Raw genomic sequence first — 288,358 nt, forward strand, 5'->3', positions numbered from 1 at the left:
CTTGGACACCTGTGCTACTTGATTATCATAGGAGGCAGCCCTGCATATGAATTTGGGGGAGTTTTGGGGGGAATGTCTCTCCAGAATGATGAATTTTTCTATGTGATGAAATTTTATTGGTTTAAATTTGTTCACAACTTGCTATTAAAAGCCATGTACTATATAAATTTATTTTTCTGGGTAATTTAAGGTTGTCACCTTTTTCCAGTTAGAAGTACAGGATTAATTAAGTAGTGATGAATACACATCAGAGTTGACTCTGAGCTTCCTAGTAGCCATGGGAAAAAAAGACAACTCAAGAATTTCAATTGTTCTCATTATCAGAAAAAGAAAATATCATTACCATTCCACTGGAGAGACAATTATCTTTTTTACTTAAGCCCTGAAAGTAAATTCCTTATGTGAAATTTGATTTGGAAGCCACCAAGAGACGTCCTGTGCATAGCTACATCAATAACTTCACAGCAAATGCAGTAGGACGGTCCATGTGGCAGCACTTTCTTGGAACAAACCTTGATAACAGCATCGTAAATTCTGAAGGGCTGAGCTCATTTTATTTTAAGTATGGAGCTGCTGGTGCCTGACTTAATCAAAGGACAGAACTTCAAGGAAAGTAAATACCCAGCTTAGTACTCAGACTAGCAGTTTCTTAAAGCCAACTTCTGAGTAGTGCTGAGTTTTCATTGCTTCCCGGGGAAAAATAAGAGTGGGGGTGTGGAGAACAAGACATATATATTTCATAGCAAATTGATTAATTTTTCTCATTTGGACAGGATTATGCTTTATCCTCAGATTATGTTCTCCCAACTTTGGAAGGGATTTGAGGTCTTTTCTTTGATGTAATGATAGTGAAACAAGATTGTATTTTTTGTTAGGTGTCTTTTTTTTTTTTAAAACTGGACTTGGGCCCAAGTCTTCTTTTTCCCAAATTCACTCACTTTTTTTTTTTTTTTTGACAGGTAGAGTTATAGACAGTGAAAGAGAGAGACAGAGAGAAAGGTCTTCCTTCCGTTGGTTCACTCCCCAAATGGCAGCTACGGCTGGCACTGCGCCAATCCGAAGCCAGAAGCCAGGTGCTTCTTCCTGGTCTCCCATGTGGGTGCAGGCACCCAAGTACTTGGGCCATCCTTCACTGCCCTCCCGGGCCACAGCAGAGAGTTGAACTGGAAGAGGAGCAACCAGGACAAGAACCCGGCACTCATATGCGATGCCGGTGCCGCAGGTGGAGGATTAACCAAGTGAGCCATGGGTTGGGTGTCTTTTTTTGCCAATATGAACTTGACAAATCTTTTGTTTTTTAAGATTTTATTTTATTGATTTTATTAAAGAGGCAGAGTTACAGACAGAGACACAGAGAGAAAGGTCTTCCATCTGCTGGTTTACTCCCCAAATGGTCACAATGGCTGGAGCTGAGCCAATTTGAATCCAGGAGTCACCCAGGCAGGTGCAGGAATCCAACCTCTTGGGCCATCTTCCACTACTTTCTCAGCCCATAAGCAGAGAGCTGGACTAAAAGAGGAGTAGCAGGGATACCAGGTGGTACCCATATAGGATGCCTATGCCTCAGGCAGAGGTTTAGTCTGCCACAGTGCTGGTCCTTGAACTTGACAATTCTTTGTTGGTCTCCAAATCTAAGGATTAGCTATGGCTGGACCATGAAGTCCCAATGTCTAGCAATGACTGCAATGGACCATCTTCCCAAAATAGCATTTACCGTAACAGCAGATAGTTGGGGGTCATACTTGCTGATGGGGCCTTGACATGAGCTTACACACTCTGTGATGGCACTAAAGATCACAAAACCTCCCTGATATTCCCAGTGAAGAAGAACATTGCCACCAGAATGGAGCTTCAGGGTTATAAACAGGGAATAATTTTGGATATGTGCAAGACTATAGGTATAATTGATTTAAACCCATTGTTCCACTGCCTGAGTACACAGGTATTCAAAGCAGTGCTTCTGGTTAATCTGTGTGATACAGAACCTGTTCTTATGTTTTAAGGATCCTTCTGCTGTTAAGCAACCCACTTGATGCTTGCCCACAGTGGAATTAGTTATAGAATGTATTTTCCTAGATAATCTAATGAGTTGGTCTGCCATCTGGAGATATTTAGTAGTGTCCAGCTGAATATAGAGGAATGATTGATGGAGGTGATTTACCCTTGATCAAGTTCACGCTGAGTCACTCTTACAGGACTTACAGATATCAGGACTGTTTCTCATTTGAGGCCACTCTTCATTTCTGCTATTAAAGTAGGCATCAGGACTTTGAAGGACATTTGCCTTCCCATGTATAGTGGATCTGTTATTCTCCCTTGGATTTTAGTATGTTTCATTTACATATTACCTACCCGCATATATTTTTTTCTCAAGACAACAACTTCAAAAAACATTTCCACATTTTAAAAAAGTGAACACTTTTTTACCAAGCACCATCCTTGGTAATGAGGATACAATGACATTGCAAAAAAACTCTTCTTTATAGTCATGAATAATGCTTTATAAGCTTAACTACAATTCTCTCTCTTTCTCTCTCTCTCTCTCTCTCTCTCTCTCACACACTCACACACACACAAAATCACACACATACACACACACACATGCATGCAACCTTGTAAATAAAGTAGGTATTGTTTTCTTTCTTGACCATATGTGGAAACTGAGATACAGGTTAATAATGGCCCGAATTTCAGAAAACTGGGAAATAAAGTAGTTCCAGATCTTTCTGATTTCACACCAAACATTATGTTGTTTGATAAGACATAGAGTCTTTTTTCAGAGTTCATGGTCTAGTGCATTTGGTGAGATTTTGAGCCTGAGTACCTCTGACTATCTCTTCTAGGTTTACAGAATTCCCACCAGTAAATCCATATTTCCCCAAGACAGAAGACAGAAATTCACTTCCCAACCCTCCTTGCATATGACTTAAGCTCCTTCAATGGGTCGCATATGCATGACACTTTGGCTTGGAAGGAAATGGAATGAAGAGATGTGAGCCATGTGGATTCCATTCTGTTAAGGGCAGCAGCACAGCCATCCAGCCTTCGGAAGGAGCAGACGTTGAGATTCTGTAGGTGGCATGCGGTGTCCAGGATCAGGAGCCAAGGTGCAGCAGCACATCTCCCCTGGTGTATTCTTGGACACATTGATCCTTGCACACACTAATTTTCTGACTTTCCCAGAATTTTTCTGAGTACTCTAATAACTTTTTAGTGAAGCTCTTCTTTTGCTTAACTAGCTAGAGTTAGTTCTGTTGTTATAAACTGAAGATACTGGTTTTATTTCTCCCTCACGGTGACTTCAGTAATAGAAATTTCATGAACTTCATTTGTTGGTGGACAAATGCTAAAATAATTGAATAGAATAAATTTTTAGACCCTTTTGGGGCCCTTTAGCATTCTTATCACTCTCTGCTGTTGCTTGAATGCCCCCTCAACTCATATTAATATTTACTTGCTATGGTGACAGTATTGAGACCATACTGACAAGAGGTGATTAGGTCATGGGGAACCACTGTCATGAATGGATTATGGCCATTTGCAGAGGATGAAGGAATCTGATTCCTTCCCCCCACCTCCACCCCACCCTGTGTTCTTTTACCATGTGATAATTTCTGCTGTGTAATGACTCAGCAAGAAAGCCCTCACTAACTATAGCCCGTCAATCTTAGACGTTCCAGCTTCCAGAACTGTGAACTAGAACTATTCTTTGTGAATTATCCATTTGATGGGTACTCTGTTATTGCTGAAGAAAACAAACATCCTCCATATTTTGAATATAGCTCAACCTACCAGTATGTTCTTCCAAACAAAACATGCCATCCAGAACAGAAAACAAGTGGCAATATGGCTGGATGAGATAAGGAGTATAGGATGGTCATACCCTTTGCCATTGAGCTGTGTATCTCTAGTCCTGTGGTCTTGAATGACATAAGCTCTTAGTAGCTATACCACCTTAAGAAAATTAACTAAAAAACAAATTCTTACTATTAAAGAATTCATTCGTTATGAATAAATGAAAGGAATCTAAGAACATAAGGATGTTAGTGGTAAAAGTTTAATTTAAGTCTAAATATATGAGGCGGTTACTGCTAAAGACTGCAATTTCAGATGTTTCAATAATAGTTAAGGGAAAGCAGGACTGACCAAGAGTAGAATGCGCTGAGTTCCAAATGTGCAAGCTCCTGGTTATGGAGGAACGAGGACCATGTGGCCTGCAGCCAAAGAAGACTGGAAAGGGGTTTCTGCTTTGAATAAGGGGATGTGCTAGAGACAAAAATGCATGGTTCAGTAATTTTTATCTTCCAAGACAGCATGGGATCACAGATTATGAATTACCCAAATGTGAGGCTTAAAAACGTCAGCGGTGGAGGCTTCTGAGGTCAAGGGACTTAGACCTCTAGTTCCTTGATCATGCATCAGAGACATACTCAGATGAAGTTCAACTCTATAAAGCAATTTAAATTTTTAATCTTGGCTGAATATGGAAAAGTTTCAAAACCCAACAAGACGATGTTTGTGAAACATACTACATTCAACAAATATTTAGGGATTAAAAAGGAGGATTTTGTTCCCTTCTGATACTTTCACTGAAGTGGGAAAGTTGACAATAGATTATAAAAAACACGGCAAATAAATAAACTGTACTACATGTAAGAAGTTATGAGGGTTAAGGTGGAACAGAATAAAAGGGATCCAGAGACTGGCATTTTGGCATAGCAGGTAAAGTCGCTACCTGAGATGCTGACATCCCATAAGAGTGCTGGTTCAAGACCTAGCTCCTCCACTTTGAACCAGATCCCTATTAATGGCCTGGGAAAAGCAGCAGAAGATGACTCAAGTGCTTGGGCCCCTGTACCCATGTGCCAGAAGAAGCTCCTTGTTCCTGGCTTTGGCCTGGCCCAACCTCAGCCATTGCGGCCATCTGCAGAGTGAACCAGCAGATGGAAGACCTCTCTCTGCCTCACCATCTCTCTCTCTGTAACTCAGCCTTTGGAATAAATAAATAAACATTTTAAAAATAAAACATAAATAAATAAAAGGTACCTAGAAGGCAGGTGAGGGATTAGTTTGAAATTTATAAAAGGAAGTCAGAGTAGTTCCCAGGGAGAAGGTGCGGATTCAGGGAACCCCCACTGTGGCCTTATGGGGGAGGGGGAAGATATTTTGTAACAGACAGAAGGCCCTGGAGAGCCAAAGCCAGAAGGCAAGACTGGGCTGAGTGTATCCCAGCACATCGAAGAGGCCAGTGTGCTAGGTACCCAGTACACAAGGTTGGGAGCGTAATAGGAAAACAGGTTGGAGAAGGGTCATGTAGGGCCTCACAAGTCATTATAGGGACTTCAGGTCCATCCTGAAGGGGTACCACAATAAAGCAGGGGAACAATCAGTGAACCACTGCTCCAGTCCAGGGAAGAGACAAAGGTGCTTTGCCTGAACTGGTAGCACTGCCAGTAATGAGAGATTGTAAAATTATGAATGCATTTAGAAGATAAAACCAATGGACTTTCCCACCAGATTGTATGAAGTTTATTAAAATAAAAGAATAAAAGGTAAGTCCAAGGCTTTAGGTACAAGCAACTAGAAAGTTGGACTTGCCAGCAGCTGGGAAGAGCAAATTTTGAGAAGAGGTCATTTGAGAACATGTTAAGTTTTCCATCCAAGTGGCAGTATTGAGTAGGCAGTAGACCTCACTACCTTGGAGATCTGGAAGGGCTAAGCTGCAGATAGAAAAATAAAATGGAGTATTGTTGGGACATGGATTCATCTGAGGAAGGAACATAAAAGCAGAAGAGGCCCAATGGCGGAACCCTGGAAATGTGATTGAAGGGTTGGCAAGAAGAGAAAGAATCAGCAAAACACACTGAACATGAGCAGGAGGGAATTAGGAGAAAAGCAAAAGGCACGCCATCATTAGTGATAAGTATCTAATTTTGAAAATTTCAAAAGGCATTACACATTTTCATTTTGTTTCTAATTAATCAAGAAAATTGTTTTATAGCTCTTGACAAAAAAGGAGGAAAAAGACAAGGGAAGAGAGGGAGAGAAAAGGGCCATGAGAAAACAAAGAGTAGAAGAAAAAGAGGAAAGAGAGACAAAAGAATACAGATGAAGTTCATCTCTACAAGACAATTTAAATACTTAATCTTGGCTGAAGTTGGGCACAAATGTTTTAAATCATGTAAAAAATATTTAAACATCAGTTTTAATCCTACCCTAAAAATCATCTGAACTATTTTTAAGTCATCTGTAACATTGGATTATGCCCTGCTTTCTCTCTGAGAAAAAAAAGAAAGAATTATCCTACAGGCAGCTACATATTTTATTTAATCATGACAAAAGCTTTGAGATAAACAAATCATTAGCCATATTTTTTTGGAAAAAAAAAAACTTGGGGTCTGAATAATAACCTAAGCAGAGAAAATGTTAAGAGTAACTCACTGCCCCTTCACGCAAGCAAATCAAGAGGGATTACACTTTGAAAGAATTGCTCCATTACATTTTCTGTAAAGGTGGCCTTACAGCATGGATCAGCCCAAAGTTGCTCCTGAGTTTTCCAAGACTCCTTAGCCTGTGATGTTTGTGTTTAAAACATCATCCTTTGGCCGGCGCCATGGCTCAACAGGCTAATCCTCCGCCTTGCGGCACCGGCACACCGGGTTCTAGTCCCGGTCGGGGCACCGATCCTGTCCCGGTTGCCCCTCTTCCAGGCCAGCTCTCTGCTGTGGCCCAGGAGTGCAGTGGAGGATGGCCCAAGTCCTTGGGCTCTGCACCCCATGGGAGACCAGGAGAAGCACCTGGCTCCTGCCATCGGAACAGCGCGGCAGGAGAAGCACCTGGCTCCTGCCATCGGAACAGCGCGGTGCGCCGGCCGCAGCGCACTACTGCGGCGGCCATTGGAGGGTGAACCAACAGCAAAAGGAAGACCTTCCTCTCTGTCTCTCTCTCACTGTCCACTCTGACTTTCAAAAATAAAAAAAAAAATAAAAAATAGAAAAAAAAATAAAACATCATCCTTCATCATGGATAGTGAATAAATAAATTAATTATTAATTAATCATTGCTCTTTAATAAATCATTCCTCACAGTATTTATTACAGTGCTAATGGAATATTTTTGTAATTATTTCTCCACATGTGAAGGTAGCATTTTAAACCTTTTAAACTGTCACTAAGAAGCTATTTCTAGGTTCTTCTGGGACAGTTATACTCACAGAGCTATGGTGCTTTTTAGACACAGATTTTTTTTTTTTTAGAACAAAACTTTATCAGAAATATTATACTTGGACAAGATTCTGAGAAAATCTGTGATCACCTCATATAAAGTATTATGGCCAGTATTTTGTACTCAGTTCCTACAGTGATGTTGCACTGGGAAGAAAATGCAAGATCTGGAGTCATGTTATATTATTTCCCAGTTGCAATAAACTTGCAAGATTCTGAATCACCCGTCCCCATTTTATGCCTTTCATTCACTTTTTGTTTCTCTCTCTGACTGAATACACCCATCTGGGACATGCTCACCCAGAAGAAACCTTGTCACGTGGGTCTCCTCCACCTGCCCACCTCACTTCATCTGCCTGGCCAAATGCAGACTTCACACCTTCCCATTGCCCTTTGAAGAGTTCCCTCGCTTCCTGCTACCCTCATCCCTGCTGAGCTGTGTTCCCCAAATTGTTCTTAACTGTATCTGAAGCACTCTTCTAAGATTCAGCCTTCCCCCGTGTGCTTTGGAATGATGACTTTATTCATGAAGTAAAACAAAATGTGGTCACTTTATATATTTTCACCTTTCAGTAAGACAAATAAATATCTTAAGGTTCACTCTCATGAACTAGCATCCTCTGGGGTTATAACAAAATTCTTTTATACTGGTTAATTTAAATGTATTCAGAGCTGTTTTTATTCTGTATTAAAAATCAAGGCTGGGAACAGACACATGTTCAGGTCACTATGTTCAGGGTCACTAGCTGTTAGGCAATTGCAAGTCAAAACCACAATGAGGTCCCACCTCACCCCAGTTAGAATGGCTTTCATATAGAGATCAACAAACAACAAATGCTGGAGAGGATGTGCTGAAAAAGGTACCCTAATCCACTGTTGGTGGGAATGTAAACTGGTAAAGCCACTGTGGAATTCAGATTAGAGATACCTCAGAAATCTGAATGTAGACCTACCATATGACCCAGCCATCTCACACCTGGGAATTTACCCAAGGGAAATGAAATCAGCCTTTGAAAGAGAGATATTTGTATCCCCATGTTTATTGCAGGTCAATTCACAATAGCTAACACATGGAATCAACCCAAATGCCCATCAACTGAAGACTAGATAAAGAAGTTATTAGATATATACTCTGTGGAATACTACACAGTGGTAAAAAACAAATGAAATTTGGTCACCTGCAACAAAATGTAGGAATCTGGAAAGTATCATACTTAGTGAAATAAGTCAGTCCCAAAGGGACAAATACCATATGTTCTCCCTGATCTGTGATACTGAGCACTCAAAAGGAAATTTGTAGATGTGAAATTGACACTTTGAGGAGCCATGACTTGAACAGCCCTTGTCTTGACTGTTGAGGAACTGTTTGTTTTCATAATGGAGAATCCCTAAAGTTGTACTTATGAAATTTGTACTCATTAAAGAAAAAATAATCAAGGCTGCGGTTGGCATTGTGGTCCAGCAAGTTAAGCTGAAGCTTGGGATACCTGCATCGCATATCACAGTACCAGTTCACATCCTGGCTACTCTGCTTCTGATTCAGCTTTCTGTGTAAGAAGGCAGTGATGTCAGCCCCAAATTCTTGAGTCCCTGCCACCCATATAGGAGACCCATTGTCACTCTGGGAACCTGGTTTCAGCCTGGCCAACTCCCTGTTGTTTCAGGCACTTGGGAAGGGAACAAGCAGATGGAAATTTTCTCTCTCTCTCTCTCTCCCCCTCTCTCCGTCATTTTGCCTTCAAAATAAATAAATCTCTTTTTTAAAAATCCAAGCCTCTATTGGTGCTCAGTGAATACATTTGTAGAACAGATTATTTGTGTTGATTATGGTATGCCAATTGTCATACCATAAACCTTAATTAATTATATTTGCGATAAAAAAAGCTGAGATGTTGTTTCATTTCATCAGTATTCCTGAAAGTTCACCATATGGCAATGTATGATGATGATGACGACGATGATGAAGATGGAGGGAGAGGAGGAGGAGGAGGAGGAGGAGGGGAAGGGGAAGAAGAAGATGGAGAGAAAGAAAAGGAAGAATAAGGGTAAGAAGAAGAAATAACACTTTGATATGGTTTATGATTGTCAAAGTATCTTCACACCTGTGGATTCTCACAGGCCCGCGTCACAGAGCAGGTGTTTCTCATCCTTGAGACTTAAATGAGGAGCATTAGCCTCAAATATGTCATTTGCCCCACCTGACACAACCAGGAAATAGCGAAGCCACTATCAGAACTCAAATATTCTGGCTCCAAATTCTCTTTGAAGCTCAAGGCTTTTCTTAAGTAGCATCATCTGCAAATTTAAGTTGTCAGAGTCCCTTACATAAATGCAGGAGGTGTGTGAAATAACTGTCTGCAAACACTGCTCTGTTTGTTCAATGGGTGGTAAAGACAAGTCTGAATTTAGAGGAGGAAATAAGTTACCTGTAAACTAAGATGCTCAGGGAAACTAGATTTTAGTAACAATTTTGGCTTTTTGTGCTTCATTTCATAAGTATATTAAGAACAATCTGAGAATTTGGAAGAAACTGGAGTGAACACCCTAACTTCTACCTGTTTATCACATTAATTCCATTGTTTCTATCAATTTCCCAATTTTCGCTACTTAGAAAGATTGAGAAATCATTAAAGATTAAGTGAACCTAAATGTATGTCGTGAATAATTGAATAGATACAAGACAAAGGAACATAAATCCACTCGGGATCTGAAGTTCAGCAGTCTCCTTTCTCCATGGTTCACTGAGGAGAATGATTGCAAGAAATGGCTGGGAGGGCATAAAACAACAACGGACCTGGGAGAGGCACCACAGTATTAGCTTCTTCTCTCCTGCTCTTCTTTTTATTTATTATTTATTTATTTTTTATTTTTGACAGGCAGAGTGGACAGTGAGAGAGAGAGACAAAGAGAAAGGTCTTCCTTTTGCCGTTGGTTCACCCTCCAATGGCCGCTGCGGCCGGCACGCTGCGACCGGTGCACCGCGCTGATCCGAAGCCAGGAGCCAGGTGCTTCTCCTGGTCTCCCATGGGGTGCAGGGCCCAGGGACTTGGGCCATCCTCCACTGCACTCCCTGGCCACAGCAGAGAGCTGGCCTGGAAGAGGGGCAACTGGGACAGAATCCGGCACCCGTACCGGGACTAGAACCTGGTGCGCAGCCGCTGCAGGCAGAGGATTAGCCTATTGAGCCACGGTGCCGGCCCCCACAGCCTGTCTTCTTTGGTGACTATCTTTGAATACATTTTTCTCACATATTTAATAAATAACCATTTAATCAGAATATAGATTTTCGAATGCTGACTACATGTTGGGCACTCTCCTAGTTGCTGGGTAACCCAATGACGGGGATCTATTTGCAGATCGTAAAGGCTCATGGGGAACAGACATTTAACACAGTAAGCACAATGTGCTACAGGCTCTGCAATGGCTGGATTACCCTGAGAAGCATGTGAGCATTGAAGGGCCGGTTGGCAACTCACTGGCGGAGGAGACCTATAAGAGCTTTCTGGAAGAAATGATGCTAATGAACTCAGGCTGGAGAGGAGAAAGGGGTGGCAGAGCGCAGGGTATAGCAACAGACTAGATGTGCCTCTCTAGTTCTCCTCTTCTTATCTGTTATTTTCAACACGCTTCTCAATACCTTTTCTGAAAGAGGCTGTTAGCTGCACATTAATTATACACTCTCCTCTTTTCTCTGGAATAAATGGAAACAGCAGGAAATAGTTACCAGCTCCTTTGCATTCAGATATGGGGCTGAAGGAAGTCTCCATCAAATAAAGGAAATTTGTCCTTATTTGCTCCTTTTTCCATCCTGGTGCCTAGAAGGTGAAGGTGGTGGCGAGAGTTCTGGCAATCATCTTGGGCCGTAAGGAAGAGAGGACACAGGAACCAACACAGGGAAAAGTAGGTCTGTGAGCTGCAGGGAGTACAAGTCTCTGACTTTAACAAGCAGCACATCTCAGCAATTTCTTAAGTAGGAAACAGAATTACCTTGTGCTCTCCACTGCCCCCACCCCATCACAGGCAGCTAAACCTGCTCATCACTGGTCCACCTTCCAAGATCACTGTAGCTCACTGCTACTATTCCCTGCTCTTCAGTCATAGTGCATGCTCATGCCATCCCTTAAACAAATAAATCTCCATTTGCGACTGTGTGGCCACTCCTGGATGTACATGTGGCTTCCCAACCAGTTATGAGCTCCATGAGGGGAGGTGGCTAAGTTGTCCATTTTTTGTCATCACCATTTCTAGCAAATTCTTTGGCAGACTGCACATGTTTAATCAATGTTGTCTGATAACATAATGACTGCACATTAGAAAGAATGTGGAAATTTGTTAAATATTTAAATATTCTGAAGAATATTAATATTGAATAGTAAAGGAATTGTAAAGGAAAGTAAGTCCTCTAGGGGAGAAAAAGGCAAAACTCATGAAGCCATGGCTCTGAGACACCTCCATACAGTGTGTGTATAGTGAAGGAGTCTCTTACTTTCCTGGAGACTAGAAGTCAGCAGCACCAGGACCAGCTTCTGGGCAGAAGCCAATCCACCCGTGCCCAGAGCCTCCCACTTTCAAGGTGGTGCCTCTGATGAAGTTCAGCTTCGCACATGTGGAAGGTGCTTGTGCTAAAAGTCAAATTATCTCACAAATGTTTTCCTTCCTGGTCTTTTTTCTAAATGCAGAATCCACTTCTATGTGTATGAAGCACATTTCACCCTGTGCTGTGCCTCTGGTTGTGTCTGGGAAAACTTCAGCGTGCAGTGCTTTGCAGCCATCTGCTTTTCTGTAAAATCCCAGCTTCAGCCAGCCACCCCTATGAACAAATCCACAAAGCCCATGGTCTATGAACTGGCACGGAAAACAGGCAAGTGACACGGAGGAGCAAAACTAAGTCACAAGCGTACGTCAACTGAATGCAGAAAAATGACAAAAGAGAAGAAAAGAATCAGGAAAAATATTTCCATTATCTAAAAAAAAAAAAAAAAATCACTTTTTAATTTACTTTCTCTTGGCCAGTCCTGAAACTAAGCATTTGCTCTTTCCTCATTAACTTGAATCTTTTTGTGTAAATTTTTCCATTGTAAGTGCTCTCTACAAAATCATTTTCACACATTTCTCAGATACATCAATCCTTCCGGCATTCCTCTGTGCACACATTATGGTACCCCGGCTCTAAATATAAAAGACTTTTATTATGTCCATTAACCATGGACATATGTGCTCCAAAAGTTTCCTGACATGCAGTCATTTGTGGTTTTTTAATTATAAACAGAAAATATTCACTAGAAAAATAAAGAAGGGGGCCCATAAACATATCGTTACGCATTTGCGTTGTTTCTATATGAACCGATGAGTAAATAAATGACTCTCCCAGTTGTCAGCTTCAGCAAGCGAGCAGGCATGTGTTCATACGTACACATGCGCTTGAGCAGCGAGACCCAGGCGTTGTCCAGAACTCAGATATTGGTAACTGTGGCTACTACCTCTGTGGGGTTTCTAAAATAAAGGAATGGATTTTCCTTCAGATCTCCCTCTACACAGACAATTAAACAGGGAAGAAGGTAATGTCCAGTAAAATATTTGACAAACAAAGTCATATTTATTGAATGCGTTTTATTTTAACAACCAAAAAATTCTAACAGCCTAACAATGCACATAAGTTAAAAATTAATTATCACTTAGTGATAACAAAGATAGTTGATTTACATGGAAAAAAGAACATTTACAATATGTTAATCCTTATTCACATTGTTGATACTGCAATAAAACACAATTTGTTTTTTTTTTTTCATTTCACAAAAAAAAAAAAAAAAAGGCGGGAAATTGTGCTTTGTCAAGAGGCACTACAAGAGAAAGTTTCTTCTTCCAAATAGATATTATATGACAGATATTGAATAAATAGACATATATGCATTGTAATTCGCAAAGATCTGGCAAGACCACAGGCTAAAATGCCCACAGATTCACTTAGAACCACTGCAAACTTGGCAGTGAAATTAAAAAATAAAAGGCAAGACTTAGCATTGAAAAATACCTAATAAATTTTTGGTTGAAGTGTAAAAGATACCAAATGCGGATGCCATCGATAGATGAGCCACCTTGTAAGAGCTTGGCAAATCAGTTTCAATTATGTGTACAGAGTGACCTTCAGCAACAGTGTCAGAAGACAATTTGGAAAGAGTAACTCGGAGATCAGGAAGCAGCAACCACGGACTTTCTGATTAAAGCTGCAGCATACTACAGAAAAAGGAAGGATGGGCCCAGGGCTTCACTGCAAACAACCATCCTTTTGCAAAGGTATACGACACTCATGTCAAGATAATTTTTTAAACATCATTATTTGAAAAAGTACAGGAAAATGTCCCTTTAAAAACTCCAGAGGTTACTGAGCAGCTAGAATTAGCTTGTATTGCAACATGTCTTCTCCCTGTATATTGTAAGTTCTGAGTTAATATCTACACATAGAGGTTTTTTTTTTAACTCCTACCTTTTATACCTTTCAAATATATAAATAGTATTAACAGTTATATTACAATGTTTGTGTAGTAAACAGAAAATAACTTTCAAAGTGATATTGCATGAGGTCTTTTACAAGGTTGCATGAGAGCACAACTCAAAAAAATAAAAATAAAAAATAAAAAAAATCCAACCATGTGGGACTGTTTAATGGCCGTTTAAAGCATGGATTCGGTTCTCTAGCCAGTCCTGAAGGTGAGGTCTCCTCTTGCAATTACTGTAAGTAGAAATGGAAAGTAATGCTACTGTATTTCTGATAGGAAGCTGAAGGAGATTTGGAGAACTATAGCAGATTGCAGCTTTAATGCTCATTCTACTGAACAGCCAGTTGGCATTAGTTCTGCTTTATGTAAGGTAATTGCTATGTAGGTAACTGGGATGCTATTTCCTTTGACGGAGAGTAGGTGCTTCTACTGCAGTCGCTTCACTTACTCTCTCGCCTGGGGCTGCACAATGATGCCAAACCAGGTTCTTATTAGGGCTGCCATATACCAGGGGAAGTGACGGGGCTTGGGCGCTCAGCGACTGGAAATGCCTGGGTAGGTGGATGCGATGTGTGGGCAGAAGAGGAAGTCTAAAGCGGAACAGAAGTAAGAAGCAGCATTTGGAGAGCGGAGAGAATGGAGATCTATTTGAGAGGGAGCCCCTTTAACTGGGCAGCAACTTCTTTCCTAAGTTAACGTCACAATGAACTATTTTCTAGTAAAAAACAAACAAACAAACAAACAAAACAAAACCCAGCAAGAACAACATTTAAATGAGCAGGCTTATTCATTTTTAAGATTTGAAGCCACAAGCAGGTAAATAAATTTCACAACAAAATGTGGCTCATACTAGGAATTCCGTATGTCCAACATCAAAATGTCATGTTACCAAGACTGTACTAACGGACAAGTGTTCTCTGCACTGAATCTCAGCTTCACTCATTTAGAATTCCATAGAAAAGCATCTGTTCACTACAGTTACGACAAATTGAATAACGGAACGTATCAAGTCATTTTATTGAGTCATTTTAAGTGTGCATTGTGTCTTTAGCAATTTGACTTCTAACATTTTAATATGCCCTGATTTTTTTTTTCACTTTACCTTCTTCTTTCTTTTTTTCTTTCTTTCTTTCTTTTTTTTTTTGGCAGTGTTGATTTATTTTGTTAAATACATACCTCAAAAATTACCCATTAAGCTGCCAGATAGGAAGCCAGAGAATTAAAAAAAATAATAATAATAAAATCAGGGATAAACACGAAAAATAAATAGGAATTCAAAAATAGTCACCCCACCCTGAGAGCAGGCCACAGTTTATCAAAAAGCCAAAGCGACTCACCGTGAAGTGGTTTTTTTTTTTTTTAATACATAAACAAGTCTTTTCTTTAAGAACTCATTTCACAGTCTATTCTCTCGGATTGTAAAGTTCTCTGTCCCATGCAATTTTAATATATATATGTAAATATAGAGATATATACATATACATATACACACACTGGTAGCTTCCTTCATTGATTCCGTGGGTCTTTTCGTCCTGGAACTTGCTGATGCCTCTTCCGTAAGCGCAAGGCGAACAAAGGCGGGGTCTCCCGGGTTCTAAGAACGGTGATCCAGTCCGCTGGGATGGTGTAACACTTCCGTGTCTTTGCCAAGGCTATGTCTGATTCAGAAATACTGAAGTTAGTCTATAGGTGTATCCTGTGCAACGAAGACATGTCAAAAAAGGTAAGAAAAACAAAACAGACATAAAAAGACACAAATAAAATAAAGCAAAAAAATTTTTTTTTAAAGGAACTAAAAGAGAAAATCCTTGGAGCGCTGTATTGCTTCGCCTGCTGGCAGTTCACATTATCTCTGGTCGATCTCGGCGGGCGGCGCCTTGCTCTTGTCGGCCGCCTCCTCCTCGGCCTCCACTTTGTACATCTCCTCCGAGCCTTCCTCGCTGTCGTTCTCCTCCGACTCGGTGAGCAGCTCCTCGTCCTTGTATTCGGCCACGTCCACCGCCGAGCCCAGGTGCTCCTTCAGCTTCCCGTGGTGCTTCACGTGGTACCGCTGGTTCTGGAAGAACTTGATGATGGTGTGTTTGGGGAGATCCAGCTGGGCCGACAGAGTGTGGATGGCTTCCTGGTCGGGGTACAGGCCTACGTCGTGAATAAAGCTTTGGAGGATCCCCAGGGCTTCCAAGGAGATCTTGGTGCGAGACCGGGGCTTTTTGGCACAGCTGTCTTCGGCCGCGGGCGGCGGGGGAGGCGCTTCTTCTCTGGGAGGCGAGCTCTCCTTGGCTGGCTGAGACTGCTGTCTGTGGAGAACCTGATAAACCAACAGAGAAGTCAGCACGTGAGCACGCGGGCACCTGCAGCCACCAGCCCTCTAACATGGCTGCTCTCTCTGTCACTGGCATCTCACCAATCCTGGCTTGGGCACACTTGGGCACACGTCCTCATTTCTTTTTTCTTCTTTTTTTTTTTTTTAATATATTTATTTATTTGAAAGGCAGAATTAAGGAGAGGAAGAGACAGAAAAATCTTCCATCTGCTGGTTCATTTCCCAAGTGGCCACAAAGGAGCCTGGAACTCCACCTGGAGTCCCCTGTGGGTGGCAGGGGCCCAAGCACTTGGGCCATCTTCCACTGCTTTCCCAGGCACATTTTCAGGGAGCTGGATGGGAAGTGGAGCACTAAGGACTTGAACCAGCACTCATGTGGGATGCAGGCGATGCTGGCAGGGGCATACATCACTATGCCGCAATGCAGGCCCCTCTTTTTTTATTCTGATTGTCAAGTTTTCTAGTTGGTTATAATTAAGTAATTTCTCTTTATCTCTTCCTATTCCCCATTTACTCTTGATCATCATAACTGCTTTTTCAATATTATCTCCCAGCATGAAATAATTTCCTATTCTAATGTGAATTTGTTGACTTCTTCGGTCTGACTTAAGAGAGGAAGGGGGCATTTGGCTGACTGGTTAAGCCTCAAGAGTACAGGATGCAAGTCCTGCCTCTGCTCCTGCTTCCCCCTTCCTGCTAGTACAGATCCTGGGAGGTAGCAGGCGCTGGCTCTGGTCACATTCAACAACTACTTGTCTGACCTGAGCAGGGGAACCAAATGGAGTTCCTAGTTCCCAGTGTGGTCCACCTCCCCCAAGCCACTGCAGACATCTGAGGAGTGAACCACTGCATGGGAGCGCCCTCAAATAAATAAATAATAAATCAGATTTTTAAGAAGAAGACAACAATGAGAGCTGCACTCGGGCTCTTACATTGTCTGCATGAGAAGGACTCCACAGAGAGAAGAGAAGGAGCAAGAGACTCTGGCCAGGAACCTCAGCCCTAACAGCTTCAGCTGCTACTGTGAAAAGCCCCACTGAAATGCGCTCTGATGGCAAAAACCACCTCTCCTACTCTAAGCTCCGAGCAGCACTTCTCAGATTCTCCCAAGACCTTGAAGAATGGTGAGCTCACTGTCTAGAAAAGCATGCATTTCTCCATTTACCATTCGTCCCTATCTCATGCAGTCTTCATCACACTACAGCAACACATTAAACACTTTCTGGAGTTCAAAGGGAAGCAGTCCAATCAATGCAGAAGAAAACGTCTAGTTACATTCGAGAACCATTTGTCCGCCATCCCCACCACCAGGCACCACTTGTGTGACCCATTTTGTTAAGCTAAGAAACATCAACATCAAATCAAGGATTTAAGGAAAAATACTCCTCTGTCACTCATCCCAATCTTGGTGGCTCATGATTAGAAAAACAAAAATTTCTACCCATATGCAAATGTTAATGTTTTATAGACAATGTAATAAATATTATGACAGATGAAATTGTTACCTAAGTAGGGCAACAATAAACAGAAGGGGTTTCAACTTTTCAAATAATAATCAATAATCAAAAATTAAAATCATAATCAAGAGCAAATGAGACTTTCTGTCATAATAAGCGGACGGCTGGTGGCAGACAGAAATTGAAACACAGGCCTATAACACAGTGGCACTAAAGTCCAAATAATGGTGACCAATTAAAATGAATGTTCTTAGCATTTTCTTTACCACTTTCAACTAAGAGTAAACTCGTGTGGTCTGTTGTGGTAAGCTGGCATCAGCAAAAAAGTGAGCGCTCCGTTCCTCCGGCAGCCTAATTATACCCGGCAGGGAAAGTAAAGCTGCGTGGTGGGCTTGCGCTGCTCATGTCAGCTTTGATGGCAGGAAGATATCTGCTCTGAGGCCATAATCTGGGCAGCATGAGCTCTGTTACAAATAAAGCCTGGTGTCCGCCGGTGAGGATTTCAGTCTTCGGTGAGAGGGGCTGAAATTACGTCCGGAATACTTATTTGAAGAACATCTACTCGAGCACGAGCACTCCTTATTAGAGCAATTGTGTTAATTGGAAAACAAAAGAGAATTAAAATGCCCCATTTTCTAAATTATGCTTGCCTCTGTAGTAAAAGTCAGCAGAACGGTTCCATTTAATGGAATAATTAGATTGGTTCTTTAGGGGTTTTCCATTGTGCATTGGTTAGATTTAAAGAGATTTTTCCAAAACTATACTTTGAAGTTCCTATAATCTTTCTGCATGATAGCATTTGTTCCTCTCCTTAGGTCCAACCAATTGGCCTACTTCACCTCCTCCTGGTTCTTACAACTGAGCAGTAGTAATACAGATGTGCAGAGAATCAAACATGAAATAGAGAAGGAACAACAGTAACAGCTACCACTCACTGAGTGCTTACAGTCTGTGCCACGCTGTTCTGAGAACTCTGCACGGATTAATTCATTGAATCCTGAGCGTCCTTCGTGAAGGTGTTTTTTGGATCCAGAATAAGCTGGAAAGATGTAGCATATCAGGAAAATTCCTCTAAGCAGGAAATCGTAAACACAAGGAGCTATGAGAATATTTCCAGAGCACAACAACAATGTTGCTGCCCATCGCATACTAGAAAGATGTTTCTCAAGAGAAGTCGGAATATGAAGAAGTATTATCTGCAAAGTGGAATAGCTAGTCTCTGGCCAGACAGCAGAGTGAGGTAAGCAGGGCAGCATGACCACAGCTACATGGAGACGACTAAGTGGCATCTCAGCATCTTCTAGTAGGTGACAGTAGTCCAAGTACACATGACCAATGAGCATCCCTGAAGTTGCCAAAAGTGCTGAGCCTTTTGTGCCCCACTGCCATTTTTCTTTGTCTCTTCCTCTTCTGTGATCACAGTATACCTAAGGTCTGGGATGAAAAGTCTCCAGTGTAGCTGTTCCAACTATCTTCATTCCCCCCGAAGTGTTTTAATTACTCTAGGCAGAGAGATATTTTCTCTAGACAAGCTCTAGCATGAGGACTACATAATTTCCTCTCTAGTGAATCTCTAAGAATTCTTCTTAATATCACATAGCGCTTTTCTTCTAGTGGTGTGTAAGTTCTCTGAGCCAAAACAGAGTAGAGTTAAATATTTATAAGATGATCAGTCCTCAGCAAGACAACTAATTCAAACTCTCCTACCTAAAGGACGGAACTGAGTCAACTTTTACTTTCTCACAAATGATCTAAATTAATGTGCCTTCTCTCAAAATGGGCTTGGGGAGGAGGAAAAACCCTGCTGTCCGTACCTACTCACACCAAACATACACAAACTGCATTAACCCACAAATAAGTGCTTATATCCTCCAAAAGGTAGGTTCAAAACAGTTCTTATTTATTTATTTATTTTCATTTTATATAAAAGGGGGGGGAGGAAGAGGCAGAGAGAGAAAGAGAGAAAGAGAGAGATGACAGAGAAAAATCTTCCATCCAGCTGTTCAATCCTTAAGTGCCTCCAAAACCCAGGACTAGGCCAACCTGAAGTTAGCAGCCAGAATTCATTCCATGTCTATGTGGATGGCAGCAACCACGTACCTGAGCCATCATCTACTTCCTCCCAGGGTATACATTAATTAGGTATTAATTAGGAAGCCGGATGGAAAGGGAAGGAGCTGAACTCCAACCCGGCACTGTGATATGCGATGTGGGTGTCCCAAGTAATATCTTCACTGCTACACCAAGCGCCGGCCTCATCACAGCAGTTTTAGTCATAAAATCCCCAAATTGGAAAGGAATCAAGTGTCTATCGATAGGAGAATGCAGAAATACATTGCATACAGAGCAATGGGGGGGGAGGGGGGATGAACTACTGGTAATGTAGGTAAGCATCACAGTCTTGTTTTTGAGTGAAATAAGCCAGATGTGAAAGATGAAAAACTGCATGTTCCCATTTATGTGAAAGACATGAACAGGAAAGACTAGGAGCTACCCCAAAATAGGGGAGGCCTGCAGTGGCACATGTCAGCTTTACAGATCTAAAGCATAAACCTGTGGGGTTTCCTGAGTTTAAGGGAACAGGAGCCAGCCTTGTGGGATGTTGAAAATATTCTGTGTATTACCCTGGATGTTGGCTAAAACAATGTGTACAGGGGGTGGGCATTTGGAACAAAGGTTTGGGACGTCCACATGCCATATTGGAGTATCTGGGTTCTAGTCCTTGCTATGCTTCCAATTCCAGCTTCCTGCTAATGTACACTCTGGGAGACAGCAGGTGATAGCTCAAACAATTGGGTCCTGCCACCTAGGTGGGAGGCCTAGATCGAGTTCCTGGCTCCTGGCTTTGGCCTCGTCCCATCTTGGCTGTTTTGGGCATTTGTGGAGATCTCTGTGTCTCAGCTAAATGAAATTAATTTAAAAATATGTGTGCATGTCTAAAAGATTACCAAACTGTATAATTAAAATCTATACATTTTACTATATGAATATTATACCTATCTCAATTTTTAAAATTAAAAGGGAAAAAACATAGGCCTAATCATTGATCTTTATGCCTATGATACAATATTTCTCTTGAAAGATAATTTTTCAGTTCTTTTTACTCTTGACCTTGGTGTACACTGAATCCTGCCAATTCATCCTATTATGGTTTGGACTTTTCTCCTTCACAATTGAACTAAATTAATCTGGTTATATTCATTTTCTATAATTTCTATAAAGCAAGTCCTAAAATGGTTATTACAAGCCTCTCTGATTTTTGTCACTTCTGGTTGTTGATTTCTCAATAGGACAGGGTTTATGACAGTAAAACATCAAAGTAGCTTCAATAAAAATAATAACACTAATAATAGTTATTATTCATGTGAAGATAACTTTGAGCCAAACATTGACCTCAATGCTGTAAATATATTTATGTTACTTAATTTTCAAATTAATCCTAGAAGGAGGTATTTTTACTCCAATTTATGATAGGAAAACTGCAGTTCCATGAATACAGATAATTTGTTCAAGGTACATAGCTTGTAAGTAGCAGTACTGGGCTTCTAAAGTATATCTATCGGGGCTGGCATGTGGGGTAGCAGGTGAAGCCACTGCCTGAAATGCTAGCATCCCATATAGGTGCTGGTTCGTGTCCCAGCTGCTCCATTTCCAATCCAGTTGTCTACTAAAGGCCTGGGAAAAGCAGCAGAGGATGGCCCAAGTGATTGGACCCCTGCCACTAATGTGGGAGATCGGGATAAAGCTCCTGACTCCTGGTTTGGGTCTGGCTCAGCCTTGGCTGTTGCAGCCATTTGGGGAATGAACCAGTGGATGGAAGACCTCTCTATCTCTTTCTGTCTTTCCCTCTCTCTCGGTAACTCATTGAAATAAATAAATAAATATTTAAAAATAAGTAAAGTATATCTGCCTATTTTAAAGTCCATGCCCTTAGCTTTGTATTTTCCTGCCTTCCATGAGCAAGGTTATATAGAAAAATTGAACAAAATCTCTAGAGCAGGGGTGATAGACCATAAATAAAGTATCAGGAAGCAATAAATACTATGCTCAATAACAGAGCAGTGCGTAAGGAGGGACACTGGGAGAAGGGAAGTTTTTTTGATAAGGTGACTCAGCCAGCTCCCTAAAGAAGCTGCACTAGAGCAGAGGCCTAAAGTAGGGAGGGCTAAGCCATGAATAACTTTCCAGACGGAGAACATAGCAAGCAGAAAGGCCAGGAGGAAGGAGCATAGTTGATGTTTTTGGTTGGCTATTACATTTACATTAATTAAAACTAAAGAAGAAAAAGTTCAGTTTCTCAGTTGCATTAACCACATTTCAAGTGCCCGACGGTACACTGTGCAATGCAATACTGAACAGCACAGCATTTCCTTCATCACAGAAAGTGCACTGGCCTGTTTGATGCTGGAGAAAAACAACTGGGAGGCAGCCAGGGTGGGAGTGTGTGGGACTTGGGCATTCTACTACCAGGATGACAGAAAACCTTCACAATGAACTGCAGTCACAGCATCAGATCTAGCCAGACATAGAACAGAACAGAACTTGGAAACTGCTACTATTACTAGACAGAATAGAAAATATTCACATATCCAAATACCCAGTAAGGAAGACTCAGCTTGTAATATATTACTGGACTTTCATGAGAGAATCACAAATTGTAACATTATCGTAAAAACAGCCAGAAGCGTGCCCTGGCACTTCTATCCTCAAAAGAACAGCTAATTTACATTTAACTGATGGTTGCCTTCCTTAGCTGAAGTGCTTATCATATCTAAAAGGAATAATGTTTAAAACAATCAGCCTTGGGTTAACAGAGCAAAAAAAAAAAAAAGGTACCAATTTATCAAATATTCATGGAATGTCTACAATAACAATATAATAATTACAAAGTTTTTTAAGTAAGGAATCCTAAATCCAACAACGGAGGATAGATGAATAAATTATGGGTAGAATGTACACAAACAGAAAGCTAAATGTCTAGCAAGTCTCTTCTCATTTATTTGCTGAAATCTCTCTGGGCTGAAATACAACTTGTATGTTTATAGATGGATGTGAGGATGGTGATTAAGAAAGAGAATATATTCAAAAGAGACACCAACTTCAAACTAAAACTCAGAAGTCCCTTACCCACTCACAAAGCACACTTTTAATATGGACACATGTTGTTTCTCTGCCTTCAAAACTGAAAACTTTGAAAACAAAAGGACCTAAGGGGACCATGACAAAATCAGACTAGCAAAGATAAAGCAGCGCTTCTTAAAGCTCTTGGTGTTCAAATAGATTTTGAAGGCCTCAATGAAAACCAGCTGGGAGCCATGTGTAAAATATAATGGTTTTTGCCTGCAGGGAAGGAAGTGAGATCTTGAATGATTAAGTTTAGGAAAGTATATAATTCACTGTATCATTATGGGGTGAACTGGATTACATATAATAAGCCAAGACTTTGTGGTCATTTTATATAGGGAAAATGAGAAATTATTAAGGAGGTGACTGTATGGGGTGGTTGATCCAGTGTGGTAATAGGTTAAAACAGAGTTTCCCAGGTGGCCACATCGGCTGCTCTATGACAAGCCTCACACACAGGACTGAGCCTTGTCCAGAGCTTCAGATCCTCAAGGGCAGAAGATGAGTACACAAACAAGTGACTTTCGCCTTAAGTTTATGTTGGTTAGTATCAGAATTATTTTGTTTAGTTTCACCTCATCGATGATGACAGAGTATAAAATAGCTGATACAACAAAGGAAAGCACGCTTCTACTGAAAGTTCTGAGAAAAATATATTTTAACAATACTAGGAACAACAAGTTAAAAGTTTTTGTGTGCAACTCAATCAAAATTGGTTAAAATGATGAATGAGTATGTGTCATTTCACAAATATACTTCATATCAAATATCTAACTGAAGTTCTAACAGTCTATCTCTACCCCCTAATGTTCCCTTTTTTTCTCAAATCATCATTAGAGACTAATTTTTACCCAAAAATTCAGCAGGGAAAACAGCATTAGTGATTAGTAATTCATGTAAATATAAATGTAACTATTATATATCTGTTCCACCTACTAACTGCAAGCTATATGTTGGCACATGTTGGCTGCACACAGTAAGTACTCAGGACGTCTCAGTTCTGCAGCACTAAATTAATTCCATATTCTCTCTTCTTTACTTTCAGCTCAGTCATTATTCTTGTTCAGCAGAACTAGTTATTATTTCTCTTGCTATTATTCCTTTTTAGCAAAACTATGTTTAAAAAGTAAAGAAACTGTCACTAATTATAGGAATTTACATTTAGTGTGTATCTGAAAGCAAGGATACATTTTTTTTCTTTTTTTTTTTTTTAACTATTTTTGTGTTAAAAAAAATTAGGGTATTATCTAACCCATAAAATGGCTTCATAGAACAGTTGTGAGAAATTTTGGGGTCACAAAGTACTGGTTTCAAATCCAATTCCTATCCCAAACCACAACAGGTGACTCTCAAAGTGGAATCCATGAAAACATTACACTCATCAAAACTATTTCACAGCAAAACTAAAATCTTAATTACCTTTTTGACTTGCTGAAATGTGTACTGATGGTATATAAATAATGGTGGAGAAATTGTTGCCCTGTGACAATAAAGGCAGTAGCACCAAACTATACCTGTAGTTCTGTGTTCACTGCCACAAATTCATGACAAAAATTATGCCACTTTTGTTTTTACATTTTTTTAAAGATTTATTTATATATTTGAAAGGCAGAGTTACAGATAGGGAAAGATCTTCCTTACATTGGTTCACTCCCCAAATGGCTGCAATGGCTGAGGATGGGCCAGGCAGAAGCCAGAATCCTTGAACTCCATCTGGTTCTCCCATGTGGGTGCAAGGGCCCAAGTACTTGGACCAACTTCTGCTGCCTTCCTGGGTGCATTAGCAGGAAGGTGGATCAGAAGTGGAGCAATCAGGACTCAAACAGCTGCACAAATGGGATGCAGGTGTCACATGCAGTGGCTTAACCCACTGCACCACAATGCTGGCCACCTAATGCCACTTTCAGGAATATTTTGATGAAGCAGCAAAAGTTCACTAATTACTTAGATCTCAAAGTATACCTCTTTTTAATATTCCATGAGAGAAAATGAGACGTATGCATAAAGCATTTCTATAACATGCTGAAGTAAGATGGTTATCTTGAGAAAGAGGACTAGTGTGATTGAGTTGAAAGCTGGGCTACCCACTTTTATTTTCACTTGAATGAATGACCAGACAAACCATGGTCCTTCAGATTTAGGGGTCTGGCGGGCATTTCCTTAACAATGAAATGAGTCTGTCACTTCAATAAAAGTATCTTACTAGCTTTTGTTGCCAGTGATAAACTCTTACCTTACAAGCAGAAATCAGAATTCTGGAAAACTTGCAGCTGTCACCATTGAGCTTAATGGTGTCTCAATACTGAATGACTTCTCTCATGACACTGGTGGTTATTTAACAAATGTTGTTGGGTTTGTTTTTTAAACATGTCATATAACGAAATATGTCAGCTTTTGAAAGATATGCATCAGTTAGTAACCCAACATTTCCCATATAACCAATGTATGATGTTAAAAGTTATGAATGGGTAAAAGATGGATTCAAAGTGTAAGGCAGACCAATAGGTTATAAGGTGACAAAGTATAAACTATGAAAGATCAACACGGTTTCAGATTCAATTCCATCTGGCAACTAACTTGTAAGAAGCTTCTACTTATAAAGTTTTATCATATGAAGATACTTCATAAAGTTCACAGAAAGTGGAAATAAAGGATATTTACTTAGTGCAAAAAGCATTGGAATCCATACATAGTTTCTTCATAGTATGCATTTCCATATCCTCTTTGAAACATTGTTATATTATCAAAGCAGAATATCACAATTATCTCAGGAAACCTATTAAGGTACTCTTCCCTTTTCTAGTTACATGTATGAATACTGATTTTCTTACTGACTTCAAGCATACCAGGCATTATATGACATTAAACACAGAAGCAATTACGAGAATCCAGTTGTCTTCTATCAAACCATTCTTTTAAAATATTAGCAAAAATTTATAAAACATTGGTACCCTTCCATTATTTGTCTGAAAAAATATAATTATTTTACATAACATATATCATTTATAAATATGCATGTATAACTTTTCAACTAGTAAATATTTTAAAAATTTCCCAGAATTTCTAATATAGTAACATTAATACGTATAATATGTTATTGGGTCCACAATATTAAAACTAAAAGGGGATCCTGAAACCAAAATATTTGAAAACTTAGGGACTATGGATCATACTCCACACCCTAATAATGATAACTACAAGATTCAAAGTGAACCTACAATTAATGGGGTGAGTATTAAGTGTTAACAGTTAAGACACTGCTCTTGTATCCCATATCAGAGCGGTTGGGGACAAGTCCCAGTTCTAGCTTCCTGATAATGCAGACTCTAGGAGGCAACAAGTAACAGTTCAAGTAGTTGGGTCCCTGTCACCCATATGAGAGGCCCAGACGGAGTTGTGGGTGCCTGGCTTTAGCCAGTTCTGGCTACTGTGTGTAGTTGGAGAGTGAACCAATGGATGGGAGATCTCTGACTTTCTGTCTCTCTGCCTTTCAAATAATAAAACAAATAATTAAAATTATAAACAGACAATCAAAATCCTTATTTGAACAAAATAGGAAGGCCTTAGAGAATGAGTGTCGGAGAAGCTGAGCAAGTATCATAATTTGCCTCTTGATTTCATCACTCAAAAATATTTTCACGGGTAAGACATTTTCTCTTAGATATATAACTCAGCACTATTTCTAACTTAAATGATGTTACTAGAGTTGGCTCTTATGGTTGTAATTTCACATCCTAACATTATAAGACTTATTAAAACTATGGTTTAGTTTTGTTGCTTTTTTTGGATTATACAGTATCCTAAGGTCAAAACTCAGGAAATCTGTTATTAAAAAAAAAAAAGTATCCATGAAGTGATGACAAATTGCAGACTACAGGTGTTAGATTACATTTTGACTCCAGGCAGGTTTAATATAAGTTGGTTTCCTTTTACAATTGCTCTTAACACATACAGCTATAGGAAAGGGATTTAAAAAGAGAGAGTGAGAGAGAGAATAAGGGGGGAAAAAGCAGTGTTCAATAAAAGAAGACCATGTCAAGAGAAATCAATACAAACAAGCAACATGGTAGAAACTCAGACACAGAAATACACGTTCAATTTTATCCAGCCTTAGCCTGAGTTTCCTTCAGTATTGTAACTAAGACACTACTGCAACACTGTGTATGTTTTTAATGCAGTTTAATAATCGTTTCTCAAAATAAACACTTTGGTCAAAGATAAAAGCATAACAACACTGTGACATAATAATCTGTTAAAATAAACTTGGTGTTGGAGGAAGCATGGCTCTTAAAACAGCCTTTGGCTTATATCATTTCCTCTTTGGTAATAAATTGAGTATACCAACAATTTCAGTTTAGTCGGAGGTAAAAAGTAATGTGCTGCAATCATTAATCTGATTATTGGGAGTGGCCAGAATCTGCAAAAACTGAAAAAGCAGCTGAGTGAGCTGCTTCTCCAACACAAGGAGATGAACTGATACACAGGAAATTTACCAGGGTCAGGGTGAGTGACTGTATCTCAATCAGACAGAGACTGAGACAGCATCGAAACAATCTTCTCCCCAGGTAGAACTTACAAGAGGAAAATCATATATATATATGTGTATATGTGTGTGTGTATACATACACACATATACATACACACACACACACTCAATCTGCGCCTTTCTCTCCATGAGAATCATCTGGTAAATTGGTTTATTTGATCATTTAGGACCTAATGTGACCAAAACCATTCTATGAACACAGAAGAATCCAAGAGACTATTCAGGAAGAACAGATTCTTGAGATAGTCCAGGCCAAGACCAGGAAGAATCCATTCCCAGCTCCCAAACCCTATCTCCCTTGCCTAACTCCCGGGAGCATCCACTTTCCCCATTTCTGTACCATCTGCCACCCTTTACAATGTCTTCCCAGAACTCAAAATCTAGCCTAAAAATTCATGAAGAGCCTCTTTTGAAGACCAGATTCTAGGCCCGGGGAATATTAAAGTGCCTTTAAAGATCTCATATTTACATTAACATGAGTAAAGGGTAACACAGAAATCACCAGGGCTCAGGGTTACCTCTGTAATTCTGATTTTGAAATGAATGCACAGCTTGTTTTCTTGGTTTAACTGAAAGAGTGGTTTTTCCACCAGCATGAATGAGAAAGGTTCCTAAGTCAAGTTAAAGATAACCAGAATAACTAAATGAGGAGAATGAAAGGTTAGGATGATGGGGGTGCCAGGAATTCAAAATGGCATTTGAAAAGTCAACTTGGAAATTCATAATATTTCATAATGGCAAAGGGCCAAAAAAGAAAGCTGTGCAAAGGGTTCGGGTTTAAGAATGAAACATTAGAATTCTTAAACAGCTAATCCAGTTGGCTAAATAATTATCAGATGAAGTGAAAATGTGACTGAAATGAAAATAAGTTCATCAAGACCAGTGACACTTGATTTCTGAAATTTGATTTTTAAAAACAGATTCAAGGTAAGCTTAAAAGAATAGAATGCACAGACTACATCAGATGAACAAATTTCATCTAATTAGCTTAACCAGAGCAAAATTTTACTTCCTTTTAAGTGAAAGCATGTTAAGATAAATGGAGGCAGAGAATAGATTAAATTCATTGTATAAGAACAGACAGCACATAGCTAGCCAAGAATTGTCAATGAGACTTAAATAACGACTCCTAGGGTAAAGCGCCAATAACCAGAATTCAAACCATTTCCAAATCTTTAGTGTTTAGATATCCAATGACAAAAATGTAGTTCACAAATATCTATTTGGAAAAGAATGATTTAGAAACAAAGATAGTATGAGGAAGAAAGAATTTCTATGAACACTGTCAGTCACAGGATCTCAGGAAGTTAGGTAAGTTTCATTGAAGCAAAGAAATAACATTAACGATTTACAAACAGGTAATATAATGTAACTTTGTGCTATAATTATTTAAATTCTGTGATTAGAGTATTTTCAAATTTCTTTGCCATCCTTTGGACTTTTCAGTTCTTGAAGAAAACCCAGCAATAATCACACAATGCCAGGACTATTACATATATATGTCACAGGGAAAAAAGGACATGTAAAACTGAGCTCTGACCCAAAAATCACAACCCCCATGTCTAACATGTAACAAATACACCCCTTCTGCTGTTCAGCAGGTTATGGAGAAAAATATAAAAATGCATTCTGTTTCAATTTAAGTGTTGAGTTTAGTGCAAATAAACATCTTCTAATTAAGATCAAAGAATAATGCTAAAAATGAGAGGCTATTATCCGCCGTTTCAAGTTTAGGATTAAAAGTGAAGACAAAGAAGACCTGAGGAAAATCACGAATGTATTAAGGAGATGTTTCTTCCAAAATGTCAATTGTGAGTGGGTTGTAAAGGGATTTCCCCTTTTCCATCCTTTAAAGAAACCAAATACCCAATTTCATCAAAATTTGCTAACACAAAAGAGCAAGACACTTTTCTGAACAAAATGTAGCCAAGAACCAGTTTAAGATGAAACAAAAAAACCCCATCATTGTGACAGTTCAGCAATATCAGAATGATGTCTTTGAGAGGAAAGGGCTTGAATTATTGAAGGAGCAAGGGTGTTTGCATTACACTCTTTACTTGGGGAGGAAAAGGCAAACGATGGTGACCCATGTGCCGGAGGCCTCCTATGAGCCTATTTAGAACGCCACAGCAGGCCACATTTTCTGTGTAATTTTTACAGCTGGGGCACTCAGAAGTCAGAACAATCTGACAGTTATGGTTAGTGAAAATATTAGATGTCCACCAATAAAATACTACTTCAGCATATTTTTTTGCTTTCTGGACGTAACCACTTAATAACAGGACTTGAGAAAACTGCACTGTGTGAATCAAACACATAAAAGCACAAATATTCCTTTTATAGAAAGCAAATCCTAAGCAGTGCATTATAATCAACTGTTTTGGTAAAAGACAAAATACCTAGCATTACCACACCACTGACATATTCCAGTGTATTATACCCTGAAGTCCAATCTGGGTAAACAAAGTCAAATGATCAAAGAAGGGCTTTCTCCTCAGGCCACGAGGCAGAAGCCACTGATCTCTTAGGGGGGGCAGCAAAGATTCCTTGTGGCTTAGAGCTCCAAAGGTGTCAGGTGAGGAGCTTAGCAAACAGCCTGCAGTTTGAACATCACTTAATTTCATCAGAGACTGGCCGCCTTGGTTAGATTATTTTCCCTGAAGAGAAAATCAACATGGAAAAATTAAATGAAGGGACGTAAAACTTCTCAAAGGTTAATGGGCTCTCCATTCTAGAATATCCTTTTCCATTCTAAATCACTCTTCATTCATTATGGGGACGTTTGTGTTACCCTCCACATCGGTGATCTTATTGACTGAAACCAGGTACTTGGAGATGCTTGCTTCTAAACTTTGTGGTAGGCGAACCTGGTGAAAGAAAGAAAAGAGGGGCCGGCGCTGTGGTGCAATAGGTTAATCCTCCAGCTGTGGCGCCAGCATCCCATATGGGTACTGGATATAGTCCCGGCTGCTCCACTTCCAATCCAGCTCTCTGCTATGGCCTAGGAAAGCAGTAGAAGATGGCCCAAGTGCTTGGGCCCCCACACTCACATGGGAGACCAGGAAGAAGCCCCTGGGTCCTGGCTTTGGATTGGTGCAGCTCTGGCCGTTGTGGCCATTTGGGGAGTGAACCAATGGAAGAAAGATGCTTCTCTCTGTCCCTCTCATTGTCTGTAACTCTACCTCTCAAATAAATAAAAAAAAAAGAAAAAGAAAAGAAAGGCCAAGAGCCAAGGACAAGGCCAGGCACTTTCACTTAAACTCTTGAAAACGAGTCTCCTTCTCCCTTTGTGTCATCAAGGGTCACAGGGAAGAGAGCCCTCCACTCCTAATTCCCTGGGGCAGAATAACTGAACAGGCATTCCTTTTCCCACAGGAGAGGTTTCAGGCCCCCAGCGGCAGATGACCACTATGCTCCCATCAGGCCCGTTGTTCAGCATCCTTATCTATTCTGATTCACAAAGCAAGTCCAATTTTGTCTCCCCACCACCACGACACCTTGGCTTTTCGAAGCATATTGGCTTACCCTGTGTAGGTCATTCCCAGAAACTGGAACTGTCAACTCATTATACTTTCAAATGTGAATTTGCTTAGGGGTGGATTTAATTTAATAGCTGAGAACTCAGAACAAAACAAACATAGTTACAAACGACATTAGCAGGGAATTAATCATTAATGCACTCCTTGTCTCCTTTGGTATTCCAAGACTAGTCCCACAACATGCCCCAGCCAAGATCCGGGGCTCTCCACAGCTCCTCCCCCTCATCTGAAACCTCCATTCAGCCAGTCTCACATGTTGTGATTATTCCTCTGAAACAGTTCTTGGAATAACTTTCCCATTCCATATATACTCCCACTGTCATAATTCAGACCCTTATAATCTCTTGCCTGAATGACTCTGACTTCCTCCCAGGATTCCCTGTCACAGCCATCACTGCACCTTGCCAACAGCCGTCAGTGGCCTGAGGATGGGTCAAGGCCTCCCTGGTATCAAGAGGACTCCGTAACATGACTGCAGCTAGTGCCCCTGCCCTGAACTTGCAGGCTGGGCTCCAGCAACGTGAGCTGTGGCTACCCATGTATGCTGTTAGTCCCCTCCCATCTCCGTGCCTTTGCTCTGTTGTCCCCCTTTCTAGAAAACTCATCTGATGATGATTTCTGCCAGAGACTACTTCTGGGAAGTATTCTGGGTCCTCCAGTTCACCAAGGGTGGGGCACATGCACATTTTTGGTGGTTCTCATCCCACGCCCTTACTGGCTGTACTATGTGACTTGGTCTTGTACTTGCCTCTTTGCTAAGCTGTGAGCCCCTAAGGCTAGATTCTGGGTTATATTCATCTCCATTTACTCAAAACATGCTTTGGATGAATAATTGAAACTTAAATCTTAACTATAAAATGTCCAGAATACTCTATGCTGATTGGTAATAGCCACATTAAACAGACTGAAAGACTTAACTTTCAAAACATATCTAATAGCTCTAAGAGAGAAAAAGTGGTAAGTCTATGTAGACAGTCATTAAAAATATATATCTATTACTAAAAACAAAAAAGGCTGAATTACAATAGTTTATAATAACTTATGGCATGCATGCATACACTGTGTGCAGGCTAACAATAGCATACAGGGACTTGTGCAGTTTTTTAATTTCCCCCAAATTATCTGATGTTCAGGGTGTTCCTGTTCTCAGGAATGAAAACTGACATATTCATTAGTCTGCTTTTCTCGCCCCCTCTTTAATCTGCAGAAATTTTTCTACTATCAATAGAACTCAAACGGCCTGAAGCACAGTTTCTATGACAAGAAATTTGCTGGAGGCAAAACAGCAAAACAATAAGTAAAATTGAGAGAATCCGTAAGTCAACAAAAGGGAACCTTTCGAAAAAGCAGAATGGATAAAAGCTAAAAACATTTGCTTAAAAATAGATCATCTGCCTCACAATCAAATCCGGAGATGGTACTGGCTTTCCACTAACTGAAATGTAAAGGAATATTATCTATTTACAACATGATATAGAAAACACTGGATGTCTTATTCAAAGCAAATATTAAACAGCAAAATGATTTTCTTTGGAGCAGATGAAGAAAGTTAATCTATGTGAAGAACCAACAAGGACAAAAAGAACAAAATCAATTCAAAGCGTGTGTGTGTGTGTAACTCAAAGTGTGTGTGTGTGTGTAGTCCATACTTTGATTGAACCTCTACAGTTCCAATACCACACATTCCAAAGTGAGCAAAGCAAATGGTTTAAAATTCAACCAACAAACTGTCTTCACTTCATCTTGCTTGTCTTTGCAGCTTATTTATATCTTATCAAAAATTTTTAAAAAATATTCAACTGAGGCCAGCGCTGCGACTCACTAGGCTAATCCTCCGCCTTGCGGCGCCGGCACACCAGGTTCTAGTCCCAGTCGGGGCACCGATCCTGTCCTGGTTGCCCCTCTTCCAGGCCAGCTCTCTGCTGTGGCCAGGGAGTGCAGTGGAGGATGACCCAAGTCCTTGGGCCCTGCACCCCATGGGAGACCAGGATAAGCACCTGGCTCCTGCCATCGGATCAGCGCGGTGCGCCGGCCGCAGCGCGCCTACCGCTGCAGCCATTGGAGGGTAAACCAATGGCAAAAGGAAGACCTTTCTCTCTGTCTCTCTCTCACTGTCCACTCTGCCTGTCAAAAAAAAAAATCAACTGAAACTAAATAAATCATTTAAGTACAGAAACTCTAGAAACCAAGTATAAGCCATCAGGTATGTACTTATAGATAGCAAAAAGAACTTGGCATTAAAGCAAATTTTTGTTTTTAAGGTAGAGTGTTTTTTAAGTTATTATATAATTACCCTTACCAAGTATATAATTTTTAGCTTTGTCAGGGTCTCTGTTGGAATTATAATTCTAGACTGAGCAAAGAATTCTACCAAAACTCTATTATCATATTAAAACACTTGATCATGTGTGCTTTCAAGAATCCCAACTTTCTATTTCTGAGAAGAGAACAGATTTAATGAAATATTTTTAAAGTAGAGTTGGTAAAGAGAATATTTGTGAAAAGCACCGCCAAAAAGACAATTCATATGGCAGACACAGAAAAAGCAGAATTTATCACATATACTGGAGCAATGGGTATTAAATAATCATCTTTGAATAAACTCTACAAATCAATATGGTCCTCTGGTCTACACTCAGAATGGTATTGCCTAAAGGAAATCTCTAAGGTCAACCAACAATTAACTGAAAGGTTTTGATTGAAAATGCTATTGACTGCTTTCATATCAGACAGCTTCCTGGTTATTATACTTCATGGGCTAAGTAGGTGCCAAGACATTAAACTGTCAATAATCTATTAATACTGGACTGTTACGCTCCCTCTCCCTGAATCTGCAAGCAAATGCATTCAAGCCAAGTACTTGCTTAGAGCTAATGCAAATTCCCCAGCCCTGATATGGAAATCATATCTTTATTACCTCCCAGTTTAAATGCCTAGTAGTGTTGACAGAGGATACAAAAAATATGCAGATAATAAATGTTTATTCAGATGAGTTTCACTAACATTTGTTTTTTAAGAGATTGATGAGGGGATAGAGAACATGTCCTGGAATCCGACTTCACTTCTAAGTCATATTTAACAGTTTCTAAATTGAATGTAATAAACACTTTACAAAGAGAAATGACAAGTTACTTAAAGTGAGGCTTACAGGTCTCTGCCACTCTGCATTTGGAAAGCAGTTATCCATTGGCAGGGTGGGGGAGAACTTTTAATGAATTTAATAGAGAAAAGCACTTTAATTAAATGCTGTCAAAGTGGATTGTATTAATGACTGTACACAGAGGAATTTAAAGCCAGCCAAGTTTATTTAGCAAATAGAAACTGGGCTTTCGAAGCCTGCAAGTATTTATGTTTCTGCAGTTACAGTACATCTAGGAGATGATGGTGCCAAATGAAACCGTTGAGTTATTAGATATGATTTTATTTATTGTGTATTATTAAAGTTTCAAAGGCCACAAGGGAATTAATTTCATTTTCAAAATGAAACACCACATTTGACCAGAAAGGGTTAAGGAAGGAGAATATTGTCCCTCAATTTTTTTTTGTTCCCAAGAATTTTGATGCAAGTGAGCAGCTAGTGGATATGACCTTTTATAGGTTCAACCAGTCAAATTTCATTTCACTGGATAGTGGTGGCAAAGAAATCAATGACAGTATTTCTCCTGTGACTTTTCTCCTTTTTTTCAGTGATTTGCCACTAAATGTAATTCATTCTGTTACACACAGCAATAAGCTGAAAAAATGACCAAAGCTCTTAAAAATCTCCATGAAAATTTGGCTGCCATAACTTTCTTAATCAAAAACATGAGTAGTACAAACTCCTACAAAGGAAAAAGGTATCAAGTGTTTGACTAGGGGCAACAGGAAAAGGGAAGTCTTCCTTGGTATCTTCAATTTGGAGGTTGACCACAGAACAGACCTATTATTAATGATAATATTTTTTAAATAAACAAAGAAAATATGAGCCTTAATGCACAAAAGCTGTAACAGCTTGAAGAGCTGATCTGGTTAGAAAATACTGTATGTGTGTCAACATGATTTTCTCTACCGTTTGTAAAAATGTAATTATCCATGATATGCTATTATCCATGATATGCTACAAGGGCGGGGGATTTCAAGTAAATCCACTGGAAGCTAAGGATTCGCCTTTGGTCTTCAGAGTCTGACACCACCATGTCTGTGAGATCACAAACCACTGCCATGACTTACCACATCCTTCTCGCAGTTATATATACACCCTTCCACTCTGACTTTAGATTTTAATTCAAAACACAAGAAAGGGGAGGAAGGGAATGTGAGGATAAGAGAAAAAAACACAAAACACAAAACCCAGCACCTATTTCAAGAACAGAATAATAACCACAAGTGGAGATTTCCAACTTTCTAAATAAATAATCTCATTTTTCACCTTCCCTCTCCATTCAAATTATTTATTAATATCATATGTGTGATCTCATGTCTCTGTAGTTCTGGAACATATAAGTAACTCTGTTTTTCCCATCTATGCCAAGATGTTTCACATATTTTGAAATGCTGGAAATGCAGATGAATAGGATATAAAATAAGAACTGATTACACAGAAGACATTCTACACAGGGCAACACAGAACATGGATGATGTTACATGTTCACATAGTGTAATGTGCTACTCAGCCTCACACATGGAAACCCAGAGATCACTGAAGTACAGAGTGCTGTCGCCAGGATATCTGTTTCAGGAACTCAAAATAAATTGATTGATTTCCTGCAAATTAACTGCTGAGAAAACTCCTCTCCTGGTATATCAGTCATTCTAATATGAAGATACACCAAACAATCACCAAATGATAGACCATCTTGATGAATTTATTCAGTTTTTTATATTTTACAGGCCAAGAATCAATTTGCTTCTTTCTCTTCATTACTAAGGAAGTTAGTATATTAGCTTGCTATGCATACTGTTTACTTTAAACCTTCTCTCTTTGGTAAGTTTTTGTTTTATATGAAATACTCACATGAGAATTCCTCTCAAAAGCATACCCCTGGGGGCTGGCGCCGTGGCTCACTTGGTTAATCCTCCACCTGCAGCGCTGGCATCCCATATGGGCGCTGGGATCTAGTCCCGGTTGCTCCTCTTCCAGTCCAGCTCTCTGCTATGGCCCGGGAGTGCAGTGGAGGATGGCCCAAGTGCTTGGGCGCCTGTGCCCACATGGGAGACCAGGAAGAAGCACCTAGCTACTGCCTTCAGATCAGCATATCTCTGGCCGTAGTGGCCATTTAGAGGGTGAACCAATGGAAGGAAGACCTTTCTCTCTGTCTTTACCTCTCACTGTCTAACTCTATCTGTTAAATAAAAAAAAATAATAAATAAATATAAAAAAGCATACCCCTAGTGGTACATGTTGATATGAATTGCCAAAAATAAAATAAGAAAACTCATAATTAATGAAATAATTTGAATACATAAGTTTTTTGAAAAAATTTGACAGGGAGAGCAAGTGAGCTCCCACCCACCGATTCATACTCCCAAATCCCCAGTGGTCAGGGCCAGTGCAGGGGAACTCAATCCAGGCCTCCAAGTGGTAGCAGGAACCCAACTATGTGAGCATCGCCACTGCCTCCCAGGGGCTGCATTGGCAGGAGGCTAGAATCAGGAGTGAGTCAGGAATCAAACTCAGGTACCGAGGTAGGGTGTCTTAACTGCTCGGCTAAATGCCTGCTCCGTTTTTAATTTTTAGAAAGCTTTCAAAATAATTGACTCCTCATTTTGAGGTGTATTGAATTCATCATATCTCAGAAAGTAACCTTGTTACAATTATTTTTTCTGTCTTCTGCCTGAAGCCATCAAATCTGTTGGATGTTTGGCACTAGGAAATCAGGTTATGGACTTAATGTTATATGATCCTGCAAAATGGATCCAATAAAATACTTAAGTGAGCTTTTTATTATTATTATTTTTATTTATTTATTTTATTTTTTTGACAGGCAGAGTGGACAGTGAGAGAGAGAGACAGAGAGGAAGGTCTTCCTTTGCCGTTGGTTCACCCTCCAATGGCCGCCGCGGCCGGCGTGCTGTGGCCGGTGCACCGATGGCAGGAGCCAGGTACTTATCCTGGTCTCCCATGCAGGTGCAGGGCCCAAGCACTTGGGCCATCCTCCACTGCCTTCCGGGGCCACAGCAGAGAGCTGGCCTGGAAGAGGGGCAACCGGGACAGAATCCAGTGCCCCGACCGGGACTAGAACCCAGGTTGCTGGCGCCGCAAGGCGGAGGATTAGCCTATTGAGCCGCAGCACCGGCTTAAGTGAGCTTTGTGCATTTGATACAGAAAGAAAGATACAGATAAACTTGAACATGATGAAAGAAATTAAATTGAACGAAAGTTTGCAGGACAAAGAGTGGAAACAACTGATATTTAAATGAACTATTTTTGATGTTGAGGTGGTCAAGTGAGCTGTCATACCAATTAGCCATTCAGTTCTGGAAATACCTGATTTATACATTTTCCAAAGGTTTGCTCATTAAAAAAAAAAAAAAAACAGAGTCCATTACGGCCATAGAGGCTCAAAAATGTTAAATGAAGGTTACTCAGTGTTAGACTGCTGAATATTTAGCAACTGGCTCTCTAGACTAGGAAGCTCTAATTGGACGATTTGCCAGTTTTTTGTGTATGTCATCCCACCCCTGTTGGTTGCATGCTACCAAGGTGTAACAATCAGCTTTCAAAATTCTTGAAAATGCAACAACTAGTTCCTGTAAGCTGTGGGAGCTTTACTCCATCACACCACGTCTGCTGCCCTGTGACAAGCCACACACTGTTTGCCAGACAGACTGACTGGAATTCCTTTACCTGGTCTGACTTACCTGTCATCTTCCCAGTCCCAAAGTCATTAGGATGACCCCAGTGTGAGATCTAATTCCATAAAAGAGTCTATATCAAAAGGTTAAGGGTTATATGATTTGCAGTGAACTACATCTAGAAACAACTTGTGAGAAAATTGAACTTGTGACCTTAGAACTGTCAAACCTATCTAGTTTTCTTGATCTCCCATTTCTAGGGTCAAACCGAGTAATAATAAAATAAATTAATTTCAGAACTTTGGCAGTTTTCCTTTAATTGAAAGTGTGCTTTTCTATCATTACAAGGGGAAGTTCCAGACTTCAACTTAATAAAAATCAGCAGTAGTTTTCAGCTACATTAGATTTCCACACTAAACAGAAACAGCTGAGAAGTCACAGTAGGTAGGTTTGGCTATGATAGTTTAAAACTCAGTGGCTGGCTTTCTCTTGCAATTGTCATAACTATCAGTCATAAGAAAACCAACTGGAAATCTCTGAGACCAATATAAGGTGTTCCTAATCTGTTATGCTGTTCCTAATTTGCTTTTCCAAAATGCATGTGAACCTCCCAGGAGCAATGTGTTTTTATTTTTATGCTCTCATTAAAATGCTCAAATGAGAATCAGAAATGAACAAACCAATGCACAGAATGAATGTTTCAGATAAAAAAGCATCTCTGAATTCACCTAACTTGTGGCACCATCATTTACAAAACAGTAGATGTAATCGCAAAGACAGAAATGCCTCATCCGAGATCAATCCATGTCATGCACAGGGAAGTTTTTAAAAGCTGTTTTATTTTTTCTCCCAGGGGCCAAAGATTTATTGAAAATAGGGATAGAATGGCTAGGGCTGTGGAGCAGAGCGTAAAGCTGCCACCTGCAATCCCAGCATCCCATTTCAGTACTGGTTCGAGTCCCAGCTGCTCCACTTCCAATCCAGCTCCTTGCTATTGTTCCTGGGACAGAAGTGCAGGATGGGAGACCCAGATGGAGTTCTAGGTTCCTGGCTTTGGCCTGGCCCAGCGCTGGCTGTTGAGGCCATTTGAGAAATGAACCAGTGCATGGAAGATCTTTCTCTCTCTCTTCTCTCTCTCTCTCTCTCTTTCTCTCACTCCCTCCCTTTCAAATAAATAAATCTCATAAAAGAAAGACAACAGAGATACAGAGTAATATTTATTCTTTCAAAGATGCCTTGATTCCTGGTCACTGCATAGAAATTCTCAGGGGACCATAAACGTACAGAAAAAAAATAAATATTTGGAAACTTTTTACTTTAAAAGCCATATTATGGAGCCAGCCCTGTGGTATAGTAGGTTAAGCCTCTGCCTGCGGTGCCAGCATCCCATATGGGCGCCAGTTTGACCCAGCTGTTCCACTTCCAGTTCAGCTCCCTGATAATGTGACTGGGAAAGCAGTGGAAGATATCCCAAGTGCTTGGGCCCTTGCACCCCCATGGGAAACCTGGAAGAAGCTCCTGCCTTCAAATCGGTTCAGCTCTGGCCATCTGGGAAGTGAACCAATGGATGGAAGACCCCTCCCCCAACTTAGCCTCTCAAATTAATAAGTCTTTAAAAATAAAACCATATTACACCCAGACATAAGCCAATCTCAACCATCAATTTCAAATATACTTTAAAAATTTGTAATCAGAAGACCATGATTTTAAAAGAAGCATTTATTTCTGTCATTATATAAGAAAGACATCAGTTTTTAAAATGAAAATCAAATTGTTAAAATTTGTTATGAGGTTCTTAACCCTGTGGCTTTCAAACATGGAGTCAGGACTTGCTAATTGTGCATCAAATAATTTGCTCCCATTGACAGTTAAAATACAAAACTGGTAAATATTTTTTTTTGGTGCATTACAGCTAACACTGTATTCCTTCCACAACAACCAATTCATAGATATATAAGTCCACTTCTGTTGACATATATATATATATATGTATATATATATATATATATCTGTGTATGTATGTGTGTGTGAGAGAGAGAGAGAGAGAAAGAGGCAGAATTCCAGGTGGTGACATTAGGAATGGAGTAATTCACATGAAAATCACCCATTATTATTCAGTATAGAAAATCTATTCAACAGTGTCCTAAGATGTTAATGAATTCTGCATCTTTAATCTACCTGCCATTCTATATTCTAGTTTGTAAATGTCTATTCTCATTTCCCTGGTAGCATATGAGCAACACAAGACCAGAGAATATCTGTTTTCCCGTGAGTTCATCAGAAGCCCGGAGTTATGGCTGTGGTAGATGGCTAATTAATATTGGACCAAAGAGACTCAAACATAGTCCCTGTGTGGCAGCTTCACAGCTTAGTGGATTGTAACGTGCTGTGAAGACAGCCAAAATCCCAGAGATTGTCCAGAAGCTGAATGGATTGTTTGTATTTTTAATTAAGAACATTTAAAACAAACATAAATCAACTTTTGTTATCCCAATGACATTTTATTATGCCCTACAGAGAGATTTTATTCAGAGTTGAGAGAAGAAATTTTAACTTACTTTTAAATAACTTAGAATGACGTTTAAAAGAGCTTAAAAAGTAGAGAGGGCATACGAAACCAGACAGCTCTGAGTCCCTCCACCTGTCTTGAAACAACTGTCTAATATGTGAATAATAGAGGCCAGGCACTCTTTCATATCTGTTGGTCATAAAATTATGAACTGACACCACCCTTGATTTGTCTCTGAACTCTTATTAATAGGAATTTCCCCCCCCTTTTTTTTTATTAAATACTTGTTCATTTGTTTGAAAGAGTTACAGACACACACATTCACACAGAGGTGGCGGGGGAGAGATCTTCCATCTACTGGTTCACTCCCCAGATTGCTGCAACAGCCAAGACTGGGCCAGGCAGAAACCAGGAGCCAGGAGCTTTTTCCAGGTCTCCCATGTGGGTTGCAAGGCCCCAGATCATCTTCTGTAGCTTTCCCAGGCCACTAGCAGGGGCTAGGTTGGAAGTGAAGCGACCTGGACACAAACTGCTGCCCATATGGGAAGTCGGCACTGCAGATAGTGGCTTTACCCATTATGCCACAACACCAGATCCTTCCCTTTATCCTTAAGATTAATACTAACAATGCTTAAATTGTTCTAATATTTCTCAGGTACCTTCCATGATTCCTTCACAATCTCATTTAGACCTCAAATAACCCTGCAGATTTGGGATCATTATTACTATTTCCAGAAACTTTAGATGTCTCTGTAATGTGAGAGGTCCAATTGCAGGAGTGGTCCTAGAATTCAAACCCAGAACTTGGAGATGATCCTTACCATGCCCCTCACCATGCTTCTAGCAGAACTGCTAGTTAAGTCTATCTGGATAAGCTCTTTGACAATTTATACTAGAGAGGTTAAAAGAAATCTAATTTTCTTTCTATTTTTTTTTAAAGGGTCAGGGAGTGATTTTTTTTTTTTTATTTGACAGGTAGAGTTGTAGACAGTGAGAGAGAGAGAGAGAAAGGTCTTCCATTGGTTCAATCCCCAAATGGCCACTATGGCCAGCGCTGCGCTGATCCGAAGCCAGGAGCCAGGTGCTTCCTCCTGGTCTCCCACGTGGGTGCAGTGGGCCATCCTCCACTGCCCTTCTGGGCCACAGCAGAGCTGGACTGGAAGAGGAGCAAACGGGACCAGAACCTGGTGCCCATATGGGATGCCGGCGCTGCAGGCGGAGGATTAACCAAGTGAGCCACGGCGCTGGCCCCCAAGAAATCTAATTTTCATTTGAACATTCTACTTTCTATTTAAATATTTTTAAATTGGCCAATTCAAGGTGTCTTAACCATGGCTTTATTAGTATTTGTGGACCACATTTGTCAGTTCCAACAGGTTCCCAGCATGTAGTGAAGTTTCAGAAAGACGGCTGGGCTTGAGCTTCCCCGACTACCCTCCTGCCCTGTTCCAGCTGCAGTCATCTAGATATGTGGCCTTGTCTAAGTGATTAGACCCAAAACATAGCATGTGAGGAAGCATCCTGCCCCAACCAACCAGAGTAAAACGATAGGCATTTCAACTCCCTGTGTAGGAAAGCCCTGCTCTGCAGATGTGAACTTCTGCTTCTTCTGCAAAGATGATAAATGCCCTCCAAATTGACAACTGCCTATGAATGGGAAGCACTGGCATAGAAAATTCAAAGAGAAAATGTGAAACAGCATGTGCTTTTCTGCCAAAGAGAAAATAAAGTAGGAGGTTCTAGTTCACAAAGCTAACCTTGTGAGGTGGTTTGGCTGACATACTAACAATGAACTAGCTCGTATCTCAGTGCCAAATTGTAAGGTTGATACTTGGAGAAGTCACTTTGGGTGGAGAGAATTAATATGACCGGGACCAAAAAACAAAAAGAAGTGCCTCTGTGTGTGGTCAAGGGGAAATTAGGGTAGAGTATACATATTTACCATCCATCGATTTTCCATCTAATCTTATTTTTTAAAACATCACTTGATCATCAGTCAAGACATACAATTTTTTGAGAGGCACATAAATCAGTTTAGAATCTATAGAATAGACTCAGAAGATTTGTTTGCTTTGATACCTTAAATAGTCATTTTTTTAAAGTAATTTCATCTCACAATGTTAAAGAGATACTATCCAGTTCATTCTGGAAACAGCTAAAAAAATGAAGCTAAGATATGTCACCTAAGATTAGGATCACAAGAAGAAACAGAATCTGTAGATTTCACTAAATCATAATCTGAATTTTAGATTTATCCAAGGTAGCCAGAGGGAAAATGGAAGTTTGTTTAATAAATGCATTTGGAATAAACTGAGGGGAGGGGGTAGCATTGCAGCAGAATGGGTTAAGCTGCCACCTGCAATGCCAGCATCCCATATGAGCACCAGTTTGTGTCCCAGCTGCTCTACTTCCAATCCACTTCCCTGTTAATGTGCCTAGGAAAGCAGCAGAAGATGGCACAAGTGCATCCATGTGGGAGACCTGTATGGAGTTCCAGGCTTCTATTTTTGGCCTGGTCCAGAGCTGGCCATTGCAGTCCGGAGTGAACCAGAGAATGGAAGAGTCCCCTGTCTCTCTCCCTGTCTCTCTGTAACTCTGCCTTTGAAACAAATAAAATAAATCTTTAAAAATACATTTGGAGTAAGAGGAAAACTGTTTAATATACGTGTGAAATTCTGCTTTATTTATTGTTATATATGTGGTGCCTAGAATAATATTTGGCTCACAAAAGGAGTTTACAGAATATTTGTTGAGTAAATAAGTAAAACTCTAAGAATAAAAATAGCATGGCCAGCATTCTGAACTATTCTGTAATGTGAGACCTGAGAACTGTTTTTTTTTTTTTTTTTTTTTTAAGACAGGCAGAGTGGACATTGAGAGAGACAGAGAGAAAGGTCTTCCTTTGCCGTTGGTTCACCCTCCAATGGCCGCTGCAGCCGGCGCACTGCGCCGATCTGAAGCCAGGAGCCAGGTGCTTCTCCTGGTCTCCCATGTGGGTACAGGGCCCAAGCACTTGGGCCATCCTCCACTGCCTTGACGGGCCACAGCAGAGAGCTGGACTGGAAGAGGAGCAACCGGGACAGAATCCAGCGCCCCAAATGGGACTAGAACCCAGGGTGCCTGCGCCGCAGGCGGAGGATTAGCCTATTGAACCACGGCACCAGCCGAGAACTGGTTTATCAATCAATTTTAATCATTTTTTTCCAAACCCAGGCTAAAGAAATACAAAGGAATGTATTTTCCTCCTCTCAGATGAAATGTGATGAGGTCTTAATTAGAACAATGATACATCAATATCTACAAGAGCCTTAATTTTAGTTGCAATTTATCATTGTTTGTTTTTGTGGGTGAGAAGAGGAGGGAGGATGCATTTTAAGGCACTTTGTATCTTGGTCTCTATTTGCCTCTCTTATTGCTCCATGCTGCTCACATTTAATCTGTTGGCCCCTTCACAAAGTCTATTAGCCATTTACCCCTGTCCTTTCAGGCTGGAAAAGACAGTGTTTCAGATTACTGAAAACACACACACACACAGAGGAGAAGGAATAAGAACACTGAGCAGATCAATGGAACAATGGTAAGAACACCTCTACCCAACTGCACCGTATTTTTCATAAAATAAATAAGCTTTGTGTTCAAAAGAATAATATTTAGTCTGTTTTCCCATCACAACAACAATAGGTCAAGTTTTTATATTAAACCCATTTTCATTTAATATCACCAGACGGGAAAGAATATGAAAACATGTAGAATGAGTATCCTACTGTCCCAAAACTTTAACAAATTAATCTTCTAAGATAGAAAGCCAATGTACAGTGATCTCAGTGGTCTCTGAGCTAATTCTGAGTGTTCCTTTTACCAATAAAGCAGCAGAGGGCAAAAAACCTTCTACTCAGTTTTAATATCTTAAAAACAGAGGGTATAAGTAACCCAAGAGTGAGGTATATGAATTGCATTGCCTCTCAAAAGTGCAAAATATCAAAATTATTATTTTAAAAAATTACAGAAGAGCAAGCTATTCAAGAAATCAAGGTTCTCCATGTTGCCAGAGTGCAGGAAAGGAGAGGTGAAGAGGAACTCTGTTGTTGGAAATTTCACTTCTCATCAATAGCTCACCCTGGATGTTTAATTTGGAAAGGTGGCATGTTATGAAGTTTCAGTCACTTATACAGGAAGCTCTGTTTGGCAAATCTCATGAAAAAACCATCATGAAGAATGAGAAGCAAAAAACTACTCAAATCATTAAAATGGCAAGCCTAGTGAAATCTTGAACCCATTTTAAAGAAATAAATAAGCAGAACCAGAACAAACTGCTATAAAATTTAATTTCTATCTGTATCTATAGCATAGCAACTGAATACATGGAGTTACATGAAAAATGTTAGAAAAATGGGGCTAAAATAAAAAGGTATGACACTCTCAATAGATACAAAACTTAAAATCATCCTCAAGCATTGTTTTCCTACTAATTACACATCCACAACACTCTACTTTTTTTAAAAAAAAAAAAGTCATATGAATCTTCATTGAAGTGAGAAGTTTATGCTTCATTTATTAGCCTTACCACAAGCATCAATGCTGATAAATGCAGGGTCCTTGGGCCAGGTTTTGGTAAATAGGCCCTAATTTCCTTGCCTGATGGCAGTCCATTCATAGGCTTCCTACAAATGGTCTAGAGCAACTTAGCTTTCTCGTGCCCATTCTTTTTTTTTTTTTTTTAATTTTTTTTTTTTTTTTTTGACAGGCAGAGTGGACAGTGAGAGAGAGAGACAGAGAGAAAGGTCTTCCTTTTGCTGTTGGTTCACCCTCCAATGGCCGCCGCGGATGGCGCGCTGCGCCGGCGCACCACACTGATCCGATGGCAGGAGCCAGGTGCTTATCCTGGTCTCCCATGGGGTGCAGGACCCAAGCACTTGGGCCATCCTCCACTGCACTCCCTGGCCACAGCAGAGAGCTGGCCTGGAAGAGGGGCAACCGGGACAGAATCGGTGCCCCGACCGGGACTAGAACCCGGTATGCCGGCACCGCAAGGCGGAGGATTAGCCTATTGAGCCGCGGCGCCGGCCCTAATGCCTATTCTTCTTGAGACTATTCTAATATTTTGTCCTACAGAGCTCTTCCTTAAAATGTAGTGCCTTCCAAAGTAAGCATTCAGATTGCTTATTGCGGGGCATGAAATTTCAAGAAAGTCTGCTTCCATGGGGATAAGGTAGACCGGTCTATTTCTCTTGGATGAATTTGAAGTAGTAAATGTGGAATGTCAAACAGAAACTGGGTTTTACAAAGGAGAAAGGTCATGAGACAGAGCAAGGATCGTGGGCAGGCTAAAGTTTTAGGGGGCAGAATTAATATTCAGAGTAGTGATGAGTAGTAAACAGAAGTTACAAGGTAGACAAAGATAGATGGTAAACGTTAACTCATATTACGGCAAGTAGAAAAGCTTAATGGTGGCAAGGAGTGACTGGGGAGGAGATGTGTTGTGTTAAGGATGGCAAAGAACTATAGTCACTGAATTACAGGTTCCAGATTCAGAGAAATGCAACTATACGCTGAATCCTATACCTAATCTTTCACGAAGTTCTATCATCTTCAATTTCTCTTAGCATATCTTCAACAATTATGCAACAATTTCTATATCCATAGAAAAAGTGGTTAAGACCCCTTAATCTAAAAAAAAAAAAGTAGGCCTACTTTGCTGTAGAAAAAAAAAAAAGCAATGCCACAATTAATATCTAATCTATAGAGACTTGTGATTCCAATGAATTTCTTTAACTTTCTGACATGTTCACTAGAGAAAACTTCTTTAGTATATTTTGGAAGAAGGGGACCCAAGATGGAAATGTCCACTTCATAGAATAAAAAGCACTGGTTACAAAAGACTTTCAAATCTCTCTATATTCCTGAATCACAAATTTAAAAATCTATACATGCTAACAAAACTTATTGGCAACACAGAAACCAAAACTGCTCTTCAAATTGCACAAATACATACATGAGAACACACTAGTAGGAAAATACTCTGTGGGCCTTCATTGATGTTCCGGGACTCTCAAAGTTTTCTCAAGAGAGGGCCTTCTTTTACCCAACCACTGAAACATTTCATTAAAAGTGCATCTCTCCTCACCAGAGCAGGGCTTTTAAACTTGGGAGCCTGATTCAAACAGCAGGCTTTGAACAGGAGCTTGGAATGAATCCAAGGTGGAAAACACTCTGATAACCTGATAACCTGGTTAGACAATTTACAAACATTTTTAATTGATTAATGTTTGGCTTATTTATTAATTTTCCTAGAAGTTGTTCTTTTGGAACCAAATTCACAAATCAACATTTAGATAGCACATCTGGAATTAGAAAACAGGACTGACTCCTCCGTGCTGAAATGTAGATGTGAAATACCCCTAAATATTAGCAATGAGAGTCACATTCTGAAGCCATCTCAAGAATTGCTAAATCAGACTGATAAAAAATGAAAATTTCAATCACACAAGTCCTTTGACATCATACCAACTGTGTTACAGACTTTGCTGCATTAAGTGCTCTATAAAAAATAAAGCTCACAAAACTAAGTCCCTTCAATAAAGTGCTGAAAAATTAAACAGGTCTGTGTAATACCAGATACCTAACAATAAGTGTTCAGGAAATGTGGGCTGTTGTGAACTAGAAGTTCTTTCCAGCACACAAGTAAAAGTGAGACTCCAGAGCAGATAGATGTGAATTAAAGCTCTGACTTTGGGCATATCCCTTCTTTAAGCTGCAGTTTCTACTCAGTGAATGTACACAACCTCCTCCCCTTGGTTCTTCACAGTGATTAAAGATGATATATTTGCAAAAACTACCAGATTTGGAGAGCTGGCCCCAACAGTTAGATGCTGCCAGGGGAAAAGAAGAAGAAAGAGAAGAATGGGTGAAGGGAGTAGGAGAAAGGAGGAGGAGAGAGTGAAGAAATAATAATAGTGTCACTGTTATTATTACTAGATTTTGTGTAGGAAAAGCTCAGAATCAGCCCTGGATATACTCATGGTTTTTTATTTTACAGTTAGGCAATTAAGGATATATCTATACAAGGGTTTCCCAAGCTCAGTAATATTAGCATTGTAGCAATTCCATCTCTGCGGAGTTGTCCCATGCATTGTGAAATATTTGGCAGCAATATACCTGGTCTCTATCAGTAGATACCAGTAGCACCCTCAAATTATAACAGTCAAAAATGTCTCCAGATACTTCCAAATTCTCCCACTGAAAAAATGACCCAGGTGAAGAACCACTGGTGGATCCCAACAAGAGGACATCTGTGGCTTAGAAGATGCTGGAAATCCCAAGTGAGCAGCCATCCAGACAAGTGAAGGAAAGTGCTGGTGTCTGGCTGTCACCAGATAGGTCTCACATTCCTTCTAAATGTATAGTCTGGAATTTTAAAACAAGTACTTGTCAGGAAACCACATAGCAGTAGGCTGAGAATTCCTGAACTTGGAAACACTATGGTAGAAATACAGTAAAGCAATAAAGCACAAACTGCATAGACATGAACAAGTTGGCAAACACTCCCCAGTCAACCCCACTTGGGGACCTCGTCATAGTCCCAGCAATGCCCTTTCTTTCCTGCTGCATTAAGACAGAAGTGTGGTCAAAGGAAAAGCTGGATGCCAAAAATGCCCGTGTTTTCATGCAGCTGCCAATTCTGGCTTCAGGCAAGGTTCGGCGTCTCTGCTCCAGTTTTTCCAATTGTAAAACAGGGTTTGTAATAATGAATACCTTGACCTAACTAGTTTTTGATTCTAAGCTTGGGATATCCATTCAGTATAGGGCCTCAAGTCATAATAACCACCAGGGGGAAAATACTACAAACACAAGAAATAATTTTGTCTTCAACCATTTTGAGGTAAAAAATAGAATGCATTTCTTCTTTTTCACAATCTATTTTGGTTCGCTTGGTTTGCCTATCCATGCTTCACCTCTGCTGATCTTTGCACTACCTATACATAGACTAAAAACATCATGTAGATTAGCATTTCTCAAAATTTTTTGAAAATTATTAATCCTTCAAGAAAGCTTTTTAGGCATTTTTTTCCCTAATCATCTTCCCTTTCATACAATTTTAATGCCAGAGACATCCTGAAAATCTCTTTATGCACTGTGATCCTTTGAAGGAGTATAAACCAATGTAAATTGTAGAATTTTATGGGTCCCAAGAATGAATTGACACTCCCTTGGGGCAGGAGTGTCCCCATTGGGGCTCAATGGTGTGAATAAATCTGGTTTACAAAGGGTGTCTGGGGCCTGGAAAGCCAGCTTCTGCCCATTGGAGACTTGGGATTATTAAAGAGACTTAGACATAGAGATTTAGAATGCTGAAAGGAAACCTGGAGAAACCAGATAATTCAGTAAGATGTTAAAGATAACCCATCGCCTAGAGAGATCTGAATTCCCAAGGAAGAACCACCTCACTCTTCCAGGACAGACCGCCGAGGCTGTGGGGCTGACCGCACCTCACAGAGGCCCCAGCTGCAGACTGGTCTCAAACATCACCTTGCTTCCTCTCTGAAGTGAAATACCAGCAAACATGCACTTATTGCTGAGCATGCAAAGGCTGGTGCTAGGTGTTAGAATTCTAGCAATAACTGGTATGTGATGGCTACCATCGGTGAAATCAGAGCCAGGAAATGGAATCTTGTGAGTCAGAGGACTGACAGGGTAAGGTGATATGACAGGAGTGAGGCCTAAATGAATAAAATGGAAGGATGTGCGGACATGGTGCCCGAAAAGTGCAGGCCATGGGGGTCGGCGCAGCAGAATGGGGAGTGGTTGCTCTGCAGGAAGGGTGTTGGCTCCAGCCTTGTGCCACTGTGGACATGGTGGGTTTGGCTTTCTAGATTTTCTGTGAAATCACCTGGTTTTTCCACGTGAGCTTTTTCATTTCATTTTTTTTAAACCTTGGTGGGCTGAAAATAATACAACTGCAGGTAATACATGACTTCATTTGTTAACTGCAAATAAATAGGAAGAAAATATCATCTCTGCTTTAATTTTTAAAAAAGATTTATTTATCTCAAAGGCAGAATGATAGACAGAGAAAGGTGGGGTAGAGATAGAGAGATTTTTCCATCTGCTGGTTCATTCCCCCAAATGCCTACAACAGCTAGAACCAGTCCAGGCTGAAGGCAGGAGCCATCTGAGTTCCCCATGTGGGCAGCAGGGACCCAGGTATTTGGTTGATCTACCACTGCTTTCCCAGGTACATTAACAGGGAGCTGGATTAGAAGCAGGGTAGCTGGGGTGAGCTCTGTGCCATAGTAGGTTAATCTTCTGCTGGTAGCACTAGCATCCTTTATGGGTGCCTATTTGAGTCCTGGCTATTCTACTTCTGATCCAGCATCCCTGCTGATGGAAAGCAACAGAAGATGGCCCAAGCACTTGGGCCCCTGCACCCACATGGAGACACGCAAGAAGCTCCCAGTCCCTAGCTTCAGACTGGCCCAGCTCCAGCTATTGAGGCCATTTGGGGGGCAGTGAACCAGCAGATGGAAGACCTCTCTCTGTATCTCTCCCTCTCTCTGTCTGTAACTCTACCTTTCAAGTAAATAAATAAAGCTTAAAAAAAAAGCAGGATAGCCAGGGCACAGAGTAGCAGTCAACTCAGATGGGCACTGCATTATGCAATACTGGCATTGCAAGTGGCAGATTAACTCACTGTGCCACAATGCCAGCCCTAAATATCCTATATTCTGTGAGGAGAGGGGTTGTGACTTTAAGAGACTTCTCAACATTAGAGAAAGCACGAAGTAGAGTGGGGGATGGTGACAAGAGTGAGGAGGAATTCAATAGATCAACCTGGTAGGTAATTATACAAAGAGATCACTGCCCCAAAGCCTCATAGCCTCATCCCATAACAGAGTGCTGGTTCCTATCCAAATTCCTGCTAATGTGCCTGGGAGACAGCAGGTGGTGGGGCAAGTATTTGTGTCCCTGTCATCCATGTGAGACTCAGATGGAGTTCTTGGCTCCTTCAGTCTGGCCCAGACCTGGTTGTTTTTGTCATTTGGGGAGTGAGCCAATGGATGACCGATCTCTTTCTCACTCTTCTCTTTCATTCTGTATTTCAGAGACAGTCAGAGACAGAGACGGGAAGGAAGGAAGGGAGGAAGGGAGGTAGGAGGAAGGAAGTGAGGGAGGGAGGGAGGAAGAGAGGGAGGGAAGGAGGAAGGAAAGGGAAGGGAAGGGAACGGAAGGGAAGGGGGAGGGGAAGAGGCGGAGAGAGAGAGAAAAGACAGGCCAGGAAGGGATGGGCATGGGCATTTGTCCTAATGGTTAAGACCACACTAGAGATGTAGGCACTTGACATAGAAAGACCTGGGTTTTGTAACTGCCTGGGTCTCCTGACTCCAGTTGCTAATGTACACCCTGGGAAACAGCAGGTGATGACTCAAATACATAGGTCCCTGCCACCCCCATGTGGGAGGTCTAGATGGAGGTTCTAGCTCCTGGCTTCAGAATGGTTCAGCCCTTATGTGCCTTCACAGACACAATATCAGGGAGCTCAACTGAAGCTCCAACATGGCATGCCGGCATCGCAAGCAGAGGGTGGCTTAACCCACTGTACCACAACACCGGCTCTAGGTCTCTACTTCTAAGACTTATTTCACTCAAACTGGTCAAACATAAGACAAAATACTTTGAGGAACATTCTTATAGCTGCTTAAATATCACAGCCCACAGAAATGATAATTTTCTGTGCAAAGTGTGGAGACAAGTATGTTACAGGTAAGAAGGGCCCTAAGCGAAACGTCTATACAGTATTGGTTTCCTGAAGCTGGTCCTTAGCCTCATGCCAGTTCATACATCAGTTCAATCAGCCAACACCAAAGTGAGGGAGAGGGGAGGGAATGTGATAGCAAGTTTTGGCTGAGTTTATAAAGGTTATATGTCTGAAGCTACTCATTTCATTAATGTGTTTGATATTCAATAAGATTTTATGAAATGATAATGACAATAAGCTTGAGTTTCTTGGAATTTTTTATAAATTTACTTTATAAAAGGCTAGAAAATCTATACTGGATCCCTACTTAATATTAAATTTCTACTAGATCTCAATGTGTGAACACCACTGCTCTATGTGGCAGTAGATTAATATAATTATCTATAGGAAGGTGACCTGAGGTTGGGATGAGCCCCATCCGTGAAAGCAGAGAACGACTTTTGAAGGCAAGCCCAAGAATGAGTCACCTCAAGATCCAGTCCAGATCAGGAGAGCAGGCTCTGCCACATGGCTGCAGAGTAGTCTAATCACCCTCCCACTCCAGGCCCACTGTGGAGACTGCAAGAGATGTGGAGACTCCACACACGACTAACAGCTGCAGACACTCAGGTGACTTTGGCCTTGGAAGCCACCTGATGACAGCATGAAAGCAAGGAACGAGGTGTCCACATGTACAAGAAAAGTGACCTAACAGACGTGAACTGGAGCAAGAGAAGAGGGGACACAGAAACCCCAGAGGAGGGTATTTGGCCACGCCTTACCCTCTCCAGCATTCTTCACACACTCATCCTTTCTTCCACTCTTCAAACACACACACACACACCAAGCACACGCATGCACTCTGCCTCAACACTTCTTGCTGCACCTGAGGAGACTCAGAGAGAAGCTTTAAAGGGTTCTCTTTGGTGGTACCCAGGAGTGATGGCATTGGGCAGCAGAGAAAATCTTACAATCTCCCAAAACAACTGTAGGAAAAGCTCGAGGGGTCTAGCCTTGGAACTCCAGTTAATTTCTCTTCTTGAAGGAAACGGATTTTAGAAAGAGCTGCTAGTTGAACTCAATTACTTTCAGATATGAGGATTATTTGTTCCAATAAGTGCAATAACTAAGCCAACACGTAGCCTAAATGAAGGCAGAAAAAACCAAAGACAGGAAAAACTCATCTTAAAAATTCTAAGAATCTGTCACAATTTTTCTTAAAGATTCAGTTGAGTTCAATGGTACTCCTTAGGTCATAAACTACTTTTCAGCACAAACATCCTTGATGAATTTTGGATCAGAAACTACTTCAGAGTGTTTCTTTAAAAAAAAAAATGAATAGCAATGATGGGGATTTTTTTGACAGGGAGATTTACTTCTCCATATATGTCCTGGCTTCATAATGTCACAGGTTGAAGACTCTCAGGAAAGCATCTGCTTGACATAGAACTTGGTCATTTTTCTCTATGCAGATGTACAAACAACACGTGCCCGTTCTCTTTCCCTCCACACACACACACACACACACACACAGTGGCCACTCTGACAACAGGGTCCTCTATCCCCAGGAACATGGCACGTGACCCACTCTAATGGCAGCTGGTATAGCGGGCCTCTCTGACCTGCAACTGCTGCTGCTGGCACAGAAACCACTGTGTGGGTTGGGGTGGGGGTTGCTGACCTGCACCGGCTCAGGCGGGAGCTGGACCACATGCTGCATGCGCTCACTATGGTGATGCCTGGATTCCTCCTCGTAGATCACATCCCTCTCGTGCTGGGGGAGGTTCAGGAAGCGGCGGATGGTGCAGAGGTTCTCCCAGAGAGTGCGGTTTTCTGGGCTTGGGTTCTCCTTCCAGCGGAGCAGTTCACACAGCCAACCCTAGAGAGAGAGGGAGCCCCTTGAGTTGACTTGCAGAGTGCAGAGGAGCTGAGTCCCTTTAAACAAGCGTCACCTACTTTATCCTATTTTCCCGTCAAAACTGTTCCCATCAATCTGGGATCTCAAAATACTGCAACAGTCTGACCACGTAGGTAGTAACAACAATGCCTAAGAATCTCCACTCATGCTAGTTATCGCTTTGCTCCTCTATAGAATATACTCTCCATTACACTTTCCTTATAAAACATAATCAAGGGGCCAAGGTTGTGGCACAGTGGGCTAAGAGGCCACCTGTGATGCCGGCATCTCAAATGTGAGCTGGTTCAAGTCCTATTTTCAACCCAGCTCCCTGATAATGTACCTGAGAAAGCAGCAGCAGATCACCCAAGAACTTGGGCCCCTGCCACCCACATGGGAAACCAGATGGACTTCCAGGCTCTTGTCTTTATCCTGGAACAGCCCAGGCCATTTGGGGAATAAACTAGCAGATAGAAGATCTACCTCTGTGTGTGTGTGTGTGTGTGTGTCTTTCTCCATCCCTCCCTCCCTCTGTTGAACTCTAACTTTCAAATAAATAAAATCAATCTTTAAAAAAACAACATAATAAAGTGAGATTACAGTTTTGAATCTCAGAAATGGTCATTAGCATTTTGTCCGACAAATGGACAATATTCTGTTATCCAACCGGATAGTATTTCATTCTGAGAAAAGAGTGATGTGAAAAGTATGTATTACAAAAAGGTAAATCTAAAGAACAAAATTTCAATGGTAAATATCACTAAATTCCCCAGGAAGGGAATATTATTACAATTGTCAATAACTCCATAAAAGATGGAAATAAACACTTGGGCAATTTCTGAATGCCTTATTCTCTTGGCCCTCTTAACCATCACTGTCCCATCACAGCCACACCTGCAGGAAGGTAGGCAGTTGGTCGGGTCACACCTGCAAATGCCTACCTCCCAACTCTGGCATCCGGATGTTCTTCCCTTGCAACTGCACAAGAAGAAAATGTAATGCAAATAATGATGGATTATATGAAAATAATACAGAGGATGCTGTCAACATCACTCACTGACTCATGTCAAAATATTTTACCCAGTAGCTTCCTAACCCATCATTTCTAAGCTTCATTGCTGATTTTGAAAACAAGAACTGTCCCACATCATGCCTCTTGCAAAAGAGTAAAAATTTTTCTAAAGAGGTGCATAAACACAAATGACTTTGTGCAAAATAAATCCCAAACCTCAACAAATTCTCTAGCATAACTTGCAAGCCAACGAAAGTTCCTGACATGCATTATAAAAACCCCATATAATATCATAAGCCGTTGTTTGTCTAACTCTCCACTGTGTCTTCTGCCTTTACCCAAAAAGAGGCAAGATTTGATTATCTCCGCTGCATCAGCCAAGACAGCAACACCAGCTGTTCTCATTGTGCAGCCTCTTCCTCACGGCCTCCATGTTAATAACCTGATCATTCCATTTTCTCCTTCAACTGCCGGCTGCAGCACCGCGAAGAGACAAAAACCCAGGCCCATCTGCAGCAGCTGTAGGCACTGAACTGTGAAGCCACTGGGGATTTATAAACTAATCTGTAACACAACACTGCCTTGTTTTTACAAGTGAGAGGCCACATTTGCGCAGACCTGATCTTTTCTTGCAATAAACTGGGAGCTTGGGAGAGTTAGAGGGTTAGGAAGAATGAAAACAAGATATCTTAACATTTGCTTGGAAATGTTTTTCCAAGTGTTTTCATGGATTTTTTTCCAACTCAATTAAAAGACAGGTAATGATTGATTTTTTTTCAAGGTGCAATGTATATGAAAAATGAAGACAAATTTTTTGTGCCTACCAGAAAACAAATTATATTTCTAAAAATTTCCTAGTCCCAAAGTGTTTCCTCAAGGGCTTCTTTGCACAAAGGAAAGAATTCTTGAAATGGAAAAGAAACCATCTGTGGAAAAAATAAGCTCCTATTTCTCTGTCTTTTCATAGAGCTGAATAAGTCTCCAACCGAACTCTTTCAAATGTTTCACACAGGTATGTTTAACATCTCCCAGGGGAAGCGATAGCATGGAGACCAATCATTTAACGGAAAATAAAAACAAAACCTACATCTGTTAAAAGATGAAGTTCTGAGGTACTCAGACCTTAAGGAAGACAGCACCTGCTGCTCAGCCTGAGGAGTGAATTGCATTGTGGGAAGCCACAGCTTGAAAGGAGACAGGTGACAGCTGAGTGGTATCTCCACTTACGCCACTTGGAATGTCTCACACAACATTCATTGCTGCATTTGATTTATATGCGCTGTTATAATCCGCACTCATTACAATCGCTTAGAACAACACTACAGGCCTTGTTATGGACTGTGTGCTGTCTGCCATCCGTCTTTAAGAAGTGTAGTGCTCAATTTGCCCACTGACATGCAAGGTCTTGACCTTGAAGCTATTAGGGAGCGGATTAGACACAAGTGTGATCATGTGTGCAGACATAAGCAAACCAAATTAATTTCTGGCACAGGGAGGAAGCCAACAAGACCCTGTGCTTAGGGCACCAGAGAACTTCCTCCAATCCCTCATGGAGCTGAGCTAATAGCATGTTTAAGGGAAACCCGGTTTTGAAGATGAAGCACATTCATGGTATTTAGAGGGTTATTAATCTAGTTTCCCCACAAAGTGTTTGCTTGGCTGATCAGATTAAGGGATGGAGCCTTCAACAGCGCACCCCCACCACAGCAGGCCCCAAGAAATCTGTGATACTTCACAGCCTTGGACATATTGCACCATGTGTACCCAGCTGCTTCAATAATTAGCTTATGAATGTATCAGCTGGTTCTGTGATTTTTATAAATAATAACTAACCTACAGAGCAGAAAGATTGTCAGGAGCCTTACAGTAGCACAAAACCATAAGGAGCTCCTAACTCTGATTTGCTGTTCTACTAAATATCGATATTCCCTACTAAAGGAGTTCCTGCAATGCCATTTATAAATATTTATTTTGTCTCAGAAATGGCAATGTATTTTCTAGTCAGTTTTTCTCATGGCAGCCATGCTTTGCTTTCCCCTCACTCTGACTCACTTGCTTAGACTTCCAAGCTTATATTCAGGAGATCCACTCTTCCACCTCACTTCCCATGTACTCACCTTTATTTTATGCACATGATCCTTCCAGCAGCCTATTTGGAATGCTTACCCCTGTTTTCTCAATAGGATCTCTTATTAGCCTGTTAAGTATTTAGTGAATGTGTGAGAAATTATCATGTTTTTGCATGAACACACATGTATGTAAATTGTCAGTGAAGCCATCACAGAACAGATAAAGGGTCCCCACATTGGGATTTTTTTCATTTATATAATTTTTGCATGCCATCCAAGAAAGTTTTGCAGTATCAGGCAAAAAAAAAAGTGTAAATGTCAAATAAAACAGTGACAGATGACAGTATTCTCTATTGAATAGCACTGTTTCTGTCGTGCATGTTCAATGGGAACTCATGAATTATTAATAAACAAATCTCCTTTTTCTGTTAAAAATCTCAAGTAGGTTTTTTTGTTGTTGTTCCCTATGTGTTATATGGAGCATTCCAGGAGAATTATTTTCATTTCAGAAATGCTGATACAGAAGTTCAGCTGATTTCCAGCCTTGGCCAGCTCTCTGAGTGGGCATCATCAACTGTGGAGTATACACCTCTCTATGATTTCTCCTGAGGCTAGCCAAATATTCATATAGTACATTTTTATTTTATAGTCTGACAAAACTGGGACTAAATGAATTATAAGTGTTTGAGCACAGCGAGGAAGTGCACAGAATATTACACTCAGAGCCCAGGTACTTGATTGTGAAGTTCCTGCCCTGTCATTAAATGACTGGGCAGTGTTAGACCTAAGACCTTAACTGTAAAAAAGGAGGGTTTATAAAAGATGGTCTCTAGGTTCTCTTCTAGTGCCACATTCTGTGAGTTTACTTTGTTATCTTTCAAAAATAGCAGACAGTTTTTAGCCATTAGGATCAGAAATGCAAAGAAATCACCTTGAGCATGTGATCAAGGTCAACAACACTAGTAAGGATATACCAACACCATGAACTGTGATACGATGAACTGCAAATGATACAACTTTATATCTGAGGTATTCGCACCCAAAATGCGTAATCTCAGTCAAGTCATGAGATAATATTCAGACAAATCCATAGAAAGAGGTGTTTGATAAACAATCAGTCCCCTTCTAAAGTGACGTGAGCATTGGTGAAGCTTGGTGAGAAATATATAGTACAGAGCAACTATCCCTTCTATACAATCCTGGCAAATTTTCTGTGAGTCTAAAATTAGTTCAAAACAAAAGTTTTTAAGATACAAAGAATACATGGAACATGTATAGGAAAATCCACATGGAGCCTTCAGTGTAAGGATGCCAAGGAATTCACAGTTAACATTTTCTTTTATGGTCAGTATCAGAACCCAAAGAAGAAATACAACTTCAAAAACTTCTGCCTTGCAATCAATGGTTAAAGAGTTTCCAAGCACACAGCCCATAAGCAAATAATATTTATTAACATCTCATTTTAGCCATCTCATCAGTCTCTTAAGCAAATATATTTCCCTCAGTAAAACAGAACAAAATATAAACAACTCTGACTGTCCTTTCCAACTATGCAGGTGAGGCGACACTCATACCAGTCAAGACATAGTTTGTTTATAATCCACCTGTTCTGAAAAGTTGCATGTCAATCTAAATTTACAAAACAAATCATGTTGTAAATGTATTAGGAATCCTTACTATTTGAGGAAATGTGCCATTGATTCTTTGTGGAAGATGAATAATAATCCCATATTTTCTAAGTTGACAGTTTCATTTCATGACACAAAGACAGCTTCTAGTTGAGCATTAGAAGAGGCAATAATAAGAACCATAATTTGATGTTGTTTCTCCTTCATGATTTCATCCTCTTCTGCCATCATTTCCACTATCCACTATCGACCTTGTTTTCTAGCCATTGCAATTGCTCACAGTCCCTGGAGATGCCTGGAACATTCTTACTTCTGTGCTTTTGTTATGCTCCTTCCTTAGCTGGAAGGTCTCATATCCAAATCTCTGTTCCCCATGAGAAGCTGTGCTTCGAGGCTCAGTTACATGGTCTCATCTGATCGCCTGAGATAATCAGTTGCTCACTCCTGAATGACCCTAAAGCATATTGTTTCTACCCTTCAACAATTTGATTTTAACTGTTGTTAGAGCTGAGCCTATCTGTATCCTCATCAGAACAATTGACTGCTTTCAACATCTTTAGAGCAGAGAATGGTTCCTTGCACATTAGGGGATGCTCTATAAGTGCTCATTAAATTGACCTGAAATTATTAGATTACATAGAAATTAGCCTACAGGAATGTTTTTATAGCCACATAACCAAAGACTAACTGTTGAGGAGAAGCACTAATATTCAGAAGCAACCCTTTCACAATGTTCTATGTCTTATTTCCTCCTTCTATTGCATGAACATGATAAGAAAAATAGGGTGATCCAATTTGTCCCATTTTGTAGACTGTGAACAATGACAGAGAGCTCTTTAAACATTCAGTGTGTAATAGTCTACTGAACATTCACTTCCTGTGTGCCATGTGATGATTTTGTACATTTCATGCATCATTTAACGATCACTGCTAATTTTCACTTAAAAGGTGAATTAAGATCACTCACAAGAAAGTGAGGAATTCTGACCATGAATCATATCAGGAAAAGTGTCATCACAGAGAATATGACATAATATGGATCTTGGGTGATATGGATGGGTTTCACCAGGTGGAAAGGAGAAGAGATTAAGACCTATCCCAAGCACTGATAATGTTATCTGCAAGTGCAAACACACACAAAATAATCACACAGAGAATCAGAAGCAACTATGTGAAGCCAAAGCATCATCTAGAAAGGAAGCCAGGTGTCAAATTCTGAAGAATGTCATGTAAAGCAGTATCATTTCAATCCTTAGGTCCTAGGATTTACTGAAGGCTTTTCAACTAATATGGCAAAGAATATACCTTTCTTTCTTACACTATCCCCCCTTCTTCCTTTTTAACAAGACATCCTTGGGGAAAGGACTATGATAAAGTCAGAACACTGATTATCTTAGCCTAGATAGTGCTTTTTTTTTTTTTTCACAACAAATCATGTTCCTGGGTATTAACCAGGATCTACAATGGTCTGTTAGTGGTAAAGTACATTCTTCATGAGCTCCATCCTTTAGTTGTTTTCATTCTAAAAAGAAATGGTAGGCATTATAAGCACAAAATTCCATCCATCATCTTAAAACCGTTTTATTTTCTCTGGGTCTGCATGTATATGCATGTATGTTGTTGTCGTTCACATGGGAGTTCTAAAATTCTCCTGAATTAATAATTAATGAGGAATAGGAATGCCTAAAATTTGTAAAGGTTTAAAAATTTCAAATAGATAATAAGTGAATGACTTTCTCCAAGTCACATACCAAAAGCTGATGTTGTTCCAGTGTCCAGGGAGGTCATTACAGAATAATAATATGGCCAAGTATTTGAGTTTGGAGCCTATGAGATATGAAGTTGAATCCCAGCTCTTAATTTTACGTTATGGCTGTGGACAGCACATAAGAGTGGAGTTCCTGTCCATGGTACTGAAATGTCCCCATGTACAAAATTACTTGTTTTCCCTAAGCCAGGACACTGGTTAAGACTCCAATTTCTCCAAGCCCTCGTGTTTCTTCCCTAAAAAAATCCTATGCTTATGAGAAATCTCCTCAATTTTATAATATTTCACAATAAATACAAATCATGACTTTGTCAGCATTAAACACAAGTTCACTGCCTGCTCTGACCTCCAACAAGAGAGTAAGTAACTCTGTTTCTGTTGAGTAAGGTTGTATATTCCTGGAAGACAGAGCCTTGTCACTGTATTCCCCTTGATGTGTCTACACAAAGGTGATGAGTGAATTCAAGCTACTAAATAGTAAGTACCCCCAGCCCCTTTGCCCCTCTAAAAACATTAATGAATGAATAAGTCAGCAAATGAACAGTCCTGTAGGAAAATGACTCAAGGCTTCTTGCAGCAGAAATGTAAAAGGCCATTTACTCACCCACATCTTCAATGCAGAAAATGTCAGCATATGTAACCAAAAGGAAATGTTTTCTGAGTGTCTCCAAAGAAAATTCATATTATTAACCACAGACAGTTCGCTTTCTAAATGGAAGCACATAAAGTCCCCAAACAAACTTTTGTAACTGTGAAAGGATTTCTCTTCAGCTGGTTGAGACTCTTCTGAAGTGTGAAATGAGCCAGATAATATTCAGCTCTTGTTTCTTAGTCACCGAATTCTCTTTTCATGAATCCAATAAGTGTCTATTAAAATAAATAAACCCCCTAATGATTCAAGATAACCTAATCAAGAAAACTGAAATGGATAAAAAGCTAACTAGGAGGGAGACTTGTCAAGGGCTTCAATGAATTGCTGACGAGGAGGTCATCTAAACCTAAAAGAGATTTGTGCTTAGCATTTGGTTACAGTTCAAGGTTAATTATTTTATACCTTGAATGTGGCGAGTAAAAATGATCTGTTTCTTTTTTTATTTTTCAAAATTGTACACCAAGTTCTAAACTGTATTTTCATGGGAACCAATTTTCAACTGTCTCTAGGCTACCATACACATGCCTCTCACATTTCTATGGATATGTTTGTAAAGATTAAGTCAGTAATTGGGAGTAATGAAAATTTTATTTCAGAACACTTCTTTAGCTTCTGCTATAGATGGTTTATTGCAAGGGGGGATTACCTGCAATTTTGTTGCTGCCCACCTTGCCATGGATATATAGGACATGCAGAGCTATACAGAACTGAGGAGGCTCAGAACATCTTTACACATACAAATAGGAACATACAGGGGCGGGCACTGTGGCACAGTGGGTTAAAGTCCCTATCAGCAGGGCCAGCATCCCATATGGGCGCCAGTTCATCCCAGCTGCTCCACTTACGATCCAGCTCCCCGCTATTGCCTGGGAAAGCAGTAGAAGATGGCCCAAGTCCTTGGGTCTACAGAGAGGCAAGCAAGCAACTAAATGTAAAATTTAAAGAATGTGACTCTGCAAGTGTCTGCCTCCTTATCTCATCACCTGGCTGGCCTCATTCTTGTCATGGTCCTGTGAAAAGAAGACAATTATACAGTCTCTATGATAATATGGTAGGAACTATTCATGGGCACCAATGTTCTCCCTTGGTAAAAAACACGGCTTAACTCAATCTCTTTTTTAAGAAGGATGGAGAGAGTTTAAAAAAAAAATGGCTTTCCTATGGCAACCTGGTTTATATCAAAGCCCCATGCAAGTCAGCAAAAGTGCCATGTCATGAACAGGTGAGTGACATAACTCAAGGGTATATTCTGCAGATAAAACTGAGCTAAAATCAATGCAAGAACTTTACCGATGAGTTAAAGATACTTAACATTTTAAGAACTATATATCAACTTGTGATGGATCTTTGCTGATACCTAAATAAGTTACAGGACATGAAATACTAACATAATTAATTGTGAGGGTGGTGAAAATAAGCCAATTCCTCACAATGGAGTTCATAACAAAACTGAGATTCAGGATGGGCATTTGGCCTACTGGTTAAGATGCCTATGTCCCACATTGGAGTGCCTCAGCTTGATGCCCAGTTCTAGATCCTGATTCCAGCTTCTTGCTAATGTACACCATGGAAAGCAGTGGCACTGGCTCAAGTAATTGAGTTCCTGCCACCATATGAGAGACCTGGATTAAGTTCCCAGCTCCTAGGATCAGCCCTCAGCCCAGCCATGGGGCTGTTGTGGGCATTTGGGGAGTGAACCAACAGATAGGATCTCTCTGTCTCTCTCCCCTTCCCCTTCATCCCTCCCTCTCCTTCTCCCTCTTCCTCTCCCTTTCTCTCTCTCCCTCCAAATAATTTTTTTAAAGAACCAAGACTCTGTTATGATTTTGTCAGATAATCTTTCCTCAGAGGCTAATCCCTTGAGTTTATACTGAGAGAAAAAGGAGAAACCAGAAGGCTCAACTTGATGCTCAGATATCATTCAGTTGATTGCTCATTTAGTTTAATATTTTGAAGTTTCTTCACTGGGAACAGTAATCTTTTTTGACTGGTAATTTTACTGCAAATATGTTAATTTATTTGAATTATATTCTGGCAGACAGCCCCTAAATTGTTGTATGCATGTCATAATATACAGGTCACAAGAGTGGAAACTGACCCTAATATGATGATGACTGTGCTCCTAAAAGATCAGCCCAATAAAAAGCGAAGCTACTCAGGCAAGGTCACACTCCTCATTCTAGCCACCTTCCATGCTGAATGCAAATGGCAAAAGCACAACCATTAGGAGTGAGACTGATATAATCAACTCATTTTACATGAGGCAACTTAAGGCCAGTACTTTCTGTCACTCTACATCAGGGAAATCAAGGGGAGCTACACCTCTATTTCCAAAGCCTGAGCTATCCAAGCTCAAATAAAGTCATCCCCGTGGTGGGAACTTCATAAAAGAACATCATCATCAAACATCACCAAACTTACTCTCTTACATGAAAAGTTTGTCTTTACAAAAGAATTATCATGGCAAGCATTTGATATAGCAGTTAAGCCACCACTTGGAATACCTACATTCCATATCAGAGGGCCTAGGTTTGAGTCTGGACTCTGCTACTAATTCTAGCTTTTTACTAATATATACATTGAGAAGCAGCAGGTGATGGCTCAAGTAGCTGGGTCCCTGCCACCCATATGGGAGGCCTGAATTGAGTTCCTGGCTCCTGGTTTTGGGCGGGCACAGTCCTGGCTGTTGTGAGCATTTGAGGAGTGAACAAGTAAATAAGATCTTTTTCTGCTTCTCTGTATCTCTGCCTTTCAATTGAATTAAATTAAATTAAATTTTAGAAGGAATTACAATATTGCTAAAATGTTCATACTACTCAAAGCAATATGCAGATTTAAGGTAATCCCCATCAAAATCCCAATGGTATTCTTTCCAGAAATAGAGGAAAATAACCCTAAAATTCATATGGAACCCCCCTACATACCCTTCCAATCAAAAAAAAGTAATACTGACAGGTGTAATACTGGGTTGGGCTGCTGCCTATGATAAGGGCACTGGTTTGATTCCCAGCTGCTCCATTTCAGACCAAGCTCTCTGCTAATGTGCCTGGGAAAGTAATGGAGAACATCCCAAGCGCATGGGCCCCTGTACCCACATGGGAGACCCAGGTGAAGCTCCTGGCTCCTAGTTTGCCTAGCCCAGCCCTGGCTGTTGCAGCCATTTGGGGAGTAAAACAACAAATGGAACATTTTTCTTTCTCTCTCTCTCTCTCTCTGTCTCTCTCTCTCTCAATCTCTCTCTCTCTCTCTCCCTTCATCCTTCCTTCCCTCCCTCCCTCTCTTTCTCTGTAACTCTGCCTCTCAAAGAAACAAAATAAAAAGTATTGCTTTTTAAAAAAGCAATACTGAGAAAAAACGAACAAAGTTGGAGGTCTCACAGTTCCTGATTTTACATTACAAAGCTATCTTAATCAAAACAGCTCCTACTGACATAAAACAGTGGAATGGAGAGCCTAGAAATAAACTCAAATATATATGGTCAACTAATTTTCAACAAGGGCACCAAGAGTAAACCAAAGGGAAAGGATAGTCTCTCCAACAGATGGTGCTGAGAAAGCTTCATTTCCACATGCCTGAAATTGGGCCCTTACTTACTCTATATACAAAAGTCAACTCCACATAGACAAAAGACCTAAATGTAAGACCTGAAATTATAATACTAAAAGAAGAGAACAAAGGTGAAAAGCTCCTCAATATTGGATTTGGCAATGACCTTTTTCAGTATTACACCAAAAGCTCAGGACAGAAAAGGAAAAAAAATGAATAAACATGACTATATCAAACCAAAATGCTTTTGCATAGCAAAGAAAATAATCAACAAAATGAAAAAGCAACCTACACACTGAGAAAATATATTTGTAAGCCACACATCTAATAAAAGATTAATATCCAAAATATATAAAGAACTCTGACAACTCAACAGCAGAGAAAAATAGGAACAGACTTAAAAATAGGCAAAGGACCCAAGCAGACATTTCTTCAAAGAAAACATAAAAATGGCCAACAGATTTATGAAAAGGTGCTCAACATTACTAATTATCAGGGAAACACAAATTTAAATTTAAGCCATTAAGATAAGCTATTATCAAAAAGAGAAGATAAAAAATGTTTGCAAGCATGTGGAGCCAAAGGTACACTGCTGATGAGAATGTAGATTGGTATGGTCATTATGTGAAACAATATGGAAATTTCCAGAGGAATTAATAATAGATCAACCACAAAACCCAGCAATTCTTCTTTTGGGCAATTACCCAATGGAAATGAAATAACAGCCTTATAAAGATATTTGTACTCCCATGTTCACTGCAACATTATTCACAGCAAATAAGATATTGAAACAATTTAAGTGTCTCTCAATGGATGAATGAACAAACAAAATGTGTTACATTTGAGGGGTCTTCAAAAGATTCATGGAAATTACATATCATGAAAATACCACGCAAGGATGCCAATTTTTTTGTACAAAACAAATTTATTTTTACGATGCTTATTTATTTTCTCACAGCTACTTGAAAGGCAAAATGTAAGACAGAGATAAATAGATACAGGTCTTATATCCACTGACTCACTCCCTAAATGCCTATAATAACCAGGGCTGTGCCAGGCAAAGCCAGGAGCCTAGAATTCCATCCTTGTCTCTCACATGGGTGGCAAGGTCCCAGGTATTTCAGCCATCATCTGCTGCCTCGTAGCAGGAAGATGAACTGGAAGCAGACTAGTTGCGGTTCAAAATGGCACTCTGATTTGGGATGCAGGTGTCTCCACGCCAATGAGAGATGCAGGCATCCCAAGTGGCAGCTTAAACAGCTGCAATGAAAACACTTGCCCCTAAATATATTTTAATATATTTATATATTTAATTTACACAAATTTGTTGATGTGTTAGTATGTGTGTGGGAGGGTTGGAATATTATTAAGGCATTAAAAAGGAGGTTGTAGGGGGGCTGGCATTGTGGTGCAGTGTGTGAGGCTGCTGTTGGTGATGCTGGCATCCCATATGGATGCCAGTTCATCTCCTGGCTGCTCCACTTCAAATACAGCTCACTGCTAATATACCTGGGAAAGCAAGAGAGGATGGCCCAAGTGTTTAGGCCTCTGCACCCACAAGGAGACCTGGAAGAAGCTTTTGGCTCCTGACTTTGGCTTGGCACAGCCCTCATCATTGCAGCCAGTGAGGGGTGAACCAGTGGCTGGAAGTTCGCTCTCTCTCTCTCTTTCTCTCTCTCTCTCTCTCTCTCTCTCTCTCTCTGTGTGTGTGTGTGTGTGTAACTCTGTGTTTCAAATAAATAAATCTTGAGAAAAAGAAAAAAAAAGTCATGTCATTTTCCATAGCATAGATGAACATGGAGAACATTATTGTAAGTGAAACATTCCAGATACAGAAAGAAAAATGTTGCATGTTCTTCCTTTGATGTTGAATCTTAAGATGAAAAAGTTAAGCACACAGAGAGAATAAAACAATGGTTACCATGGTTGGTGGTGATGGGAGCTGTAGGTCAAAGGCTATCAAGCAGCAGCTGTGTGGGATAAAGAAGTTTCGAGTTCTCATGTACAACATGAGAACTACAGTTAATAAAATGGTGCTGTATTAGAGATTTCTGTTGAATAAGCAGGTTTTAGCTGCTCCTGTCACAAAAGTCACTACGTGAGATGCCAGATATATTAATCTGATTCACTATAATAACCATTTTTCTATGTGGTTCCCATAATGCCATGTTGTAAACTTCAAATATGTACAACATTTATTTTAAAACTAAGAGCAAAGGAATTGCTTCTAAAAATAGAATTATAGTTTTGACCTATTGTAGAATTATGTGTCACACAGTGGGATCTTAATTAGGACATACACATATTCAGGTGTATTCCTGTGCACACACATACACATGGTAAGCAGAGACTCTAAAATGCTCATTGGAACTATTTCTAGGCTGCAGGACTATGGCTGGGTGATCCATTCAATTATCTTCATATTTTTCTTCACTATCTGAATTTCCTAAATCAGGATGCCATTACTTATGTAATCATAGAAGTGATTTCTTTTTTAAAAAATGTACAACTAAATTGTGCCTGGGACATTTTTAAGAAGAGGAGAGAAAATAAAAATTAATACAGTAGCCCATGAATGAGTGAAGGGAATGTCAGCACATACAATTAATGTGATGTAAACTGTGAGAGCAAAGAGCAATGTAAGAAACAAAACATCCTTGTTGAAAGAAGCCTCTGGAGACAGCAAGATGGCAGAGTATGGAGGGAGCTTACTGCTCTAGTCTAGGGGAAGACAGTTAAAAAAAAAAAAACATGGAGAGAGTGGCACAACCTCAGGGAAGAGTTAGGGAGAAAACGGCAGAGGAAACTCCACGCACATTACAGGGACACTGTCGATCTACATGGAGGATGTGGATGCACGAAACTCAGGACCCCAGCAGCCAAGAGCTTTTGCAAGAGGTGAGACCAGACTACAGCAGCCCAAGCCACTGGTGATAAAGCTTCAGGGAGAGCCTATCATGAGTCCAGCTTGGAACCTTGTGGGGGACTGTATAACTGCCAACCTAGAGGAAAAAAAGGTGGAGCACGTTTCTCTCTTCCTGACCAACTGGCACCAGTGTCCTGAAACTAGCCAAGAGGGGACAGGCACCATTTTGGACAAATGTGACAGCTCTGCCGGCTTGTGTCTGCATGCCCAGCAACCAGCTGAGAGGAGACGATTGAGTCTAGCTGGGAGAATTGACAGGGGGCTGGGTGCTCCTTACTGTGGGAACCTTGTGTGCTGGGACTGTGAAAACACTGTAGTTGTGTGGGAGGATGCAGGGTGTGGCTTGGTCTTTGGGTAGTCACTATGCGTGGCTCCATATGCTTGGGGCATCCTGATTCGCAGATGAGGGTCATGCTGTGGGATCCATGCTCACACTGAGGGCTGCACAGATCCTTTGTGTGGTACTTGTGGCAGCCCGAATGAATATTATACCCACTTGGGCTAGAGACCAGGCTTTGGTCTCCTTGGAGGAGAGGAAGTGAGCATGAGACTATGCCAACAGAGCAGATTAAACCTCTACTCTGATTTAAAAAAAAAAAAAGAGAGAGAGAGAGAGAGATACTAGACCCAATTTGGGAGTTACCTTGGACACTCCTCACCCTGGAGCATGGAACAGAGCTCCCTGGCCACACCCAGCACACACCTCAGAGTATTCACTGAAAAGAGCAGACATTCCACTAATCTGCAGAGGCATAGTCCAAAGACAAAAGCCATTACAAGAAAAAAAAAGTAGCTCCACAAATGCCTACAAATAAATGCAGCAATTCAAGAAACAAGAATGAAAGACAACATCATGTCCCATAAGGAACATAACACTTCAATACTAGAAAGTGAAAATGAAGAGACTGAAAAAGTACTGGGAATAGAATTCAAAAAATTGATCATAGGATTACTTAGAAGTAATCAGCTCCCTCTCTCTGCTTCTCCTCCTCTCTCTGTGTAACTGACTTTCAAATAAATAAATAAATCTTTAAAAAATAAAGAAGTAATCAGAAGCAAATCCACAAATTAAAAAAATCCATACATGAGATGAATGAACACTTTTCCCATGAAATTGAGATTTTAAAGAGAAATCAAAATGAAATATTGGAAACGAAGAATTCAATATATAAAAAATAGAGTGGAAAGCCTTAACAGACTCGATGAGGCAGAATAAAGAATAGCTGGGTCAGAAAACAAATCTCTGGAAATTTTACAGTCAGATCAAAAAAAAAAAAGAAGAAGAAGAAGAAATTAGAATCCTGAAAAACAGTGTTGGACATCAATAGGATATGATCAAATGACCCAATATATGGGTCTTATGAATTCCTGAAGGCGTGGAAAGAGAGAATGGATTAGAAAGACTTTTTAGTGAAATGACTACAGAAAACTTCCCTAATTTGGAGAAATAAATGGATGTTCAAGTACAGGAAGCACATAGAATTCCTAATAGACATGACCAGAAAATATTCTCACCATGACACATTGTAGTCAAATTCTCCACAGTAAGTCATAAAGAAAAGATTCTAAAATGCACACAAGAGAAACACCAGATTACTTTCAGAGGATCTCTAACTAGACTCACAGAGGGCCTTTCATCAGAAACCCTACAGGCTAGGAGAAAATGGCAAGATATATTCCAAGTCTTAAGAGACTTAAGACTTAAGTGAGCCCAGAATACTGTACCCTGCAGAGCTCTCATTTATTAATGAAAGTAAAATAAAGACCTTCTATAACAAACAGGAATTGAAAGAATTTGTCACCACTTGTCTAGCCTTATAAAAGATGCTTAAGGATGTGCTACACACAGAAACATGGTTACCACTATGAAAGATGGTGAAGGCAGAATATCACCTAGTAAAAATACAAAGGAAATCCAAAGTAAACAATAGGAGTATTTATGGGAAAACAGCACGGCCAAGTTGTTACTTACCAATAGTCCCCTTGGCCTCAACCCTCTAGTCAAAAGATATAGACTGGCTGAATGGATTAAAAAACAAAACCCATCTATTTGCTACTTACAAAAAACACATCTCACCACAAAAACTGTTAAGAGACAAAGAAGGGTACTATGCAATCATTAATGGATCACTTCAATAGGAAGATGTGACTATAATAAACATATATGCACCTAATTACAGTGCACTTGGCTATTGAAAAGAAATGTTAATGGATCTAAAGGGAGACATAGATTCCAATACAATAGTAATGGGGGACTTCAGTACCCCACTTTCAGCAATGGACAGATCAACCAGACAGAAAGTTAGCAAGGAATAGCAATTAATCGACACTATAGATCAAACGAACCTAACAGATATCTATAAAACTTTTTATCCTACAGTTGCAGAATACACATTCTTCTTACCAGTTCATGGAACTTTCTCTAAGATAGACCACAGGCTAGGCCATAAAGAAAGTGTCAGCAAATTCAAAAAAAATCAAAATAATGCTATGCATCTTCTTTGACCACAATGGAATGAAGCTGAAAAATCAACAATTCAAGAACCTCCAGAATATAAGCAAACATGGAGACTGAACATGCTCCTGAATGAACAGTGGGTCACAGAAGAAGTAAAGAAAGAAGTTGAGAAACAGGTTTTTTTTTTTTTTCATACTATTTGCTGAACTCTTTCCTTAGTATAGAGTTAATCTTCTGTGTATAAGATTAATTAGATTTCAGTAAAAAATAAGAACGGGATTAGGAGAGGGAAGAGGAAGAAGGGTAGGAGAGTAAGTGAAAGGATGGGTACAGTGGGAACAATCACTATATTCTTAAAGTTGTATTTATGAAATAAATGAAATTTGTATACCTTAAATAAAAGGTCTCTGGGGAAAATAAAATAAAATAAAAATGGGGGGGGGAAGCTTCTGGAACTTGATATCAAATCTCTACTCCAGATAACAAGATGAAACAAGCAAGAAATAAAAGTGCCCCCTCTAACCATACTATGTGGGTTTTTCCAAGCACTTTTTCCAATTGCACTTGCTTAACATAACTGCAATCATATTACACAAGTAAACTCACACTTTCTTCTTCATTTATAACCATAATTTTGATATCCATAATTCTTATAGGAATTACTCTTCTGAACATCTTTCTGTGGTTATTTAACTATTTCTTGATTCTTGGGCATTATGTGGCTTGTTTTCTGTGTTAATAAATAGAAATATAAAGAATATCTTCAACATAAGAGAGAAACAAACCAAAGTTAAAAAGTTCATCATTTTTTTTTAAGTTGTCTTTCTTTACACTTTAAAAACAACCTGAAAGGGAGATCTATGTATTTCTTAATGTTTATTTATTTCATTTTTATCTACCTGAAGAGTGAGATAGAAGAGACAGAGAGGGAAATGTTGTGATCTTCCACCACTGGCTCACTTCCTTTGTTCCTTTCATTTTCAGTTTGGGACCTGCTTAGCTGTTTAGAATAATTCTTTGTGAGAGGACTGTTTACCTTTTCTTCCTGTAAGTATTTAGATCACTGGTCATCAGAGAATAGGATGACACTGCAGCCAGTGACGGTTCTCTGTGAAATGGGAGTGAGGGGTCCTTCACGGGAGTCATAATGCAGAGTGTACAGGACGTTGTGCACCACACACTCTGCTGCAGGTAGTCAAAGGAACACTCAGCATACACTCTGAGCGGTCACGAGGGCTCCTGTCTCTCACTCAGCAGCTTCTGGGGATCACTCTATCCCTCCTACTCCCCTTCCTTCCTAGTTGTACCATCTCACCTGGGATCTGGGGAGATCCCGAACTGAGAAAACACAGAGAAAACGCATGTCCGCATACACTGAGACAGCACCCGTGGCCACATTTTGATGGGATCAACTGCCCTTCACCTCAGACACAAGTCTCTCTCACTTCCTGCTCTACTCCTTTTATCAGAGCTGATGGGCAGGTCCGTTCATTGGCTGCTGAGGATCATCTGAGAGTAAATCCAACTTCTATGTGTGATGGTCATTGTCTACTAGGTTTGGTTAAAAATAGAACAGGGAGAGAACAGGAAATGGACTTATTTTAATGCCTGTTTCCTCTTCCCTCCATAAAAAGAATAAAATAAGGCAAAGCAATGAACAAAAACTTCAGAGGGGTACTGGGCCTGGTTTCCGTCTCAGGAACGAAGGGAGAGGCAGAGCTACTTCATTCTGTTTGAATGGACAAGGAGAAAGAAATGGCCTGGTGTACACCTTGGACTGTGGTAATAAAAGGGCCAGCTCCAGGAGCTGCTGGGACAATAGACACAGGGTCATCTGGAAACAAACAGGGACACAGGTTCCTCCGGTGAGATGACTTTGGTTTGCAAAGACTCCTGCCAATCCTGTATCTCCCTTCTCTGCCTTTGAGCTGGAGGAGCTATGAGAGTCAGAGATGGGAGAGTCCTTCTTTCTGCTCGGACAGTGAGAGGAGACACAAATGTGATCCTGATATAGCCAGAGGAGGTGGCTGTCTGGCCTTCAACACACAATCCAGACATCATCTTCCCCACAGAAACTGTGTTCTCCCTGGTTATTGGGTTTCACTATGTTCTATGTTTCATGTACATTGGGATTGCACAAATGATGTATACTGACCTGTATACCTTATCACTATGCTTCTACCTCCCCAAAAAAAATGTATTTCAAGTTCTCAACATCAGCTTAACAAACTGTATCCCTAATGGGAGCTGCTTATGCTTTAGATGCAGTTTACAAATTTAAATGTCACGAACTTTTTTTTTAATCTCTCCTTCTAGGTGGGCCAATTTACCTGACAGGCTACATAATTTAAAATATACAGGTGTAGGGCAGGTGTCATAGTGTAGCTGGTTAAGCTGCCACTTGGGACACCGCCATGATCAGAGTATCCGGTTCAAGACCTAGCTAATCTGTGCTTCCAATATAGCTTCCTGATAATGCACCCAGGAAATGGTGGATGATGGTCCAAGTACTTGGGTCCCTGCCATTTTTGTGGCAAACCTGGATTTAGTTCTTAGCTCCTGGCTTCAACCTAGCCCAGCCCCAGGTGTTGCTGGTATTTAGGGAGTTAGTCAGCAGATGGAAGATCTCTCTTTCTCTCTGTCATTCTGCCTTTCAAGTAAATAAAAGTGAATAAATAAACATTAAAAATAAAGAATTCTCTCTCTGCCTTTCAAGTAAATAAATAAATATCTTTTCAAAAGATGTGTGCCTCTGGTAAAAAAAAAAATAAAATAAAAAAATAAGAAAAGCAAAAGAATAGGAGGGAAAGGAATGCAGGAGAGGAGAAAAAAATCGTCGTTCTCCCAGTCCTCACAATCCAATGAAGATGCTGCTTCTCGGGCACCGTAGCTTGGAGAGGTGAAGTCTCACTGTTGATCAAACACAGATATCACTGTGCACCAACTGCAAGTTACTAAATCTTGCAATTAACTTAAGTATGCTCTTGATCAAGTGAATGCTGCTACCTATAAAATGGAGTGAATATCTTATGTTAATTTGCCTTTAAAACTCTTAAGTTCTTTTGATTTGGCAGTACCTCTTTTAATTTGCCTGCCCTGTTACCTATTTACATAATGTTTCCTATTCATAAATGAGAATGAGACCATTGTTCCAATGGGAGGAAAAAAAAAATTTCAAAGCATCATACTCAAACTCAATCCGAAGCCTCAGTATGTTAATTCCCAGAACTACATTTTCCTCCAGATTCTACAAAATCAAGGCTACTGATTTCTTTGGTAGGTCTCAAAAATATGTGTCTGCCAGTTGGCAAACACAGCTTTCAATCAGCCACCTGAATTATCTTAGGAGGCTGGAGGCATCATTATTCTTCAAAGCCACAGTGCCAAGTTCACAGAAGATTTCGGGCATACTGAATCAAGACTGTGGTCTTCAGTTTTTCTTGAAAGCTGCTTATAAAAGGATTGAGTGAAAGAAACTTTGATATGTACATCAAGTCACGACTAAGGGGCAGGTTTGCAAAATCAATTGTGCAGTTTTTATACTCAGTGCACATTTACCACATATGTCCTTTATTACACAGTGGAAAACCATTAAATGCACAGTAGTTTTGCCAAGTGGCATTATGCATTTAACAGCTTTATTCGTTTAACAGCTCCAACTCTCATTATATTTTGCCATGTGGTACATGGGATTTTATGCATTTAACAGTTTAAGAAGGCTCTATGGTATTTTCTTTTCATGTATTTCATACTATGGTTGGACATCATGTCTTAGCAAACTGTATTTCACTGGTTTCATTGATGAGAGAGTCAGAAGAATCTGGAAAAATTACCGTGCTGAAATTGAAAAGGGAAATAAATATTTCAATCCTCTTCAAAGTTCCTTGATATTCTGCTTTCCTCTCTATTAATATCTGAAAATAACCTAAGTTGGGCAAAACTGCAGGATAAAACAGCTCATCCCAAAACAACAGAATTAGTTTAAACATTACATATGACTATCATTTCTTAAGTTTCAGTTTTTACTGAAAACCTTATTGCTTAATAGAAATACAGTACTCCACAACTTCTTTATAACACATGGCTGATCTGTATGGAGAATGATGGGCCGCTTTACCACTTACATGTGTAGGGATGAAAACATTTGTCATGCAAGGTCACAGAGGAAATCAAGCTCAAAATCAAAGGACCCTCAGAATGTGGTTTAGCTAACTTCGGTTTCTTCCTCCTTACATTAATTGTTCATCCTATGGATAAATAAACATCCTGTTCGAACTAACCTAGGATTCTAGGATGGGGCAGTTATTCATCTGAATCATAGAGTAGATCCCATCAACTGTTGCTGCTTTCAGAAATTTAAAAAAAAAAAAAAAAAAAAAAAAAAAAAAACAAGCATCTGTCTGCTCTTTTCCCCAGAGTATTGCATTCTCCACAATCTCAGCACTCTGAAAATTTTACTGGATAAGCTTCCATGTTTTTCTGCTAAAAGATTTTAACACTTACTCTGCACTCCCCCACATGTGTTTTCTCCTGGAAAAACAACTGCATTCAGTACTTAAAAGAAACACCTGACTATCACAAGGTGTCTCTGGGGCTGTGGGAAACTGGTTATTAGACAAAGTCAGCCTTCCCCTGGTGGGAATAAGAGGTGATGCGACCTGGCTGAAACTTGGTCTCAGGAAGGTGCTTTTATGTACAGTCTAAGTTCTGTTCAAATACCAAAAACAAATAAATAAATAAGACAGGAGGAACTACATAGCAGTGCTTAGAAGGAGAAGTCATTCAAGGCTGGCTTTTTTCGTTGGGGGGTTGGGGAGAGGAAACAGAATCTTTAAAAGTGAAAAGCTGCGTTTTGGCTTGGTCTCTATTTTGAACTCCAGTGGGAGTGAAGGCGAACCACAGAGCAGAAGGCAGAACATGACAGGTTCCCTGGGGATTATTATTGTTATTATTATTGTAGGAACAGATGTATTTTTATTAGTGGGAGGAGGAGAAAGGTCTGATTCCAGCCCTCGATTTTGCTCTTTTAAAAAGCACTCACCTGACTTTTATTTGCAGCCACTTTGGCAAACAGGGCTTGAGACACCTTGGCCCTTTTCATCTCCTGTTGGATCTCGTCATAAATGGCAGCTGTGATGTTGACGTTGGCGCCGTCCACCTTAATAGGGAGGTCTGCTGTCGGTGTCGAGGTTTTGGCCTACCAAGAGACCATGAAAATAATAATTTAAAAAGTGCTGCATTCAGCCCAGCCATCTGTGCAGAAATTATCAAAGGATTTCAGTCAGCTGATGCCAAACTGCATTAGCTACAGAGGGACACTTCCTGTCCATTATTCTAATCAGGTTAATTGTGATTGGAAATAATTGCAGGCATTCCTATAGGACACGCAGAATCCTGTCAGCCCTCGTCTTTCCCCTCCCAACATCCTGGATGGTTCACAGGTAGGATGGCTACTCTGGGCGTCAAACTGTAAGTCATCACCTAACCGCAAAACAAACGTGCAGAACATACACAGTTACTTTTTTCTTTCTAAAAGTGGCACACCTTAGAGGAAGAGCCAGTTCTTCCAGAAAAAAAAAAAAAAAGGAGTAAATGGGTAGAGATCTCTAAATAATAAATTATTACTCAATTTAATGCACTCCCCTGAGTCTCTCTCATTCTTTATTAAACCTTTACGTATGTCATTCGAGTATGTATGGTTTCCCATCATTATCATCATTATGCTACCCAGACAGTCACCTAATTTCACCTAGGAAATCAGTGGAAATGAAACAAAATTTCATTTCATAAAACTAGGCTTCAGAATGCCTTTGGTGTGCCGTTTTCATTTTCTTAAACTCATATTGTGGTTTTATGTATTCTGCTGTGCTCGTTTTAATTGAATGATTTCCCATCAGCTTCAGAGACAAATGAAGGACAAAATAGAAGGTTCTGTAGTTCTGGGGGTAAGGATAACCCTAAAACATTTGTATCTACTTGATCTAAAAGGCTGTCACATCATCTGCTTTGTCTGGGCCCTAGAACGCTTTGCTGGTGTTTGATGAGAGGAACTAAGCCGTGTGCCTCATCCCCCTGGCAAAATGATTCCAAGATTCTTGGGCTCATGAGCTCTGCCATTTGAACTGGTCTAACCTGGGTTGTTGTTATTTTCCTTTTTGTCCTACTTCATCCTGGAATTCCAAACCAAGGAAGCTGTCCCCAAATCACAACTTTCCCTCCACCGATGCCCAGCAGGTGAACTAGTGCACGGGTCTGGAGAAAGACAGCAGGCAGCCTGCGTGTGGCACAATCATTTTCGGTAGTGTCCTGAGGTGGACTTCATGCCCTCTGCTTCCATGGTTTGCTTCCTAAGTGCTCCCGGTGACTTTGGCCATTCCCCTTCAACCTCCCTGTCTCAAGGTGTTTTCTAATTACTGCGAAGGAGTAAGTAGAATTTACGGGGCACCTCTATTAACCAGGAACTCCAGAAAACATTTTACTGTTTGTCATTTAATTCTTTGAATAATCCCATGAGTTAAGCATTGCTATTTTCATTTTACAGATCAGGAGCTGGCTTGAATTGATGAAAGGGTACACAGCCAGTGAAGGGTCCATGACCTTAACCCACATCCTTCCGGTCCCAAACAATGGGCTTGGGCTCATGTGCTATCTGGCTTACAAAATGCCCACGTAATCCCAGCTGCTCTTGTAAAGTGTCCTCCTCCCTGCTAGTCTGGAGCCTTCCCATGATAATCTGATTCTCTCTCTCTCTCTCTCTCTTTTTTTCTTCAAGAAATTCCTTTATCCTCTCAAAATTTTGACTTGGCTGAATGTTTTAGTAAATCATTCTGCCTTTCTCAGCTGTTTTATTGGCTCCTCTTATCTAACTGGTCAGTTCTCTAGAACTCTGCCAGCCAAAAAACAAAGCAAAACAAAAAACTCCCTCAAGGAACTACACAGATGGCTGAGAGCCTAGGTTCTAGAATAAGAATAATTAGAGCTGAAATGCTGGCTCTACTCCACAGTCCTGTGATCTTACACAAATTATTTAACTCATTTAAACCTCAGTTTCCTCATCCATAAATGGGGGTAGCACCCTAAAATAGTGAGGATTGACTTCATGCATCATTCTCACCCTACCCAATACACAGTCAGAGCTGTTGAACAAAGTTATTCTTATCTTTATATTGTGGTTTTGTTGTTATTAAGTACACCAAGGAATTCTGGCCAATTGAAGAGTTACAAGGAGAGACTCTGGAGTCTTCTCAAATTTCTAAATGCTAACTTTCAAATTCTAAATTTCTTCCTTTTGTTTTTAAGCAACCAGCAAAGTGTGGCTGGAGTCTGGAAAACAGTCTCCCCGGACCTGTGGAGGGCCGCCTGTGGCTGCGGACCCACTGCCTCTGACGCGAAGGCTGTCAGCAAGGTGCCCTCCAACACTGGCTCTCACAGTGAGAGCTTTCCCCTCCCAGGGGGTCCCCAGAATTGAGATATATCCGCAAAGAACTGAGAGTAAGCAGGTGCTCATGAAGTGCGTAGAAGACCAGGACATCCCCCTTACCAATCTCTAACCAACAGAAAAAGGAAGAAAAGTCCAGAATAAATACAAGTGTATGCTCTCCTACAACTGTACTCTCAAGCACACTTGAATATTGCATGTTGATTTTCAAAAAAAATTGCAAAATTCTGAAATTCGATAATAACTTCTCCGTTACATTTATCCCTAAAAGGCACTGTTCTTTACCTAGGGTTTTCTAGATGGGATGAAGCTCAAAAAAGGCAACATATTGCATGGCCTTGTGCTGTGGCGGCTCTGAGGGCTATCAGGTCTCTGAAAAGGTGCCCAGGACATGATCCTGTAAGCAAGCTCTTGTAAAGGAGCTAGAAGCAGCACGCTGACCCGTGCTCTTTCCTCACAAACAGTGACTGTCCGAGAAGAGCTGCCTGGTTAAAAGGCCATGAAACATGGGTGGACTTTCCCATAATGGATTTAATAGGCTACAAAAGTTACCAAAATACTGATGGATTTAATAGCAGCAAATATTAGTGCAACTTAACAACTCACCCTACTTACTAGTTCAATATGTATGTCCCCAATTTTTAAAAAAAATAAATAAAAATACTTGGTTACACTTGTCCAAAATAAGCAGTCAAGAGACTTATTTTGGGTTTAACAGTAACTAAAATTCATAATTTATTAAAGACTAAAGTGTAAGTAACAGAATTTGGCAGTGCACGATAGAAAGTGATCTTCAATTAAAAAAAAATGTATTGCAGAGTACAAAAATATAAAAAGAGTCAAAACGTGTGAAAAAATGGATGCACTTGAAAAAGCTCAAATATTTCTACTAGAATAAAATTCTAATTCTATGCATAATAAGTTCTCTGGAATTTATCATAAAACAAACTCATAAAAGCAAAACCGTGGTATCTAAGTAATACAATCTCTGGGGTTGAAGCACCCAGTTTTCAGTTTCGCACAAATATGTACCTGTTAAAGGCTGGTTTTGAGAACTATCATTCAGATGGAACTTGCAACCACTTCTATCAACAGTGAATGGAATGGCAAAAATCCATTGATTAGTAAAAGGTGAGGGCCAATGGGAAGCAGGCTAGAAATGAAAGGCCGCCGATCTGAATTGGAAATGACCTCTGACTGCCTTGAGCCTTCCGTTGAGAGCTCTGAAGCAGACTGCAGTGCTGGGGACATGCAGTTGCAGAAGGGCCCTAAGAACAGAATTCTGTTAAAGCATGTAGAGGGGAGAAACGGATGGCATGGACTCCCACGTGGAGATTGCCTTAGGAAGGAAAACAATGAAGGCCTATCCTCCACTATCACTTCTGAAGGACTCACCAAGTGACATCCCAACTGTTCTGATCTAGCCACTGTAATCACATGCTTCCATGGCACCAGGGTTTCCCCCATTTTGTCTTTTTTGAATTGCATAAAACAGAGCTTGCATTACTCTGTCCTCTGCCCACAACCACCCATCCAAATAAACATACAATTTAAGGAAAAGTACTATGCTGAGTATGCAAAGTTTCAACACAAATCCCTAGCCCCTTCTTTGGTGACTCAATATTTGTAGATGGGCCGGCGCCGTGGCTCACTTGGCTAATCCTCCGCCTGCAGCACCAGCATCCTATATGGGCACCAGGTTCTGGTCCCGGTTGCTCCTCTTCCATTCCAGCTCTCTGCTGTGGTCCAGGAAGGCAGTGGAGGATGGCCCAAGTGCTTGGGCCCCTGCACCGGCATGGGAGAGCAGGAGGAAGCACCTGGCTCCTGGCTTCGGATCAGTGCAGTGCCGACCATAGCGGCCATTTTGGGGGTGAACCAATGGAAGGAAGACCTTTCTCTCTGTCTCTACCTCTCACTGTCTAACTCTACCTGTCAAATAAGTTAAAAAAAAAAAAAAAAGTTGTAGGTTGACAGTTCTAGAATTCCCCCTACTCACTCCTTATCTACTCATCACATATGGAAAAGAATGTGGCTTCCCTAAATGACAAAAATGGTACACAGTCTAGTACACTATTATATTACTATATTGTCAGAGGTTCATATCCTTTGACCAACATATTCAGTGGATTAAGGAATCCTTGAATTATGTCTTTTAGTTTACCAGGTAAAACACAGTATTAGTGAAGGAAGAAGTTAACAGGACAAAAAAGGAAATGTCAGAGGAGCAAATGTCTCACCTGAGGGGTTCGGGAGGAGCTGGGACTGCTGGAGGCCGACGAGACCATGCTCACATTGGGGTTCATGCTCCGCTCTCTCTCGTCCTGGTATATGCGATCTCGCTCCACTTCTGGCAGGTTGAGGAAATTCTGCATGGCCCTCAGGTTCACTAACAGAGACTGAGAGGCTGTCCGAGGGTCTTCTTCCTTACGCAGAATCTCAGACAACAACCCCTGAGGAGATGGGAAGAAAAATAGGCCCAGTCATTTCTGCATGGGGATGCGTGCGGCTTCTGACTTCTGCCCCGCTCCCCCCTTTATTTCTGTGGTGCAACCAGCTGGCCAGTTCCTTAGGGTTCTCCAGCTGAAAGGCTTTGTTGGCATGTGCCTGCCTTCCTGGGCCTTGCCTGGTTTGAGGGCCGTTCTGTTCTGACACTGTATCAGCACTGTTAGCAGCCATGGGTGTACAGAGATGCCAGTGAGCAAGGTAGGCGCTAGGGAAGAATTGTGAAACTGCAATTAGCACCAGGTGCCTCCTACAAGTATTTCAGGAACTGTTAGAACTCTCTCTGCTTGAAACTGGGAGCACTTGGCAGTCCTGTTCAGCTTTACAAATCTGCCAAGTTTGGTAAATTTAGTTCCGACATTTAAACAGCATGGGAGATTTACATCTTTTTTTTTTTTTTTTTTTTTTTTTTTTTTTTAAAGATTGGCTGAATTTTTGTGTGACCGGCCACTGTTTTCAATATAGATGTTTCCTATGGAATGGAAAAAATAAAAAATAAAAAGGACACAAAGCAAATGACAATAGCTTGTGTTAAACCTCTGATAACTTCCCAGGCCACATACAAAATAATTGCCATTGTACACATACTAAAAAGTATCCAAACATTTTCATGAGATGCCCTCATGGGGCAAGCTCGAGACCACCCCCAAAGCATGAAAAAGTAGCCTCCTCAGTGAGGGGCTGCAGCACACCTTAACTAGAGTGTGTACTGAATGCAATGATAGGCTTAGACATTTGCGGAATGTGTGACTCATCCAAATGGAAAGATTTCAATAGGAAATTAATGTTTTTACTATGTGGTCTAATGACAGAGAATTCACAAAGGGAAATGCTGCTAAGTCTAGGGAAACCCTAGTATAGGCACAAGAAGAGGGTTGGAGATCCAAGAAGGAACACTAATATTTTTGACAGATGCACTTCCGTTTCCAGTGTGCGCATTTGTTGGATTATCACATAGAGGCATCATTAAATATTCCCAGCTAATATCCCTTCTCAGAGCAAGAGGAGATCAGAGTTTAGGATTATTCGCTGTGAAGAGCTGAGATATTAATCCTGTGTGTTAGAACAGATGGGGCGACCCCAAATCATGAAAAGTCACTTGTATAAACTGTAGAAATGTGGTACAAATGACAAAGGTATTTCCACTGGGGTGGAAATTAAAGCAACTACTACCCAATTCCTGATACATGGCTTGAATATGAAAAGACACTGGATACAACAAGAATATACCATCTGTGGTTGGTCAGAAATCTGCAGGGTGAGGTAGGCAATGTTTTAAAATAAAGTAATGCATTACAACATAGTGAACCAGAAGCCACTTACTGGAACATGCATCACACAGCAATCAGCGCTCCAAGAAAATAATCACCACTCAAAACACCACATAAGACAACTGACTGTAAAGAACCCACAAACAGTGTGCATCTGACAGTTTTGCAACTTTGGGGTCATGGTATTTTGGTTAGAGAAATCAAAACTAATACTTGGTAGAAATGTATATATAGGGCTGGCATTGTAGCTGGTTAAGCTGCTGCTTGCAACACTGGCATCTGATAGGAGCCTGGGTTCAGGTCCCGGCTGCTTCACTTCAGACCCAGCTCCCTACTAAAGCATCTGGGAAAACACTGGAAGATGGTCCAAGTACTTGGGCCCCTGCTACCTGTGTGGAGACCCTAATGGCTCCTGGATTTGGACTGGCCCAGCCCTGTCCGTTTTGGCCACTTAAGGGAGTGAACCAAAAGATCTCTCTCTCCTCCTCCCACTGCCCCCCAAAACTCCACCTTTCAAATAAATTAAATATATCTTTAAATAAAAGCATGTGTACATAAAGCACTACTGGAGAGCTATGTGTGTGCACATGTGCATGTGTATGGTAAAGGAAAGGGCAAGTGAGGATGCGAAAATACTCTCCTGGTAAAATGATTTAAAGAAAATTCAGATTTCTTGCCATGCTTTTAAAGGTAACAACTGAGAGATTTACCTTCTAGAAAATGTTATACACTATAGATATTGATTTTCTTCTTGAAATTAAAAAATGTCAGTTCTGCCTTAAGTTATCCTACTTTCCACTTGCACTAAGCAAGTGGATTTGTTTTGAAAAATATGAAAATATCTAAATTAATATGTGGAGAGGAGGAAATGGATTTAAAACCTCTGCCAATTTCCAATACCAGTAAGACACTAAGACTGATTTTTTTTTAGGCTTTCTTTAATGGTGAACCTTACAAATAAAGGATGAGTTTGTCTTCTTTTCTCATCTTTCATGCACCCCCATAAATAGCTTCAGTATTTTAATGAATCTCAAATGATTGAAATTTGAAGAAGTTTTAGAATCAACATGGATATATTCTTTGTGATAGTTATGATTATATTCAAGAAATCTCAAAGTGAAATTTGAAAGTTTAGAAACTTATTCTTCCTCCAGGAATCTATTTTCACAACCTAAGAATAAATTATAGCAAAGATCTTTACACAAAATAGTGATACCACAAAAATTATTTGCTCTAAAGGTTTAAAATTATATGCTTGCTCACTCCTAATCAATAAAAAATCATTCAAAGGTATTTTCATTTGTGTCTTGTTTGGGTTTTCTTTTTTTCCCCCACCTTGCACATTTTTTACATTTGGATACCTTATCTGCAAATTAATCCATCCCTAAGGAAAATGAGGACAAAGCATCCTTGAGAATAACTGCTCATCACCATTCTCTCTGAGGCAAAAGACCAATACTACTTGTATTTTAAGGGGCTTTTAGAATATACTGCTGCTTCTGTTTCTTTGCCAACTTGCAGATAAAGTCCTAAACAAACAAGATGGTCAGTGCAACCAGTCTATATTACCTCCAGAGGATAAGAACCAATCCTGTTCCAACGATTTACTCAAGCTCTCATCTAGGTGGCTAAGGTACCAGGCCAGACTCTTTTGACCCCAGACATTTTTAATAACAAGTGGCTACCTCATTGGTACCAGAAATGACGTTTTAGTTGTCTTGTTCAGTCTTTCATTTTGGCTATTTATGTGCTTTTAACAATTTTAAATTGGGGTTTTTAAAGATTAAAGTCTAAATTCTGCAGGCTCAGGTATACAAAGCTTAGATAGTGAGCTGAAAACCATCAGTGGTAAGAAAATACACAGAAAATCTTATGACTACCACAAATCACCCTGTCTAATTAGCAAGGTAAGTAAATGTTTGTCATATTGAAATTGTCTTGAAGAGAACATAAATTAATAATTTATCTCACATAAATATTTCTAAAGCCCTTGCCACTATGTCATCTGGCATTTTAATTATCAACCAGCCAGGCAGGAGGTGTCACTTGGACATTCCCATTATGCAGCCTGAGATATAGAAAATGTGGCATGGCACCTGGGCACCAGGAAGAAAAAAAAAAAGATGTACTTTTATGAATAGAAAGGTCATGAATATTGACAATGTGCAAATGGAGAGAAATTAATAAATTAACTAGGATATTGCTTATTAAACTTTCATATTAGTAATCATATTAAAACACATTGCAAGTATTGAGTAAAGTGGTCATTAAATATTTTCCTCATGGTAAGCAACAGAGCCTTCTCCAGGGAGATATCCTAGCAATTTCCTCCATGTTAGCCAAGGTTATGTAAGACTAGGAAACAAGTCGACTGCAAAGGAGTAGAATGACCATCTACACAAGGTAGAGCAATGCCATCCCAAATAGTTCTTCCATTACAAATCACCGGAACAAGAAGGGAGTCAGGCAGAGAGAACCTCAAATTCACCTTACCACTAGCCTATTAATGGAGGATTTCACAAGCTTCATATAATTTGCAGTACCAGCAAAGAACATATGAGTTTGGCAGAAAATTTATTCAAAGCAAAATAAAGTACAAAATGAGAAATAACATAACACCCTGTAGCTTGCTTGCTAATTTGAGTGTAGGCTATCTCCACACATAAAACAAAGAGTTGGGCTGATTTTTAAAAAGAGAAATTTTTGTCCTTATTTTTTTCTGGTATTTTAAAATAATATCTCTTTGTAACAAATGACATGACTGTGTTTTCCGTTGATGAGCTTTTGATTTCCATACTTCTTCAAAACTTTATACATTTTCTCCCAAATTGTTAGTGTGTGTGATACATGCAGATCAAGAAGTTTGGGAAACATTACCAAGACTCTACAAAATGTACTTCCAAGTAACTGCCTTTGATGGACCTTTAATCCCACAAGAGAGCAGCAGTAAGAGAAGGCACACACATAGCGAGGGCAGGTGTTACTGACATGAAGTCTGAGGCCCTCAGAGACACGTGGGCCCACTGCAGGGCTGACAGCCCCTAATTATCAACCAGATTTCAACAGATATCTTTCCTTCATGCAGCTCAGACCTTTAGAAACTCCCTGAGATAGGATATACCCTCCAGAGATTATCCAGAGAGCCCCTAAATCCAGTACCTACCATTGGTTACCCAGGGAATCCTCAAATTCCACATCCCTGGTTTCAAAGAATGACAAATGTGTCCATTAATTCATTATTATTTATGACTTGATACAAAGCTCACAAAGGCAAAAAACATCAATAACACAAATTCTGCTCCCAAGGAGTATACTATATGGTGGGAGAAAGGTTACTAGTACAATGTACAGGATGACTAGTGTCACAAATGCATGTTAGAACCGGTGCCTGATTCAAAGGAGGGAGAAAGCATTCCCAAATGTAGGACACAGAGAAAACTTTTTCCAAAAAGGTGAGACTTAGCTGGGATTTTAAACCTAAACATAGGCAGTGTATGGGCATGGTGATAATGGTGAGACCAGGCAAAGAAAGAGGGGATGGATTGGGCACTATTAGAACATTTGAAGAAAAAGGAAGAGCACGCCTACTTCAGAATCCAAGGGGGAGTTTCTGTTTCTTTAAAAGCTAAAAAAAAAAAAAAGTGGGGGGAGAAAAAAACAACAGACACTGATAAACTGATAGAAGACATTCTGAAGTGAAAATAATACAGTTCACATTAATACAATTCTGAACTACTGGAGTATACACAAGCTAACCAGCAAACATTACCCCCCAAAATGAAGTGATATTAGATAATCTGTTCAGCCTTTTTGTCACCTGCAACAAATTAGGCTTTCAATATGCAAAACATCTTCCTTCCAGAAAAACAAATGATCATGATTCCATTTAATTGTAATTTAATGAGGCATAATTTATTTTTTAAAGTGATATACACCAGGTGTGTACTGAGGAAAGTGGCCCAGCCAAACCCCAGTGCTTTCCTTTGTAAAAAGCCTCAAACTAGCTGGAGACCGCTTTCATTTCTGTAAATTATGTTTCAGTTTGTGGCAGTTGGAGTGGAAGGTAGAAAGGGTAACTTGAAATGTTCACCTATTTATTACAAGCTGTATTAAACATACAGCTTGAAAGTCACTCAATCCAAAAACTACTCATTTATCATATAAAGTGTTATGTTCCAATCTAAATAAATGTAGATATTAGAATGTTATATAAACTTCAAATACTTGCAATGCTAAAAGTAAAACCATGTAGTTAGCACTTACTTAGAAACATGTAGACTATTTGAGAAAAAAACAACCCTATCCTCATCAGGTATTTTAATTATTAATTCTAAGATGTGTGAATAAATTATATAAGCTAAGTAATGACAATCCTATTCAGAAATCAAGCTATGTCTCTTTAAAGATGTATGATTCAAAAATATATTACATAATGAGCCTGAGAATATATTTACTTCATAACTGCATATTGCTTTAAACAGTGTTATAAGCCAATCAGCAACATTAAAAACTACATATAATGCCATTTTACTGATTAAAATTACAGAAGGTCAGAAGTGAAAAGGGAGTTGGCACTCACCTGGGCCAACCTCCACTCTGGGCCAAGGGACATGACCTGCCTATCACTTCTCATGAAACTCAAAAAGAGAAAGGAAAGACAAGACAGCTCCCTCCAAAATCTTCCTCACCCCGCACACTGTCGCCATCCCTTTGGCCTGATTATTTGTCAGCTTCCATTTTCACACACTTTTGGAATGCCTGTGTCCACACGACAAGAGAGCAGAAGACTCATACCCTCTTAAGAAAGTCAGGTAACAGCAAATCCCTCGCCCAATCACACAGAGCTAACTATTCCATTTCAGAGGTTAATTTAGAGGTACGTGGCAGCAGAGATCAGTGGTTAGGCTGTACAAAGTCCTGGAATCCTCCCATCTGAAAGCTGACCTAACAAAATCATTTATCTCCTAATCTCTATTGTCGTTTCCTTCTACTTGTTCCTAAGAGACATTTTCCCCCTCTGTTAACAAACATAAGCAGGTTTCCCTGTCCCCATATTCATAATCTATAACTCCCTACAAATGTGACTGTCACATTCATTTGGGTAAAGCTAAAAATACTCACCCCACCCCCACCCCCCAGAGCACTGCTTAGCCAGGAAGACAGAATACCCAGTCTGATTTGAATAAAAGGTAAACAGGGCACAACAATGACAATTTGATTTTTATTATTAAAAATGATGTGTTAAATCCTCAAAGAAAATGTCATGATTGCATTAGTTTAATAAAACCTTTTATTACAATATTTCTTTATTAAGAGTCAGCCTATGCATGTGGCATTTTTGTAGGAGAGGGTGGATAGAATTGAGCATCTAAAGGGAATTGATGTACTCTGCAAATATAAATGCATATATTAAAAAGTAGCATTTGCAGACAAACATCACTGCACACAGATAGTCTTCAAAGCACTATAAGACTAAATATATATAAGTATATACACTGCAGCTGGAAACATTTTCTCTTTCCTTTGAAGCAAAAAGGCACTAGCTCTATCTCACACTTATAACATTTATCAACCTTTTCATTGTGCTACTATAAAAACCGTACTTCCTTCCATCATATAATGTTAAACTCCTTAAGAGCAGAAACCATAATTTTTTGCCTAGTGGTTAGTTCGTGATATACAAGAATCTGGGCTGCATATTCTTCACATTTCTGAGGGTGGGAGTCCTATCTTTGTGGCACAGCCAGTGGCAGCCCTTACAAGCTACATATTGAAAGTCTGAGTCACATTGTATTCAAGAAAACAGGATAACTGAAACTGAACTTTTGGGTTATGCAAACCCCACTTTAGAACAAATACTCCATATACTCAGTTAATTTATTAAATGAAACACTTGTCTCACAAAAGCTTTTCTTTCTAGTGCACAGTAAAACCTCACTTATATCACCTGTACAGAAAACAGTAAGCACATAACATAAAGTAAATGGGTACAACAGAACATTTGTGAAGCCAAAACATTCTGTGCCCTCTTCAAAACCCTGCCCAAGCCACCCTCAATCATATAACAGAGGCACTTAGCCAAAACCCAACTCCTGGCAACTTTACTATTTTTTTCCCTTAATTATCCATTCTATGCAATGATAGGTGTGACTAGACAAACAGCTCCATCTCATTTTTTCTCCTCGTCATCTTTAGAAAGTCTTAGGTACTGGAATAGGAAGTATACACAATCTAAGTTGAAATTTTCTAAACACACTACTACCACAAAGTGAAAGCAAACAGAGAACTGAACAGGTTCCCTTTGGAAACAGTTCACCAGTGGTGTTCTCAGCTCTGGGCATATTCCTGGTTTCTACTCACACCTCAAGTACCTGGCACCATGACTATTTCATTCACAAAGTTCTGGGCCCTGGATATTCCTGGTTTCCAGGAGTGTTCTGTGAAACAACTGTTGGCAACCTGCCCCCAAAATTTACTAGCTTTGGCTACTTTGTCAAAACATTGGCAAAAAATTGTATTTTCCAAAAACAAAACAAAACAAGAAATACATTTATTGGATATTTATATCTCCAATGTATCAGACGCCTTTAGATGTTCAGTAAAGCAGACTATTAACACGTGAGTTGCTCCCGTCCTGAAAGAGTTATAAACATTGTTCTTTCCTGATGAAAGATTTCTGTGCTCACTTCAGTCACTTCCAGGGTCAAAAGAATCTATTCCCACCTAGCACACGGGAGACACCACAGAATGTATTACACCACAATAGGATTACTGGTTTGAAAGGCTGCTTATTTCTTGTAACTCCTTAAAGAAGGGACTGTGTCTTTCCTCTTTCATTCTATGATGGCAAAAATCATTGAGAATGAAGCAGATATGAGCATGAGTTCTGAAGTCAGAACTCGATGTTGAGCTCTTACTGGACAAGGGTCAGCTAATCTCCTTATGGCACCATTTCCTGACGTGCAAAGTTGAGATAATTCTGCATCCCTCACAGGGCTCCCCAGAACCTGGTGACAGGGTATGACACATACTAAGACTTCAGTAAATGTTAGACTTCACGTGACAGCTACCACAGTCTCTAAGGACAAGAAATATTTGTTCAAGTGCTTGGATCCGGGCCACCAAATGGGGAGATCTAGACTGAGTTCCTGGCTCAGGACTTCAGCCTGGCTCGGCCCTGGCTATTGCTGGCATTTGGGGATTCAACAAGTGAATGAAATCTCTCTCTCTTTGTCTTTCTTATCATTCTGCCTTTTGGTTACATAAAAGCAAACTTTAAATACCTTTTTTAAAACTGTTGAATGAATACACAATACATCAAAATATTTCAAAATTATTTTAAATTTGAAACTTCCGATATTCAAAGCACTTAAGTTATATTTTGTTAAATATCTTGCCATACAAAAGCAGAGATATAAACATTAACTTTTAGGAAGTAAGGCAATCAAATTATTTGGGTTATAGGAGAATATAAAGAAAAATCTAATAAATTATACAAAGTTAAATGACCATATAGATATTACTAAATATGACTATATTAAGACGGTCATTTTATTTAAAACAAGTTTCCTTCCCTAAATAAACTTTGTAATCATTTAAAAGAAGCCTTAATCTGTATTACTGCTTAAATACAGGTCATAATTATTAGTGGATCAAAAATTCAAACTGCAATTAACTTTTGTATAACTATTTGGCATTAAGAGGTTGGAAACTGCCAGAGTGCTTCATGCATGCTATGAATATTGTTTCATGAGATTTTTTTCTTCCATGAGGTTTTGCTTTAGAAATACACAGAGATGAGGCCGGCGCCGTGGCTCAACAGGCTAATCCTCCGCCTTGCGGTGCCGGCACACCAGGTTCTAGTCCCGGTCAGGGCACCGGTCCTGTCCCGGTTGCCCCTCTTCCAGGCCAGCTCTCTGCTGTGGCCAGGGAGTGCAGTGGAGGATGGCCCAAGTGCTTGGGTCCTGCACCCCATGGGAGACCAGGAGAAGCACCTGGCTCCTGCCATCGGAACAGCGCAGTGCGCCGGCCGCAGCGCGCTACCGCGGCGGCCATTGGAGGGTGAACCAACGGCAAAAGGAAGACCTTTCTCTCTGTCTCTCTCTCACTGTCCACTCTGCCTGTCAAAAATAAAAAAAAATAAAAAAAATAAAAAAATAAGAAATACACAGAGATGTATAAATGGTATCGAGCTACAGATAGACATACATGTATACACGCATGTATGCACCATCCCTTATGTTAAAATGTATTTGTTATGAGTACTGCAGTCACAGAAGTTTGGATGTAATTACTGTAGACTGTATTGATCATTTTAGGCACAAAACTTGTAGGTAGAATGAAAATCACCTAGTAATTTCAAGCTTATATAATTTTCTCACAGAGTTTCTAGCCTTTAAGCTTAATTCATTTATTTGAACAAACATGCACTTAACTCCAGGTCAAATGGTTATCATTTCCAGGAGTGGGGAACTTTTCTTCTCCTAAGGGTTATTTGGATATTTATAACATCATCCATGGGCCATACAAAACTATCAACTCAAAAATTAACCTGTTATACTTCATCGAATTAAAAATAAATAAAAAATAAGTATATACATACATAATAAAATCTAGGGGCTGGCACTGCAGTGTATGTAGCAGGTAAGGAAACGCCTGTGATGCTGGCCTGCCATACAGGCACCAGTTTGAGTTCCAGCTGCTTCACTTCCAATCCAGCCCCCTGCTAATGGCCTGGGAAAAGGAGCAGAAGATGGCCCAAGTGTTTGGGCTCCTACACCCATGTGGGAGACCCGGATGAATTCTTGGCTCCTGGCTTCAGCCTAACACAATGCTGGTCATTGCAGCCATCTAAAGAAGTGAACCAGCAGATAGAATCTCTCTCTCTCTCTCTCTCTCTCTCTCTCTCTCTCTCTCTGCCTCTCCCTCTCTCTGTGTAACTCTGACTGTCAAAATAAATGAATAAATCTTAAAAAATAAAATAAAATAAAATAAAATCCACTCTGTTGCTTACAAAAAACAAACAAAAAACCTGCTATAGATTCACTGAGTTTTGAGTTCTGCCTCAGTCTGCCTTGGCAGGGTCAGACCAAATGATCTCATGTGCCTTATATGGTGTGAAGCCAGAACATTCCCTACCCCTGAAACCAATAGATATAGGGAACACTACTTCTATGTACATTTTTTATTGCTTTAAGTAAGCAATAAAGAAAAGCATGGTATTTGAGGCTACTGTTTCCTTGCATTTTTCTTATTAATTTATTTATGTGAAGGGCAAGACAGAGAGAGAGAGAGAGCGTGCTCTTATCCACTGATTCATTCACCAAATCCAAGAATGGCTCCAGACTGAGCTGATAACAAAGCCAGGAGCCAGGAACTCAATCTAGGTCATCCATGTGGGTGGAACGAGCCCACTTACTTCAGCCATCACCAGTGCCTCCCAGATTGGCATTGGCAGGAAGCTGGAGTCAGGAGCTGGAGCTAGGTATTAAATCCAGGCACTTTTCCAGGGGAACAAAGACATCTTAACTGGAGTCTTAACTGCTAGGCCAAGTGCCATACCTTCCTTGTATTTCTTTCATAAAATTTATACTTTGATCATAAAATATCACTCAGGATTTGGGGAGACTAGTTAAATAATACAATCATAAACTTTCATAATAAAACTGCAGGTCTCTACAGTGATATATGCACCAGATGAAAGAACGTACTTACGGAGTATAAAGACCTCCTAAGTGTGTGAAATAAGTAGATCATTTGTTATTCAAGAAGGATGAAAACAGCTTCTAAAACCACCACAAATGGATGTCTTCTTTTAGTAAAATTGGAGAAACTTGATTTTTCTAATGAGTCCAGTAACATTTATTTGTTTATTTATTTGAAAGTCAGAGTTACAGAGAAAGAGGGATAGACAGAGAGAGACAGAGATCTTCCATTCACCGGTTCATTCCTTAGATGGCTGCAATAGTCGGGGCTGGGCCAGACTGAAGCCAGGAGCTTCATCTAGGTCTCCCATGTGGATAGCAGGGGCCAAGAATTTGGGCCATCTTCTGCTGTTTTTCCCAGGCAATAAGCAGGGAGCCAGATGGAAAGTGGAGCAGCCAGGATATGAACCAGTGCTCATATGGGATGCTGGGGCTGCAGGCAGGGGCTTTACCTGCTACACTACAGTGCTACCTCCTCAGTAACCAATTCTTAAGGACTTTGCACACTACCCAGAAATGACAGGAAGAGAAACAGGATGCCAGCATGTCTGTTTCCTCGAATCCTTGGTATGGTTTGTGAATAAGTGAGAGAGAAGTCTTCCCATTCTCTTATATATGCAAGTTACTATTTCAGGTAAATTCAGAAATGGGACGAAGAACTGTGTATCTTTGACAGCTATGGAATCAACATTCTCTTTACAAAGTCACCATGTCCCTCACATCTGTTAACGTTAGCCCTTGTCCTAATCAACCCATGTTTTTTGGCTGACATTGCCCCAAAGATGCTATTCAACACTAGACAGGAGGAGCAAAAGTAGCTAAAGTGAGTCGGCTACCTGGAGGACCACCCTCAAGCCACCACCTAATAACTTGGAGATGCTGCTCTCTTGGGAGATATTAATATTATTACAATCTTTAAATCTATGAATTCAAGTCAGTGATTCTGAAATGAAAGACTGTTTATTTGATGAAGCAAGCAGGACCATCTCTTCCCACTTTATTAATTTAATGTTCTGAAATCAAAAGAGGGTATATTATTTACTTCAAAACTCAATAACATGTTCATGCCTGATCTGCAGCATTTCATATTTACAGCCCATCTTCCAGTGGGTGGACTTCCTCTTTCTCACAGGTTTCCTTGTCATTTTATAACCAGTTCACTGGAGCATGGAGTCCAGACCCCCAGATCTCCATTATGTTCTATTCCTCTACAACCTACAGAGTGCGTGTATCTCTATTGGATACTGAGAAATAATGGTGACTAAGACCAGATGTCGGCTGACAAAGAATTGTGAATATCTTGCAGGTCAAGCTTCCTACGAATATAAACTGCATGTGTAATTAAATTGTGCCTATCTTTGGCTAACAATATATATAAATCACACAAAGCAGTTTCTTCCCCCCCCCCCAAAAAAAAAAAAAAAAACTGCCTTGCAACACACCACAGCTCAGACTCCAAAATATTTTGGTTGCCAAGATTTTCATTTTGTTGCTGCACATCTTTTCCTGACCATGCCATGTCAAAATACAACATTTAAAAAGTCAGATATTTTAACCTTAATAATCTAGGGCATGCACATACTATAAACACTGTGTCAATAAAGCTAAAAGCAAAATCCATGTCATTTCACACAAAGACGTTTACATTTCTAGCAGCTGACCTTACTGCCAACTTTCCCGATACATCATTCAATCTAATTTTCCAATCCGTTGAAAACATTCTCCAGTTGCTGAGTGACTTCATAAATTGTATTTATGACCCTTGTCTTAAGTTTCCTCAAATGATGTGGCTTTGATGAGTAAACAGTCGTGTGTGTGTGTGTGTGCGCGCACAAAGTCTCATATAAAAAATAAAAAGTACTCAAATGAGGACAGGCCAACCAAATTAGTTCCCGAGGGGATTTTTAAAACCCCGTTCTCTGTCAGGTAAGCCCAGTACACATGGCTTTCTCAGGCAAGGCCTTTGAAGGAAAGTTACAAAACTCTGTGGCTTGTCTACTGAACAGAAGAAGGAGCAAGGTACCAAATCAGAGACCCTCGGTTACGAAAGAACAGCAAATTGTGCAAACTACATTTGTGCTTCTAATGAAAACATGTTTCTTCAAATTGACTTGGCAGAATTCCCTGAGACATAAAATTAATCTAAACTTTCTGAGTTATGGTATGATCTTCTACAAGAAAAAAAAAATAAAACCATAGTACATCACAATGAATGTGGTGGAAACCTCGTTTTCAATGATACCGATTCTTACTGCAGATTCCTTGAGTGAAGGTGTTTCCCACCTCTAGGACCACATCATACCTAGCTCCCCCGCTCTGGCACTCCAGCACTCCCATTCACACGAGGCAGGGCATCCATTCCACTGGATTTAGCCCACTTTGGATCAAAGCTTCCTCTACTTCATTTAACAGATTTGCTCAGATGGAAGGTCTCAGAGGAGAAACAATGTTAGTAAATGGGGGATTTCTGAACATGAATATGTAGGTCATCGGATTTTTAAATAAATTAGAGAATAGTTTATCTATTAAGAAAGAGTCACTGTACATATTTTATGAAATCATGCTTATTATAGGTCAATGGACATCAGCAATATTAAGTCTTTTAAAATAATGTCATAAATCTTTTCATACTAGCCTAAGCCTCTGATTGATTTTTTTGAAGTCCATAAAGTAAGAAGAAGCAAGAGAAAGATTAAGGTTAAGATTCCTGATGAGACTGTCAAAAATGCAAAGATGTAATCATAGCAAATAGCCAAGCAACTTATTTCAGGTCCACAGGCCTACTATGTGAAAGTGTGACAACACTAAAGTAAATTCAGGATATAAGTAAGGAAGAACAAATTTTAAAAAGAAAAAAGAAAGAAAACTAACAGAACACTGGTCCTAATGTTTCCTGAAATTATTATTGTTACTGAAATCATCTGGAAAATTGCAAGAGTACTTGAGACAGGTAAGGCCAAGGAGCAAAACTACTCTGAAACTTATCTAATCACAAAATCCACCATTCATATTTTGTAAGGATGATTTTAATTCAAGTCACATTTGGTAGAATTTAGAGCTGGCGTACAATGCCAGCATCACATTTGGGCACCAGTTCAAGACCCAGCTGTTCCACTTCTGATTCAGCTCCTTGCTAATGTGCCAGGGAAAGCAGCATAAAATGGCCCAAATCCTTGGGCCTCTGTACCCACATGGGAGACCCACATGTAGTTCCAGGTTTCTGGCTGCAGCCTGGCTCAGCCCTAGCGGTTGTGGCCATTTGGGTAATAAACCAGCAGATGATATCTGTCTCTCTCTATCTCTCTCTCTCTCTCTTTCTCCCCCTCTGTAACTGCCTTTCAAGTAAATAAATAAAACTTAAAAGACAATTCATAGAATCTGTTGTCTCAAATCCAATGTCTATCTCATTCTCTTTTATATTTTATATTCATACTCTCTCCCCTCTCCTTCCACATAATTCATCTGTAAAATATCAATACAAATTCATTAAACTGTAACACTGTAGAAGGCTCAGGTAGGGGCCAGTGCTGTGGTGCAGTGGGTTAACGCCCTGGCCTGAAACACCAGCATCCCATATGGGTGCCGGTTCTAGTCCCAGCTGCTCCTCTTCCAATCCAGCTCTCTGCTATTGCCTGGGAAAGCAATGGAAGATGGCCCAAGTCCTTGGGCCCCTGCATCCACATGGGAAACCCGGAAGAAGCTTCTGGATCCTGGCTTCGGATTGGCCCAGTTCCGGCCATTGCGGTCATCTGGGGAGTGAACCATTGAATGGAGAACCCCCCCCCCGACTTTCCTCTCTCTGTGTAACTCTGACTTTCAAATAAATCTTTAAAAAACAAAAAACACCTTTCCTTATGAGAGAATTTTTAAAAAAAAAAGATGGCTCAGATATAAAATAACAATAGTGATAACATTTTCAAAAGAAACTAGCAGACAAAAAATTCTCAACTAGTCCATAATATATTTTTGATTTGTGAACTAGTAGAGAAAAAGTTCTACACTAGCCCCATAATAGTATTTTCATTTGTGAATGGAACAGGCATACAACTGAAGATGTGTTTTATTTAAACTACTACACCATGGTGTGACCTAATTAGGCTAGCAGTGGCATGGATTGGGGGATAAAAAGCAGATCATGAAATAAAGATTCCCAAGCAAAAGACTTATTAAGGAAGTGCTTCGAAGGGAAATTGGTGAGGGAGTAAGAGAGGCAGGCCAGTGAACAGAAGAAATCCAAGGAGCGAGCCTCAACCCTATCCTGCAGAGAGCTCTGGAGTGCAAGTTAAGCTACAGAGTGGCCTCTTCCAAATGAGGCAAGGAACCTAAGCTCCCAGTCTCTTGTCCCTTGATATCTTGATATCTGTCCCTTGATATCAGACAGTGATTAAGCATTTCCAGCTCCTTGACGGTCTGAGCAAATCAGAACTCAGTAGCCCCACAACAGCGTGTTAAAGGAGAGCCCAGTGGCAGACCCAGGGTTCTAGAAACAGCACAGAGGATGGATGGTGGAACACCGAACACACAGCAGAAAGGTGATCTGTCTCAGACTCCTCTGGCATACTGACCCGAGACCACAGTAAAAGGGCTTAGAGATGTATCATGGGATTGCCTGGATATTAACGAACAGTTCAAAAAGCAACTTACTACTTTCACCTTGCTGTTCTCATGGGGTTCCACGTGCCACAAAACATCTATAGATGCATAAAAAGCAAGACTAACCTTTTCTTTCAAGTCACTAGTAAAGAGGAGTAATGGGGCCGGTGACGTGGCCCAGCTAGCTAAGCTTCTGCCTGTGATGTCAGCATCTCTTAATGAAATGCAGGCTCAAGTTCTGGTTGCTCGGCTCCCGATCCAGCTCCCTGCTAACAGCCTGGGAAGGCAGAGAGAGATGGCTCAATTACTTGGTCTCCTGAGTCCCACGTGGGAGACCTGGATGGAGTTACAGGTTCCTGTCTTGGGTCTGACACAGCCCAGGCCATTGGGGCTATCTGAGCTGAAGAGTGAAACATCAGATGGAAGATTCTCTCTCTGTCTCCTGCTCTCTCTGTCACTCTCTCCCCCATATAAATAATACATCTTTAAGAAAAAAAAAAAAAAGGGGAGAGTGATGGTACTAGGAATATAAATAAATATAGATATAAAAAGGCCCAGTGATCTTCATGGTGGCACAGATAGCATGTAAAACACATACATCCTGTGCCTCAAACTGCACTAGTCTCACACCCATACTGGAGATCCGTATCCTGGTATTACAAAGACCTCAGAGGTACTGCTGAATCCCTTTGCTAAAGCATGTGGCTCAGGTTTAGACAGTATATGTTTGTTAGCAAATCAAGAGAGATATTTAAAGGGAAATGTAATACAAAAAATAACCTAAAATTGGCAAAAGGTCATCTATCTTTAGCTCCAACCAAAGCCAGGGCCTTGTCATGAATGATGAGGAAGGGCATCACTTCACAGATGCATTTCAAATTTTTTTAAAAAATCAAAACATAATGAAAACAAGCTCTTAGAAACATAGCTCTATTCTTTATTATCTCAAATGATACAACCATAATAGATCAGTCATGCAAGGTAATTAGTAGATTTTTTTTTTTGGAGTACTAGAATTTTTAAATGCTTCTTATTGTGAATTTGAGTTTTGTATCTGGAAATCTTAAATGTGAAAAACTAGGTAGATATAGTTGGGTTTTGTTTTGGTTTTTGTTTTATACACACACACACACACACACAGAAACCAGCTTTGTTGGAATAAATCTAGGAGCACAAACTATAGGATGATAAGATGACAAACTATATCTAATTTCTTTTAATTAGATCTAATTGCTTTTAATTAAACTTGATGATAAATGAGTAATAGAGATAATGATCTATTTCTGGAAAACATTCAATGGACTGAGGATATCCTACATATGTACACAGTAAGGCAACTTATTTCATTATTTATTTATTATTTAAATTAAACTTATTTTCTATCCAAAACTTAATCATCCTTCTATATAATTATCTATATTGTTAATTTTTATCTATTCATAATAGCTTGCAAATTATTATATCACCTATAAATATCTGATTCCACTCAAAAAAGCCTGAACATTTGGAAAATCCATGGTTGGTTTCATGGGGCATAGTACACCATATTTTCCACTTAGCAATGCTGCTGGTAAAACCAGCTGCCAGTCTTGCTGTTAGTGACTACAGTACATACAGCAAAAACAATCTGCCTGCTGACCTTCTGCTTAAGTTCAAACTATGTCATTCTGTCAATACCATCTACCTTGATTAGGTTGGGCTTTATACACAACAGGTTATGATCCCAGAGGGATGAAAAGCTTTCCCAAATTAAAAGCAGAATTTTAAAAGGAAATACTCATACATTCCTACGCAGTTTCCATTTGATATCCTCAAGGCTGGCCCATGAACTCAAGTGCATGTTGATTGAAAGTGAATGTTTCTTACTGGGTGTAGCCATCTTACAAATTTAATGGCAGGAGGAAAATAATAAAATGTGTTCCATGCTTCAATTAGACGTTTTACAACTTGGCACTTCAAAAATGGCAATGCCAAAGAAAAATCATTAATCCACAAAAAGAGACAACAAAGATTGTGCAGGAGAAGTCAGCCCTCCAGGAGTCCAGGGCCTTGGCAGAGCACACCCTCTCACAATATGATCAGTCTTGTGTCTTGCCTCATTGTCAGTATTCTCTCATGCCTCATGCTATTTGGATAAAATGTACACTGTGTTTGTTTCTAAAATCTAAAGTAACACAACCATGCTTTCAATTTTATCCTTAGCCAAAGGAGCCGTATATACAACCAGGCAATAAAATGTTGGCTACCCATGAAATGCCTATTCATGCACATGAATGACAGATGAAAGAACACACACACACACGCACACACACAAAGCTGCAAAATGCAGTCAAAGAATGCATCCTTCGAGTTTACATTTTACAGTACTATGCAACAGACTCGCTCAAAAGGACCAGAGCCTTTCGGAACCCCAGCCTAGACAACTACGGACACACAAATGCTGCCTGAGCACTCTGAGTGACAAGAGAAAAGTGGGAGATGATATGTGTAATATGTGCAGGTCTCTGAATCTCTGCACTCATTTTGAGTGATGTAAACAGACTCTGTCAATAACAGATTGCATACATCAGCTAGGAGTCAAGGGAGCAAGAGATTTCACTCCTCTTGGTCTCCTGCCATACCTAATATGTCAGCACCAAACCTCAAACAATCCCACTGGGTTTCTTCCCTGTTTCCAATCCTGCAGTCCCAGCATTGCTGAAGACTGTTACCAAACCACAACCGTTGGTTCCACTGTTACCTCATGCTGTTTAAATGCAAATGAGGCCTCAAACTACACAGAGAATCCTCTTATCTCAAATGGACTCCTGGTTACATTCAAGCTGTCCACCACCTCTAGCCTCTCTCTCAACATCAAATTGTGTGAAAAGTAGCCTGCTTCTGTATCTTCAACAGTTAACCACAGTTCCTACCATTTGCACAAAAACTTACTCAAAAATTTGCCAAAGACCTCCCAACCAATTGCCAATTTTCATGAGCTGGGTTCTCCCATGTTCTCATGACATAGAAGACTCCCTTTCCTAGACTTCTTAGCATTCCACACATGAACAAGTAAGTACTGGAAAGTCTCTTGTCAGGTCCTCCATATGCTCACTCTTTAGTAATGTCCTCAGTAGCTCCCTCTCATTCCATCTCCACCTGCCCCATCTCTCCTGGCCTTTCTCCAGTCTCCATTCCAGTGCCGGTAACGGTGGGGTTGGGATGGAGATGTTTTCTCCCCTTTCCATCCACTGACTTAAAATCCTAAACTCCAGGAAAAATTTCTAAACTCTCATTCTAGCCCTGACAACCCTTCTTAGTACCAAGCTCTTATTTTTTCAGGGAACTTCACACATCTTCACTTACGAAATCTGCCAGCATTTCAATGTCAGAATGACCCAATCCGGGATAATCACTTTCACCTGACTGCCACCATGCTGTCTTCCCTGATTCTCTTAATAATTACACCTTTATTCTCAGTCACTAGATTCATACCTTGGCATTCTCGTTACATCATCCCAATTTACCCACTCACTCACCTACTGCCAAGTTTAATTCCACAATGCTTAATTTTATGCTCCATTGCCATCAGTCTAGTTCAAAACTTCCACAGTTCAGCTGGGTTTTTAACACAGCCTCCTAAATGATATACATAGTCTTTTTCTACCATGAGAGTCAAAAGAAATTTTTTTCCCAAGGTCTAATTCTGATTATTGGCTCATAGCCCATCCCTACAAAAGTTTCAACAGTTTCCAGTGCCTATTAGGGTTCAAAGTTCTTAGCATGGCTCTCAAGACCTTTATTGATCTGTGCTCCCCCTTCCATCTTTAAGTTGTAGTATCTAACTTTATTATAACTATTCCCACATTTTTTACTCAATGTATTATTTATGAATTCCCCTTGCCTAAGATACACCCCTCTTTTCCATCTTTGCCTGTTAAATTGTATCTAACTTCAAGATCTAACTCTCTGGAAAACTAATAGTCTAGTTGGGGACTTACACATTGGCTCAGCCATGATCTTTTTCATCTTTGCATCTGCACAGAACTTAAGCACCCCACTCAGCATTTACTAGGGTGGCTAAACTTAAACTTACTGCCCATTTGAAGACTTACCAGGTTCAGTTTCCTGAAGGCATTCCTCATCTCCAGCTCATCACAAACCACAGCCACACCATTTCTTATAGTCTCTTATGCTATGCATCTTACTTCACATTTTATTGTAATACTCTGGTAACATTCTTTTACTACTAGATTGTTAGTCCCCTGAGGATAGCTTTACATTTCCATATTAGTGATTCTCAAAGGGTGGCCCCCAAACCAATGCTATCAACATCACCCTGGATCTTATTGGAAATGCAAATGTGTGGGTCCACCCCAGATTCACTGAATCAAAAAAACTGTGTTTGTACAACCCTGGGATGATTTTGGTGCACACTCAAGTATTAAAACCTCTGGGGGAGGGTTGTGGGTGGGAGGGAAGTTTTGGGAGGGGGAAGCCATTGTAACCCATGAGCTGTACTTTGGAAATTCATATTCATTAAATAAAAGTTTAAAAAAAAAAAAAAAACCTCTGGTAGAAAGATTTCTGGGGAAAAAACAAAACAAACAAAAAAACCTCTGGTAGAACTAATCTTACATACAAGAAGTCCTCAATAAAACTAGATGTACCTGAATAAATGATTGACTTTTTAAAGATTTATTTATTTATTTGAAAGTCAGAGTTACATGGAGAGAGGGAGAGGCAGAGAGAAAGAGATCTTCCATGTGCTGATTCACTCTCCAGATGGCTACAACAGCTGGGGCTGGGCCAGGCCAAAGCCAGGAGCCAATAGCTTCCTCTAGGTCTCCCATGTTTATGTCAGGGGCCCAAACACTAGGGTCATCTTCCACTGCTTTTCCTAAGCTATTAGCATGGAGCTAGATTGGAAGTGGAGCAATCAGGACACAAGCTGAAGCCCATATGGGATGCCAGCATCTCAGGCAATGGCTTTACCTGTTATGCCATAATATTACATGGGTATTTAATTCTCCCAAAACATTAAAAATAAGAGTAAACCACCCATTATTGCATTTATCAATATCTTAAATCTAACTTGTACCTTTTAAAGAGCATATAGAAATTGTTGTATATAGTTATCCTCCTTTTATAGAGTTCAAAAATGCAGTAAAAAAGGTAGTTAGGTATGCTTAAATAGTTTTACAACCAGTTTTCTAAAAGAAGAGGACAATAATAAGAAAAATCAGGATCATGTCATATCCAGGGAAAAACAGAGAGGGTGAAGGAAAGGCACATATATAGACTCAAGTCATTGGTAACATTTTGGATCCTGAGTTGGGGAGCAAGTTATTGACATTAATTAATTAATGGACTAATAGTGACAGTATTCCATGGACTAATAATATTAATCAAATCCTGTGTGTTCTGAAACCCACACAATTTTTTAAAGACATTAAGAGAAAGAATGAAGACACATGACAATGCTATCTCTATTATCATTCTTAACCCCCAGCTATGATGTTCACTGTTAACTATACCTGTGTGCGGTTGAATGCCACTCTTGCAAAGACAGCTTGGGACACGCTGGCCCTCTTCAGCTCATCTCTGACTTGCTGGTAGATATCTGGAGAGACTTCCACAGAAGAGTTGGTTGGCTCTGGCTTAACTGCTCTGGGAATGGGCGGATGATTCAAGAACTGCTGGTTGATGGCTTGAGGATGCTGGTGAGCCAGGAGCCGACTAACGGCAATCTGTTGGTTTATCAGGTGGGCCATGGCGATTTGTTGCCTGACAAGTTGTGGGCTGAGCTGAGGAGAAAGAAGACCAGGGCTCATGATGGGCTGTAATGCGGGCACTTGGTTTCGGATTGGAGTACTGTGATGGATTTGGCTATGAGGAGACTGTTCGTTGGTTTTCCCCAGGGATGCCAGCTGGTTCATATTTGGTAAATGCATTGGACGCTGGCCCAGAACACAATAGTCTGAAAGGTTTTCTCGTTCCACTCTTTCCACTGTTAAGAGATAAAAATTATAATTCATCATTATTCTCATTGTTATAATTTATTGCCAATATAGGTAGTCGTGAATGATCATATTTTTGGCATATTAATGATATAAACTTTTTTCATACAAAGCTGGAAGCCCCAGAGTAAACTTGAGTTATTGTTTCCTGCAAAGTGCTACAAAAATAGTTTTTCATAGAAGAAATGAAGGTAAAAAAATCTTCTCTTCAATTTTCCTAAATTCTTAAAAGTAAGCCTTTCACTGACTAGCCGACATGGAAGTCACTAAACATCACAAACTCTAAGCACCATCTCTTAGAAAGGCACAACCATTCTTATCCTCTGCAGTTGTGGTTGATGGCATCATTCAGGGTTGACAAGGACAACATCTTCTTCCAAGTGAACTGCTATCTACTATTAAAAGTCCCACAAAATTAAAAGTCACCATCATACCCCTAAAGAGATGTTCATAGAGAATCTCTAACATAGAGCATATACATTTATCTACTCATTAGCTATCTTTTTCTACAGGAATGTTTCTTTAAGAAATTTTGATATTTTAATGATGGTAAAGAATACTAAGCTAGGAATAGAAGAACTCACAAATTAATATCATTAAACAAGGGTTTCTTCCTCTCCAGGCTATCTACTGAATACACTTTCACTGGACTTTACTAAAGATTTTTCCTTATCTGAGTCTTTATTATTTTATTATCTGAGACAAAATTTGGTTTGGAGAAAACACATTCGGTTGGAATAACTACATCATTACTAGTTTCAAATGTATACTTTAACAAGGACTACAGATATACTTTAACAAGATCTATGTATGAAAGCAAAAATTCCACATATACATAGTAATCATATCTTCTAATTGCAAATCTCGGGTATGATTATGCAAGAATCGATTAAAGATAACTTTGAAAGTGTTATTTTGGGTGGTTACATACTGGAAATCAAAAGTATTCACCTACAGAACAAATGTTAAAATGACTGCCCTGATTATGCAAACGGTGCTTGTATCCTAGAGTGCAGTTTACACTGACAAAATCATATGTGTACCAAAAAAATACTGTCTCAAAAACTTTAGGGGGAAAATCATGTGTTTGGGGAAAACACAAAACACATTTGGTGACAGAAACAGTAGTACCAAATCATTTGTGAAGAATTTGAATAAAAGCAATTTATAAGTTGTGAAGGTAGAAAGAAATATTTATAATTAGTATTTCATGTAACATGTGGTTTAAAAAATACATGAAGAAGTAAAATAACACATTTGAATGGAATAGATATTTGACCATTTTATTCCATGCATCTAGGAAGTGTTATATATATATATATATATATATATATATATATATATTCAAAACTTCTCCAAGGGAAAGTATATGAACATCCCTATCCTGGGGTTATATTGTATTTAATATGTACAACATTTTTCCTACTCTTTGGAAAACCGATTTCTGCTTCATTTTCCTACGGACTCCCAAATAAGTCAAAAGTTTACTTCAAACTTCTTTAAGGCTTCAATTTACAACTTAATCCATTCAGTATAATTCATTTAGTTTATATGTCACTTTTTTTTCATAAGGTTCAAGGTAAACAAATTATTTTAATCTTATCCTTTAAAGGCTAACATTTTACCCCCTCTCTGTATTAATTAAACTTTAAAGTACACAGTCTTAAAAACAAACCACGCAAATGGTTAAGAGCCTTCAGATAAGGTAATTTAAGACAGTTTCCATAGGGCAGGAATTCCTATTGTGATGTCCTGATTAAAAGAACATGTGAGGACACCATGGTCAGCCCCTGGAGGAGACATGGCCGCTGTGGGTAGAAGTGCTTGGGCCTCAGGTAAACATTGGTTCCCTTTTGTTTGTTTTTAATTTAGCCAAAGGAAAGATTAATTTAAATATTAAATTATATTTTCAGATACTTAATAAGCAAAAGTTGTCTCCATTTCTTTTTCTATTTAAAAAGCATAGAGCCATCCTTTGGCAGTATGCATTCTTTGAGGAAAAGCTAATTTTCTAAAATTTGCATATTTTCATTTTTCAAAGATTCAACGACAGTTGAGCGAGTTTGTTTTCCTGGGATTTATCTAAGTTACATCATTAATACAAAGTCACTCCATTCCTAGTTCTACTCTTACATATGATTGAGTATAAATGTCAGAGCTCCATGAATCTATATGAATTGATACAATGAGAATTGGAATAATGTCAGGCCATAACCCTTTTAAGTAATACATAATAATTACTCCCATTCTTATGAATTCCAGATCTTCAAAATTCAAATAGTTGGTAACTGTAGAAGTACACTTAGAGGGATTCCAATTCAATCCCATCAAGGTGGCATGCACCAATGCCATCTCACCAGTCAAAGTGATCAGTTTCAGTTCACAATTGATCATAATGATAGGATTAAGAGTCAAAGGGATCACATAAACAAGACTAGTGTCTGCTAATACTAACTGATAGAATTAAAAAGGGAGAGTGGGAAGTGGGATACACCGCAGACTCATAGAATGGCAGATGTCCTAAACAGCACTCTGGCCTCAGTTCAGCCCTTAAGGCATTCAGATCTGGCTGAAGAGCCCATGAAAGTATTTCAGGCATGGAAAACAAAGACACTCTGGAAAAAAAAAAAAAAAAAGAAGACCTAAATGAAAGATCTCTGCGAGTGAAATCCCAGTGGAAAGAACAGGGCCATCAAAGAAGGAAGTACCTTTCTCTGAAGGGAGGAGAGAACTTCCACTTTGACTATGACCCTGTCAGAATAAGACTGAAGTTGGCGAACTCAAAAGGCTTCCATAGACTTGGCAACTCATGACAAGAGCCTAGGGTGATTACTGACACCATAAACAAGAGTGTCAATTGTTAAGTCAACAACAGGAGTCACCGTGCACTTACTCCCCATGTAGGATATCTGTCCTTAATGTATTGTACAATGTGAATTGATGCTATAACTAGTACTCAAACAGTACTTTACACTTCGTGTTTCTATGTGGGTGCAAACTGTTGAAATCTTTACTTAATATATGCTAAATTGATCTTCTGTATATAAAGATAATTGAAAATGAATCTTGATGTGAATGGAATGGGAGAGGGAGTGGTAGATGGGAGGGTTGTGGGTGGGAGGGAAGTTATGGGGGGGAAAAGCCACTGTAATCCAAAAGCTGTACTTTGGAAATTTATATTAATTAAAAGTTAAAAAATATTTAAGTGAAAGATTCATCTTAATGAAATAAAAAAATTAAGACTAAAAAAAAAAAAAAAAAAAAGGAGGATCCTTAGAGACATGTAGTAATAACATGAAGCACTAGCTACCCAGTAAACCTTAATGAATGAATTGCAAGTGCCAATGCCTACCTGTACAGGCAGGTAACAGGCAAGGAATCCACCTGCAAGGGTACATGAGAAGTGAGAGGGCCTGCCTGGTCCAAAGGGAGCAGGCACTACCTTGGTTCAGCCAGTTTTTGTTTTCCTCATCTTGTCATTTTTTCAAAATATTTTTTCAGAAAAATAAAAAATCTGGATTTTTATATATCTCTTAGTTTTTAAGCCGTGGCAACTAATTCCACTTTCAAAATACAATAAAAGCCAAATAAAGCATTTCTTACAACCAGATCCTGCCCATAGTCTGCCAGTTTTGAAAATTCTGCCTGTAAGAATGAAGAATCTCCTATGTTGTTCAGTCCGTGTCTGCTCTACCATAAAAGCCAGGTTCTTTACTCCCAAGGATGAATGACAGGGAAAGTCATCATCCTGACATTTAGAGTGCCTAGGAGTCAAACCCTCACCAACAGGCTGTGTCTCTGCTGACCAAGGCACTGGATGGTTCCGGAGATGGTTTGCACAGATTCCACATCATTTGAAAATCCACTTCATGCATTTCTGGCTACCAGTATTACAAAAATAATATCAGAACCATATTTTTAGTCTCTCCTGTCACAGCAGGTGAAGTACAAATGCTTTAAAAAAAAAAAGTGGGTGGGGGGAGCACCAGAATGTGCCAGACTCCACCTGAAATCCAGCCTAGGCATTTGCTATTTCTTTGCCTCTATCTTCCCTTCATATTTTCCTGCTTTTCTTTCTTTCCACTCCTCCATTTTTCTTTTTAAATATTTTGAAAGTTATCACTTGAAAGTAAACACAATGGTTGAAAGAGATCTAACAGCCATTGTGTTTCTGCTTTTTCACTCCTTGATGGAAAATTTCATGTTACGTCTTTCTTAATCTAAACAAAGACAACATGTTCTGAGAGACTATCATCTGCTTCTGATATGCAGCAGATCTGAAATCCTGAAAAAAAAGTGAACAGAAGCAAGTGCTACCTCCGATGGTAGAAGCAATGCTCACAACCGCAGCAGAAAACATTCAAGGTGAAGTTAGTATGCTCACATATTAGGAGACATTAAAACACTACTCCTTCCAAGGCTTTAAGTCAGAACTACAACTTAATTTACAATGAATTTGATTCAACACTGGCCAAAGACCTCAAGGTGAATGTTGGAGGGGAAAGTGCCTAGGAAGGAATGGTATCCCAGCTTCAAATTCAAGTCCTCAAACAGGACATGGCTTGAGGAACTGCAAACGCAAGATATGTCTAACAGCTCTGAGGCCTTTTGGTAGCTACTCCAGCCTCTGGTTCAACTGCAGTCTAGAGTCTGCTCAGGTTTCGGAGAAACAGAGTTCCAAGTGAATCTCACAGATTCCTTTGACTGTTCCAGTACCACATGAAAACTGCAGAGAAAGCATCACTGTTATCTAACCACCAACTAAGTCTCTGGGATTCCATTTAACCTCAAAGTAGGTGGGGCCTTTGTAGCTTGTATTAGAATCCTGGGGTCTCCTAAAACCTCACCAAGTTCTTGGGGTTGGTGTCTAATATGATCATTAGCTATTAAGCTTGGTTTTCATATAATGTTACATTCTTTCTAGGAATTTATCTGCATTACAATCAAAAGATATTTGGTCTGGAAATATTATTTTAGTTCAAGCAATTTTACAGTATACCCAAGGGACCAATAATTTATTTTAATTACAAATCCTGGGTGTGTGTGTGTGTGTGTGAGTGTATGTATGTATGTTATGGTGCTTCGAGAACATTTTCAATATTAATATACTTAGTCTTATATTCCTATATTCTGGCATTCAATTCTTTCTATTGTGATTTTTTAACTGCAACTTTGGGAAATATCTTTTCAGCTGTTTGGAAAGATGTATGGTTTCATGGTTATAGGCAGAGATTACACAGCCAGACTGCTCAGATTTGAATTACAGATTTACAAATTGATAGATGTGCAGCCCTGAGCAAGTTACTTAACCTCCCTGTGCCTCAGTTTCCTCATATAGAACATGTGGACTAATAATTGTGCCACCATAAAGGATTATGTAGATTAAATGTCATAATACATGTCAACACTTAAATACACACACACACACATTCCAGGTCTGTTTGATGTCAGAGATGCTCAGAGTGTGGTCCTTGGATCAACAGTATCCATACTTCCTAGAAGATATTTAGAAACACAAATTCTCAGGCCCCAAATCAGAATCTTTTAGGGCTCTTAAGCATGTTAAGATTTCAAGTGATTCTTATGCACACTAAAGATTGCGAATCAATGTGCTATATCATCTATGCCTTTATTATTGTTTTTTGAGCTTATTGCACATCCTTATAGCTTCCAGGTGATTTTTATATATTCTGAATTTTATAAACCATCATTCTATATGGCCTTTGTTTTAATGGTTTCTTTTGAGATTATACCAGAAACGTACAACTGCCATATTCTATTTTTTCTCTAGTCTCTAATGACATAAAGGATTTAATCTAAATAAACCATATTATAAATGTATCTATGAATTTTTAAGACTTTCTATCTTCAGTTTCTATTGATGAACATGACATATTGATGGGACCCATATTCAAGAGGGACTCAAGCAAATTGGAGATTTTCAAGACTTAATCCCTGCCACAGGAAATATTATCATCTCAAAACTCTGAGATTAAAATTTATGAGCAGATGAGCAGTTTTATTACATGAAAGATCTTGTCAAGATGCTATTAGGAATTTCAGAAATTAGCTGTATAATTATGCCTAATAGGTAAGTTTTCCCATTCCAAATTTTTGTAGTTAGGACACTGATCAAATTCTGATGTCTCCAAAAAGATCATCGAAAGCATCCCAAGCATTCTATTGGTTCAGGTAACTATGCTATGAACAGTTCAAAGAATCTATCATGGGCTGGCGCTGTGGTGTAGTGGTAAAGCCGCCGCTTGCAGTGCCAGCATCCTATATGGGCGCCGGTTCAACTCCCAGCTGCTCCACTTCCAATCCAGCTCTCTGCTATGGCCTGGGAAAGCAGTGGAAGATGGCCCAAGTCCTTGGGACCCTGCACCTGTGTGGGAGACCCAGAGGAAGTTCCTGGCTCCTGGCTTTGGATCAGCGGATCAGCACAGCTCCAGCTGTTGCGGACAACTGGGGAGTGAACCAGAGTATGGAAGACCTCTCTCTCTCTCTCTGCCTCTCCTTCTCTCTCTGTGTAACTCTGACTTTCAAATAAATAAATAAATCTTAAAAAAAAAAGAATCTATCAAAACAATCATATGCCTCATCATACTTGCAGGAATATGAGGCATTCAGTTTCTCCTCATGAGGCTCACAAGTTCATGGTCTGACCTTCCAGTTAGCAAGTAGAACAGATGGGAAATGAAGTGACACAATCTCACAATTCTTGAAATTAAACTTATAGAAAATAAATACACTTCTATGTTTCAAAAGTAAATATGAGCATGGAGTTTGTATACCTTAAAGGTTTCTGGAAAAAAGTGAATATGAATAATTTTCTAAGTTTGGGAATAAACTACACTTTAAATGTATACATGTTTTATTTACACCAACAGAAAGAAGAAAACCATCTTAGAGTATTTTTAAACAGTAAATGCTTAATAGCTTCTTTTCTACTTTCCAGGGTATCTACAGGCATCAAACATATCCCAACTTTTTTTTCCCTCTTTAGTGTGTCCCTTAGCTAGATTTCATTATTTTTAATAATATCTGTTTTCTATAGATCTATGTAAATGTAACAAAATTCCAATTGACCAAAATGCCCCCAAAGGCAGTCTCAGAGATTTTGTAAACAGAAGCATTTGATTGGTACAGATGCCTACCAATCACAGCAAGGTGTCACAGGATAGGTAGACAGAAGCGCACACTGGAAACTCTGAGACTTGGTTCTTGCTAACTCAGTGATTTGGGGATTACATGCAAGATGGGGAGTACCACCTGTACATTGCTCTGAAAGAGTAAGCTTCCAGCTTACTTATCTAATAGCATCTTCAGGAGTATGACTGCTAGGATTTTCAAAACAATTCCTTCTCAGAATACTTGCTTTTCATGCCTCTTAATTCTCAGCAAAAATTTAAGACTTTCTGAAGACACCTCTATTTGCGAAACAACAGTTTTGAGAGTGGCAACCGCAGTGGTAGTTAAAGTATTACTCTTCCAGGTTTATCGTTATTGCTAAAAAGGCTGATCACATTTGCAGAACTATGATCCTAGTATTTCAATACAAATCTTAACACAGTTGCTTTTGTGAACTCTAGAGTTTGTCCAGTCATACGGGTAGGAAGCAATGAACTGGGTAAAAGACTCTGCATTGGGAAATATCCAGTATCTCTGGCCTATGAATTTTTCTTTAAGCCATATGCTTATGCAGATATAAACAGATTAGCATGAATGAGTGCTGATGGATGCTCCAGCATTCCCCAGAACCTTCCCTGGAAACCCTGGGTAGAAGATGAGCCAAATATAAAACTTCAAAAAGGATAGCATAATCTCTCTGTGACTCCTTCACCCTGAGAAAGTACTCTGAAATGATTCTACAAAGGTAAGAAAGGCACAGACTTGATTTTGGCATCTTCGGTAGAAAAGCTGTCAGCTGAAACAATAATTCTTAATCAGTAACCAAACCTTTGAGCACAGTGAAAAGCTATTCTTGAGGATGATACTGCCCTAAATTTGCAAACCTCCACTCCAAGACCCAACACCTTGAAAAACTTTCTTACAGACAGAATTTCTTATTTGTATGTATGTATGCATGTGTACATGTAGCATGCACATGCATATGTGATATGATGGATGGATGGATGATTTGAACGGTAAGGGTTCAAACTGTTACCTCTGCTGTATACCTTGTAAACCTGGGGGACATGACAGAGCTGGCATTTTGGCTTAGTGGGTAAAGCTACCACCTGTGGCACCAATGGGCACTGGTTTGTGTCCTAGCTGCTTCACTTCCAATCCAGCTTCCTGCTAATTGCCTAGGAAAAGCAGCAGAAGATGTACGGCCCAAGTGTTTGGGCTCCTGCTACCCATGGGGAAGATCCAGATAAAGCTCCTGCTCCCAGCCCTGGCCATTGCAGCCATCTGAGGAGGATGGGAGGAACAAGGGATGGGAGATCTCTTGCACTCTCTCTCTCTCTCTCTCTGTAACTGTGACTTTCAAGATAAATAAATAAATCTTAAAAAAAGAAAGGATCTTGGAGACATGAAACAGACTGAAAAGTTGGTCAGTTCTAAGTCGCCAATTTATGATTCCTCAACAGTTGCATTAGTTAATCACTAAAATAAGATTCTGCACATTTTATTGTTTTATTCATATAGTAAATATATATTAATAAACTATTATGTGCCAAGAATCATGCCAGGCCCCTAGAGACACAGTACTGAGTAATAGAGGCTTTAACAGAATTCCATCTAAATACAAGGGTACTTCAAAAACTGTGGGAAAACTGAATTTAAAATTAGTTTATTTTGATGTAAAAACTTTAAAATCTAGGCATAGTTTTTCCATAATATGCATTATTTCATGAACTTTTTAAAGACACCCTCATAGTACCAAAATTTTTGGTATGTGAAAAAAGATACTTTTAATTTTCCATTTTCTAGCAATGCATTCTAGTAGACTCCAATACAAATGTACACTGATTATATTTATTTTCACAAATTCTCCTGTCCTTTAGTTTTTCTTGTGGTCAAAAAAGTTTTGTCCCCAAATGAGGGTCATCAGCATGGATGCACAGCAGACTGATAAAAGATGCAAATCACACCACCCACAGCTGTGACAAGCACTCTTCTAAATTCTGTAAGGAGGTAAGCAACATGCGCATATTCACACAACATGGCAATAGCTTGAGAACCCCGGACAATCACAATAAATTCATATGTCATTAAACTATATGAAACTGGTGATGTACAACAATTTTGACCTACAAAAATGACAATTCCATTTAGTTCCGGCTGATATTTATTTTGATTCCTCCCCCTGAACTGCGCTGCATATTAACACTAAACAATCCTGCTGTCCACTTAAAGTCTTTCACTGGGTTAAATCCTTTGTGAAATATAAACATAATATTTATTTCCCTGACAAAATAAAACAGCATCACATTGGCCAATATTGAACATGCCCAGTCACTGAAAATATTTCTGATTTATTCCTTCCTAGTCAATAACTGTAGGTACAAAGTCAATTTATTATATGAAAACCACTTTCGGTTAACACAAACACAGAAAGACACAACTGCAGGAGCCCAAGCTAATATGCTGTATCTATCAGATATAAATCCCCCACCATTGAAAACAAACAACCCTCCCCAAACAGTATTATCAGAAGAGTTCACTAAACATAATTAAAGAAAATATTAGGAGTCTGAAAGAGCTGAAGGGCAAAAAGAAAATAAAAAAAAAAGCTAAGTCTTTTAGGACTACCAAAGCTAAAGATTTTTTTTCCTCTCTAAATTTGTTAAAGAGAATTGGTCTCTGAGTTGAGAACTTGCTTGCAAAGTCTCTGCCTAGAGCAAGATACTCAGAGCCAACTTGTTAACTCCTAATAAAACAGCCCCATAAGCTGGGCGTACTAGCCAGCATTGTGATAATATCATATGACCAGTTTTCTTAGGTGTATTTTTCCCTTATTATCAACTTCCTTTTTCCATCATATTAAACCCCACAGAAACATACATCTCACGTAAAGTAACTCAAGTCTGGACACCTCTACTTCTTCAGCAATAAAATCCCACAGGATGCATTATGTTGCATGGAAAAAGTGACCTTTATCCACCCATCTCCTTATTGCAGTCTCAACCCCCTGTATCAGAACTCTACTGTCCCTCTGGTTTCAAACTAAGCTTCATCACAGTTCAATGCCATTGGTCATTTCAAGTATTCCCATAACTTTCTGGATAGCTGAATATTATGTATATCTAATGTCTTTATTTTAATTGTTTTAATTTGAAACTATAATTTCCAAGGTAAATTCTGTGTGTGATGCAAAAATTATTGCAGAAACAATATAATTGTTTAGTAGCATTTTTCCCTTGCCTGTTGGCCTTCTAGGGGCATTAATTCCTTAATTCAAATTCACTTAAGAAAAGTTAATGAAGGAAACAATCAATCTGTGAGCCATTCTTTTCCATTGATAAGTCTCTCTGATTTTATAGGACCTAAATATTTTAGGTCATTATTTTAAAGAAAACACACAATAAACTTGTTGGGAAAACCTCCAAAGAATGTTCATCTTAGACAACATAATGGTCCCTAATTTGGACTTAATAAAGACTTCACTGCCTCTTTCAGTAGTAGTGGCTATTATTAGATCATTAACTCAATAACTAATTAATAGGAAAGAATGATTCTGATTATTAATTTGATAAGGACATTTGCAATATGAATTAAACAAGTAAAGACTGTTTCTCATTTTTCTCTCAATTAAGAGATCACATAGCAAATAAGATTAGTCACAATATAATAAGTGCAAAAATAAAACTGTTCAAAGTGCATATATTAAATAAGTTATTCTACTTTAAATTCAATTCTATTTCTATTTACTGAGCACTGATAATGTTCAAGGTCCCATGCTCACAAGACTCTGAGGAGGACACAAAATGGCTGTATCCCTGTGCATCATGTCCCCTCCCACTCCACCATTTTTTGTTTTTCAAGAAGATTTTGGCCTAGAAGAGGGATTATCCTAGAATCAAAATTACCGTGGCACATGCAAATTTAAAAAGACAATGATTTGGGGCCCGCACTGTGGCAAAGTAGGCTAAGCCTCCACTTGCAGCTCCCACATCCCATATTGGCACTGGTTCCTGTCCCAGCTGCTCCACTTCCTATCCAGCTCTCTGCTACGGCCTGGGAAAGCAGTAGAAGATGGCCCACGTCCTTAGGCCCCCGCACTGCGTGGGAGACCTCTCTCTGTCTCTCCCTCTCTCTTTCTGTTAACCCTACCTCTCAAAGAAATAAATTTAAGGTTTTTTTTTATTTTAAAAAATAAATAAATAAACTGTCCCAGACCTAGCTAGTAGGACTCCCTTCAGGCTAGTCTGAAGGAGGTGTGTCCTGTTTAAAAAAAAAAAAGACAATGGCTTGAAAGGCTCAAAGTTAGCCCCTACCAGAATACTCTAGATTTACACCCATTCCTTTGGAAATTCAGAACTGTAAGGCCAGATAATCTTAAGATCTCCCAAAAGATAAAATGATGACCCATCATGGGTCAGGCAAACAGCTGCTTTACTGTCTCTCACTGGGAAATGTGGTTTTAGTTCTAGCACCTTACGCATCACTAAGAGTTAATAATTTCAAGCCCCTCACCAGCATAGGACACTTTTCAGCTTCTAACTTTGCAGACTGTGTGAGGAAACACAGAAAATAATCCTTATATAATTTATCAGTTCACTCTCATTCTTCCCCAACCAGGGTCATAGTCCAGATCTATTTCAGGTGTTCTCACCAAGTCCCCATCTCAAACACCCCTCTTTCTGCTACTAGGAAACCAGGACACCCCCACACTTGGCCGGGGATGCTCATCTTACCACCCACTCCATCTCCCTGTGTGTCTCCTTGCCTCGTCCTGCAGCCAGTTTCTGAAGAAGGCCAGCACTAACAAAGGCTGAGCACCAACTCTGCCTGCGATCCTCTCCCCTCCTAGGGCCTTCTTCCTCTTCCTCCTGAGGAAGAGCCCCTATGGTTCTCTTAGACATCTTTGTATTCACTTCCTACTAAGTCAGCATCTGCTGCCTTCATTACCTTGCCACTTGCTGTCTTCTTAAGAGATATGCACCTGCTTTCCCTGTTCTCACACTACATGGAAACAACTCCTCTGAGCCACTGTCATCTTCCTTAGTCACAGCCAAGATCATCCAGTTCCCTTGCTTCCCCAATGTGGCACTCCTCATAAAACCTCTCCACTAATAACTCACCTTCCCCAGGCATCCAGGACACTTCACCGCTTTCCCTAATGATGTCTTCTTAACCAATGGCCCTTCTCTCAAAGCTTCTAGAGCTCTCTTGTTGTTACTCTCCAAAGAATGTTCCTTTGGTACAATTACAACTATCATGTCCAAAAAAGTGCTTTCAAAACTTATTCTCTTGGGGCCAGCGCTGTGGCACAGCAGGTTAAAGCCCTGGCCTGAAGCGCCGGCATCCCATATGGGCACCAGTTCAAGTCCAGCTGCTCCTCTCCCAATCCAGCTCTCTGCTGTGGCCTGGGAAAGCAGTAGAAGATGGCCCAAGTCCTTGGGCCCCTGTACCCATGTAAGAGACCCAGAAGAAGCTCCTGGCTCCTGACTTTGGATCAACTCAGCTCCAGCCATTGTGGCCATCTGGGGACTGAACCAGTGGAGGCAAGACCTCCCTCTCTCTCTCTCTCTCTCTCTCCCTCTCTCTCTCTCTCTGCCTCTCCTCTCTTTGTGTAACTCTGATTGATTTTCAAATAAATAAATACATATTTAAAAAAAAAAAACTTATTCTCTATCCCTATCCTTTAGTTAGCTGGTTGTACATCTTGAATGGCCCACATTTCAAACTACTCGCCCAGATCTCGTCAGAATATCAGCAACTTCCTCTGCATACCTATCATCCTGTTGCTGTCAAAACCACCAAGAGTCACTTAAGCTCACAGTGTTGGATCTTGGATTCTGCTCTAGTATCTCCTTCTCTTTATCACACCCTTTTTTCCACTGAGCCTCACTGGCTTTCTCTGCTTGAACATCTTGCTTTGGTCACTTCCTGTCTTTCCAAAGCCAAGGTCTCACTTCTCTTATTAAATTCACTTCCATAAACTGAAGCCATAAACTTCCTCCAGGGTGGACTTTCCACTCTGCCCCTCCCACTGCCACTCTGCCTGCCATCCATATATTCACACACATAGTTTTCAATGGCTTCCAGAGAATCTTTAAAATATACCCATGTACCATTTTCACTGCATCACTCCCAGTGATCCTCAAAATGACTCAACCTAGTGGCTTTCAAAGTTTCCAAAGGTGTGGTCTCTATCTTCTCAACTTTAATTCCATTGTCACAACACAAACCTCCCCTAGCCATGGCTCAACCATTTCTGCCCATTTGCCAATGTTTGGTGCCACAGAATCTCCATACTCAGGTATGCTCGACCTTTTCTTTCTGATAAAAATCCTAGCCATTCTGGGTACCCATAATGTTACAGTATCATCATGGATGGACTGCCATTCTAGACCTTCTGAGCAATTACTTGTAACTTTCTAAACATGCCACACTCTTTGGCTCCTCTGCGTCTATAGTCATGGGCATGCGATTACCTAAAACATTCTTCCTACTCTTTCCTCTTCTACTTGTCCTTAAGCTATTAACTCATGAGCTATTTCTCCCCAACCCCTTACCTTCAAGCCTGACACCTAGCAGGTAGAATTTATGGGCTTTTCTCCTTGTTACCATTACACTCGATTATAGCAGTACTGTATGTTTGCCAGATATGTTCATGGGGCTTTTACCCCCGCTAGGCTGAAGACAACACAACTAGAGATAGTAACCTTGTCTTACTGTGTTTCCAGCTGTCTCTCACTGCTTCTAGCACTAAATACAGCCTTGTAGTAGAAGGATTGACTAAACATTTGATTAATTAAAATTATTTAATTATGACTATAATTTTCTTGCAAAAAAGGACTATGTAATGTATCCCACTGTTATATCCAGCCCTTAGAATCTCATCAAGTATATAAAATAGATGGGCAAATTTATTTTTGAATGACAAAAGATACATTGTTTTATTGTTTCACAGAAATTGTAGGCTTTATGAAATCAAGAAATGTTTCTGATACAAGTATCTCTGTTTCAAATAAGAGGCTGATGAATGGATAGATTGAAGGTAGGGAGGAAGTTAAGAAAATAAATCATTTTTTCCCTTTTTATCCTTGTTTGTGTGGTTTTTTGTTTGTTTGTTTGGTTGGTTGGTTATTTGTTTTGCCTGGTTTGAAAGGCAGAGAGAAAAACAGACAGAAACTAGACAAAGAGCTTCCATCCTCCAGTTTATTCTCCAAATGCCTCCAACAGTCAGGGCAGAACTGAGCCAAAGCCAGAGCCAGGAACACAATGCAAATCTCCCATGTGGGTGGTAGGAATCCAATTATTTAAGCCATCACTATTTCCTCCCAGGGTCTGCATTTGCAGGAAGCTGGAGTCAGGAGCTGGAGCCAGAAATCAAACCCAGACACCCCAGCGCAGGATGTGGGCATCTTAACCACTAGGCAAAATGCTCACTTCCCTTCCATCCTCTTCAAGTGTGAATTTAAAATGCATTCTATAAATCATAAAATATCACTAATAACAACTTTTTTTTACTCTAACAACCATGTTATTAGCAAACATGGGTTTTCATTTATTTAAATATTTGTGAATAATTACATTTCAGGCCAAAGAAACAGCTAGAATGAGCTTCTTAAGGTGCAAGCAAGGAATCAGTCCATATCTGAACTCAGTACTTGTGGCAATTTCCACACACCGCTTTTCAGCTTGCTGACACAACCAGTAAGTTTCTAACCAGTTTCTTTTTTTTTTTTTTTTTTTTTTTTTTGACAGGCAGAGTGGACAGTGAGAGAGACAGAGAGAAAGGTCTTCCTTTTTCCGTTGGTTCACCCTCCAACGGCCGCTGCGGCTGGCGCACCGCGCTGATCCGAAGCCAGGAGCCAGGTGCTTCTCCTGATCTCTCATGCGAGTGCAGGGCCCAAGCACTTGGGCCATCCTCCACTGCACTCCTGGGCCACAGCAGAGAGCTGGCCTGGAAGAGGAGCAACCACAACAGGATCCAGCACCCCAACAGCGACTAGAACCCAGGGTGCCAGCACCGCAGGCGGAGGATTAGCCTAGTAAGCCACGGCGCCGGCCTCTAACCAGTTTCTAATCATCAGATATGATCAATGAATCTGTGTCACTGAAAATGCATAAGGCTCTTCCAAATGTTAGAAAACCAGTGAGAGGGAAAGTGATTCCTTATGGAAGTGATGTTTCTATTTCCCTGAATCCAGTATTTATACAAAATTCAAAGGATATGAGGTTGGCATTACTTTCAGGAAGGTACAATATAGCAAGGGCAGACAGACTTCCTCCCAGAACACCTTCATTTAGATCTGAAGGTGAAATCAAATTTTCTTCATGACTCAAAAAGATTAGGTAGACAAAAGTTACTTTTACCTCATCAGAGCTAAACAACAGCAGAGGCAGAAGTACCAGGAGCTGATTAAAGGCATTGTCCTGACCACTGATACCACCATGGCTAAGCAAGGGCTGCCTTATGAAACCCAGTCAGGAGACATTGATTTCTCTATTCAACTCTGAGGCACCACTTCGTAAATGACACATTCATTTTCGGGTACAAGAGGTGCTTTAAATGTGGTAACATTATATCATTTCAGCTATAATGATCATAATTACTTATTTCTTTTAATCACAACCCACTTAACCACTTTAGTACAGAGGACTAGTTCAAGGAGTTTAATTTTCATTCAACATCTAATCTTTGTGTTTACCCAAACCCTTCTCTGGCTTTGTTTACTGCCTGCTTGCTGGCCTGCACGTTTGATCTTGCAAGACTAGATCAGACAGGGTCAGATAAAATACTGATTACTAGAATAAACCAGGCTTGGGAAGTAACACTGATTTTTAAAATCCTCTTTTTTCTCCAGGTTTTTTAATATTTTGCAAAATAAGCTCAAATAAGCAAATAAAATTAAGACAACTAGCAATCAAGGGGTTCTTGAGCAATGATTGAGAAAAGAAAGTGACAGGGAAAATTTTGTTCTCTGGCCAAAATATGTGATTTGGTTAGATGCATTCATTCTAGTGGTATTATTTTATGACACAAATAATTTTATGATGCCACCAGTATTTGTGTGAACTTTAAATGCCCTTCAGTTATTGAGACATATTAAATAGTTGAGACTGACCTCAGAAAAGATGAACATTCATTTTGCTTTTGGAATCAGATGAAAAACACATTTTTAGATGTAAAATTATTTTTTAATTTATTAACTGGGATACATTTAGAATATGAGAAGTTCTTCATTAAGACACTTCCTTGTTTTTATTATATCCCTTGCTAACATAGATTGCCATAAAAGCATAATTGGTGGTGGTATTGGAAACCTAATTGCCATTTAGTTTCATAAAAAATGACAGGACAAGTTCATATTTAAAGTTCATACGAAAGAATACTTGGGTTTTTAGAAATAAAAGTGATGAGAAAAATCCCTTGTAATTCCTAAACCTTGAATGCAAGCTTATAATAGCATGAATGTTTCTAGGTATCTGTGGATTATCCTGTGTCCAAGAGAAAAACAGCTAAATACTAAACAATTGTTAATATTGGTCTTCTTTCTTTTTTTTCTTTTTTTGCTCTTAAAATAAAACATACATTTTTTTTTCATACTTGGGAGCTTCTGAGCTCTACATTGTACAAACTAGGTTAGAAGTGACTATAGTATGAGATGAGCAACAAATTAAAACATGTCATCTAGAGGCATGCATTGTAGCACAGTGGGTTAAGTCACAGCTTGGGATGCTGGCCTCCCACACTGCAGCACCAGTTTGAGCCCCAGCTCTCCCAATTCTGATCCAGCTTCCTGCTAATGCACCTGGGAAAGCAGTGCATGATGTACTGGGTCCCAGCCACCCTGTGGAAGACCAGCACCAAGGTCCTGGTTGCAGACTTTGGCCTGTCCCAGTTCTGACTGTTGCAAGCATTTAGGGAATGTACCAGTGTATGGAAGAGATTTCTCTCTGTGTGTCTCCCCCTGTCTCTGTCACTCTTTCAAATAAATGTGTCTTTTTTAAAAATTAAAAATGCTGTCTAAACCAACCTACTACCTTAAACACCCAGTGACCCACTCCAGTGTTTTTCAGTATCAAAAACTCCTAGGAAGTAGGTTCATGGTCGTGGACCTTGAAACCAGAGTATACAAACCCTGTCTCCCCAACTATCATGAAGTAATGTTAACGCTAACTCAAATATGTCTGTGTCAACCATGATTGTCTTTGAAATTAAAGAAAATAGGTAAACAGAGTGTGCTTTGCTGTGATCACTGGGGAAAATAAAGTTAACATGCTAAGTCAAACCAATTTAGGACTTTTTAAAGCATAAGTGTAAATAGTTTAGCTATAATAACAACAAATTCAAAAAATGCACATTAAAATGTTTACTTCAAAATTTAGACAAGTCCATTTGTATACAGTTTTTACATCTGTTTTTAATGATATCGAATTATTGATTGTTCATTTTTCTTATATTTATTTAAGCATTAACTATAGAATTTGCAATTTGATCTTTTTTTTAATGCTTCCAGTAGACTTTTATTTTTGCCAGGTTTTTGTCATATTTACTTTGATCCTTCAGAGTATATAATTATTTTACTGTTTATTTATTTCTATGAAAAGGGAAAAAAATTTTGACCTAGGAGATCTATATGTGGCAATTTGTAACAGAATCACATAGCTTATGTTTAGGAAATCATGGTTTTCATTAAGAAGCAACCATTTAGTTCCCACTGTTTTATTAAAACAGACATTAGCAGATAATATGAAACATATTTAACAATGTAGCCTGCATTTGCAACATCAGTAAGTTAACTTGAGAATTTCTTATACACTTGTACATTAAGCTGGTAACTTGGGGGGTGGGAGGCTGGGAGAGACACGGAACTCTGACTTCTGGGTTCCAGGAAGAGCCCCTAAGGTAGAATTCTGGATTTTCTATAAACTCATTTCCAGATTTGAAAATGATTCCTTTTTTTTTTCCATTTTGAAAATGGATGGACACACAAACATTTTACAAACCAAACAATTACTTTCCCATGAGCAGTGGGTCTGCTTTGGTAAGAACTCTCACAGCAACATGTATTCATAGTAGGAAGCTTCTCTATGATGAAATGTACCCATCTAGGTCCAACACTTCCTTTTTTTTCTGTGGGTTGAAAGTTAATAAAACGCGCTTCTCTGGGTGTTTATTTTCCGTATACCATTATACCTGTCATGAATTCTTTGTTTTTCCTCCCACTGCCTTGGCTGATGAATCAACACCACTTGAACTGCTTTATGGCAGCTTGTGTTTACTTCACACATACCTTAACCTTCCCTTGTCTCCTCCTCCCAGCACACACACACACACACACACACACTGCTCCACAGCAGTGACTGCTTCTCTCTCTTTGAATAGCATGTGTACACAGTGTCTGACAGCCTCTTCAGTTGGGGTCCTTGACCTGCTGAGCGAAATCAAGGTCTCTGGCTGCTTTTATAGCACTTAAAGATTTAACTGTGCATTTACTATCTTGAAAAAAAAATAGAGCTTAAAGAATTGAATCTCTAAGAAAGAAAGAAGAGTGTAAGACATGAGTGTAAACATGCGTGCGCGCGCACACACACACACACACACATGTTCTTCATTGGAAATTCTGAAAACACTACAGAGAAGAGTTTCTAGTCTTTCCAAATCTGGAATTACACTTCAGCCTATTAAAAGAGGACCCTCTCTTCCTTTCTCTTACAGCAGCAAGTAAATGAGATTTAACAAATGACCTTGACACTGAATGATTCTTTGGATTTTTAGCCAAAGAGGATATGTTCAAGTACTTTAACAATCCTGTTTTGGAAGAAAAACTTGGAGGCAACACTTAAAGAAAAACACCCCTTGTGAACCACAGTTATGTCTCATAATAAGGAGTTATTCATCTTATCCTGTTTAAGGATAAATAATACTCTTTTTTAAAAAAAAAAGGATAAATAATATTCTAAAGCAGGTGTCCAAACCAGAATCTAAAGAAGCCTAAGAATTTTAAAATATGTTGACAAGAAATACATCATCATTCTAACTTCTCCAGGGTAGCTCAACATTTTTTACTTTCCTTATGAACTACATATGTAGCATAAAAAGCTCTAATGACTCAGTATTTGGAAACATGTTCCCAAGTGCTACAAGGGTCATTTTCTCAAAAGGTAACCATGTAGACAAGCTCCCAAACACCTGAAAGCCAACAAGCATCATTTCACCACTCTGTCTCCCCTGAGGAAACCTACAGGTGGTACAACAAGGAAATTCATCCTTTACTTTTACCCAGCCACTGTAAATTGCCACTGGGCTTCAGAAAGAGGCAGTGAGAAGTCAGCAATACTATGAAAACCTACATAAAGGTGATGATAATGTCATAACCACGCAAAACATGGTACTTTTATGACTTCCAGTGCTCAAAGGAAATTGAGATTTGGGTATGTCCAATAATTTGCTCAAGCTCATACAAACCAACAAGAGGAAGACAAAGATTTGAACACAGGCTTACCAGACCTGAGAGTCATTCTTTTGACCACCACTCTGTCTCCAAATCAATCTAAGATCAAAACTCCTCTGACCAAGGATTTCCTGATTCTACCACAGTCCTTCTGATTTATTCGCCAGTACTCAGACTGTAAGTGCTTATATAACCTAAAATGACTGCTTTTACATTTTTCATTCTAAAAGATTTGGGCCTGACACGTATCACTTATGAAAAACAGAAACTTAATAAATTGTGCTAAGCCTGCTCCTCCTGACTCTAACACCACCTTAGTTTTAAGGGAGTCAATCTGGGTCTCATGACAGAAATAATAAGAATCTTATCCTTGCTAATATATATATTAGTATATATATATATATATACATATATATTATATATGTATTTAAATTAACATAAATTCCAAACAATCAACAATTTATGGACTGAAGAAACTGCAAACAGGCTTTAAAAACAAAAAAGTAAGTTTACCTTTAATCTTCTTGTACTTTTTATACCATCTCCCAAACTCCTGGCACTTGGTTGCTGACACATTGGCATAGTATGTGCTATTTACAATGGATGAAATCATACTCTGAAAAGAACAAGAAAGAGTTATTCTTTAAAAATATGACTATTCCTTTTTAGGGACAAGAGAGGGCACATTATCACTTAGACCAATCTTTTTTGTCTTTTAAACTTGATTGCTGTATTTACTGTCCCTTAAACTTGGTAACAGCGCTTTTCTCCAAAAAGCCAACTCTGGGGTAATGTCAAAGCTGGAAGCAATGCAATATGCAGATTAAATGCAAAGGGGAAGAACAGTTGTGATTTAGGAACCCGAGCAAAAGGTGAGATCAGATGCTCCAGCACCCGTAATCCAAATAATGCCTCTCAGATGTTTCTGTTCTGCTTCCAACTGCAACAAGCTTACACAGCCAAGAATCTGAGAACATCCGTGCTACACACTGCAGAACAACGTTTAGGGAAATAAGTTAAATTAATATAATTTATAGAAACGTGTGATTAGCACTTGTGTGAAAATTCACCAAATGAAAAAATTAACAGTGCTATTTTAGAGCAGAGGAAACTAAACATAACACTTGTACTGTGTTTCAACCAAAAACGATTCAAAGTTAAAACTTTCTGGTTCTTACATACATGATTCCTCCTCTCCTTCCTCAGCTCAATCTCTTAGCTGATCTGTTCGTAATTGACATTAAAAGGAAAGAAAGGGGGAGCATAATCTGATTTTGTGCTGAAAAACTAAAATTATAATTGCACACCTTGAATCAAATGTCCCACTAAGAGATGTCTGCAGCCAATATGGCATGCCTGGGTCAACATCATGGCAGATGTTAACTTAAACCTGCATTGACTATGATATAGCATGCATATTTTTACAGGGAGATTTTCTTTCTGCAAAATTTGTCTAAAAAACAAGACAAGTGGGCCTACATAACTCAAGAGATCCAAGTGATCTGCATCAGGTTTTATATCTCGCCTTGAAATCTCATCTTTCTCCAAAAGTTATCCCCAGACATGGAGCAGTTCAGAGAAATCTTAGAACTTCTAATGACATTTCTACGAGATAAAAAGGATAACAATAAATCAAGTCACTGGCAAGTTATTTACCAGGAGGTTCAAACGCCAGCAGACAGTCCTACATAGACTCCCGTTTAAAACATCTGACTCCCTCCCTTTTTTTTAATCACTATGCAGCACTGGTGGGTGGGGGTAGGGTAGGGGTTCCTAATTCAATTCCCAGAAATCTCTTTGGCTCTTTCTTCGTAGCAGATGGCTAGCCTTCCCCCAGTTACTGACCTCTACACCACAATTATTTTCTCTATCGGGGGAGAGGTAGGAGAACACTTTTAATTCTGGGATCTGAACACAACATGGAACTCAAAGAGTGGGTATCATCTCAGTGTTTCACAGAATCTAGGAAGTCTTGGCGGCTGCCTAAGGGGATCTATGGAATCCTAATCTCCCTGAGCCTTGCTCTGCATATTATTAACAAGCAAGTAAAGTAGTTTCCTGCTTAGCTCCCTCTCTGGGCTCAGATTTTCTCTTTGCTCCTAGACTGTGAGACTGTTGAGGACAGCGGCTGTGTCTGTTGCATTTTTTTCCCTTCCTCGTGTCTCACATAGTTCTTATGTGGAGTATCTGCGTCACTGAAATTTAACACATGAAAAGGGACAGAGATAAAATTTAAAAATACCTAACTGAAATGTCATAATAAAAATTTTAACATGTAAGTAGACTAATAATAGGTGCACCAGCTACAGTGCTGTATGTGAATAACTGCAAATGTACCTGTCATTGCTCTACCTTATTTGTATTAATATTATACTCTGCAAAGGCATAGAATGCATCAGCCAAGACAAGAGTCAAGTCTTAAAACTGCAATTGCAAAATGGTCTAAAAAGGAGACTACCGTGGAAAGTGTCTACATACTGCCTGCAGCTGTTACTCAATACTTCTGGCCCGTGAAGTGAGACCTCAAACCCAAATTACTCTTACCTTAGATAATTCACATTTCCATTGCTCTCTAGCCACCCCCCACTTTGTCCTTGAGCCACCTGCATACTGATGGACACTGCACAAGGCCAATGTTAACATATGTGACAAGGAAATGAGTATCAGTGCTCTAGTGACTCCAAACACCAGGCCCTACATTCCATACCACTCAATTGAAAAAGATAAGCTGGTGAACTCACCCAGTAAGATTTTTCTTCCCCAAACTACTATAAAAATGTTCCTGCCTCTATTTGATATGGAGTAAAAAATAAACAGATTTAAGGTGTGAACTGAGCAAAGAAATTAGCTGGCAAATAGAGACTATTTCCTACATACTGAGCAGCTTTAATCACCAGAAAGAACTCTTTCAGTTTGGGCACATTTTATTCATATTAATTTCCTGTGGGTCTTTATACATAGTTGATATCTAAAGTAGCTTTAGGGATATGGATTGTTATGGATTTAAAAACAGAGGAGGTGCATCTTAGGGATGTTTCTGGGGAAAGATCATATTTCATCTGACTATTCCAGTTTCAACATGAACATTCATTCTCTAATCCCAAATCAAACCCTAAATCAAAACGATGCTCTCAAAGCCCGAGTCTGAATCAGGCCATACTAGAATACTCTGGACACATAACACAAGGTTTTCTTAATGTTAGTGCCAATTTTTTTTTTTAAATCCAAATTTAAAAAACACACAAAGTAGAAGACACTTAAAACATAGATCCAGCACATGCTGGCTTGTAGTCCAGAGGAAGTTATGTTCTCCAGACGCCCTGGGACACAAAAACTCTGTGTCACCCATTCTAAGGACATATTGTAAAAAATAACCCAATGTCACTAAAATAGAGAAGCCTCTGACAATCAATAACATCTTCAACCTGATAAGATACAGTTGGTACAGAATAGGATGAGTAATGACTAAAATCTTTCCCACCCACTATGCTGCCAAAAAAGATATAATTCCATTTAGAGGTTTTTTAAAAATATGCATAAAATTCTGTAGTTTATGTTAAACTTATATGTTTCTCAATCATTCTAGAGCAACCACACAGTTGGACTTTCAGGATCCTCACAGCTTTTCAGTAGATGAACAAGATCTGAGTCTATCTGGTCAATCAAGAGTGCCATGAACTCTTTAGTATCTATGTTAACATGAAGTCGTATTATAAATAATATAAATTTAAAACATAAAAATCCTTAATGTTAAGTCTTGTGTCAACAAAGAATATATGTGTATTGGTATTTTTGAACACTTGGCAAAGGAACTATGTTTTGCTGAGGCTAATATTAAAGTGACTACATTTACCAGGCACATGTCACTTCACATGGTGGGGGATTATGGAAAGGATGAGCACACATGTGCAACTGGCACCTGCGGAGGCCCCTGTTCGGGAAGACACTACCAAAAACACCACACAAACAAGGACTTGTAACAAGGCTATTTTATGAATAAAATTCTGTGTTAAGATACATAAGAGGGGCTGGCACTGTGGCGTAGTGTGTAGAGCCACCACCTGCAGTGCCGGCATCCCATATGGGTGCCAATTCGAGTCCCAGCTCTGCTACACTTCCAATCCAGCTCTCTGTCATGGCCTGGAAAAGCAGTAGAAGATGGCCCAAGTCCTTGACCCCTGCACCCAAATGGGAGACCCAGAAGAAGCTCCAGGCTCCTGGCTTCGAATCAGCCCAGTTCTGGCTATTGTGGCCGTTTGGAGAGCAAACCTACAGATGGAAGACCTCTCTCTCTCTCTCTCTCTCTCTCTCTGTCTATGTAACTCTGCCTTTCAAATAAATAAGTAAACCTCTAAAAAAAAAAATTAGAATCAGAGAAACCTAAGAAACCCAAAGGCAATTTAAAATTTAAAGGAAAAAGCAAAACAATAAACACAGGGTAAGATGATTTCTACAACATACTTTCAAAGACAGAGATCTGAGAATATCCTTTCCGAGAGAGAGAGAGAGAGAGAGAGAGAGAGAGAGAGAGAGAAATATAAAATAATTGGATATCCTGCACTGCACTGCATTCCCTTTGGTGGATTGATTTGTTTGAACAGCAATGTGATACTAGCAGTAGCTAAACGGCAGATACGTAATACATTTGCTATGAAAGACAACATACTGCAACCAGAGTGGACAGTTATATGTTCTGTTGTGTCCAGTGAGGATCCCCTGTGTGCAGGAGAGAGACAGCATCTCTGGGCCCCCCTTGCCACCTCTATATGAGGGAGACAGCGTCAGACAGTCAATGAATAATAAGTGCATTCTTTGCTCATTTTCAGCTTTTTCCAGTTGCTTTGTGATATGCTAAGTAACATATTAAACATGAGGTTATAATGATACTTCAATTAAATATAGTAAAGGGAAAAAACTGATTTGGAGGAATTACGTTGTCATGAAAAATTCATTTAATGTCATTTGGCAGCATTCTAGTATCCCTTTCCCTCCTCTTTCTGAGCTATAATATGAGAACGGAAAACTTTTGCTATTCTAGTGGAAAGAAATGCTGTCTATAGGTTCTGGAGTACGAGGAGGCCACATCTGAGGGCTCTTCTCCTAAGTCGCCGCTGAACAGCTCGTGTGTCTGATGCCAGCCCCCTCATCCATGACGGGTGATGCTGACACATGGGCCGCAGGGCTGCGGAGGGAGATTCAGGGAGATGATTCATGTGGAAGGACTAGGACCACATGTGGAGTCCACAAGTGTCCTTTCTGTCCCCAGCATGCCATCATTTCTTAGGGTCTCTGCAACTCTCTAGTGGAGAATTATTTTCAAGCTGCCATTTGTGAACTTCCTTCAATGTGAGTTCATGAGGTTGGGCCGCAAACTAAAACAACCTCACATGAAAATAACTAAAACGGACAGTTGGCAACTGGCTAACACAAGACAGGACACATCACTGCTACATGCATGGACCTATGATTAAGTCAGACAGCTGGCTACTGGTTAGCACGATACTGGTCCATGCACTTGGTCAGCCACTTGTCTGCAGATGTGCACATGCTCAATCTGTTTGCTTCCACTGACCCAACTGGTCGCTTGATTTCACTGCCCAACTATTTTGGCATATTGTACACACAAATCAGGCCTATTAATGAGTCCCAAATGGGAAAGGCTGATTTAGAATAACAGACATAAGAACCCTATAGTCGGTTTCTAAAGACAGACTGTGTAAATGCTACACCACTATCCTGAAGTCTCAAGACATCTTGACAGTTTAGTAACTCTGAACAGTCATTTTGTTTCTCAAACATTTGGCAACAAAATCTCAGCAGGAGGCAAGGGATAAAGTTGCTTTAAAAACATTAACTGGGGGCTAGCATGTGGCACTTGTGACACCAGGATCCCACATCAGAGTGCTGCATCAAGTCACAGCTTCTCCACTTCTGATCCAGCTTCCTTCTGATGAGCCTTAGGAAGACAGCAGATGGCTCTGGTCTATCCATGTGGGAGACCCAGATGGAGTTCCTGGATTCTCGCTGCAGCCTGGTCCAGACCTGGCTGTTACAGCCATTTGGAGAGTGAACCATCTGTAGAAGATCTGTGTGTGTGTGAGTGTACGTGTGTGTGTGCGTGTGCTCTGTCTCTCTACCTTTCAAATAAGCAGATAATCTTTAATATATATCAAATAGATATGCTAAGTAAAATAGGCCAGTAAAAATGGGCAAATATTCTAGAATTCCACTCATATGGGGTACCTACTATCTAAAACAGCAAATTCATAAAGACAGAAAATAGAAGTTTCAGGGTTTGCTCTGTGGCAAAGCCAGTTAAGCCACCACCCGCAGGACCAGCATCCGATATGGGCACCAGTTCAATTCCCAGCTGCTCCATTTCCAATCCAGCTCCTTGCTAATATGCCTGGGAAAGCAGCAGAAGATGGCCCAAGTGCTTGGGCCTCTAAACCCATGTGGTAGACCTGAAAGAAGTTTCTGGCTCCTGGCTTCAGTCTGGCCCAGCTCCAGCTTTTTGACCATTTGGGGAGTGAACCAGCAGATGAAAGATCTTTCTGTCTCTCCCTCTCTCTCTGTAACTCTGCCTTTCTGATAAAATAAATAAATTATAAATCTTAAACAATATATATAAGTTTTACTAGGGGTGAAGGGAAGAGAGAAATAGAGAATTATGACTTAATGGTTACACACTTTCAGTTTGGGATGATGAAAATCTACTTACTAATGTCCACATTAAAAGCCTGGGAGCCTGGAGCTTTATGGTCAAAATGGACCTTCTGTCTTTCAATACTTCCTTGGGTAAGAATGAATAAGCCACAGAAAGATGTGATCATAATGTGTTCAAATTAGAATGCTTGGTAAGGGAAGCCTGTGCCTAAGGTACATCAAATTAGGTGGTTTGGGGTGGCTCTGTGACTGAAGAGGCTGGAAGTGGTGACTCACAGGAACTTCAGAGGAAAAGGAAGAAGTTGCCAACATCTGAACATACTTTGAAAGGTGAAATCAAACATAAATACACAGACACGCAAACACAACCTATACTTTCTAAGCATCGGGCCAGACAGGGAATGGCTAAATCATGACTTCCCCCTTTTAAATATATAGGCCCTGGGCTACAATTTTTACCCTTTTGTGGACTTCACCATGCTTGTCTCCTGCCTTCAAGGCTGCTCTTATGAATTACAGACCTCTGGGATGTTCAAGAAAATGTGTACTATCTCCTGAATCATTCCTTTATGCAACTGCCAAGCTCAAGTGGCTCATAACTTATACGGTTTGCCTTGGGTTCCTCCACTGATATCCCAGGGACTCGTGTGGTAGGTTAAGGTTATAATCAGCTCACTAAAAATGGAAGATCACTTTGTCTTATGTACTCTCATGGAGTGAATTTGCTACAAAATCTCTACAAATGTATACAAGGTAAAGATCACCTCTGTCCAACAGACAGGGAAGTGGTTCAGGCAATCATGGAAGCATTCATTTAGCATGGCTGACCCATTCCATGGACCCAGAAAGCAATGACCAGCTCAGATATGGGAAGTCTGGAATGCCTCAATGTTCACAGAACTAGCTGAGTAAGCATTAGCAGAGAATCTGTTTCCCTGAGCCTTGATTTCTTTATAAAATGGAGATACTGATTACTACCTCTGATAACATATGTGAGAAGTGAATGATTATGTAAAAAAAAAAAGTTTTAATACACTCCTCCTACATCAAAGCTCTCAACAAGTGATAAATTCTACTCTACAACTGAAAACACTATAATCTCTCTTTTTTCCACCTCAAATGGAAGGAGACTCTATATGAAAGACGGGGAAGACAGCTGTCTAATCAGGGGTGCTCCTTGTATCAGATGGTCTCAGTGGCATTCTCTGTTCCCCAGAGCCCCCCGTGGAGATACTGACCTGGGAGAGAGGGCATTCTTTGGCTAATGTGCTCTGGTTCATCTCTTTGAGCAGTTCCTTTAAGGCATTGCGCACTGTGGCATGGTTCCACTGCTCTGCAGGCAAGTCTTCCAACTTCGAACAACTGCAAAGCAGGGCGAGAATGAATGACACACAAACTTCAGTAAAAGCCCCCAACTGCAGAGCATGTGGTGTGCTGGTCCCCCCTGGGTCTGGTGCCAGCACTGGGGGAACAGCTGAGGAGCAGTGTCAAAGGTGGCCCTAGATGAGAGAAGCAGAGCCGAACTGTTTCTGCAGGACCAGGAGAGAGCCCAGTGGCGTCTCTCTAAGACAATTGTCACCCTACCCTAAGAAGAGTGAGAATTTTGAATATGAAAAAAAAATGCTACTTTTTAAAGAAAAATATGATTTTTTTTCCCATGTGTTGAAGTAAATGGCCCAGCCATATGACTGCAAACTCCCCCAAATTACTACTGAATTATTGGGAATGCCTAAGGATAAAAGTAAACAAGTGTTCCAGGCCTTCACTTTTCAGAAAGCTCACTTTCCTAACAAGAAAAAAAATAATAGTAAATTAAGAGATAAGATTCTCAAGCATTCCTAGATAAAGATGGGGATATTAGGTCCCTGTAAAGTACAGATTCTCCAAAGGGGGAAATCGGAGCCTTGAACTAGATGACATCATTTCTTTAATGAAGACCAGACAGCACCTGGTAATAAAAGATGGTGAACAAACTCCTGATTCTTTAGTGACACTATTGTTCTGGGTACAATATCTGGAAAAAAGGAAAGGGGGATAGAGGGAGAAAGGAGAAAGAGAAGGAAGGAAGTAGGGAGCCAGGGAAGGACAGGGGTGAGGGAAGCAGGGAGAGAAGGAAGAAGGCAAGGAAGAGGAGTCACTCTCAACATCGCCATCTCTGCAGACCACAGAGTCCATCTCTTCGAGGTGGCTACCAGAAAAGGAAGAGAAAGAATGCCAGGGCATTCTTGGTGAAGCTGCAACAAGAACCAGACTCATCCCTCATAACACAAACTTGAAAACAGAAGAGGTGTTTATTCTTCAAATACTATGCCCTAAGCATTTAACCGTGCCTGGAGGACCCATTGAATGAGGCCGCAGTGGACAGTTCCCCTTTAAAGGCTGCGGATTTTTAATGATTTATCAAGTTGCCCCTAGGTTACCACTTGACTGCATCTGAAAACAAAACATAAAACAGTTGGAATGTGGACTATAAAGATGCCTGGTGAGGTCCCTCCTCCCCTCCCCTTTCCTCCCTTTTTCCATTTCACCCAATGTCTAGCAATTAATGAAGGCAGGATGTGCTGATGTCTGCAGTGCATCTATGATCCACGGAGCAGCTCCGAGAGTAAGGCAAGGCAGATGTTCAGAAACACCCACCTTTGTAATTGGATTTTCAACGTCACCACATGATAGACATCTTGTAGCATGTCGGCCACTGTCGCGTCGGGTGCATCTGTCACATAACTGAGGGGGAGAGGGTTCCACCTCCCCAGCTTGATTATTCCTGCAGGGAAGAAAAACAGAATAAACACATAGCTGCTATTTATTAAACCTTCCCATTGTTTGTCCAGTGTGAAGAAGGTCATTCAATAGTCAACATTCAAGGCTCACTCAGATATTTTACAACCCGGTGCAATAAGCTATTTCTTTCTGGCTGACAATAGAGTTAGTTAACTACACAGGAAGATGGGGATGAAAAGGATGAGGTTTAATCATGGACGATGCGATCTTTTATTTCCCTGTTTCTTAAATTACTTAGAAAACCATACAGACACTTCCTTCCCTCAAAGTCTTGCTTCACATTCTAACTTAAGACTGATGCTAAATATACAGGATTGCTGATTTCATAGACAAAAAAAAGTCTTAAGTAAATACAAGATTTGGTTTTGAATTGTACAAGAGAATTCCTGTGTGTGGGCTCTGCGCGCAGTTACATCCTGACTGTGGTGTGACTCCCAGTGCGAATAGCATTTGGAGCTGATGAAGCAGTGAGAGTTCATTTCCAGATCCACGTTTCTCCAGGCAGAGGGGTTGCTTTCCTGGGCCAAATGCAATAGCACAATGATTGACCACAGATCAGAAATAGCAAAAATGCCTTCAAACTTCCTTTCTTTTTTTAATTCCCTAGCTTTTTTTAGAGTGACAATAGTACCCTTTCCCTGTGGGTTTCCTGCTGCATATGGTAAACATGCATGACAAAGAGAAAAGAGGAAAAATCGTGGTTAAACTTGGGCTACCCAGAGCAGCGATTTCAGATGTTAGGAATACCCTTTTTGCACACAGATTCATGCAGGGGAGCGGGACAGCTTCAGGAACATACAGAGAAAATGCTAACTTACTCAGGGATGGGCCCATCTTACCCGGTGCATAGGGCACACATAACATGGATGAAGAAAAACAGAGGAACCCATTTCACAACGACACAGGGTAACAACAATTTTACTTGTAGGCAATGAAAAATCCAATGATCCCCTGGATGTCAGAAATTGTCACACACACACATTATAAAAACAAAAAAAAAAAAGTTGTTTTACAGATGAAAGAAAAACAGCCTGTTTATTTTTGACAATACAGGTGAGCCCAACTACACTATTCATTAAAAAATATTTTTATCATCAAAGAGAGAGAACACCTGTATACCCAAGTGAACTTTGAAAAGCTTCACAAAATGATGCTTTATTGATGCCCTACTGCCACGCGGCAAAATTCCAACAATAGGAAATGAACTTTCTGGTCAGGGCACGTCCTGTCCAAGATGAAATAAATGAATGCGCAATGCTTGACATAATGCTTGAAAACAGGGAATAAACAGAACAAAAATATTAAAATGATGCACTGTTTCAGTATTAAGATTTAACAATCTGGTGCTGAATATGCTGCAGTATAAATAGTGCCTGGACTCAGATCCAATAAAGTAACACAGCTCTCATTCATAGTACCGTATGTCTCCAGTTCTGGCTTCATAAGTCAGATTTCACTTGCCAAGAAAAGCTGTTTTCTTGTGGGGATAGTTTTCTTAACATTTTCCCTCATGACAATGAAAAGTGCACAGCACACAGCATGGAGCAGTCATGAAATGAACATCCAGGCCCGCTGGACAGCCACCCATGGGAGGGTAGGTCTGCTTCCTTGCTTCTTTCATTCCTTCTGGCAATTGCAAATACCAAAAAGATACTGTGAAATATGTCTAACATATTTCCTTTTCTAAAATCATTATATAATTTTAAATTCCTTTCAAAAATCATTATCACAATCAGCCATAAGCTGAGCACACAATGACCATGTTCTCTGGGCATCGTTCTTCATTATAAGAGAAAAGAGAGGGATAATGGAGTTGGCAAGGGCACACTCTGATAGGCAAGTAGAAGAAACAGATTTCATGGGTCCTAGTGGTTGCTAAGAACTTGAGGGCCTTTGAAGAAACTGAACTCTACACACTTCCAAGCAGATTCTACAGGAGATTCAACCATGCGGTTGTGTTTGTCAGTGGTGCATTCCTTTTGTCATGGAGGAGCATTCCATTAGAAGAATATATCACAATGCAGCCAGACACAACAGACTCTATCTGTATGACTTCATCTCCAGGAAATATAAGAAAAGGCAAGATGGAAATCTAGATGGACAGAAGTCAGACGGCTGGGAAAGGGAACTGGAGAGGGACATAAGCACATTTCCTTATTTTGGATGGGGTTATGTGGGCAAGAAAATGATTAAAATGAATCGAGCACTTAACATACATAAGTTTAATTGTATGTAAGTTATACTTCAATTTTAAAAGTGGAGAGGAAAAAACCTCTATAGGAAATAATAGACAAATCACTCTACTGGAAATAGTAATCTCCATTTAAGTAAATTCTCTCCCCATCTTCATGAGCTGGAAGAAGATTGTTTGGGCTGGAATTAGACACACACAGGTGTTTGCACAATACTTAATACCTCCAAATACTTTCACATACAGAAGCTGCTCCAGGTTGGTTTCTACATTTTGGAAGAGAGCTGTTGGTGTGTGCTATTTGTTCAGGGAACGGGAGGTGGTGAATACTTTATTTCTCTACAACATAATGACCAGCCCACGGGGTCCTAGAAGTCATGGACTAGATCCACTATCCACCAAAGTCTACCGGAGCAAGAACTGCTAGGGGGACTGTGCACAGCCAGGCAGGGCTTGGAGCAACTCATTTTAATAAGCCTGTCTTCCAATCAAGGTGTCTGTCTAAAATACTAATCCTCCCTGAATAGTGCCTTAGAATAGTCCTCCTTCTTGGATAGAAAAGCAACTAAAAGAATAACTTGGAATAGTAGTCAATCGATAATTAAGGATATCAAATTGGGAAGTGGAATACCATCAGAACAGGAATACTCAGAATAGGAATGCAAGTTTCCTAACCAATTTGCCTCTGTTCGCATTCGGACACCACCACCTAACAGTTATGTAAGACTTAATTTCTCAACCCTCTCATCTATAAAATGGAACTATAAAAGCATTAATCTTGTAACAATATTGAACAAATTAAATGTAAAGCCCTTAGGATAGAGCCAGGATATAATTCACTCTCAACAATTGTTCAGGCATTACTTAGACCTTCTTAATGATTCTTAAGTGGAACATGTAGACAATTTACTTCCACAAACACTAACTCAAGGATATTTTGATGACCTCATTACCTTCTGGTCTTTAATTCAGCCATGTGCCTGTAGAAGGACCCCATTTATTTAAGACACAAAGGGAAGACTTCACATCAATCATGTTCCACTGTCTATTTCCACCTCCCTTCATTTCTTCTACTCTTGTTCCTCAGTGGCTCCTTTCCTTGTACCTAAAAAGTGATCTACTTTAATACAAACAAAACACTGCAACAATCTCTCTGTGCCCTCAGTGTTTTCCCTTGGCTCCACCAAACCTATCGTAAGCACACCAGCAACGTCTCCACTGGTTCTTTGCCCATGGATATCTGATTTCAACTTCTCCCATGAGGCTGTGGAAGTTCACAGGGTTACTCTGAGTAGCCAAGTTAGCACCATTAGCAAGAAGCAGAGTCCAGAGTCAGTTCAAAGACCACACTCTCATTCCTGTCAATCCTACAAAGTCACACTGGCTCCAGTGTGAAAAAGACCAGAAGAAAAGACTGGAGTGGCTGGCGTTGTGGCACAGTGAATTAATCTGCTCCCTGCGACAGCAGCATCCTGTATAAAGCACTAGTTCATATACCAGCTGTTCTGCTTCCAATCCAACTACCTGCTAATGTGCCTTGGAAAACAGCAGATATTGGCCCATGCACAAGACCCAGAAGGAGCTCTAGACTCTTGACTTCAGCCTGGATCACCCCAGATGTTGCAGTCATTTGGGGAGTGAACAGAGGGAAGATCTCCCTCCCTCTCTCTCTCTTTTCTACAACTACTTCTACCTCTACCTCTACCTCTACCTCTACCTCTACCTCTACCTCTCTATCACTCTGTCTTACAAATAAATAAGTAAACTTCAGAAGGAAGGGAAGGGAAGGAAAAGGAAAGGGAAAGGAGGGGAGAGGAAAAAAAAGGTAAAAGAAATGAGATACGGGAAAGGAGCTTGGTTCCAAACTTTGTGGGGTTTTTTGTTTTTGTTTTTTAAGGATTTATTTATTCATTTGAGAGTTAATTGCAGAGACAGAGAGAGGTCTTCTATCCCCTGGTTCACTCCCCTAATAGTTGCAATGATGGAGCTGGGCTGATCTGAAGCCAGCAGCCAGGAGCTTCATCCAGGTCTCCCATGCGAGTGCAGGGGCCCAAGAACCTGGGCCATTCTCTGCCGCTTTCCCAGGCCATAGCAGAGAGCTGGATGAGAAGTGGAGCAGCCGGGACTCGAACCAGCACCCATATGGGATGCCAGCACAACAGGCAGAGGCTCAACCTATTACACCACAGCACCAGCTCCAAATTCTTTTTTTTTTTTTTTAAGATTTATTTATTTATTTGAAAGGCAGAGTTACACAAAGACGAAGGCAGAGAAAAAGAGAGAAATCTATCCACTGGTTCACTCCCCAAAGGGCTGCAATTGCCAAAGCTGGGCCAATCCAAAGCCAGGAGCCAGAAGCTTCTGTACCCACATGGGTACAGAGGCCCAAGCACTAGGATCATCCTCCACTGCTTTCCCAGGCCATAGCAGGAAGCTGTATTGGAAGTGGAGCAGTCAGGACTCAAACAAGCACCCATATAGGATGCCGACACCACAGGCAGCGGCTTTACCCACTACACCACAGAGCCGGCCCCAAATTTTGAAAGGCTTTGAATGCCCAAATGAAAAGCACACTGTATGTGTTAGAGATGGTGACCACAGTCTGAAGTCATGGGTAAGCTCATGTCCAGTCTCCTCTGCTTGTCAGTTGTAGACTTTTGGCAAGGTACTTACTGCCCCACATGTTAGTTTCCACATTGGTAAAATGAGGATAATAACACCTCCTGCCCTTTATGTTTACCATGAAGCTTCAAGTATAAATGAAGGTTAGCACTGGGATTGACACACTGTAAGTGCTCAGGAAAAGTTAGGGTTACAAATTTCTGAGTGTACTAACAACATCAAGACAAATCTTTAAGAGATTAACCTGCTCTACAATGCAGCTCGTCTGAACTAGGGATAATTGTTAGGGGAGAAAGAAATAATGAAATAATTCAGATAGGTTTGTCTAACAGCAATCTTTGCCTGCAAGGGGAGATGCAGACCACACCAAAGCTACAGTGCAGTGAAGAACACAAAGAAAAAAGAAATTGTCACCTGCCAATTGGGGATAAAATCTGACTTGCAACACTGAGAAAAATCTCAATAATAGTAGCATAGCTGGATATACAGATGTCACTCCTATTTCCAAAGCTTACAATCTATGAGTAAATTTTGTAATCCCAGTTTTTTTTTTTCATTTTCAATTATCTTTATATACAGAAGATCGATTCAGTATATACTAAGTAAAGATTTCATCAGTTTGCACCCACACAGAAACACAAAAGTGTAAAAATACTGTTTTAGTACTAGTTATAGCAACACTTCACATTGGACAACATATTAAGGACAGATCCCACATGAGATGTAAGTACACAGTGACTCCTGTTGTTGACTTAACAATTTGACACTCCTGTTCATAGCATCAGTAATCTCCCTAGGCTCCAGTCATGAGTTGCCAAGGCTATGGAAGCCTTTAGGGTTCGCTGACTTTGATCTTATTCCGATAGGGTCATAGTCAAAGTGGAAGTTCCCTCCTCCCTTCAGAGAAAGGTACCTCCTTCTTTGATGGCCCTGTTCTTTCCACTGGGATTTCACTCGCTGAGATCTTTCATTTAGGTCTTCTTTTTTTTTTTTCCGGAGTGTCTTGGCTTTCCATGCCTAAAATACTCTCATGGGCTCTTCAGCCAGATCCGAATGCCTTAAGGGCTGATTCTGAGGCCAGAGTGCTGTTTAGGACATCTGCCATTCTATGAGTCTGCTGTGTATCTCGCTTCCCATGTTGGATTGTTCTCTCCCTTTTTGATTCTATCAGTTAGTATTAGCAGACACTAGTCTTGTTTGTGTGATCCCTCTGACTCTTAGACCTATCAGAGTCATCAATTGTGAACTGAAATTGATCACTTGGACTAGTGAGATGGCATTGGTACACACCACCTTGATGGAATTACATTGGAATCCCCTGGCACGTTTCCAACTCCACCATCCGGGGCAAGTCCGATTGAGCATGTCCCAAATTGTACATCTCCTCCCTCTCTTTCTCCCACTCTTATATTTAACAGGGATCACTTTTCAGTTAAAATTTAAACACCTAAGAAGAATTGTGTGTTAATTACAGAGTTCAAACAATAGTACTAGAACAACAACAACAACAAAATACTAAAAAGGATAAAGTATTACATTGTACATCAACAATCAGGACAAGAGCTGATCAGGTCATTGTTTCTTATAGTGTCCATTTCACTTCCACAGGTTTCCCCTTTGGTGCTCAGTTAGTTATCACCGATCAGGGATAACAAATGATATTTGTCTCTTTAAAAAAAAAACAAAAAACTGGTATTAAATTGGAAATTGCATAGAAAATCAATTAATTTTTTAAAAATATATCATGTGGGATCTCTGTCTTTAATGTGCTGTACACTGTTATTTAATGCTATAACTAGTACTACAACAGTGTTTTTTCACTTTGTGTTGCTATGTGGGGGCAAACTGTTGAAATCTTTGCTTGATATGTGCTAAACTGATCTTCTGTATATAAAGAGAATTGAAAATGAATCTTGATGTGAATGGAAGGGGAGAGGGAGCGGGAAAGGGGAGGGTTGTGGGTGGGAGGGAAGTTGGGGGGGGGGAGCCAGTGTAATCCATAAGCTGTACTTTGGAAATTTATATTCATTAAATAAAAGTTAAAAAAAAAGAGAGAAAATAAAAAAAAATTTGTAATCCCAATCTGAAAAATGAGAAAAACTAGTGATTTTTAAATTACATAATATTTTATACACATGCGTGCAGACACACACACACACACAGTCTAGCCAGGCACACAGTGGCAATTCCCATTTCTTCTCTGAACACATATTATACTTTTAGTGTCCAGAGTACTGATTGCTAATATTCACTTCAAAAAAGCTTACATATTGTTCAAATTCTGTTCTAGGAATAATTTCAACCCTGATTAACCCATCTGAAGTAATCCTTTTGCTACATACCTACAAAATAAATTTTCTTGGTTAGTTTAGGTATATTACCAGAAACTCACTTTATCACAATAACCCTTCACGTTACTTTTTAAGTTCACAGAGTAATTTTCGCAAACTTAGTTCTTCCTCAGGTAGACAGCAGGGAGTCAGCACTCAGCGAGCTGAAGAGTGACTCTGCAAGGTCTTCAGTGGGTGACAGCCAGGACCAGAACCTTGGGTGTTTCTGAGTGTGTTTCAGCTACTGGACCTGTATCCTTTATACTCAGCTCTGCTTCTGCTGCCCAGAACCAATACACGGTCAGCCATCCAGAATCACAGGACAGGCAGAGCTTCAGTATTTAACGTGAAACAAAGGAACAAACGAGACCAACGAGCAAACAGGTGACAAGCCAGAAGCTAAAGAGTCAACTACACTTGGGACTTCTCAGGAAAACGCAGTCACCCACACCGTACCGTTTCAGACGTAGACACTGCTTCCCAAATCATCATTAATATTTCCAAGGAATTTATCATCTGAAAATATTTGGAAAATGCCTGGTGCTGAGGACTATTATAGATGCAGTTTCAAGGTCTTTGAGTCACAACTACGGGCCTTTATTTTGGGGTTGAAATTCATACAAACGTTAATATGATTGAATTGAACACAATATAAATAAAGCTGTTTCTTTCCAGACAAATCTGTTTCACTCTAAAATATGGAGTGCCAATCCACTCTTTGCGTAATGAGTTCAGACCAAATAACAAAATGCAATTGTAGGTAAATTTCCCATTAGTGACATAAAATTAGGTTGGGAATGGAAGCAATTTTTGTCTAAAATTAAAGAGATAGAATAATGAGAACCAGTTTTTTATTCTCTCAATACATAATTTTGCTGGAGTCAAAGAGTTGACATTTCACAAAAAGAAATCTCAATAGCTGTTTGTGTTCCTATGTTTTTGGTATTTTTGTCAGCTTGTAATCCACCTCAAAGAAACCCAATATTTTTTTGAATAACTGCATAATTCATATCTTCTGTATTATTTGCCACCAATTATATAAAAATAGGATTGGTGATAATACACATTTTAATTTATCAAGGTTTTAGAAATCACTCCTGAGGATAAAATACAATATAATCAAGAGAACATTAGAAAGGTTTGTATTAAGTACTAATTACTGATTCATTCAAATTGTTGTGTCTCTATTATAAATCAGTAAGATGCAAAGATAGGCCAACACATTGTCCCACTGACGTACAAAATTGAATTAAAAAAACACATTGACGTGCAAAATTGAATAAAGAAGTTTATTGCTGGACACATATCTAAGAGAAAACACCTCTAAAATTAAGCAGGATGATAGCTTTACCCCCCTACCTGAAATCCAAGAAATAATAACTTCACAAAGGCCTGCACCAGATCACCTGTACATGAGAACAATTCCCACAGTTTGCTGTAGCATATAAACAGATACTGATAAAATAAATATACACTATCAGGTAGACCTCAGAATAAAGCCCTCAGATCAGTCTGCGAGGCAGAAACATGTAACCCAGCAAGAGATCGGCAGTGTATTCTTATAACACAGCTCGGTGGCTAATTTTCTTTTATTCCAGGTGCATTTTAACATTAATTTTTAAAGCAACATGAAGACTGAGTCTGGGGGAAAAATGAGACATTAATTTAATATCCAAAGGCTAGGGTTTATATATCTCATAACTCCCTGGAAAAGATCTCGGCAAAAGAGTGTCAATAAAACCCCAGCCCCAGAATCACTAAGCCTTGGGGCTTCTGGGTCTTGGTGTTATTTCCACAATAGACCAACTGCTGATGAAGCCCCTTGTAAAAATAGGGGAACTCACCACCTTGATTGCATCTGTATTTCCTCCTCAGGGTGGCTGTGTTCCTACACCACAGCCTGTAGTGTTCTGTTGTTAGGCTATGCTTTGTTAAAAAAAATTAAAAACGGTCTGTCCTACATAATAAGAACATAGACTTCTTTATCATCAGTCAATTCACAGGAAATCGCTATCAGCAGTACGTAGTAACTTTTCTAACCTGTGGCCTGACTATGGCACATCATCCAGCTGTGGCAGCAACACAGCAGAAAACTCAGTCACAGTTGTGGTGGGAATGGCTTGTCAATGCGGACACAGAGAAAAGGCAAAGCAAAAACGGCTGTTACAGTGCACATCTTTGGATTTTTAGCACACAGCTGAGCAGAACCTCAATACCCCTTCTTGGAACAAACTGAACTCTTCCACACTTTCTGCTCTGATTTCAGAGACAGAGTCTGTATCTCCAGTGGCTTGCATTGGGGTGAGAGTGGGTGGAAAGTGAACTAACACCCTACATTATTCAGGTGCCTTTATAATTCATACAAATTAATGATACCTCACAACACACTTGCCTGGGAGCCTGAAATGCACTTAATCCTGTATTTATAATAATACAAAAGAAAACAGCAGACAAAAATAAATAATTCAACAATCCAGAATAAGAGTTGAGGCTGTATTGCTATATCAATTTATCTGAAAATGAGCAAACACCAACTACACTATTTCCCATCCCCACAGATAGCCCCTCTGCTTGCACCAAATCGGAGATTACTGCCACACATACACAAGGTAGTTTTTGACTCTAAAAGAATACTAACCTACGTTTTTAAAATCATATCTGTTTCAGGGGAAATCACCATCCTGGAGATTATTAGTGTTTAAAAACTGAAATTAATTGTGAAGTACTTTCTGGATAAACTAGAACGATAGACAGATGTCTACCATCCATTTTTTGAAAAATTGTACTTACAAAGCATATACAATACAATTTGGTGGCCTGTAATTCTACACATGACTTTTGCGTTTTACTGCATAAAGATTTTGTCTCATGTAATAGATGCTGCTTCACATTTGGGAAAAGTTATGTTACAACTCTGACTTTTATTAGATTATTTAATATAAGCACTAAGTAACTAGACTAAATTAATAAAGACCCTATTGCCAAAAAAAAAAAAAAATAGAGGGGAGAGAGAGAGAGAGAGAACAAAATTATTCTGCAAATTAAATAAACTTTCTGTAGTTGGTATTTTAGAAACCTTTATTTAATTTTCAAAATTCCAATTCTTCTGAAAAACAGCCAAAATATTGGTCAGGATATGAAAAAAATATGGTTGGTATTTAGCTATTTATTTCATAAGAGTGCCATTTAAAACTATTACTTGGAAGAACAGGACAAATGAGAAAGAAGTGTTGTGAGAAATTATTTGGGATTGGTTCTAAAGTTCCACCACTGGTTAAAAACTATTTCATCTGGTATATATTTTCTTATTATTGTTCCAAGTTTAATCATTATCTAAAAGAGTTTCAAATTAAAGGACTAATTTTGGCAGGTAACACAACCAAGCTTCTCTTTTTTTTCTCCTCCTTTCTACTTAGAAATACATTTGCATAAGGCGATCTCCCTCTAGCATTTGTCCCCCTAAAATATCTTCAATAATCAAAGACATAGGGGAAAAGCACACTCTTTAAACATACTTCATTGCATTCTAGCAGATGCTATTCATAACTTGGGGTTAGCCAGTGTTTCTGCATCCTCTGGGGTAAGAGGTATCCACCGAAGATCTAAAAATACAGTCGCCTCACATATTTCACATCCTAACTAATTATATGTATTCTTTTCAGATGGGAGCTAAAATGTTGCAACAAATTTTCCTGAGAGTCTGGCTTTCCAGGTATTCCATCACTGGACCCAATACCCTTGAAAATTCTATCAATTGCATGTTCCCAATTACATTACTCCAGAATAGTCCTTCAGGCATATTCTGTTTTCTATAACTTAGGGTTACATAATACCTGGTCTTCAGGGCAATGTTACGCTGGCATGTAGATTATGAAAGAAAATGTTACCATGTACTATGAAAGCCAAAAGTGTAGCCATTCATGTTGTGCATTTCTATTCATGTTCCAACTAACCTGATTTCATAGTAATTTGTTAAGAAACTACAAGATGTGGAAGCAAATATTGCTGTAATCATTCAATGTGCAACTGCTTTTTGTTGGGAGGTTTTCTTTGGTTTTGTTCACTTAAGAACATGTTTTTACTTTCAGTGTTCATATATTTGTACCTCTGATTCATCGTCATACATACTCTACTATTAGACCTACTAATGTATGTAGTTTTTCAGGCTTGAAAAATACTTTATACTCAAACATGTTCTGATAGCTCTTTGATTTTCATTTGTTTGGCCATATCATATTTAAGTGCTACAAACCATTTTAATGGCTATGAAGGAAGCCAAGGGCCCAATACACACTCACAGGAGGTGCTCTCCCAGCAAGAAAAACGTTCCTTGAATACAATCAAAGTCACACTTGTCGTTACAACACACATGGTGATGAATAATGACAATGGCCTATCTGAGTCCCTAAGATATTCAGCCATGTCAGAAAAAAAAATGCATATAAACCAACAGAGATCATTCCTCATGGGATATCTGCTTAGCCCACAGCAGTTGAACCGAACAATGAAGGCCAGGCAAGATCAGAAATGGACTCTTTCCCTACCATTCCCAAGAATTTGCAGTTCAATAAGGATTGTGCTGCTCAGAGTAGTCAGAGTTAAATGAATGGGTTCCAAGTTCATTCCTAGAGTAGTCATGGGCCCCATCCTGACCTCCAAACTCAAGGGATAAAAATCCCAGGAGATGCTGAAAATGAGCCAGATTTGGACATCACTGCTCAGGAAATCACCTATAAAATGACGACCTGTTACACTGAGGAGATGAATCCACTGGTTCTTCTCAAAAGAAGAGCAGAAAACCATAGGATTCCCAAATTCTTTCATTTTCCAACTTTCTAGGAAATATTATCACTACTATCAAGCAGGACGCTTGAAGAGAAAGCAGAACATCATGATTTGTCAGAAATGAAAATGGTGTTGTGGCACACGGTGACTGTGTTCTAATTCCCCACAGTGCTGAGGACTTGGCATGGGCTGCACTGGCAACGTCCAGGGGAAGTAAGTTTCCCGTAGATGTGTAGACTTCAGAAACTTTTTGCCATGTTTAGACTACAAACCATCAGAAGGCAGAGGCATGTCAATTTATGTTGTTTTCATAGCCTTAGTCACAGCCCCATGAGCACAAGGATGCCTAAAAGATTGTGGGTGTATAGTGGGCACATGACAAGAAAGCCATTTTCCTCTGCCACTTCTAGGAGTGGCCGCAGTTGGAGAGGAGGCATCAGCAGCTTCGTTTCGCCCCTGCCAAAAATGATCATCCCAGTGATGGTCTGCACTTGTAACTACGTGGTGTCTCATTACTCCCTAGACTGTGAGGTCCACGTATAGCACAGTGCCTGGCAGATGGCTGGGAGGGAGGGAAGGAGGAAAGGAGTTTCCCTTGCCACAGCCCATGGGCAGCACCCGCTCACTGTGCAGGTTGACTTTGTGCTTCTAACCCAGTCTCTACCCCGTATCCTGCCAACCCCTACACCCTTGGCACCTTGGACATCCAGGAAGGTCAGCACAAGAGATGTTCCAGACAGCTGATGAAGGCACTCTGAAAGGCTCAGGGGGCTGACACCTTCAAATCAATCTTGTGGAGTCCACCACATGCCCCAAAGACTTTCTGATGATTTCCATAGCTCTTTAAGCTCCGACATCCTAGATCAAACTATTGCTCAAATACTTGGGGGCCTAATGATGAGGGCTTTGACTACTGTCATTTTAAGAACACATTAATCCTTCAAAACTGTGAAAATAAACTCAATATTGAATTGGTGGGTTGATTCTCTTTCATTAAAATTCTACTTTTCTAAAAAAAAAAAAAAAATGGCAAGCACCCAGCTTTTTAGCTTTTTGTTTCTCAGGGAGGGCTCATTTTTAAACTTTCAAAGTATAGTAAACAATTTCTAAATTCAAGATAATTGAAGGCCTGCCAGTTGGTGAGCAAAATAACAATGGCTTTCATATCAACCAAAAAAGAAACATGGCTCAATCAGGTTTTTTTAAAAGCTGAATATCATCCTGACAACTGCACTTCTTACTAAAATAACGAAAGCTGCTGCCTATAGACTACTAATGGACTACTGCTGGAAAAAATACAATTGTTATTAGTTTTTTATATTAAGATTATTGGCTAAGAATGACTTTCTCAGAGATCCCTTTATATTAATGAAAGATAATAACAAAATTACTAGAGTGAATAAAACACTTTAAGATCAACTTTGCATTTCCATAGCACCAAAGAAAAAAGTCTATATTCTCCACAAATAAGTAATTTCATTTCCTTAAAGGTATATTTATATATGGCCAACTAAGGCCCTAGCATAACCCACATGAGTAAATAAATCTAATTTGTTCAGGAACTATGATGCTTGAAAATGAGGAACAAGGAACTGGAGTCTCAAAACTTTCTAATTATAAATAGTAATAATTCCCTAAAAATCACTGAATGTAGATAAGCCTTACTTTTATTCAAGGCTTTAATAAAAATCAGTAATCAAGATGAGAAGACAGCAATTATGTGAGGACTAATACCACAGATTTCTATGTTCTAGTATTAGCAAAAAGGCTGCAAAGGGGACCAAGGACTAATATGTCATACAGATTATTTTTATAGTTCAACCAGCCTTAAAGTACCATATCAGTACTTAAAGTACCATATCAAACCACTATCAACTTCCCACCTCTAAAAGGAAGGAAAGTCACAAATCCCAAAAATATACTCAGTTATTCAAGTCACTAAGTCAAATGAGGGAAAGAAAAAAAAAAAAGAACCTGCTTAATCTCACTTTGCATTTTTGTTTTGTATTTGCATTTGTTGTTCTGACAGGAAGGAGAGCATAGAAAATATTAACTATAAGAGAACTGATTTCCTTCATGTGTAATCCTTTTGAATATTGATGTACCTCTCTATAGTAATGGTACTGAAATGGGCCCAAATGTGGCTATATTCACTTTTAGTTGTTCAACAATTTTTTTTATTTTTTCTATCATAATCACTTTACATTGATCTAAAAAAGAAACAGGGCATTTACTTCAAGCTTATCATGGTATTGCTATGTTGCTCCATTACAAAAAACCAGTAAACCAAGTTATCCACTGTCAGATCAAAATTAATTTGTACCAGAAACGGAATAAGTCCTGAATTTTTAAGCTCTGATACAACACTTTTTCAGTATGAGTCACAGTAAGTGAAACTTATCTACATTGAAATGCCCATGGACACTTGTTTATAAATTTGTGGTCCTTACACAGGGAGTTGGATACATCTCAAAATCAGTCATAATCAACCAGAGATTCCTTCATTTAGTGCCCTAAGTCTAATGTCCGACCCTTAGTACAGACAAAAAAAAAAAAACAACTTTTACAATAATACTGAAAGATGACCATGTTACGAGAGTCCAAAAATAGTTGTAAATTTCCTCCTCAATCATATCTCTGTGACACGTAATTTTAGCATTTAGTTTGTATTTTGCCAAATAAAATAAGAAACAAAGGCTTTGCAATTCTTGCCTCTGCTACCAAATTACTTAATGACTAAATAAACACTGACTTGGGCTCATGCATGTAATAGTTCTTATAATAAATTAGAATAAAGTTTTAAAATGCCCAAGTTTTTATTCCTCCACAAACTAGTCCGTGGGAAACAAACCCATGTGAAGGACTTTTACATGGTATTTGGTGCACAAAAACTTCCCTCTCTGGTCTATGCATGAGGATGTAGAGATATATGAACTGTTTGATGTGCTTCTTGCCCCTCCATGAACAAAAAATAAATTGGGTTACAAAGTGACTTCATATGAGCTAGTGCTCATGTTAAATATCTATCATTCTTAAACACAGGCTGGATTTAGATGACTAACACAGCTAACTCTATTTTCTATAGCTCTATGAACTCAAACCTGCAGAACTGGTCCCAATTTTTTCTCTGAACTTCTAGTCCCTGCTTGGCTCATTATAAAACTTTTATCCTCTTCTCACAAAATATAATCATCAGTTTCAAAACATTTTCTTAAAGTCTTCTTGAACAGAGTCATAAGAGATGCTTGAAATTTTCATATTTGCCATCTCTATTATCATTTTGATTGATAATTGATGCTTCACCCAGAGGCATTCAAAATGGCTGTTGCAGTAATCCAAAACTTCAGTTGCCCAAAGTGAGTATCCTTATACAAACTTTCACTCTGGGTAATTTAAGATTATTTGCTTTTACAAACATAAGGCCTACCTGTGTGCTTTACCAACATGACAACAACATTTCACACTGGGAATGCAGAAGAACACCACCTCTCAGCACAAAGAGAGGTCAACATCGTACTTGGCTTGGAAACCCCAATGTCCTCAGGGGAAAGAAAAGCTAAGAGGGAGGAAATGACTGCTGCCTCATCTTACACACTGAGAAGCTGCTCCACTATGGCCTGGCCCATGTTTACCAGGAAAAATATCACCCCCCATTGTTTTATCCCAGCAAATACATTTCTGTTGTAATAGAAAAGACTGGGGCTCACACCCATCAGGCCCAATGAAGGCCATATTAGCAACTTGGCAGGTGCCTGAGGGCCATACCTCATCTGCATAAAATGGAGCAGATTGCAACCGCCTTCATCTTTTTTATTTTTAAACTGGTTTTTGAAGCAGGACAGACATAAAACCTCAGAGGGAGAGATGGGAGCCTGTAGTGCATATACCTTCCTTCTTGCTTTATTTCCATTCTTTTAGTACAAACCGTCTTCCTGAATGGCTATTTACTGAAATAAAGACAACAAAATAAAAGATGCCAGGAAACACAGTATGCAGTGATCACAAATGTTAAAAAAAAAAAAGTTATATCTTTTAATGGATCTCCACAATCCCCTGTAGCATAATTTCAAATCAATTTTAATTTGAATTTGATGTTTTTATATTTTGAAGACAAGCTAAATGGAAATATACCCTGAATTTGAAAAGAAGACTATAGATCCCAGAGATTCTAAGATTAATAATTAATAGTAAACCTATGATTTGTCAAATAGAGAAAAACATTATATAAAGTATCACTATTAACCTCTCAACAGTGGCTTCTGTTGCTCATAGAATACTTCAAAGTGACGGTGTTCTTTACACCCTAGGGGTTTATAATCAAACTCATTTGGTTCAAGCATCAGTGAATATGAAAAATAACTCAGCAATAATGGACAGGGCTTAATGCAAGCCCTACAAAATCTGAGAAAGAATAAGTGCTGAGAAGTAAGCATGTTGGGTAATTTTTGTACATGGAGTTTACAGTCCCAAAAGAGTACCATATGGAAAAACCTGGTTTCTGTAGAAAGACATATATAAGGAGCTTAGGAGTTGCTAGGGAGCAAAAGGATGTTACAAGTAAAATGGTTCCATCTTAGGGAAGCCATATCCTGAGTACATTTCATTCCTTGTTGGGATCAACAACTAGAGAATGCCTAGAGGTCTTCAGAAAGAAGATAAAAGGATCCTGAAACTGCATGCAAGGCAATGAAAAGCCTTGCAGTTTTCTGGAGCTATGGAATCTGAGTCACAGGAAACTGCTATATAACCTGGATTGGTACTAACGACTAGTACAGTATGGAGAAAAGAAGATAAATATTGGCAACCTTGGAAGAAACTACGGAATCCAAAAATAAGCAATACAGAAAGGCAGGTATAATATTGAAGAACATAATATGATCCCCAAAATATGCCACTTAGCATATTCATTACTTTGAGCTGAAGATAATTGAGAAGAAGCAGGTACAGAGGCACTTGCCAATAAACTTCTGTTTGATTTTTCTCTTGCTAATCTGTCTTCTATCAGTCTCACTTACAGGGCCCATAGCTGATGAAGTTAGAAAGGTGGAGAAATAGTACAAAGTGGGAAGTTTTGGATTAGAATCAGAAGACCAAGCCCCCCAGCTTTTGATCAATGCCTCTCAACCTCCTCATCTGTAAACAAGATTACAGTGGTCTCCATCTCCAAGAGTTGCTGGAGGCATTAAATGAGGTAATAGGAATTCGGGTTCTCTGCAAACTCTATAAACAGCTAGCCACTCATAAACTGCCATTATTGTTACATTTTAAGAATGATCAGAGTAAGTTAAAATAACTAACTTCTTATTTAGACTCTAACAGGAAGGAGGGCAGTGTTTTCTCTGACAGTGATAAGAGAATTCCTGAAGAGTCCAGTAAATGCTCTAACAAATTAAACTTGAAGTGGTGATGAATAGTCAATCTTTGAACTTCTAAAGATAATATAAGATTAACAAAGTAAAAAATTTTTTCAGCTAAAGACTACAGAATCTTGGGAGTAGAAGACATTTAATAATTTCCTGGTGTACAGAAAGGGAACAAAATTCCAGGTGAGTACAGAGAACCTTGCATTTATGAATGTCTTCTACACATTCTCATTAGATTAGTCTTTACATAAATCCTACGACAAAGATATGAGTGTCCCCACTTTACATTACGATACTTGTCTGAAGTCACAAGGATATTGAATGGCAGACACTAGAATCCAAGCTTGTTTGACTCCAAAGCCCTAATTCTCTCTGTTACAGCAAAGTAGCACTTACTCTTTAAAGAATGCCTGTTTAGCTTTGGAAGCCAACTCGAACAACACCTCCATAAGGAGCAGCACTTTTCCTGTGCTCCCTGACAGAATTAATGTCTGCATTCTGTACTGACATAGGAAGGAAACAGCTACAGGAGTCACATGAAATCTTTCTCCATTCACCTGCAGGATGCTCAGAGGGAGTTTGTGGTCTTCAGCACTGAAGTGAGCACCCACATAAAACAAACATCCCATGAGTATCTGGCAAATGCATAAAGGCTGACTATTACAGTATGGAGAAAAGAAGATGAATATTGGCAACTTAACGATTCCAAATTGCCACCAAATAATTTGATCAGAATCCTTTTGTGCTCCAATGCTTACTGACTACTCTTATTCATTTATGGAGGGTCAACTATGAGCCCAGCAGAGTTGCTCTAGGTGTCATGCTTTAACAAACTTACTCAAGAATGACTCCTGTTTTACAGAGGAAAAAGCAGAAGCAGGAAAAAATCCAACAACTGGCCAAAGGTACTTGGCCTGCTAATAAGAATACTGACAACAACAAAACCTTGAATTAAGTGTGGTGAGCACAGTGCAAGGGTTTCACATCTTTTATCTCCATTAATCTATACAACAAACCAATCAAGTAAGCGTTATCACCACATTTTGCAGAGGGAACACCACGGAGCAAAAAGGTTAAGCAGTGGTCCAAGATTACAGGCTAACAAGCCCCATAACTACTATTTAAACTTGGGTTTTTATGACTCCAAAGCCTACATTCTTTCCACTAAATGAAGATCCCTTCTACTGTGTTCTATTATCTAAATCATTCCATTTCAAATACTTGAGATAAGCTCTTGAGATAAAATAAATCCCTAATTGACTATTTAACCTAAGTTGGTTACATTTAATAAATAGGTTGGTAACGAGTAAAAATAACATGCATAGTAGGCAAAAGGAGGTCCAGGGACATAGTCCTGATTCAATGAACTGAATCAGCTTTGTGTTTTGTTGGACCCAAAATACCATATGTTTCTTTAGAAAATAAAAAACTGGGGCCAGCGTTGTGGCGTAGTGAGTTAAGCCACCACCGACAGTGCCTATAGCCCATATGGGTGCCAGTTCAAGTCCCAGCTGCTCCACTTCCAATCCAGCTCCCCCTTAATGTGCCTGGAAAAATAGCGGAAGATGGTCCAAGTACTTGGGTCTCTGAGCCCACATGGGAAACATGGAAGAAGCTCCTGGCTCCTGGTTTTAGCCTGGCCCAGCCTTGGCCATTGCAGTCATTTGGAGAGAGAAACAATGGATGGAATGTCTCTCTTTCTCTCCCTCTCTTTCTCTAACTATGTATTTCAAATAAATAAAATAAATCTTAAAAAAAAATAGAAAAAGAAAAAGCTGTATTACACTAATAGATATTCTGCTCCTAATATATCACTAAACGTTCTTACTACTTTGTTTTAACATTTATGGAGTGTTCACCCAGGTACTAGAAGTATAGGATACTGAATGAGACAGAGCTGTAACAGGTCTAACCAACATGCAAAGATGGAATTAACAATTTAACGAATGCTAGGAATGAAAATAATAGATGTTATGAGAAAGAGTAATCAAGAAGTCAAGGAAAATGGCTCATGGGATAAAAAGCCTTGCAAGTAATGAAAAGATGATTGTGGTCAAAAGTGCAGAAAAGAATGTGTGATGATCCCAGATGGGAAAGGTGGGCCTGGGCAGAGCAATGGGAACAAGGCCCTGTGAGGAAGAACTCTGCAGGCTGTAGCATGTATGTGGATTGTACTCTAAAGGAGAAAGCCCAGGAGATTTTCAGGCAGATTGGATAGCACTACCTCAGGCGACAGGGAGGTGGGATGGGGGGGTGAGGTCTGAATTGATGCAGATCAGGGTGAACGTCTGGGTGAAAGGTAGAGGTACTAGGTAATAGGCTGTTGAGGTGAGAGAGGGTGAGAAGAGAACACAGGCTGGGCCAGCAAGAAGCTGTGGCAATAGAAAAAAATTAGACATTTGCAAAGCTTCCTCAAGATCTGATCTGTGATCACTGAGCTGCTTGGCACAGAAATCATTTATAGTAAGGGGAACAGGAGGGAGTTCCAAAGGCGGTGGGAAGGTTCTATTTCCTAAGCAGAATGATAGGCACAAGGGTGCTTGTTTTATTCTTTAATAGTGAGAGTATATATTACTTGTATTCTTTGGTCAGCATAGCATATGTCACAATAAAATATTTAAAGATATCAGTGCTATGAGTTTTAAATAACTTATGTCTTAGAATGCTCAGATATAACAACAGCCTTATATTTCTAGGCAGGTTTCACAACTTCCTCAGCTTGACCTTCAAATTAGGACACACTAGTTTTTTACAAGTTCATATTCTAATGAAATAGGTACTTTTTTATTTTTTTATTTATTTAAATTTTTTTGACAGGCAGAGTTAGACAGTAAGAGAGAGAGACAGAGAGAAAGGCCTTCCTTCCATTGGTTCACCCCCCAAATGGCTGCTGCGGCCGGCACACTGCGCTGATCAGAAGCCAGGAGCCAGCTGCTTCTTCCTGGTCTCCCATGCAGGTGCAGGGCCCAAGCAGTTGGGCCATCCTCCACTGCCTTCCCGGGCCACAGCAGAGAGCTGGACTGGAAGAGAAGCAACCGGGACAGAACCCGGCGCCCCAACTGGGACTAGAACCTCGGATACCAGTGCCACAGGTGGAGGATTAGCCTAGTGAGCCACGGCACCGGCCTGAAATAGGCACTTTTAAATCCAAGTTAACTATAATAAGAAGTTAAAATCTGAAGTTTGACAAGGTCAATAACTTAAATTTCAGTGAAAATCAATCACCAATTTTTCAACTGGTAATAGTATCCAGAGTTTTAAAATTATTGTTTATTACCCTAATTAACCAATCATTAGTGACATCAAGAAACAAAGATATTCATTAAAAAGAGTTATCCATAAAAATAAGTAACTCAAAACAACTTAAGTATCTAATACAAAATGGGATGGTTAAGTAAATTATGGTATACTGTCACCATCAACCATTAAGAATTCATTAAAAATTAATGCCATGGAAAATGTTTATCATATTAAGTGAAAAAGAAGATCTATAATAGTTCATTGTCTATGGGGAAGGAAAGAAAAAGAGACTACAGTATGAAGAGAACTTTAATCTTATCAGCAAAATTTTTAAGATAAGAAATATCTTGGACTACAGGTGATACCAATGGGGAATTTACTTTATCTTTCACACCATTTTGTATTTTTCAATTTTCCAAAATGAATGTTTATTACTGTTAAATCACCATGCTTTCTTTGCAAATAAAGCAAAGCAACCTACATATAAAAAGGAAGCTATTTGCATTCAGAAATCTCAGTTCTTTTATAAACTCTTGACTATTTCCAGTTGAGAAAACATCCAATTTAGAAATTTCTAGATAGAAACATTAACAGCTACAATGTTGCCTAAAAGGATATCAACAAGAAAGTCTTTATATTCAAAGCAGCTGGACAGGAACACCAACAAATTAGTCAATCAGGTTAGACAGGAGAAATTAAGTCCCCCCCATTCACCACCATCTATTCAACAAACATCTTTGCAGTGCCTCCTGGGGATGGCAGGAGACTACACAACAAGGTGACAGAGAATCAAGAGGCAATCTGTCAGCAAAGAGTTTTCTGTTACCTGGCTAGGCAAGCAGCAGTTAACGGAAGGACAGGAGCAACAAATCAGTGAGGAAAGGATCCACACGCAGATGCTGAGAAAGGCAGAAAGGAAGACCCCGAGCAGCACCCAGACACTGTAGGGAGAAACTGTGCTGGTGGTAGGGGGGTGATGCCCCTCCATGAGAGCAATGTGAACACCCCTTCAACAACGGAAACAAGAACTTCCGCACAAAAGCTAGCGTGCCTGACTCCTGAGGTGGCCCTGCTCTCTCTGATTTAGCTCTGTGGATTATTATGTGAACAGACAGAAAACAAAATACAAGTGGCACATCTAATTGATACAACCAGTAAGTCTCAGTTAACAGTTACTTACCTTAATTAAGATAGTACACATTATTTAGGAGAAAGTTTCAAGATACCACAGGAAAGAACAATACAAGAAACAAAATGGCACAATACAATTTGAGGTACAATTACAAAAGGATAATGTATCATTTAAATAGCAGATTATTTATCACACATACTTAACATAAAGAAAGCATATTCATATAAATATGAACACTCTATTGCTTTACTGATGCTTATCTTTTTAGCTGCTCCAAATAAATAACATTTATAAAAACACTGCTTTAAACTAAATCCTATACTCAATAAACCAACACAAACCACAAGTAAATAATATTTTTTTAAAGTAATTCAGTGTTCTTTATTTTTGCCTCCAAAATATTAGATCACATCGATTAGAATACTGGACTATCTATTTTTTTCTTTCTGGTTATGTCCTTAAAACAACCATGATGCTCCCATAGCTAAGTGTTTTAAACTTGTAAATAACCCCTCCCAGAAGCCCAAATCTCCATATCTTAATATCATGAAAGCTGGAACTGTAAAATAAAATCTGTTAGCAGCTGAAATCTTAATGAGGTTCTACAAAGAAGAGGCTTTTCTGCAATGATTCAATGCATGGAAACAGTTGAGTAATTATAAATGCATGGGCTGAATGTGAGTTGGCAAATATAATACCACAGAATGTACCCAGAACTAGGGTTGTCCCAGTTCAAATGAGACTATATTCCTTTACCAGTACAGGCAAACAACTAACCTGAAATGTCTTTGGCTGAGAGATAGGTGTGAGCCCATAAAATTATGTCCCTTGACTCCGCATTTACATGGTGACAATCTGTTCTGGCCCACCAGCAGCCTGTTCTTCAACAACAAAGCACTTCAGAAGGAGCGCTGCATAATACTGGTTTCTTCAGATATAACAGAAGCCAAAGACAAATGGACTATGGCAGTGGGTCTCAAAACCTGGGGGCAGGAGACACACACACTCTCTCCCCCTCGCCAGTAAAGAACTCATGAAAAGGAGATTTCTCTGGGTCTGCCACCAGGGGACCAAATCCACCAGGACTCCAAGAGCCAGAAAGGTGCACATAGGCATCTTACAGAAAGGAGGGCAGTCAGAGCATAGGGGGTCTCCCCCTGAGGGAGCTGCATCTGGGGAGGGGAGGGAGTCCACCACCATCACTATTTCAAGGAAAAACAAAGCTGTTTCCTCAAAAGTGTTCCCTGAACCTTCACACATATAGCTGCAAACTCAGAACATGTCCTAGAAATATTTTAGTACAATTATTCATGGTAAAGAAATCAAACTCCACATGCTTATATCTGGAGATAGATACACACACACACACACATATTAAAAAGGAAGAAGGCAAACAGAACATCTCTCAGGGCCAAATTCTCAATTCCATTCTTACTTAGGAATTCCAAAAATTTAGGAATGTTTAATTATATGAATATCATAGAGTCCAAAGTAAGTACCATTATTATTCCCTGCCTACTGAAGATTAAAAAAAAAAATAAGCTGTCTTTACAATTAACACAAGGTATGAAGATTAAATGTAAGCAAAATGAACTCTCTAGCTTCATGACTAAGTTCTCAACATTGTCATTTATTTTTTTCCCTTAGCCCATCAAATTCCTGGCTCTATGTACTAATATTTTCACAATGTACAGTCCCTTATCAGAAAATCCAGAGAAACACCAGCATCTTCAGCTGAGAATCCACCCCCCTGATGATCAGCTTGTAGAGCCTTCTGAGAGTTCAGCACGCTAAGAGCTGTAGGTTGCTCTAGTGTCTGGCTTAGAGTACTCACCATGGAAGACAGAAAAGCCTTTAGAAGGTGAACTATGCTGGGCTTAAGAGAACAGACTTGTGATGGATTTGAAGCCACAGGAATCTTGGAGGTACTAAAGCCCCCTTCTCCTGAAGGTTCCTATAATGACATTCTTAGAGAAGATATGCATCCAACAGTTTAGGAAAACAAACAGCAAAAAGCTGAAAGAAAAGATGAGCATGATTCCACACATGGAATGGTTTTGGGGACATATTTTAAGAGTTGTGAGTGAGGTGAGCCGGCATTGTGGCGTAGAGGGCAAAGCCACTGCCTGCGACACTGACATTCCGTGCTGAGTGTCTGTTCACATCCAGGCTGCTCCACTTCCCATCCAGCTCTCTGCTAATGTCCCTGGAAAAGCAGCAGAGGCTGTCCCAAGTCCTTGGGCCCCTGCCACCCATGTGAGAGACCCAGACGAAGCTCCAGGCTTAAACTTGGCCCAGTCCCAGCCCTTGAGGCCATCTGGGGAGTAAACTAGAAGATGGATGATCTCTGTTTCTGTCTCTCCCTCTCTCCCTTTAACTCTCACTTTCAAAATAAATAATTCTTTTTGATTAAAAAAAAAGTAGGAAGCTATAAAAACACTTGTGTGATCACAATTACAGAAAGAGATGAATGGGCACCAGCATGAGAGATAATGGTAGTAAGAGTCACAATCATTGAGCAGGGTGCCACTTATTAGTCAGCAAAGTAATAGCTCACTTCATCCTTAAAACAGTCCTAAAATATGGAGGGTTCTTATCCCATTTCACTGATGAAGTGTACAGAAGTTAGGTAACTCCTCTAAGGTCAGATGCTGTGGTAGGAGGTGACTGGCAGGATCTGAGCAGTGCACTGAAAGCCTTCCGTGTAGCCTAAATGTTTAAGGCAACATGAGAACTGTGCAAAGTGGAGCAGAAGCAGGAGTCTTTAAGAATCTTACAAAAAGAAGTCACAGCCCAGAAAGACCTAAAAATGCTTTTAACAAAGTTTCTAAATGAAGTTAAGGACTCTAAACGACGATCTCAAAAACGACAGGGTAAATGCTTGAATACTTGTGGGAGATGATGTCATGTTAAAAAAAAAAAAAAATGAAGGGGCCAGGAATTTGGCCTAGTAGTTAAGATACAGGTTAAGCTACCACGTCCTATATCAGAGTACCTATGTTCAATTCTGGCTCTGGCTCCTGACTTTTGTCTCCTACTAATGAACATCCCAGGAGGCAAGAATTGATAGTCCATGTAGTTGGGTCCCTGCCTCCCACATGGGAGACCTGAACTGAGTTCCCAGATCCTGGTTTCAGCCTAGCTTAGCCTCATCCTTTACAGGATTCTTGGGGGGAAGGGGGAAGGGGGTGTGAACCAGTAGATGAGAGACAGACAAATCTCTCTCATTCTCACTGTTTCTCATTTCATCCTTAGCCTCAAAAAAATGGAGAAATTGGAGGCAAAACTATTCGGTTACACACCTATTTCTATTTTATCTATGAGAGCAAAAGAAGCTTCAAACTGGAAATGTTGAAGACCCTACTAAGCCCTTAAAAGCCACTATAAGAAATAAGAGCATTAAAGAATATCTCGCTGCTGTAAATAACTAAGAATCTCAACCCACAGAATTCACAAGCCAAGGTATGAGCATTTGTGTATGTGGTATTTGATGGTAAAAATAAACAAATAAATAAATGAAATGATGAAGCAGTAGAAAAATTGGAGTAAAAGTCATATTTTAGCTCAACTTTTAAAAACTTTAAAAAGTAGGGGCCAGTGCTGTAGCGTAGCAGGTAAAGTAATAAATAAAGAAATCTTAAAAAAAAAAAAAAAGTAAAACTGTTCAGTTCACAAGTGTAATATCAAACTATAATCATGTTCTTCAGCAAGACTTACAAGAAAGGCAGAAATACTGGAGAAAGTCTTACCTGATAACTGAGTAGACCTGACAGTACAGAGAGTGCTCTCAAAGTTAACAGTCTGCAAGACAGTCTTCATTGCCATGAAGATCAGCATTCCGTCTCTCCCCCACCCATTCAACACTGCTCAGTGATTTGTATGAAGATGTAGGTTTCTTTCTTTCTTTCTTTAGATCTATTTATTTGAAAGTCAGAGTTACACAGAGAGAGAAGGAAAGGCAGAGAGAGAGAAAGATCTTCTATCCACTGGTTCACTCCCCAGTTGGCCACAATGGCCAGAGCTGTGCTGATCTGAAGCCAGGAGTCAGGAGCTTCCTCCAGGTCTCCCATGCAGGTGCAGGGGCCCAAGGACTTGAGCCACCTTCCACTGCTTTCCCAGGCCATAGCAGAGAGCTTGATCGGAAGTGGAGCAGCCAGGACTCGAACCGGCACCTATGTGAGATGCCGACACTGCAGTCAGCAGCTTTACCTGCCAACACCACAGCGCTGGCCCCAATACTGCAGGTTTCACAAAGTCAGAACTTAGATTCAAAATGAGTTCAATGGGCTATAATACTCGATTAGATGAAATAAAACAAAATTTAACAAGAGTAAATACATTATTTTTTAAATATATAGATGCATAACTTTGATCTTGTGTGAAATCATGTTGGAAAAAAACAAACTTGAGATGACTTCATATGAGTCACCACAGTGAACATCTGCTAAAAGGATGAATGCATTCATAGAAAATCAAGATCATACCTGAGGTTATGGGATGAGTTAGTGTCAGAAAGGAACCAGAGGCCAGCGCCGTGGCTCAATAGGCTAATCCTCCACCTGCGGCGCCAGCACACGGGGTTCTAGTCCTGGTCCGGGCACCGGATTCTGTCCCGGTTACCCCTCTTCCAGGCCAGCTCTCTGCTGTGGCCCAGGAGTGCAGTGGAGGATGGCCCAAGTGCTTGGGCCCTGCACCCCATGGGAGACCAGAAGAAGCACCTGACTCCTGCCTTCGGATCAGCGCGGTGCGCAGGCCGCAGCGCGCCAGCCACACCGGCCATTGGAGGGTGAACCAACGGTAAAAGGAAGACCTTTCTCTCTGTCTTTCTCTCTCTCACTGTCCACTCTGCCTGTCAAAGAAAGAAAGAAAGAAAGAAAGAAAGAAAGAAAGAAAGAAAGAAAGAAAGAAAGAAAGAAAGAAACCAGATACAAGAGTGACATAGAGCATCAGAGGACAGAAGGAGACCAAATGTACATGGAAAACTCTGCCATTGTTGAGCCTACAATAGAAAAGTCTTCAGGAAGGCATGTTCTTATTTTCCAAATAGCTGAGTTGAAATGAAGTAGGATCAGTACACTTTGAAAATTATTTCCTTCACAATTCCTAGGAATGGTGAAACTGGAGCAAACAGTGACAATGATAGATTCACAAAGAGGTGAGCAAACAGTGACAATGATAGATTCACAAAGAGGTGAGCGTCTCATCCCTGTCAGTGGCAACACGAATGCAGGATAAAGCTCCACCAGACAAGTCCTGGAAGAAATTCCAGAATGTGGTGGGGTACGAAAAGATGATCTCTAGTTGTTCTGACTCAACTATGATTCCAATAGCCCATGCAATTTTTCTCTTTTCACAACCCGTTGTATAAACTCCCCAGCTAAATTGTCTCAATGGTGAATTGCACATCATTGGAGGGGAGAACAATTACAGTACATTTATTGATATAAAAGAGGAGTCAAAGAAGATAACAATGACAAAGCTGGATTTAGATCATATATAAACTTCCAGCACTTTCCAGGGCAGTATTTGACTGTAAGACATCAAATAGTAATACCACTTCCCAAAGGAATAATTTTTTCCACAGACAAGATGGTGAATTAACACATTTATCATGGCTCAATTACTCTGTGCCCCACCACCCTGCCAACTTCTTATTTTCAAAACCTTACTAAAAGCATCAGGACGAGATTTTTCTGTACCATGGTGTCATAACACCTGCAACAAATGTCAGGTCTTCGTGAAGAGGGAACCGAAGAGGGAACTGTGGCTTGGAATGTGCAGGCACTGTTTAGCACTGCTTTGTTTTTAAAGATTGGTCACAGTGCAAACGCCCTCTCTGCTGCAGGGGGTAATGTTAAGAAATTTAACTTCAAAAGAGTTTCTAGCTCATCTTCACAATGCAATGACACTGATGCTGAGTCTGGATCTAATTATAAGTCTACAGAGAACCAGGGAAGGAGGAAGTTTGTCAGCACGGCTCCCCTCTCTCCATCTCCACCCTCTCCTTTACTGACTCTGCTTTTCCTTTTGGTTTGTACACACTCTGTAGACCAGAGTCATCCATATCCTACTCAAACAGACTACCCCAAAGATTACAAACTGTCTTTTTCACTATTAGTTTAGCAGTTAAGACTATTTGAGAGATTTTAAAAGCACTACAGAACAAAACCCTTGTTTAAATATATATACATATGTACATATACATATATATATATAATATAATATATGGTGGCTGGTTGTCCTCTGTTCCTGCTTCCAAAAAGTTAACCAAGACTCCTTGAACTCTGACCTGAAAGAACACTTGGTCAGTCAGCTCTAATCCGAGGTGCTGAGATTAGTTTAATGATATTTGAGGCAGCGGGGATCAACTGTGCTGAATTCCGGGGCCTCAGTGTAAAAGGAGTCATTGTTCCTCAGTGGAGTATTCTTGTCTCTGGTCTACAGGTGGCATTTGTGTTAAACTGATGCTACTGATTATCTAGCCCTCAGTGTAGATAAGTCCACAGTTAGAATAGGACTGTATTAGTGCCTCATGGATCGGAATTCAATATTCTCCAGTATCGCCTGTGAAGTTTGCTTCTTCTCAAAGAATTGGGCCAAGAACGCTGGGAATCATCACCTTTATCAATCTCTGACCTTGAGGTGGGCTCACAGCTCTGAAAAGCTGCCCTCCCAGCGCAGGTTGCTGTAGGTTTAACTATGGAATATTTTAGGCTGCAGTTCAAGAGGAATGAATGCCCCATTATTTTAACTGTCTGCTCAGGGTGGTCACTCCATTTTTTAATGCAATGTTCTACACAGGAATGACATCATAAGGCTATCATAAAAGCAAGTGTTAAAACCTATGATGAATTTTCCTACTATAACTACATACTTAATAAGTGTAAAAGTAGATCAAAACATATACTTACAGTCTGGTAAAACATTTACATTCACCTTTTCAAATACAAAAATAAAGTTATTTAAAAAGCCATAAAGGCCTTTTGCTGCTTACTTCTAAAACCCATTAGTGATCTTAATTACCTGGAGACTTTTTTTTGTTTAATTAAGAAAGCATAAATGGTAATTGCTAATAAACAGCATTTATTAATTTTGGTTAGTTTCTTCTTATGATAAAGATCTAATTTGGACAGCATTACTATATATCAAACTCCAATCACATTGAATCATTTACTCTCCTCTGCTACATACATTCCCTTTCCATTCTCTCACAAAGCTTCCTTTGCCACTGCTGACAAAGCTTATTTACAAGTCACTTTTTATGTCTGGGGAAGAAAATCTGTTTCCACTTGCCCATGCTGTCATCCACTCTCACTTAAAACTAACTCCGTCCTTACTGAGGCAAGGAGAAGGCACCCTCTAGAAGGCTGCCCAGGACATTCAGGCACAACAACCCCCTTTCATTTCCCTTGCTTATCATTACATTCAAACAGAGGTGGAAAAGGAGGGAGACAGTATTGCTGCCAAATGAATAATTTTAAATGAGTATTCTTTTAATATGAATACCGACTGTATTGTCCAGGCACTAGCCTAAGGACATTGTCGGACATCATTTTATCCTTACAATATTGAGAGTGGGTATTATTTTTATTTATAAGCTGAGGCTCACAGAAGCTGACAAACCTATCCACTGTCACAAAATAAGTACGTTAGGTAGAATCAAGTTGGGAATTCTTGCAGTGTGACTCCAAATCCATATATTAGAGTGGTTATAGTGTAGTACAGACAGCATGAGCCAGCCATAGGTGTGGTCTCTAGGCTACTCACAGACCACTAGAGAAAAGAGACAAGTAAACAATTAACTATAATCTGTTGCAATAACTACTGTTATGAAAATAAGTGCTAAGGGAACATAAGAAACAAAGCAATGTCATCTGGTGCAAAAAACGTTTGTATGTGAGGAATGATCCCGCCTAGGTTGATACACTCGATTGTAATTGGGTCTTAAAAGTCTTATGGATTAGCAGAAGAGGGTCAAGCAGTTCAGGGGATGCACAAGGACAGAGATTCGAGGACAGGTTTGGGGCATCTGAGAATCATGGGAAACTCAACTTGGATGGGGGTAGCAGGTGTGAGAAGTTATGCACTGGGAAAGGGACAAAAAGGAAGACCTGGGCCAAAAATAAGGCCCCTAAATGTGGTAATAGAAAAACTGGGGGTTGGTGCTGTGGCATAGTGGGCAAAGCTGCCGCCGGCAGTGCCGGCATCCCATATGGGCACCAGCTCAAGTGCTGGCTCCTCCTTTTCTGATCCAGCTCTCTTCTGTGGCCTGGGAAAGCAGTAGAAGATGGCCCAAGTGCTTAGGCCCCTGCATCCACACGGGAAGACCTGGAGGAAGCTCCTGGTTCCTGGCTTCAGACTGGCACAGCTCCAGATGTTGCAGCCAATTGAGGAGTGAACCAGCAGATGGAAGACCTCTCTCTATCGTTCTCTCTCTCTTTCTCTCTCTCTCTCTCTCTCTCTCTCTCTGCTTCTCCTTCCTCTCTGGGTAACTCTTTCAAGTAAATAAATATATCTTTAAAAAAAGAAAAACTGTGTTGGCCTGGGAGGGAGGGAGCTCTTTGAGATCAGTGAAGTTACATTAAGCAACAGAGTGATGGCATGCTTTGAAAAACATTTAACAGGGAAGATACAACGGACAGTGGTTGCCTGGGCCAGTAAGTAAATCTTGAGAATTTCTGTTTTAGTTTGGAGTAGTTTCGACTGAGTATTTCAGTGGCCTGAAGAGGAAGTTCCAATGGAGAGGGAGAAACAAGAATTCTGGGGCCGAAGGGTGAAGCATGATTTCTAAAAGAGAGAGAGCCAGCCACCGAGGGAGCAAAGAGTACAAGGTGAGCAGGGGAAGAACCACTCAGAGTGCTGCACAGCTCTGCGAACAGGCGCAGCACACAGAGACTGACTGAGCACCTGCTATGGCACTTCCTGATCTCTCTCCTGTACTCTTCCCTGTATGCTCCTGGTATCTCTGTCTTCTCTTCCCAACTAGATAGTTAAGTCTCATGAAGGCAGAGGCTGTATTTCTTTCTCTCTCCCACCATATTGCTTGAAGTGATTTTTTAAAATTTTTTATGATTTGTGTATTTATTTGAAAGGCAAGGTTAGAGAGCAAGGAGACACACACACACACATGCATGTACACACACACACAGAGGGAGAGAGAGAGAGAGAGAGAGAGAGAGAGAAAGAGAGAGAGAGAATCGTCCATCCTCTGATTCACTCCCTATATGACCACCAACAGCCAGGACTGGGTCAGGCTGAAGCCAGGAGCCTGGAACTCCATCTGGGTCTCCCACGTGGGTGCAGGGACCCAAGCATTTGGGCCATCTTCTGCTGCTTTCCCAGGCACAATAGCAAGGAGCTGAGTCAGAAGTGGAGCAGCTGGGATATGAACTGGGATTCACATGGGATGCTGGCATTGTAGACAGTGGCTTTACCCACTGTGCCACAACCCCAGGCTCCTCCCTCTATATTAAAACAACTGTGGACCCTTATGGGCTTGTCCTTTGTCATGGTAGGTTGAGGAGGAAATCAGCAAAGGGGCAAAAGAAACACCCCTCTCCACAAGGGGACAAGTCACAGATGAGGAACAGAAACCCTGCACAGGACAAGCTGCCCTCCACGAAACTCTAAAATATGTGGAGAACATAACAAGCTAGTTATTAGGAACAGTCTGTGTCAGAAACTGTCACATTCTAAATAACCCTGTCAGAGCATGGACTCAAGAATGAATCTGCTATCTCCTACTTCCCTTACTGTAAATAAGCGCAAGTGTGGTTGATAACGCAAAACAACCAGGGCCAAAGAATATCCCACAGGGTTGTTTTAAATACTATATTTTAAGTTAATACAAGAAACACTTTGCTGGTTCTTTGATCCTCCAAATTAGGAGAAAATATTTTCAGCAAAATGTCTATGTTCTCATAACCTGTAAGCTTCTTTTTATAACTTACTGAGTGTTTAATCTGAAAAAAGTGTTTGAAGGCACATCTGGAATCTTTTCTTAGCATCACAGATTAGGGCTCACTGGCTCTGAAGCCCCCGGCATTACAGAGAAGAGCTCAGGTCCATGGACGTGGCTTCTCTGGATAAGCACAGGTTTCACGAACGATGCCCGGTTTAAAGTCTCATTCTCTTAAGGCATTGCCCTGCATTCTTTCATTACACCATCGAAAATTCAAAACGCACTCAGATTATTTTCTTTGAATCCAATCAGGACCCCTTGCTGGCACTGTTACTAGCTTTCTGTTCCTCTTCACTCTGTCTTCCCTGATTCCCATGATAGATTCACAAGCAAGCTGTGGCCAGCACGGCTGCGTATCTACCCAGTATCTACTTTTCCCTTCTTTCTTACTAGAGAATCCAATTTTTTTTTTTTTGTCTCCTGAGCAGCCTTGTGTCAATTAAAAAAATAAAAATAAAAATCCTGATTTCCCAGGCTCTCCAGGCCTGAAATTCTAATAAATGGCAAAGTCCTGGGAAAGGATGTCCCCCTTCAGGATACTAAAGAAGAAACTTCACAGGGAGAAGCATTTGGCCTTTTCCTCTTCCTTTCACAGCCTCTTTCTGCTGTGGAATCTGAACTAGATGTCTGGTGATACAGCAGCCATTTTGCAACCATAAGAGAAGCCAGGAAGAGAGCCAGAGCCTGGTCCCTAGTGGCATGGTAGAGCAACTGTTCACCTTGATTGGTCACCTACACAAGACAAATAAAACCCTTGCTTGGTTAAACCACTTTTGTAGAGCTTTTGCTACATGTAGACAGATACTTGCAACCTTACATGTTGAATACCTAAGCTAACTCTTAACAAGTACTGACATATTCCTGACATATCACGCAGCTGACTCAAAACCTTCCAATGGCAGTCCCAAGTGGGACACCACTAGACAAAACATTAACTCCTTGGCTTGGCATCCAAGGTTCTTTACAATAGATTCCTGAGACCTGATACATCCTAAGCATATCCTGCACACCAGCCAAACAGAACTCCCAGCCAAGTGCTGTCTCACCTCATCTCTGCCCATCAAAATCCTGCAGTCTTGGCAAGGCATCTGTCAAACATCACCTCCCTCACCGTTCTAAATGGATCCTGTCAACCATAGGAGATTTCTTCCTCTTTTGAACTCTCAAAGCAATTTTGCTTGCTCCTATGTTGCCCTTCATGACAGCCACTGGGCTTGTTTGTGCTGCTAAGCAAGAGGTGCTCAAAGGTTGGGGACCTTGTCATAAGGGAATGCCCCGCCCCCAGCAATGTCCACAGACACAGCAGATGATTAATAATCATGTCTTGAACCAAATTGGTAAATACTTTCCACTCTCCTAATGCATCTTTGACTGATCCCGGAAAGAGTCCACGCCAACACTCTAATGACTTACAAGGGAGCATGTGTGACAGCAGGAGTAAGCTGAGCTGCAGTTCAAACTGCTGTATTGTTTTGACACCAGCACAAGTGATAATGGGCTGTGACTCGGTGTGTCAAAGCGCTCACTCAAGACTCCTGTGCCAGCCTCTCCTGCTTGTCACAAGCCCCAGTCTGCAAAAGCCTTTTCTTTGGAAACACCATGTGGCTTTTGCTTAAGAAATGCCTATAGCTGGTCACTCCTCCCCTTGAGGATCACAACCAAAACAGAATGATTGTGGCAGGAGCAGGGCCTCGCAGGCCCTCACTGTCCTTCCAGGAAGGATCCTTGGCACGCGTGTAAAACTGGGGTGGAGGAGGACACTGTGACAGGGAACCAGGCACATGGGCAAAACAGCAGCCTTCTACATCACCAGCAATACTGGGAGGCATTAAATTCAGACTGTAAATCACTGGGTGTAATAAGAAGAAAGGAGTGTAATAGAGACTATGCAGTTTGAATATCACCTAAAAAACCAAATAACTTAATTAAGTATGATAGCCATAAAGATTTACATAATAAAATATAGAGTGGAAAGAGAGAAACAGGGATGGGTATTGCAGCAAAATGAGTTAAATCGCTGTTGGGATGCCTGCATCCCATACTGGAGTGCCTGGTTCAAGTATCTGCTACTCCACTTCCAATCCAGCCTCTTGCTAATGCATTCTGGGAGACAGCATGGGATGGCTCAAGTACTTGGACCCTTGCCACCCACATGGGAGACCAGACAAAGTTTTGGGCTCCTGGCTTTGGCCTGGCACAGCCCTGGCTGTTGTGGGCATTTGGAGAAGAAAATCAGCAGAAGAAGACCACTTTCTCTCTTTCCCTGTCATTCTACCTTTCAAGTATAAATACTTTTTTTAAAGATTTATTTATATATTTGAAAGGCTGAGTTACAGAGAGGAACAAAGAGAAAGACAAAGATCTTCCATCCCTTGGTTCACTCCCCAAATGGTTGCAATGGCTGGAGCTGGTCCAGGCTAAAGGCCAGACTGAAATTTCACCCAGGTCTCCCACATGGGTGCAGGGGTCCAAGCACTCCAGCTATCTTCTGCTACTTCCCTAGGCACATTAGCAGGGACCTGGATCAAAAATGGAGCAGCCCATGACAGGAGCCTCTGGTGATTACTGACGTCATAAATAAGAGTGTCAATTGTTAAATCAACAATGGGAGTCACTGTGCACTTACTCCCCATGTAGGATCTCTGTCCTTAATGTGTTGTACTATGCGAATTAATGGTAAAACTAGTATTCAAACAGTACTTTATACTTTGTGTGTGTGGGGATGCAAACTGTTGAACTCTTTACTTAGTATATACTAAGTTGATCTGTATATAAAGATAATTAAAAACGAATATTAATGAAGAATGGGATGGGAGAGGGAGTAGGAGATGGGATGGTTTGTGGGTGGGAGGGTGGTTATGGGGGGAAAAATTGCTATAATCCAAAAGTTGTACTTTTGAAATTTCTATTTATTAAATAAAAGTTTAAAAAAAAAAACTGATTCATGAGGCAACCAGAAATGTGAGCCCTTGGTGGATATTTGGCGACATTAAGGAAGTACAGAGGGTCCCACATTATGATAGTTCAACTTACAATTCTTCAATTCACAATGGTGTGAAAGCAATACTCATTCAGTAAAATGCATGCTCTGAGTTTTTAATTTGATCCTCTCTCTGGCTAGCCATATGCATGCAGTATGATCTCACTCAGAACGGTGGGCAGCAGGAGCTCCCTGTGAGCCATGCAATCACTAGGGAAATAGCCGGTACTCTACAGCGCACTGGGCTGCTGAGCCAGGGTGCTTGGTAGGGGAGGTGTCTTAAGTCCATTTTCATTCATGGTATTTTCAACTGACAATGGATTTGTCAAGACATAACCTCACTGAAAGCCAAGGAGCACCCAAACTAGCTCATTTGGGTATATTAAGGGCATCAGGATTGTTTTATAAAGTCCTATCTTTAAGAAACAATTGGTACAACATTTATGTACAACATGAGATGATGTCTGGGGTTTGGCTCAGTGTTCTATAAGGGCAGGATGGGGGTGGTGGCATGGATGTAACAAGGACGGCCACTGTTGAAGCTGTGCACCAGTGGTGAGCACAGGGGAGTATGTTATCCTGCTCTGCCTAATTTGTATCTGAAATTCTCCATTATATGGAGTGAAATACACAGGATGACACATTTAAAAAAATATATATATAAAAAAAATTGCAGCAGCCGAGACTCAAACCAAAACTTATATTGGTATTGGATGCCAGTGGGCCACATGCTGGCCCTAAATAAACATAAAAAAAAAATAAAGTGTACGCTTTTAAACAAAAAACATGCCATCCTTTAAGAATAGAGTTATAACACATACCTCATATGAGGGTGCTTCAAAAGGTATGGAAAATGAAATTAAAAGATAATTTTCTATGAACTTTTTGAAGCCCCTGATATATATATATATATATATATGCACACATACATATGTATGTATGTACATGTGTATGTATATGTAACTACAAAGCCCCAAAGGAAAATGTTATTCTCAGTACAGGAATAGTTTCAAGTTTGCCATCTGCCCAATGGCCATAGTGTCAAATAACTGTTTAAAACAACTAATACAATGTAGCTTTCACACAAAATTAATTGAGTGGAGATAGTCAATTGCATTAGAATACTATAGGTAACTAATTTGATTCACCAGGAAAAGAAACACTTCCTTCATCAGAGGTTTAACTCTCACTTCCCCAAAGAGACTGTACTGCACTTGCTGGGTGACCCATAGCCCACCACCTGTCTAACATCTCCCCACCCAGGTCTGCTGTAGTCATGCAAGCCTTTAAGATTAGAAGTTGGACCTGTGGTTCCTTCCCTGTGCCCCTCCTGGTCCAGCCCTTCCAACTTCCTGGTACAATGCTTATCCTGTTCCCCAAAACATCTGAGCACAGCCTCAAGGACCAGCACCACTCCCTGTGACCTGTACTCTGTAGGGTTGTCTTCAGCACCACCATACCTGTGTGCAAACCTATAGCATCACTATTGTCCCCACAGCTACTGCAAAAGGCCAGAGGCTAGGGAGGTAGTTGTCCAGTACCTAAGCTGGGCAGGCAGGAGTACTCGGGAAAGTAAAAATAGAACCACCAGACCCAAAAGGGAGTATATTCCAGGACTTGGCAGAAGTCACATTATAACATTTGGCAAAAGGAACATTATATTTCTATTTCGGTGTGTTTCAGTTATTTCTATACAGGTGTGGTTCTATTATACCAAACTGGGTTATTTTGTCTAAGATGTAGTGGATTACACTTTATGGGAAATTGAATGAATGTTAAAAGTACACAATTTTTAAAACACTGCTTTGTGTATAAATCTATGAATGGATAATTATCAAACAGAAGACTATCCACTAATAATTATATTTGACTTTGAGGTACACCATGCAATTTTTGATACAGATTTACCTTCATAATTATACTTTTCTTAGAGTATTATTAGCTTTCAGTTGGTAATTCTAATATTAAATAAGTCAAACACAGTGGGACCACACATCTACTAGCTGGCAGGAGAAAAGTCTCTTCAAGTGCTGTTTTCCTACAGTAATTCATGTTTAATTTTTTTTAGCATAGAATGTTGCTCACAAAAGCATGGAGAGACCCGAGGAACTTACTAAGAAAAGGAAGTGAAGTAGTGAGAATGGAAGAAGACTGGTGAGCTGAGAGGGAAGAAGTCAATAAATCAGAATTAAATTAAAACTACCATTTTTGAATTCACCATTGTCTTATGTCTTACTTCCCTGTTTACCAGCTAATTGCCTTCCACTGCAAAGTAACTGAATATAACATAAGGTGACCTAGTGTCTTTATCTATTTGGGCATGTGAGTCACACAAACATTACCACTTACATCTTTTTAAAGCCACAGTCATTTAGTTCAGGTAAAAGTTTACCAAAATAATGGGATTCAGCCATGAAGCTCTCCTCTGTGAGGTGTTCCAAGAGCAAAAACAAAAACAAGGAGACAGGGCCGGTGCTGTGGCACAGTGGGTTAACGCCCTGGACTGAAGCGCTGGCATCCCATAAGGGCACCGGTTCTAGTCCCAGCTGCTTCTCTTCCTATCCAGCGCTCTGCTGTGGCCTGGGAAAGCAGTAGAAGATGGCCCAAGTCCTTGGGCCCCTGCACCCGTATGGGAGACCAGGAAGAAGCTCCTGACTCCTGGCTATGGATCAGCGCAGCTCTGGCTGTTGCAGTCATTTGGGGAGTGAACCAGCAGAATGGAAGACCTCTCTCTCTCTCTCTCTGCCTCTCCTCTGTCTGTGTAACTCTGCCTTATCAAATAAATAAATAAATCTTAAAAAAAACAAAACAAAAAAAAAAAAAAAAACAAGGAGCAGTGATTCAAATGTGACAAGTTCAGGTCTCATGACACTCAAATTTTCCAGGACCCAGATAGCTGCTGACAATGTGTGCCCACAGGAAATAATTTACATCATCTTTTCATTGCATCCCTTCTGCCTCACCCAGCCCCAGATGTGCTTTGAGGCAGCTCCACAGTGGAACCACTGAAGAGAATGAGGAAGACGTAAGCCGCTTCTGAGAGACTTCACTGTGGTCAACTTCCAGGTGATGGGGGAGGATATCACATTGTCAACCTACATACAATGCAATGAGTGCTTTGAAAAATAGGGGAAAGAGGCAATGTAATCCACAAAAAAAAAAAAAAAAAGAAGAAGAAGACATCTCTGCCCTAGTGTATGCAGAGCCATGAGAAAGGGCATTGTCAATTTAAAAACATGAATGGCAGAAGATCTATTCTTCCTATACCTTAAAAAAAAAAAAAGTTTAAAAGGTCAAGGAAATAATATTGGTAATTCATATCCAGCATGTCAAATGGTGGGGGGGGGGGGGGGGGACTACATGAATTGAAGATACCAAAAACAAAAGAAATGAACACATTGTATCTGGCTTCTAGATTGTAAAGTAATAACAACAAGAATAATCACAATAGTATCTAACACTATCCAGCCCTCACCCTGTGTCATGGGCAATGTAAAGCGCTTTCCATAGATTGCTTTGTTTCATTTTCCTGCCAGCCTACAAGAGGGAAATTATCATCCCTGTTTTGTATATGAGAAAATGGAGGCAGAGAGTCACAGAGCTGGGAAGTGCCAGCACCAGGATAAAAAGCCTAGCAGTCAGACACCAGCGTCCACAGCACCTAATCACTGCACCACTCTACTCCACAGCACTTGATCAGAACAAGAGCAGAGACATGGCATTGGAGACCCAAGCCCCTGTTACACTGTGCTAACTCTCAGATGACCTGTTGAATGAGTGAAGCCACCAAGATCACTTGCTCATCAGAAACAACTCCCCTAACAACCTTAGGGAAAAGAAACTAATACATCAATTTGCTTTTAACCACTTCTATGCCAAATTAATTCTTTAAAAAATATAATATACAACTGTGAAATTTTATCAAGGAAATTTATTTTCAAATGCTAACCTGGTTTAATTGTACATCTTTACAACTTATACAATACTATGTGTTATTTAATTTAGTTTGCTTAATAAATTCTAAGTTAAATTGGATGACCATGTTCAGCCAACTCTTTGTAACACAAAATAAAACAGAAAATAGGGCATAAAGTATCTAGACGCAAGTCCCTGCTTCTTAGCAATCCTCGGGCTGGAATCTGGTGTAATACAGATGAAGATCTGTCATGTGCAGCTCCTTTTTTTCTTCTTTGACCCAAAGATCTGGCCTCCCTTCCTGCTCCTATTCACTTAGTACAAATCAGATATCATAGATCACAAAGGGGATGTAGGAACCCAGTGAAAAACCTGCCACTGTACAGCAAACCCAAGGTACAACCCAGTGCCTCTGGTCACAACTCCATCCACCCTGCCCCACACAGAAGACCGGAAGACAGCAGTCTCATTTTCCCAGTCACTAACCCTACAAACAGAACTATTTTGGTTCCATGCATTTCAAAGCCCTTTTTAAATTCAGGCCAAACAAATGACTGTGGCAGTTTGGGGACACAGGTCCTTTGAGAAGTGCTTCAACTCACAACACTCACATTTTGAATTTTCACCTTCCATCACCACAGTGACCTAGAACACACACCATTTTGAGTCCAGTGGGGGAGGCGAAAGAGTTCTTACTCAAGCCTGCTATGAATAAATCACCCTGCAGAAGACGTCAACACACACACCTTCCAGGAAAATATTAATACACTAAGAGGGATAATTTTCTTTAAAAAAAAAAAATTGAGAGAGATAATTTTCTAATTGGCACACCTGGTGCCCTGAAAATGGCTCATTCTTCCCACAGAAGAAAACAACTTATTCCTGAGAATTAAGTTTATACGAAAGAAGGTCAATTAGAAAGATGTATCTGCATTCCATGACTTTAGAAGTTGAACCTGGGCTTTGCATTTAAAAAATCCTTTAGCATGGGTTATAAATCACCTGGGGATGTCCGTGCAGACGCAGCGCCGCCAGGGAACGCCAGTGTCACAGCGCGGCACACTCAGCTGCTCCATGCGCAGACAGCACTTGTCATAAAAACACTGCCATACATCTTGATTTGTCAGGGAACAAATCAGTTTTATCTGTTCATTTTGTGGTTTAGTGTCATAGGTATTTTAGAAAATATAATTTATAATTCCTCATGCAATTATATACGAAATTAAATCATCTCACTTTTCCAGAAGCATCAAAATATTTCAGATTAAACAGAACACACTCATAATGTTTCCAAAGTTCTCCCTTCCTCCCAATCTACCCCTTGAAGGAAAGAAATAAATACAAGGAAACAAGAGAGAAATATTGAGCATTTTCATGAGTTAGTCTCGTTGTATTAGGTCAAGCTTTTGAAGCAGCTTTTATGGATATTCCTACTAACCACCTACTATCACAACAACGCCTTCATCATGCTGTGGAGAGGCAGGGCTGACACAGTAAGCAGAATGCCTGGGTGTGAACGTTTGGATCCCGGGCCCATCACTTACTTGCTGTGTGCCCTGGGGTAACTGATTAACCCCTCTGTGCCTTCATTTCCTCAGCTATAAAATGTAGGTAATTACACGTATGCCATGCAAGGTTTGTGAGCATTAGCAAATGACAGGAGGCTAGAGTGGTACAGTGGGTTAAGCCACACCTTGCGATGTCTGTATCCTGTGTTGGAGTGCTGGTTGGAGTCCTAGCTGTTCCACTTCTGATCAAGCTTTCTGTTAAGGTGCCAGGGAAAGCAGTAGATATGGCCCAAGTGCTTGGGCCCCTGCCACCCATGTGGGAGAGCTGGATGGAGTTCCTGGCTCCTGGCTCCAGCCTGGCCCACTTCTGGCTGTCGTGGCCATTTGTGGATTAAACCAGCAGGTGGAAAATCTCTCTCTGTCTCTCTGTCTTTTGAATGAATGAATAAATGAATGAATGAAAACTTTAAAAAAATTTACAAACATAAGTAACACATTCAGAATAGTACCTAATGCCTAGTAAGCTCTGTGTTCACAAGCTTTCTAATTAATACCTACAAACAGACATAAGAACCTAGTAAGCCTATGTCTTACTGGCTACAACTCAGGCATCTTAATGGAGATAAGAGAAAAATATGTTATTGGTAGGTGCCTGTTTGAATGACAAATTGGCTATTTTAGTGAACTTCAGAAAAATGTGGCCAGGATCCTTTTTTAAGCACTAGATAACCACTCCATCTCCTGGGAGAAGCCACCCCATTTTTAATGTCATTTTGCAGGAACTTTAAGAATCCCCCTGATTCACAACAAACTTGGGCTTGTCCTGTTAATTTACCTGGTAAAACTAGTATCTGCTAAGAGATTGGGAAAATTTCAGAGCCTATCAGTAGTCACAGCAAGAAATTCCCCCTTAATAAATAGGACAGAAAGGCAATTTTTTATCTTAATTGTATTAGTTTAAACTGCAAATGGACACAGTTTAATATCTATTGTGGGTTGCATGTGAAAAAGAAACACAGCAACAAATTATAACTTAACATGTTACTCAGATATCTCTGATTTGCATATTTATGGTAAAACACCGGCTTCATAAATAAAATTGTGATTTCACATAAATTGATATTTACTTCTATTATGAACACCCACCCACATACTTACTGGAAGTAAATACTTCTGCCTTTTCTGGGACCACCAACATACTCACACAGGAAAAAATAATCCCTGCCTCTGAGGGCAGGCCTCCAGGTAAGCTGAATGACTCCAGCAAAGCACATGCAAGGGGGAAAAATCAGAAGAGGATATATGCCCAAATATCTCCGCATTCTACCTGGGCCCATCTCACACCAACTAAGCTGCAGGGAAGACTGAAAAGAAGTTGGACCAATTGGAGACCTACAAAATGCAGAGGGGAAACCAGAAAAATGTTTATTGCTTTCCATGCCCAGCAGGACCCAAAGTCCAACAGAAACAAACCAGAAAATGGGGTTAGGACCCACTGCTCCTGCAAGCTTGGGAGCTTTCCTGATTTGTTGGTTAATTCCCTACCTCTAATAATGGGCTGTTCTCAATCCATTTAAACAAATGAAAAATCTTCCCAAAGAGTTTTCCCCAACAACTCTTCATAAAATCTCCATCCTACTGCACATAGAAAAACCAGAGGCTGACAAGTAGACAAATTGTCATCAGTTCTTAATTCCTGGACCAAGGGACATCTTAACACAGGACTGTCATTGTGAAACTAGTAAGCACTCAGTAACTAACCCACACAATGCTGCGTTTGTGTTTTTTAAAGAGGAAAAAGACCAAAATGTGGGTATGAACAAGACTATTATGAAAACAAAATATGAAGTCAATTAACTGAAGTTTCCTGAATGGCACAATGTCTTTTTACCCTTTTTCCACTTAAAAAAAAAAAAAAAAGCAACTTAACTCTTTATAAGGCAGATGTAAGAGAGAAAGTATGTCAATGCCAAAAATATTTTTTAATAATTAGCCTCTCACCTGCGATGAAACAGATGAAATTTATTTTAAGAGGAAGACTGTATTTGCACACAAATGTTGCAGGAAATCACTCTGACTGGCCAGTGTGTGCTGAGTAGTCTCTGAACCCTTCCTAACTGACGGACCACTCCCAAATCCTTCCAGACAACCAAAAGAAACTAATGGCTCACATCTAATTTGAAAACCAAAGGCTTCACTGCTGTGTAGTATTAGAAATAAAAAAGAATATGAAAAATACGCATTTTGATGTAAAGAGAAAGCCACAACTGAAAATACCACATTACATATTATCTCAACTATGTAAAAGTATACGTAGAACTATAATCAAAAGGAAAAACCCAAAATGTTACCTTTTTGAGGCACTTTTTGTCTCTATTTTATTTTTGTTTTCTATTACAAGCATAATTGTTATAATTATAAAGTATAATAATTTATTATTAGAAAAAATAAAGAAAAGCTTTATAAATGTATAACAAGCATTATACAAAAGTGGGGTTTAATAAAATTTTTTCTTATAAGATGCCATCAATTCAATTTTGTTCAATTTTGATATTGAAATTCAAAGCAAGCTCCCCACTTAGCTTAAAAATATAGAAGGACATTTAAAAAGTTCATGGAAAATGGAATTTATTTTGCCACAAAAAATTTTAAATCCATGTATATAGGGGGTCTTCAGAAAGTTCATAAAGAATGTATGTTATGAAACTATGCATGGATTGTACAATTGTTTTGCACCAAAATAAATCTACCCTTTAATTCCATTTGCATGAACTTTCTGAAATAGCCTCATATATGTTTATTCAGTTACCAATTTGAAATTGTTGATCTTTGGTTTATGCTTGTGAAGTATAATTATTATTAGTTTGAATTCTAGACTCAGCTGACAGACTACAAATACAGTGGTTAAGTATGCATTCTTCTGAGCCAGTTTTTGGTGTCAATCAAGCTATTTACCTCTCTTGACACTAGTAAAATGTGGATAATATTATATTTACATGGGATTTTTATAAGGATTAAATTGAGTTAAGCACCTTAAACAGTATCTGCTACTTAAGAAATACAATAAATTTAATTTTTAAGTATTTCATAACATGTTGATTACATAAAAGTTTTAGTTTCCCTCACAAAAATGAAACCATGGCTTAATATCAGTTAATTCTAAGACTATGTTATATTTACCTTGTTCTAAATATGAATTAGTCCACGTAGGCAAATTTTTCAGAAAATTGAAACTTAACCTTCAGTGCCTACATCACTTTATTTTTAACCCTCAACACTCTATTCAAAACCTTTATTTTGGTTCTGGTTCAGCAACTACTTAAAACCTACACTAACCAAAACCCTAGTTCTAGATAAAGATAGAACAGGGTCAACATAAGCACAATATAATGTTAGGTCATACCTAACATTTTTATTGAATATTGAGTTGTTTATTTTTTAGTCTCCCTATATACAGGACAGGATAATATTGGGGTTTTTTTAATTAATTTATTTATTTGAAAGGCAGGGTTACAGAGATGTGGAGGAAGAGAGAGAGGTCTTCCATCTGCTGGTCTGCTCCCCAAATAGCCACAAAAGATGGTGCTGGGCCAACCGGAAGCCAGAAGTCAGGAGCTTCTTCCAGGTCTCCCACAGGGGTGTAGGGGCCCAAGGACTTCTACTGCTTTCCCAGGCCATAGCAGAGAGCTGGATCAGAACTGGAGCAGCTGGTAGGTCTCGAACCTGTGCCCACATGGGATGCCGGCACTGCAGACGGCGTACCCACTATGCCACGGCTCCAGCCCCAGCAGTACTATTTCTTTACTGAGTCCTCAACATCTAGAGCAATGCTGGCATAACTAAATACACTCATTAAATATTTGGAAACGAATGAGTGAGGTGACAGTGTGCTAGGGAACCACAGGATCAAGATATGATCTTTAAAAGCTTCTTTGGGGTTTTCCTCTCCATTGCCTTACAATAGTGCTCAAAAAACTAAAGATCTCTGCAAAGCACCTTCTTTCTTAATAATTTCGATATAGCTTTCACTGCAGATTATCTAAAGCAGGCCCCCTTTAAAAGAAGCCTCTTCCCCATTAAGGAATGAAGACACTTAGAACAGGCATTTATTACCAAGGCTCTGCAGCACAGTCTCCAGAACCATCAGGTAAAGTTGGTGAAGTTGCCCAGAGCCCTAGCCAGCCCCTCACCTCCCAGGATGATGGGCTTTTATCAGGGAAAATGTTAGGCCAGTGAAGGTAGAAGTTTGAAATATGCTATGAGTTCCCAGCATCCCATTCTCTGATTTGAAAAACGGATAGAAAAAATATGTGGGAAGCACTTCTGAGCTGAGCTTGAGACGGAGGAGGACTGGGGGCGTTCTGAGTTGCATGCAGTCTGCAGCCATCTTTCCTGACCTGAGTGCGGAGCTTGGGAAACAGCAGCACCGATTTGCTGCTCTGTCCTGCGTGGTATTTCTTCAAACCAAAAAGGGACACAGAGAAAGGGAAAAACCTTTGTGTTTTCTCTCATTGACATATGAATAATTTTGCCAGTTACTGCTTTTGAGCCAGCAAATGGCACGTGCTCTGGAGCCTTGACTTCAGACCCTTTAGAGCTCTCAAAGCTGCTGTCAAAAAAGCATTGCATTTTAAAGCACTGGGTTTTAAATGCTCATCAGAGTCTTGTGCAATCTCTCTGGCACCTAGGAAACCAGACCAAGGTGCCCATGTGTGACCAAACCGCCGGCTGAATGCTCACTTTTCACCCCTGCCTGCCACAACAACACTGAACTACTCCTCACTCACACTCCAGAGAGAAGAGGGGTCCCTAACGGCTCAGAGACTCACTCACACTACAAGTTGCCCAAGTAATAAATAAACTGCCCACTTACTGATACTATGCAGATGGAGGAATTATTACGAAGCTGAGATCCCATAAGAACATAAAAATACAATCACATTGAATCGGAGAAAATCAGGACAGAGTACAAATGTAAAACACACACTAAAATATGAAGTCAAAGACCCACAATTATGAAATTCAACAGAAATGACTTAACTGAAATTATAAAATTTAGATGATACCTCTTTTCCATATTAAAAAGCAAAAATAGGAAGCAGGGAATTTAAAATGAATCTCAACATTATAAAATGCCCTATGGTCAAGAAATTTTTACTGAACATCATGAAGCATATAGACTTTAGAGTGGGAATATGATGCCATAACATCAAGACTGAGAGTTGTATCAGTGCAGAGCTTTAAGGGCAAAGAATCTACGCTAAAAAGCAACAGCACCTTTGAAGCACTTATAAATGTTTTCATGAATGTACTTTTACCAAACCAGTTCCTTGAACGAAATCTACTGCATCTTCTTAAAGCACAAACCTAGGTCTTCAGCAAACAACTCTACTTTGCATTTAAAATTCACGTTAGTAAGGGACAGTTGTGTTCTAGAAGAGAATAGAACACAAAACACAATGCAAATCACAGTCCAGCATCACTACGTTTACACTGTAAGTTTCACACTCATCTCTCCTCAAAAATATGTTTTTACATGAAATACACCTTAATTATCAAATAAAGACTGTGTATCTCCATGGGTCAGTTTAGTGATTTTACATGAATTCTAGGACACAGACTTAGACAATCAGTCCATTTCAAGCCATGTCCATTAATGCCTAAACACCTGAGAAAACATACTCCGGGGGTAGGCAGAGTGGCTAAGCCACCACTTTTGATAAGTGTCTGGGTTCGAGTCCAGGCTTCTGTTAATGAACACCCTGGGTAGCAGCAAGTGATGGTTTAAGTGCTTAGGTCCCTGGCCTCCCATGCAGGAGACCCAGATAGAGTTCCAGGCTCCTGGCTTCAACCTGGCTGTTGGGGACATTTAGGGAGTGAACCAGTAAATGGATGATCTCTCCCTCTCTCACTCACTCTCTCTTGCTCTTTCAAATAAATAAAAATTAATTAATTTTTAAAAATATTAAAAAACACAAATGCACTGGGGTGAGCACGTTAAGCATAAACAGTTAAAATACTGATTCCCACATCGAAGTGCCTGGGTTCAAGCCCTGACTCTGGCTCCTGACTCCAGCTTTCTGCAAATGCGGACCCTGGGTGAAAGCAGGTGACAGTGCAAGTAACTTGAGCTCTTGCCACCCGCATGGGAGACCTGGACTGAGCTCCCGCCTCAAGGCTTTGGCCAAGTACAGTCCCAGCATGGGCATCTGGGGAGTAAACCAGTAGATGGATAGAATCTCTCTCCTTCCCTCTCTGTCTCCATCTCAAAACAAAACAAGAAAACAACAACAAGAACACCAATGTGAAATGTTACCATGGCCAGCTGCCCCCAAGAAAACAGACAACTGAAAACATTGCAGAACTTCCCTCATCATGGAGGAAGTAATGAATTAGACTTGTTAAAGAATTATTTCCACTGATAGAATATTTTAAGTGTGTATTTTCAAGAAGAAAACTCAAGATCAAAGTTAAAATGAGATCACCCATTCATTCATCACTCTCAATAGTTTTTATCAAAAACTATGAATTTAAAAATTGGGGGGTGGAGTTGGCATTGTGGCCTAGCAGGCTGGGCTGATACCTGCAGTACTGGAATCCCATGCAGGTATTGGTTTGAGTCCCAGCTGCTCCACTTATGATCCAGCTCCCTGCACAGCTATTTGCAGGGTGGGCCAACAGATGGAGGATTCCTCCCTTTCTCTCTGTCTCTGTGTCTCTCCCTCTTTCTGTGACTCTCCCTTTCAAATAATAAAGAAAGAAAACCAAATTGGATAGGGTCTTCATCCTCTACAAATTTTACATATTGACAATATTCCCTCCAGTTGACCTTCATGCGAGCCATAATTACATATCTATATTTTTTAAATGACACAGATTTATGATAATATAAGAAATACAGAACTATATATAGTTTTATTAGACATTGAATCTTGACCATGTATTACATAAGGAAATAAAATGAGTATTATTTTTCCCTTGACACCTAGTTAGAAAATAATGTTTCAGGATTTTCTGTTGCACACACACACACACACAGGTATTGAACTTAAGGTAGCAGAGGAGAGGAGAACCCTGAGTGTGTCTGTGTGGGAGGGTGGTCTGTTAAAGAACTGTGTTTTACATTTTGGCTTATCCAGCTCTAATGAGGGCTGCAACATGGTTAATAGCAATTTGGGGTAGCTCTTTCAGTTCCCTTTTGGGAACCACAGAATTTTTTAAAAAGCAGCTTGTTTGTTAAAAGTTTGCTCCAAGGTCTGAAATTTCTAAATATGCACCTTTTTTCAACGTTGCCCTTATAAAGAAAAAACTGCTGAAAGTCTCCCAAACATGAGAGTTTAATTAAAGACGGGAAAGTGAAAAAAAAAAAAAAAGAGAGAGAGAGAGAGAGAGACAGAAAGAGGGAGTGCCAAAGAAAGAAGTGCAGAAAGCAAGACGAGACGAGAGATCATTTTAAACGTTTTCAATAGGGAAAATGTCAAACTTTCAGAGCATGAAAAAAAAAAACCTTTGGCTCTAGAAAACATATGTCTTTTAACCACCCTCCCTTCAAAAACAGTGTGAATTTCTGAATTCCTTTCCAAGCCTGTGACTGAGCTTGCTAATTATTCATTTGAAATCATAATATGTAAAGGAAGTTATAGGGTTAAGATTTCCATTAAGTTTAGCAAACAAAAATGGTTCTGATTTAAAGCAGCAAACACAAGTTTATGCAAGAATTTATAACAATCTAAGACTTTGGAAAACCCAAAGATTCAAAGGACTTAACAGACACATTAACCAAGTGCAACTGATATGGCTCCTAATTGGAATAAGTCAACAATTTTTTAAAATGTAGAAAACAATTAGAAAAGTTCAAACTTTACTATTTCATGATATTAAAGAATTATCTTTTCTTTAGTAGCCATTATGGTATTGCAGTTATGTTTTTAAAAGAGTCTTTATTTTTTAGAAACATTTAGGAGGAATATTTGAATAAAACATGAGGTCTTAATGCACTTTAAAAAAATCTGGTGAGGCAGGGGCAACAAGTAGGTGGAGACAGATTTTAGTATGTGTGTTGCCGAAGCAAGCACGTGGGGACAGATTTTAGACAGGAGTGGTAATGAATTACTATTGTTGATCCTAGATGAAGACTTAATGAGTGTTTAAGGCTCAAGTCTCTTGAATCTGTCTGTGATACACGTTTCCATATAAAAAAATTTTAGGCAATTGATTTAAGAAATGAGAATTTCAAGCACTGAGCAATTTAAATGGAAAGGGTATTCATTTCTAATGATGAAATTTTCCTTAAAAGTAGCTTCTATGGGGGCCGGCACTGTGGAGTAGTGGGTTAAGCCTTGGCCTTAGGCTCCGGTATCCCACATGGGTGCCAGTTCTAGTCCCGGCTGCTCCTCTTCTGATCCAGCTCTCTGCTATGGCCTGGGAAAGCAGTAAAAGATGGCTCAATTCTTGGTTTGGATCGGCTCAGCTCCAGACATTGTGGCCAGTGGGGGAGTGAACCAGAAGATGGAAGACCTCTCTGTCTCTACCTCTCTCTGTAACTCTTTCAAGTAAATAAAAATAAAATACATCTTTAAAAAAAAAAAAAAAGGTGGCCCAAGCACTTGGGCCTGAACCCTGTGGAAGACCTGGAAGAAGCTCCTGGGTCCTGGCTTCAGATCGGCCCAGCTCCAGTGTAGCCATTTGGGAGGTAAACCAGCTGATGAAAGACCTTTCTCCTTGCCTTTCCCTCTCTCTGTAACTCTACCTCTCAAATAAATAAATAAAATCTTAAAAACAAAACAAAACAAAACAAAAAAAAGAAAACAAAAAGAAAAAGTAGCTTCTATGTGAAAGTCTTCCCAATAGGACACAGTACAGAGTTAGGCCACTGGAGAGTATATAATAATAAATGAATAATATATACAGAGATAAGAAACAAATGAAGCTCTTTCTTTTTATAAAAATATCCTCATGGGGCCGGCACAGTGGCACACTTGGTTAATCTTCCGCCGGCGGCGCCAGCATCCCATATGGGCGCCGGGTTCGAACAAGTTAACCGGTACTTTTTAGGAATGTGTAAGTTTCTCCAAGGCGATAAACAATATCCTCAAGGTCATTTGCTCATTCTTCCAATATTGATGGAATGCCAACTATAAGTGCCACTGTTGTGCATGGAAGAAATGGGCCCCTGAGAGCAGAAGGCCTTTGCCAACGAAAACCAAAGCCAAAGACAGGGCTATTCTGAAAAGTGAATAAACAATGGAGACAACTGGCAAACAAATGATTTTCCTTTAATAAAGCAAAAATTTTCTAGAAAATTAACTCATACTTCCCATTTGTTATCTACTCTCAATAGATGACAAGAGGAAGGAGAATTCCCAAGCACTTTTCAGGAACCGAGTGAATATTTAGCTCTAAATTAGCACCAGGCTTGTAAACAAATCCTCTTTGCACCTATAGTCTCTGAATCCCAGCATTTGACATATCTGAGCTCAGAAGATCAAAAATTAACTTCTAATGTAAACTCCAGGAAAGCAGGATTTTTTTCTCACTTCTTTATCTCCGAAAGCTAGAATGTGACTGACACACAACAGGCATTTCACACTGCTGAATTAATTAATTTTAAGGTCAGAATTGCTAAGGAATATGCATTATTTTCAGATCATGGCTCATTCTGGCATCATAAGCAAAAATCATATACTTGAGTTACTCAAACTACTATTGACTCTTCACATAGTTTTAGAAGTTGGCTTCAAAAGAAAACAATTCCGTGAGGTCTGGTTTTTTTTTTATTGTTGTTGTTAATGATGTCTATCTTAGTCACCTTGAAAAAGCAACTCCATATATTTCATAATGGAAAGGACACATTCATGGTATTATAATTATCAAACATATAGAGCTACCAGGTGGTTAGTAAGCACCCCCTAAAAGCACTGCATTGTAGGGTTTATGTCACAAAGTAAAGAACAAATATTAAGTAAGAATTGGCTCCTACCAAACATCAGAATTATCAAAGGCCAGCTCTGTGATTAGGGACACTGATTTCGGGAGGTGGTCAGTGGGCTACAGATCTTAGTTTTTCCGCCCACCAGCCAGTGCCCCCAGGAAAGTTAGTCCCATTCTTTCTTTATCTCAGTTTCTTCTTCCATGAAATGGAAAACACAAAAACTTATTTCAAAAGGATGTTGTGAGAATTAAATGAACTAGTGTACTTAAGTCTCTTAGGAGAGTGCCTGACATACTAACCACTCTGTTGTTACCTACCACTGTTAAAACTCTAAGAAACTCCTTGGTTTATACATCACAGGGGTTTGTTAATAACGTATTGACTCTTTTTAATCTTCCATGGAAAAACAATAGGAAATACATCTGTTTCACGTATAGATTTTCATATTTATGGAAAAAATAGGGACAAAGTGAACTGCTTCTCAAAATCAGGGAATAAGGTAGAAATAACCACTTTCTGCGTATTCAGAGAGTAATTCGTGGGGGAAGTAGAATTTCAGATTTATATTTTTCTCTGATTAGAAGGAAAGAAAAGCTCCACATAAAACCCCATCTACTCTGTTGACATTTGAATACAGTTCCTTTGTCTTTCTATGTATGCAGCATTTTATATAACTGAGCCTATATCTGGCACTCTCCTAGACTCACATAACATCTATTAAATATATTTTTCTGTGCTATTTTTTAAAAAAATATCACTTCAAGTTGACTGCATAAATATAATTATTCCAACATAAATAAGAAATAATGATGATTAGCACCTCTCTTCCTGAACCCATAATTTTGACCCCAAAAATATCTAGCAAAAGGATTTTTGCTTACTTATTGCTCAGCATGTTTATATTTTTAAATAAAATTATCTGGTCAGAAATAAGTTTTAAATTTCATTTCAACATTTACAGAAAGCAGGAGAGGGATAAAACAGCCACTAACATGCTGTTTTATCAACACTGTTGTTGATAAACTGGCTGTTAAGTCAAACGTGCACAGTGAGATGTCACCTGGCCATCTTGGCTATGTGTCAAAGTCCACCGTCACCAAGGCAAGTATGAACAGCCAAATCTGTGGGCTAAGGAATTCTCTGGACAGTGTGGGGAGCTTCATGTCTAGTACCAAAAGCCTCATGGGGCAGGAATGAAAGGAAGAAAAGGAAAAAGAACAGAAATGTGACTTTAAGATGGAAAATCAGGGAAATTCTGATGGCCCTGAGTACCAGCAGTCTCCCAGGATAATACTCCTCTGCCAAAGCCTCAAAGATGTGGTGCAGAGACAAGGACCACAGTGCACAGTCCGGGGTCAAATGTGTTTGTCATTCACTAGACGTTAGTCTACTTACTCTGAGAAAAGCAAAGAGCAGTCAACTCTTTTTTCATAGGTACAACAGCATGTCTGATGAGTCCTGCATTTCACATCCTGATGAGTTGGTGGCATGTGTGTTGAGAATGGAGGGTGTGGACCGACTGGACATAGAGCTATCCATGATTTATGACAGCACCATGTGCCCTTATTCTCTCTTGAGTTCTAATATTTGGCCTTGAAATAAAAGTTACTATTAGGGGCTGGCACTGTGGCTTATAGCAGGTAAAGCCATCTCCTGCAGTGCCGGCATCCCATATGGGCACTGGTTCAAGTTCTGGCTGCTCCACTTCCGATTCAGCTCTCTGCTGTGGCCTGGAAAAGCAGTAGAAGATGGCTCAAGTCCTTGGGCCCTGCACCTGCATGGGAGACCCGGAAGAAGCTCCTGGCTCCTGGCTTCAGATCAGCTCAGCTCCAGCCATTGCGGCCATCTGGGAAGTGAAGCAGCGGATGGAAGACCTCTCTCTCTCTCTCTCTCTCTCTCTCTCTGCTTCTGCCTCTGCCTCTGCCTCTCCAGCTCTGCCTCTCAAATAAATAAATAAATCTTTAAAAAAAAAAAAAAAGTTACTGTTAACATGACCACAGAGGGGCCGTAATTCACAAACTCCATTTCGGTAGTTCTTCAGAAGTAAGCATTCTCTCTCGAGAAAATTTCTGCAGCTCACCTGGAGGGCCTGTCTTAGCAGAAAAAAGAAATCGTCTACCCTGTGCTCACAAGGGCACAGGTCCCCCGCCTGGTCCTTGGAACTCGAGCACCATTCCAAAACAATGACATTGCTCCTGTGTTTTCTTTCACTGGCAATCTGAAATACTCTTCCAGTCAATTACTGAAACTTTTTTTCTGGTCATGTCAAATAAAAAATCTTGTTTCAGGAGCCTCAGTCTTTAAACAATGCCCGCCTTTTCCAGCATAGGAAGACAAGATTCTGCAGTTCCTGAGCTCAGATGGATTTGCTGGGAGGTTTCAGTGACTCCCCCATCCTGGGGGAATAACATAAACGCTAATCAAACAGCAAAACCAGAAAAAAACTACCATAAAAGCTCATGCCTTTCACCACCAAAAAGTCATGTTTTCTCCTATCTCCTTTCCTCTCCTCTGCTGTTTGTCCAGCACAACAACCTGTTTTATAATTCATGTTGTGCAAACTGCATACTTTAAATGATCTGAATGATAACAAAGATCTAATACAGTCATTTCAAAATAAATAATTCTGTTTTTTTCATTTACCCAAAACAGAGATCAGCCTAAAACAAAACAGAGATTTTTTTTTTCCTCTGTGAGATGACAGTACAGATCCTAGTGATAAGACCTTTGCTTGCTTACAAAATAAGGTTTAACTGAGATCTAGAGCATATTCCAAATGTTGACTCAACTTATAAACATCTAACATTTATTATATTACAACCTCAATTTTCAAAAACATTTGAGGAAACAAATAATCACTGCTGACTTGTACCATGTTTAATCCTCCGCCACAGACGATATTTATTGCTTGTGTATCTCACCTTGGTGAGTAGAATTCTCAGTCCACATCACTGAAAGGCTCTCAGTGTGGCTCTCTAGTGCAAATTTCCTGAGAGTCCCTTCCCTCGGCATGTGCCAAGAATCAAATCTTGGCCACTTAGTGCTCTGTGTTCCACATGTGAGCTCACGACGCGTTGAGCAGCCGTGCTAACTGAGATGGATAGCGCTGTCAAACAGGAAGCTGGCACACCAGGATGCAAGCAGTGGGATACAATGACCTTTACATTCAGAGAAAAATATCCCTAAAATGGCATGAAAAGTTTATGGGGGAATGGGAGGGGGGATTCTTTTATTTCATTTAGGCACATAGCATGAAATAAAAGCAATGGTGCCCAGTATGCAATTTGCTCGGGATCAAATCCTGAATCTCTCACACAAGAAGGAAAGTCGTCGGAGAAAGGAAATGAATCACCTTTTATCACACTGCTTTGAAAGCATCAGACTCTGTGAAGCAGCGACATCAGTGAACGCAGACTGGCCCGCCACGGCGATGCAGATGCACTCAGACCCACAATAACCCACAGGGCTCACGCTGACCCTGGAAAACCTTCTTAACCCCTCTGGTTTCAAGTGGGCTGCCTTCCTAGGAGAGCTAACACATATTTTAAAAAGCCATGATCTGCTTACAGAAACAGAGCCAGGAGCTTAAGAATTTTAATTTCTTGTCCTGGGTCATCATACAAGCACTTGTAGGTTTATATAAATGCTTAATCTCTCAGAGCTTCCTTATCAGAATAAACAAAGCTCTACCTGAGAGTTTTTAACAATCGTATGAATAACTCAAAAAATATACAGCAAAAATATTTGCACGTAGGCAAATGCTAAGTAAAGATGGTAATTTAGAACATTAATCTGTAGAACAAGATCTGGAAGTTATAGGTTTCCTTCCTTTAGTGATAACCATAATCATAAACTACACAATTCAGTCATTTCAGCTGAAAAACAAGAATAATAACTTCATTGAATAACAAAAATTTATTTTCCAATATTCAAGGTTTTTGGTTATTTGTCAGTTCTTTGGCATAAAAGAACAATGGGCTATGCTTCAGAATGAAACAACAGATGCTCAAAATGAGCTCCCCAGCATTGTACAATAGACACTAAAGTAATGATGCAATTTTAATATTTAATTAAATAGGTAAATGGAATTAATCAAAAAGACACAGCAATTTTTTTAAATGAATGGACCACATCAAAACTATGCAATAGCTTTCAAAGATACAAAAAAATAAGATGCATCCATTTTTCTTCTGCTTAGTTAAAAGCTAATTGTAAAGTACAAAAGCCATCGGCCCAAAGCAATAAATAAATTTAGAAAACTGAATCAGGTAAAGTTAGGAGCTAAACATCTCACCACTGGCCCTGGGAACACCAATTAGCTGACTTGGAAAAAATGACAGAATTATGAATTCTTTGAAATGCAAGTCGATTTGGGTGGTTCTAGAGGTGCTGATCAGCTGCTTCCCAAAACAGCAAGACTGCAAGAAACATTTTGCTGCTCATGGTCTGATAAAGATGCTAACTCGAACAATTCTCCTTCAAACCTTGTTTGGAGAACTGTATCAGGGAACGCAGGCGGCCCGGAGCAGGGGGAGGGGGTCTGCGTTATTACCTTGAGCCTGGGCAGCAGAGCTGTGGGAGTAACCCAGGGCCAGGAGCGCAGTCTCCACCAGCTGGCTAAAAAGCACATCTTTTCGCACCAGGACGAACTCGGCGTGTTCTTCTCTGTTGTCATATTCAAGAGAGCCGTCCAACTGCTCCACCACACAAAACACAGGAATCATCAAACCTGGAGGGACAAAATTCAAGAGCAAAGCACAAACATTACCAAGCAAATCGCGGTCAGCAGAATGAGAAGGAAAGAGACAGTTATAAAAGTCACTCATCTGTGATCAACAGTGGCTTAGATTAAACAAGCCTCTTAGGCAGAGGGGCCTAATGGAAAGCTCTGGGTTTCCCCTTCTATTGTCACCATCAGACTACAGCAGAACTGCCAGGGGGGTGGCAGTGGCCCTGAGAGTCCTCCTTTCTTCAAAAAGGAGTGCACCAATCACAGGTGTCCTGGCACACAGGAGGTCGAGGTGATCTTACAGACCTTCCAAACTTTAATGTCTACAGGTTTCCCATTAGCTACTAAATCACCACCAGTATTTTCAGATCTAATCTGCAATGTATTTCAAAATTTCCAGTTGTAGGATACCTGGTAGGGAGGCATGTCTGACTCAGGACAGAAGGTGCTAGGTAACTGTGTAACAAGACAATCAATAGAAAGTTACAGAGGTCCCGCCTGCCCTGGGTGGGCGCTGTGGCACAGTGAGTTAAGTCATCACTTGCAACACCGGCATCCCATATCAAGACACGGGTTCAAGTCCTGGCTACTTGGTACTTCCAATCCAGCTTTCTTTTAATGCATCCTTGGAGGCAGCAGATGAAGGCCCAAGTAGTTGGGTCCCTACGATCACATGAGAGACCTGGCTGGAGTTCCTGGCTTTAGCCTGACCAGGTACAGCTGCTGCGGGCATTTGGGGCATGAAGCAATGAAAGGAAGATCTCTCTGTCTCTCCTCTCTCTGTGTCACTCTGCCTTTCAAATAAATAAATCTTAAAAAAAAAAAAAGTCTCCCCTGTGTGTGTTCTTTCCTTTATTTTGATAAATAGATCATCAATTAGCCTGACCATAGAAGTCTTACCTAGCATTTAACTTATATGTCAAAAAAAATATCCAAATACAAAACTTCATCTCTTTAAAATTATTATTTTATACTTCTACACCAGTTATGACTGAAAGGGACTATCTTTTCATGTGTTTTCAGAGAAGAGAAATAAACTACCCTAAAGAATAAAGCAAATTAGTCTAGTTGAAAATCTGTTGAAATCTGTTGTCACTGAAATATTTCTCTGCTTTGTATCAAAGTGTGAAAAGCTAAAAAATGTTTAATTCACCAAAGATTTTTTTAACTGTTTTTTTATTTTTAAGAAAGTCATACAGGCACTTAATCTAAACATAGCCGAGGCAGAAGAAGATCAAAGTTTTACCAACACACAAGTAATAAACATGGACTCTGCCCCCACGGAATTCACAGAAATGAGTACATTATGGAGTAAGGGTCTGCTCTGGGTCCTCACTTTGTGCACAAACAACCCACAGCTACGGAGGATGGGTAGGCAGGCAGAGAGGCAGGAGAAGGGGAGAAAACAGTCACTTGACAATAAAAATAAGAGTGCTGCATGAAACGACCGGATGGGAGAATGCCCCCAACACAGAGGCCACGGCAGTTTCTCCAGAAGACCCTCGCTGCTGCTGCTGCGACCCTGGGAGCCTCCTGACTCACTCTGATGTGGAAAGCAGAGGGTGGGAGCAGATCCGCCGAAAACTACTAGGTCACGGACTTAGATTTTCGCTCTAAAGATAATACAATGGTGCAACTAGTTCCCATGTGCTAATTATTATTATTAAAGATAATAAGTATTGGGTGTAATTATTAAATATCATTATTAACAATAATAATACTCATTAAGAATTGTTATCATTAAAGATCAGGGTAATTATTATTAAGCCTGCACAACAGCCTAACAAGTCACACCATACACTACCTGGGACAGCTATTGACTCAATAGCTGAACAGAACAACAAAGCAGCACTATTGTCTACAGCAGATACACTAGCTATGGTGCATATTTTTGGAAACATATGAGATAACGGTGATTTTTTGTATATAAAGAGCATCCACCACATGATACCTTATGAAATATTTTTTAAAACTGTAACTATGGCTGGTATATGAAATGCTTATTTATTTCTTCTGAGTTTATTCTCAAATATATTTAAAACATGAAATGAATCATCTGTATTAGATTTCTCCCAAATTGTTCCTGCAGTCATTCATTTATCTAGCATTTATTCACTGAATACCTACTGTGCAACCCGAGGCTCCACAGAGATAAATGAGAACAAGCCTGATAAAGCCCCTGCCCTCAATGAAGCTGAAGACTTTATAAAATCTTCCTAAGCAAGCATAAGGGCATTTTATGGAACCCACTCATGAGAGTCCTTACCAGCAGAGAATAGCCCCCATTTAGACCTTTTACCTCTTACATACTGGATATAATCTTTGTCCAAGGAAGCAGGTTGATTTCTACTTTTAATCATTTAAGCATATGCACACTTAAGGCCATGTAGTCAGTGGTGCCATAAGCTACTTCACCACTAATACCTGTGTGTACATAAGTTTCGATTCTGAAAATCCATGTGCTGTTCCTAATGTCAACATCTGAGTGTCACACATCTGGGAATCACAGATAAGATCTTTAAATGAATCCAGTTGCTCCATAATCTATTATGTGTCCATTATTTAGGAACCATAAATCTTTTTAAAGTCTACAGTCAACTGAAAAATAAAAGACCCTATTAATTTTAAAAAATAACATTAACTGCTAAATAAGCAAGAAATATAAAATGTAACACAGAAAGCACAGGGATCTAAAACACATGGGAACTGTCAATGACTAAAATATCCCCTAAGTTTTTTCAGTTCAGTGACTGAAAGAAGCAATTCCTTGAAATGATAATGGTAACTCCTTACAGTCAGAAGGAAGCACCAACCTCACTCCTTCAGAATATCATCTACTTTTAAAAGGGAGAGAGTATTTTGAAATTATTTATAAACTAAAACAATATTAACTGGGACTCCATGATAATAGGATTTCTTCTGGAGCATATACACTTACATATGAGACAATAAAGATAGCCTAAGCAGATTATATTTAACCTATAGAAAAATAGAGCTTCTTACTAGAATTAGGTCAATCTAAACAATTATGGTTTTTAAAATGAAGTACAATTTTTACAAAAGAAAAAGTCAGGACAGATAGATGCAATTATCAGTGATAATGACAATAAACATGAAAAATAGCAAAGCAATTGAGGTCAGATGTGGGAAGAACAAAATTAAGACATAGGCTTAAAAGGCCTATAAAAACAGGAAATCCCCAAGGAAAGAATACTATAAAAGGATGAACAGAAAAATACACCCCAAAATGAGATATTTATCCATTTGGTCCCATCACCCTCCCCAGGCAAAAAGAAAAAAGGGACAGTGGATAGAAAGATAAGGAAGGGCTTTGGAAAGCACTACAAAAAATAAATTAAGAACAGGAAAAATTCTGAAGATAATAAAAAGAAGACCAACTTAATAATAAAAAGAATTGTTTCGATGAAAGAAAAGCAACATAAAATAAAATGCACTTTCAACAAAATTTAGAAGTGGTCAAAAAAGAAAATCTCTTGCTCTAGCCAGGGTGTCTTGAGCTCATGGCATTATTTTTCTTTTATTGTAACACAGACCCATTTCCAGACGATCAAGTACAGAATTTTGAACCTTTTGATCGTAAGCCTTGCTAAGCCTTTTACAATTGCAGGAGGTAAGCAGGTGGTTTAATCTGGAGGACCAGCACTCAGTCCCAGCCACTTCCTAAAAACCAAGAGTTGTTCTGGCAGTTGAGATGAACGGGGAATTCTGTTGTAAGCCTGGAGCTCTCTCGACACTAGAAAAATGAATTTTTGCAATTGTCATTAGGTATGATGATGGGACTGTCATCTTCTTTGTGACATTAATTCTGCAGCGTGTCTAATTATGAATAGTTCACTGCTGTGAGAGCCACGCTTCACGACGGCCACATGGGCTGAGGCGTGGGAGAAATGGTGAGACCCGGTGATGACCAGCATGGGGGAGGAGGCAGGCTATTCTTGGGTCTAATCCTGGTCCTGTTACTCCTTATCTGTGCCAGTGACCTTGGCTACTTTATCTGACCACTCAAATTCCTCCTAGATAATATGCAAGTAATAATATCTATGTCACAGTTGTGAGACTTAAGCAATTTAGTACATTCAAGTTATCTCACAGCTCTCAAACAACAGAATCTATTTCTCTCTTTCAAAATCAGTAAGAGCACCATTTTACAAAGAAAAAAAATCAATAAATTTTGCCCAGGTTCTGTAAACAATGCTCATGAGTCTTACTGAAAAGCATTTCTTCGGAATAAAAACACTGGTAATTATCAAATGGCCTAATCATTAAGTTGCATAAAGAAACTAATATTCATTGAAAGGCCTATTATGAAAATAATAATGGTTTACAATCTTCAATGTGTGCCTTCAGAAAGAGATAAATGTGTTAAAAAGCACTGAACTTCATACTCTCACACTGCCTGCCCAACGAGGAAGCACTTCAAGTGGGACTGGTCTCGAATGGAGATGTGCTAGAAAGTGTAAAATACACACTCAATTTTAATGGTTTAAGACCAATAAAGAAATCACCTCAAAAAACAAATTGCATGTGAAAATAATATCTTGGATATATTGTTACATAAAATATAATATTAAAATTAACTTCACCTGTTGATTTTTTTTATGCAGCGACTAGAAAATTTTCACTTCCACATGGGGCTTCTGTTATCTTTCTATCAAAGAGCACTGCTCTAAGCAACCTGCCAATACCAACACATATAATGGTTCTTCTCACACGAGGTTAATTCGTCTCAAACTGATACTGGGGCAACTGTGTGACTGTCATGTACATTTCTCTAGTGCCCCTTGGGAAACCTGAAGATACGTGCACTTTTGATGAAACCCAACATCCAACACGACACGTCCTCTGCATCATGAAGTGAATTGTAGGCTGCTGTTTCATTCCTTAATATATTAGTTCATCATCTTTAATAAACAAAAAGGCTTTTTGTCCCTTCTAGTGCTCCTAAAGAGCAGTGACTGTCTCCAGAAAATGCCCTAACCGCTGGCTCTAAAAATGAACCTAAGGGAGAATATTCTCTAATGCTCTGGAATGTTTAACCTGGACAATGAAAGGTTAAGACAGCTCAGCAGCATAGCAACTAGATGGTGGGATTTAATCGCCTCCCACCAAAGCAGGGACACAGCACAAATCTCTCCTTTGCTTTTTTTTTTTTTTTTTTTTTTTTTTTTTATTTGAACGGCAGAGACAGAGGCAGACAAAAAGAGAGAGATTTCCCATCTGCTTGTTCACTTCCCCAAACACCTGCAATGGCCAGGACTAGTACAGCCTAGAATTCAATCTGGGTGGTAGGGACCCAGCTACTTAAGCCATGATCACTGCCTTCCCGAGTCCACAGAAGCAGAAAGCTAGAATCAAGCGTAGAGCTGTGACTTGGACCCAGGCACTCCAGATACCGGACACAGGCATCCGGGAAGCAGCGTCTTAGCTGCTTAGCCAAACGCTGAACCCTAAACCTCTCCTTTGCAATGAACCTCCTAGCTCAACACGAAGTTCACCTGCCATATGCGCCTTTATTTTCTTCTCACATCTGTCTCTTCACATGTACCCTGTAAGATGGTTATTACTATTCCTGTCTAATAAAGTAAGAAAGGGAAACAAAGGAAGAATAAGTGACATGCCCCAACAAGCAGAGAGAGGAGAGAGCAGCTCAGCTGGGGTTATCTAACTCTGAATCTTGAGCATGGTGAGTTCTTAGGAGAGGGGTGAGCCATGATCCACAATTCACACCGGCAGCAATCTAAGGACTTAGCCTCTTAGGAAAGACCCTTTCCCACTTGCCCTGTCCAGTGTGTGACCTGTGCTGCCCAAAAGTAAATTCACTTTTTGACTGCCTACCAGGTGTCAGGTGCTGGGTGTGGAGGATCCACAAACAGTTCCTCCCTTCCGTCACTCACAAAGGCTCAAGTAAATGGATCACAGTCTGTGAGAAGGTACGTGGGGTCCTACCTCCTCCCTAGCCCCTTTGCTGGCTCTACCCTTCTCCAGGAACTGCCCCTTGAATGACAGGAGCAAGTCTGAGAAGAGAGCGGGCCAGGCTTTCTCCCCCACTCTAAAGGGCTCCTGAAGTCCACCAGTTTCTGCAAGGAAGGCCTATATGGAAGGAGGTTTTGGGGCTAAAGATTACAAAGCTGTAGGGCAAAGCTTCTCTATCAGTCCTTTGTATAAGGCTGACCCTGGAGGAAGCACAACCCTCAGCACCCACCACAATAAATCAATCACAGGGCGAATCCCTTGGAACACTGCACCAAATGCCACCACAAACACCCAGGCAGTAGTACAGGGTCTTTCGCACAACTGAAACAGAAAGGAGCCGGGACCAGCTTTTCCTATTGAGAACTTACTAGAAAAGCACAGCAATGTACTGGCTGTGTAACCCCCCCCCCAACACACACACACACACACACAGTCACAGACAGCTGCAGCGATGACTGGCCAGTATCAGCCTCCAGCGATTCCTTAGAGCCTGAGCACCAAGAATTGCAGTTACAAACACCAGAAAGGAAGGGCAGAGCATCTCTCACCTCCTTGTTAGGGTCCATGGCAAAACTTCCCAGTGCAGGAAGGCTTGCTTGCTGCTCTGTGGCACTCTTGGGACTGACTGAAGCAGCCACAGGCTTCCTCCCTGGGGCACCCAACCTTCTAGGCTGAGGCAGCCACGGCTCCACATCCACCCTAGCTAGCCTCAGGCTCCCCCCAGGAGCTAACCTCAAACATTTCAAAGAGATTAATAGATAAAAAGATGCTACAAATTGTTTGAATGGTTTAGCAGCCCCTTAATCTCTTCAGATAAATCTTCATTGCAACAACAACAAAGGGACACCTTTTTTCCCAAATAAACCTCAAAGGGAGGGAATTTCAGGTAGTGTCATAAATACTGTAGGAACAAGATGGCGCCAACAGTGCTCACACGGAAGGCGCCCACGGATGGATTGGTAGGCCAACAGATGTCTCTAGACTTCCTGAACTGCTCCAGTGGCCCTGTTCCTTCCCGCCCTTTGCTTGTGAAGGATCTATTCACTTGTTTCTGTTGTTTTAGCTTTTCTCTTAACTCTTCCTGCAGAGGAAGCAGGAGTTAAGACAGAAGCAGAAAAGTACCAAGTTCTGGGTGGGTCACAGGAGGGGGACTGTGGTCAATGCTACAATTATGAGGAAGGCAAATTTGTGCTTAGTAATTGCTTTAAGGGCATGCAGTAAGCCATATATGCAAATGTTCAATTTCACATTTACCCATGATTCAGCTGTTTGTAACTCAGGACCAGAGCCCCAACTGAAGTTTCAACAGTAAAACTCTGCATGCGCGTAAGTATGGAGGGTAGGGAGGGGTGCTCAGTGCAGGAGTGGGGAATGATAATCAAGAAATATTTGACTCACAGAATTCTCTCTGATAAAACCAGACGTTACTTTGCAGCTTCTGAAGCAGGTCTTAGCTTTGAAAGATTAGAGCAAAAACAGGCCAGAGATTGGGGTGGAGAGGATGAATTCCAAAGGCTGACAGAGGGCCTTGTGTGGGGGAAGGGAGGTGGGCTCTGGCCTTCCCTGCCTCTGCCGGGGGCTCACCCCACACAGAGAGATCACAACTCAACCTGAAAGCCATCTGAAGGCGGAAGGACCGGTGCTCTCAAGGTCGTGAAATTCAGAGGCAGGACCAAGCTGGCATGGTAGTTTGCAAAACAGGATTTCACAGGCGCACAGGAGGCACGCTGTGGCAACTTATCTAAACATAAAAGCCTGAGATACACCCGGGAACTGTGCCACGGCAAGCCTGACCCACAGGACTAAATTCCCTGATGTCAGGAACACGGGGCACCAAGGAGAGGCCCACCTTCTTAACTCTTCTCATCTCTGCCCTCCCCTACCCCCTCCCCCCCCACCCCCCAGCGGACTCTCTAGGGCCTAAACGAATGTTGGCTCAGTTCAACAAAACACTAACTGCAGTGAGGCATTAATCACCACCATTAATAGGCAGTGTCGATCCTGGGTTTCTCCCAGAACACCCCAGCTGTCAGACTTGTCGGCATCACGCTGGTCCTCCTGCACCGCATTCAGCAGACAAGGAAGCTTTCTAGGAAATGGTCAGCAGGAGTGGATTCCGGAGCCCGCTCCGTGGTGTTGTCCATTTGGGGGGCGGGGGGGGGGGGGAGTGCCAGCCCACAGGGCCGTGGATGACCTCTGTTGCCGGATACTGCCTGTGCATCACCATGAAGGTGTCCAGCAGACTGGGGCGAGACTCCACGTGAGGTGCTGTGCTGTGCTCCTCCTGAGCCGTGGGCCCTTATGGGACATCCTGCCCGCATCCACTACTGAAGGCCTGGAGCTTTCTTTAAAAAAAAAAAAAAAAAACTTTGGAACTACATCAAAACAAAATGTACTGATCTTGCAATTAAAAAAAAATTAGTAAAAAATAATATATGAGTTTTTGCATTACAGAAAAGTTCAAACACAGACCATCTTGTTAAAGAATCCAGCATTCAAAACCAAATTCTTGAGGTTCCTTTCACAGTATGCTAGAAATGCATACATTAATAATTACTGCGACTCAATGGCATGTTAAAAGTAACTGTGCGAACTATAGAAATGATCCCTGAGAGTATAGCTCTGTCCTTAATGTGTTTTACTATGAAACTTAAAAACACTACTAGTCGAACAATACCCTATACCTTGTGCAGTTGTGTGAATGCAGCCTGTCAAAATCCTTGCTTAGTATATACTAAGTTGATCTTCAGTATATGAAGGTAACTGAAAATGAAACTCGATAAAGGGCGGGATGGGAGAGGGAGAGGGGAGGGCCACGGGAGGGAGGGAGGTTGGGGGGGAAGCCACAACAATACAATAGTTGCACTTTGTAAATTCACATTTATGAAATAAAAATTAAAAAAAAAGAAAAAAAGTAACTGTGCCATAATTTATGAATACTGGGATCTCTTCTCTGTTAAGTGAGATTTTATTCTGGAGCTTTCTGAAAAGATAATTTTTTAAATAGTATTTCCGTGGAGATGTATTTGCTTCTCACCTCTTTCCTATCACCCTCTAAGGAAAAGCTATTTGCAAGTCAGAGCCTCATGAGTCAAAACATGGAGTCGACAAAACTGTCCTTATTCTAACACTTGCTTTATGACCCTAGGTTCTGACCTCTGCCTAAATGTTATTTCATTAAATTCAAACAATTAAAAAAAAAAACCTTGATTAATTTCTCCAGTGTAATATTTAAGAAAGGTTAACTGTACTTCGGCTGTCCAGCAAGGAATTAATAAAGGAATCAAGCTCTCAGCTCTCAATAAGACTAGACTACCCAGATTTCTAGTGGGAATATTTCATAGCACAAGCGTGTTTTCTTTGGGGAGCTTACCTCACAAAAATTATTAAGGATTGAGATCAAACATTGGTGCAAAGCCTCAAAGGAAATCATACTAGAGTGCGAAGATTTTTATCAAATAAAAAACTGAAAAGTAAAGTTTTTACAGTGAAAAATAAAAGACTTTCTCTCTCACAAAAAGAAAACACTACAGTCGATGTTCAGGGTTTGAACAGAAAACATTTACAGACATTGAATAGAGGTGTAGAAATGATCACTGTGAAACAACACAGCAGATTCTTCAAAGCCCAGCCTAAGCTGCCAGGCAGCCATGGCCACCCTTCCCCAACCACTAACAGCCACCCTCACTCGTGTATCCAACAACTGCCTCCTTAGTCAGGCAATGGCAACCAAGCTTCTGAAAGGGCTAACATCCAGAGAAGGATGAGAGAAGACCAGGAGGAGGGAGAACAAGAAAGTCAGAATCACAATGTGTGTTTCCCAGCTCCCTGGGGGTTGCTGAGATGTCTGGCTTGCAATATGTAGTATATTATTATTGTGACTCAGATCAAGTTAATAAAACCCAGCCTACAGACTGGGGAAACTAGAATCTGACAGAACACTTCCCAGACAACATATTTTCAGTATATCTGTACCTGCGTAATTTAGAATGATTACTTAAATATGAAAAAGAATAGTGAAAAATTAGTGGATTGTTATTTTTTCATTTTATAGTTTTAAGAATTCTTCTCATGTTTTATATAATTTTCCAAATAAAATGTTCAGTATAAATCACAAAGAGACTAAACCACTGTCTAGAAATCGACTAATAAACCCTATTCTCATCCCTAATACGTGTATCCAAGGCTTCCACCCAGCCAAGGAAGGACTGTCATTCCACTTTTTACTCCCTTTGAGAAGTGTTAGCAAAGCCTAAAGTGGTTTATTTATCTCCTGAGCACAAACGTGAGAAATCTTTTCTTCTAATAAAATAGACAAGTCTACCTTCCTCAAAACAAAAACCCTGAGAAAGGACCACAGCATTTTATACGGGACAGCAGAGTAATTCCAGGTTGTAAATATTCCAACCTCAAAAAGGTTTCCCTTCCCCTTAGATTCCTCTGGATTCACAAATTCCTTGTGGAAAATAATTTCTGGGCCACAAAATGAAGTCCATCACTGTTGTCCCTCCCCACCAGAGGTCACACCTTCAACAGGGTCCTGATCCCATAAGCTCGACACAAAATAACAAAAAGACAAGGCACACTCTTGCTCAAAATCCTGTTAAAGGAGAAAAAGGGTTTCCTGTAGGGTTAACTTAAAGGTATAGGCTTCAGTTCATGGCTGAACCCCCGTGGGACCCAACAGGTACAAGCAGCTACCTTATCTTAGCATCATCATGGCCAAGAGCTCGATGAAGATGTTAAAAAAAACTACACATAAGTTAGCAGGCAAATAAGTTCCTTTCTCTATTTTGTTAACAGAAGTGGGCTCGACAGACAGATATGTTTTCACAGAGCAAGGCTGTGTTTATTGTGTATGAGAGAGCCGGCTTCACTGAGCCACTCACTATCTCAAAGGAAGAGAGCCCGTCTCAGAAGCGGTCCTTGGTTAAAAAGAGCTGTCTCTCTCATACTCGCTTTCAAGCTATACATCAATCCTCAATATAATTATGTTTGACAGAATATAAGCTCTTGGCAGTTAACTTGTTTACAATAAATGCTTAGTTTGGGTACATGGACTGTATTTCAGTCTTACAAATATCAAACACAAACCTACAACAGTCTCATTATGGGGCCGAGAATTATTTTGCTATAAATCTTTTTATTGGGGGGCCGAGGGAATTACTTTGCAGCTTGTTTTCTACTAACCACTTGGAACAGTGTGAAAAGAGCTACATTTATACTCTGACCCTGGGCTAACAAGAATTCTATCCATTTCCACGGGAGAGTGTTTGGTGTCAGCCCTGAACACGCAGGTGAGCCTCTAGTTTCGCCATGCGGCAAGAAATGCACATGAAATGAAATGGCTCTAACTAAAGTCACCGCATTTTCCTACAGTTCCTTTTCTCTGTGAAGTCTCTTGGGAACTAATGATCGTTTGTAACAGCATTGGCAGACTTTCAATGGTAAGCTCCAGTTTTGGGGGGTTTATAAGGTGGTTGTAAAAACGTGCTTAAGGCTCAAACTTGCCATACGAAGGAGCCTGTAAATAGAGTTAGTCTTGCTGAATCTCACCTACAGATTCATTTGAGAAGGAGCAAAACAAAATCAGGATCACCTTATTTAGTCTTGTAAAGAGGCTTTACCTGGGTGTTAAACATGTAATAACTTCCCATTCAGAGAACAGCGTGCTCTTCTTATACTCCCTCAATAATAAAGGGTTTTTGATGTTCTAATACCACATTTGCCAAATATAAAGGAGAAAATCTTGTCTGGTTAAAGCTTCATAACCCAAAAGCTAGGCACAACTTCAGGAGTCCCCTCGCCCAGCCCTCTCTGCTGCCGGAAGCTTCTATCTCTAGAGGGAACCTTCCCCAACATTATGAACACCTTCTGGTTTCCAGACGTGACAATTCATCACCTCAGGGTTGCCCCACTTTTTTTAAATTTTCCCATGACGACGTAATAAGATTCTTACAGTGATTCAACCTGAACATAGTATTAACATACATTTAAAAAATTCTCAAGACTCTTATTTTTCCCAAATAACTAATACTGGCAAATTCAATCACATTATTTTCTAACAGTGAGATTTCTAATTCTTTCCTTCTAGCCAAAGGTAGACATAGATTTTATGTCACTGCACGTGACATAAGATAAATTTTTTTAAATCTCCCAGTTTCTAATAAAGAAGACAAGTAGCCAATTTATAAATTTCAATGGTCATCAAAAATTATTTTATGAAAAAGATATTATTACATGGCTTTCTTGTATATGGGATAGGAAGACACAGAGAAAGAGGGAGAGAAGAAAATATTTTCACTGCATTATCAGCCTTACAGATCTTTCTTGTTAATATCAAAAGCATTACTTTGCAATGTGAACTAATGGAAAAATTGTTAAATCCACTTAAAATAGTCACTACTTTTTTTAAACTAGAAAAACCTTTAAAAACCTTGACTATTTAATTGCTATTTACTCGGCAGAAGGGGGACATGGAGGTGATTGTATGAAAAAAAAAACACTTTTTTTTTATTGTACAACAAAAATTCCCTCCAAGGCAAAAAAGACAGTATGCCAAGTTCCACCCAGAATTAATGTTTAGGTTTAAATTATAAAGTCCAGAGAAAAAACGGAACCACTAATAGACCCTTAAAGCTCATGGCATTCATCGACGCTGTTAGGTTATGTAAATGTTAAAGCTGAAAAACCCTTTGCTGACAAAAGTATTTTAACGAAGGCACTATTAACTGGACTCTCCAGCCTAAATGAAAAAATTTAAAAAGCTTTTTTGGGCTGTTTGACATAAATGCCACACTGACGGGATGACATGCCTGGGACACTTCTGGGATTATGAGAGCTCTCCTGAGAAGATGTACTGCCTTGCTTGTTCCTTTCATTTTGCCACTTTGGGAAGGGTTTTTAAATCTTGAACCCCAGGAAACTCTTAGCAACAGATCAAAGAAATATTCCCCTCTAGGTCTGTCCACAGGGGCTCTGGGCACTGCGGGCCAACACTACCAGAATGTGCAGTTTTAACATCCCCACCAAACGCTGGATGCCTGGGCTAACTCCACCGCCATCACCCAGGTTTGGGGGAGCTCACAGTTTCTCTGAACAGAGCAACAAACACACTAGCCACGGTCTTGGCTGCTGCCTGCCAGCGCACTAGGAGCTGCTGAAAGCATGGCTCTAGGGACTGAGAACTGGAGGCTCAGCGATGTTAAGGATTATCGATTTAATGGTTCCAACAGTGGTAGATCGAAGCCAGATCCTCTGGCTCTCAAGTGCCAGTCCATGTCACTTGAGCACACATGGAAACTCGGTGCCCCCCAGCCCGACCCGACGTGCACTGAGAAGCAATAAGGGGGCTGCTGTGCTTCAGCCTTGACTCTCTCCCCAATAGCCTGGTTAGGACTCTGGGAAGAGGACAGCAGGTCCAGGGACCACACCTAGACAGTACTTGGCAGGAGTTTGTAGCAAGAGAACCATTTGCGACTTCTGGCTTTCTTATCCTCAGGTTGTAAAGGGGGGAGAGGGATAGGGTTAGATACAACTTGGGTAGAGTTTATTCCATGGCCAAACTGTCTATGAAACAAAGCCAGTGAGCACTTTCAAGGTCTCCTGGGCGATGTCTTCCCATGGGCTGCTCTCTGAACTTCCAGGGTGGAGTGAGAGCCAAATGGTCTCTCCCCAGATCAGACTTCAGCTAACAAGCACCACAGAATAAGCGAAAAGCACTTCAGTTATTCTGTGTCTTCTCCAAGACTAAAAATTTGTACATTGTGTGACAGGTCCACCTCATTTTTCTTAATGATGTTTTTATTATTCTTTCACTCAATTAAAGCAGAAATGGATATTGCATCTTCTGACTGTATAATTGTTATTGTAATCTGTTTTCGATCACTGCTTGGGAAATGGGTCCAGAACAACATAAACTCTCCACTGGCTTGGCAGACAAGTCATTTTCTTTTACTACGACACTTAAAGAGACATTTATCACACAGCTCTGGGAGCATCTTTGGATTATGACAAAAGAAAGTTCTGCTCTGTTATCAAAACTATAATAATGATTTTTCAAAACCATTGCTATTGAAAGAGCTTTAATGTGAAATGCATTTTCCTAATAAGCCATTAGAATATATCAATTTTGCTTTTCCTTATATGTATAAAAAATTGAAAGGAATGCAATAAAAATGTTCAATTTTAATCCAGATCAGAATTGGGAAATCTGAATATATGGTTATTTTCCCTTTATGCCTCTGGCCATATCCTAGGAGTCTTGGAAATTACATTTAACCAAATTTATTCTCTTTGCCAAGAAAATATTTTCTTGATATAAAAGAAAAAAGTCATAACCAGTCATAAAAAAACTGATCCATAATTTCTAACCAAATACAAAAACAAGCAAAGAAATATTTTTGAAAGAAAAATATATTTGTGTTAAATGTGAGGAAATTTATTATTGCTATGGACAATGCCTCAGATCACCTCTTCATATCTTAGCATTTTGGAAAACATTTGCTCACACTGGAGTCTCTATTTCCCCCCCATATCTGTACAAGTACTCAAGGAAACAAAGAAAGATACTGGGCTGCTGTGCACATTTCAGTAACTGTGCAAACATCAGTGGGCACCAAACTGTTATGCTAGTGTAAAATGCATCTTTTTTTAATAAATAATAGTTTGCAGTGTTTCTCTCTCTCTTTTTTTTTTATCTGTATTGTTTGTTATGTTATGCTACAGTTTAATAACCAACTGTGCTAACAGAGAGCACCATTCCAATGATAAAGAAAGCATCTCAGAGCAGAACTGAATTTGCCTAATATACTTGCAAATAGTAATACCAGGAGCAACTAAAATTGAAATATATTTCCCCAGAGGGTTTTATTATCCTAATGTGTCATAACCACAAATAAAGAATATGCTTGCTATAAGACTTAGTTCATTGATAATTTTATCATAAGGTTCAAACGCTTAAAATTTCTATTAATGTGCTTTTTTCTGCAATGTAGGCATTTATCAAACTAGTAACTAGAATACCCACCTTTTCTTTTTTTCTAACCTTTTAAAGATAGAGATAGCAATCAAAAAAGGGAGGGAAAAAAGGACACACTATAAACTCAATTGCCATAATTATATATCTAAGGCACATTGACTACATATTATGTTCTTTTACCTAGTTTTTTTTTTTTAATCTGAAACAAGTAAAATTTTGCAAATGAGAAGCAAAAGACATAAGTCTTAGAAGGCAATTTCTGACACAACCTTTCAATACCACTTAATTACACTGATTTTACCACAATTTTTAAATCACTTGCTATTAAACAGGAAAACAACTCTGTTAATTAAGAAATATATATGTGTATATATATTTATATACACACAGATAGAGTTCCATGATTCTGAAAACTCTACTCTGGAATATTTTTACAAAAATACTTTATAGTATATCATGCATATGGGGCTTGTTTCCATGTAAAAGGAGAAAACAAATAGCTGGTCTCTAACAAAAGAAATGACAGGACTTCAGAAAATGGAAACTAGGACCCTACAGAGGTAACAACTGTGCTTTTTTGGGAATCTAAGTCCTCCACTGGCTTTTGTTTTAGCCATACCTCATTTTCACTCAGGGCGTCTGCTTTGACATTGAAATATCTATCACATTACCTTTAAGTAGTAGGATGATGAATCCTTTGTATATAAGATCCATTTTTTTTTAAACACAGGCATTTTCTAAACCTCGACTGCACTTTAAAATAAAAAGAATTCACACCTCTCCTTCCTGGCACCCTCAGTTATTGCTGGAGAGCAGTGGTGAAGCTAGACCCATGCAATCTCTGTCCACACAAGGGGATCAGTCATTTTCAAACTAAGCTAGAAAGAAAAGAATGGAAACCAAAAGGCAAACTCTCGTCTTCATTTTTTGAGCTAAGCATAAAGGTCTCCTACTTGAAACCATTTTCAGTTCTTCTCCCCCCCCCCCACCCCCAATACTGAGTTAAAATGTATGGGTTAGATCCAACGTTTCACTGCTGTTCTTATTCTCGGGGAGTAGGGGGAAGGGAACTTGCTGCCAGAGCTTCTGAAAAGAGAGTTTGGGCTGCTAATTTTCCGTTCACAAAATCTAAATTCCCCTTATGCATCTCACACAGCTCATGAAATAATATGAAACAGTATTATATCACTGCAAATTGAGACATTTTTATCAAAATAAAGAGTGATGATGCCAACATTTCATTTGTCATTTCCCACTTGTCACTTTTCACTGACAAACTGTTACACATACAACTTTTGTCAAATGCTCCATCTTTAAATATGTTCCAAAATGCCATTGTATCTCAGCACTCACGTAAGGAAGACAGTAAAAATTACTATGCTATCGCACATTAGTTACATAGGTTTTTTAAAAAGGCTGCTTATTAAATAAGAGAACATAAAGGAATCTTTACAGATTTACATGCTATATAGAATGAAATTTGGCTGCCTGAAATAAAACAAACTCTACATATTTTATGCACCTAATTTTGGATTATTAAAGAAACTTTTAAAGGGTGAAAATTTGTGACAATTTTATCTCAGCAGAAACCAAAAAACTCTGAAAAATAAGTGTGACCACAGAAAAATCATACAATTTGGAACCTGTCTAGCCCTGTAAATTAACATGTCTTTTAAAATATATGCAGATACGCTGTTTTATACTGAACTCTTTTTTAAAGAAAGAAGAATAAAGCTTTTAAGTTATTGAAGCAGAACCACCAAACTTCACTGCTGACCCCTCGCCAGCTATACCAAGCAATCACCATAGTCTTGCCTGAAATAAAATTGATTTCTGAGTTCTTAAGATGACTCAAATTCATATTGTGGCTATCTAAGAAATGATTAGTCCATTTTCCCTTCCTATAGAGATAAATGGGAAAAAGATACTAAAAAAAAAAAAAAAAAAAAAAAAAAAAGGAAAGAAGAACTGACACAATAGCTAAGTAAGTCACAATCCCCAGGGAAAGGACGATATTGCTTATTTTCTGCAGGGGTTAAAAAACAGCTGCCTTAAGGGACATCTATGTAGTTCCAACACACTCACACTCACATTTCACTGCAGATGCTCTTGAATATATAATGGTCAGTGGGTTTCTGTTGATGGAACATAAGGCTTCCAAAATTACATGAAACATCAAATTATGTTCAGGACTTTGAGGGGCGGATACCCTATGTTCTGGTTAATGTGTATGTTCCATTGCATATATTTTTTTTAACCAAGTATATCTTTATTTTAATAACAGGCCGAGGGCTAAAAACACTTTAGAAAAGGGCTATTTTTCTACCTCAGCAAAACTACAGAGGACACGCTTGATTGTTGGATGACCCCTAAGTCTAAGTTCACTCAATTTAAAAGATCTCCCAACCTTTTGAAAAGAAAATGAGGACAGGAAAGGGAAATGCAAACTTTTCTCTTTGCAGTCTTATTCTAGGTCCTTCTTAGACGGATTATGGTATTCATCCCAGGAAATTGAGTTTCATTCATTTTTTTTCCTCATGTTGAAAGATACATTTCTAAATTTCTAAGTACTTCATACATTTCCATATACAAACATCTTCCTTATCTGCACTCCTTTCAAAATGCAAAATGTCTCTCTACTACTGTGAATATGGTGACTACACCTGATCTGAACTGTGTTCCTTCTACTCTTAATTTAAAAGGAAACATCCCACATGTAGACAATTAAACTAACTGTTGTTGTAGACAACGCTCAGCTCTCAATGAGGCCCTGCCTAACAATCTTCATCATGTTTGCTTCCCTATTTGAATACATCATTGAGTACTCCATAATGTTTGTTTTTTTTTTCTCCCCCTTGCAAAAAGATAGTTATGTTCTTGGAAGGACTGCCTGGTAGCAAGAAGAATAGATCTACTTTGGATGGAGCAGTTAGTTATAAGATAATTTCAGTAGATAATTCCTTGATAGAATTAAATTGCTATTTCTAAAACATAAATAATTTTAAAATAAGACTTTTTTTTTTTTTTTCAGAAAAAGCAACCAGAGGGTACTTCAAAAAGTTCATGAGAAAAAGAAATGGAATTAAAAATAAGTTCATTTGGGTACAAAAATTTTGTGAAATTCATGCACAGATTTTTCATAATATGTATTTTCCATGAACTTTCCAAAGTCCCCTTGTATCTTCTAAAAGATAGTCCCAAAGTTTAAACATTTTTCCATAAAATCTAGAATATTTAACACCAAAAAGTTCACAAAATAATCCTAGGAAAATGAAAAATCTCAGAAAAATTTCTGATGTTTAATGCCTCCTATCAGCAAATACACCATCTGGTATACTCAAGCGCTGTTCATTCAGTTTAAATAAAGCTGTCTGAAAGTTCTCCTTTAAGCCAAACACTAAAAAGCGAAAATGCCTGTGTTAACAATGAAGGAAGCACAATAATTTATTGCCATTAAAGCACAACTGGCCCACACCTTTCAGCAGGCCAGGAGGAAAGCAGCACACCCTGCTTCCTCTGGAAACTTGATTGGCATCACTTTCATTTTATGCTGTAGGGTGCATGGCTGAAGCACTCCATACAGCTTGTGCTAATGGTGGCAAAAAGGATCTTCTGAGTCTCATTTTCAACATCCCTAATAATCTCTTCTTCTTCTAAATCTTCAAACAGATCTGTAAGTTTTAATCAACAATTTCACAAATATAAATTTCCCCACCATTAATCATCCTTTTTCCAAATACTTATGGAGTGAATTACTAGCTGAGAGGGGACGCCAATTCTAGTAAGTGAATGTTACCCAGCAGGGATATAAAGCTGTCAACACCACGGTGCTCTTGCTTGCTCTAAACTCTCTCCCAGCCAGCCTTCATATGTTTTTTAAAGAGATATTAGCCTTTTTTTTTTTCCTGAGGACCTTCTATAAAAACTGACTATCCTACACATTTGAGCACTTGTATTTTATTACACATAGGCTTTAAAACACAGTGCTTAAAGACAAGCAAAAACATCCTAGAAGGTGTTAGAAAGACAGAGCAAAACTCATCTAGTTTCCAATAAGTCTTCAAAGCTAATCACATTATAAACAATGCACTAACTTTTAAGTCCCCTATTAAAACACAATCATGAAAACAGTGATAGTGTATCCACCACCTCACTAGTTAAATCCAGACACTAAAATAATGCCCCTCCATTTATGAATAATTAGTTCTCAACAACAACAACAAAAATACACCACACTCCTTCTCCCTAAAAAAGTAGAAGCATCAGAATTTACTATTGCCAATTAATAAATTCAGAAACATTTACTTACTTCACAGCTTATCAAAAGCAGTAAGATAAATTGCTATTTTATTGGGCAACCAATTTCCTTAATGATTTCCCTTATTTCTGGGGTGGAGAGCCTTTAACAAAGAGGAACACTAAAGTTTAAAAAATACATACTTCCAAATTTTAAGCTCTATTTTAAAACACACTCATATTTTATTACACCCATCTTTACAACATTAACAAGACTGCAATATATCCAAAAGTGACAATAAATGATGTAGAACTATAAATATCTTTGTAGTTACCTATGCTTATTACATTGCTTTATAAAGAAAATTTAAACAAAAGGACTTAGGGTGGTACAAATATAATTGATTATATATTTATCTTATATTCCAAAAAAATCTTTCAATTTTAAACTGCCTCTAACTAGAAATATATTTTAGACATTTTTTAAAATTTAGAATGTACTTTTTTTAAGGGACTTGGCTTTGCTCCAATCTATATGCATGATTAAAAGTTACAAAGAAATGAAATTATTAACATGTACATTTGGAAGCTATATAAGCTTAAACCCACAAAATAATTACTAACATTCAGTAAGAAAGCTCTGTACTACTGAAATTTTATATGCTAAGTTGTTATATTTTGAAGTTCTCTAAATTAGTCATTCTGAACAATCCAACATGCTATAGAGAATAAAAGCTTTCTTTTAAAAAATGAAAAATCCACCACTTATAAGCTGTTTTAACTACTTCACTATTAAATATTATAAATGGTACATATGAAAATATCATCTTCCTTTTCAGTTTGGTAAACAGCTACAGAGATCTTTGGTATTACTAAATTAAGTTAAACCTCAGAGAAGATGGCTAAGGCAGCTTGTTGAAACAAAGCTATTTATCCTCCATGAAAATAGTTTTAGTTTGTATCAAATTTATATTAAGTGGTCACCTTCGAATTATAGTCTCAGAAAATCTGAAAAGCAATCACTATTTTCCACTAAAGGTATCCCTAGCCAACAGAAGGAGGCATGCTCTCTCATAATTCCACATGATACAGATAAAAGCAAAAACAACAAGACGCTCTACAACATTTAGAGATTTCTTGCAACTTAGTGAATCATAACAGGGCTTCAGAAACAGACTGAAATTTTAGTCCAAGTTTTTTTCTTTACTCTTAAAGGCCATTTTGAGAACACATTGTCTCCAAGGGTTTCCAGAGATGTTTCAATCAAACATTATCAGCACTTATCATCTCACATGTGGTCCCAACATATTCATGACACTTCTTAAATGCATACAGCAAAGGATCACTTGAAAAGCTCAAAGTTATTACTCCAGTCTCAGGACAACACATTAATAAACCCTGGTTCTGAAAAGCAGGTCACATAACTATCCAGTTTCCTTTTACTTCATTAAATATATTTTCAAGTCCTCCACAATCTATGGCCAAATATTTTGTTTAAAACTGGAAAAGTTGGCAGGGTGAAAACTTCTCAAGGGAGATGACTACCATAAAGAATTAAGGCCAACCATACCCAACACCATGAAGAAACAGAGAGAGCAAAATAAGTAAAAACAAACAAAAAAAAAGTATCATTTTGTAAAATACTTGCTTCTAGCTCTTCAAAAGGGAATGGGTATCTAAAAGTTAAAAGTACACACAGCAGACACTTAGAACACGGGGATGGGGGCTTATCACCAAGTTTTGCTAAGACTATCTTTTCAGGCAGGCTAGTATGAAGAATTATGTTAAATAAACTACTGTTGGAAATCTGAGAGGAAAATGCCTTCAGTGTAAAACAGTTTTCAACTTTTGATTTACCACAAACACACACACATACACACACACATACACACACAACCCTGTACACCATGTAGAATCGCGCAATTTTACATGTAAAAGACAACGAAGAAAACAACATGCAAACTCCCACATATTTTACTGTTTAAATGTCTGTTACAAGATTACTTTTCTTAAACACTTAAAAAGGAAATAGTGTAAGTAGCGAAAGCAACAAAAGAAATTCGTAGGAGGTGAAATGGCTTGGAGCTAGGCAGGCTACTCTGTTACTTTCACCTCCTGTCCTGCAATGCATAACAAAGTTACAAATGCATGCAGCATTAAGGTTTCTAAGGGCCTGATAAGATTCCTCATGATTCTTTATTTCCCACTGGAAACCTTGCAGGAAGCATTCCCAGTTGTCACTCATCTGTCTTGAAGCATTGTCCTACCAACAAAGTAACACCGAGTGTCTTGTTCCTGCGCTAGGCTGAGCATTAAGGACCATTCCACAAAAACCAGGGCACCTTCACCTCTTCCCCGCCACCGATACGCTAAGGCGAGGCAAAAGAGTTAAATCGCTCAAAAGCTCTCTAGGAAAATCTAGAAACAGTTAGCTGGCTGTGACATAAACCTGCCAACACCTCAGCACACAGTGGCAAAGTGCCCAAAAAATGCCACCCTCTGGGTAAACCACTTTCTTGTTTTAATTCGAGATGAAGCTACCAGTGGCAGATGAGAGGCGACTGGGGGCATTATTTGGCAACCTGGAATGGACTTCCTGTAATCCTACACCGAGACAGCGCCTAATCAACCTGAACCCTGACACCCGCACCATTATCACCGGGCCGCGGGCTGCGCGCGCCTCCCTGCTCCGGGCTGTTACCTCCCACGGCCTTGGCCACGGCGCCGTTGGGCCTCCCGCGGGCTCCCATGGGGCTGCCGTTCTGCTCCAGCCGGGCCACCTTCACCGGGGGAGGCCCCTTGACGTCGGGGCTGCCGCTCCGCCGGTCGGGGCTGTCCCGCAGACACGGGCTTTCGCTCCGCCGCTCCATGCTGCTGCGACTCGGAGACAAAGTTCCCACCGGCAGGTCGCAATAAAACGCGCAGGGACCTAGGGAGGGGGCGGGGGGGGGGGAGAGCAGGGGGAGGGAGGGGAAAAAAAAAAGAGGGAAAACCGCTCACACACGTGATAGACGCTCAGGCCAGTGGCAGAGCGCGGCACCGCAGCCACGCAAACTTCCTCCCACGCTGCCCGAGGGGCCCAAACCAGGGAGTTCATCTGCACCTCGACACCGGGCCGCCCGCAGGAAGCCCGGGGCTCGGGGTGCAGGGGCGCGCCGCCCAGGCGCTGCTCCCACGGGCTGAGCCCCGTGGCTCCCGAGGCCGCCCAGAAGCCGCCCATTCATTGGGACAGCGTCGGCAGAGACCGTTCCGGGATGCGCCCGCATTGCCGTCTGGGGGTCAGGGTTGTGGAAGAGGAGAACCTCCGAAACGGACACTGCATGCGCTCGAGGAGGGAGCCTGGAGTGTGTGCAGTAGTCCGTCACCCAGTCGGCCACCTGAGAAACGCGCCCGGAGACGCCCGGCGGGAGCCAAAGGCCGAGGAGAAGGACCCCTGGATCCCAGCTTGTTACCTTTGCGGAGCAAGTACTGGGACACGCGTGCGCGCACACATGCACACACACACACACACCCATTTTGCACAAAATCAACTCTAAGTCCACATTCAGAAGCACCCCACAACACTCCGAGGTATTGCGCATAACCACCTCCGGAGGACCTTCCATCACTGGGGCGGGGGCTCGCGTCGTTATCACTGGGAGCGTTCTTATCTCCAGCGGATCCCAAGGGCCTTTTTAAAGCTCCTCCGTAGAAAACGCACGAGCAAAAGGCAGCTAAATTCCGAGGTGCCCGAGGTAGCCTTCTTCACCCCCAAATTTAGAATCGCTTTGGAAAGTTTTCCTCCAGGTAGCCCGGCTCGGCAGCGCGCTCTGCGCCGAAGCCGCGGGTCTCGGTGGCCCTGAATTTGCAGGGCCGGGTAGGGGGCGCCGAGGAAGGAGGGGAGACACCTGAGGAAGCGGCGCTCGCATCGTGGCCGCCGCCCGCGGGAGGCAGGAGCGCCGCGCGGCCGTGCGCTGCGAGTCCCCGCGGGCGCTCTCGCCGCGCCGCCCGCGCCCGGGAGACAAGGTGGGGGTGGCAAAGGGGAGGCGAGAGCAAGGATGCGGCGGCGCGGCAACAGCGCGGGAGGGCCGTGGGCGCGGGCGGCCCCCGCACTGCGCTCCTCGCCGTCCCGGAGCGCGAGCGCGGCCGCGGGGGCACCCCCGCAGCCCAGGGGGGCTTCCCCGAGGACGAGCGAGCGCGCGGGAGCCCTCGCCCTGCGTACTTACTGCTCACGGTCTGCCTGAAACTTGGCTGGCTGGGGCTCTGTCCATGGAGCAAAAGTAGAGAATCCAGGATGGAAAGTTTCTGGTGCTGGGCTGTGCAGGCTCCCCTGGTCCTCCTTTCTCTTCCCCGCGGCCCCTCTCCGCCTCCCCAGGTCCTAACGTTTAAGGTCCTGGGTCAGGGTGTCTTCCTCTCGTGCGGAGATGCTTGTTATGATGATGATGGGGGGGCGGGGTAGGGGGGGAGGAGGAGGAGGAGGAGGAGAGGGAAAGGAGGGCTCCTCCGAAGGGGCACCGAGCGAGCGGGGGAGGGGACGCAGAGGGGGAAGGAGGCTGAAAGAGCCTTTTCACACCTTCGGGAAGGAGACCCGTGCTGGAGAGAAAGGGCTGAGGACCGGCCGGCGGCGGCGGCGGCGGCTGCCGGCTCCAGGGCCTCTGGCTCGCGAGGAGGCGCGGCCGGAGCCGAGGCGGCGCGGGGACCCGGGGCCGCGCGCGGGAGCAAGCGCAGCGACCGCCCAAGCTGTCACCTCCAGCGTCTCCCCGCGCGGCCGCCGCTGCCAGCAGCCAGAGCCGGACTCCCTGACAAGCCGCAGAGAGACACTGAGAGGGAGATGATTATTAGTTGCGTTGAGTCATCAGGCAAAGTGAGTCCTTTTGGGTTGTCCTCGGTTTCCGATTTCCCCCCTCCCCCTTCCCGTCCCCAGATCTAGCGCCTTCAAAATAATAATTTGGGGTGGGGGTAGGGGAAGTCTCTGGGTTATTTCGGGATGGGAATGGGGGGGACGGATCTAAGCCCGAGCCAGACTGGTCCACCGCAGGGAAGGAGGGGAGTGGGGGGCGGGGAGGAGGGCTGGGGAGGTTGTGGGGGGAGGGGGGCCCCGCCTGGCAGGAAATTAAACATCAATCAATCAATCGCTGCGAGCGCGGCGACCCAACGGCGGCGGGGCTGCTGAGGAGGCAGAGGGACCGGTGCGGCGGGAGGGAGGCGGCGAGCAGGGCGCGGGAGGCCGGGGAGGGTCGGCGGGCGGGAGCGGGTGGCGAGGACCGAGCGCGCGGGGCGGCGGCGGCGGCGGCAGAGCGCGGGCAGGGGACGGAGCGCGGCGCGAGGCGGCGGCCGCGGGTGGGTGCGCCCGGGCGCGGGCGGCGCCGGGGCCGGCTCCGGTCCTCCTCCTGGTGGCGGGTCCAGGGCGCGGCCGCCTCGCCCAACCCCCGGGCGCACGGGTCCCGGCGCGGAGGCGGTGGCTCCCAGGCGGGCGCCTGGTGCCGCGTCTCCCGACCGGCGCAGACCGACGCGCAGGAGGCGGCCGCGGCTCGCCTGGGCTCCGGGCGCTGGTAATCGCACCGAGTACTTTCGACTTTGGAGACAGGAGGGCGACCGCCTCCCCCACCCACCGCCTCCGCCCACCCCCCACCGCCTCCGCCCCTCGGAGCAACTTTTCCCGGTGCCTGTGAGCTCCCCCTCCGCGCGGAGCCGACGGTCGGGGCCCGCGGCGCTCCGCGCCACCGCGCGCGCGGGGCAGGCCGTGCCTCCCTCCGAGCCGGCCCGCGGGCCACGGGTCCGGAACAATAGCCCGGGTGTCCCGGAGGGCAGAGGCGCGGCCCTCCGAGCCCCGGGTGGCACGGGAGAGGGGGCCGCGCGGGCGGGCGGCGTGGCCGGATGGCGCTGCTGGAGCGCTCGCGGCGCCGGCGACATCGCTAGTGGCGCAGCTCAGGCCGCCCGGAGGCCGTGACGCGGTGTGGCGGCCAGGGCGGTGGGGCTGCCTGTCCTCGGGCTGCGGGGCTGAGGCTCCCCGGAGCCCCGCGCCGCTCGGGGCCCTGGGCTCCGGGCGCTAGCAGAGCTGTGGCGTGAGGACCCGGCCTCCACGCCCTGGGGGAGGCCGCGCCGGAGCTTCCCCAGCAGGTCCCACGAAGGCGTAACAGAGCCGCAAACTTTTGCCGACTCCCGCGGCCACGGCCGCCCGCAGCCCGGCTCCGGCCGCGGTGCTCATTTAAGGTGGCGCGGACACCAGCCCAGCAGGCCCGGCTCCGGCCGCGCTTTTGTCCCCGTGGTCCCACTTGGGAGCGGGGCCTCCTTAAGGAAAAGCACGTGGGCAGGGGCCGCAGCCCCCGCAAGTCGCCTGGGGCATCAGCGGACACTCGCCAGGACCCTAAGCGAGAACCTGTGGACTCGTCCCCACCGGCCTCCGGGCCGGATCAGGCCCCTCGGCTGGCTGCGCCTACTGTCGCTCCCACACACTCGGGTTCTCCCTCCTCATCCTTGGGACCCCAAGGACTGTGCCCACAGCTCGCTGCCTAAGCCTCCAGTCCCCCTTAAGAAGCGTTCACTGTACGGCGGCGCCAGAGGGCCAAACTAAGTTCGATTTCGGGAAACGCGCTCCGGGGCAAGTCTGGAAATCCCGGCCCGGTACAGGGACAGTGGAAAGCGGCGTCCGCCGATCTTGCCTGGAAGTAGGCCGCTGTCCACCAGCCGCGCCCCCCCACTCCCCGCTCCAGGGGCTGCGTGCACACTGCATCGGAGGCTCAGCCTCTGGAAGAGAAGGGGTCCCAGAAACGACAGCTGCCCCCGGCCTAACTCCGGGCGCCCAGATCCCAGCGAACCCCGCACCCAGGCGCCGCCCACCAAGTTCCAAAGGAGCCCGACGCGACCCGGGAGGCGGTCGGAGCCTTGGCGAAGAAAGGACGCCACCGGGACCGTAAACCTCGGTGGGGCGGGGGTGGGGGGACAGCCCCGGGAGTTTTAGGCACCGCTTTCCTTTTTCCTGTTTTTCTTCCCCAAACCCCGTCCTCGCCCATTCCCCCACCCCCGTCCCACCGGTTAGAGCAAACGCGCGGTTCGGGGAGAGCTCAAGTCGGCGAGAGCCCAGTGGCTCGAGCAAAGCAACCTGTGGCGGTAGCTAAAAGGTTTTGGCAGCAAAGAAACAAACTGTAAGTTTGATCGACAAACTTTTTTTTTTTTTTTTAATTTGTAGCGGGGGTGTTGCAGAAACCAACCACCGCTGTCAAATGTAGCCCGTTTTCAGGATGAGGAAAGGCTACTCCTTGCTAATAGCTTAACGACAACGGTTCTGTTCCCTTCCTTACCTTGGTGTGGAACGGTGGAATCCTCCGGATCAATGTCCACGAACTTAGAATTGATGATATTAGGACTTCAGGACTTCTGGAAAAAAAAAATGCGAGTGGTTTAGCCAAGATCTTTCCTGTCTGATTCGTCACTATTATTATATCTGATGATGCGAAGGGTTGGAGCGATTCAATCCTGTCATTAATGAGCTATTTTATAAACACCACTGTCTGAAGATCTTCATTTACATTTGGCTAAGGATCATTTCTCTAACCTCGCAGGCTTGTGTCAACAGCATGATTAGGGGACTTCAGTTAGTTACAATCTTTTATAAACAACACCGCCGTATTGTTAATCGGTTAATATTTTATAAAGTGTAAATATTTTATTATGTTTTGAAGGGAACTATTGATTCTAAATTATTAAACCCCTGGGAAGGGCTGTTTAAAGTATATACAATTAAGTACAATTAAATGTGCATTGTGGCTAGTTTGTTTTTAGATTCTGCACCTTTTAAAATTCATTGATTTTCTTCTCCGCTTTCAATAGTGAAAAGCATCTATCATTTTGGGCAAAAAGCCTAAAATGCTTAAAACTGCATTTAACAGAGAGGGAAATGTCAAATACGATGACATTAGCAGAAATGTATGTGGGATGTGTGTAGATTTATGTTTGGTGATACATTTTACACATTTCTTCGATTTAAAAAGCGGGAATTCTAGGAAGTTTTGCGACGTATGCCTGGTGTGGGATTTTCGCCCCCCTTTAGTTTTGGCCCCTTTAAAGGCCTTCTCTGTTTCAAATTACATCTGCTTTTTAATGCACAATTTTTGTATTGACCTTACTCAACTGAAGTAAGCAATTATTTCCAGCAGGTTTAATTTCAACAAGAAGAGATATTTTAAATAACATCTTTAATCTTCCGCTAACATTTCCTACCTTTTGAAACATTAAATAAATAAATCTGATGATGATTCAAAATTTTTTGTTTGGTTTCGTTTTGTATGCCTCAAATGGTTTATTTCTAAACATTTTTTGGAAAAAAAAATCACATTCAAGAGTTGGGTTAATTACGTTTGTCCTTTTCTTTTTTAATACTTTGATCCAAAACGTATTTTTGCGCGCTGGGAGAAAGTTGTTCAGTGCTCATAATCTAAAGTTCACATTTGAGGGGCGCTTTTACCTCTCAGTTCGCTTCTCACTGATGTTTTTGTCGGAAATCTGCTTCGATTTTCCCCCTTTCCCACTCTCTCTTTTTTTATTGTCACTTAGTCAAAGGTCGCCTGTCTCTCATGGTCACATTGAGATTTGTTATTTTCAAGAATCCACGGATCTTTCCACGCGGTGCGGGACCTTGCCGGGGGTTTTTCTCCTTCCCGTCTTTGCCCCCCTTTCTCTGTGTGTCTGGTCAGCTCCTTCTCCTCCTTGCTCTTCACGGCCCACACGCTTAATGATAACGTTTCTCGATTTCTCTCTCTGCACACGGAGGTTTTGCTGTGCAGGCTTTCCACCCAGATCAGCACTTGCTTCCCGCAGGCTCGCCCCGCACCGCCTGGGCCCGGCCACCCCGGCCGGTGCAGCATGCGGGCCGCGGAACTCCAGCTCTCGGCCCGGGCCGCCCCCATCCTCCGTGCCCAGGCTCCCCGGCCTGGAAGCCCGGACACTCAGCCAGCCGCTTAAGAGAGCACCGGGAAAGTTGTGCGGCGTTTTCCCTCCATCCCCGGGCGCGGGGAAGGCTCTGCACTGACGGCCAGCATCCGAGCCTTCGACGGCGTCTGGGAACCACACCGGGCCTGCCTCTTCCCCTGGAGCTGGCTCTGCTGGGGGGCGGGTGGGGGGGGGTACGGGAGGGGAGCAATTCTTTTCAAAGAAGCCCACGCCAGCTCTGAAGCCAATTTCCGTCGCGGGCTGTCCGTGGAGAGCTGGGCAAACCGACTCTTTGGCCGACAGCGAAGCGGAGCTGCTCTCAGACTGGAACTGCGCGGTGCCAGGAGGAGGACGCGGTTCCCGAGGGGTTCCGCTGCGGCGGAGCAGTCGACCAGGGTGGGCCCGAGCCCTCTCCCGGACTGACCAGCGCCTAGGGGCGGGGGGACACTTACTTCGTTATCCGCACGCCTTCCTCGTTGGCATCAGAGCCAGCCGGACAAATCCCAACCCGTGCCAGGCAAAGATGAATTACTCCTGGCTCCTCCAGCGGCTCAAGGGCCTGGCGGGGGCGGAGCGGTTTGGGGGAGGGGGGAAATGCCGTCGGGCCGCCCGAGGCAAGGGCGGCGGACGGCCGCCACCCTTCCGCCAACCGGTCCCTACGGCCGGGGGTGAAGGCGGGCTGGGCGCGCGTGGTGGACGACCGGCCCGCGCTAGGCGGGGAGCCGGCTGGGCACCCAAAGCGGTCGGGGGCTGGCGTCTAGGGAGGCCGCCGGTGCAGAGAGAGGCCTGGTGCGTGGAGAGGGAGGCGCAAAGGTGAGCCCTGGCGCAGCCTGCAACGAGGCCCGGGGGCTTGCTGCGCTTGGCGTCGGGCGTGCGTACCGCATGTCCTGGGGGTGGAAAGTGAGGAGGCCGGTTCCAAAGCTGGGGGAGTCGTGGTTGGGAGACTCGGCGTGTTTTCCCCGGCCGCAGGCTGCGGGGCCTGGGTGGCAGAGGACCTGCGGGCCGCGAGCGCCAGCCCCGCGATACAGGGTAGCGCCCCCCGGGGCTCCCGGGGCGTTCATCCTTTTTCAGAGTCAAGAGCTTAATAGTTGAATCTCCTGCAGCAGCGCAGCGAGGGAACCACTGTTCTGCTGATCTACTTTAGAAGTCGGCTGTGGACGACGGGAGTACCGAGGCAAAGTGGGCGAGAAAACGCGCAGCCACAGGGGCCGCGGCTGCCTCCCCGCCCCCGCCTCGGGGCCTCCGGGGTGGGAGCCGGGAGCCGCGCTCTCAGCCGGCTGCGGTGTTCCTCCCGGAAACACGGAGCGTGGCCCAGGGACGCAGGCTCAGGGCGGCGGCCAAGAGCTCCTTCCTAGGCCTCGGCTGGTCGGCGAGGTCCCGCCAACCCTCGAGCCCCGGTCACCTCCCGGGTCCCGGCCCCAGCCCGGGCGACCTCTCCCGACAGCGCCACCGCGTGGGCTGCGGACGAAACCTGCGGCGCCGGCTCCGCCGCCCGGTCCCGGAGCCAGCCCTTCCTTGTCGCCGCGTGTCCTAGGCCAAGGATGCAGCGGGGGATGGGCAGGTCCCCCGCCCCGGGCACCGCAGGCGCAGGCCACACAGACACTCCCGGGTGCGCGCCAACGACCGGCGCCCGCGGCTTCTCCACCCCTCGTAATGAAAAGTGCACCTGGAAAGTCCGAGCACCCCATCTGCACCCCCAAACTCCACGCGGGCAGGCCCTGCCTCGCAGAAGCCTCGCCCACCTCTAGCAGGGACCGGCGAGCTCAGAGGCTGGGTTGAGGCGGAGCAGGTTGCCGAGAGCGTGGCGCCTCTGGGCCGGCGCCGGTCTTGAACCACGCCCGGGAAGGCGAGGAAGCCTGCTGCGGGGGCCCGCGGTCCCGGGCACGTATTGGAACCGAGGGCGCGGCGGGCGGGCGCGTGGCCCTATGCTCCAAACCCATCTGGAGTAGCGGGGGATTCGGAGGGCTTCCCTACCGGATGCCTCCACGGTACCCCGTTGTCACGTAGCCCCGTGGGCGCCCACTCAGTCCGTCAAGGCTTGACCCCACCCCCATCACCGGCTGCAGCCCGGATGGCTCAGTGGTTCCCCAGCCTTCGGTGCCTGCCCTCCGGCCCTGCGGTGGAGCCAAGGTCCTTGCGCAGTCCGGGCGCCACGTCAGAACTCGAGAGTCCCCACGTCGGGCTTAGAGGACTTCACCGGGTAATGTGGGGCTTATTTTAAATAAATTCCATACCCCATGCATTCTAACAGACACATTGTAGAACTGTCAGCTATCTGAAAGGAACAGCAACCCAGAAAGGTGCAGACTCACCTGATGCCCACCCAATTACAAAGCTCCCAACCCCACACAAAGCACAACAAACCCTGGATGCCTGGGCGGTCCCCCACCCCGGCCAGGGTAGCAGGGGCCGGTGCCCAGCAGCGAACGAGGTGGCGCAACGCGGTGCGCCCACAGAGCTCCCGCACTCCGCGGCGGTTTGGCCTGCTCGCCCACACCCTCACCATTGGCTGTGACCTGTTCATTTCTGAAGTCCTACCCGAAACCGTGCGGGGCTGTCTCCCAGCGTGCCAAGCCCCGCACCCCTGCCCGGTGGCTCACCTCTGCTCGCTGCGCCCGCCTTCGCCCCCCGGTGCCAGTACTTAGCCAAAGGTGGCGGTGGGTCAGGGCGGGACTCTGGCTGCTCACCTCCAGGAGCCGACAGAAGGTGCCTGCGGCGTCGCTCGTCCAGCCCTGAGGCTGATTTAAATAACTAATAAGCTCAGAGAAATTTTATGAGGGGAACTTTTCCTTTTAGTATCAATAAAGCCTAGTAATTGGGTTTGTTAGTTACCTAAGCTCGTGTTTCTCTCTCTCTCTCTCTCTCTCTCTCTCTCTCTCTCTCTCTCTCTCCTCCCTCTCCTCTCTCTCTCCCACCGTTTTCACAAACCGACAACTGTATATGAATATCTGTAGGGTATGCGAGTATGAACGTGTGAAAGTTGTTTGTTTCAAAAGTCTCTGTTGGACAAGAGTTTCGAAAAGTGAACTGTTGTTTCAGGAGAGAAAAACGTTGACAATAATTCAAGCCTCACAGGATAAGTACAATATAGGGGGTAGGGGGATCCTAAAGATTTTCTTTGGATTCAACAGAAATCTGCTATGCTGCCCTAATAGTTTGCATTTCATGATCTTTCACTACATTCTGACTTTAACTCATGGATTGTAGTGATATTTGTTGTTTTCAGTAAGGACTTCCATGCTAAATGATGCATTCTAAATTTTTGTTTTGATTTGCTAATTTTTGAAAGTATGTTCTTAATCACAAAGAATTTTTCCACCTGGGACCTTTCATGAACAATAACTGCAAATAGCCCACTCGTTCGCATCTGTAGAATTGGTGGAACTTAAACAATGTTTCTGAAAAAGCAATCTGAGTGTATTTCTCTCCGACCATAACAATATATATGTATGTATCATTTTTTTCTGTATGGAACTTAAAATATCGTTAAGAGGACTTGTTAGACAAGCGCTATACGAAAACTTACCTGGGCTTAACTTTCTTACGAAATACAATATGCATAACTAGTACCTACAAATGTCAGCCTAACGAAATGAAGAGTGTTTCTGGGTCAGCTTATTGCTGAGCTCAGATGATAACTAGTGAATGGGAAAAAATTTGGGATTCAAGTTTGCAAACCAGGGTCGGGGCACTCCTGCAGTCATCAACAACACACCCAAACTCGGACACTCTTATCTCATACATTGACATGTTGTGGAGAACTTTTCCTCTCCACTTTTAGTTAGGAAATGTTCTGGTTTCAAGCTTCCCTTAATTCATCTGGTTTAAGGCAGTGAGATCCAAAGTCTGCTGAGGTTTGCCTCTACAAGGTAAACTGTGGAGACCCAGGGTGATTCAGAGACAGACCCAGCCCTTTGCTCATGCCAAGAGGAAAAATGCATCTTGCCCACCCTGCCCAGCACTGCCAAGTCCCTAACTTGTCCTTGTACCCAAGGACTGAGGACACCAAAGTGACCTTTCCTTCCCTTCTTAAGATCACTCCCAGCCCTTGTTGGAGCTTGGCTGCAGCAGGAATGGATCTGGCTGTGAGTGTTTTCTCCTCGTTGATAACTTTCCTTCCCTCAGCTCCCAGTCTGGATCCTATGACCATCCACTGTCCCCAGTTGTCGCCTTCTCCTGGCTTCTAGCACAGGTCACAGTGCTCTGGGCAGCCACCCCTTATCCCTCAAGCTAGTAGTGTTGAGGGGAGAACTCTTGGCGCTGTCCTGAGTCCCAGGAAGTAGCAAGAAAGATGGAAGGATTGGGAAAGAAAGTGCAGGGCCAGGTAGGGTAACTCAGAGCCTCAGCCATGGACACCTAGAACTCCCCCAAACAACCCGGGATTTCCGCGCTCCCTGCCTTTCCACTGCAGGTGCTGCTACCCTGGGAACCTCATTACCTCCCTGCTATCCTGCCTTTTAGTTTCAGTTCAGCTGTTTTCTGAAGTCCTGGAAACCATACTTACTTACATTCTTTTTCCTGCCTTTGCTTCATTTGCACTCTTTTCCTTTTTTTTTTTTTAATAGCATCCCCCGAGCCTAGCTTCTGCCAGACCCCGTGCCGACTCTCTGAGCTCTGCGTGCAAGAGCAAGAAGTGATTTGTCAGTTTATAGCAGGTTTAATTAAGACAGTTATGTGCCGTAAACTCCTTGGGCCACAGTCAATGCACTTTGATTTGAAAAGTCAAATTAAATCACATCGAACACGTAGGGGCCCCCACTTGCTGCCCAGATTGAAGACAGAGGCTGCTGACCTTCTCTGCCGGCCTCACTGGACCTGGGTAAGTCTCCCGCAGGACCGGCAGACTCACTTGTCCTGGGAGACCTCCCCGCAGGTCTCTCGGCCAAAGCGAGGCCTTCTTGGTGAGGGAACCCTGAGTTGGACCGCCCAGAGCGCGCTGGGTGGCGGGCGGCTAAAGAGCCAAGGGCTGAACTCCGCAGATCCGCCCTCCCGGCTGCTGGGGCGCTCCCCAACTGAAGACCGTTGCCCCTCCTGTCCCAGCCCCGCAGTTTTGGAGACGGGAAGGGGGTGGAAGGAGGACAGGTCTCTCCTTTTCCCAAGTTGTGCACCCAGCAGCCTTCCCTCCACTCCTCCCCCCCCCCCCCAATCTCTCAGGTGTCCCTGCGGCATTTTTTAAATTTGTCATCCTTGAAAACCTCAGACAATTGGAACACAAAACTTGAAAGATTTTCGGGGATGCTGTGACTTCCAGCAATCAATGCAAGAGGGAAGAAGCTGAGGGCAGGGGTGGGGGGTGGGGGGGCTGAGCCAGCGGGAAAACGCCCCAGTGTGAGCGCCTGCATACTGCTCTCCCTGCAGCCCGGCTGCACCGCAAGCACACGATCTTGGCTCCTCTTCCCTTCTCTTTCTCCCGTCTGCAGAAGTACCCCCAACCCACTTTCTTCCGCCTACGGAAAGGCAAGGGGGTCGTCGGGTCAAGGCTCTTCCGAGTCCCCACCCTCGCTCCCGCCCCACATTTCCCGAGGTCTTCCCCACCAGCGGTCACGTCCCCTACCAATCCTGGGATTCCGCTTCCAGGAATCCGCGGACGGCACCAACTTCATAGTATCATCTATCATTGAATCTCTCGGTTTTCAGAAGATCTGGGATCCAACAAGAGGAAACCCCCCCCCCCCCCCCTTTAAGGATTCGAGTTTTGGAAATGTTCTGAGCGCTCCTGCAGGGTCGGGGGTGGCAGTGCTGAGAGCAGCCGACTTCTCCAGCGCTGCGGTCTTTGGTGGGGTCGGCTCTGGCTCCGGCTCCGGGGACACCGATGGCCTCCTGCAACCGGGGATCGAAGGACTGGGTTGGCTGGGTCGAGTGTTTTTCTTTTTACTTCGTGTTAAAAGTGTTCGTTTTTATTTCTATGGGGAACCAACTAAAGGTGCAGTTGTTGGTCCCAACGTGGTCTGTGGCTCGCTCCTCCCCCGTGTGTCAGGCCATAGATGGGGACAGTGCGGCGTTAGCAAGAGACATTGGGGCCTCTGCTTTGGGCCTTGGAGTCTAACAGAGACCCCACAACCTGGCTCTTGCATGGGGCTGGGAGTGAGGGAGAGAGCGATCGGCTGGTGCCTTATCCACACTCGCACCGCCTCTCGGAGCCCGGCTCGTGAGGACTCTTTAGAAATCTGTGAATCAGCTGCCCAGGGTCGCAGAAGCTGCCGCCTCAGTTAAAGGAGCTGCGGGCAGACTGCGCCCCCCCCCACGCCCCCATCATCCCCAGGCCCGCCTCTGGACAGGCGTGAGGTGGCCCGCGAGCCCCGTCAGCAGCCCCCAGTCCCTTAGGCCGAGCTCCGGCCCTGGCAATCTCTGCACTTTGTCATCACGCCCGAGTATTTGACATTCGCAATTATCTGCAAATACCCTGATCGGTTTGTATATGAAACACTTTTTTTCCTGCCTTAAGGTTGGAATCTGGTAAGTTTCAGACAAGTGGTGGCGGGGTGGGGGAGGGGAGGGAAGAAGGCGACCCAGGGGACCGCGGGGGTACCGGGTCAGTGAACCCGATGCTGTGAGGTGCTCGTCCAGAGTGGACAGGGCTGCGCGTCGCCCCCTGTACCCCCAGCCCCGCTCCCAGCAAAGGCCGCGCGGAGGCTGGGAAGGTCCCGGGTTAGGAACCTCAGGTCCCTCTTTGAAAGGAATACCCCCTAATCCCGGAGAGAGGGAGGCCCAAGGCATAAGAGAGACCCTACCACAGGCGACGCCGCAGATTAATGGCCTTGATAACTCGAAAGCGCGTTGCCCAGCTGGGTGGCAGCAAGTCTCCAGCTCTCACCCCGCCAGAGAAGTACCTGCTCTAAGAGCCATCCCGGGGAGCCCTTGGCTCCCGGCTCTCCTCCCTCCTCCTTGCGTCCCCGCGACGTCGGCAGGAAGTCCACCCAGTCCTAGCTCAAAAGGAGCGGCTGCCCCTTTGACCCGACCCCCTTCCTGCAGTTCCTAAATCCTGGAGAGCCGGCGCTGGAGTCGCTCACTACACCTGTATCGAAGCTTGGGGCTGCCTCCCCGTGGCACACCGTCTACCACAAGGACAGCGCAGAACAGACACGGGGCTCGGGGAGATGCAGGAGCGGGATCACTCGTCTGGCTCTTGGCTTGCTCGGGGGCCTGATTCTGGCCCCTGGCAGACCACAGAGGCCTCGAGCCCACCTGAGGGAGTGGGGGGACGGACGGAGCTCGCGCGGGTGCATACAGCCTGGAGTCCCCAAGCCGGGATATTACTCGCCCACAAGCCCCAGCTCCTTTGCAGGGGGTGCATCAGCTGCAAGCAACACTTGAGCGAAACCCCCTGCCCACGCACTGAGTTTGTAGCTCTGCTGCAGACCCGGGCTCCGTGGCCTTTCACACCTATTACTAACGCTTCCGGGAAAGTGGAGGAGGCGGGGTTAGAGAAAGGTGTGTATGCTGGGGGCGGGGGGGGGGGGGAGGAGAAGCAGTGTGTGCAGCACCTTCAAGGAAAACGGGGGAGGGTAGTTTAAAAAGTCCGTAACAGCCCAGCCGCCCAACATGGGAGGATTCTGAAAAGGCAGACTGGAGAGGCAGGCGGGCTGGAGTCGAATCTCTCCCTCCTTGTCCCCTGCCCCCGTCGCGCTCCCCGCACCCCCCGACCGGGTCCGCCGCCCCCTGGGCTGGGAAACAAGCGTAGGAGGCCAGGAGGACACCCGGGCTCCGCGCTCGGGCTCAGCCCAATCCGGCAAGCCGGGGCGGGCAGCTCGGCCAGGTCTCTCCAGTCTCCGTGACGCCCTTGACTCCTGAGAGTCCCTTACAATAAAGGTGGCTGAGACTACGTCTCACAGGTCGCCGACCCAGCCCGAGGATTCCCCAAGAAACGCCGGCGGCCTTGCCCCTGGGGCCCCAGGAGCCGGTGCGCGCTCTGAGCCACTCTGGCCCAAAGGTGTGTCTGCTGCTGCTGCATCGGCCGTCCGTGGCGAGCGGCCACGTAGGCCCCAGCGGCACCGATGGAGGCTGGCGGGTGCAGCCTGGGCCGTAACCTCCGCGGGGTCGGGGGCGGGCAGTGCCACCCACTGCCCTAGGCCTGCGCAGGAGGCGAGGGCCAGAAGCTGCCTGGCGGCTCAGACCGTCCGCCCTCTATTTCCTATCTCCGTTGTCTTGCCTGTATATACATTTTGCCAAGTATGTGACTGCTCTATTCCGACTGCTTTTTCTACAGAAAAAGCCCCGAGGACGGGATTAGACTTCGAGTAGCTGGCTCCCTAGTGGATGCTCCTCAGGCCTCTGCGCCGTCATCATGCCCCCGACCCGCAGGTACCCTGGCGGCACGCACTTCTGCAGCCCCTACGCGGCCCAGGTCTAGTGGCGCTCGCCTGGAGCCAACCTGCGTGGCCCAGTCGCACCTTTCGCTGGCGCCTGCGCCCTACACCCGCAGGCGCGGGCTCCAAGCCTCCAGCTTGGAAACCGATAACCGCCCCCACCCCGAGCCTTTCACCGCAAACGGCTTTGCCTTGGGCTTCTGCGGGGACCCAGCGGGGGTGGCAAGTCCTGACAGCGAAGGCCAGGGCCCGGGAGACTGCTCACCTCAGTCCTTGATTTCCGAGACCTCAATTAATTATCGGTGGTGTCAGGACCGGCGGGTGCCAAGTTGGCTGCGCTTGGCGGAGGGCTTGCTCCTGGGATCCGGGGCTCAGAGGGCGTGCGGGGTTAGGGTCGGTTTGCGGACTGCACAAGGCGCGCGCGACTCCGGGACAGGGGACCCGGGCTCGGTGTAACGAGGGTGGTCGGTTCACCTCTCCAGGGACCGGCCGTGACTTTGTCGGTAAGTTAAGACTCGCTTCTGAACTCGGGGAGCGCGTGTTGGGACACCTCCCCGCACCCATTCCCCCTCCCCCACCACCCAGCTCCTACCCGGGCTCCGAGCCTTTCCCACCCCCACCGCAGCGGCCCCGCCCGTTAGAGACAGGCGGCGGGCACTCGGTTTACAGAGCGCCCTTTCTGATGTTTATTTGAAGCTAATTGCTTGTGCTGGAAAATGCTCGTTCCCTGGACCGAGCGCTTCCGCCTGTGCGCGCCGACCCCGCCGACGGCAGCTTGCGGATCCCACCCGCGAAGCCGCGAGGGAGGGGGCGGCCGGCGCCGCCGCCCGGGACCCCCAGCAGGGGGAGCCGCCGCGGGCGTAGACCGGCTCGGGTCCAGGCCTCGGGTCAGCCCGGCCGCGGGCTCCCACTTGGAACCCGGAGCCCGAGAGGCCTCCTCACCTGCCCTCCTCACCTGCCGGTCAGACACACGCCGCGAGCCGAGGAGGGAACGCAGAGCTCAGCCCGCCCTGAATTCCTGGTTGCTGCAAAGCAAAGAAGATGGGAGAGACCCAAGTACATTCTTCAGGTGCAAATGTAGTTGAGGTAGTTTCAGAGATCTCTCTTGCACGTGTGAGTCCGGGAATACATTCGGTTCCGAACTGGCTTCAGTTCTGCAATTTCGGAGTCCTATGTTACACTTTGTAGGCTCTCCAAACCCTTCCTGGTGTATTTTCCTAGTCATTTATTTCTAGGCATTTAGGTGATCTGCTAGAGTTGCTGCAGTCATGTCAGCAACAGATTCTCTCTGACTTCATAGGCTTAAGGCGAGGTTTAGAAACTTTCATTTTTAAAGTATGGTCCATGTTAAAGAGTACCAATAATCCAGGGACGAGGGGAAAGTAGTTAGCCGGACCTGGAACCCACAGGTCACGACACTGCGCCCAGTGGCTTTGCACCTGAGCGGAGGAGTCAGAGACTTCTTGGTCCGCGCTCGCACTGGCGAGGACCACAAAGTCTCCTTCACAGCCATCTATCCAGTCCTCAGGAACCCTGAACTCTTAGGGGCTCTCCTAAAGCCACTCCATCAAAGCCTCTTCGAAGAGCTTATCCAACCCAAGAATTTCAGACTTGGAAAGAAACACAAGGACCGTCCAGTTTAACAGTTGTCGGTTCCCGGTGAGGGATTGAGCTCAGGGCAGGCAAGGAACCAGGGCGCAGCTGGCCAAGCGCTGCTGTCTACAGGCCACTCATTTCCCTTGTGATCCCTGGGTTCTTAGGAAGGGGTAGTCCTTTGATACTATTGTAACAATAAACCTGCGAGGTCTTTATGAGTCAAAGAGTATTATATCTGGTTGAAAGGGAGCCTGCTTTTTACAAACGAAGTTTGTAATGTAAAATTGAAGTCCTCTTATTTTTATCTCAATTTAAGAATATTGGGTAGATGAAAATATGTGAATGCATGAATGAACAAAACAGAACAAAAAAGGTGGGATTGTTATATCATAGATATTTTTCCAAGTTGTGTAATTTCTCTCCAAAAATAGGACCTAACAAATGTTTAAGTGTTGAGTTCTGATGTCATTTTTTCTTCTTTTTCTTTTCTTTTTGATGTCATTTTTAAGGACCAAAAGAGTTTAGTATAAACATTTATAAAATCAGATTTGAAATAAATAAAATCTAGTTTCTACAAAGTTGATCTAACAACATTTTTTTGAATGAAACATTATAGGATAAACCCAGAAAATTCTATGCACTGGTTTATAGTAAACCCTGGCATATAAATATTTTATCATCCCCTCTATAACTAACCTCTTCTTGTATTTTAATAAGGTCGACACTAAAATTATTATTCACAAGGCCACTTCACTGTTTCTTTTTGCATTCTTGTTGACAACAGCAAAGATACATTATCAAATGGAAATGTCTCGGTCTCTTTCCGTAACTAATGTCCAATCTTTAGCAAATGGTGCTGTGATGTCATTGAAATGGGTATTGGACAAGGTACCAATTGATTTATTGACTTCTCTTCTTTAAAGTCCTTTGGGAACTGGGTGGAAGAAGGAAAAGCATAGGTTGGCTGAGATGTGCAATACTTATTCTATCACACACAAAAAATTACATTTCGCTGATAAAATTGACAATCCAGGAGTATTGCTTACTGAAATTCATAATGGGCTGACATTGAGCCCACTCTGCTGATCAACCTATCTCTCCCCCACCCTGTCATTTTATTTGCCCTTCTAATTTCACCTTTTTAAAATCAGAAAGCACCAAGTTTCCTGGTAACCTCCAAAAATGGAAGCAGGAGGAAAAGAGGTTCACGGAATACCCACAGTTGTGTCCAAACACACAACCCTGTACTAGGCCTGGCTCCACGGTGCCCCTGCAGACTGGCACTTGCTGAGCTCTCCTGGGCCAGGGGGGTGTCTTCCCTCCTGCGTGGTCTCTGAGCTTCCTATGGCCTAAACCTCTGATGGTTCACAGCAGACACATGACAACATGGAAAATAAGGCTGCTCTGGTTGCCTTTGGCTTTTCAGGAGTGTATTTCAAAACAGGGCTCCGTTCAGCCTCAGTCACTGAACTTGTCTCAAAGGAGAAAGACTTTTAATCCATGTCCTGTCAAAAAATGCCAACTAAACCACCCGGCGAAATTCCACATTGTAACATCTGCCTAGGAATTACCACACACAACAGTGTCTACAGCAAAGCTGAAAATAAATGAATGAAAACAAACCTCAGACTTCCTCTCGCTTGGCACTCTGTATGGGTGAGCTGCGTTGAATAACAGGGAAGATTTACCATGGTGCCTTCTAAATACAACTGCATGTTAGCTACTTCATTTTTCCTGCTTTCTCTCTCTACTCCAAGAAGAATGGAACATTTTGCCGTCCCAGCTTTCTATTAATTTATCTCAATCCTCTAGATTTAGCACCATCTTCCAGGAAATCCCAGCTCAGTAATGCCACTTGTTTACCCTCTGGCTTGTGTGTGTTGGAGCAGGGGGAATGGTGTGGTGGAGAGACTTCCTCCCCCTCCCCCAGTCTCCTCCCTAAGATGGTTTGTGTTGCTCATGCAAGATCTTCCTTTGAATCCCAGTCAAGGGCCCCATCTTAAGGCTAAATTCCGGGCATCCCCTTAGGGGAAACTGGGTAAGAGGTGCCAGGAAGGAAGGATCTGGGCTACTGCCTCCACCTTTCTCCCCACCTGAGGGAAGAGTAGAGGCAAAGCAGGTGTTGATCGGGAAGTGCAGTTAAGGGGGGAAAGAACTGTGTTCACCTTTAGGAAGGTTGTGTCGGTGTGTGTTTGGAGCCAGGGCAAGAAATACCTCTCTTTTAAAAAGAATTCAATTATTTAAACACTACTACCACTCTCCCTGCAATGACTATTAAAAAGCCTTAAAGTTTCTATAAATATTGGAAGAAATAAAGACTTTATTTCTTTAACCCTATGGAATAAGTCAGTTCTGTCTTTGCCACATAATAGCCATGTAACTTTTGGGGAGGTCAACTTACCCTGAGCTTCATTTGCCAAGTCTGTCAAATGGGGATAGTACAAATAGGTGTGCCATTCAGTTGTGAGGATTCAATGAACTACTCATGTAAGTTATTTTGTACAGTTGCTGGGTCATGATAAAAGCTCTGAAAATGTTAACTGTATTATTACAGTGCAGGAATTGCTGCTCCAATGGGCTGTCTTTCTAATATTCACACCACACATTACTGGATTTGAACAAGAGCTGGAGGTTGGCTTACCTTGTTCTCTCAGATCCATTTTCTTTCAGGTAAAATAAACAACCCCATGCCTTCATCAACAATGAATGTTCTCAGATTTTGCCAAGCGTCTTTCAGTCATCTTTCCCTTAGCCTTTTTTGCAGCGTTTCTTTCCCTGTATCAGAGGCTACTCAGTGTGGCAAGGAGGGCATGGGGTTACCAGGATTACACGCTGGGAGGTCATTTCCAACTCAGTCATATAGACCTTTCCACCACGCTGTCCTGGCTCAGAGGAGAAAAAAGAGCCTTGGACTGTAACCTCTGCTCTTTGATTCTTGCTACAGGGACACACAGCGTCACCAAATGGGTGGGAAGACCCTACGCTTATTCTGAGACACTCCTCTCTCCCTCTTCTGCATTAAGTGTGCACAGCAGCTATTATTATTATTATTTTGATGTATTATTATTATTATTTTGATGTATTATTATTATTTTGATGTTGACAAAGAAAACATTTTCATTTTCTTGTATATAAAATAATCTGGCTTTAGGCAAGAAAATGGTTACACCTGATTGGGTTGGACAATATTGTCCATCCAGTTTCTAAATTCCCATGCTGTACTCCTTGTCAGATTTTTCTCTTGCTGTGTTCTTGTGGCTATACTGAGATTACTAGCAGCCCCAGGAGGGGGTAGTGAAAAAGTGGAGACGCACAGGCTAGCAAGCCAAACCGTTCCCTTCACTGACCTACAGGACCAAATGGGAAACCCAGGGGCTCTGCAGGAGCTCAAAAGAGCTGCCATTCCAGTCTAGCAAGAGCAGAACAGATTGTAGGAGTTACAGTTAAAGACCCACTTCCTCCCCCCTGTGGCTTTGTGTCTCTTTTCTGAGGATTTCTCAAAGTCCGCGTGTTAAGCCAACTCAGCTGTCGGCAGGCTCTTTATACACCTGGCCTACCATTGCCTTTGACTCCTGGGGTAGGTTATTAAAATGCAAAGAGTTGTGAGGCCCAGAAAGAGAAGTCAAAAGGGAAACACCCAGGAGGCTGCTGAGTTTGAGTTTCTCTTTGATTCCACGTTTTGTCCTTTGTGAGATACGCCTAGATATTTATGTCCGTTTGAAACATTCAGACAATAAAATGGCAGCGACCTTGGAGACAGTGTTCACTCCCACAAACCAAACACAATTGATTGCTCTTTACCAATCAATACTCGGAGGCAGCTTAAGGGAGGACGCCAGGCTTGGAAGCCTTGTGCCAAGATGAAAATCCTCGAGCTCTTTGGACAACTGAACTACTATAAACTAAAATGGAACTACAGAGCTTCAGGCAGCAACCCTTTTTTCCCCCTCCCCTCCTGCAAAGCAGCCATTTGTTTTTATCGCTTCTGTGGGTATTTTTAGTTGGGGTAAGGAAGAAGTAAGAGGTAAGATGGGATGGCTCTGGATAGCAGCCACCAAACTGAATTTACTGAAAGGTTCAGACTTCTGTTGACATCAGGGACCTTAAAACAGGGAACACAGGTCCTGTCCAGTCCAACAAATATACTGAGAAGTCATTGGTTCATCTGTTGTATTGCTCAGCTGCTTTCTATCTCAAGGAATAATGAAAACAACTACAGCCATGAATGTTACTAGGCATTCTATGTGTGTTATTTAATCCCACAATAATACTCTGAGACAGGTGCTATTGTCATCCACATTTCACTCTCACAGGCTACTTCAAGGGTGGGTGTTTGTCACAGCTGGGAATGCCTGCATCTCATATTACAGTGTCTGGTGTGCATCCTGGCTCCTCTGCTTCTGCTGTTGTGCACCCTGGTAGGCAGCAGTTGATGCCTCTAGTACTTGGGTCTCTGCCATCCTAATGAGAGACCCAGATTGAATTCCTGACTACTGGTTTCAGCCTGGCTGTTCCAGCCATTTGGGGAGGGAAGGAAAAGATGACAGATCTCTCTGTCTGTCTCTCTGTCTTTCAAATACAATGAAAATAAACAAACATTTTAAAAGTGAAATCAGAGAACTCTCACTGTTAATTACAGGTAGGTCAGGCCGGCGCCGGCGCCGTGGCTCAATAGGCTAATCCTCCACCTAGTGGCACCAGCACACCGGGTTCTAGTCCCGGTCGGGGCGCCAGATTCTGTCCTGGTTGTCCCTCTTCCACGCCAGCTCTCTGCTATGGCCCGGGAGTGCAGTGGAGGATGGCCCAAGTCACTGGGCCCTGCACCCCATGGGAGACCAGGAGAAGCACCTGGCTCCTGCCTTCGGATCAGCGCGGTGTGCCGGCCGCAGCGACCATTGGGGGGGTGAACCAACGGAAAAAGGAAGACCTTTCTCTCTCTCTCTCTCTCTCTCTCTCTCTCACTGTTCATTCTGCCTGTCCAAAAAAAAAAAAAAAAATTACAGGTAGGTCTTCGCTAAGATCAGAGCTACTCAGTTTTTCCTTTTAGTGGGTTCCATCATTAGCTTAACAGTACGAAGTCAGAGATGAGTTTTTATGAACATGATCTTGCTTAAAGGCACTATTTAGCAATCACTTTAAGGTACATTAGAACAACTAGAACCTGCTCTAGGAACATTAAAATAACAACCTTGCACCCACTCAGAGCCTACAATCTAAGATCAGCTATTAATAGAATCATATCTTGCACATGCAGATGAGGGACAAAATATATGATTAAGCAAACAGAAATTGTACTTGAAAGCTTCATGTATTCATTTATTATATTAAAGGCAAAGCAATTCATAGAGAAAGAGAAAGATTTTACTTGCTTGTTCACTTCTCAAATGGCCACAACAGCCAGGAGCCAGGAACTCCATCCCTGTCTCCCCCATGAGTGGAAGGAATCCAAGTACTTGAGTTATCATCTGCTACCTTCCCAGACATTTTAGCAAGAAGCTGGATCAGAAGCGGAACAGCTGGGACTCGCATCAGTGCCGATAAGGAGTCTCAGCCGCTGATACAGGATGCCAGCTTTGCAAGCAGGGGCTTAACCAGCTACACCACAGCACCGGCCCCCAAACAGTAATTTTATAGCCATATGCACAAGGTAGCAAGTTCATGCTTTATAGTGACATGAATATGCAGAGGAGTTGCCTATTTAGAATTTCAGGCCTTGGAGATGGGTTCTGTATCCCACGGATAGCATTTGGGCCTGCTTCTATGGCAAAAGGAGAGCTTCCAATGCTGATGCAAAAGAGAAAAGTGACCAAAGTATCCACCAAGGTTGGAGGAAGGAATCTGGTATAGACAAAGAAGTTCAGAGACAGAGAAGGACATAAGATGATCTTACCAGAGTAGTGGCCAAATAGCTAGCAGGAGTCACGGGGAGAGTGGTTGGCCAGCAGGTCAGGGCAATGTTGATCTTTTCCAAGGCCACATAGCTTATTACTGACATTTCAGAACCCCTTTAGCTTTCAGTTCCTTTGTATTTATGACAACCATCCCTATGAAGTCCTCCTACAAAGATTTGTAGAAAGGATGACATAGAGGTCTGACGTATATGAAGTCATTCCACTAAGGCGTGAAGTTTCCAAGACATAATTATCAGTCGACTACCTGTGATGTGTTTAAAACTATACCAGATGGTGTGAAGAAAGCAAGGAATTCACAAGATTTCACCCTTGTCCTGAAGGAACTTGGGATGCATTTAGGAGACGAGATTCACTCGAGGTTTTCAAAACAATTGGCAATGACCGAAAGGACGTCATCAAATTTCCAAGAGATGTGGCACAGGCAAGAATAAAATGTCCTAGAAGTGACAGCTATGCTTAAGAGTTAAAATAGTCCAAGAGGGTAAAATTATAACTGCATCTGGAAGGCTGAGTAAGTCTTCAGTAGGCTGTGAGGATAAGGTTCGACAGGAGCAGACGCTGGTGCTGTGGGCAAGCTGGCTGGGTTTTCCTTCAGAGCCCACGCTGAAGAACTGAGGGAGAGCATATTCAATAGCTAGAAAGATTATTTATAGAGGCCTTAAACATTGCCTGCAGGATATAGACTTAATGACGAAGAAACCGGAGCCACCACAGCTCTCAACCACCCTCCCCAAACTTTTTTTTTTTTTAAGGTTTATTTATTTATTTGAAAGGCAGAGAGAAAGAGATCTTCCATCCACTGGTTCATTCCTCAAATGGCTGTAGTGGCCAGGGCTGGGCCAGGCTGAAGCCAGGAGCCAGGAACTCCATCCAGGTCTCCCACATGGGTGGCAGGGGCCCAAGCACTTGGGTCATCCTTTGCTGCTTTTCCTAGGTGCATTAGCAAAGGGTTGGATCAGAAGTGGAGCAGCCAGGACTCGAACCAGCCCTCATATAGGATGCCAGCACTACAGGCGGTGGCTTAACCCACTGCACCACAATGCAGCCCCCTTCCCCCAACTTTTGAGGCATTTCAAAGTGACTTCTTCATTTCATGGTCGCTGCTCATGGTGAGAAGACTTTTGGAGAACTATCATGGCAATAACATGCAGGATGGTTTTGAAGAGCAAAAGCCAGTTGCTTACAGGGACAGTGAGATGATAACAAGCTTGTCAGCGAAAGCAGAGGGCCAAGCCCAGAGCAGCAGCAGCAGCGGGATTGGGGGAAAGGCTGGCTTTGAGAGACCTTCCCAAGGGAGTCTCCATCAGGCCTTGTTCTGATCATAAAGTGGCATAGAGCAGCCTGCAGGCCCGCCGAGCTCCCACTGTCTGGACACAGCCACTGGAATCCTTGTCTGGATTTTCCTATCACAATCATGTTTTTCCAGGGCCTGTACTACCTGACATTTCACAAATTGGTCTGATCTCAGTTAGGAATCCCCAAAGGGTAGCACGAGAGTAACACAGTTCTAAAAATGCACTGTGTGCCCAACAGAGCTCCTGGAAAATGCAGTTCAGTTTTTCTACAAAAAGCTCAAGGATTCCAACTGGGAACCTCTGAAACCTTCTCCAAACTGAACAGGTGTAGGGGTACCCCCGGGTTAGCCATGTACTGGGTGGGCCTCTCCCTCAGGGGAAGGAATGTAACCCCTAAATGCTCACAAAGCATCCATGCTTCACAATTCAGCCTAGTGCTTCCTTGCTGGCACTCTCCCTCTCCATTGGCAAATCACTTTCTTTAGTTGTTTCATGGTTCTCCTACTCATTTTCCAACTCCTTCACACAGTAATTTTTTGTCTTTATTTATCTGAAAGGCAGAGAGAGAGAGAGAGAGAGAGAGAGAGAATCGACCTATCTGCTGATTTGCTCCCCTAGCCAAGGCTGAGCCAAGCCAAAGATAGGAGCTAGGAGGAGCTTCATCTGGGTCTCCCAAGTAGGGGGCAGGGGCCCAAATTCTTGTGTCATCTTTAGCTGCTTTTACTACATCATTAACGGGGAGCTAGATCAGAAGTAGGGCAGTGGGGACTGAAATTGGCACCTATATGGGATGCTGGCATTGCAGGAGAAGGCTTTAACTGATATGCCACAATGCCGGCCCTTCACAATAATTCTTTTTTTTTTTAAGATTCATTTATATATTTGAAAGTCAGAGTTACATAGAGAGAGAAGGAGAGGCAGAGAGTGACAGAGAGAGGTCTTCTATACGCTGGTTTACTTCACAATTGGCTGCAATGGCAGCAGCTGTGCTGATTTGAAGCCAGGAACCAGAAGTATCCTCTGGGTCTCCCACATGGGCTCAGGGGCCCAAGGACTTGGGCTGTCTTCTACTGCTTTCCCAGGCCATAGCAGAGAGCTGGATCAGAAGTGGACCAGCCAGGACTCGAACCGGTGTCCAAATGGGATGCCAGCACTGTAGGCGGCTGCTTTACCCACTATGCCACAGCACTGGCCCCATAATAATTCTTTATTATTCTTTGTATACCTCCCAGCAACCTCTAAGTTTGCTTTTGAAGTTTTATTTTATTTATTTATTTGAAAGGCAGAGTGAAAGAGAGAAAGGAAAAGACAGAGAGATTGTCCATCTTCTGGTTCACTTCCCAAATGACCATAACAGCCAGGGCTGGCTGGGCCAAAACCAGGAGCCTGGAACTCCAAACAGGCCTCCCATATGGGTGACAGGGGCCCAAGTACTTGGGCCATCAATTGTCTTCCTGGGCCCATTAGCGCAAAGATGCATTGAAAGCAGAGCAGCTGGAACTTGAACCAGTGCTCCGATATGGGATGTTGCATTGCAAACAGTGGCTTAACCTACTGTGCTACGAAATCAGCCCTCTAAATTACTTTAGAATTACAAAACTAGAACCACACTGTTTTGCTAAAAGATACTTTTCTAGGTTATTACTTTTTTCTTTGTGACAAGTGGAGTGGATATCTATCCAGAAATATCAGCACTTCTGTTAACAGCAACTTTCATTGTTAAAACAGTAAGGAGCTTGTGACAGTCTCATCTAATATTATTTTCATGTATTAATCTGGTCACATGACTTCCTAGTGATCACCTACATTTCCTAACTGCCCTTACAGCTAGGTATGCCCATTAACTAAGTTTTTTGTTGTTGTTGTTGTTTTGACAGGCAGAGTTAGACAGAGAGAGAGACAGAGAAAGGTCTTCCTTCCATTGGTTCACTCCCCAAATGGCCGCTACGGCCTGCACGCTGCGCCGATCCAAAGCCAGGAGCCAGGTGCTTCCTCCTGGTTTCCCATGTGGGTACAGGCGCCCAAGCACTCGGGCCATCCTCCACTGTACTCCCAGGCCACAGCAGAGAGCTGGCCTGGAAGAGGAGCAACCGGGACAGAATCTGGCGCCCCGACCAGGACTAGAACCCAGGATACCGGCGCCGCAGGCGGAGGATTAGCCTAGTGAGCCGCGGTGCCGGCCCATGTGACTAAGTTTTAACAATTAAATCTGAGAAGTTATGGGTACTCCTGCTGGTCTTAATTTTAAAAGGGCCAGCCATGCTTCTTCTGGTCCAGTTTGTCTGAGAAAAGGCGAGCAGCAGAGATGAGAAGCAACTGTTAAGGTTGGCAGAATGTCCTACCAGCCTTGCCTCGTCTACCTCCACACTATCACACAAAGGAGAAGCAAGCTCCTTTCCTGCTTCACCCACTCTGCTTAGGAGTCTTTCTGAAGCCCAGTTCGTTTTGTACCATTCTATAGGTAGGGGAATTGTGAAACAATATTCCTTTCAAAAATTATTAGTTTTTAATTTAAAGGCAGTGAGATAGAGAAGGCAAGCCAAGGATAGAAGGAGTTCATCCATCTGCTGGTTCACTCCCCAAATGCCAGCAACAACTGAGGCTGGGCTGAACTGAAGCCAGGAGCAAGGAGCTCCAGCTGAGCCTCCCACACAGGTGGCAAGGACCTAGTTAGTTGGGCCATCACTCAGTCCATGCTGCCTCCTGGAGTGTCCATTAGCAGGAATCTGGAACTGCAAGCAGAGCTGGGACTTGAACGCAGGTGCTATGATATAGGATGCAGGCACACTCTTGCCCCAAAATGATATTCCTTCATATTGTTCATGCATTAGTTCACTGCAGAGCTAGTATATAGGGTACTGTCCAGGAATGCAGAGATATGAGCAGGCTTGGGATAAGTCACATTGTATAAATAATGTTGAAATCATACGAAGAAAAATTTAGCTGTAATAATAATAGTGTTTACCATCTGCTGAATATTTCCAAGCAAATGGTTTGTGGATGTTTCAGTTATTTTCCCATTTAATGCTCACAATAACCTCTTGAGGGTCATTTAAAAAAAACCTCTATTGTCCAGATGAAGTCACTGGAATCAGAAAAGTTAAATAAGTGACCCAAAGTTATACACAAAATGTTAATTGTCCAATCCCAGGTATAAAGCCAGATGTGATTCCATAGCCCTTATTTTTGAACATGATGTGGACACTTCCTCTCCTGCTTAGCCCACGTCATTCCTAGCCATGTGATACACGGCAAGTATTTCTCCATCTCTGGATCTCCTTATATAAAAAAATGAAGACATTGGGCAAGACCATCTCTTGAGTCTCCTTGAATGCAATCACTGTGATGAGTGACTCTAGTTCCAAGTTTGTGCAGTGATTTTCTAGAATCTAGGAAAGCAGCTGAACCTATTTTTTCAACATGTCAATGATCAGGGTAATCTCCAAACCTATCACAAAAGTGTGGACAAGACCAACAAGATCATGTGTGGCACTGACCTGAATTGTTGACATTTCCCCTCCCCTTCTGATCTCCTAACTCTTCCACCTTACATCTCCTGCTTGCTCTTCACTGTCATCTCAGGACCCACTGCCTTAATTCAAACAAGGGTAGAAACTGAGGCAACTTGGATCCAGTCCCTCTAATGCTTCCAGATCATACCACACCCACCAGATGAATCTAGGCTCCTATTACTACCACTGGTGTTGTCATTAGCATCATCTTCATCCCCGCCACTCTACTTTTAGGAGAACTCTTACAACCATTCTTCTCTCAGCTTTCCCTTGGTCTGGTTTATGCCCCTGCCCTACCCTGAAGTTGGCTCCCATATCCTCCACTGGGCTCCGTCTGCAACTTATAATAACCTCTCTGCCTATGGAAGAACAGGCTAGTTTTTCCCAAAGGCCGCCAGGGAGGTCGCTGGAGGAATTGAACAGAAGCACTGACTTCAAAGCATTCCTGCTGAGTGCAAAGCAGTGCTCCAATTAGTCCCCCTCCCTCGATTCTGACAGAGCAGCTTTCTAAATCTTGACAGCCAAGCCCCATTAACTTCTTTCCTGATATTTAAGGGGCCCGACTGGCTTGAATTCAGGAAGCTGTAGACCTCTTTCACCCACCTCACCTTAGTAACCCTCTAGGAACAGCAGAAGTCATCAAAGACTAGAGCCAAGGTAACCAGTCAGATTTTCCACGATCCACCCCCAATTCTGTCACTTAACAGATTTCAAATGCTGGTCAAGGCAATTTTTTTTCTTTTTGGTTTCTTTGCTATAACATATGGATAAAAATCTATACATGCCTCGCATGCCTCACAAGATGTTGTGACAATAAAAAGTGATAATTTGCTGAAAAGGACATTGAAAACAGTAAACTGCTATGCGAAATCCAGTTATTCCTGCTTTGATATCAATGTCTATGCACTGATCCACAGAGTCAGTTTAGGAAAATGATACCAAAAACTCCTACACATCAAATATATTATCTGAAATTTGTATTCCAATTCAAATGCGATATTGAGCTTATATAGAACAACTTGGTAATCTACAACGCAGAGTCCACAGGTAGAACCAGGAATCAGAGGTGCAAGGGTCACCTTGGAAACTAATTTCTAATCAAATCTCTACTCCTCTAGGACAGGAATCCACATGAAGGAGGTCAGCCTACTGCCAGGCTGGAAATCCCTGTGTGCGTAGCCAGGCTGCCAACCTGGGGGAGGCTTTGCTATTTTGCCTGCGCTGGGGCCACCACCCTTCCCTCCTGGTGACATTTCTGCCTTGGCAGTCTCCTTCCTGTCACACCTCTGCCTATTCACTGGGCTTCAGCGCCCTCTAGGGTGGGGTCTATTCTCTTAGCCGCTGGAGCAGCACAGACCAATTTAAATGGGATGTCATGTATGTCACTTAAATTGTTCTACCAACCACCTTTTAAAAAGAAAAATAAATAGGTTGAATTAAATTTAATAATGTATTTGCATTAACCCAATATAGGCAAAATATTTTCACAATATAATCAAGGACAACAACTATATTTTATTTTATATTATCCACCCCCCCCCCCCAATTCACTGTCTTATCTCAGTTTGAACTAGCTGAATTCCAAGGGCTCAAGAGTCACATATGGCTGGTGGCTGCTGGCTTCAACAGTGTAGTACTACAGTGTGTCAGCATCATGCCTGAGAGTCTTCACCCAGTGCCATTCGGTTCCTATATCCTCAAAGCAATGATTGCAAAGCTTCCCAAGCAATAATGAGGTAACCTATAGTAAATGTCTGTGGCTCCATAATGAAAAAAGAGGCTTAGAGAAATTGAGTCTCTCTACTCTTCTCCTTGATAACCACCAAACACCACACACCCATATATCCATGCACTTGAAACACACAGCTTTTTTCCTCTCTTCCTAGCAACTTATGTGCAGATGGTTCTTAGCTTGCAGTGGCTCAGCTAACCACTTTTCAATTCTACAATGGTAGGGAAATAATAGGCATTATATAGAACTAGTTCAAATTTCCAATTCTGTAAAAAAAAGTGGGTTTTTAAAATTTATTTGAAAGGCAAAACAACAAATAGAGAATGAGAGAGGGAGAGAGAGAGCGAGCTATCTTCCATCTGCTGGTTCATACAACAAATGAGTCAGGAACTCCATATGGCTCTCCCATGTGAATGCCAAGGACTCAGTGTGTGACCCATCATGCACTGCCTCTTACACACCTTAGCAGGAAGCTAGATGGGAAGAGAGGCCAGTCACTCTGAATGGGGTGCAGACATGCACTTGTGCCACAATGTTTATCCCCAGGTACTGAATTTTTCATTTTCCCTGACAAGCAATCAGCGGTAGGATCCTCAGTCAGCCCTGCAATCATTGAGGAAAACCATAAATACCCTGCAGTGTGTTGTGCCACCCAGCTGTGATATTCAGTAGGTTAGATGTTTCCAATGCATTTTCAAATTATAATATTTTCAACTTATGATGGGTTTATTTGGACATTGTCCTATTGTAAGTTGAAGAGAATCTGTATTTGAATGGGAACAGTAGTTTAACCCAAAAAAGGGTTGTTAAGGTGAGAACTTCAGGTCAAGCTATGGGGAGATAGCAGCAGATGTGTGGGAAAAGCTGGCTGGGCTCCTTAGAACAAAAGATGTGGACAGCTGCTCATCTCCTTCTGAGGAGGGACAGGGCTATCCACAGGGCCAAGACCAGTGAGAACTAAGCGTTCTGACAGCCAACGATGACAGCGAATGTATTCACCTAGAGAGTTTCTTGGCTCCGAATTTAATTCCACAAGCATGTGTGGAGTCCTTACCAAGTATCCTGTTGGACAGTGAAAACCCTGGGAACAGAGACCATCTCTTCCTCATCTCCAGTGTCTCAACTTGTGATGAATTTATACAATTTCAGCCAAAAGCAAGAGACATTTGATGTTTTCATTTTTTTTTCTGTGCAGTTTTATTTCAGATAAGTAAACATATGGCATTTGAGAAGCTTTCTCAAACCCTGAAATCCACTGGTGAACCTGGATTTCTATCTTGGAGTTCTTCTACATGCAGGTAAGTGGGGACTCTCGGCTGATGACCACAATTCAACCTCCACTGCCTAACAAAGGGGGAAACTGAGGTCACTAGATCCTGAACACATCTATGAAGAGGTTTTTAAAAAATACTTTTAAAGATTTATTTCATTTATTTGAAAGGCAGAGTGACACAGAGAGAGAGAGGGTAAGACAAGCTGAGAGAGAGAAAGAGACCTTCTGTCTGCTAGCTTATTCCCCAAATGGTCACAATGGCTGGGGCTGGGTCAAAGCCAGGAGCCTGGAACTCCATCTGGCTCTCCCACATGGATGCAGGGGTCCAAGCACTTGGGTCATCTTCCACTGTTTCCCAGGTGCATTAGCAGGAAGCTAGATAGGAAGTAGAACAGCCAGGGCTGGAAGTGGCACTCATATGAGATGCTGCTGTTGCAAGTGGCAGCTTAACCCTTTGAGCCACAGCACTGTCCCCAGGAGATTTTTACCATTAGGCAATTTTCATAAGGAGAAGGGTGGGGAGTTTTGAGGCAGTGCGTAGAATTTGAATAGAGTTTAATCCACTTCACTTTTAAAGGCCCTAGGCAGGGCACCAGGCTGCAGATAGATGACTAATAACTCTGAGGCAGTGTTTTGTGGCCAAATTGGCCAAAGGGAATGTTTGTATTCTTAGACACACTTCACACTTTCCATCCTTGCAAGTTGCCACACTACACAAATCACTTTGTAAAGTACACAATCAATGGCTTAAAAACAACCTAATGTAGCAGGGTCTATCCATAAAGCATCCCACATAATACTTATTACAGAGAAACCTGGAAGGAAAAACTCCCTGGACTGGGATATTTTCTAGAGAATCACCAACTTTTTTGAAAGACAGCATTGCCTAGTCATCTCCTATGAGGTCCCAGTGAAGAGGGCCCAAAGATTCATCACAAGTCCATTGTTGGAAACCTTGAATACATTTTCCCATAGAAACACTGCTGTTGATTAGGTTCCCAGACTATCCCACAAGGACTATTTAACCCAAAGTGCTGCTGAAATATGACACTTTTATTATGAAAAAATTGTAGGATGCAATGTCATTGCTAGGAATTAAGCACTAGAATAAAGCAAATACATTGGAAAAGCGCCTGATGCTCAGAATAGAAACTGAAGCCAGAGAGAGATCCAGTGCAGTGTTTGCCACAGCATCCCTACAACAGGGAATTTGTGACCCACAGCCCAGGCCCCATCCATTCACCAGTGGTTTGGGACTGTTCTCCTTCAGATCTTGCTGCCTTTCATACACAGAATCTCCAGGAAGACTGAAGAATTTATCCCTCGCCTTGGCCCTGGAAAGATGTGGTTCTCTCCTCAATACTGCCCCCTCCTGGGAAAGGGAGACACAGCCCCAAACTGCTGTCAGCTAAACTTGTTTCTTCCCGAGTTAGCAGCACAAAAGAATCCCCTTTTAGAAAGATTCCAGACTAAGAAAGTGGAAAAGAAGCCTTTAAGGAATTTTCTAGGTTTAGCTCTTCTGTGCGTGTGACAAGGAGAAGCCAAGAGGCCTGGTGTTGCTCGCTTCAGCTGGGGGGATCCGGGGTTCAACATTCATGAATATTAAATTCATTGTTAATGAAGTTGACACAGTGCTCCAATTTATATAGGTTTTATTTCTTTGTAAATGTTAGCTTTAAAAAAATTTAACTGGAACATAACGTGATACATATTTGTGGTACTATGTGACATTTTATAGGTATGTAAGAAATCTGTATGAACTTCAGTACCTTAGTTTTATTTTCATGTATTAAAAACAAATTTTTACAGATCTCAAGTTTTACAGCAGGTCCCAGGAAAGCTAAGAAGTCCAAAGAATTGCACCTGTGACCAAGTGCTCCTTGCTTTCTGGAATACAGGACAGTTACCAGAAGAAAGTTTGGTCTTGATCCTGGATGGATATTAGCCTTAGCTTGGATCTAGTTAATAAATAACTGACTACAATTTCGGGAAATTTCTGGGTTTGAGTCCTAACATCTAGAAGTACCAATAGAACAGAATAAAAAATCAGCCTCTAGCAAAATTAAAATGGAATGCACTTAGTTCTGTCTACCAGCTGTACTTCCAGGACCAGCTGCAGAGAAACACTTGCAATGTGTACCCAAAAAGATGTACACGGATATTCACTGTAGCAGCATTTACAATACTGAGAACTTGGAAGAAAGGTAAGTATCTACCCCAAGGGGATGACTAAATGACACACTCATCCCTGCTATGGAATACTACTCAGTAGTTTGAAAGGAGACAATTGGCCGGCGCTGTGGCTTAACAGGCTAATCCTCCGCCTTGCGGCACTGGCACATCAGGTTCTAGTCCCGGTTGGGGCGCCAGATTCTATCCCGGTTGCCCCTCTTCCAGGCCAGCTCTCTGCTATGGCCTGGGAAGGCAGTGGAGGATGGCCCAAGTCCTTGGGCCCTGCACCCCATGGGAGACCAGGAGAAGCACCTGGCCTGCATCCCATATCTGAGTGCCTGGGTTTGTGTCTCACCTCTCCTTCTCCCAGCTTCAGGCTAATGCACATCCGGAAGGCAGTAGATGATGGCTCAAGTGTTTGGGTCTCTGCCACCCACATAGGAGACCCAGATGGAGTTCCCAGATCCTGGCTTTGGACTGGCTCAGCCCCTGGAGCTGCAGGCATTTGGAGAGTAAACCATTGTATGGAAGATTCTCTCTTTTTCTGCCACTCTGCCTTTCAATTAAAAATAAGTAAATAAATAAGTAAGCTTAAGAAAATTAAAAGTTATATGCAAATGATACCAAAAATGCAAGCATATTATACATTGGAGTAGGCCCAGGCCTGCATTTAAGTCTTACCTCCCCTGGGACTTGACAAGTCTGAGCATGTTTGGTGGGGCAGAATAACTAAGAATCTATTTTCACAGCAGACAAAGGGCCACCTGGAAAAGGTTTTGTCCAAGAGAAGAGAGAGGCGGGCACACATGGGTGGCCTCCTAGCCAAGGCTCAGTGGGTACAAAGAGGAGCAGGTATGAGCTCAGCGCAGTATGAATTGTTAACTGATGGCTAGACAAAGTAGGAAACCACTACTTAGGGCCATGGAGAAGGACGTTGTGCAGACGTGGAGGGCCACTATTCGTCTTCCTTCTCCCAGACATTATGCCTCCTCCTCCTGCATTCCTAATGACACAGTTTCCATTATTGTTACCATTTTGCAGAGAGACAGCTATGCTCCAAAAAGGTGAAGGGACTTGTCTGAGTGGCAGGTAACAAAGAGGAAAGCTACAAACAGTGTCTGCAAAAATGAAATCAGGCCTGTAGAGTGCTTAGCACACAGTAAGTGTTCAGTCGGTACTCATGGTTAGCTTTATGTCATTACTGTTTACTACAAATTATGGTCCACAGTGTAAGGAGCCTGTGTGATTCACCTCTGAGTCTCCTTTGCTCAAAAAACTGTATGTGGCCTGATTTTAGAGAAGATGGAGAAGCTGAGACTACAACTCTCCCCCATTCATTCAGCTAATAAATATTGGGATCAGATATAAGCCTACAAAACAAAACAATGCACTTAAGAGACCTGGCCCATCACTAGTACTCAGTTGGTGTTAACTGGCTCTATTAGTTTTCTTTATTTTTTGAAGTTCCTCCAGGGCAGGGAGAATATCTGGTGAACCCCCACGTCCCCACACCTGGGGCAATGTTTGGCACAGAGAAGATGCTTGGTAAAAATTTGCTCAAGGGTTCAGCACTGTGGTATAGAGGGTAAAGCTGCTGCCTGCAGCGCCAGCAGCACTGCATCCCATATGGGCGCCGGTTCGAGTCCCGGCTGCTCCACTTCCCCAGCTCCCTGCTAATGTGTCTGGGAAAACAACAGAAAATGGTGCAAGTCCTTGGGCCCCTGCACCCACGTGGGCAACTCAGAAGAAACTCCTGGCTCCTAGCTTTGGATCAGCCCAGCTCTGTCTGTTGCGGGGGATAGAAGATTCTCTCTCTCTCTCTCTTTCTCTGTCTCTGCCTCTGTCTCTCTGTAACTCTGCCTTTCAAATAAATGAAAAAATAAATCTTTAATTGATTTAATCTGCTCAATGAGTGGGAGCAGTGTGCACCCCTCACCTGCAGGAGAACTTGGCCGAGCCTTCCTGAGGCTGCTGCTGCCCTTGCCCAAACCTGGTGACCCAGCAGCAAAAGGCTAACTTTTTTTTAAAGATTTATGTATTTATTTGAAAGTCAGAGTTACACACACACACAGAGAGAGAGAGAGAGAGAGAGAGAGAGAGAGAGAGGTCTTCCATCCGCTGGTTCACTCCCCAATTGGCTGCAATGGCCAGAGCGGTGCTGATCCGAAGCCAGGAGCCAGGAGCTTCTTCCGGGTCTCCCACGCGGGTGCAGGGACCCAAGCACTTGGGCCATCTCCTACTGCTTTCCCAGGCCACAGCAGAGAGCTGGATCAGAAGTCGAGCAGCCGGGACTAGAACCGGCACCCATATGGGATGCCAGCACTGCAGGCCAGGGCGTTAACCTGCTGCACCACAGCGCCAGCCCCTGAGGCTAACATTTGAGAGTGTAGCACCCATTGGTCATCACGGGACTGAAGTGGAGGGTCTTGTAGATGCTGGCTATGGTGACCTGAGGCTAAGTATTGGAACTCTTGCTGCCCAGCACAAGCCTAGATTCCACCTCAGAACATCCACTGTTCTGTATTCTTATGAGGATAAAGGTAATTAAGTCACCCAAGTATTAAAAATCTTCAGACCTCTACTATCACAACACCATCCTAAGGTAGGACCACAGTTGTTTCCACGTTTGCCTCTTAAATTGGGACAGGAACTCTTCCAGGATAGGGTTTCCTTCATCCAGCAAATATTTGTTATGTATTTACTACATGACAGGCTTTGTTCTAGACACCAGGATGGGAGCAATTAACAAGATGGACAAACCACCTGGAATTTATTTTTACTGGGGGAATAAAACATAAACAGAGATACATATTGAACAAAATGTGGGTTACTAACATGAGCCAGGAGGACAAATTTCTTGAAGAGAAGACAGAGTGAGAAGTTGAAATATCTGCTGTTATAGTATTTAAGGTCATGTCTGAGGAAAGTGACATTTGAGCAAAACCCCAAATCAAGTGACTATCTGGAAGCAAACGTGAGAATTGGGGAAGGAGGATGAATCCAAGCAGAAGAATGAACAGGTGCAGCACACTTGAGCTGGGCATAAACTTGGTGTGTTTCAAATGTGCTGAGCAGGTCAGCATGACTGGAGGAGGGAGCGGACACAGGGGTGGGTGTTTGTTGTAGCGGTTAAGGTGCAGAGGCTAAAGTGCTGCTTGCTACACCCTTATCTCATATCAGAATGCCTGGAGTTGAGTCGCCTCTGCTTCCCATCCAGCTAACTGTTAGCCTGCACCCTGGGAGGCAGTCGTGATGTCCATGTAACTGGAACCATGCAACCCACATGGGAGACCTGGATGGAGTTCCTGGCTACTGGCTCTTGGTTTCAGCCCAGCTCAGCTTCAGCTGTTGCAGGCATTTGGAAAGTAAACCAGCAGATGAGATCTCTCTCTCTCTCTCTCTCTCTACCTTTCTACCTTTCAGATAAACGAATGAATGAGTGAATAAATACAGTATTTTGAGGAGGAGGAAACTATAAGGAAGTGAGGTAGGAGAGAGAAGCAGGGACCTGAGGGCCGTGGGAAGGACTGGACTTTATTCTCAGAGTTGATAAAGAGCTATTGGAGAGGAGCGATCCATTTGAATTTTTGACAAGGTTGTTCTGGCTGCTGTATGAGAATAGATGGTATGGAGTGTGGGGTGGGTGAGCCAAAGGGAGAAGCATTAGGAGGCTCCATGGAAGAGACGGCACAGAGGAAGTGCTGATGTGTATGGGACTAGACATTACTTGGGATGACAAATTCTACAGCAGTTACTGAGGGCTTGGAGGAGAGAAAATCCAACATGCAAGTATTGGATCGGCCTAAGTATCTGGATGGGAGGAAGTGAATGATATTATTTCTTTCCTAATTACTCCTTGGTGCTTAATAGATGGCACATTGTCAAGAAATTTTTGTTGAAATCTGGCCCATGACCATAAGGTTTCATGACTTTTGTGTCAATGGTGCTTTTAATTTCTTCAGTTTTGTTTAGTATTTTGGCGAATGTTCTTATCTTGAATGGGATTTAAGTCAAGGATCTGGTGCTGGGACCCACCCTTTACCAGTAGTGATCATGTGCTGAGTGCCACGTTTGTCTGTGAGCAGGAGCTGGGGTGTGTGCCTGCACATGTGTGTGCATGTGTTTTTATTTCCACAGAGAATGTGACTGGAAGAAAACTCAACATCTTTGCTTTGGTTGTACTTGGTATTTGGTTTCCTTACAGTGTTTCTGTTTTTTGAAAGCTACTCCACAAGGGGTGGTGAGGACACAGCAAGGCATGGAAAGAATTCAGCAGAGCCTCTGAATGACAAACCAGTCAGCCAGACAGACACACACAAACACACACACACGTATGCATGCATGCACATTCCTCTGGCATCATGCCAGCTAAAATGCTTTACATGTCTTCAGCTAAGCTTACGCTCAGTCCTATGACATGCCACGTATGTAACAAGGCACTACATTAAAAAAAGGAACACCGATAATCTGGAAAATCACTTCCCCATTTCATCTCAGAGTCAGCCTCCATCTTAACCACAGATCGATTTTGTTATTGCCACATTCTGGCACTTCTGCTCAAGAGTGAATGTTGTGTGATGCAACACTATGCTTCTGCGGCGGATCAAGGAGTAACACGGGAGCCTGGGGCTTCTTACGAAGTGCTGGGTTTAGGGGGCTGGCTTTGTGGCATTGTGAGCTAAGCTGCCACATGTAACACTGGCATCCCATGCTGGAGCACAAGTTCAAGTCCTGGCTGTTCTGCTTCCAATCCAGCTCCCTGTTACTGCTCCTGGGAAGGCAGCAGAGGATGGCTCAATTACTTGGGCACCTGCCTCTCACGTGGGAGACCCAGATAAAGTTCTGAGCTCCTGGCTTCAGCCTGGACCAACCCTGCCAGAGCTGCCATTTAGAGAGTGAATCGTGGATGGAATCTTTCTCTCCCTCTCTTTCTATCACTCTGCATTTCAAATAAATAAATAAACTTTTTTAAAAAAGACAATGCTGGGTCTCAGCAGAGGCCTGAAACACTCAGTGAAGGCTCCAGAACTGCAAGCTCATGTGTTTACAGGTGCTTCTGCTGCAGTGGTCTGGACATGATGAGTGCACACCTGAGAGGGAATTGTTTGAAATGTTGCTCTCAAGACCACAGGGTTTGTAGAGAAAATAGAGTTAGGGGCAAATGACTGCAATTCTATGAAATTTGATTATGAGGGCATTACCTAAATTGCTAACTTAGTACAATTTAAAATGAATATTCTAGGATAACTGTAAAAATTATGCAATGTTGCTGCTAAATAAAATCATTATATTAACTAACATTTAAATTTTTTAAAAAGTCAAATTAATTATGTGAAAGAGGCTTAGACCAGTAAAAGACAGTTGCATATTCTGTGTTATTCCTCTCATTGAAAGAATCTAGAATGCCTTTGTAACTTGCTTGACCAATAAAATGCAACACAAGTCAAGTTCTAGGACTTCTAGAGCTTAGGTCATAGGAAGGCTTGGAGCTACCACAGCCTCTGGAAATACTGGTGTTGAGAGAAGCTGGTCCACACAGAAGAAGACCAGCATGCTGTGAAGAAGCCCGAGCTAGGCACATGTGTGGCTGGAGGGAAGAGGGAAACCTGGCTTGCTCCCAGATATGCCAGCCCCCATCCATTGAAACATCATAGATGAGCCTCAGAGAGATGTCCCCACCATGTCGTCCCAAAATTGCCAAAGCATCAGTAAATTAAATATTTATGTTGTTTTAAACCACCAAATTTTGAGGCTTACTTTGCAGCAATAGATAATTAAACAGGGCTGAAAGAAACAATTGCAGGTGCTGACCTATGGAGAAAAATTCGAACTACACAGTAATGGGGAGAAGCAGCTAATCAGGTAAACTGAACTAAGGAAGACCACAGGGCAGCTGGGCAATATATTCACACCTATGACTCATGGCGTGCAGCAGTACTGGGTGCTCTCTCTTAATTACAGGCAAACAGGGAATAGGAGAAAACTTCCTTAACCAAACAAAGACATGTCTGAGAAACCTACAGCTGCCATTGTACCTAATGATGAAGGGCTGAATGATTTTTCTCATAGGAATAATAAGGCAAGGATTTTCAGTCTTACTGTTTAATTTAGTAATAAGCTAGAGAGTCTAGGCAGTCTAATAGGGAAAGAAAAAGAAATTCAAAGCATACAGATTGGAAAGAAGTAAAGCTGTCTTCATTTATAATGTGATCCTTCAAGTAGCAAATCTTAGAAAATTCACAAAAAACAATCAGCAAATAAGAAAGATTAGCAAAGTCACCACATACAATGTAAATATAAAAATTCAACATCTGAAAATTAAGGAACATAATAATAGCACCAAAAGATTAAAATATTAGGAACAAATTTAGCAATGTATAAGAAAAACTACAAAACTTCACTGAGAGAAATTAAAGAAAATGTAAATAATTGGAGAGGTATTACATGTCTATGGGATTCAATTAAGATGGCAATTCATTGAAGATGGATGTATAGATTCTACACGCTCCCTATAAATGCCCAGTAGGCTTACTTTTGTAGAAACTGCCAAGTAAGGGGCCGGCGCTGTGGCGCAGCAGGTTAAAGCCCCAGTCTGCATCCCATATGGGAGCTGGTTCAAGTCCCGCTGCTCCTCTTCTGATCCAGCTCTCTGCTATGGCCTGGGAAAGCAGTGAAAGATGGCCCAAGTCCCTGGGCCCCTGCACCCACGTGGGAGACCTGGAAGAAGCTCTTGGCTCCTGGCTTCAGATCAGCTCAGCTCTTGCCATTGTGGTCATTTGGGGAGTGAACCAGTGGAATGGAAGACCTCTTTCTCTCTGTCTAGCTCTACCTCTTTCTGTCTTTCAAATAAATAAAATAATTCTTAAAAAAAAAAGAAATTGCCAAGTGAATCCTGTAACTTACATGGAGATAAGAAGGACTTAAAATAACCAAAAACCAAAATAATATTGAAAATGAAGAGGATTGGAGGACTTACACTACCTGATTTAAAAACTCACACAGTTACAATATTCAAGGTACTGTATATGAGTAAATATCTAGGTCAATGGAGTTGAAAGCCTTAGATTTATGAAGCATTGTTTTTCAACAAAAGTGAAACAAGAAAAGGGTAGTCTCTTCAACATCTGTTGCAAAGACAACTGAAAATCCATGAGCAATCCAAATAACAAAAACCTAGACCCTTATGTCACACTATACATAACAGAATGAAGAGATAACACCCAAACAAGAACATATTTGCAAATCTCATGATAAAGAACTTGTGCTCAGAATATATTTTTAAAAAACCTCTTAAAATGTGAATATAATTAATTATAATATATAAACAACTAATTACAAAAGGGCAAAATATTTGAGAAGACCTTCATCAGGGATGACATACAGTTGGCAAATAAGCACATGAAAAGATGATCATTATCATTAGTCATTAGAGAAATGTAAATTAAAACCATGAGATACTCAGCTATTAGGATGACTAAATGAACAAAAACAAAACAAAACAGAGAGGTAACACCAAGTTTTAAACAGAAAATTTCCATTGATACCATCTACCAGTTTGGCCTGCATTCAATATTTGAATATATTTAGTTCTGTGCAGTTTTAGCATATGGGCAAATACATGTGATATCCACCATATCAACAAATAGGACAGTTAGAACTGACAGACCTTTTGTCATCCTTTTATAGTCATAGCCACCTCTCTCCTCTACTCTCCTTTACCCTTTTAATCATTAATTTATTCCAAATGTCTGTATTTTTGTCATTTGAGAATATTATATAAATAAAATCAGAGTCTTTTGAGATTGACTTTTTTCACTTGGAATAATTTCTTTGAGATCCATTCAAGTTCTTGATGTATCAATAGTTTGATACTTCACTCTACTGAGTAATATTCCATAGGATGGATTTATTACAGTTTAACCATTTACAAATTGAAGAATATTTGAGTTTCGGAGCATTTGTTTTTGAGTTTTTCTGTGAACATAAGTTTTTGCTTCTCTGGGACAAAATCCCAGCCATGCAATTTCTGGCTCATATGATTATCATATTTTATCTTAAGAAAATGTCATACTGTTTTCCAGAGAGGGTATACTCTTTCATATTCCCACCAACAATATATGAGTGAGCCAATTTCTCCACATCTTCTCCTGCTCTTGGTGTTATCATTATGTTATTTTTATTTTAGCTATTTTGATTAAGTGTGTAGTGAACTCATTGTGGCTTCAATTTCCCTAATAATGAATGATGATGAACATTTTTCCTGCCTTTGTTATCTGTACATACTTTTTAGTAAAATATGTCTCTTGTCTACTTTCTAATTATAAAGTTAACAAAATCCATAAAATCTGTCAGATTTTGGGAGTACTTGATGTATTTCACATGAAAGTTCTCAACCAGCACCCGACACAGCATGCCCAGGATATTGGACACAGAACTAGGACGCAATGTTTGCTCTGCTGGGTTTTGGTCTTGCTCTGGGTCCATTAATCCTTTCTATTTTCCTTCTTCACTATTTTGGAATAGAATGCTTACCTTGAGCCTGTCTGGTCACACTACCTGGGAAGTATGTCACTTGTTTTTGATTGTACAGGAGTTCACAGTTAAGGCAGTTTGGACTTCAGATAACATGGACTTTGGACTTATAAAATAATTTTGGACTGAGCAATGACTTTGAGACTTTGGGGTCACAATGATTGTATGTGGTAAGGAAGAAGGACATGAATTTTGAGGAGCCATAGGTAGAATATTGTTTGACCAGGATTTGGCTCATGGAGACATTTAAACCCCAAAGTGTTATGTTAAGGGTTAATGTTAATGGATTAAGGGTGGAAACTTGATCTACTTAAGATGTCTGGGGAGTGGGCCTACTGGGAAGTCTTTAGGTCTTTGGGGGTTAGGCCTTGGAAGGTAGTATTCTCAAGAGACTGAATATAAACTGGGTGTGCTTCCTGGCACAGCATGTGATCATACCTCCACCATCCCTCGGCCTCACCAAACACCTGAACCAATTGGGGATGCTGGATCTTGGACTATGAAGCTTCCAAACTGTAAGTCAAAATAAACTTTCTTCCTTCACAAGAAGCTCCTCTCAGATATTTTAAAATAATAAAATAATAAAAAGCTGACTAGTATGACAGGTATGTGTTTTGAAAATATTTTTTCCCAGCCTGTGGTTTGTCTTTTCATTATTTTCACAGGATTTTTCAGAGAGCAAAGGAAGTAAGTTTTAAATTTTGATAAGGCATAATTAAATTTTTTCTTTTTATTATCAATTTTGATTTTGATGTCAAATTTAATAACTCTTTGAAATATAAGTACTGGCCGGCGCCGCGGCTCAATAGGCTAATCCTCCGCCTTGCGGCGCGGGCACACCGGGTTCTAGTCCCGGTCGGGGCACCGATCCTGTCCTGGTTGCCCCTCTTCCAGGCCAGCTCTCTGCTGTGGCCAGGGAGTGTAGTGGAGGATGGCCCAAGTGCTTGGGCCCTGCACCCCATGGGAGACCAGGAGAAGCACCTGGCTCCTGCCATCGGATTAGCGCGGTGCGCCGGCCGCAGCACGCCTACCGCGGCAGCCATTGGAGGGTGAACCAACGGCAAAAGGAAGACCTTTCTCTCTGTCTCTCTCTCGCTGTCCACTCTGCCTGTCAAAAATAAAAAAATAAAAAAATAAAAAAATTAAAAAAGAAATATAAGTACTGAAAATTTTCTCCTGTTTATTTTTCTAAAAATGGTGGCTTTTTAAATTATCCTTTTTTGTTTTGTTTTTCATTTTTTTCCCCTAAAGCAACCTTCTATTTAAGGAATACAAACTTCATGCATTTCATAAATACAACTTTAGGAACATAAAGATTCTTCCCACTGTACCAGCTGTCCTACCCACACTCCCACCCCTCTTTCTCCTCCCTTTCCTATTCCCAATTTCAATTAACTTTATATGCAGAAAATAACTCTATATTAAGTGAAGAGTTCAACAAATTGTTTGAAAAAAACACTGTTCCTTAGAGTCTAGACAAGGGCTGTTCAAAGCCATTGTATTTCAAAGTTGACTTTACTTTTTTTTTTTAGCATTCTTTTAAAGTGATGACTTTTGAGTTAATTTTTATATAAGGTGTGAAGCTTAGAATGTTTCTTTTATATTTTTTCTCTTTTAAAATTTTTCTCCAGAAATTCTTTAATAGTCAGTGTTTTGGAATAATTATTCTATTTTATTTTTAAAATTTAAAATTATCTTATAATTACACATATTTATGGGGCACAGTGTGGAATTTTAATACATATGTATAAGGTGTAATGATCAGATCAGGGTAATTGGCTTATCTATCATCTCAGAAATTTATCATTTCCTTGTATTGGAAACATCCCAAATCCTCTTTATTAGCAAGTTTGAAATCCTCAGTTATGGTTGTCAACCACAGTGTTCTTACTATGTTAGCATTAGAAGTTATTCCTCCTATCCAGTCCTATCCCTGTAACTGTTAACTGTTCTGTTTCTATTATCTCTTTCCCAGATTCTGGTAACCACTATTCTAGTCTCTACATCTTTGAGGTCAAATTTAGCTTCTATAAATAATTGAAAACATATGATATTTGTCTTCCTCCAGTTCCACCTATGTTTTTTGTATCTTTTCTTTTCCTCCCTCTTCCCTTCTTTCCCTCCCTTTCTCCCTTATTTTCTTTTTTTCCTTTTTGCCTGTGATGTCCAATTGTTCTGTCACCAAGAATGTTGAAAAGCTATCCTTCCTCCACTGAACTGCTCTTGAAACCTTGTCATACACCAGTGCGGCCAGTGGTTTTTGAGGAGTTCTTCAGGAGTTTCCATTTTTGTCCTGTTAAACTATATGTCTACTCTTCCACCAACACCATGCTGTCTTGATTTTCATAGACTTGTAGTAAGACTTAACTTATTCTTCTTTTAAAAATTGTTTTAGCTGTTCTAGGTCTTGTGCCTTTCCATACAAATTTAAGAATAAGCTTGTCCAGCTTACAAAATCCTTGACAGAATATTAATAGAAATTTCATAAAACCTATAATGGAGAGAGTTGGCATCTGTGCTATATTGAGTCTTTGAATTCGTGAACATAGTGTGTCTTTACATTTACTTATGTCTTTGGTTTTTTTCACCAGAACACATTTTACAGGATAAAATCAAGTGGATTTTTTCAACGGGGGCATGTGAGAAAGTTAGATTAATTTGAGGGATTATTTTTTGGAAGTTATTAGGATGTATCTTATGCATCTAAGGATGTTACATAGCTAAATGCATTATGTTTATAGCATACCATTGTAGGTGCACTTATGAGAAGGTAATTCATTACACACAACACATGATCTAGAGCATTGAAGTTGGACTGTCCTAGGTCACCCTAGTTGAGAAGGACTGGATAGGGTCAAATCCAGGCTTTAAACCTTAAATTCCTGAACAACCGAAAAAAAATCACTTTATGTCTCTGTGCTTTAATTTCCTATCTATAACAGAGAAGGATGGTTTTACCATCTTCTTCCTGGAACTATTATGAAGATCCTATATGTGAGGCATTTGGAATAATGTCTAGCACATCAGAGCTATTGGTTAAATGGAATACTTAGCTACAAAATAATAAATGTTCACTTTCCTACCATCTAAAATCATCTTGCATTATATTAGTGATATATGTTCCATACCACCCTGTACATTATTCCCTTTCCCTGACAGTCACTCCTCTTCACTGAGGTTCATAAAAAAGCTGTATTAAGTATCTTAAGTTGCTAGAATACAATTCAATCAAAAGCTGCTTTTGCCCAGGCTCTGTGATCTCGGAGAGCCTCAGTAACTGATGTTCCCAGGCCTGCGGGCCATGAGAGGGGAGGACCATGGATCTGCAGTGAGGGAAGAAGAATGTGAAAGAGCCCAGCTCTGAATTTCTCACTGGGCTCTTGTGCAGAGAAGAAATATAATACGTCTATCCCTTTCTGCTATTATTTCTTTGCACTATTTCTGAACTTTAAATGGAAGGTAAGCACCTAGCTGAACCGATCCTCTCAAGTTCAAGTTTGTAGCACTAGTCACTATGGGTTTGAAAGACTCTGGCACCTTGTATAGACTGGACTTCTAACAGCACCATAGACACAGGGACAGTGTGCCTCGGGGTCTCACTATAATGCCTATACCTAGTTATCTGAAATGTAAGAATAATCCTATGATTGAAGTGCCAGTAATATTTGGTGGATGAGAGCCATTCTACAACTGTGTTTGAAAAGAATTTTAAACTAACCCTTCTGTGGGCAGGGCTCTTGGTGGGCGCCTGAATGCCAGTTTGAAGAGGAAAAAAATGTGTGCAAGAAGCATGTGATGTTTTTGCAGTGGTTTGAGGGCTGGGTTTGGTAATTATACTCTCGAATGCGAAAATCCATGTGGCATAATGAAAAACACACCTCTGTTCTGCTTCCAAAACTAATCCTAAACACAGGACAGTCTTTGTACAGGCTGATTGGGTTCTATAAAGTGTGCATTTGCTCCACTTCTGCATCTATACGACCATCAGGACAAAATTAAGTGACATAAAAATGTGAGCTGCCTCATCCCCGTTGTTCCTATTAACTCTTTTCCTCTCAACACACTTGTTGGAATCATGCACAAAACCAGGTTTAATAGAAAGAAAAATCAGTCATGTGGGCAGCAAATCAACCATGTAGTTCAAATCATCATTACAATAAAATATTGTTCATGAAGTTTCCTATAGAGTTTTTAGAAATATTTTTATTTATTTATTTGAGAGGTACAGTTCAGACAGTGAGAGAGAGAGACAGAGAGGACTTCCATCCTCTGATTCACTCCCCACATGTTGGCAACGGCCGGAGCTGGGCTGATCCAGTGCCAGGAGCCAGGAACTTCTTCTGGGTCTCCCATGCAGGTGCAGGAGCCCAAGAATTTGGGCCATCTTCCACTGCTTTCTCAGGCCATAGCAGAGAGCTGGATTGGAAATGGAGCAGCTGGGACTAAAACCAGCTCCTAGATGGGATGCTGGCACTGCAGACAAAGGATAAACCTACTGTTCCACAGCACCAGCCCTCCTACAGAGTTTTTTTTTCAACTTTTATTTAATAAATATATATTTCCAAAGTACAACTATTATAGAGGCTTTTCCCCCTATAGCCTCCCTCCCACCCACAACCATCCCATCTCCTGCTCCCTCTCCCATCCCATTCTTCATCACGATTCATTTTCAATTATCTTTATATACAGAACATCAACTTAGTATATACTAAGTAAAGATTTCAACAGACTGCACCCACAAAGACACACAAAGTATAGAGTACTGTTTGAGTAGTAGTTTTACTGTTAATTTGCATAGTACAACACATTAAGGACAGAGGTCCTACACGGAGAGTAAGTGCACAGTGACTCCTGTTGTTGATTTAACAATTGACAGTCTTATTTATGACTTTGGTAATCACCGAGGCTCTTGTCATGAGCTGCCAAGGCTATGGAAGCCTCTTGAGTTTGCCAACTCCAATCTTATTTAGACAAGGCCATAGTCAAATTGGAAGTTCTCTCCTCCCTTCAGAGAAAGGTACCTCCTTCTTTGATGGCCCGTTCTTTCTCCTGGGATCTCACTCACAGAGATCTTTCATTTAGGTCATTTTTTTTTTCCACAGTGTCTTGGCTTTCCATGCCTGAAATACTCTCATGGGCTTTTTAGCCAGATCCAAATGCCTTAATGGCTGATTCTGAGGCCAGAGTGCTGTTTAGGGCATTTGCCATTCTGTGACTCTGCTGTGTATCCTGCTCCCCATCCTCCTACAGAGTTTTTAAAAGAATATTTTATATTGGTGAGAAATAAACAGCTAGCAAGGAATTACAGACTTCAATGTGAAAGTTTTTCTTAAAATTTATTTTATTTATTTGAAAGGCAGAGTTACAGAGAACTGGTACTTTCCCAGGCACATTAGCAGGGATCAGGATCAGAAGTGGAGCAGCTGGACTTGAACTGGCGCCCATATGCGATGGCTTAGCACGTCAGCTCTGAAAGCTCTTGTTACATTACAAATTTCCTATTTAAGCCCTCCCTGAAATGTCAGGCATTTGGCTACATAAACCAAATGAATCAAAAATCACCACATGGATTTTGAACTACATATCCCGTATGTTCATGACATGTGTCTTCCATAGCTAATAGAATACAGTGTTTTTTTTTTTCACACTGTTTTTTGAACTCTTTTACTTAGTGTAGGGTTAACTTTATTTTTTATTTTATTTTTTTGACAGGCAGAATGGACAGTGAGAGAGAGAGACAGAGAGAAAGGTCTTCCTTTGCCGTTGGTTCACCCTCCAATGGCCGCTGCAGCCGGCACACCGGGCTGATCTGAAGTCAGGAGCCAGGTGCTTCTCTAGGTCTCCCATGCGGGTGCAGGGCCCAATGACTGGGCCATCCTCCACTGCACTCCCGGGCCACAGCAGAGAGCTGGCCTGGAAGAGGGGCAACCAGGACAGGATCGGTGCCCCGACCGGGACTAGAACACGGTGTGCCAGTGCCGCAGGCAGAGGATTAGCCTATTGAGCCATGGAGCCGGCCAAGGGTTAACTTTATAATCATTAAGTAAACAAAGTAGATCTCTGTAAAAATTAAGAGTGGAATAGGAGAGGGAGGAGGAAGAAGGGCTAGAGCATGGTTGGTAGGGAGGGTAGGTTGGGAAGTATCACTCTGTTCCTGTATGTATGAAATACATGAAACTTGTATAACTTAAATAAAATTAAAAAAAAATAAAAAAAGAATTTGCTAATCAAGAAAGAAGAAGGGGCGGGGAACTGGCACTGTGCCGTAGCAGGTAAAGCCACCACCTGTGAGGCTAGCATCCCATATGGGCACCGGTTTGAGACCTGGATGTTCCACCTTTTTTTTTTTTTTTTAAAGATTTGTTTATTTATTTGAAAGGCAGAGAGAGAGAAATATCTTCCCTCTGCTGGTTCACTCCTCAGATGACTGCAACAGATGGAGCTGGGCCGATCCAGAGCCAGGAGCCAGGAGCTTCTTTCAGGTCTCCCATGCAATGCAGGGGCCGGAGGACTTGGGCCATTTTCCACTGCTTTCCCAGTTCATAGCAGAGAGCTGGATCGGAAGTGGAGCAGCAAGGTCCTGAACTGGTGTACATATGGGTTTTTCAGCACTGCAGGTGACAGCTTTACCCGCTACACCACAGCGTCAGCCTCTGCTCCACTTCTGATCCAGTGCTCTGCTAATGCACCTGGGAAAGCAGGGAGGATGGCCCAAATCCTTGGGAACCTGAACCCACGTGGGAGACTCAGATGAAGCCCCAGGCTCCTTGCTTCTGCCTGGCACAAGCTTGGCTGTTGTGGCCATTTGGGGAGCAAACCAAATGGATGGAAGATTTTGCTCTCTCTCACCCTGCCTTTCAAATAAATGAAAAATAAATCTTACAAAAAAAGGATAAGGGGTGGGCATCGTGACATAGTGGGTTAGGCTGCCATTTGGAATGCCTGCATCACATATTGGAGCCCCTGGTTTGAGTCTTGATTCTCCTGCTTCTGCCTGAACTTTCTGCTAATGTCCCTGGGAGGCAGCAAGTGACAGCCTGGTTGCTTGAATTCCTGCCACGCATGTGGGTGTCCTGGATGGAATTCCTGGCTCCTGACTTCAGTCGGGCCCAGATCAAGCTGCAGTGGGCATTTGGAGTAAACCAGCAGGTGAAAACTCTCTGTCACTCTGCAGAAGGAAGGAAGGAAGGAAGGAAGGAAGGAAGGAAGGAAGGAAGGAAGGGAGGGAAGAGGGTGGGAGGGAGGGAGGAAGGAAGGAAGGGAGAGAGGGAGGACTTAAGAATTTTGTGAAGGAATCTATTGTGAAACTCCTTGGTGAGCCTGAAAGATAATATGATCTGTGGCAAAGGTTATTGTCTGGTCAAGAAAACGAGATGGGTTCTTTTTCCTGGTCACAGGAGAAGATCATTTGCCAGCCCTCCTGGCAGTTAGACGTGATCCTGTGACTGTACTCTCGCCAATGAAATGTGAGGGAAAGTGGCTCCCTCGACTTCTGGGCCTGGCCCATTAGAATCCCCCATATATGATCTGCCATGTTCTTTTCTGTTTTCTCAGCCAAGGAGAAACCTATAGAGACAGTGTTATGATATATTTTATGATTCCTGTGAATTTAACTAAATTGGCATTTTAATTATGATTAATATGGATACGCTTTGATAGCTCTAACTTTATTTTCATATTTTTTTTCTTATAACACAAGTTGTAACTCAGCCAAGTGGCTGGAGGATAGCCACCTTGAAGACTGGCTGATGGCCGATTGTAAACCCTGCAACCATATGAAATAGGATAGTGGGTTCTGGGATTTCTCCAAGCCTTACATCTGGAAGCTAAGATGATACACCTTTTGGGCAATAAATACTTGACTTAACACTGCCACTTGAGACACACCTATCTTTTTTTTTTTTTTTTTTTTTTGGACAGGCAGAGTTAGACAGTGAGAGAGAGAGAGAGACAGAGAGAAAGGTCTTCCTTCTGTTGGTTCACCCTCCAATGGTCGCTATGGCCGGCACTCTGCACCAATCTGAAGCCAGCAGCCAGGTGCTTCCTCCTGGTCTCCCATGCAGGTGCAGGGCCCAAGCACTTGGGCCATCCTCCACTGCCTTCCCGGGCCACAGCAGAGAGCTGGACTAGAAGAGGAGCAACCGGGACAGAATCCGGCGCCCCAACTGGGACTGGAACCTGGGGTGCTGGTGCTGCAGGTGGAGGATTAGCCAAGTGAACCTCAGCGCCGGCCTGTCCTGCTGACTCTTAATAAGAATCTGAATCTCTTTGCATGTCACCTCGAAGAGACTGTCTCCCAGACCATTTAGACAATTTCTTCTGTGGATATATGATGTTTGGTTCATTATTAGCATTCTGTACTAAAATAATTTTCCTTACTTAGTATTGTCTGTATTTTCATAAATTTTTCTTATTCTGCTTTTGTGTACATTGTAATAAACTGATTAGTTTGGGCATGATCTTCGCTTCACTTGACTTGTTATTTGATAAGAGAATAAACAAACAAACTGCTTCCGTGGAGTAATTATGATCTTTGATATGAAAATCGGGAGCAAGGAAACCAGACTATACTATTGTTCCAGTGACACAGCTTAGAACCTACATTTTAAAGATGATACCTCTGTCAACTGGTACACTGAGTGACTGTGTAAACAAGGATATCCCTCATCCCCTCACTTCTAAATTCCTCAACAAATAGGAACCATTTGTGGCACTTAAGTGAGCAAAGGATAGACTTATATTTGATCTACATTATGTAATATATAGCTCAGGAACATAGATTACTCTACTATGAAAAAGTAAGCAGACAGGATAGTTTTCAAGGCCTATAAATTTCCAGTCATGCTCATTTCTGTACCACCTGACAGAGCCTGGATGGCTTGTGTTATCACTTCTCAGCCTTCTGGCTTAAGATCAAGTGTGAATAGCTCGTGTTGACAATTTCTAGAAGTACATTCTGTAACTTAGCCAAGAAAATGCGATAACATTAGTCAAGGGACCCCTTGGGATGCATTGGATGGCATTCACTAGGTCTCAGTTCTTAAGCCTCTCAATTGTTTCCACTTGATCTTGTCCACGTGAGACTCTGAAGTGGTAAGTTCCCAGGACTTTAAGACCTGTTTTCAGCTCCACAGGCACAATGATTAGATCCACTCAACTTGGTGCTGAAAACTTGACTGGCCTCTAACACAGCTTGCCTCTGTAGCTCTCAGACTCTACATCGCCTCTACCACTCACTAAATTTTATTGAGCTACTCCTGTTTACCATACACTTTGCTAGAATCTGGAGAGTTAGAAGCATTGGTTTCAATTTCTTCTTTGCTCTTCCTCCTTCTTATTCTCTAAGATTTATTTATTTATTTGATAGGCAGAGTTACAGAGAGAAAAGGACAGACAGAGAGAGATTGCCCACTGCTGATTCACTCCCCAGACTGCTGCAATGGCCAGGGCTGGGTCAGGGTGAAGTTGAGAGCCAGGAGCTTCTTCTGGGTCTCCTACATGGGTGCAGTGGCCTAAGCACTTGAGCCATATTCTGCTGCCTTTCCCAGGCTATTGGCAGGGAGCTGGGTTGGAAATAGAGCAGCTGGAACTCAAACTGATGTTTATATGGAATGTCAACATTGCAGGTGATGGCTTAACCCGCTATGCCACAATGTCATCCCCTATATCTAATTTCTTTGACTAAGACATTTCTCAGACGTTTAGAAATATCAAAATTATAATAAAAGGTACACCATTAGAAACCTATAATCCATATATAAAATAACTATTCACAGTCATTTATTTCTAACATTGTGACACTCAGAAAAATAGTGCTAATCACATTACACCCAAAATCATGCTTATCAACCTATATATCTGTCCAGCTAATTACATTTTAAACTGTTTAAGAACAAAAGACTTTTTTTATCCTTGTGTGTATCTGGCAGCACTGCATCTTGTATCTAATGTATGGTTAATAAATGTTGGAGTGGATAAATTACAAGTAAAATATGTAATATAAGCAGAAATGCCCTTCATACTCCTACTCTCCACTTCACTGATGACTTAAGATGGCAGTGAAAAGTATACTTAAAATGATGACAAATGCTTTGTCAGCATAGACTGTGTGGACCAGATCCTCTGGGCATCAAAGTCTCTAGTTGTCTTACTTTGGGTGAGAATATTTTATTAATTATATTCATATTTCAGAGGGCATAAATAATACATTTGATAGGTACCAGAAGAGAATTTGATGGAAATCAACACTAGTTCCTGATAATTATCAAAATAATGAAGGGAGTACTACTTTTTGTTTTGAAGTAAATTTCACCTTATTTTGAGAAACAATTAACTTTAAATAAGTACCCAAAATGATATATCTTTTGTGAGCACTTACACATAACTATAACTTATGAGACATATGAATATCCTCCATTTAATACAATAAAAGAAAATAGGTCCTTGAGAACAAGTTGCATCCTTAGTTAAGGAAACACCTAAGAATACATGCAATGGAGTTGGACACTTAGGAAAAACTAAAACTTATGAGACGTAAGAATATACTCCACTTAATAACACTAAAATGAAATGTTTTTGAGAACAAGTTTTACTGTTAACTCTCATAATGTGACTCTTTGAGGATAGAGATCCTGCATGGGAAGTTAGTGCATTGTGACTCCTGTTGTTAATTTAACAACTAACACTCTTATGTATGACCATCAGTGATCACCCAAGGCTCTTGACATGAGCTAACTAGGCTATGGAAGACTTTGGAATCCACAACCTCTTTCAGTATTTAGACAAGGCTATAAGCAAAGTGGAAGTTCTCTCCTTCCTTCAGAGGAAAGTACCTCCTTTTTTGATGACCACTTCTTTCCACTGGAGTCTTACCCACAGAGGTCCTTCATGTAGGACACTATTTGCCACAGTGTCTTGGATTTCCATGCCTGAAATGCTCTTGCAGGCTTTTCAGCCAGACCAGAATGACTTGAGGGCTGATTCTGAGGTCAGAGTGCTACTTAAAGCAATTGTGATTCTATGAGTCAGCTTTACTGATTGCTTCCCATGTTGAACTATCCACTCCTTTTTAATTCTATCTATTATTATTACCAGACATGTAATCCTATTTAAATAATTAGTTTAACACTTAATCATATACATATGCTCACTTTAACCCTTAAAATGCTATTTTTATCACCCAGCTTAAGGAGATTTGGAGTCCCATGGCAAGTTTTTAAATTGTACCCTTAGAAGTAAGTCCATAGGAATGTATGCAGAACTATATAGTTTTACAGTTACAAACTTCATATACTTCATAATTACAGCTTTAGGAACATGATGATTCTTCCCACCATGCCCACCCCCCCATCCACACTCCCAACCCCCTTCCTCCTCTCTCTTACTCCCACTCTTATTTTTTACTAAGATCCATCTTTAATTGATTTATACACATATGATTAACTCTATGTTAAGTAAAGAGTTCAACAAATAGTATGAAGGAAAAAAAAACTGAAACTGTTCCATGACAGTCAAGACAAGGACAGCTCAAGTTATTCCTTCTCTAATTGTCAATTTCACTTCTACAAATTTCATCTTAGGTGCTCTATTAGTTCTCACAGATCAGGGAGAATGTATGGTATTTGGCCCTTTGGGAATGGCTTATTTCACTAAATATGATGTTTTCCAGATTCATCCATTTTATTGCAAATGACCGGATTTCATTTTTTCTTTTTACCTCTGAGTAGTATTCCATAGTGTACATATCCCATAATTTCTTTATACAGTCCTCCATTGATGGACATTTAGGTTGATTCCATGTCTTAGCTATTGTGAATTGAACTGCAATAAACATGGAAGTGCAGATAACTTGTTTGTTTACTGATTTCATTTCCCTTGAGTAAATCCCCAGGTGTGTGATGGCTGGGTCAGATGGTAGGTCCATATTCAGATATCTGAAATATCTCCATACTGTCTTCCACAGTGGCTTTACCAGTTTACATGCCCACCAACAGTCAATTAGGTTACCTTTTCCCCCAAATCCTCACTAGCATTTGTTGTTTGTTGATTTCTGTATGAAATCCATTCTAATGGGGGTGAGGTGAAACCTCATTGTGGTTTTGACTTGCATTTCCCTGATGGCTAATGATCCTGAACATTTTTTCATGTGTCTGCTGGCCATTTGGATATCCTCTTTTGAAAAATGTCTGTTGAGGTCCTTGGCCCATCTCTGAAGTGGGTTTTTTGTTTTGTTGTTGTGGAGTTTCTTGATCTCTTTATAAAATATTCTGATTATTAATCCTTTATCAGTTGCCTCTTCAGTTTCCTGAGTATTTTATTTTTTTGGACAGGCAGAGTGGATAGTGAGAGAGAGAAAGACAGAGAGAAAGGTCTTCCTTTTTGCCGTTGGTTCACCCTCCAATGTCCGCTGTGGCCAGCGCATCTCACTGATCCGAAGCCAGGAGCCAGGTGCTTCTCCTGGTCTCCCATGCGGGTGCAGAGCACAAGCACTTGGGCCATCCTCCACTGCACTCCCGGGCCATAGCAGAGAGCTGGACTGGAAGAGGGGCAACCGGGACAGAATCCAGAGCCCCGACCTGGACTAGAACCCGGTGTGCCGGCGCTGCAAGGTAGAGGATTAGCCTGTTAAGCCACGGCGCCGGCCCTGAGTATTTCTTTTGCCATAAAAAAACTTCTCAATTTGAGGTAATCTCATTTGTTAATTTTGGCTTCGACTGCCTGTGCCTCTGGGATCTTTTCTAAGAACACTCTGCCTGTACCAACGTCTTTCAGGGTTTCCCCAATGTTCTCTATAATTTGATGCTGTTGGGTCATAGATTTAGATCTTTAAACCATGTTGAGTGGATTTTTGTGTAAGGTGTAAGATAGGGGTCTTGCTTCAGGCTCCTGCATGTGGAAATTCAGTTTCCCCAGCATCATTTGTTGAAGAGACTGTCCTTGCTCCTGGGATTAATTTTAGCTTGTTGGTCAAATATAAGTTGATTGTAGATGTTTGGATTTATTTCTGGCATTTCTATTCTGTTCCTTGGTCTATCCATCTATTTTTGTACCAGTACCAGGCTGTTTTGATTTATGACTGCCCTATAGTCTGTCTTGAAATCTGGTACTGTGATGCCTCTGGCTTTGTTTTTGTTGTACAAGATTGCTTTAGCTATCTGAGGTTTCCTGTGCCTCCATATGAATTTAAGCATCATTTTTTCTAGATATAAAAAGAATGTCTGGTTTTTGACTGATATTGCATTTAATATGTAAATTGCTTTTGGAAGAATTTTGATGATATTGATTCTTCCAATCCATGAACATGGAAGATTTTTCCATTTTTTATATCTTCTCCTATTTCTTTATTTAATGTTTTGTAATTGTAATCATAGAGGTCTTTGACATCCTTGGCTAATTTATTCCAAGGTATTTGATTGTTTTGAAGCTATTGTTAATGGGACTGATCTTAGAAGTTCTTTCTCAGCCATGACATTGTCTGTGTATACAAAGGATGTTGATTTTTGTGTATCAATTTTATATCCTGCTATTTTACCAAACTCTTCTATGAGTTCCAATAGCATCCTAGTGGAGTTTTTTTGATCCCCTACATATAGAATCATATCATCTGCAAATAGGGATAGTTTGACTTCCTTCTTCCCAATTTGTATCCCTTTGATTTCTTTTTCTTGCCTAATAGCTCTGGATGAAACTTCCAGTACTATACTGAATAGCAATGGTGAGAGTGGGCATCCTTGTCTGGTACTGGATCTCAATGGGAATGCTTCCAACTTTTCCCCATTCAACAGGATGCTGGCCATGGGTTTGTCATAAGTTGCCGTGAATGTGTTGAGAAATGTTCCTTCTATTCCCAACTTGCTTGGAGTTTTCATCATGAAAGGGTGTTGTATTTTATCAAATGCTTTCTCTGTGTCTATTGAGATTATCATATGGTTTTTGTTCTGCAGTTTGTTAACGTGATGTATCACATTGATTGATTTGTGAAGATTGAACCATGTATACCAGAGATAAATCCCATTTGGTATGGGTAGATAATCTCTCTGATGTGTTGTTTGATTCAATAGGCTAGAATTTTGTTGAGGATTTTTGCATCTATGTTCATCAGGGAAATTGGTCTGTAATTCTTTTTTTCTGTTGCATCTTTTTCAGGTTTAGGAATTAAGGTGATGTTGGCTTCACAGAAAGAATTTGGGAGGATTCCCTCCCTTTCAATTGCTTTGAATAGCTTGAGAAGAATTGGAGTTATTTCTTCTTTAAATGTCAGCAGTGAAGTCATCCAGTCCTGGGCTTTTCTTTTTGGGGGGTCCTCCATTAGTGATTCAATTTCTGTCTTGGTTATAGGTCTGTTTAGGTTTTCTATATCTTCATGGCTCAATTTAGGTAGATTGTATGTGTCCAGGAATCTATCCATTTCTTCTATGTTTCCCAGTTTGTTGGCATACAGCTCTTGGTAGTAATTTCTGGTGATTCTTTTTATTTCTGTTGTGTTGGTTGTTACATTTCCCTTTTAATCTATAATTTTATTGATTTGGGTCTTCTTTCTCCTTTTTTTGGTTAGTTGGTCCAGTGGTGTATCAATTTTGTTTATTTTTTAAAAAAATAAGCTCTTCATTTTGCCGATCTTTTATATCATTCTTTTTGGATTCAATTTTGTTGATTTCTTCTCCAATTTTAACTATTTCTTTTCTCCTATTAGTTTTGGGTTTAATATGCTGTTGTTTTTCTAGATCCTTGAGATGCATTGATAGCTCATTTATTTAGTGCCTTTCCAATTTCTTGATGTAGGCACTAATTGCTATAAACTTTCTTCTTAACACTGCTTTTGCTGCATCCCATAAGTTTTGATATGTTGTGTTGTCATCTTCATTTGTTTTCAGAAAATTTTTTATTTCTCTTTTGATTTCTTCTACGATTCACTGTTCATTCAGGAGCATGTTGTTCAGTCTCCATACATTTATATCTGTTCTAGAGACTCCTAGATTTACAGCCTCTTTCCATTGTGGTCAGAGAAGATGCATGGTATGATTTCGATTTTTTTGAAATTGCTGAGACTTGCTTTATGGTCTAGTATGTGTTCAACCCTAGAGAAAGCTCGATACACTGGTGAGATGATATGTATTCTGAAACTGTAGGATGAAAAGTTCTGTAGATATTTGCTTGGTCCATTTGGTCTATAGTGTCAATTAAATCTGTGCTTTCCTACTGATTATCTGTCTTTCATTGCTGAAAGTGAGGTATTGAAGTTCCACATTACTTTTGTATTGGAGTCTATGTCTCCCTTTAGATCCTTTAACATTTCTTTTAAATAGCCAGGTGCCTTGTAATTAGGTGCATATATACTTTTTTTAAACTTTTATTTAATGCATATAAATTTCCAAAGTATAGCTTATGGATTACAATGGCTTTTCCCCCCATAACTTCCCTCCCACCTGTAACCCTCCCCTTTCCCATTCCCTCTCCTCTTCCATTCACATCAAGATTCATTTTCAATTCTCTTTATATACAGATAAGTTTAGTATATATTAAGTAAAGATTTCAACCAGTTTAGGTGCATATATACTTATAGTAGTTACATCTTATTGTTGAGTTGATCCCTTAATCATTACACAGTGCCCTTCTTTGTCTCTTTTAACAGTTTTTGTGTTAAAGTCTATTTTGTCTGATATTAGGATGGGTACAATAGCTATTTTTTGTTTTCTGTTGGCATGGAATATCCTTTTCCATCCTTTCACTTTCAGTCTGTGTGCATCTTTGTTGGTAAGATGTGTTTCTTGTAGATAGCAAATAGATGAGTTTTGTTTTTTTAATTCATTCAGCCAGTCTGTGACTTTTAACTGGAGAGTTGAGACCATTTACATTCAAAGTGACAATTGGTAAGTAATAACTTTGCCCTGCCATTTTTCCAAAAATATTCCTATTTTTTACTTTGAATTTCCTTTGAACTTTTACTGAGAGATTATCTTCTTTTACCTTCTTTCATAGTGATGACCATGTTTCTGTGTTTCTGTGTGCAGCACATCCTTAAGCATCTTTAGTAGGGCTGGACAGGAGGTGACAAGTTATTTCAATTTCTGTTTGTTATGGAAGGTCTTTATTACACCTCTGTTCATAAATGAGAGCTTTGCAGGTTGTAGTATTGTGGGTTGACAGTTTTTTCTCTTAAGACTTGGAATATATTTTTCCATTTTTTCCTAGTCTGTAGGGTTTCTGATGAGAAGTCTGCTGTGAGTCTAACTGGAGAGCCTCTGAGAGTAATCTAGTGTTTCTCTCCAGCACATTTTAGAATCTTTTCTTTATATCTTACTGTAGAGAGTTTGACTACAATGTGTCATGGTGAGGATATTTTCTGGTCATGTCTATTAGGAGTTCTATGTGCTTCCTATACTTGGATGTCCCTTTCTTTCTTCAAACCTTGGAAGTTTTCTGCTAGTGTCTCATTAAAAAGGCCTTCTAATCCTTTCTCTCTTTCCACTTCTTCGGGAACTCCTAGAACCTGTATGTTGGGTCATTTTATAGTATCCTCTAGATTTCCCAACAGTGTTTTTTAGTTTTCTAATTTCCTCTTCTTGTTTTTGGTTTGATGTATAATTTCCTGTGCTTTGTCCTCTAAGTCGGATGTTCTTTCTTATGCTTCACCGATTCTTTGTTAAGGCTTCCCATTGCATTTTTTATTTGTTCTATTGAATTCTTCATTTCATTTTGATTTCTCTTTAAGATCTCAATTTGATTGGAGAAATTTTCTTTCATGTCCTGTATGGATTTCAGTAGTTCATGTGTTTGCTTCTGATTATCTCTATGTAATCTTATGATCAATTTTTTGAATTCTATTTCTTGCATTTCTTCTATCTCATCATCTTCACAATATAGTATTGAAGTGTTGTGTTCTTTTGAGGGTCTCATGTTGTCTTCCTTATTCTTATTTCTTGAATTGGTGCTTTTGTTGTTTGGCATTTGTGGAGATTTTTTTTTTTTTTTTTTGCTGTGGCAGCTTTTATCTTTGTACTATAACTCTGTAGATAAGTGGAGTGTCTGCTTTCAGTGAATATCTAGAGGCTTGTAGTGTTTTTGGCAGGGAGCTCTCTTCAGTTCTACAAGGTGAAGGGCATGTCTAAGGTGACACATCCATGTTTGGCTGTTTTTTTAAGACTCATTTTTATTTATTTGAAAGACAGAATTGGAAAGAGAGAGAGAGAAAGATCGTTCATCCACTGGTTCACATCCCAAATGGCCTCAATGGCCAGGGCCAGGCCAGGCCAAAACCAGGACCCTGGAATTTCATACAGGTCTCCCACATAGGTGTCAGGAGCCAAATCACTCGGGCCATCATCTGCTGGTATCCCAGGTGCATTAGCAAGGAGCTGCATTGGAAGTGAAACAGCCAGAACCTGAACTGGCATGCATATGGGATGCCAACATCATAAACAGTGCCTTAACCCATTGCACCACAATGCCTCTCAATTCATTTTTGAGTTTATTATTGTAGCTATTGTGACATAGGGCTCTTAGTTTCAAGTCCGAGGTCTGGACTTAATTCCCTCTCCTTCCCTCAAGCAGGAGGTTTCTCTCTCCACACTGCATTGCTTGAAGTTGGGGGAGGGTGGTATGGGAAAATCTTTCCTTCCCGTTTCCTTCTGTAGGCCTCTCCTTATTATCTTTTTTTTTTTTTGACAGGCAGAGTGGACAGTGAGAGAGACCGAGAGAAAGGTCTTCCTTTATCGTTGGTTCACCCTCCAATGGCTGCTGTGGCTGGCACGCTGCGGCTGGCGCACCGCGCTGATCTGAAGCCAGGAACCAGGTGCTTCTCCTGGTCTCCCATGCAGGTGCAGGGCCCAATGACTTGGGCCATCCTCCACTGCACTCCCGGGCCACAGCAGAGAGCTGGCCTGGAAGAGGGGCAACCGGGACAGAATCCGGCACCCTGACCGGAACTAGAACCCGATGTGCCGGCACCGTAGGCGGAGGATTAGCCTATTGAGCCGCGGTGCCGGCCGGCCTCTCCTTATTATCATAAAACCAAGCACTGTGGCCTCTCCCTGTCTTCCCTACTCTTGTGAGGGTGTCTTGTTGGTGAACACCCATTCAAATTGGTATTTGTGTGAAGAAATGATCTCCACCTTGCTCCCAATCCCCTTAGTGTCATATTCTTGATTGTTAGGGCTTTTTAAGTTTTGTATTAGGTATGAGTCCTGCTATTTTTTTTTTTTGACAGGTAGAGTTAGACAGTGAGAGAGAGAGACAGAGAGAAAGGTCTTCCTTTTGTTGGTTCACCCCCCCAAATGGCTGCTACGGCCGACGAGCTGCACCGATCCGAAGCCAGGAGCCAGGTGCTTCCTCCTGGTCTCCCATGTGGGTGCAGGGCCCAAACACTTGGGCCATCCTCCACTGCCTTCCTGGGCCACAGCAGAGAGCTGGACTGGAAGAGGAGCAACTGGGACAGGATCCAGTGCCCCAACCAGGACTAGAACCTGGGGTGCCAGCACTGCAGGCAGAGGATTAGCCTAGTGAGCTGTGTTGCCAGCCTCCTTCCTGCTATTGGTTATTTCAATGCTTAGAAGTACCACTTTCTAGGATTAAACTAAGATGGCTGAATAGGCAGAGAGCTTATTGCTCTAGTCTAGGAGGAGATAGTTAAAAAAAAAAGTGGAAAGAGTGCAGTCTCAGGAAAGTTAGAAAATGGCAGAAGAAACTTTACACAAATTAGAAGGACATGGTAGACCTATGTGGCATGGACACATACAACTCAGGACTACAGTAGCCAAGAGCCTATGCATCAGCATTGGAAAGTGAAGTGAGACCACACTGCAGAAGCCCAAACCACTGTCAATAAAGCTGCAGGAAGAGCTTAGAGGGAACCCAGCTTTTAGCCCTGTGGGGATAGTGTACCTGCCAAACTAGGGCGTTGGGCTGGATAAGGATTTCTTGGATAAGACCACCATAGCGCCTTAAAATTTTTACTTTATTTTATTATCAATTTATTTTATTTATTTGACAGGCAGAGTTACAGAGAAAGAGAGGGAGAGAGAGAGAGAGATCTTACATCTGTTGGTTCACTGCCCAAATGGCCACAATGGCCAGAGCTGGGCCAGACTAAAGCCGGGAGCTGAGAGCTTCTTCTAGGTCTCCCACATGGATGCAGGGACCCAAGCACTTAGGCCATCCTCTACTACTTTCCCAGGCATATAACAGGGAGCTGGATGGGAAGTGAAGCAGCTGGGACTTGAACTGGTGCCCATAGGGATGTGCATGTTGCAGTCAGCGGCTTAATCCTTTAGGCCACAATGCTGGCCCCTCAAAATTTTATTTTTAAAGGAGACTGAAGCCGTAGAACTCATATTGACAGCCAGCTGTTTTATAAAAGCTTTTCAATATCTGAAGGCAAAAGTGAAAGAGCCAAAATTAGCATTGTTTCCTCTAGTTTGTCAGAAACGTGTGGCTGAATCCCCAGGGATGTCAACAGCAATGTCATGGGAGTACACATGTGACATGAAGAATGCACGTTTGCAAAATGACCAGTGCATGGGCCCAACCCTCCGGTTTAAAGAGCCAGGTTGCCCACCCAGCTGGGTTCATTGAGTAGAGGAAAAGAAATCAATTAGGAAGAAGGAAGAACCCACTGTTCTTCCAAGGAGCAGACCATAGCACTGTGCATGCAATTGTGCTGGGAGAGCCTGTGGCGTTGTCATGCAGTGAGCATGGGGCCTCCAGTCCTCTGAGCCTCATGACTCTGCAGCCTGGTGGCAATGCACTTGGTGGGCACTGACAGAACCATTCAGATATACCAAGTGTCAGTGACAATGAGAAGAAATTGGGTGCATTTTTAGTGATGCTGCTAATCCTTGGATTCTACTCTATAGTAAATGAAGAAAATGTTCCAAAAGCCATAGGGCTGAAGATTGGCCCTGTGTGCACACACACAACACACAACAAATACAACACGCAACATGCACCAGAAAGAGAATAAGAACTGATGCATAAAACAAGCTCTGTCTTCATCAGGGCCCAAGAGAAAAGCAATTGAGTTCATGAAATTACAGTGGCTGTTAGGGAAGGAAATAATGATAGAGATCTTTTTCTATCAAAGCTATTGATCCAAGTGGGAAACAAAACAAAACAAAACAAAAAGCTCCAGAACCTGCCATCAGTATCGTGATGTATTCATAAAACAGTGAAGGCACATTTGAGGGCAAGAAAAGTAAAACATGGTAAAAAAAAATTAAATGACCCTCAGACAGTTCTCAAAATGGAGTTTGCAAATTAATGTCAGGTTCATCTTTGTGAACATCAATGGTTTCCACAGTCAGCCAGGGTAGCAAGCAGAAATTTCTGATCCACAATGCATGGATTTTTTGAAAAAAATAAAAATTAAAATTAAAAAGTAACAAAGTTCTTGTGTGGTAAATAATGTATGTAGTGTGACACATGAATTATTTTCATATAAATATGGAAAATAGAAGAAAAGAAGCCCCTCAGAGCACAGGAAATAAAAGCAAAAATAGACAAATAAGATCTTATCAAACTAAAAGCTTTCCTCACAACAAAAAGATAATTAGCAGTGAAGGGGGGGCTGGCGCTGTGGCTCACTTGGTTAATCCTCTGCCTGCAGCGCTGGCATCCCATATGGGTGCCAGGTTCTAGTCCTGGTTGCTCCTCTTCCAGTCCAGCTCTCTGCTGTGGCCCAAAAGGGAAGTGGAGGATGGCCCAAGTGCTTGGGCCCCTGCACCTGCATGGAAAACCAGGAGAAGCACCTGGCTCCTGGCTTCAGATCGGCGCAGCTCTAGCCATAGTGGCCATTTGGGGAGTGAACCAATGAAAGGAAGACCTTTCTCTCTGTCTCTCTCTCTCACTGTCTATATCTCTACCTGTCAAATAAAAAAAAAAAGAAGGGTTGATCTACAGAAATGTAGAAAATAATTGCAAAGTATACATCTGACATGGTGCTAATAGCTAGAGTATATAAGGAACTCAAGCAACTCAACACAAAAACAAAAAAATCTAATAAGAAATGGACAGTAGGTCTAAGAAGAAATTTTTCAAAAGAAGACATAAAAATGATCAATAGGCACTTGAAAAAAATGGGCCACATCACTAATGATCAGGATAATGCAAATTAAAACCCCAAGGAGATATCACTGCACTCCAGTTGTTGCACTTACTATTATAAAAAAGACAAAAGACAATAAATACCGGTGAAGATGTGAAGAAAAGGAAATTTTTGCACACTGTGGCTGGGAATGTACAATAGTACAACCATTGTGGAAATCAGAAACCTAAATATAGAATTAACATATGATCTAGCAATCCTACTACTAAGTATAAATCCAGAAGAAGTTAAATGAGTCTGTTGAAGAGATATCTGCACTTCCCTGTTTATTGTGGTTCTATTCACAATAGCCAAGAAATGCAAACACCCAGGGTGTGCATTAACTGATGAACGGGTAATGAAAATGTGGTACGTATACACAGTGGAATATTAATCAGCCACCAAAAGAATGAAATCCAATCATTTGGTTGGAACTGGAAGTCATTTATGAGTGGAATAAACAAGCCACAGAAAGATCAATATCACATGATCTCACTAATTTGTGAAATCTAAAAAAGTTGGTTCATAGAAGTTCTAGGGTATAATGGTGGTTATCAGAGCCAGGGCAGAGTAAAAGAAAGCAAGGTTTGATGAACAGTTGTGAAGTTATAGTTAGTAGAAAGAAGTTTTTGTGTTCTATGCCACAGTGCGGTGACTGGAGGTAACAATGTCTGGTATATGAGGTATTCAAAAAGTTCATGGGAAGTCTGTGTAATGAAAAACATATGCATGGTTTACAAAATTGCGCCAAAATAAACTTATCTTTAATTCCATTTTTAATAAAGAAATGATACATGTTTAAGGAGGTAGATATGCTTACCCTAATTTGAGCATTATACATGTATATGTATAAAAACATCACATAGTACACCAAAAATATGAGGGATTTTCAAAAGTTCATGGAAAGTGTGTATTGTGATAAAATAATGCATAAATGGAAAACTTATTTTTGTACCAAATAATTTAATTCCATCAATGAATTTTTTGAAAATACACTGATTTGTACAGCTTTTATGTAATCTATTAAAAATAACAAAAGAGGGACCAGCATTGTGGCCTACCAGGTTAAGCCTCCACCTGCAATGCTGGCATCCCATATGAGCACTTGATTTCAGTCCCAGCTGCTCTGCTTCCAATCCAGCTGCCTGTTAATGGCCTGGGAAAGCAGCAGAAGATAGCTCAAGTGTTTTGGCCCCTGCACCCATGTGGGAGACACAGAAGAGGCTCCTGGCTTCGGTCTGGCCCGGCCCTGGCTGTTGTAGCCATTTGAGGAGTGAATCAGCAGAAGGAAGATCTCTCTCTCTCTCCCTCTCTCTCTCTGCAACTCTGCCTTTCAAATAAATAAATCAATCTTTAAAAAGAGAAATAAAGGAAGGAAGGAAGGAAGGAAGGAAGGAAGGAAGGAAGGAAGGAAGGAAGGAAAAAAGATGGAGGAGAAAGCCAACTTAGATGTGTAATTTTGGAGCCGAGGGTTTGAAATGCTTAGAAAAGACTTTGAGAAGAGGGCATGATGTTTAAAAAGAATTTTAAACAATGTTTACAGCATGCAGAGCTATATAATGCCTTTATTCATAAAAACCCATGATGTTTTGCAATGTTTTTGGAAGGGAACATTTGATAAATTTCTGTTTATTTGTTGGTTATTCATAACAATGTACTGAAACTAACCATAAGGGGAAATGGAAGATCCAGGATGACTTGGACTAAACAAAGATCTAGTGATTGATAAAGTTGGTCTTTAGTGTAAATAAATGGGAACATGGCTAATCTATAAGTGGTGTTGGTACAGTTAGTAACCATTTACCTCCACTCTTCATGTAGGTAGACACAAGTACCATAATATTTCTGAGACTGTAAATTTGTGTTTTGCTCACTGCCCACATCACAGTATTATATCACAAGCAGAACATTAGTTGGGCTTGGATGTTTTCTTCTATCTGTGATTTTATGAGGATTTTTAAAAGCATACATACATTTATTTGTTTGAAAAGTAGAGTTACAAAGAGAGGGAGAGACAAAGATCTTCCATCTGCTGGTTCACTCACCAAGTGGTCACAAAGGCAGGGGCTGGACCAGGGTGAAACCAGGAGCCTGGAACTCCATCCAAGTCTCCCATGTGGGTGGCAGGAACCCAAGCACTTGGGCCATCTTCTGCTGCTTTCCCAGGTGCATTAGCAAGGAGTTGGATCTGAAGTGGAGCAGCTGGGACTCAAACTGGTGCTCATATGGGATGCGTCATAGACTGTGGCACAACCCGCTGCCACACAAAGTTGGCCCCTTTTGAGATTTTTTTTATTATGAAACAGCATTGAATTTTGTCAAATTGGCTTTCTGTATCTACTAAAATAATGATATAGCTTTTTGTCCTGCTAATATGATGACACTGACTGATTTTTGAATGCTAAATGAGCCTTGAATTCCCAAGGTATTATCCTATTTCTATTTTGAAATGGTGTATCATATTTTTATTTTGCTAGATTCACTTTGTTAGTATTATTTTAAGATGAAGTAACATGATTTTTTGCTTTGTTTTTTACTCATACCACACCAAAGAAAGAGGACCCAATTAACAGATGGAATTAACCTTTCATAGTCTTCATAAAATGAAGTATTGCCAAAGTAACACAAAGTAGAGTAAAATCCAAAATTTTATGGAAGCAAATCTAAAATAGACCATCAGCAAATATACACTGAAAGTAAAATATTATGTATGCATGTATGCTTAAAGCTGTACATATTAAGGCCTTGAGCATTTGAAAGAAATTATCACAGTTATTGAAATATCAATCATAATTAACATAGATGTACTAGAAGACAAAAGAAGAGGATGATACTATATTACTTTTTAACTAAGTGTAAAAGTTATAAATTTTAAATAACTAAGCCATAAAGTCTTGGAATTTTCCTGGGAAAAGCTCTAAAATTAAAATATGTGTTTTGTCAATATAGTTCCCATTAGTTTTCTTGGTTACTTTCTTGTGTGGATCATCTTGATAAGAATACTGGTGTTCTTAACCCCACTTATCTTACACTTCCCTAAACATGAAATTAAATCAGAACATGCTTTACTCTTCTGAAGCATCACTCTTAAAGCCACTCCACCTCAATGGACTCTTACCTGCCAGATTAACATTTCCTGTATACCCTTTAGTCATCCTGTAGGACTACAGCAGGGTTCAGTTCCCAACCCTGTAGGACTACAGCAGGGTTCAGTTCCCAGCCTCCAGTTCCAGTACTAAGGATGTTGGTATAAGCCATAGTATCAGCTGCACCCTTCCAGCAGGACCTGAGAAAGGGTCCATCCAGATAATGCAGTCCTAGAACCACAGTAATTGATGTCACAATTCTTAGCATCCCTCAGTCTTGCCAGTGGGACAAAAAGGACAGCCATCCTTGTTTCCCTCAGCACCAAGAACAAGGCCCTGGCTATCACAATCCCCAGAGTGACTGACACCAAACTCTCTGTGGACTGAAGATACACACCCTAGGAAACCCACATTCTCATCAAAGCCACACTTCTGTATCCATGAACTGCACCAGACAAGACTACTGTGTCACTTAGAAACACAACTCATGTGGATTAAAAAAAAATCTCTTAGAGATTACACTCTTGGACTCACCTAAAATTAAAGCCAAAGCAAGAAGCCAAGTGAAACTCTACATTCTATCTAAACTGTAAGCTCTAGTCTAACAAAATGTACTCCATAAAAAAGGGACAATTATACCAAAAGTGTATATGTCAATGTTGGGACATAAGAGACATGAAGAAGAAAGGTAACATAATCCTTCCCAAAGAACACAGTAGTTCTGCAGACTTAGATCCTGAACTAAAGGAAATCTATGAAATGCCAGAAATAGAATTCATAATAATGATTGTAAGGAAATTCAATGAGATTCAAGAGAATACAGATAGATTAAAGAAATGAGGAAATCAATGAATGAAATGAGTGAATATTACTAAGGAGATAGAAATCATTAAGAGGAATCAAATAGAAAATTTTAATCAGCAATATAAAAATATGATTGAAAGGCTTAACAGCAGAAAAGACCAAGTGGAAGAAAGAATTTCTGACCTTGAGGTGAGACTCTTGAAATAACCTAATCAGACAAAAATAAGGAAAAGGAATGAAGAAAGTCTACATGAAATGTTGAGATTCTATTAAATAACCAAATACTTATATTAAAGTATTTCTGAAAGAGATTAGAAGGAAAAAGTGTTGAGAACCTGCTAAATAAAATAATAGTTGAAAACTTACCAGGTCTTGAAAGAGACATGGACATCCAGATAAAAAAAGTTAAAAGGACCTCAAGCAGACTCAACTGAAAAAGGTCTTCACCAAGGCTTATGGTAAAGCCTTGTTTCAAATTGTTAAAAGTTAAGGACACGCCAGCGCTGCGGCTCAATAGGCTAATTCTCCACCTGCGGCACCAGCACACCGGGTTCTAGTCCCGGTCAGGGCGTCGGATTCTGTCCTGGTTGCCCCTCAACCAGTCCAGCTCTCTGCTGTGGCCCGGGAGTGCAGTGGAGGATGGCCCAAGTGCTTGGGCCCTGCACCTACATGGGAGACCTGGAGGAAGCACCTGGCTCCTGGCTTCAGATCAGCACAGGTGCTGGCCATAGCGACCATTTGGGGGGTGAACCAACGGAAGAAAGACCTTTCTCTCTCTCTCTCTCTCTCTCTCTCTAACTCTGCCTGTCAAAAAAAAGTTAAGGACAAGGAAAGAAGTCTAAAGACAATAAGAGAAACGCATCAAGTTATATATAAATGAAAACAAATTAGATTAACATTAGACTTCTCAGTACAAACCCTTCAGACCAGAAGAGAGTGAGATGATACATTCAAGATCTCAAAAAAGAAAACTTTTAAGTAATAATATTATATCCAGTGAAGCCATCCTTTAAAAGTAAAGGAGAAATAAGGTATTTTCCAGATAAGCAAAAACCAAGAGAATTCACTACCTCTAGACCAGCCTTACAAGAAATTCTGAAGAAAGTCCTGCATTAAAAGTAACACATTGGGGCTGGCATTGTGGTATAGCATATTAAGACTCTGCCTGTGATGCTGGCATCCCATATGGGCACTGATTTGAGATGCAACTCCCTCTGATGTGCCTGGGAAAGCAATAGAAGATGGCCCAAGGGTTTGAGCTCCTGCACCCATGTAGGAGGCCTGGAAGAAGCTCTGGATTCCTGACTTCAGCCTGGCTCATGAGCCAGCCCTGGCCATTGTAGACATTTGAGAGTGAATCAGCAGATGAAAGATTGCTCTCTCTCCCTCTCCCTGTCTCTCTAAATGGATTAATTTCTCCAACCACAAGACTTAGATTGGCTGAATAGGTGAAAAATCTAAGACCCCACTATATACTACATACAAGAAATTCACCTCACAAACAAAGATACACATAGACTGAAAGTGAAGGGCTGGAAAAAGATATACAAGGCAAATGGAAATCAAAAACAAGCAGGAGTAGCCATCCTCATAGCAGATAAAATAGACTTGAAAACAAAAACTTTAAAAAGAGACAAAGAAGGACATCATATTTTGATAAAAGGTTTGATTTATCAAGAAGACATATCAATCATAAATATATACACACCCAGTGCAAGACCACAGCAAATACAATTTGACCTAAAGGGAGAGATAGGACTCCAATAAAGTTAGAGTGGGTGACTTCAACACCCCACTCTTACTGATGGACAGATCATCAGACAGAAAATCAATAAAGATACATCAGAGTTGAAACATACTGTCAAGCAAATGGACCCAAAAGACATTATAGGATATTTCACCCAGTAGATACAGAATACACATTCTTCTCATGAGCACATGGAACAGTTTCTGGAATGAGCCATGTATTAGGCCACAAATCAAGACTCAGTAAATTTTTAAAAATTGAAATCATGCCTTCTATCTTCTCAGACCACAAAGGAATAAAATTATAAATCAACAAAAGTAATAGAACATTCATAAATATCTGGAAATTAAATAACATGCAATGGAATGACCAAGGGACAATTGAAGAAATTAAAAACTTTCTTGAAATAAATGAGAATGAAGATACAACATACTAAATCCTGTGGGATATAGCAAAAAGAGTGTAAAAAGGAGTTTATAGCATTTAGTGCTTACCTCGAAGAGAGAAATGTCTCAAATAAAAGATCTAATTATGCAGCTTGAAAACTTAGAAAAACAAGAACACACCAAATCCCAAATCAGCAGGAGGTGAGAAATAGTAAGGATCAGAGGAGAAATAAATGAAATTGAAACTAAAAAAATATGAAAGATCAGCAAAACAAAAGGTTGGCTTTCTGAGATGATAAACAAAATAGATAAACCTTTAGCCAGACTGATAAATAAAAAAGAGAAAAAAACTCAAATAAATAAATTAGAGATGAAAAAGGAGACAGTAAAATTGAAATTTAAATACATTTTAATGTATTTGAATACAAAGGATTTAAATACAAATCAATTAAATACAAAGGATCATAAGAAACTACTATGAAAAACTATATGGTAATAAACTGGAAAACCCTGAAGAAATGGATAAATTCCTGGGTACATATAACCTACCAAGATTAAATCAAGAAGATAATCTAAACAAACCCATAACATGCAATGAGACTGAAGCAATAAATGAAAGTATTTCATCAAGGAAAAGTTCAGGACCTGATGGCTTTACTACTGAATTCTACAAAAACATTTAAAGAGGAACTAACTAAAATACTTTTCAAAGTATTCCAAATTACTGATCAGAATGGAACCCTGCCAAACTTTTATGAGGCCAGCACTACTCTGATACCAAAACTGAACAAAGACAAAGCACAAAAATTACAAACCTATATCCTTGATGAACATAGATGCTGATTCCAAAATTGTATCAAAAATGATCATACATCACGAACACGTGGGCTCTATCCCAGAAATACAAGGGTGATTCAATATATACAAATCAATAAACACCATAAATCACATCAACAGAATGAAAAACAAAAACAATATGGTTATCTCAATAGATGCAGAGAAACATTTGATAAGATTCAATGCCCTTTCATAATAAAAAAACACCCAACAAGGGCTGGTGCTTTGGCATAGTGGGTAAAGCCACCAGCTACAGTGCTGGCATCCCATATGGGTGCCAATTCGAGTCTAGGCTGATCCACTTCCTATTCAGCTCCCTGTTAAAGTACCAGGGAAAGGAGCAGAAGATGGCCCAAGTCCTTGGGCCCCTGCACCAGATGAAGCTCCTAGCTTCTGGCTTTGGCATGGCCCAGCCTGGCCACTGTGGTAATTTGGAAAGTGAACCATCAGATGGAAGACTTTCTTTCTTTCTTTCTCTCTCTCTCTCTATCTCCCTGCCTTTGTCTCCCTCTATGTAACTCTGAATTTCAAATCAATCAATCTTTTAAGAAAACACTTCACAAATTAAGTATAGAAGGAATAGACTTCAAAATGATAAATGTTACATATGACAAACCAATGGCCAATATCATATCAAATGGTGAAAAATTGAAGTCATTTCCATTCAGATCTGGAACAAGACAAGGATGTCCACTTTTGACATTCTTAGTCAATATAGCATTGGAAATATTTTCAAGAGCAATTAGGGTGGAGAAAGAAATTAAGGACATCAAAATTGGAAAAGGGGAAGTCAAAACATTCATGTTTGCAGATGACATGAAGTTGTACATGGAAAAACCTAAATACTCCACTAAGAAGCTGTTAGAGCCAGTCAACCAATTGAATAAATTTGCAGGTTACAAAATAAACACCCAAAATCAGTAGCTTTTTTATATCTAGTGATGAACTCACTGAAAGAGAAACAAAGAAAACAATCATTCCTAGTAGCCACAAAAAAATCAAATATTCAGGAATAAATTTAACCAAAGAAATGGAAGATCTCTACAATGAAAATTATAAAACATTGATGAAAGAAATCAGCAAGGATTCACAAAAATGGAAAGATATTCATTGTTCATGTATTGGAAGAATCAATAGCATTAAAATGTCTGTACTACCTAAAGCAATCTACAGATTCAATGCAATCCCTACAAAAATATCAATGACATTATTTAAAGAATTGGAAAGACAGTCCTGAAATTCATATGGTATCACAAAAGAACCACAGTAGCCAGAGGGATCTTTTGAAAAATAAAATCAATCTGGAGGCATCATACTACCTGATTCAAAGCATACTACAAAGCTATCATAATTAAAACAGCTTGATACTGGCATAAAAACAAACACACAGATCAATGGAACAGAATAGAGAGCCCAGAAATTAATACATAAAGCCTACTGATTTTTAAAAAATTTTATTTTTTTTTAGTTTTTAGCAAGTTCAATACAGTTCATAGATAACTTTTCTGAGAATATATTGATGTTCCCTTCCTTCCTCCCTTCCTCCCCTCCAATTTCCCCTTCCTCTTCCTTTTGCTTCCCCTTTCACTTTTGAGATAACTATCTTTAATTTTCACAGCCAAATGAATTTTTTTTTTTTTTTGACAGGCAGAGTGGACAGTGAGAGAGAGAGACAGAGAGAAAGGTCTTCCTTTTGCCGTTGGTTCACCCTCCAATGGCCGCCGCGGTAGCGCGCTGCGGCCGGCGCACCGCGCTGTTCCGATGGCAGGAGCCAGGTGCTTATCCTGGTCTCCCATGGGGTGCAGAGCCCAAACGCTTGGGCTATCCTCCACTGCACTCCCTGGCCACAGCAGAGAGCTGGCCTGGAAGAGGGGCAACCGGGACAGGACCGGTGCCCCGACCGGGACTAGAACCCGGTGTGCCGGCGCCGCAAGGTGGAGGATTAGCCTGTTGAGCCACGGCGCCGGCCAGCCAAATGAATTTTGACAAAGGTGTTCAGACCATACATTGGAGTAAAAATAATCTCTTCAACAAATGGTGCTTGCAAAATCGATGTATATATGCAACAGAATGAAATTAAGTCCATATCTCTCATTTAAATGGACAAAACTATGTGAAAAAATGTTTAATCATACTAGTTATTTAAAAATGCAAATTGGAGAGAGTGGCAAGATGGCGGAATAGGAAGGGAGCACACTATTAGTCCGGGGGAGAGACAGGTTAATAAAAGTGGAGATACTACAGGGTCAAGGAAGAGTAGGGGAAGAAACAGCAGAGGAAACTCTTCTGGAACTAGTGATTCACAGTGGACCTGCGTGGAGAGCGTGGGAGCCCAAGTTTGGGACACCAGCGGCAGACTCAACACAGCAGCGCTGGAACGCGAGGTGAGCCGAACCTCAGTAGCCCGAGACACCAGTGGGCAAGCAGAAAGAGGAGACTAGAGGGAACAAGGCTTGAAACTCCGTGGGGAAAAGTTCACCAGGCTAACTAGAAGAGAGAGAGGAAAAAAAAAAGTGACCGATACGGACACGAGTTTCTCTCCCTCCACTCACCCCTCAAAGGTGAGCAAGACAAAGAGCAGGTGCCATTTTGGACATACGTCATAAGCAGGGCGACCTCAGGTCTGCACCAGCCCTGAGCCTAGCAGAAAAACCTGACTCTGGGGGGAGGGGTGAAATAACAGGAGATTAGCATCTAACTTGGCAACCCAGTGGGAGACTGCAGAAGAATTGGAGCCCACACTGAGGGCAGCACAGATTCCCTGTATGGTCCTTGGGAAAGAGCTTCCAATCTCTGGCTCCTGTGGGTATATCATTTGCCTAACTACCTCCAATTACGTTCAGCTGTGCGGAATTACTTCCCTTTTGAATCAAAAAAAGAAAGAAAGAGAGATTTACCACGCCTAACCTGGGAGTGTCATCTTTGACACACCCTCAACCCTGAGGAACCAAACACAGCTCTCAGTACACACTCATCTCAAGCCTCTAAGGCTCCACTGAAAGCAGACAGTCCACTTAATATAGAGCCATAGTGTAACAAGAAAAAACACCACAGTGAAGAAACCAAATATCTCCAACATGCCAAACAACAATCGCAAAAACCAAGCTAACAAGAACAAGGAAGACACTATGACGCCCCCAAATGAAAAAGACACCCCAATTCAAGATTATGAAGATGATGAGATCGAAGAAATGCAAGAAGCGGATCTCAAAAAATTGATAAGAACATTAAGAAGTTCTCAAAAACAAATTCTTGAACTACAGAAATCCTTAATGGACAAGATAGAAAATCTCTCTCGTGAAAATGAAATATTAAGGAGGAATCAAAATGAAATGAAACAACTAGTGGAACAAGAAACTGTGATAGTGACGAGAAATCATAATGAAATGAAGAATTCAATAGATCAAATGACAAACACATTAGAGAGCCTTAAAAACAGAATGGGCGAAGCAGAAGAGAGAATATCAGACTTAGAAGACAGAGAACAGGAAAGGAAACAGGCAAACCAAAGAAAAGAAGAAGAAATTAGAAATCTAAAAAATATTGTCGGGAATCTACAGGATACTATTAAAAAACCCAACATTCAAGTTCTAGGAGTTCCTGAAGGCATGGAGAGGGAGAAAGGATTAGAAGGCATTTTCAGTGAGATACTAGCAGAAAATTTCCCAGGTTTGGAGAAGGACAGAGGCATCTTAGTACAGGAAGCTTATAGAACCCCTAATAAACATGACCAAAAGAGATCCTCACCACGACATGTTGTAATCAAACTCACCACAGTGAAACATAAAGAAAAGATCCTAAAATGTGCAAGAGAGAAACGTCAGATTACTCTTAGAGGATCTCCAATTAGACTCACAGCAGACTTCTCATCAGAAACTCTACAAGCTAGAAGGGAATGGCGAGACATAGCCCAGGTACTAAGAGAGAAAAACTGCCAGCCCAGAATATTATATCCTGCAAAGCTCTCATTTGTGAGTGAAGGTGAAATTAAGACTTTTCATAGCAAACAGAAACTGAAAGAATTTGTTGCCACTCATCCTGCCCTGCAAAAGATGCTTAAAGATATGTTACACACAGAAACACAGAAACTTGGTTACCAATATGAAAGAAGGTAAAGGAAGGAAACCTCACAGCAAAAGATCAGAGGAAGCTCAATTTCTCTATGACATAGAATTAAACTCTGATGCTCTGTTAAAGCAATGTGTTAAAGTAATCTATTATGTTCTCTTGATGTCTGTTAAATTCTAATTGTTCAAAAACAGCTGAATTTTTATTAAGAGCTATGAGTTATTTAAATATGTGCTTATTTTCAAAGATTTGAATAATCACCTGTAACAATGATCAAATTTGGTCTATATTATGTCATGATTTTAAGGAATCTTATTTCAACCAGATATTTTGGATTTTGAGCCTTCTTGGCATTCTTGACAGGCATTCAAAAAATCAAAGTTTCAAACAATCTGGTCTCTAAAATTTCCAGTAAATCCTGGACTTTGGTTTTTCCAGTTTGGGCCCAACTGAAAAAATCGAAGGACTTATGTCTCTCATCTTATAGAGACACCAACTAATCAGGCTATTTGGATTATATTAGAAGGACTGTCAAGATGTGATGTGGTACCATACTTTAAGTTTCTATAATGGAAAATGCTATTAATACAAATGTTTGAGAATTAAAAAGTCTAAATATCTTGTGTTACTAGACATGATAGTTATATTAATGAGAAAGCCCCAGAGGCCTAAAGGGTTAAATAATTGTAAAATCCTACAGGTGCTTTCAAAAATACTGTGAAGTAAGTAAGTGCCTCTTGTTGGTTGATAAGTTTTTTTTTTTTCCATGATATCTTGGCTTTCCATGCCTGCTATACTCTCATGGGCTCTTCCGCCAGATCCGAATGCCTTGAGGGCTGATTCTGAGGCCAGAGTGTTGTTTAGGACATCTGCCATTCTATGAGTCTGCTGTGTATCCCACTTCCCATGTTGGATCTTTCTCTCCCTTTTTAATTCTATCAGTTAGTATTAGCAGATACTTGTCTTGTTTGTGTGATCTCTTTGACTCTTAGACCTATCAGAGCTATCAATTGTGAGCTGAAATTGATCACTTGGACTAGTAAGATGGCATTGGTACATGCCATCTTGATGGGATTGTGTTGGAATCCCCTGGCACATTTCTAACTCCACCATTTGTGGCCAGTCCGATTGAGCATGTTCCAAATTGTTCATCTCCTCCCTCTCTTTTTCCACTCTTAGATTTAACAGGGATCACTTTTCAGTTAAAATTTAAACACCTAAGAATAATTGTGTGTTAATTATTGAGTTCAACCAATAGTACTAGAACAACAACAACAACAACAACAACAACAAATACTAAAAAGGATAAAGTATTACATTGTACATCTAAAGTCAGGACAGGAGCTGATCAGTTCATTGTTGCTTATAGTGTCCATTTCACTTCAACAGGTTTCATACTACAGGGCAGTTGTTATCAAAACAGCATGGTACTGGTACAGAAACAGATGGATAGACCAATGGAACAGAATAGAAACACCAGAAATCAATCCAAACATCTACAGCCAACTTATATTTGACCAAAGATCCAAATCTAATCCCTGGAATAAGGACAGTCTATTCAATAAATGGTGCTGGGAAAATTGGATTTCCACGTGCAGAAGCTTGAAGCAAGACCCATACCTATCACCTTACACAAAAATTCACTCAACATGGATTAAAGACTTAAATCTACGACCCGAAACCATCAGATTATTAGAGAGCATTGGAGAAACCCTGCAAGATATAGGCACAGGCAAAGACTTCCTGGAAAATACTCCAACAGCACAGGCAGTCAAAACCAAAATTAACATTTGGGATTGCATCAAATTGAGAAGTTTCTGTACTTCAAAAGAAACAGTCAGGAAAGTGAAGAGGCAACCAACAGAATGGGAAAAAATATTCGCAAACTATACTACAGATAAAGGATTGATAACCAGAATCTACAAAGAAATCAAGAAAATCCACAACAACAAAACAAACAACCCACTTAAGAGATGGGCCAAGGACCTCAATAGACATTTTTCGAAAGAGGAAAACCAAATGGCCAACAGACACATGAAAAAATGTTCAAGATCACTAGCAATCAGAGAAATGCAAATCAAAACCACAATGAGGTTCCATCTCACCCCGGTGAGAATGGCTCACATTCAGAAATCTACCAACAACAGATGCTGGAGAGGATGTGGGGAAAAAGGGACACTAACCCACTGTTGGTGGGAATGCAAACTGGTTAAGCACTATGGAAGTCTGTCTGGAGATTCCTCAGAAACCTGAACATAACCCTACCATACAACCCAGCCATCCCACTCCTTGGGATTTACCCAAAGGAAATTAATTTGGCAAATAAAAAAGCCATCTGCACATTAATGTTTATTGCAGCTCAATTCACAATAGCTAAGACCTGGAACCAACCCAAATGCCCATCAACAGTAGACTGGATAAAGAAATTATGGGACATGTACTCCATAGAATACTATACAGCAGTAAGAAACAACGAAACCCAGTCATTTGCAACAAGATGGAGCAATCTGGAAAACATCATGCTGAGTGAATTAAGCCAGTCCCAAAGAGAAAAATATCATTTGTTTTCCCTGATCGGTGACAACTGAGCGCCAAAGTGGAAACCTGTTGAAGTGAAATGGACACTATAAGCAACAATGAACTGATAAGTTTATAATTTTAAACATGGCGACTTAAAGTCTTTTGTCATCCACAGTTATATATGATTTGCTGCTCATAAAACTAAAGCGTTGTTGGTTCTGTGTTTAGCTGTCCTCCTATAGGTTCCTATGGACTTTTTCCAGCCACTTCCATTGTATTCAGTACTTTGGGATGGCTCTGTAAACAGATGAAGCCAATAATGTATTAACAGTACCAAGTGAGAGAAAGTATGGTTTACTGAGGTTACTAAAAACAAAAAGCAATTCAAATCAATTGGCAATCTACAAAAAGAGTTAAAGATTTTAAAAGCTATTATTAAAATTGCTATATTGGTCTACTATGCTATGTTATATGTGTGTACATATTGTATGTCCACATGGGGAAATTTTATTAAGAGTTTTATTTTAAATGGCTTATAGATAAGATTGTCCATAAATTTAAGCTGCTAAAATCATTCAAAGATACATTTTAATTTGTGTGACATGAATCTGTGTATCATATGTTTTAAACGTGTTGGTAGAAAGAAACTAAAAACATTTTATATGGTTGTGCTTAAGCTTACTGGTTAAACAAACTACACCATGTTAGATATTTAAGAGGTGTTGTCAAATACATGATTCTTAAAATTTATAGAAGGCATTGGACCTTCTGGTAAATGTTTTCTTAAGTTGTTTTCTAATGGTTGAACTGTTTGCTAAGTATTCATGTGATATTGCTATTGTCAGCAAGCGATCTAGGACTTGCTCCCTCATTTCTCTATTCTAAGCCCAACTTGTTCTTTCATTTCTCTATTCTCCTCAAGGTAGGAAACTAATTCTATTATGAAGGAATCTGTAGGATGCACAATTTAATCTTTAGACCTTATAAAAGAGATGGCTAACATTTTTCTGTAATAGCATAGCCAAAATAAGAGCTTAAATAATAATCTCATATCTAGATTCACTTCGCCTTCAGCGAAGTATACAGGAAGTAGAAAAAACCTCCCTTTCAGACCAAAGGGAAAGAAAGTTTTAAAGTGAGAATATAATTTTCCTCATGGGCATTGTATACCTTAGAAAAACTACTACAGAACATGCTTGTGACTATAGAGTTGTAGTTCAGGCCACCGAAGATTAGAGATGGGACTTGGGCACTCCCTTGACTTGCATCCTCTGGTCTGCTTTAACAAAAACCAGGAGGAAAAGAAAGCTAGGCATCAGAAGCAATGGGTGGCAGGCCTATTAATGGCTGATCTGTACAGTGATCTGCCCTCAAGGAGACCCAACAGGCCAGTCCACTGCAGTGGCTTTCAATGTGGTAAGCCTGGGCTTCAGCAGAAGTCAGCTTGCGAAGAGCCCTGGCAGCTCTGCCAAGAGTTGAATCACTGGAAATGGACCTGCCCTGGAGTCGAAGGATGCCCAGGTCAGAGCCACAGATCTTATTGGCTCTAAGCTGAAAAGCCCTTCACTCAGCCCAACTTCCAAAGTGACCACTGCAGCTGAGGGGACGGCCAAGTAGGGTCAGCAACATTGCAGGCAGAACTGTAAATTTCTTGTTAGAGATGCCACCTTCCTTTACCTGGCCAGCTCTCCTCCCAGGCCAGCCAAGTAATGAAAGTCAACAGAGTGCCTCCCCTAGGAGGTTCACACCTCCCTTAGGATATACCCCATGTGAAGAGATAGGTAGGTCTGGGCCTCTTAACTTACAAGGCCTAAAGCCCACCAGATTATTATCAAGCCCTTTCTATCAGGTTCTATTTGCCTCTCAATCAGAAAACTTAATTGTAGCTTAGACAGCACCTTTCTTAGCTCCTCTAATAATGACTCTGTCCTTTGTTCTAGGCCCTGTCTAGCGCACTTGGGCCTCATTCCTTTGTAATCATAACCTCTACTCTACCACCAATGGCTCTACTCCCAACCTGTGTGTACTGATGGTCCTCTTCCCCACTTAATGCTGTATAATTGTTCAGACCTGGTAAATGCCACTCTTAGGATCATTGGTTACTATCCTCACCCTGTCTTTTATGACCTTGTCTAAATGTGATCAGAGTTGGCAAACTTGGAAGGCTTCCATAGCCTTGGAAACTCATGACGACAGCTTAGGGTGGTTACTGGCGCCATAAACTAGAGTGTCAATTGGTTGGGTCAACAACAGGAGCCACTGTGCACTTGCTCCTCATGTGGGATCTCTGTCTTTAATGTGCTGTACATTGTGATTTAATGCTATAACTAGTACTCAAATAGTATGTTTCACTTTGTGTTTCTATGTGGGTGCAAACTGTTGAAATCTTTATACTAAATTGATCTTCTGTATATAAAGAGAATTGAAAATGAATCTTGATGTGAATGGAAGGAGAGAGGGAGCGGGAGAGTGGACGGTTGCGGGTGGGAGGGAAGTTATGGGAGGGGGAAGCCATTGTAATCCATAAGCTGTACACTGGAAATTTATATTCATTAAATAAAAGTTTAAAAAATGCAAATTATGGGGCCAGCGTTTTGGCAAAGCAGATTAAGTGGTCCCTACAATGGTGGCATCCCAGCTAGGCCCTGGTTTGAGTCCTAGTTGCTCCATTTCCTATCCAGAACCCTGCTAATGTGTGCATGGAAGATCTCTCTGTCTCTCTTTTTCTCTCTGTAACTTTGCCTTTCAAATAAATGAAAATAAATCTTAAAAAAAAATCCAAAACATTTTTTAAAATGGGAGTTAAGACTATATTGAATTTTTTTTTTCTTATCATATTGGGAGAAAAATGGAAAAGAATTATAAAACCTCATGGGAATGTGATCAAATCTTCCTGGAAAGAAAACTGATGATCAAGATGAAAAGCCTTTAATGTATGCTCAACTCTCACAGAACTCCATAAGGAAATGTACACAGTTTATGGGAGCAAAGAGGGGAGGTAACTTGGAAGTCTGTTACTAGGATTCTGGATAAGTAAAACGCATGCACACAGTGGGATGCCAGGCAGTAACTGTAACTTAAAAACTGCATTTTCATATCACATGAATAAATCTCATATTTGTGGTGTTTAAGTCTCATACGTGAGAAACAAAAAGAATTTTAGCACAGTGCCATCTATATTTATTAAATGCACAATACACAAGACACCATCACTGCTTTAAGGGTATCTGTAGATATTTTGTACATACTCTTACACAGACAAACAGACAGAGAATGCAAGGATAATCTATTTAATACAGTATGGGCCGGCGCTGCGGCTCACTAGGCTAATCCTCCACCTTGCGGCGCTGGCACACCAGGTTCTAGTCCTGGTTGGGGCGCCAGATTCTGTCCTGGTTGCCCCTCTTCCAGGCCAGCTCTCTGCTGTGGCCAGGGAGTGCAGTGGAGGATGGCCCAAGTGCTTGGGCCCTGCACCCCATGGGAGACCAGGAGAAGCACCTGGCTTCTGGCTTCGGATCAGTGTGATGCGCCGGCTGCAGTGGCCATTGGAGGGTGAACCAATGGCAAAGGAAGACCTTTCTGTCTCTCTTTCTCACTGTCCACTCTGCCTGTCCAAAAAAAAAAAAAATACAGTATGATGGGCTCCCGGGAGGGCAAGAGAAGGGGAATGAGGGAAACAAAAGTAACATGAAACAAAATACGTGAGATGTTTGGCCTGCGGAGCTATGAACTGGAGTGTATGAGAAGCTCAGCTCGGGAAGCTGAGGGCTTGTTTATGGAAGCAGAAATTGTACTTCTGCTAGAATTATTCTAACATAATAGTCAAAGATCTTCATTGATTTCCTAGTTTAAAAAGACTTAAAAAGCTGAATTATAATATATTCCAGAAACACAAATCATGCATTTAAGGACTGGCACTCTTTCACGTAGTGAACACGCTTATATATCCATCTCACAGACCTAGAGAGAGCATTTTCAACTTCTAGACTTTTTGTATTGATTTTATTAATTTGAAAGGCAGAGTAGCAAAGGCAAAGGGAGAGACAGAGAGGGACACACAGAGAGAGTGGTCTTCCATCTGTTTGTCCAATTTCCAGGTGGCTGCAATGCCCAGGGCTGGGCTAGACTGAAGCCAGGAGCCTGGAGCCCTATACGGGTCTGCCACATGGGTGGCAGGGGCCCAAGCACTTAGGCCATCTTCTGCTGATTTCCCAGGCTTTTAGCAGGGAGCTGGATCGGAAGTGGAGCAGCTGGGACAGGAACTGGCACCAATATGGGAAGCTGGTGTTGCAGGCAGCGGCTTTCCCTGCTATGTCGCAGCACTGGCCCCTATGTATCTACTCCTGATAAACATTAAGCTTAATCTCAGTATTTTTGTTTTTATGGCTAAGGCTGCTATAAACATTCTTGTCTATGTCTTTTAGGACAAAAGTATCCTTTTCCTTTTAGAGAAAAGAAGATCTAGGAGTAGAATAGTTAGTTCAGATGATTTGTGAGTGGTAAGCTTTAGTAGATACTGATAAACAATTTTCTAAAGTGATTGTACCAATTTTGCCTTCCACCAGCAATATCTGAGGGCTTTAGTTGCCCCATGCTCACCCACACTTGGGAATTGTCAGTGCTCTGAATTATAGCCATTTAGGTGGATATCTTGTTTCAACTATGCTTAAACCAATCTCTCTATTATTTCCTTTTTTTAAAATTTATTTTTTGACAGGCAGAGTGGACAGTGAGAGAGAGAGAGACAGAGAGAAAGGTCTTCCTTGTGCCGTTGGTTCACCCTCCAATGGCCGCCGTGGCTGGCGCGCTGCGACCAGCGTACCAGGCCGATCCGAAGGCAGGAGCCAGGTTCTTATCCTGGTCAATTGAGATTAGATTTCACAGTCTAACACTCCTCCCACTCTATTAGTGCTATCAGCCTCTGTGTCATTTTGCTGTACTTCCTGGTCGACCACGTGCAGATAAATCTTTCTACCTTCTCTGCATTCCACATGACCTGCTTCTACTACTGGAGGGAATTAGGCAATAGTGCCAGTTGGTACCTTTATATATAGATGCCAAACTTAAGTGGGATCACTCTCTTTCCATCTGCATTGTTACTCTCCTCTTCCAGGGCACCTTGACCTCCTTTGCATGATTGCAATAGCCACCTAAGCAGTCTCCTGTATCTTTTTAAAGATGTATTTATTTATTGGAAAGGCAGAATTACAGAGAGGCAGAGAAGAGAGAGAGGGGGTCTTCCATCTGCTGTTTCATTCCCCAAATGGCCACAACAGCCAGGCCTGAGTGGGTTTGAAGGCAGGAACCAGGAGCTTCCTCAGGGTCTCCTATGCAGGTGCTGGGGTCCAAGCACTAGGGACATCCTCTACTGCCTTCTCAGCCAATCAGCAAGGAGCTGGATTGTAAGTGGAGCAGCCAGGACTTGAATCGGTGTCCATATGGGATGCCTGCATTGCAGGCGGTAGCTTTTACCCACTATGCCACAGTGTCGGCCCCTCCTGTATCTGTAATCTCTCCAGAAGGATCTTCCCTTCACAAAATTGATCATATTAATCAATGAATTACTCTAATGCATAACACTGTCTTCAGGATACATTGAAATTCCTTTCAGATATTGCATCATATCTCCATTGTCATTTTTCAGCTAACTGAATGCCAAAGATTGTATCATCCTATCAACATGTGCATATTAGAAACTATTATTTCTGATCCACAAAGGTAATTAGATCCATCAGCATGAAGAGTGAAATATTTGGGAGGGATTTTTTTCAGTTTAATTTTGTTTTTAATTTTGGCAGGACCTAAAAGGCTAGTTTTCATAGTTTTATAAATGCAATCTGCAACTGATAGGAAAGCAACATCATTCTGAAAGCATCATAGGAAAATTTATTAATCAACTTTAAAAAATGGTTTCAATTTTGGTATTATATTATTAAAGAAATATAGTAGGAGTAATTGTAGCTATTTAAAAAGGATACATTCAAATGCAATGATACAATAATAATGTTTTTTAAGATTTTCTTTATTTATTTGAAAGTCAGAGTTACACAAAGAGAGAAGGAGAGGCAGAGAAAGAGAGGTCTTCCATCTGCCAGTTCACTCCCCAATTGGCTGCAATGCCCAGAGCTGAGCTGATCTGAAGGCAGGAACAAGGAGCTTCTTCCAGGTCTTCATACACAGGTGGAGGGGCCCAAAGACATTGGCCATCTTCTACTGCTTTCCCAGGCCATAGCAGAGAGCTGGATTGGAAGTGGAGCAGCGGGGACTTGAACCAGCACCCATATGGGATGCCAGCACTGCAGGAGGTGGCTTTACCTGCTATGCCACAGTGCTGGTCCCTAAAATAATAATTTCATCTAAGTAGGTACATGCAATGTAGACTGCCTCTTAGGACATGTTCTCTTGCTACTCATAGTCCAGGTCTTTCGTATTTTATTTTTTTATTTTTTGGACAGGCAGAGTGGACAGTAGAGGGAGACAGAGAGAAAGGTCTTCCTTTTTGCTGTTGGTTCACCCTCCAATGGCCGCCACGGTAGGCGCGCTGCAGCCGGCGCACCGCACTGTTCTGATGGCAGGAGCCAGGTGCTTCTCCTGGTCTCTCATGGGGTGCAGGGCCCAAGGACTTGGGCCATCCTCCACTGCACTCCCTGGCCACAGCAGAGAGCTGGTCTGGAAGAGGGGCAACCGGGACAGGATCGGTGCCCCGACCGGGACTAGAACCCGGTGTGCCGGTGCCGCAAGGCGGAGGATTAGCCTACTGAGCCATGGTGCCGGCTGGTCTTTCGTATTTTAATCTTCTTATTTTTCATCCTCTCTTTGCTCTCATCTCACCTTCTTTGTCTCAATGCTTTCCCCCATTCCTTTATTCCTTGCTTTGTCTTCCTTTACACCTCTTTCCCCCTTCTTCCTTTGGTTACTTTTCACTTTCCTCCCTCTCTGTTCTCCCCATCTTCTTTCTTTACCCCTCTCCTACCTCTTGGATTCCTCTTACCTTGGAAAAGTTCTTGTCCTGATTTCTAATGCAACCCCTGCCTAGCCCTGGGATCCTTTCTCCCAGTACTCCCACTCCCACTCCCACTCCCACTCATCTCTTGTTAGGATTTAAAGACAGGTCAGGGCCCAGCGTTTCACACGGTGGTTGTTAAGCCACTGCTTATCATGCCTGCATCTCATCTTGGAGTTCCTGTGTTCAAGTCCTGGCTCAGTTTCCAATTCCAGCTTCCCACTAACGTGCACCCGAGGAGTCAGCATGAGATGGCTCAAGTAGCTGGGTCCTTGCCACCATATGGGAGACCCAGATTGAGTTTCAGGCTTCTGGCTTCAGCCCAGGTGTTGTGGGCATTTGAGGAATGAATGGAATATTTCTGTCTGTTTTTGTCTCTGTCTGCCCTTCCAAGTGAATCAAAGTATGTAAAAAATAAAAAAAAAATTCTAAAATGAAGGCAGGTGATGCGTTCCCTTAGTGAAGAGCAGTTTGGTGAGACCA

At 41.3% G+C, this 288,358-nt stretch overlaps 1 protein-coding gene across 2 annotated transcripts; it reads right to left on the minus strand.

Moving 5' to 3' along the window:
* Positions 1-13,026: 13,026 nt before the first annotated feature.
* SATB2 (SATB homeobox 2) lies at positions 13,027-207,700 on the minus strand. Of its 2 annotated transcripts, none has more exons than XR_009865797.1 (12): positions 207,317-207,381; positions 205,813-206,040; positions 183,725-183,901; positions 129,071-129,197; positions 127,672-127,795; positions 120,281-120,383; positions 99,705-100,177; positions 78,356-78,568; positions 73,722-73,877; positions 52,406-52,603; positions 15,058-16,028; positions 13,027-13,953 (listed from the first exon to the last, which is right to left on the minus strand). XR_009865797.1 is itself a non-coding variant. In XM_062189594.1 (12 exons), exons 3-12 carry the CDS (start codon positions 205,979-205,981, stop codon positions 15,567-15,569), a joined length of 2,202 nt encoding a protein of 733 aa, XP_062045578.1. In that variant the 5' UTR covers positions 205,982-206,040; positions 207,317-207,468; positions 207,664-207,700; the 3' UTR covers positions 13,027-15,566. The 2 variants fall into 2 exon arrangements, 1 of the variants encoding a protein (XP_062045578.1); XM_062189594.1 differs by adding an exon at positions 207,664-207,700 and having other exon boundaries at positions 13,027-16,028; positions 207,317-207,468.
* Between the last annotated feature and the right edge of the window lie 80,658 nt (positions 207,701-288,358).

Source organism: Lepus europaeus, chromosome 1, assembly GCF_033115175.1.
Source record: "Lepus europaeus isolate LE1 chromosome 1, mLepTim1.pri, whole genome shotgun sequence".
Taxonomy (NCBI): Eukaryota; Metazoa; Chordata; class Mammalia; order Lagomorpha; family Leporidae; genus Lepus; species Lepus europaeus.

Excerpts from the sequence above, each read along its gene's own strand:
- SATB2 (XM_062189594.1), bottom strand. The coding sequence starts at position 205,981 with ATGGAGCGGCGGAGCGAAAGCCCGTGTCTGCGGGACAGCCCCGACCGG. Across the intron at positions 127,796-129,070 it reads TTGAAAATCCAATTACAAAG|TTGTTCGAAGTTGGAAGACT; the intron begins GTGGGTGTTTCT and ends CCTGCTTTGCAG. Across the intron at positions 120,384-127,671 it reads AAGAATGCCCTCTCTCCCAG|AGTATGATTTCATCCATTGT; the intron begins GTCAGTATCTCC and ends TGTTCTTTTCAG.